General features: G+C 44.1%; 6 protein-coding genes and 1 long non-coding RNA gene across 24 annotated transcripts; 5 read left to right on the top strand and 2 right to left on the bottom strand.

The window, feature by feature from the left end:
• Positions 1-6738: 6738 nt before the first annotated feature.
• On the top strand, positions 6739-54644 carry GLE1 (GLE1 RNA export mediator). The gene is made up of 16 exons (XM_006119031.3): positions 6739-6906; positions 16093-16323; positions 21187-21312; positions 21636-21784; positions 25419-25479; positions 27766-28020; positions 29148-29376; positions 30871-30989; positions 36649-36718; positions 37544-37686; positions 47586-47776; positions 49004-49133; positions 50153-50257; positions 51655-51737; positions 51963-52026; positions 53612-54644. Exons 1-16 carry the CDS (start codon positions 6808-6810, stop codon positions 53678-53680), a joined length of 2124 nt encoding a protein of 707 aa, XP_006119093.2. The 5' UTR covers positions 6739-6807; the 3' UTR covers positions 53681-54644.
• Positions 54645-58014: 3370 nt separating this feature from the next.
• Positions 58015-142710, top strand: SPTAN1 (spectrin alpha, non-erythrocytic 1). Of its 11 annotated transcripts, XM_075905909.1 has the most exons (59): positions 58086-58159; positions 61328-61378; positions 68297-68536; positions 69225-69350; positions 71076-71216; positions 73613-73759; positions 74489-74622; positions 76356-76500; positions 76583-76737; positions 78022-78157; positions 79482-79583; positions 80475-80612; positions 81145-81255; positions 81767-81844; positions 82032-82187; positions 82627-82831; positions 82974-83155; positions 87617-87860; positions 88203-88325; positions 89109-89326; positions 90193-90285; positions 90831-90965; positions 92550-92698; positions 93955-94014; positions 96387-96585; positions 98012-98116; positions 99687-99707; positions 100177-100212; positions 101440-101487; positions 103067-103158; positions 107271-107415; positions 107938-108119; positions 108277-108376; positions 108609-108806; positions 108925-109071; positions 109540-109643; positions 109787-109949; positions 110371-110385; positions 113768-113899; positions 114266-114403; positions 114771-114875; positions 116189-116397; positions 118294-118414; positions 123414-123535; positions 124703-124835; positions 125659-125757; positions 128155-128314; positions 128615-128691; positions 128854-129063; positions 130180-130476; positions 131346-131458; positions 132199-132216; positions 136124-136186; positions 137521-137575; positions 140067-140263; positions 140637-140690; positions 140925-141071; positions 141470-141617; positions 142382-142710. In XM_075905909.1, the coding sequence occupies exons 2-59, from the start codon at positions 61346-61348 to the stop codon at positions 142505-142507; spliced, it is 7530 nt and encodes a 2509-aa protein (XP_075762024.1). In that variant the 5' UTR covers positions 58086-58159; positions 61328-61345; the 3' UTR covers positions 142508-142710. The 11 variants fall into 11 exon arrangements, with proteins under 11 accessions (XP_075762028.1, XP_075762024.1, XP_075762030.1 ...); XM_075905913.1 differs by lacking the exon at positions 61328-61378 and having other exon boundaries at positions 58015-58159; XM_075905915.1 differs by lacking the exon at positions 136124-136186.
• On the bottom strand, positions 140577-158856 carry DYNC2I2 (dynein 2 intermediate chain 2). 4 transcript variants are annotated; one of them, XM_025182603.2, is made up of 10 exons: positions 158717-158856; positions 155252-155512; positions 153409-153518; positions 151556-151713; positions 146081-146190; positions 145612-145779; positions 144986-145218; positions 144071-144228; positions 142935-143184; positions 140577-140714 (listed from the first exon to the last, which is right to left on the bottom strand). In XM_025182603.2, exons 1-9 carry the CDS (start codon positions 158792-158794, stop codon positions 142946-142948), a joined length of 1515 nt encoding a protein of 504 aa, XP_025038388.2. In that variant the 5' UTR covers positions 158795-158856; the 3' UTR covers positions 140577-140714; positions 142935-142945. The 4 variants fall into 4 exon arrangements, with proteins under 4 accessions (XP_025038388.2, XP_006119096.2, XP_014426995.2 ...); XM_006119034.4 differs by lacking the exon at positions 140577-140714 and having other exon boundaries at positions 142773-143184; XM_014571509.3 differs by lacking the exons at positions 140577-140714; positions 146081-146190 and having other exon boundaries at positions 142773-143184; positions 145612-145799.
• A 66-nt stretch (positions 158857-158922) lies between these two features.
• On the top strand, positions 158923-170873 carry LOC142819368 (uncharacterized). The gene is made up of 3 exons (XR_012897247.1): positions 158923-159060; positions 167207-168630; positions 169828-170873. It is a non-coding gene; the product is annotated as an uncharacterized LOC142819368 (long non-coding RNA).
• Positions 170874-190197: 19324 nt separating this feature from the next.
• Positions 190198-200942, top strand: SET (SET nuclear proto-oncogene). The gene is made up of 8 exons (XM_075905921.1): positions 190198-190541; positions 191957-192014; positions 193066-193208; positions 193699-193802; positions 193973-194086; positions 196870-197040; positions 197139-197285; positions 199546-200942. The coding sequence occupies exons 1-8, from the start codon at positions 190469-190471 to the stop codon at positions 199567-199569; spliced, it is 834 nt and encodes a 277-aa protein (XP_075762036.1). The 5' UTR covers positions 190198-190468; the 3' UTR covers positions 199570-200942.
• Positions 200943-209704: 8762 nt separating this feature from the next.
• On the top strand, positions 209705-257263 carry PKN3 (protein kinase N3). Of its 4 annotated transcripts, XR_012897256.1 has the most exons (23): positions 209705-209868; positions 215595-215877; positions 216387-216541; positions 217829-217958; positions 218082-218233; positions 219694-219892; positions 220192-220383; positions 220650-220759; positions 221383-221526; positions 225155-225230; positions 226325-226508; positions 228111-228222; positions 233970-234046; positions 237647-237713; positions 239761-239852; positions 240187-240363; positions 240451-240513; positions 249700-249776; positions 250760-250902; positions 251255-251362; positions 253595-253675; positions 254603-254887; positions 257080-257263. XR_012897256.1 is itself a non-coding variant. In XM_075906033.1 (22 exons), the coding sequence occupies exons 1-22, from the start codon at positions 209845-209847 to the stop codon at positions 254813-254815; spliced, it is 2859 nt and encodes a 952-aa protein (XP_075762148.1). In that variant the 5' UTR covers positions 209705-209844; the 3' UTR covers positions 254816-255395. The 4 variants fall into 4 exon arrangements, 3 of the variants coding, with proteins under 3 accessions (XP_075762148.1, XP_075762150.1, XP_075762149.1); XM_075906033.1 differs by lacking the exon at positions 257080-257263 and having other exon boundaries at positions 254603-255395; XM_075906034.1 differs by lacking the exon at positions 257080-257263 and having other exon boundaries at positions 209706-209868; positions 215595-215862; positions 254603-255395.
• Positions 257264-258003: 740 nt separating this feature from the next.
• ZDHHC12 (zDHHC palmitoyltransferase 12) lies at positions 258004-272587 on the bottom strand. Of its 2 annotated transcripts, none has more exons than XM_006119036.4 (5): positions 272375-272587; positions 268176-268312; positions 264158-264244; positions 262656-262822; positions 258004-260601 (listed from the first exon to the last, which is right to left on the bottom strand). In XM_006119036.4, the coding sequence occupies exons 1-5, from the start codon at positions 272472-272474 to the stop codon at positions 260292-260294; spliced, it is 801 nt and encodes a 266-aa protein (XP_006119098.2). In that variant the 5' UTR covers positions 272475-272587; the 3' UTR covers positions 258004-260291. The 2 variants fall into 2 exon arrangements, with proteins under 2 accessions (XP_006119098.2, XP_006119097.1); XM_006119035.3 differs by lacking the exon at positions 272375-272587 and adding an exon at positions 272188-272335.
• Positions 272588-277704: the final 5117 nt, after the last annotated feature.

The raw sequence follows: 277704 nt of genomic DNA on the forward strand, positions 1-277704 counted from the left end.
TCGTGTTTCATTCTGAATCAAGAAATATCAAGGTTGCAAATGCCCATGTATCCTGGACTCTGAATTTTGTTTGCCAAAAGAAGGCTTTTGATTTTAGTAGCATGTGTATGGTGACCATATTTTCTGAACCAAAATTAAGGACATGTTAGTCATGCCCCCTGACTCCCATTAGCTGTCCCCCCTGCCACAAGAAGTCCCGCTCTGCAGGTAGTACTCCTGGGGTCAAGATGAACATCTGACCAGAAGAAAAGGTGTCATGTGACCCCTCTAAGAACTCCTCCCACCATATTTCTATCCAATAGCGATGAGTTTTGCCCTACTGGGACACCCCCCCCCCCAACCCATGCAACAATCCTGCAATAGCATTAACCCAATTTGCATTGCATTAACTCCGGGGGGAGAGGAGGGGGGAGTCTGAGGGAAGTGTTCCCTTTAAGATTTTTCTCCCATGAGCAGAGAGAATTTTGTCTTGTGCACCAGTATTGAATTCGTGTGTGCTTGTTCGGATGTATGTCACTGTAGCACCCAAGTTATTAATATCTTATAAACCTCTCCCTTTTCCCTCTGTTGACATATCTCCCACCCCCCTTGTCCCATCTGCTCCTCTGGTGCCTGCTGCTGCCCCTCCTACCCTTTATCCTCCTGGCTCCTTGCCCTTTTTCTCCCTGATGCCCACCCCCTCACCACCTTCTGCCCCAGTTCTCCTCATGCCCCTCACACTTGACTTGCTCCATCCCCTGCCTTCCATATACCCACCCCTTTTCTCAATCCCTCTTCTCCTGGCACCCCCTCTCCTCTTCCTCCCATTGTCCCTCCACTCTCCTCTCCCCTCATCACACTGTCCCCTCCCTTCTCTAACCCCTCTCCCCCCCATGGACACCTTCCCTCCCTTACCCCCCCTTCTGCCCTTTTCCTCATTGTCTCCTCTTTGCCCCTAGCATTTCTCTCTCCTCCACCCTACATCTTGGTGCCTTCCCCTTTCTTCTCCTGCTGCTCCTTTCCCCTCAGCACAAACCCCTTTCTCTCCTTACCCCCACCTCTCCTTAGTTCTTCCCCTGCCTGTTTTTTCACTTTCTGCCTTTGATGTGGAAAGCAGTTTATGGGGGCTAGAGCCAGGGCTGTGGTGCTATTTTTAGTACTGCTGTCCCGATCCCTATAGGTGCCTTGGCTCCAGCTGGAGTAAAGCAGCAGCCACATGAGGACCCTTCTGGTGAGGCTGCCCTGGTTGGAACGTGCCTCATGCGACTTCCATTTGACTTCAGCTGGACCCAGGGCTTCCCACAAGGGCCTGGACTGTGGTACTAAAAATAGCACTGCGGGTGGCCTCTGCTGGGCTATGTCTACACTCATGGCTTCTTGCGCAAGAACAGCCATTCTTGCACAAGAATCCACAGAGTGTCTACACTGCCCATCTGCTCTTGCGCAAGTAAATGTACAGTATGGTGTGATAAGAGACAGTTCCTTGCGCAAGAGCCACGCTGTTTTCTATCCGGCTTAAGCTCTCTTGTGCAGGTGCTCTTGCCCAAGAGGGCAGTGTGGACGTTCGGCAAGCACGTACTTGCGCGAGAATTGGCCTCCAGTGAAAAACGCAGGTGCCCCCCAACACTCTGTACAGGCAATCACCACTTGTTGGTTCCCCCTAATTGGCCCTCCCCTTAAAGGCACAGGCACGGAGCATAGCCATTTGCCACGTGCAGCCAGGGTAGCAGCCCAGAGGGAGGAATGGCAGCTGCCCAGCCTCAGCCAGGTCCCTCAGACCCCACGGAGGAGCCACCCCAGAGCACCCAGCAAGTCCGAAGGGGCACCAAGTGGCAGGCTCCATGGTGGAGCACCGCCGAGGTGACTGCCCTCCTGGACCTCTGAGGAAAGGAGGAGGCCCTCCGGGACCCCAAGTCCCAGAGGAGAAATGCGCACATTTTTGCCCAGATGGCCCAGGCGCTGGCCACAAAGGGACACCCGGCCCAAACCCTGGAATAGGTCCGGGCCAAGGTGAAGGACCTGCGCCTCACCTATGTGCAGGCAGCAAGCGTGGGGGCGGCGGAGCCACTGACTGTCCCCAGTATCACTGTCTGCACCAGATCTTGTGGGACAAAGGGGCCCTCCCCTGCTGTCCCAGGTGGACACAGCAGTGGCCACCCCAGTGGTCTGACCTAGGCCACTGGAGAAGGAGGAGGTGGCAGAGGACAGCAGCCAGACCTCACCATCCTGGCCCAGCAGCAGTCAGGATGTGTCCCGGGCATCTTCCGAAGCCTGTGAGGGTTTGTTTGGTGAGTGCAGTGGCTACCATTCGCAAGTGTGCTGGACAAGTGGGGGGAGGGCCACAGGGTGGGAGAGAGGTAGTGGCACATGGCACAGCCTGGCCACATGCTGTGCAGAGGCATGCAGCATGTGCAACCTCATGCAGCTAGGGTTGCCAGGTGTCCAGTTTAGAACTGGATAGTCCAGTCTGAGCTTTCTGTTCAGAAAACAAATTGAGAGGATATAAATGAGAAAATAAACAGGTCTGGTATTTTTTAACTAAGATGTAATGTAGAATGTCATGTAATGTCAAGTGTGTTCAGTAGTTTTCTTGAAACCATCCGGCAACCCTACGTGCAGCCAGACCAAGTGGCACAGAGAAGCGGCAGCCAGCCCCAGCACATGCATGGGACTCCAAGGATTCCGCTCGACCAGACCGGGGAGAGGGGAAGGTTTGGTCAGGAGTAGGCCAGCCCCAAGGTTGCAGGCCTAACCTCATACAGCCTAAAGGATGCTGCACACAGCACACATCCATGGCCACCTCTGGGACACTGTAGCTTCCCCTGGGGAAGGCACATGAGGCCCCCCCCAAGCACAAACGGCCCCCCTGGGGGCTCCTGGGCCACCTTGGGACCCACCCCCCGCTGCCTCAGGGGAATTCCCCCTCACCAGCCACACCTGTCCCCGGGCATCGTGATGTGCTAGGAGGAGGGCACGGGGCTCTGGAACACCATTTGGGGCAGGGCTCACTGACCATGTTGCTCTCCTCTGCTTCTCCTGCAGTGGGACCCCCTGCCAGCAAGGGACCTTCCAGCCCCATCCTGCCAGCCCAAAGGATCCAGGGCCCGTCACAGTGTTCCTGGGACCGCCACCACCTGCTCCGCCGCCACATCTGCGCAATTGAGCACATGGAGCACGCTCTTACCCAGAAGATCTGCGCAGATGCGGAGTGGCGGGAGCGGGTGTGGGGCCAGTACCTGGAACGCTGCGACTGTGTCTGCACTCTCCTGGACACCATGGCTGACCGGATGGGCCCTGTGGAGCAGCCTAAGGCTGCCAGGCCCCCCCTCTGCCACCCCTAGCTCTCCGCCCGCTTCTCCCCCTGCCTTGCCCATGTCCCCTCCCCAGGTCCCCCACCCTTAGCACCTCCTCGTGCAGCCTGCCCCAACCCAGCACAAGGGATAGAGGCGCCCCCGCCCCCGTGGAGGTGGGAGAGGCCTCCATTATCCATCATGAGGCTCTCCCAGTTCAGGGTCCCCTCCTCCCCTCTCTTCCCAGCTCAGGGTCCCCCCCTCCCCACAGTGCACTCCCTTCCGAATGTAAATAAAAAAGTGCCTTATGTACAGCAAATGCATTTTATTTATTGGGAGGTGAGGGAAGGGGGGCAGGAAGGGGTGGTGATGGGAGCAGGAAGTGGGGTCACAGGGGCATCCCTGCGTCAGAGGTGTAGGAGTGGCCTATTGTGGGGCCTGGTCCAGCATCATCCAGAGGGCTTCCCAGACCCGAACCCCTTGGTGATTGGTCTGCCGGGTGGCAGCCATGTGGGGCTGCTGGTAGGCTTGGCCCTTTTCCATCCACCCTGGGAGGAAGGCCTCCCCCCCTCACCTCCCAATAATATTGTGGTGCACGAAACATACCGAGATGACCTCCGGGATGTGCTGCACCCCTATGTCCAGGTGGGTCAGGAGGCGCCTAAACTGTGCCTTCAGACAGCCAAAGGCGCACTCGACAGGATTGTGGGCCCAGTCCAGCTGGCTGTTGAAGGTGGCCTGGCTGTGGTCCAGGTGGCCAGTGTATGGCTGCATCAGCCAGGCCATCAGGGGGTAGGCCACATCCCCCAAGATGCAGACTGGCATCCTGACATCCCCAATGGTGAATTCCGCTGGGGGAAGTAGGTGCCTGCCTGTGACACAGGCCTGCGTGCCTGAAGATGCGAGTGTTATGGGCCTGCCCCGACCACCCCACATAAATGTCCTGGAACCGGCCCTGGTGGTCCACTAGCGCCTGGAGCACCACAGAGCAGTAGCCCTTCCGGTTTATGAACCGGGCCGCTTGGTGCTCTGGCACCCGGATGGGGATGTGGGTCCTGTCTACGGCTCCCCCAGAGTTCGGGAAGCCGAGACTGGTGAAGCCAGCAATGTCCTGGGGGCAGATCACCTAACTAAGGAAGACCAGGAGAAGAGAAAACAAATCAGACATGGAGAGCAAACTAGTTATATATTCTAACCTCTCCAGCTCCTCTAGCTTCAAGATCAGCTGCTTGTTCTCCTCCTGGGCAGACTGATACTTCTCTCTTGTCATTTCCATTTTGTCACCCTGGAGCTCAATCTAAAATGATAGAAAACAGACCTTACACAGCAAGTCAGTATAAACCCAAGATCAGCCACCTAAAATGGGTGCTGTTCTTGGATGATGATGAGGAAATCCACAGCTATAACACCTTCACATTCACATTTCAGGAAAGCCTTAAAGAGTGAAATGGTATGTGGAAGCAGCAAAAGCTAAATGTCCAATTTGTGTTCTTTCTCCAGGTAATGTTTAGACTCATTGTGAAATAGAATTTTTTCCACACCACACATGGGCAGTCAGGTGCTAGTGACCTCCTGACATGGCCAATTTGCTTCCGGAGACACGTTCTTGCGCAAGGGCTTCCCGCCAGTGTGGACGCTTTCTTGCGCAAGAGCTCAGTGTTCTCACGATGCGGTTCTGGCCAGTGTGGACGTTTTCTTGCACAAGAGATCTTGCGCGAGATATTTCTGTGCAAGAACCTGCCAGTGTAGACATAGCCCTGCAGTCCTGGCACCTGCCAAGCCTGAGCGTGCCCCACCCCGCAGTGCCCCAGTCAGACACTGTGTGGCTCCTGCAGGGGCTCCAAGGCAAGGAGATCCGGGAGCCACTCCACTGGGTTTTGCGTTGGACCTGCCCAGCCTCCTCTCCCCCCCGGCAGTGGTGGCAGCCACTGTACTAACAAGCGGCCTGGAGGAGGCTACCAGACCAGGACCCTGCCCCACAGAGGTGGTCCTGTGGGGGAAGGGAGGGACTGCCCACAGGCAAACCTCCAATGGAGCTGCCTATATGCACCCTACTGGGGGGAGAAGGAGGTGGTGGCTGCTGCACCGCACAAGGAGCAATAGCACAGAGCCATTTCTTGGTTGCTTCTTCCTGTGAGCTGGTGTCCCCATCAAGCAGTGAAATGTCTGGTGGGGCATTCTGGGACATTTCACTATTTGATGGAGACACTGGGCCAGAGTATTTAAATTCAGGACTGTCCCAGAAAAATCGAGACATAGCCAGCATAAGCGTGTATTGCTTTTCTCTGCTGCTGTGTGGTGGAAAATGAAAATGTTGGCTGACTTGGGTTGCCAGAGGGTTTCAACAATAATACGGGACACACTTGACATTACATCACAATCTACATTACATTTTATTTAGAAAATACCGGACATTTATATTTTCTCAATTTGTTTCCTGAACAGAAAACTCAAATACTGGACTGTCTGGTTCAAAACTGGACATCTGGCAACCCTAGCTGGCTCCTTCACATGCTCCCTGTGCTGCAGCTTACTTGCTATTTATCATTCTGTCTCTGAAGAAAAAAAGAAAGAGGACTATGTAGCACTTTAAAGACTAACAAGATGGTTTATTAGGTGATGAGCTTTCGTGGGCCAGACCCACTTCCTCAGATCAAATAGTGGAAGAAAATGGTCACAACCAATATACCAAAGGATACAATTAAAAAAATGAACACATATGAAAAGGACAAATCACATTTCAGAATGGAAAGGGGATGGGGGGGAGGTAAATGTCTGCGAGTTAATGATATTAGAGGTGATAATTGGGGAATCTATCTTTGTAATGGGTAAGATAATTAGAAGTCTTTATTCAAGCTTAGGTGATGCCAAGTGGTGATCTATTGTTGGTTTTCTTGGGTCTGTCTTGAAGATGGTTTCTGGGTATTCGTCTGGCTCTTTCAATTTGCTTTTTTACTTCTCCGGGTGGGTAGTTGAGGGTTATACATGCTTGGTAGAGACCCTGAAGTGACACCAGACTAACAGGGCTACATTTCTATCACTGGCTCTGAAGAGGCCGCCCCTTGGCTGAGCTGGCTCGTTTCCATCAGCATAGACAAATCTTGTTCTGTTGCAGTTGCTCTGGGGAGGGGATGGTCGCTTTGTGCTGCTCAGCCCAGGCACGGACACAACGGGGAGTATGTCCGGCTCTCAGGGGCCTGGCGTTTTCACTCGCAGGGCGGCGGTTGGTTCCCCGTCGGGCAGCCCCTGGAAACACGAACCTGCGGGGGGCTGAGGGGTTAACAGGCGGCGCCGCACCAGCAGACCCCAAGGCCCATTGAGGGCTGCAGCGCTTTCTGCGCGCCAGCAGGGGACGATACGGCGTCTCCGAAGCGTCACTGCGGTTTCCTCATGGAAGGGGGAGGGGGGGGCAGAAGAACTGCAGGTGCCCGGAAACAGAACGAGCGTGCGTGAGGGGTCAAAGGTCATTGTGTTCCCGTCATGCGCGGCGGTTGGCGGAGCTGCAACTGGTCGGTAGCGAGCCTGGGGCTGGGTCGAGATGCCGTCGGAGCGGTACCGCTGGGAGACCCTGGAGGCGCTGAAAGGCTCCAGCAAGGGGCAGTTGAGCTACTCCCGGGATTGGCTGCTGCGCGGTGAGGTGAGTGCGGAGCGGGGGAGCGCTGCCTGCTACCGCTCCGGCCAATCCCGCTCTGGGACCCTCCTCCTCACCCCCGGCTGCACAGCTTCTGGGACACCTCCCCTCCACACACATGGATTGCACCCGCTTCCGGCCAGTCTCTCTCGCCTCCCCAAATGGGTTGCGCCCGCTTCCGGCCACGGCCATCTCCACACAGTGGGAGGTCCCAGCTCTCCCTGCTCGGGACCCCCTCAGGCACACAAAAGAGGGGAGCACCTGCTCCTGGCCAGCCCAGTGTGGGAGGGTCTGGGAAACCCTCATACACTGGTAGGGCAGTTGCTCTTCACCCAGGGACAGGCCCAGAGAGTTCCCCCCCATCAGTGGGTCACCCACTCCCAGCCATCCCTGGTATGTAGGGTCAGGGGGATCCCCTCATGCTATCCCTGTGGTGCATCTGTAGCATTTTTAGCTTAGGCAGATGGAGATGTGCGGGTGGAAGAGTGTTCATGTCCACAATAATCTTTGGGAGATATTAGCAAATTCACACTGAAACAGCCCCTGCATATATAAGCTGTATCTATATTAGGGTGCTGTACTGGTATAGATATTTCTGCAGAGCATGTGTAATGTAGACAAGAACAAAGCACAGACTGTACTCTTGCCCATACAGACACAGAATGAGCCTGCAAACTGTCCAGGACCCCTGAGAATACAGAGGTAGGCTTAAGGAGATTTTATGTTATCAATTCTGGTAGATATTCAGTAGGAATTTGAATTTTAATAAGCAGATGGCTTGATGAACTAGGATGGAGAAGGCCTTCTCTGCACAGAGGATGATATGGAAGAAGGCATTGAGACAGGAACTGGAAAATGAGTATTATTGGCAGAGTGAAAAGTAAGGAAAAAATAAGATCAGAAACTTAGGTTGAGGAGGAGTTGAATAAGGACTTGCCTGCCTGGTGGTCACTTGCCTGCCTGGTGCGAAGGTTGCGGATCTCTCGAGGCATCTAGATAGACTTATGTGTAGTGCTGGGGAGGAGCCGGTGGTCGTGGTACATGTAGGTACCAATGACATAGGGAAGGGTAGGAGAGATGTCCTGGAGGCCAAATTTAGGCTGCCAGGAAAGAGACTGAAATCCAGGACCTCTATGGTGGCGTTCTCGGAAATGCTTCCAGTTCCACGCGCAGGACCAGATAGGCAGGCAGAGCTTCAGAGTCTCAATGCGTGGATGAGACGATGGTGTAGGGAAGAGGGGTTTAGATTTATTAGGAACTGGGGACACTTTTGGGAGAGGGGGAGCCTATACAGGAAGGATGGGCTCCACCTAAACCAGGGTGGAACCAGACTGCTGGCACTAAACATTAATAAGGCCGTAGAGCAGTTTTTAAACTAAGAGATGGGGGAAAGCCGATTGGTGAGGAGATGCACGTAAATCGGAGAGAGACTTCTCTTAGAGGAGAATCCGTTGATAGAGATTCTCTAAGCTGTAGTTGGAAAGAGAGGAGGGGAGAGGGCAAACCATTGGCCAGAGCTGACAAACAATCGCATAGAAAGGAATCCAATGCATCAGGGAAGGGCAGACAAATAACCAGTGGCAAATTTTTAAAGTGCTTGTACACAAATGCTAGGAATCTGACTAATAAGATGGGTGAACTAGAGTACCTCGTATTAAATGAGGAGATTGACATAATAGGCATCACTGAAACCTGGTGGAATGAGGAAAATCTGTGGGACACAATCATACCGGGATATAAAATATATAGAAAGGATAGAGCAGGCCGGGTGGGTGCCGGAGTGGCACTGTATGTGAAAGATAATGTAGAATCAAATGAAATAAAAATATTAAGTGAATCAACATGTTCCATAGAATCGCTATGGATAGAAATTCCATGCTCCAATAACAAGAAATTAGCAGTAGGGATATATTACCGACCACCTGACCAGGACAGCAATACTGACATAGAAATGCTGAGGGAGATTAGAGAGGCTACCAAAATAGAGAACTCTATAATAATGGGGGATTTTAATTACCCCCATATTGACTGGATACATGTCACCTCAGGAAGAGAAGCGGAGATAAAATTTCTCAATAGCTTAAATGACTGCTTCTTGGAGCAGCTAGTGCAGGAACCCACAAGGGGAGAGGCAATTCTCGATTTAGTCCTGAGTGGAGTGCAGGATCAGGTCCAGGATATAACCGTTACAGGACCGCTTGGGAATAGTGACCATAATATAATAACATTCAACATTCCTGTGGTGGGAAGAACACCTCAGCAGTCCAGTACCCTGGCATTTAATTTCAAAAAGGGGAATTACACAAAAATGAGGAGGTTGTTAAACAGAAATTAAAAGGCGCAGTGACTAGAGCCAAATCCCTGAAAGCTGCATGGAAACTTTTTAAAGACACCATAATAGAGGCCCAACTTAAATGTATACCCCAAATTAAAAAACATAGCAAGAGACCTAAAAAAGAGTCACCGTGGCTTAACCACCATGTAAAAGAAGCAGTGAGGGACAAAAAGGTATCTTTTAAGAAGTGGAAGTCCAATCCTAGTGAGATAAATAGAAAGGAACATAAACACTGTCAAATCAAGTGTAAACATGTAATAAGAAAAGCAAAAAAAGATTTTGAGGAACAGCTAGCCAAAAACTCAAAAAGAAATAACAAAATGTTTTTTAAGTACATTAGAAGCAGGAAGCCTGCTAAAAAGCCTGTGGGTCCCCTAGATGATCGAGCTATAAAAGGAGCAATCAAAGACGATAAAGCCATTGCGGAGAAACTAAATGATTTCTTTGCTTCAGTCTTCACGGCTGAGGATGTTGGGGAGATTCCTGAATCTGCACCGTCCTTTGTGGGTGATGAATCTGAGGAACTGTCCTGGATTGAAGTGTCATTAGAGGAGGTTTTGGAACAAATAGAAAAACTTAATGTTAACAAATCTCCGGGACAGGATGGCATTCATCCAAGGGTTCTAAAAGAACTTAAATGGGAAATTGCTGAGCTATTATCTGTGGTTTGTAACCTATCCTTTAAATCGGCTTCCGTACCTAATGACTGGAAGGTAGCCAACGTGACACCTATATTTAAAAAGGGCTCTAGAGGCGATCCTGGCAATTACAGACTGGTAAGTCTAACTTCAGTACCGGGCAAATTAGTCGAAACAATAGTAAAGAATAAAATTGTGAATCATGTAGAAGAACATAATTTGTTGGACAAAAGTCAACATGGTTTCTGTAAAGGGAAATCCTGTCTTACTAATCTATTAGAGTTCTTTGAAGGGGTTAACAAACATGCGGACAAGGGGGATCCAGTAGATATAGTATACTTGGATTTTCAGAAAGCCTTTGACAAGGTCCCTCACCAAAGGCTCTTGTGTAAATTACATGGCCATGGGATAAGAGGGATGGTCCTTTCTTGGATTGAGAACTGGCTAAAAGACAGGAAACAAAGGGTAGGAATAAATAGTAAATTTTCAGATTGGAGAGGGGTAACTAGTGGTGTACCCCAAGGGTCAGTCCTGGGACCAATCCTTTTCAACTTATTCATAAATGATCTGGAGAAAGGGGTAAGCAGTGAGGTAGTAAAGTTTGCAGATGATACCAAACTGTTTAGGATAGTCAAGACAGAAGCAGACTGTGAGGGACTCCAAGAAGATCTCACCAAACTGAGTGATTGGGCAACAAAATGGCAAATGAAATTTAATGTGGATAAGTGTAAAGTAATGCACATCGGGAAAAATAACCCCAACTATACGTACAGTATGATAGGGGCTAATTTGGCTATGACAAATCAGGAAAGAGATCTTGGAGTTATCGTGGACAGTTCTCTGAAAACTTCCACACAGTGTGCAGCGGCGGTCAACAAGGCAAATAGGATGCTAGGAATTATTAGGAAAGGGATAGAAAATAAGACCCAGAACATCTTACTGCCCCTGTATAAAACTATGGTACGCCCACATCTTGAATACTGTGTACAGATGTGGTCTCCTCACCTCAAAAAAGATATTTTGGCCTTGGAAAGGGTTCAGAAAAGGGCAACTAAAATGATTAGGGGTTTGGAACGGGTCCCATATGAGGAGAGGCTAAAGAGACTGGGACTTTTCAGTTTAGAAAAGAGGAGACTGAGGGGGGGATATGATAGAGGTCTATAAAATCATGAGTGGTGTGGAGAGGGCTGATAAAGAAAAGTTATTTATTAGTTCCCATAATAGAAGAACTAGAGGACACCAAATGAAATTAATGGGTAGCAGGTTTAAAACTAATAAAAGGAAGTTCTTCACACAGCGTGTTGTCAACCTGTGGAACTCCTTGCCAGAGGAGGCGGTGAAGGCTAGGACTATAATAGAGTTTAAAGAGAAGCTGGATAAATTCATGGAGGTTAGGTCCATAAAAGGCTATTAGCCAGGGGATAAAATGGTGTCCTTGGCCTCTGTTTGTCAGAGGCTGGAGAGGGATGGCAGGAGACAAATCGCTTGATCATTGACTTCGGTCAACCCTCTCTGGGGTACCTGGTGCTGGCCACTGTCGGTAGACAGGATACTGGGCTAGATGGACCTTTGGTCTGACCCAGTACGGCCGTTCTTATGTTCTTATGTTCTTATGACTTGAGCTTTATTATCACTTTAAAATTTGATATATTGATGGCTTGGTCAGATAGATGGACAAGGAAGACCATTTTAGTGATCATAATGGGACTGAGAGAGAGAGGACTTCTGACAATTCAGTTGTGACTTTCAATCCAGAGAAGTGATTATTCCCCTTTATTCGGCTCTGGTGAGGCCACATCTGGAGTACTGTGTCCAGTTCTGGGCCCCACACTACAAAAAGGATGTGGACACATTGGAGAGGGTCCAGCGGAGGGCAACCAAAATGATTAGGGGGCTGGAGCATATGACCTATGAGGAGCAGCTGAGGGAGTTGGGTCTGTTTAGTCTGCAGAAGAGAAGAGTGAGGGGGGATTTGATAGCAGCCTTCAAATTCCTGAAGGGAGCTTCCAAGGAGGATGGAGAGGCTGTTCTCAGTGGTGACAGATGGCAGAACAAGGAGCAATGGTCTCAAGTTGTGGTGGGAGAGGTCCAGGTTGGATATTAGGAAAAACTACTTCACTAGGAGGGTAGAGAAACACTGGAATGGGTTACCTAGGGAAGTAGTGGAGTCTCCATCCCTAGAGGTGTTTAAGTCTCGGCTTGACAAAGCCCTGGCTGGGTTGATTTAGTTGGGATTGGTCCTGCCTAGAGCAGGGGGCTGGACTTGATGACCTTCTGAGGTCTTTTCCAGCTCTATGATTCTCTCAGTTGTCCAAAGAAAGCCTAGTCTATTTTATACACCTGATCCAGCGGTGTATAGCAGACCCCAACCACACCATCACCCTTGTTGCTTCCACCTCTAAACTTAACCCATAGACTCTCAACAGTCTTTTTTCCCTCTAAATACTGGAGCTCTGAGCAATCATACTGCTCTCTTACATACAATGCAACTCCTCCTTCTTTTCTCCCCCACCTGTTCTTCCTGAACAGTTTATACCCTTCCATAACAGTGCTCCAGTCATGCGAGTCATCCCACCAAGTCTCCGTTATTCCAATCAAATCATAGTTGTTCGGCTGGACCAGGGCTTCTAATTCTTCCTGTTTGTTCCCCAGGCTTCTCGCATTTGTGTACAAACACCTTAGATAACTAGTTGATCATCCTACCTTCTCCATCCGAATCAGGGGTCCTCTTTTGTTGCTTGTTCCTCCTTGTGATTCTTCCTGGTGTTTGGCTTCCTCACTTACCTCAAATAAGGTTTTTTTGTGGGGTTTTTAACTTCATTTCTTGGGTGAGACTGGTGATGAGGGATTCAGTATGCAGGCTGCTCTGGGGAGAGAGGACCACTCCAGCCCTCTCTCACCTCAGCAGCTCCAGACAAGGAGAGAAGTGCCTGTCGACAGCTGCTGCAGTGAACACAGCTGGAGGAGGGAGGGCATGTTCTCTGGCTGGGGGACAGGCACGCAGACAAACTTTTTGAAATTTGTAGTAGACAGTTGTCCCTTTCTTGCTGGCGGCCCTCCCCCCCCCCCCCCCCCCACTTCCCTTGCTGGCCCAATTGGGTTCCCATCTCTGGCCTCTTGCTGCCCAACTGTGGTCATTATGCAGTATATGTCCCTCCTGCCAGGTGCCTCCCCCTCTTTCCATTTGAGAAGCAACTGAATTCTAGGCACATCTCATTGTCCTAGCCCAACAAAACCTTGACCTTGCTTTACGTTAGGTTAAGAGGAAGTTACATACCAAATTTGGTGCTCCTAGCTCTTACCGTTTAGGAGGAGTTCTCGAACATTCACAGACAGACACACACATAACTGAAATATATAGGAAGAAGAAGAAACATGGCAATCTGCAGATTAAGACCCACTGCTGTAATTAAGGGTTATATAACCCCTCACTTTGTGCATGTATCCTGACTGGTGCTGTCCAAAATCTTGTTTGCAGTATTTCATAGTTGATGGTTTATATAAAGATCTAATTCTGAAAACTTGTGTCCCTTCAGCCTCTTTAGTTCTTGTTGCCCCCGATATTTTAAGTATTATAGGTTTACACGTCACTTCATTTTTAAAGCTGATTTCTGCTCTTCCCATAGTTCATTAATTAATCTCTGATCATTGGGGGGTGATCGCTGAAGTGTAGAGTTTGTTTCAAGTCAGATGAGTTTCTTGAGAAATGTTCACTGTTAAATATTCAAAAGAAGATTCAGACTTAGTTCAACTGCAGGGTCCCCTTCTTTCTTAAGTGATGTTGGCTTGTATCTAGCAGCTACAGATAAATCTATTTTTTAATTTTCTGCCTAGTGAGTACGTCCCTTGTAGATCCATTCGTGAATAGCAACTAGCTTTTGCATATGTGGCCAGTAAACTTTGCCTTTAGAGCACTCCTACTCCTTGTGTATAAAACTTCTTTTTGAACCATAGTTCCTCAAGACTGTTCTTTGCCTCTTTCCATAACTGTTCCCAAATCTATCTGGAGATTAACTAGATTGTGATGACAACAAGGGATGTGAAAGCTTAACCCATAAGCATCACCCTTAATGGGTGATGCTTACCTGTTCCAGTTATCTGGCGGGGGCTGGAGCAGCTTCCTGCCTGCTGTTGACAAGGGGCTGCTCCAGGCATCTGGAGCAGGGAGCAGCCCCTACCTGTGGCAATGGGGCGCTCCAGTCAACTTCATGTTTAACTGATTAACCAATTACACATGATTTTACATCCCTAGATGACAGCCATGGCTATGCTAGGTGTTTTCCAAACAGAGGAAAGTACAGTGTCTGCCCTGAAAGAGGTCACCAATATGAAAAGACAAAGATGAGGGTGTTAAATGAAATACAGCAGACAAGCAAGACAATCAGAGCAATGTTGATTCATAACAAATTAAACATGCTGCATTCTTTCCCCCCAATCCCACATTTCACCTTCTTTTTCTTCCCCAACAACAATACACAAGTTCAGTTCTACCTTCTCTCTCTCCTTCCTACCATTTGATCCCTCACCTCTAATATCTGAGAAGTTAGTCATGGGATAAGTGAAATGAACATGGTCATGCTAGCTATATTGCCTAAGGGTGTGAAAAATTCATCCCCAACACAAGGGGTGGGGAGCCTTTTTTTGGTCAGGGGCCACTGATCCACAGAAAAATCAGTTGAGGGCTGCACGCAAGTGAGAAGTGGCGGGAGGGGGAACCCTCTTGTTGTGGCCCGTGATTGAAAGAGAAAGATACTCCCCACATTCCCTTGCACACCAGAGACAAGGGGGGCCCAGCCTAGAAGATTTTGTGTGCTCCAGCCCCCAGGGGGACAACAGAGGTGCTGGAGCACCAGTACGGACTCCCCAGTGCTGGGGGAGAAAGGGGTGGCTGAGTCTCAGGAACTGGATCCAGGTAAACCGAGGGCCACATCTGGTCCCTGGGCCTGAGGTTCCCCACCCCTCCTCTAAACCTGACCTAAACTCCAGTGTAGATATTGGGGATGTTAAAAGTCATTTAAGGTAACTGTGTAACAGTTAATCTTAGTGGTTACATATGCTGTGGTCTCTGCAGTATAAAGCTTAAATAAACCTCATGCAGCAGAGCCTACAATAAAACCTCCCCAAGAGCGAAGCCACCTTCCCTGGGGCCAGGTGGGCAAGGGTTGGTGGCTCAGCTGGGGAGGAGGCGACGCTGCTGCTGCCCAGGAGCAGGGCAGAGTTTAACCAATGACAGTAATTGATAAGCATCAGCTTTTCAGTTAACCGGTTAATCGATTAAACTCACATCCCTAGTAGATATTGTTAGATCAGTGGATGAATTCTTCCATCAGCTTAGCCACTGCCTGTCAGAGAGTTGGGATTAAGTACAATGAGCAGATAATGCTTTCTGTAGCTATACCGGTGCAGCTGCAGTGTTTTTAGTGAAGACATACACTTAACTGGCTTTTTGTTGGCATAATATCGAAAAAGTGGCTCTGTGGAGTAGGGATGTAAGTGACTAGTTAAGTCACTACTCAGCTACTTGCTCCCCCCTTCCTTTGCTGCCTCCGTATCAGAGGTAGAAAGTGGGAGGGCAGGAGCCAGTTGCTGGGGGGAACCTGCCTTAAAAGCCAGTTCCCTCAGCACTGTCTCCGCAGTACGGGGTGGGGCGACACAGAAGGCAAGGGCACAGTGGTCTGGGACCTGGAGGGAGCCAGGACTGCTCAGTCTCAGTTTGTGCTGGTTCCCAGATCTACCTAGGTTCCAGTTCTGCATTTTAAATGTAGTAAGAGCCGGGCTACCTGTGCACCCGGCTCCTCCTACATTTATACTGCAGAGCTGCAGTGGGGCCCTCTTATTGACAAATCGTGTAGTTGATACAAATTGTATTGACTGCATGATTAGTCAATTTCCTGCTTCTTAATATCTTTACTGTAGAGTAATTCAAGTTAGGAGAGGGTAAGTCGCTATGTGGCCCAGCTCAAGAAGGGCATTCCATGCATAGTGGGCTGCAAGGAAGTAAGTTCATGGAAGAACGGGACTAATGGGGCTCAATAGAGGCTGGCACAATAAGATGAGGTAATAATGATATTTACACAATGAAGCCCCACGAATGAGACATGCTGAGAGGTTTTTCAGGATCTGCTTTTTTTTTCTCCCTTAAAGTTAAATTACTGTGTTTTGTGGTTCACTTTGCTATTTTACATGTTCATAGAACAAATTATCTCTCTTTCTATCCAGGATATTTTGGAAGGATGCAGGTGCCCTCCAAAGTTATCTCCCTACTCTGGTTGGGTGCTGGATCGAGTGATCTCCCAATCTCTACAGGAAACGCCTCTCTCCCGAAGTTCATCACCCAATGAATCCATTCCCCCTACAGATGACCAACCACCTTCCCTTGCAAAGACCACTTCTCCTGCCAGCCAGCTGAACTCTTCACCACTTTCATCTGCAGCACGCAGTGAAACAAAGGTAATTAGTTAACTATAGTGCATATATAAGGAGCTAGGGTAATTGACTAATCAAATAGTCGATAGGGCATCTCCACCTTTGAAGTGCTGTTGCTACACTGGTGTCTCCCTGCTGACCCTGGGCTCTGTACGGTGCTGCCACTTTGAAATGCCACGGGAGCCCAGAGTCAGGCTCCCTGTGGTGTTTCAAAGCAGCAACGGAGCCCGGGGTCAGTGCGGAGTCCCCAACTGACCCCAGGGTCTACGCGGCATTGCTGCTTTGAAATGCTGGTAGGAGCTGGATGCTGGGTTCCCGTGGCAGCACTGCTGCTTTGAAGTACCCCTTTCCTCTCGCTTGCTGCCTCTCTCTGATAGAGGCAGCAAAGTGTGGGGGAGTGAAGCGAGCAGTCGACCAGCTTGTCAACTATCCGATAAGCATTTGCTTATTGGATAGTCGACTAGTAGACTAGTCCTTCACATCCCAACTTTCTAGTATTTTCATTAGTACTTTAGTCACAGTTACTTAGTAGTTGGTCCTGAATGGAACTTTGCCTTGGGATGCTCCAGTCCCCTGACTTCAAGCCATGTGACTGCTGTAGGGTTACCGTACCCATCAGCGATCCTCACACCAGCTGCCTGAGTTGTCTGGGAGAAGGACCTGTTAGTGGCAAGTATCGTATTTGTAATTGGTTGAACCCAGGACAGGAAGGGAAAGAGAGAGACAAAGATTTGACTTGGCCCCAAATACCCGTGGCATCGATACAGAGTCTCCCAGCCAGTACTGGTCTCCCTCCACAATTACTTCCAAAAGGGCCAAAAAACTTGAAGGAAGATGTCCCACCTCCCATAAGGGAAAAGGAAGGGTTGGAGGAGAATCATGACCTGCTTTGGGCAACTCAACTCCTTTTTCAGGAAGTAGCGTACCAGCTCAAGTAGAGTGGTCTAGACTACCCCAACCAGGTCTGCTACACCAAACACTGAGTGCCTTCACTGTATAGAAGTCCCACTTAGGGATGTAAGCAACTAGTCGACTACCTGATGAGACTTATTGGGTAGTCGAGTCACTACTCAACTAATTGCCCCTGCCCTTGCTGCCTCTGTATCAGCTTAAAAACCGTTCCCTCCAGCACCATTTCCACAGGGAGGCAGAGGCGCAGCAGGGAACCCACGCAAGTGGGGACCAAAGCAGTCCCTCCTTGTGCGGGGACCCAACTGCTGTGCCTCTCCCTTTGAAATGTACAAGAGCCACAGGCTCTTGACGTTACTGATGCCATCCACACCAGCTTTAGCAGTTCCCTAGTCTAAAGGAAAACCTGCTTTGAGACCTATCTGTAGGTCCCCATCTCAGCAGCGCCCCGGGAAACATCCCAACCACACTCACCAATGTAGAGCCGACATGCCTCAGGGATAGGGAGGCAGGCCAGCTGGAGCCTGCTGTGGGCCCTGTCAGTGTGAATTGGAGTGCAGTTCACCAGTGTCATGGTGTAGATCTGTGGAGGCACATGCCCACTGGCTAGAGGAGAAGCACCAATTCTTCATTTCACCTTGTTGCTGATCGTGAAAACATTCTGCAAACTGCAACTGATGTTTGATCTCTTGTGGTAAAAGTCACCATGACATCTCTCCCATGCAGTGGGTCCCTCAAGATGCCTGGGTGTACTCTAGTTCCCAGCCCCATCCTGGCACCACTCAGACAATTTTAGATCTAGATTAATGGTTTACTATCATCTATCGGCTGATTGCTGCTGGTCACCAGCCTCCTGTGCCGGGGACTTATCCTGGCTAAAAACACTGCTCAGTGAGGGATCATAGATCCACCAGTTCCTGGTCCCTGGTCATTGTCTGTTCACCCTCCATCTATGGCTTAAACCAGATGGTGGGCCAAGTCCAGGAGATATCATCAGTGTTGTTGGTACTCCAGCACCCCTCCCCCCCCCGCCCCCTTATGGCCAGTGAACAGCAGCATGGTACTGCTGGGTCTCAGAGGGGTCACATAGCCTCACCCCAGCTATCAGCTGCAGCTTTGCATCCTGCTCCTCAGGTAGAAGCCCTAAAGGTGGCCATGAGGGCACAGAGCAACCCATTGCTGGACCACCAGGCGATATGGAAACAACCATGATACTGATTTTGACGTCGTTGCTGCCAGATGAGTCTATTTTGGCTCCCCTGCATCTGGTTCCGCAAGACGATCCTAAGGCTCATCAAGAGCTATTAAAGAAAGTGGCATCAAATCTTGGCTCTAGGCAGAGGAATTGGAGGAGCCCATGGGATGCAGATATACCTGTACCTCAATGACTGACTCAACAAGGCCACTCCAAGGACTGACATGACAGTGAGGAGATACCACTTGCAGGTCTCTGCCGCCTCATGAACAACAAGAAGTCAATATTAATCCCTCTACAGAAGATTGAATTTATTGGCATGGTCCTGGACTTTGCTTGCGTCCAAGCTTTTCTGCATCTCTCCCTTGCACTCTTCTGTGCAGTCTGCATTAGACTATTTACTGCACCTCAAAGGAACCAGGGGTTGGCTCACTCTTCCATCAGGGTACACCTTGCAGCCTTTTTTGCTTTCCACCAGCCAATCCAGGGTCAGATGGTCTTTTGTCATGATGTGACAGTTAAGTTTGTGAGGGGCCTCAAGATGTCTAACCCCAGGTGTGGGATCTTTACCTTTTTTTCCTCCAGGACTCACCTGTGTACCATTTAAACCACTGACTCTTGCTAACTTTCCTACTTGTCTTGGAAGAAGGACAAGGTCCAACTGCATCCCATCTCGCGTTTTTTCCCCTAAGGTGGGGTTTTCCTATCATGTAAACTAGGACCTATTCCTGCCTGTGTTCTGTCCCAAGCCAAATAATATGGCATAGAAGTATTTGCATGCTCTAGATGTCAGGAGAGGTTTGGTATTCTACTTGAGAGTCTTTCCATAAGTCCATGCAGCTCTGTCACCATGGCTGATAGTATGAAGGACCTTCTGGTATCATCTTAAAGAATCTCTTGCATAAGGACCTTCTGCGAGTTGTCAAAGGTCTTGCTGCCACTGAACATCTGGGCGCATTTGACCAGATCTCAGGCCTCAGCAGCAGCCTTCCTGGCCCACATTCCGGTTAGGACATCTGTATAGCTGCGTTATGGTCCTTGAGTCATGCACAATGAGACATGAACATGTGGATCAACAGGCTAGAGACAATGCTGGATTTGGTAGAGCTGTGCTACAAACTGCATGTCTGTGAACTCCTACTTGCCTCTACGGGTACTGCTTGAAGTCACCTAATGTGGAACAGACATGAGTAAGCACTCTAAAAAGAAAAGACCTGTTCTGTAACTTGTGTCCATTCCATGATCAGAGTTTCTGGCAAGAAGAAACTGAGGATTGGAGGAGCGCATGGTGCCCCTTGTACTGCACCATGAAGGCACCATTCCAGGAGCAGCCAGAGCCTCTCCCCTATAGATACTGCTGATGGAAAAACTTCCAGCACCAGTGCATGTGGCAAGCACACGCACGTAAAGTGGAATCATAGAATCATAGAATACTAGGACTGGAAGGGACCTCGAGAGGTCGAGTCCAGTCCGCTGCCCTCATGGCAGGACCAAATACTGTCTAGACCATCCCTGATAGACATTTATTTAACCTACTCTCAAATATCTCCAGAGATGGAGATTCTACAACCTTCCTGGGCAATTTATTCCAGTGTTTGACTAGCCTGACAGTTAGGAACTTTTTCCTAATGTCCAACCTAAACCTCCCTTGCTGCAGTTTAAGCCCATTGCTTCTTGCTCTATCCTCAGAGGCCAAGATGAACAAGTTTTCGCTCTTTTCCTTATGACACCCTTTTAGACACCTGAAAACTGCTATCATGTCCCCCCTCAATCTTCTCTTTTCTAAACTAAACAAACCCAATTCTTTCAGCCTTCCTTCATAGGTTATGTTCTCTAGACTTTTAATCATTCTTGTTGCTCTTCTCTGGACCCTCTCCAATTTCTCCACATCTTTCTTGAAATGCGGTGCCCAGAACTGGACACAATACTCCAACTAAGGCCTAACCAGCGCAGAGTAGAGTGGAAGAATGACTTCTCATGTCTTGCTCACAACACACCTGTTAATGCATCCCAGAATCATGTTTGCTTTCTTTTGCAACAGCATCACACTGCTGACTCATATTCAGCTTGTGGTCCACTATAACCCCTAGATCCTTTTCTGCCATACTCCTTCCTAGACAGTCGCTTCTCATTCTGTATGTGTGAAACTGATTGTTCCTTCCTAAGTGGAGCACTTTGCATTTGTCTTTATTAAACTTCATCCTATTTACCTCAGACCATTCCTCCAATTTGTCCAGATCATTTTGAATTATAACCCTATCCTCCAAAACAGTCACAACCCCTCCCAGCTTGGTGTCATTTGTAAACTCAATAAGCGTACTTTCTATGCCAATATCTAATTCGTTGATGAAGATATTGAACAGAGCCAGTCCCAAAACAGACCCCTGCAGAACCCCACGTGTTATACATGAACAGCACATATCTAAGAATACCAGTTATAAATCAGTCTTTTCTGTGTTCCATCACAGACCTCCTATGCAACTTTGAGCAAATCACTTGGCTTCAGAAAATTTCTGGGAGTCAGTTCCCTCTTCTGCAAAATGAAGACAACATTTCCCTACCTCACCTGGTTTCGTGAGGATAAATACATTAAAGCTAGTCAGCAACTAAAATACTGTAGAGATGGAAGCGGTATAAGAACCATAGATAGGCAGTAGTCTGCTTATGTCTCTTATGGTGCATGCTATTTTTTTAGAGAAAGATTGTTGGCTTACCTGATTTCCTGAATAACTTACTACTGATCTAGTCTGTTACTGACTTGGTTTGTCGGACTGTCCTTATAGGGCAATGAAGATCTTAGCCTGCTTGACACAGATCACGAAGTCCATCTTATGGTTCTACCATCTAAAGTTACAGAGGTGGAAGGCTGCATATGGATGTATGAAGAGGTCCACAGATTGAAAGGAAAGGTAACAAGGCATGTTGAATAACTGAGGCACTATGTAGCCAAATGTGATAATGTTCCATTAAAACTAGTGGGACACAAAGATAACCTCTAAATTAAAACATGATTATGGTTGTCTTGGCTTAGTTTTTGCTACTTGCATTAATTTTTGTACAGATCCTAGTGATAATGCAGTTCCTGTCTTTGTCAAAGTCCCTGGTGGGGCTGTTAATGTGGAATCTGGCCCTCCAGAGTCTGCTCTCTTCCTGAGGAGTTAGCACTGGCAGAGCTGTGTTCACAATGCAAAGTATATGTGAATGGCTCTTCCTTTCTCCTGGTAATCTGCAGGAGGGGCTCAGGCAGAGGCAGGAGCAGCAAGAGGAGATGGTGAGAGCGGTTTCTGATATGGCAAGTGAGCAACTGAAGCGTTTTGATGAGCTAAAGGAATTAAAACAGCATCAAGAATACCAGGACCTGCAGGAAGTGATGGAGAAGAGGTAACGGTTGTTCTGTTATGTAAACTCTTAGTAATGCAGCAAATGACTTCTATTATTGGAGACTGACTAAATTGAAAGTTTTGATTCTTGGATCTGTAACCCTAGTAAAACTGAGCTGCTTTTTGTTGAAGTTTGTGAATGAATTAATATCCAATAGATGTTTTTGTATATCTTGCTGAATATCATACATCAGGAGACTAACCTGTGTGATCATACGCTCAAATGTGCAGATGACATTTACAGGTAGTGAAAACTAAACAACATTATGCTTTAGAATTTAAGTGCATGGCTGTCACTTGCTGCCTTACAGATGGGTATGAAAGTATAAAGTTAAGTCATTATCTATGGATACAAGTATCCTACATTGGAGGCTATAGCACTCTTTATTATTAAGGTTGTCCATCACTTCCCATTCTAAGATCCTGTTTTCAGTTGATTAACTTTATGAAGTTTTAGCTGTTGTAGCCTGAAGTTTTCCATGCCAGGGGTCTGCCTTGTTCTGAATCTTTTGTGTATGTGTGGATGTTTTCAGTCAGTTTCTGAGAACTATCCTAAGGAAAAATACATCACTTGGACTTTGTGGAAAAAATGACCTCCTTAGGTCCTGCAAAATCCCTCATCTGGGACCAGTCACATCCTGAGAGTGCTGGACCAAAGAGGTCCAACCTGAAGGGACATGTGGTCTAGGCATGTCCCTACAGACAAACTTACTATAAGGCAGTGTTTCTTAAACTTTTTAAGACCGAGGAACACCAAACAATTTTTTGTATGAGGAACACCAAGGATTTTTTTTATTGGGGGGGGGGGGGGGGGTTATTGAGCCAAAAAAAGGGGGGGGGTCGCAACACAGTTTAAGAAACACTGCTATAAGGGGTAGGGGTAGGTGCACAACTGGCTGAAAAACCATACTCAAAGTAGTTATTGAAGGTCTTCCCAGCCTTGAGCCAATCTAGAGCAGTCCTGCAGGGTGGGTCCTGATTCACTCCTATCCAGCATTTTCATTCATGATTTGGAAAATGAAGTGGAGAGTGTGCTTGTGAAATTTGTAGTTGACACCAAGTTGGGAGTAATCACAAACATTTTGGAAGACAGGATTAAAATTTGATTTGTTAAGATTGTTTTGGAGAATTGACCTGAAATCAAGAAGATTAAATTGAGTCAGGACAAGTGCAAATATTTCATGAAGGAAGGAATAATCAAATGCACAGCTACAAAATGGGTAATAATTGGCTAGGCAGCAGTACTGGAAAAGGCTCTGGAAGTTAGTGGATCACAAACTAAACATGAGTTAACAATGTGATGCAATTTTGAAAAAGACTAATATAATTCTGGGGTGGATTAACAAAAGCCTCGTGTGTACGACACGGGTGGTAATTGTCCTGCTGTAGTCTCTGCTGGTGAAGCATCAGCAGAAGTATTGTGTCCAGTTCTGACAAACTGAAGAGAGTCCAAAGGAAAGCAACAAGACTGAAAAAAGGTTTAGAAAACCTGATCTATGAGGAAAGGTTTAAAAAAAACTTGTCATGTTTAGTCTTGAGAAAAGAAGGCTGAGGGGAGACTGATGTCTTCAAATATGTTAAAGACTATTGATGGTGATCAGTTAATTGTTCTTCATCTTTATGGAATGTAGGACAAGAAGTAACAGGCTTAATCTCTAGCAAGGGAGACGTAGATTATATTAACATTTTTCTAAGTATAAGGATAGATAGAGTTTCAAGGGAGGTTGTGGGAATCCCCATCACTAACAGTTTATAAGAACAGGTTGGACAAACACCTGTTAGGGATGGTGTTAGGTATATTTGTTCTTGCTTCATTGCATGATGATTTATCAAGGTCCCTTCCAGCCCTTCATTTCTGTGATTTATACAGTAAATGTGTACTGCTTAATATTTATTTACTTTAATATATAATAAGGATTAATATGTTCTTGTGGCTTAATTTTACAATAATCCATTAAAACCATTTAAAGTAATTTTTTCCTGTGGGACAACAAAAGTGACATCAGGCGTCACTCTGCGTCTTGCAGGAAAAGTTTTCATCCTGCCGCCCTTCTGCCCTCAGCCGCCTTCCCACAGGGTGAATGGCCCCGGGCCAGCAAGCAGCTGTTCCAGGGACAGGCTGAGATGGCACACTACAGCATCAGGGCAGCATAGAGCCCACTGCCCCCTTTGCTCCTGCTGGAGGCAGCCTGCGGCCTGGGCAGCTTTTTCCAGGTGCTACTACTGTGGAGCCTCTGGGTTTCCTCCTTACTCCCCTCCCTGGCAGGAAGCCACCGCTGGCGCGCTACTGTTGTAGGGGGGCAGGGTTTGAGGCTGGAGCACTGGCAGGCAGTGGCCCAAGCAGCTAGAGGTGGTAGCTCCTCACTGGGTCAAGGAATGTCGGGGCCGCTGCCACTCTCCTCGCTGCCCCCTGGCACAGCCCCGGCCCTCCTCCGGCAAGTGGCCGCTGCCAGCTCCGTGCTCCAGAGGCCTGGAGCACAAGGTGGGGAGAAAAAGCCCCAAGTCTCATTGTGTGGGGAAGAAGTGCTCCCCCTCCTGGGCTGGGGTAACAGCAGCATGCGAGCATGCTGTCTGGAGCCTTTCCCTGCATTCCCACTGGCCAGGTTCTGCCTAATGGGAGGAGCAGGAGACCCAAAGACAAGTGCTCTCCACCACCTCATGCCCACACTTTCACCCCAGCCCCTCTGAGCTGCCACACAGCGGCTGGCTGAAAGTCTGGCACCACCAAACAGTCCATTTTAAAAACAGCTGATGGGGCTTTTGTGACGGGATCCACACAGGGGAAAATTTTTTTATCCATCCAGCATAGAGTTCAAGATTCCTGAATCTCACAATTTCTCTGCCTTCACCAAATTCTGTAAAATATCTTAGAGGGGTAGCTGTGTTAGTGTCTGTCTAAAAAACTTTTAAAACAACAATGGGCACCTTAGAGACTAACAAATATATAAATAGTGTCATGAGCTTTCGTGGGCAAAACCCACTTCTTCAGATGACTAATATGGAACAGGGGGCCCAGAGTTTGAAATATAAAGTGAGAGGGAGAGGATGACTAGAAAGCTTAAATGAGCTTTATACTGCAGAGCCTGCAGCTAAGCCTCCCCATGAACCAGGCTCCTGGGGCAGCCGCTTCCCCACAGCAGGGCAGTCTCCTTCCCAGGAGCAAAGCTGGCAGCCCCTGCCGGCTACACTCCCAAGGAGGTGGCTTCACTGCTGCAGCAAAACCTTCTCCCCAGGAGCAGAGCAAGCAGCCCTTGTCCACCCGCTTCCCAGAGAGGAGGCTTTGCTGCCCGCTGCAGCAAGGCAGTGGCAGAAGCCACCTCCCTGGTAGCTGGCTGAGTGTAACCGACACTCTAGAGTTGACACTTCTGTGACTTATGCTTGAAAATCTCATGTGCAGATTCTTTGAATTTCTTGTCCTGCTGTTGTTTATCTTTCAGGATGGTTTCCAGTTTTCAGTAAGTGGATAAAGGGAGACCTATCTGAAGTTCTCTTTTAAACCAGTTTAAAAATAGCTTCTCTAGCGTGTCCATAGATTGTACATGATCCTGAGTGTGTCTTGAGAGAGAAGATGAGGAATCATACAAAGCTCTCTGGAGAACGGAATGGTCACTCATTTTCTTCTGCTTGTATTTCAGCTCCAGAGAGGCCCAGGGTCAGCAGGAGAAGTTGAAAGAGGAACATCGCCACAGAGCAAAGGTGTGAGCTTAGGAAGGGTAGTGCTATTACAAGAAAGGTTGGTTGGTCTGTGTTTGGAAACTAGGACTTGCACACATTTAACTGCTTCCACTATGCTTAGTGTAATATGCATGGAGAGTGAAAAAGCACTTCCCAGTGCAGCTCCTATATCTGTTACATCCTCATGGGAATGTAGATATCCCAGTGAAATGTTCATCATTAAGGATACTGTACTACATTGCAGGAATAGAAGCAGTTAGGGTTGAAATTAAAAGTAGTTTTTTAGTGACCTTAGATGGACCAGGACTTTTAGTTTTGCATATACGGCTAGTCATTGAGGCATTGTAACCTAACTTGTGAAGTGTGGCTAACATCCTGATGTCTATTTTCTGGTAGTTTGAGTTCAGTGTATAAACAGAAAGGTGCACTAATTTTGTGTCCTGATCACAGTTGATGGGAATTTTTCAGTAAAACACTTTTTGTTGGAAAATGCTGATATCTCAGGACTGAAACTTTTTTCAGGAAGGTTCAGTGAGACTTTAATTGGGAAGATTTCTCAGATCCTGGTTGGAAAAAGGCAGAGGGAAAGTCTGTGTGACTGACTTGTTAGGCCCAGTGATTAGGGGGTTCACAGATGTATCCCATATTGCAGGTGAGCACCCAAACTACTAGGTTCATAGAATCATAGGGTTGGAAGAGACCTCAGGACGTCACTGAGTCCAGCCCCCTGCTCAAAGCAGGACCAATCCCAACTACATCTTCCCAGCCAGGGCGTTGTCAAGCTGGGACTTAAACCTCTAGGGATGGAGATTCTACCACCTCCCTAGATAACCAATTCCAGTGCTTCATCACCCTCCTAGTAAAATAGCTTTTCCTAATATCCAACCTAGACCTCCCGCACTGCAACTTGAGACCATTGCTCCTTTTCTGCCATCTGTCACTACTGAGGACAGCCTTTCTCCATCTTCTTTGGAACCTCCCTCAGGTAGTGTTGCTATCAAATCCCTCCTCACTCTTCTCTTCTGCAAACTAAACAAGCCCAAATCCTTCAGCCTTTCCTATCAAGTCATGTGCTCCAGCCCCGTAATCATCTTGGTTGCCTTCCACTGGACCCTCTCCAACACATCCACATCTTTTCAGTAATGGGAGGCCCAGAATTAAAGCATTACTCCAGATGTGGCCTCACCAGTGCTGAATAAAGGGGAATAATCATTTCTGAATAATCACTTCTCTAGATCTGCTGACAATGCTCTTCCTAATGCACCCTAATATGCCATTAGCCTCCTTGGCTACAAGGACATACTGTTTACTCATATCCACCTTCTCATCCACTGTAATTCCCAGGTCCTTTTTTATGCCAAACTGCTGCTTAGTTACTCTCCCCAGCGACGAGGGCACTTCCCCTTTGAAATGCACAACAGCCCCCAGGGAAGCGGAAGCACCCGCGTGGAGCCTGGAGTCAGTGAGGCTTCCTGCTGGCCCTGTACTGCACGCCGCGTGCCAACTTTGAAATGTACAAGAATCTCATTTCAAAGCGGAAGTGCCCTCATGGAACCTGGGGTCACGGGGAACTCCACCGCTGGCCCTGGGTTCCACGCGGCATTTCCCGGAACCTAGGGTCAGCTGGGTTAACCACCTCAAAGAACTCTAGTACTTTAGTAAGACATGATTTCCCTTCACAGAAACCATGTTGGCTTTTCTACAGCAAATTATGTTCATTTACGTGTCTGACAATTTTATACTTTACTATAATTTCAACTAATTAGCCCGCTACTGATGTTACTTACCGGTCTGTAATTGCTAGGATCACCTCTTAAAATATTGGCATCACATTAGCTATCTTCCAGTCATTAGGTACAGAAGCCGATTTAAAGGATCGGTTACAAACCACAGTTAATAGTTCTGCAATTTCACATTAAAGTTCTTTCAGAACTCTTGAGTGAATGCCATCTGGTCCCAGTGACTTGTTACTGTTAAGTTTACCAATTTGTTCCACAAGTTTTTTCTTCTTCATATCAGGATTAAACCCAGAACTTTTAAGTTTGTGTGCGGACTAAGGATATTAAGGACTAGTTGACTATCCAATTCTCCCCTCCCCCCCCTTGTTGCCTCTATCAGATAGAGGCAGCAATGGGGGGGGGGAGAGCGAGGAAGAGAGGGTACTTCAAAGCGGCAGCACCACACAGCTGATCCCGGGCTCAGTGCAGCGCTGCCCCTTTGAAACGCCGCCTCGGCTGAGTAGGTAGTGTTGTGAGTAAAGCTTTATTTGTGTGGCTTATATTTAAACTGTCATTCCCTCCTCTCCAGATTTTAAACCTGAAACTTCGTGAAGCAGAACAGCAGAGGCAGCGTCAGGAAGAGTTGGAGCGTCTGCGCAAGGAAGAAGGCCAGGAAAGGTTGCGACGCCTCTATTCTATACAGGAGGAAGTGCTGCAGCTTAATCAGCAGATTGACCCCAACTACAGACATAAAGACTTGCCAAGGATAGATCTCTCCGCGTTCAGTAACCGTGGCAACCAGATCTGCGGGCTAGTGTCCGGACTTATTCGCACTACTAGTGAGGTAATGAGGTTCTAGATTTCCTTTTAAGTTAGTCTCTCGTTCCTTGGAAGGAGACACTAATTGAAAGGCACTTTTTATGTTGCCACAGAAGACTTATAAATGCAGTTCTTGTGCAGTGGTTAATCTGAAGGAAAGAGAATCTTCCTCAGAGCACTTTAGAGGCTTCCTTGAAAAAGGCTTATATAAACTTAGGGGATTTTTACTGGAGAAGAGCTCCTTAACATTAAACATACTGTAAAATGTTTATGTTGGATGTGTCTTTTCTGAGACCGTGCTAGAACTGGAATGGATAGTCAAATCGCTGTTTGAGATTAAATGATGCAGTGTTTAGTAGGTTTCAGCATTCATAAGCTTTCCTATAGCATCTAGGTTTTCTCACAAAACTATTCTTCTCTATATGAAAGGTGGAAGACAGAGGAAACCAACAATATACTTCTAAAATTTGCAATGGGCTGGGCTGGTTCTCAATTCCAGTCTTTCATAAATGTCTTGTAACTTCAGCTTTAGCTGGCATTTGAAAGAGCCCTCTTCCCAGTGGGGATAAAGGGAAACTGATAATCAGGCTACAGGGACTTGATTCTCTAGCATGATCCCTTTTTGTTGTGCTATCCAACCCTGTTAATGGAACTAATGTATTGAGAGTCTTGTCTGATCCCTTTACTAGATTGTCTGTTGGGTTTGTAAAGGTGGCTATTGTACCTTAGTTAAACTAAGTAAACTGGTGCCACTTATTTAGCTGCATTGTGGTGGATCCTTTTCTGTTTCTAGAACATGACTGTGTAAGTAGAAGTCTTCAGTAATTGGTGTACACTGAGGTAGGAGACAGAAATTCTGCCTTGTCTGTTGTGTACTAGGAAGTGACTAAAGGCCATGAGCTTGCGTCTCTTGACTAATGCTGTGACTTAATCACTGGTTCTGGAGGAAGCAGTCTGGGCTTTCCAGTAAAATGGTATTGACATTGCATGTTTGGAATAGTAGATAGTATGTGCTTTAGAGTCACAGCTTCTGCACAAAGTGTCTAGGTACAGTTCAGGGGTAGCAGAGACAGCCTGCGTGCCCCACAATTAGTCTCTTTTTAGGGAGAACAAGCATTAATTTTAACTTGCCTTTTCCTTGTTTTGTGGTAGAGAGGTTTCCCTATGCAGGTAGATGTAGCCAACACTGAGCGAGCACTGCAGGAAATGCGAGGATTAATAGCTAGTATGCAGCAAGAAATTGCCACAGCTGTGGAAGAGAAGAGGAAGCGGGATGAAGAAGAGGAGAGAGAGAGGCAGCAGCAGTTACAGAAACAAGAGCAGTTGAAAGCCCAGACTCCCGTTCCTGTACAACATCCTACGGGAAGAGAGAAAAAGGAAGGTAGGTCCAGCTCCTGTGAGATCTGCCTTACTTCACTGAACTCCACTGGTCTACCAAACTTAACACAGGTTCAGAAACACATAATCTGTGGTAGTTGATTAGCTCTGCTTGGCCTGGAGCTTATCAAGGTATGGGATTGCTGGTAGAAAGCTTCGTTGACACTGAAGTTGATGTTTCGTAAACTGGTTATGTTAATTGAAGCAAAAGCAGTCATTCTTGAACAATACACATCATGCTGGGCAGGAGGGCATAGTCCATTAATAAAATAGGGTAGAATCTGGTGGGACAGTGTGTGCTAGGTTACAGATTACTAAAAGGGGCAGTTTCTAATTCCTCACCTCTGCTATCAGATGCATACAGAAATGTCTCCAGAATGGCTTACTATTTGGCTGTAATTGAAGTTCAAAAAATCAAGGCACAGGAGCCATCAAAGGGTGGACTTTTTTTAGATTTTGAAGCCTTAGGTGGAGTGGGCAAGAGGCAGCCAGGGGGCTAGATCAAGGCAGCCAGTGGGTCAGATCTGGCCCGCCAAGCCACCAGGTCTGGCCCACAGCTGTCTCGCTAGGACCATTTAAGCACAGCACAACAGCAGCCACTTTAAATGTGGTTGCTCTATTCTAGAAGTGAGGCTTTGTGCTTTGTCCTGCCCTTCAGTAAAATCTCTCAGCTCCCATTGGCCCTTTACTGACCAGTAGCAGCTGAGATATTTTGCTGGTAGCAGGGGCAGCCAATGAAGCCTCCTCCCTCCTTTTCCCTGCCTGTAGCATAGCCATATGAAGCAGCTTGTGACTTCAGCCTTCAGGTTCCTGCAGGGCTGCTGACTGGGAGCTGCCTAGGTAAGCGTCTCCCAGCCAGAGCCTGCTTCTAGCACCCCCACCCTCTCTCCCTGCCCCAGGCCACCACCCAAAATCTCTGTATTCCTTTCCCCCAGGTCACAACTCCCTCCCAGACCCTTCTTCCAGGCCAGAATCCTCTCTGGCACCCATACTCCCTCCCTGACTCTGCACCCTGTTCCCCTGCCCCAAGTCATCACCCAAACCCTCTGCACCCCCTTCACCCAGGTCACAACTCCTTCCCAGACCCTGCACCTCTTCCTAGAGCCCCTCCCTCAGGCCAAAATCCTCTCATGCACCCATATTCCCTCCTGGACTCTGGACCCCAAACCGCTGCCCCAGATCACAACCCCCTCCTTCACCTAGACTCCCTCATGTACCCCAAGCTCCCTTCTGCATCCGAACTCTGTCCCAGATCCCAAATCCCTTCAATAGAAATGTGGCCCATGACCACTTGCCAAAATCTTGGTGTGCCCTCCCACTATTAAAAATTATTGCCCACCCCCTTAGCCTTAAATATAACTGCCTTTCTAAATTTGTTTGTGAAGAACAATAACTGCTCAAAACTTCTGGGTCTTGATAATTTTTGTAGGACGTTAGGATTTCTGATATCTTTGTTATGGTAATAGTTTTATTTTATGTGACTGCTTTTCTTGTCTAGTATTAGGACTTCAGGTTAAGGCAGCAGAGAGCACTATGCAGTGGTACCAGCAATTGCAGGATGCTTCTGACCAGTGTGTTGCTTCATTTAGTGGACTGACTGACTGCAAAGACAATCAGGTATGGTTGTGATATGAATCCTGATGATCAATATTGTTAGAAAAACTCCCTCTCTCCCTTTTCTTTCTACTTCTCCACTTGTATAATCAACAAACAGTCCTGTGGCACCTTAGGGTATGTCCACACTACAGCACTAATTTGAACTAACTTAATTCGAATTAGTTAATTTGAACTAAGCTAATTCGAACTAGTACATCTAGATCTAAAAACTAGTTCGAATTAGCATTTTGCTAATTCGAACTAGCATGTCCACATTGAGTGGACCCTGAACCGAAGTTAAGGCTGGCCGGAAGCAGTGCTGGCAGGGCATCAGGTTAGGACTTAGTGTGGAGCTGCTGTCTCAGGCTAACCTAGGGCTATGCTTAAAGGAACCCAATCCCCACCATGGACAGACAGTTCTCAGGGTTCCTCGCTCGCTTGTCTACCTCGATGAGGGACAGCAAAGCAGTCCTGACTTGGAGTGCCCTGAGTGCCCACACTCGGCACATCACAGCACTCGGCCATCAGCCTGGCTGCACTTGCCGCAGGCTGCCATCTGGGGGGCGTCAATCGGGGGGGCTGCAAGAGAGCTTCCACCCCGAGGAGCCTGCAGAGCCACCCCAGTCCTCCCCATCGGGGGCTCGTACCCCATTCCTCCCTCCCTTCCACTTACCCCTCCCTAGCCCCGTTCCTGATGTAAAAAATAAAGGACACGTGTGTTCAAAAATAGATACTCTCTTATTTAACAAAAAGGGGGGGGTGATTAACCTCTGGGGAGACTGGGAAAAGGAGGTGGGAGAGGGGAAGAAAGAGGGTGGGACAGGGGAGGGGGAAACCTGAGGAGGGAGCTGGAAGGGGGAAGCCAGGGGAAGAAGGAGGAGGGGAAGTATAAAACTATGGTACACCCACATCTTCAGAACTGTGTACAGATGTGATCTCCTCACCCCAGAAAAGATATTTTGGCTTTGGAAAGGGTTCCGAAAAGGGCAACTAAAATGATCAGGGGTTTGGAGCAGGTCCCATATGAAGAGAGGCTAAAGAGACTGGGACTTTTCAGTTTAGAAAAGAGGAGACTGAGGGGGGATATGATAGAGGTCTATAAAATCGTGAGTGGTGTGGAGAGGGTGCATAAAGAAAAGTTCTTCATTAGTTCCCATAATAGAAGGACTAGAGGACACCAAATGAAATGAATGGGTAGCAGGCTTCAAACTAATAAAAGAAAGTTCTTCTTCACAAAGCAAATAGTCAACCTGTGGAACTCCTTGCTGCAGGAGGCTGTGAAGGCTGGAACTATAACAGAGTTTAAAGAGAAATTAGATAAAGTCATGGAGGTTGGGTCCATGGAGTGGTATTAGCCAGGGGGTAGAAATAGTGTCCCTGGCCTCTGTTTGTGGAAGGTTGGAGATGGATGGCATGAGACAAATGGCTTGGTCATTGTTTTCGGTCCATCCCCTCCAGGGTACCTAGTGTTGGCCACTGTCGGCAGACAGGCTACTGGGCTAGATGGACCTTTGGTCTGACCCAGTATGGTCATTCTTATGTTCTAAGCTCAGGATCAGGGGTCTCAGTGGACCACCTTGATTTTCATGCAGACCTGCTCCTGGGTTTGCATGTGGCGTTTGGTGGCCAGGCTGGCAGCTATCCTGCCCTAGATGGCCACTTTCCTGTGCCTAGTGCGTAGGTCGTGGATGTTGGAGGCCTCCCCCCAAACCTGGATGAGGTCCATGATCTCCACACTAGACCAGGTGGGCGCCCACCTCTTGCGGCCCCAGGCAGGCTCCTGGGAGCTGCCAGCCTGGTCCTGGGAAGAGGCGGAGGGCTGGGTGGCAGCGGGTGGCTGGCTGGTGCCGTGCCAGGTGCAGGGTCTGCTGGCTGGGTGCTGGCAGGCTTGCACCTGGCACGGGCACCGTAACCAGGCCGTGCCCCTTTAAGGGCTCCGGGGCCGGGAGGGGGGCAGAAGAGTTTCCCTAGCTTGTCCCAGAGTGGCCGCCAGGGCAAGCTGGGAAGAGCTAGCCTCCCACTAGATCGAATTAAGTGGCTACACAGCCCTTAATTCAAACTAGGCATTAGTCCTCGTAGAATGAGGTTTACCTAGTTCGAATTAAGCGCTCCACTAGTTTGAATTAAGGTCAAACTAGCGGTTTGCATGTGTAGCGCCTATCAAAGTTAATTCAAACTCACGGCTGTTAGTTCGAATTAACTTTGTAGTGTAGACATACCCTTAGAGACTAATAAATGTATTAGATCATGAGATTTTGAGAGTAAAATCCACTTCGTCAATGAGTTGAAATGGAAAATACAGAATCCAGGGTATATAACAGAGCAAAAGAAGTTACTTATCAATTGTAGATCAGTGTTAATTAAGCTAATTGTCAGGGTAAATGTGTCATTCACAGCATTTGATGTGGCAATGCGAATATCAAAAATGGGGAAATGGCCTTTTATAGTGTGTTAACCAGTTAAGATCTTTATTTAAGCCTAAGTTGATAGTGTTTGTTTAACAAATCCCATGGATTCAATGAAGTGTTTAGGTTTTAATGAAGTTGAAACCTTGAGATGGGAAAATGTTAAGCAGCAGTTACTGTGCTTTCATAGTAATTTTTTTAAAATACTGCAGAAAAAGTTTCTGGCTGCATTATAGGCTTGAGCACATGCCCAATTTCTAATTAAAAAATGCTATAGCAGAGCAAAGCCTAGACCAGTGGTCATCGACCGGTAGATCTTGGAGCCTCTGACAGGTGATCGTGAATGGTTTGGCCAGGAAGCTATCAAGCGCTGGCACTTCCATTGCCCCTCCACCCACTATCAGGCTGCTCCTGCCCTCTGCTTTGGAGCGGCCTCCCTGGGAGTCGCCTGCTTGCTGTTAAGGGTGTGGGAGGGTGAGGACACTGATGTTAGAGTGTCCCTATCTCCACACAGAGAGAAGGGGATGGAGGGAGCTTGGCAATGCAAATCTGTCACACACACACATTGCGTCTCTCTCTCATTCTCACAAACTCTCACTATCCTTCACTCGCATCTCCCAACCCAACACATACTGGGTGGGCATGTTTCTGCAGCCCCTGAGAGGCAGAGCAGGGGGTTTCCACATGCTGTTCTTGTCTGCAGACACCACTCCTGCGGTTCCCATTGATCAAGAATGGGGAACTGTGGCCAGTAGAGGCTGTGGGCTCAGTACTTGTAGATGAGGGGCAGCACATGATGCCACCGAGCCATTGCTGTACATGCCAGCTGCTTTCAGGAGTGGTGCAGGGCCTGGGAAGGAGTAAGCCTGCCTTAACTCCATTGCTCCACCACCCAGAAGCCATCTCAGTTTAACAGTGCCTAGCCAGAGCCTGCTTCCTGAACCTCTGTCCCAGCCATGAACCACTTCCTGCACCCAATCTCCTGCCCCAGATGTGCATCCCCTGCACCCAAAATCCTTCCCAGAACTTGCACCCTGAAATGCCTCCTGGACCCCAATCTCCCATCTTGGGCTTAGCCCAGTGCCCTTCCTACACTCCAAACTCCTTGGCCCAAGACAAGAGCCTGCACCTGTACCCCAGCCTGGTGAAAGTGAGTGAGGATGGGGGATGAAAGGGGATGGAGTGAGCAGGGTGAGGCCATGGAGAAGGGTAGAGCAGGGACAGGGCCTCAAAGAAGGGGTGGGAGGGAAGTGGGGTAAGAATATTTGGGTTTGAGGTAGATCTTACTTTGCACTTAAGTTGAAAAAGTGATCTTGAGGTTAAAAAGGTTGGAGACAACTGGTCTAGATGCTGTTGATTTGATGCTGCCCTCTCAATGGAATCATAGAATCCTAGGACTGGAAGAGACCTCAGGAAGTCATCGAGTCCGGCCCACTGTCCAAAGCAGGACCAACCCCAACTACATTATCCCCACCAGGTCTTTGTCAAGCTGAGACTTAAACCTTTAGGGACAGAGATTCCACCACTTCGCTAGGTAAACCATTCCAGTACTTTACCACCCTTCTAGTGAAATAGTTTTTCCCAATATCCAACCTAGATCTCCCCCACTATAACTTGAGACCATTGCTCCTCGTTCTGCCATCTGTCACTAGTGAGAACAGCCTCTGTCCATCATTTTTGGAACCTCCCTTCAGGAAGTAGAAGGCTGCTATCAAATTCCCCCTCACACTTTTCTTCTGCAGACTAAATAAGCCCAAATCCCTCAGCCGCTCCTCATAGGTCAAGTGCTCCAGCCCCCTAACCATCTTGGTTGCCTTCCACTGGACCCTCTCCAATGCATCCATATACTTTTTGTAGTGGGGGCCCCAGAATTGGATGCAGTACTCCTGTGGAAGAAAACATTGTCCTCACTCTGAGTTTGTAAGCAACAAGTAGCCAGAGGCAGTTTTATTACAAACTGCAGCAAGGGAAAAACTGGTTCGGACAGGGGGGAGCTCCCCTCCCCCCCCCCCCCCCCCCCCCGAGGCAGATCTTCGAATACAAGCAATTATGAAGCAGTTTATATACTGTCTATTAGATATAATAACAATAACAATTAGTCTCCTTCCCATTACAAACACCAATGGCTAACAGTTATTTAGTTGCATCCAGATGCTCCTTATCTCAAGGTCCCTGCCAGAGTCAGCATTCTATCCTTATCTCTGTTTGGAGGCGAGAGGCAAAGGCAGCGTCTAATTACAGATCTCGCGTTGTCAGGCCACAGACTTAGCCTGACTCTTGCTCTCTTGTTAACAAGACTGAGATGGCTGCACACAAATTCCCTTATTCCCTTTTCCTGCCTCCACCCTCCAGATATGGTCTCACCAGTGCTGAATGAAGGGGAATAATAACTTCTCTAGATCTGCTGGCAATGATCCTCCTAATGCACCCTAATATGCCATTAGCCTTCTTGGCTACAAGGGCACACTGTTGAATCATATCCACTGTAATCCCCAGGTCCTTTTCTGCTGAACTGCTACTTAGCCAGTTGATCCCCAGCCTATAACAATGCTTGGGATTCTTCCGTCCCAAGTGCAGGATTCTGCACTTGTCCTTGTTGAGCCTCAGATTTCTTTTGGCCCAATCCTCTAATTTGTCTGTCACTCTGGATCCTATCCCTGTCCTTCAACGTGTCTACCTCTTCCCCAATGCATAATATATACTTGTTTTCTATCTTTGAAAAATCAGATACTTCATTTGCAAGCTTTTCAAGATAATAATAATGGAGATTGCCTATCTCCTAGAACTGGAAGGGACCTTGAAAGGTCATCGAGTCCAGTCCCCTGCCTTCACAGCAGGACCAAGTACCACCCCTGACAAATTTTTGCCCCAAATCCTTAAATGGCCTCTGCAAAGATTGAACTGACATCCCTGGGGTTAGCAGGCCAATGCTCAAACCACTGAGCTATCCCCCTCCCCCACCCCCCAATGACTGGCAGCCTGGGAAATGTGATCAAGTCCTAATTACATACCATCCTTTCATCTTCAAGGAGGCTCCATTAGTCATTAAATCTTTTTTGTGCAGGAGACTGGCACGTTGCTGACTTAAAAGGCAAGGACCTGTATGCCTCCTTTGTGTCTGAGTGCTCTTAACTTCCATTAAAATCAATGGGAGTTAATGCTGAATGCAGCCTTGTAGAATTGGACCACTCATGAGCAGTGTCTTCCCTGTTGTAATCTGCCTCTTTAGGCTTGATCAGGAAATGATTTTAACAGCTTATTACAATCTTCTGCAGGTGAAGAATATCAGAATGGATCTCCAGAAAGCAGCCAGCATTCCTGTGAGCCAGATTTCTACGATAGCAGGTCAGGAAAATGCTGAAAAAAATCCCACCTGAGATGCTGTTATCTGAGGCACACTGAGGCTGCCTTCTATCTCTGCATTGCTATTCCATTGGGGTACGTCTAGACTATGTGGCTCCGTCGATGGAGCCATGTAGATTTGTTTGTTTGGCAATGGGAAATGAAGCCGCGATTTAAATAATCGCTGCTTCATTTAAATTTAAATGGCTGCCCTGCTCTGCCGATCAGCTGTTTGTCGGCAGATCGGGGCAGACTGGACGCTCCCCTGTCGACATGAAAGCCCTTTATCGACCTCCCCGGTAAACCTCATCCTACGAGGCATAACGGGGAGGTCGATAAAGGGCTTTCAGGTCGGCGCGGGAGCGTCCAGACTAGCGCGCTGAGCCGACAAACAGCTGATCAGCTGTTTGTCGGCTCAGCGCAGCAGCCATTTAAATTTAAATGAAGCTGCGATTATTTAAATTGCAGCTTCATTTCCCTCTGCCGATCAGCCTAATCTACATGGCTCCATCGATGGAGCCATGTAGTTTAGACACACCCTTGGAGAGCTTGTGTGTGTAGAGACCATATCTTTGCTGTCTGAACTTGTATTTGCGGTTGGGAGAGTATTTTCCCCAGGTGGGAGGGGTCGTCTTTCTGTTTAGCACAATTCAGTTCTAGTGATTAGCGGTAGAAATATTAACAGTGACCTGGGCATGAGGATTTTTACCCTCTCCCTTCAGAATCTGGTGCTAGTTTTACTGCTGCTCATGTGGTTTGTTTGAGGCTTGCTTGTTGGCAACTTTTAATCTTTTGTGTGTTCATGCACTCTTGATGATATATTCACAGGCTCTCAGCTGAGAGAGATATTTGACAAAATCAATAACCTGCTCTCTGGAAAGTCTGTTCAGTGTGGAGGGCGAACTGTGTCGGTGACTCATCATCCACAGGGTCTGGATTTTGTTTATTACAAACTGGCGGAGAAATTTGTGGTGAGGACACCTTGTCTTATGGGGGTGGTGAGGGTAAGCAAAACTTCTGGAGATTCTTTGGGATGCTGACCTGTCTGTCTCAACTATTGAAAACAAAACTCCTAGGAACTTATGACCTGGTAGGCTATGTTCACTCTGATTAGAAAGAAGGGGGATATATTTTTTGGCCTAAGGAAAAGAGAAGTCTTGCTTTTTTTCTTCATGCACTTGATCATATCTTATGGAAAGAGGTAAGGCCCTTTTGGACCCTCAACTTACTCTACACTTGTTTTTTTTTTTTTTTTTTTTTTTTTTAAGAGAGAGCATGTGCAATATCAGTGGAATTTAGTGTGTTGTTTAGCATATTATATAGCACAACCCTATCTATATGCCCAAAATACACTATAAGAAACCCTTGCAATTCACAGAATCACTATTTGGATTTCGGGTATTCACAGGTCTCTCCTATCCTCCCCATTGCACCCCATCTGCAGGCATAGGGGTGAGGAATGTTACCCAGTGACAACAGTGGTCAGCCCCTTTCCCTCTGCACTCACCGTGGCGGCTGGGAGCTACCACCACCAGTATTAGCAGTTCTTCAGGTGATGTCCCCATGGGTGCTCCACTTTGGTGATGGGTGATCCCCGGAGCTGCAGTTCGGAGCTTTTCGTAGCAGTTGACAGTTGAGCTGCACACGTGCAGTAGGTGCCTCGCGCTGCTGACAGTTGGCGCCTCATGCAGCAGCCTGACCCCTACTCCGCTTCAGTTCCTCTTCAACCACTCTTGGTTGTGGATGGAGCTCTGATCTCTCACCTCAGGCGTTGTCTCTTCACACATACTTGCTATTTAATTGCTCTTCCTTCTGGGCTATTGCCCTTAATTGATCAATTGATACAGCTCCAAAAAAACAAACAAACAAGCATGCTGTTTCAGCTGATGGACCACCTCACTCCCTCAGCCAGGTTTTCTCTGTCTGTCTCTGTCTCTCTACCTCAAAAAGAGGGAAAAGAAGGCACCCGAGCCTTAACGACAACCGACCATGCCCAGCCCCTCAGGGCTTTAAAAAGCGTATACAATGTAAGGAACCCATGCCAGCATCAGATGGGCATGATTCCTGCATATGATGTTTGGAGGAGGCACATACTCCTCCCAAAAATGTGACCATTGCAGGAGCCTCACGGCCAGGGCCAGGAAGGACCATGAAATGCAGCTCTGCATGATCATGTTTGAAAGGACACTGCAAACCTCAGAGCAGCCTGAACTAGCTGTGAGGCATGGAGACCTGAAGCACAGGTCTGTGTCACCATTGCCCCACAAACATTGCAGGGCAACAGTCTCGCCTGCCAGATTGCTGCCTACAAAGCTGTCCCCCAGGTTGACCACCGGGGATGTGTGGCATGCACCAGAGAAGTTGGCTGCAAAATCTTTACTAGGCACCGCAGCAGCCACAACCCCCACCAACTCGGGGTTGGCATGCTCAGCAGTGGCACCGGAAGGACCGTGCTGGCAGACCACAGCACTGCAGAAATCAGCGCCGCAGCATTCGCTGCCAAGAACTACAGAACCGCCTTCCAAATGGCTCTGCAAATCCTCAACACTGCCTCTTGAGCCATCTACAGGGAAGCCCTCCCCATTGGAGGCTTTAACACAGTTGCAGCAGGATAAAAACCCTGTGCAAATGCAGGATAATACTATATTAACACCTGAAGATTACAACACTCAGCTGAGCTCTCCCCCTCCCCCCACACTCCCAAATGGGGCTCCCCTGTTTTCAACTGACTCAGTAGGTCCATACCTATGTGACATTGGGCCTCCACTGACACAGAGGAACATTGCAGCTGCTGAATACGATCAAGGCAGTGTTTTTTCTTCACAACATTCATCTCCAACATTCATGGTAATGTCAAAACTGATTAAATGAAAGACTTCACTATCCTCATTGGTACCCAGAATGGCAACATCTCCCTCTCTACTACCCCCTCCCTGGTGGACATCGTGGGACTATTGGGAGCCCCACAAACGCCATCCTAGGAGCACATCTGTCTCGCCTAGGAGGCTCCCTCCAGCCTCTCCAATCCATACCCTTCCGGCTTTGGTAGACTCGGAGGAGGATGAAGAGGGTCAAATCCCTGACTGTGATAGTGTCACACAAGAACGGCAGACATTCGAGGACAATTCATCCTCACCCTTCGATGAGACTGCGACACCAGAAGCATCCAACTCTATAGATGACCTAAAACAGTTCCAAGAACTTTTTAAAAGAGTAGCCATTAGCCAGGAGGTTCAACTCCAGAAAGTAAGAGAAAAACAACATCGCCTCTTACAGAACGTTTTCCTGTCCTCTCAAGGAAAGATCACTCTCCCTATTGATGATACAATAATGGAGGTATCTGATGACATTTGGTGGACACCCTCCTCAGTACATCCCACCTGCAGAAAAGCAGATATAAAGTATTTTGTCCTTCCCAAAGACCTGGATTTTCTTTTTTCCCCACCCCCGACGAAACTCACCGGTGGTGAGTGCAGCGAATCAACACTCGCAAGGCCCCTCAGCTCAGATCTGCAAACAATAACAAGGAGTACAAGAAGCTAGACATCTTTGGCAGGAAGACCTATTAATCAGCCACGCTGCAACTTAGAATAGCAAACTGCTCTGCACTGTTGGCTAACCATGATTTTGATAATTATTCTAAGCTGGCTGAACTCATGGAACACCTGCCCAACTCCAGAAGGCCAATTCTCATGGCAATCGTTCATGAGGGACACACTATCACCCACACTGCTCTACTAGCAACCATAGATGTTGCTAACATGGCGGCCAGAGCGGTGGCCACAGCTGTGGTGAGGAGGAGAGCCTCCTCCTGGTTATATGGAGCCGGGGTGCCTAAAGACTTACAGATGAAAGTGGAAGATCTCTCTTTCAATAAACAGAAGCTATTCGCAGCAAACACAGATGAGATCCTGCATAGCAGTAAGGACTCTCGCACCATGCATCGCACTCTTGGCATGTACACACCACCATGCCGCAGAAAGAGATGCACTCCTTATAATAGAATAGGGACCGCTATTACAGCCCCCTGCAGAAGCCATATGACTATAGCTGATCCAGGCAGCGATCCCAGAAGAAGCGCCCACCTCAAGCATACTCCTCCGGATCGCAGACCACCAAACAGCAAATTTGAGAAATTAGTCTTGAATTGCTGGGCCACATGGCAGCTATTATGTATGTTGTCCAGTATGCGTGCAATGCAGCACTGGCTAACTTCGGGAAGTGAGTCATCATTCCGGCACGTGTACTAGACTCCCTCAAACGGTGGACTGCACACCACAACCTCCTTGTGGGAGTTCCTTCCTGCAGCCTGAACTATCAGTATAAGTTACCACAGATGCCTCACTAATAGGATGGGGAGCACACATTCGACAACACAAAGTGCAGGGGAGATGGTCACCGCACGAAACTGTTACATATCAATCTCCTCGAACTTTGAGCGGTCAGGAACACTTCAGATGCTTTGCTCCCAACATTGTGAACCTCACTGTATGGATCTTAACGGACAACACAACAACCATGTTCCACATCAGTGTTTCTCAATTTTATTTGGCAATGGACCCTTTTCAGAATTTCAAGGAACCTCCAAGCTTTGTCAAGCCAAAAAAAGGGGAACCCACCAATGCATGAAAATCACATTCCTTCCCCAAGACCCCACCCCTTTGAAGCCCCATCCTCTCTGTTCCCCTCCTCTCCATCACTTGCTATCCCCAGCCCTTATACACTCTCACTGGGTTGAGACAGGAGTTGTGGGCTCTGGGGTGGGAATGAGGGATTTGGGTATGGGAAGGGGTGAGAAGTGCAAGCTCTGGGAGGGAATTTGGATGCAGGAGAAGGGAATGTTGGCTCGGGGAGGGGGCTCTAGGCTGCGGAGTGTTGGGCTCAGGTGGAAGGTTGGGGTGCTGAGCAAGTCACAGATTTGTGGATGTGAGGGTGCAGGAGTTTGGGTTGGATATGTGAGGGGCTCAGAGCAAGGAGACTGAGTATAATGGGCTCCGGACACAGATTTGTGATGTGTGGATTGTGCAGGAGTGTTGTGGCAGAAGACCGGGGATGTAGGAATTTGGGGATGTAAGAAGTTCAGGACAGGGGGTTCCAGTGTATGATAGGCTCAGATTTGGGGCCAGGTGGAGCAGGAGTGTTATGGGGATTTGGCCCCAATTGGGGGCATGTTGGCCAAGCTTAATTTTTAAATAAAATATTATGTCAAATTCAAACGGTTTTAGCATTGTCTTTATTTATGAGAGGGGCGGGGAACCTGTTTTGAGTCAAGGGTCACTGACCCATAGAAAAAAGTCAGTTGGGGCCACACAAGTGAGATGCCAAAAAAAACAACCCCTCCAAAACTCCCAAGCCTCACTAATGTGGTCCCAATTGTGCTGATGGGTGCTGGAGCCAGGGAGAGGGTGCTGCTGGGTGGCAGGATGCTGGCACAGGTGGCGGGGTGCTGGGTCAGGGACAAGGTCCTGCTGGGCACTGGGGTGGGTGGCAGGGTGCTGCTGGTACTGGGAACAGTGCTGGTGTGCACAGGGTACTCGTGGGGGGTCTAGGAAGAGGACAGGGGCATCTGGGACCAGTACCTAGCAATCCTGCAACACCTCTGGGTTCCAGGAAGTGTGCGACTGCACTTCCCCTCCCCAAACAGCTGGCGTGCACGCTGCCTGAACAGCAGCGGCTGTTGCACTCCAGCAACTTACTTCCACAATACCATCCTGTGGAAGTGGGGCGGGGGGAAGGTGTCCCAGGGCAGAGCTCACTGCCTGAACAGTCAGAGCTGCGCAGACCCGGGTCTCCTGACCTCCCTGCCACCGCGCAGAAAGGCCGCAGAACTAAGTTACTGGGTGCCACAGCCCCAGCTGTTCAGGCAGCATGCACCGGCTCCTGCTATGGGTCACATGGGGTCACCCCTGTCTGGCACCCCACTAGTGTGTCACCTCTGTCTGGCACCCCTTCTGCATCGCCAGGGAGGAAGGGGAAACAAGTGTGCTGCTTCTTTAAGATGCTGGCTAGCTGGCGCTCTCTCTTTCAGAGGAGCCGGGGGAGTGTTGTGGAACCCCTACTTTCGCTTCACAAAGCACCAGTTGGGAAATACTGTTCTACATAAACAGGCAGGGCGGCGCTCATTTTCAATTCCTCTGCATGGAAGCTATTCGCCTCTGGAATTGGTGCATCCAGCATGGTGGTGTCCTCGAGGCATCTTACCTACCTGGAGTCAACAACCTTATGGCAGACATTGTCGCAGTTTTACCACAGACCACGAGTGGGAACTACACCCAATTGCTATGGAGTCTATCTTCTGCAGATGGGGCTACCTAGCAATAGACCTTTGTCGCGGGGTCCACAGCCCGGGCCCCCAAGTGGGGGCGGGTTGATCAGCTTCCACACCCCGTGAGTTACCGCACTCCCTGTCCGGGGTAACTATGGCCCAGTGGCTGAGTCTCTGACGTCCCCAGTCTAAGGTACATATGGCCTACTGGCCGGGTTTATTGCTCGCACGAATTGCTCCCCTCTCTGCGGGGTGGCAGGAGTGGGGTAGGGGAGCCAGGCCCTCTCCTCCCACCGGGCCCTAGCCCAGAGTCCAATCAGTGGTAGGTGGTTCCCATCACTGGCTCAGCAAAGAGCTGCCCCCGAAGCATGCCGAGCTCTCTGGGAGGCTTCTTGTTCCCTGCCCTGGGCTACTTCCTATCCCTGTCTGCTGGCCTCCGTTATCCCCACCTGGCTCAGCGAAAGCTGCAGCATCAGCAGCTGTGACAGGTATGGCATCTGCAGCGGGCGTGGCAGCTGGTGCAGTGGCGGAGACCTGCGGTGGGCACAGTGGCTGCAGCAGAAGTGGCAGCGGCTCAGGCTGGTGCAGCGGTTGTGGTTCTGGTTGTTGCTGGGGCTTCAGCTCTGGTGGCCCAGCCAAGGTAGTTGCTCCTCTGCTACTGCAGGAGCTCCTTCCCCTTCAGTGACCAGCCCCAACTGAGCCGCTCTTGCGGCCTTTATACTGCCTCTGAAGTTAGAGCATGCCCAGCAGGGCTGCGGGGGAGGGGCCTTTTCAGCCCAGCAAGCCTAGTTAACCCTTCCCTGGCCAGTGCGGGGTTGGTGCACCCCGTCACAACTTTTTTGCAACCAAGGACAATTCCAAGTGTTGCTAGTTTTGTTCTCGAGCAGAGCTGGGTGAGAGAGCCATGGCGATGCCTTCCTAATTGTCTGGAACAAACCTCTATGCTATGCATTTCCCCTAGTCCTACTAATCTCCAAGATCCTGTGGAAAATTCGATCAGATACAGCTCGAGTCATCTTAATACCCCATCATGGTCCAGACAGATTTGGTTCCCATACCTTCAGGACATGTCAGTTGACAGGCTTGATCTCCCATTACCAGCTCAACGTGACCTTCTGTCTCAAAACGGGAGCAAACTACTTCACCTCCAACCCCACACTCTACACAAGGAGTGGCCAACCTGCGGCTCATGAGCCGCGTGCGGCTCTTCACCCCTGAAAGTGTGGCTCGCGAAGCCTCTCCCGTGGCTCGCAAAGCCACCCCATGTGCCCCTACAAATGGCCCCCGGCTCCCTGTGCTCACCGGGTGTAGGGGAGCTGTCTGGCACGGCAAAATGGCCTTGGCAAGATGGCTGATGTGGCCAAAAAGCCAACCCGTGGTTTTTAAAGGGGCAGCATCTTTTTTGAGGGGGGGGACTCAACAATTCTTTGCATTTTTGTTCTTGGTGGCCATCACCTCTGCGAGGAGGGTTAGTGAGATAGGGGCTCTCATGATGGGCCCGCCATATACTATATTCACTAAAGACAAAGTTACCCTAAGCCTGCACCCATAGTTTGTGCTTTAGTCAGCACCTCCTTCCATATTAAGAGCCCATAGTCCTGCTTATGTTCTACCCAAAGCCTCACACATCCCACAGAGATGCTACCCTGCACAACTTAAATGTTCGGTAATGTAAGGATCTGTATATTATAATGGACTCCATTTTGTTATGCTAGACTCCATCTTGTTTCAAACAACTCCATCTTGGATTGTGCCCTGCACCAAAAGCCAGTTTCATTCGGTTTTTCCCGCCAAGCTGATATCACCTCAGAGGTGCACTATGCTGCACATGGCATGGGACATTTTGCACATGGCACAGAGACAGTGCACTCAGCCCCCTTGCTGCTTTTCCCACCTAAGGAACTTTAAAAGGACTGTCAGTCTGAGAGGTGGGGCTTGGCTCCTTCTGAACAACCTTGCTGCTTGATCTTTCGGCCCTTGCCTGCTGCTTCTTGCCTGTCCTGCTGTCACTCCGTGACGAAGGCTTGAGTGAGGCCTACCATCTGGCTGCAAGATAGAAGCTGCCTAAGGGAGAGGAATTTCGGAGCTGCTGTGGGTGCCTCCCTTCTCAGTCTCCACCAAAGGGTGTGGGGATTTGTGTTTAGGGGACATCCAGCAGAGCTCCTAGGTTCCTTTGCCCGCTCTGGAATCCTGGCCTGGTCCCTGTGGTGAAAGCCCTCTGTAAGCCAGACCTGAATCCATGATTGACCTGAGCCTGAATAACATCTCCGTGGGATCATCTAGTGTTCCTCCCAGACAACAGATTCCCTGCTGAATGGTAGAAGGTCCTAGGCTGCTTGCATCTTTCCCTCCGTCTGCTAAGGGTTATCTTCCATCGAAGCCAGACAGACACCTGTAAAGCATTTTAACTTACCTTGTTGTGTTTGGGGATTCCTTTTCTATCTTCTCTCTTCTCGTTTGAGGGTGTGGAGTTAGTTTACTGTTTACTGGTTGTACTGGGGTCATTGGTTTGTGTTGTCATATGTTGTGTACTGTTTTAATTCTTTAATAGATTGGTTAAATTTATATCTGAGTTGTGTTTTTATTGGGTCCATAAGAAATCCACTGGTGATAGGTACAATTGTCAGGGGGACCTGTGCTTCTGGTGTCAGGAACAAAATCAAAATTGAGATCAGATACTAGTTCAAATTCTATCAATTTCATTGTCGTTACTGAGTTCCTGGGTAAAAATGGGCTCTAGCTTTTTACATTGACAGAACGCAACAGTTCCACAAATCTCCACTTTTCTTGTTCCTTGCAAACCACTCCAAGGGCACTCCGATTTCAACGCAGTGCATTTCCAAGTTGATAGTAACCTGTATGCTACATCGTTACTTTCTCCGGAATAAACACTTACTAGCTCCATCTAGAGCACCCGCCACATGTGCCGCTGCAACATCTACCGCTTTCCGAACAGTGTCCTCCTCAAGAACATATACCAGATGGCCACATGGTCATCTGATCATTCCTTTGGTAGACATTATGCTATCGTGCCTCAAATAGCAATTGATACAGCAGAGGCTACAGCGGTGCTATCTTCTGACGCTAAGCAGTAACTCCGAGACCCACCATCCTCACAGAATACTGCTCTGTAGTTACCAACAGTGGAGCACCCATGGGGACATCATCTGAAGAAGAAAAGGAAGTTACTAATCTTGTGCAGTAACAACTGTTCTTTGAGGTGTCCCCCCCATGGATGCTCCATGACCCTCCCTTCCTCCCCTTTACTTGAAGTTTTCAGTAACTCGGGCATAGACGAGGAACTGAAGGGGGGGAGGTTGGGCTGCTGCGCGAGGTGCCAACTATCAGCAGTGTGAGGCACCTCCTGCACGTGTGCAGCCCAACTGTCAACTGCTACAAAAAGCTCCGAACTGCAGCTCCGGGGATCACCCGTCACAAACAGTGGTGCACCCATGGTGGGACACACCTTAAAAAACAGTCGTTGCTGTACAAGGTGAGTAACTTCCTTTTTTCACCATATGTGGTGGTTCCAGGAACACAACCCCGATGAATGGTGAGGATTTTACTGTACTAAAAACGTAACTTGGCAAATTTGAAACAAGAATTTGCAGATGTCTTTCAGTACTCCAGCAATCTGCCCTTGCCAAATTTTCATCACTTCCCACTGAGGGGCTACTAGGGATGTAAAAGGTTAACCGGTAGGGGCTGGAGCAGCTCCCCGCCTGTCCTAAGCAGGGGGCTGCTCCAGCATTGTGTGGCCCACTGCAAGCAGGGGCTGCTCTGGCCAGTGGGAGCAGCTCCTGTGCTCCGCCCCCCTTCCCTGGCCACAGGTTACATGCTGTGGTTCCCTGGGTTGTGGGAACCCACTCCCAGGGCCCACAGTAAAGCTGCTCTGTGGGCGGGGGGAGCCACCAGCAATGTTTCCTCTAAGCTGTGCTGCAGTGCAGCGTCACAGTATGATTAATCAGGCCTACCCAGTCAGTGAGCTCCCTGACCTCTGACTGGGCAAGGCTGATTAATCATCTATGAAGCTGTGCAGCCATGCAACTTGGGCTATGTCTAGACTGCAGGCTTCTTTCGAAAGATCGCGTCTAGACTGCAGGCGGATCTTTCGAAAGAGAAATCCGCTTTTTCGAAAGAGAGCACCCAGCGAGTCTGGATGCTCTCTTTCGAAGACGGCCTCTTTACATTGAAGAACGCCTTCTTTTGAAAGAGGAACTTTCGAAAGAAGGCGTTCTTCCTCGTAAATTGAGGTTTACCGCCATCGAAAGAAAAGCCGCGTTCTTTCGAAATAATTTCGAAATCCTTTAGAATGGAAACACTTGTGTAATCTTAACTATAGGCTTTTGTAAATATTGTCTCTAATCCCTAACTCGTTTTCTTTATCCTCGAAATTTATGAGGATAAAGAAGAAGGGTTTATGGGCATCTGTATCTCTTGGGCAAGGATATGCAGATTGTATTGTCCTTCTATATTGGGTTGCTGAATGTCCACAGAATGTATGAAGAGCCTTAAGTTAAGGATATATGTGAACCAAGAAATAAATTAAATTTTTGTCTTTGAGCACTAACTTTAAGAGGTGTGTGTTTCTTTTAATGTTTTCAGAAACAAGGAGAGGAGGAAGTGGCTTCTCATCATGAGGCAGCTTTCCCAATTGCTGTGGTGGCTTCAGGAATCTGGGAATTACACCCCAGGGTGGGAGACCTCATTTTAGCTCACATGCACAAAAAGTGCCCCTACTCTGTACCGTTTTACCCTGCATTCAAGGAGGGGACTCCCATAGAAGAGTATCAGAGGTAACTTTTCCACATAGAAGGGCTTCTTTGGAGCTCTGTAAGGGCTGAGGGTACTAGCTGGTAGAGAAAGTGAAGAAATAGATGTTTTCTTACATTACCCCTCATTTGCCCTTCTCACCTCACCTTCCTCAGAGGACAATTTACTGGTCTAGTTTTGAAATATCCAATACAGAATCCAAATATAGACTAATAGAACCTTATGCTTTATGCTTGTGTTTGACATTACTTGAAAATCTGAAATCAGGCCAGGTGTGTTTAGTTTGTCTGCTGTTGTGTGGATGCTATGGTCACTAAAATATCTTGGCCCCTCTAAAAATCATGTGTCAACTAAGGCTGTGAAACAATTTAAAAAATTGTGATTAATTGTGAGATTAAAAGTGATTAATCACAATTTTAATCCTACTATTAATAATAAAATACTATTTACATTGATTTTTTGGATATTTTCTATATTTTCAAATATTGATTTCAATTTCAACACACAAAACAGTGTACAGAGCTCATTTTGTATTTTTATTACAAATATTTGCATTGGAAAAAAAACAAAAGAAATAGTATTTTTCAATTCATCTCATACAAGTATTGAAGTCTCTTAATCATGAAAGTGCAACTTACACATGTAAAGTTATTTTAGTTTACATAACTGCACTAAAAGTAAAAAAAGTAAAACTTTAGAGCCTACAAGTACATTCAGTCCTATTTCTTTTTCAGCCATTCTCTCAGACAAATAAGTTTGTTTACATTTACGGGAGATCATGACACTCTCTTCTGACTTACATCACTGAAAGTGATAACAGGCATTCACATGGCACTATTGTAGCCATAAGGTGCCAGATATATTGAACGTTCCAGTGCCCCTTCATGCTGTTCTCACTTTCACGAGTCACCACTGTGTCGTATAGCACCTTTCTGACGAGAGGACCAGACCTTTAGCATAGTTGCTCATCCAACTTTTTAATTTTCTGGTGAAGGGCTATATGTTTATCAGTGTTTGCCCTAATTGTGGCTTTTTAAATAGTATTGTCCATAATGTGCAGTATATTTGACACTGGACTACTCAGCTCAGTGTTTAATAAGTAACCTTCACATGAATTCTTGCACAGCTTCAGCAGATCCTGAGTCTTAAAGTTGAGTTGTTAAAGAAGGCTGAGAATTGAGCTCACTTTGGGAAACCAGTGAACCTGGTTTGGTGTATTCATATTAGAATATCTTTCCTCTAATACACAGGACACTTGGTTATCAAGTTAAGGATTCCAAGGTAGAGCAGCAGGATAATTTCCTGAAACGAATGTCTGGAATGATCCGTCTTTATGCTGCTATCATTCAACTACGATGGCCTTATGGAAACAAACAAGGGGTATGTAAATAACACTTAAAATGTTTTACCTCCTTTAACTGGCAGTCTCTATCTAATCCAGCAACATCCGTTGTCTGGCAGGACCAGGGATGTTCCTGGGCTACAGAGCCCAGGTATAGGGAGGTTAGGTTGTGGAGCAGGTGGGGGGGGGGGGGGGGACCGGTGACTCACCTGGGAGCCCCATGTGGGAGGGGGATACAGAGAGGTGGGTGATGCAGTGGAGAGTTCTGCCCCGTGTGGCAGGGATCCACGGCAGTGGATTCAGAGCCCCAACCCCAGCTGCTGCCAGTGAGCCCCGGTTCTCAGGTCTGGCAGTGGCAGCTAGGGAGCTCCAACTTGGGGAGCCACGGCTAGGCAGGCAGCAGTGGTGCTGGGCTGGAGCCCTAGCATGGGGCAGGAATTCACCATGGGCCATGTTGGGCAGAACCTCCCCTGGTCTGGCAAATCCCCTTGATTGGGATCAGTCAGGCCCCAAGGATGCAGAGAGAGGAGGTCCAACCTGTATTAAAAAGACTTGCTTTTAAGATGGGAACAATTTTGACTAACCTTATTTAAAATGTGGCTTAAAACTGATCCAGACAGAGTTTAAATCAGTCATTGTGAATAGAGAGAAACTGTTTAAAGGGACACTGTCAACTTGTATTTTTTTTAAATTGACAAATTGAAAACTGCTCTAGCTTTTGAAGAATTATGTTTTAACTAATAAGTCTTGAAATTGTTCTTAAAAATTCTTTTAAAAGTACAAAATAAGAGTTTGTCTTCATGTTTATACAGGTCTCTATCAGAAAATATTCTGAAAACGTACAAAGTACTGTCCCAAAGTAATTGTTCCTTAGATAGCAAGTTAACATAAGAACGGCCAGACTGGGCAGACCAAAGGTCCATCTAGCCCAGTATCCTGTCTTTCAGTAGTGGTCAATGCTAATGCCCCCAGTGGAAATGGAGAAAAATCTGGTAGAGTTTGGTGGCAATATTTTGCAATATCAAACATGTCGTGAGTACCTTTCTTGTTTCTTTAGACTCACCCTCATGGACTGAGCCATGGATGGCGCTGGCTGGCTCAAATGTTGAACATGGAGCCTCTCTCTGATGTGACAGCTACACTTCTTTTTGATTTCTTAGAGGTAAGTGATGTGATCTGGAATGAGCCTCACCAGCAAAATAAATAAGTTGGATGAATAACTAGACTTTCTGTCCCTAGGTCCTCGTATCAGTAAGATACAATTAGACACAGTGGACATCACTGTATAATATTTGTATGTTCAGAGACAGCTGCCTACAGCCATTATAATAGGCCCAGTCATTCCTCCTCTGCTTTCCCCACACTCTGAAAACATACACAGCCTTTTTCAAGAGACCCTTGCTAGCTCCCTCAGTGATATTTCAGTTTTATCTGTTTAAAAAGCCGGATTCTGACAATGCAGTGTTTAGCTTTTTATTACACTTTTACCCTTAGCAGCTGAGGCAGTTCACATTAAGCCAATCTAAATTCCTTATTTTTATTCTTCATATACTTTGCAAACCAAACTAATTTGTCCTGGCAATGGCTTGTACAACACAGTGCAGAATGTTATGCAATATGGCCATCCTAACTAGACTGCTTCACAGAACAGGTGGACTTTTACAGCAAGAAAGGGAGCGAGCTTGTGCATTAATTTGAGACTGATCCTAGGGTATGAAGCTACATAAATAAGGCACCAAGCTAGTAACTGATGAAGAATAAATTGAGGCCAGCAAAGAAGCATGAGTAGAGCACAGGTAGCCAAGAGAAGGAGTTCTGTAGAAGATCACAGGTTTAGATCAGGACAGAAATCTGCAGAGCCTTGAAAGTAGAGCAGATAATTTAATGCAGGAGAAGGTGGAAGCCACCATAGAATTGCAGGACCGCGACAGCAGGGTTGTATTGTGAGTTCAGTTTTGAATGGCTCCAGGGGAAGAGCTGAGAAGAAGCTGCAATAATCATCAAAGTGAGACATGACCAGAGAAAGAACTGGCAAAATGGATAAGGAAGAGAACTATTTTGGGGAGATATTGTTGAGCAGGAAGGAGATCTTAAAGATGGCACGATGGAATGCATGAGTGAAAGATGAGGAAACAAGATGGTGTTGATAATGATGTTGGGGTGGGAAAGAGAATGTGCTGAGCTTCCTTATCTTGGAATATATGGAATATAATTTTATGAAATATTCATAAATACATGAATATGAACAAATGTACTAGCAATCAAAATGGCAAATTGGAGTACATGTCTGCAGAAATTGTCACTAGTGACTGGGCACTTCATTCCCTGGCACTGAGAAATCGAGATATTTCTTTTTTGGTTTCTAATGATTTTGGAGACTTGTTCTGTGGCAGTCCAGATGAATTTCTAGAGTGATTCAGTTTCTAGAGTGGAGGGTTTCAGACTATAAATGAGTTATTGAGATGTTTGTATTGTACGAATTTGTAAAAGTTGTCTCTCAATTAATAAGCCCCAGTTCTGTAATCTGATTTCTATTACCCTTATGGTTTTGTCTACCAGGTGTGTGGTAATGCTCTTATGAAACAGTACCAGGTCCAATTCTGGAAGATGCTGCTACTTATTAGAGAAGACTATTTCCACAGGTATGACACCTATATAAAAATAAAGCTTATACAAATAAACTTCTGTCATTTTTTTTCAATATTAGGAGCATTTCCTCCTAGATCAGTGTTCATGAGTGTTCCTGACAATTCTTCCACCCTCCTCTACTCCAGATTTGTCATGACCTCTCCACCATGTAAATAATACATAATAATAATACAAGGGTCTTTGTGTTTTGGAGCTCACTCTTCTTAATCTCCCTGCAGGATTGAAGCAATTACCATCTCTGGACAGATGGGCTCTTTAATGCGACTTAAGCAATTCTTGGAGGTAAAGCATTCTCTTTAAATTCTTGAAAGTCTCTATTTTCCCCCCTTCTTAAAGATGTATTGTTCATTCAGCAAATCCCATGCTGGCTTTGGATTCCCAAAAGACCCATAAATATGACTTTTTGATGCATTCTCTGTTCTTATATGGCTTCTTTGTTACTGGATCTGTTCTATTATGACTCCAAAACATCTCCCTTTTCTAACTGTCCCTTCCCCCCATAAAAAAAAAAAGTTGTATTGGATGTGATTCTCAGTGGAAGTTCTTTGTTATTAAATGGTGTTCTTCTGGGATTACAGATATTGCAGTGAGAGTAGATTTACAGGTTCAAAATCCATGGCTTTACTAAGTCATTGTATTTCATAGCAACTAGGTTTTTTTGAGATGTGTATATTCACAAAGTATCTTTTGTACAGACTAGATACCATATGAGAAAATACATTTATTATCTGGCAATCTTCTTTAGAGTAGACTTTTTTGAACAACTAGGCACACAGTTGTATCTAGCTTTGTACCCATTATAGGCATCCTTCAATTTATATGACGAAAAATTTTCCAGCATTTAAAATATACATTAAAATAAAGCGTCTTGCAAATATAGATTAGCACTAATATGAAGCTAGGAGACTCTGGAGTTTGTGATTTTCTTACTTAAAAGCAAAGATTGCTGGCAATCTAAAAATTAACATTGGGGAATGTATGCAGCAAGAATTTCTCACACAATGTTGTGAAAATAAATCTTTCTTAAATTGGAGATGGATTTGTTGCTAGATTCTTGAGTACTTCTGTGTCTGGGTTCATTCAACATTTTTTTGTACTCAATGCCATTTAAAAAAATAATTTAAATTCTTCACTGGAAGAATTTTCTGCATAACTTGAGTCCACCATTTCCGTGTTGGATGCAGTTACAGGCAGTCCCCGGGTTACGTACAAGATAGGGACTATAGGTTTGTTCTTAAGTTGAATTTGTATGTAAGTCGGAACTGGCTCCAGATTCAGCCGCTGCTGAAACTGATCAGCGGCTGACTACAGAAAGCCCTAGGCAGAGTTGCTCTGCCCCTGGCTTCCTGGAATCAGCCGCTGATCAGTTTCAACAGCGGCTGAATCTGGACTCCTGGGACAGAACAGCTGGGGCGCTGCCGGGTAGGTCCCCGCAGGACCAACCCGGCAGCACCCCAGCTGCTCTACCCCAGGCGTCCCGCAACAAAAGCCTGGTCTGCTGGAGGGAGGGGAGACCAGGGAGACCCGAGCAAAGCCGCAGAGGCGCAGAGGTCCCGCCGCCTCTGCGGCTTTGCTCCTGTCTCCCTGCTGTGCTGGGGACTCCCCCCCAGCACACCAGGGAGACTCGGAGCAGCTTTTCTCGCCCCAGAGGACGCGGTGGCGGGACCGCTGCGCTCTGGGTGGTCCTGCCGCCCGCAAGCTCTGGGGCGAGAAAAGCCCCGTTCATAAGTGCGGATCCGACATAAGTCGGATCCGCGTAAGTCGGGGACTGCCTGTATTTACTTAATGAAGCCAATCTCTACTGATTGTTTGGAATTTGTTACATTGGTTCTAAATGACTTTTTTGTTTTGTTTTTGTTTTTCTTAGAAATGTTTGCAGCGGAAGGAAATTCCTTTACCAAAGGGTTCTCTGCCTTCTTCCTTCTGGAGGTCATAAATCCCATTTTCATCTTCACAGGCATTCAGAAATTTTCTGATCTGGCTTCCTGTTACATTCAGGGACAAGAATACATAGAAATGTAAACCCTACCTTTGTATTTATATATGGACACTCTGGATATTTTCAACTGAAACATTTTTTTACCTATCTTTCAACATATTTTATGTTGAATAGAAATTGGAGCTTCAGTAACTTTTCTCCTCTAATTTACTTTGCATATTATTTCATGCCATTCTGTTTGCATTTGGTTAGCTTTATGGACTCTATTGTGTATTATGGAATGTGAGAGACTCCTTCATGCCTTGAACAAATACAGTGAATCTGTCATATATAAACTAGTCTAAATACTCCATTATACTTCAGAGTTGATTAACATTAAGCAGTGGCTTTAAGGCAGAAATTTTGTTCTGATCAGTCTGTCAGTTTTTACATGAAATTGCCAATAGAAATACCTCAGTACCTTAGTTATATTAAGGTCTAAATTTAAGAAATCCTTCTGTAAAACTTGTGTATAAGTATTTTAAAGTTATTGTTTGTATTAAAGGCATTAGAGTCCATGTGAAAATTCATTTTGTATCTGACTGCCCTAAAGTCCAAAGAAGCAGCAGATGTGTTAATGAGGCTGATTTGACATCTGTCACATGCAACTTTGTTCTTAGAGATAGCAATGATCTCCATCTTTCCTCAGGGAGGGCCTTAAAATCAACAGCTCTTTCATTTTAACTTAGAAATTCTGATTTCTGCTAATGATGCAACATTCCTTATTTATATGCGTTAAACTTGGTTTTACACCTATATAGACAATATAATGGCTTCTGAAGAATAGTTCACTGTTTTTTGTTTCTTGTTTTTTTTAATGTGTATAATATTTTTACTATGCATTTCATGAAACTAGAAGGAACTCTGCACCCATTGTCCACCATATGAAATAAAGCTTTTTTTGTCTGTAAAAAAACCCAAAGGTGAAAGAGCACATAACAGCTTTGTGTCTTCATCAGTAATAATATTGTGCTATTATATGAAGAAAATAGAAGACACTATCCCCTTGGCTTATCTAAAAATGAACTGAACAATGGTATCGACCTATGTAGGAAAAAAAAGCCTTTAATTTGGACTGACATGGATTGTATTAGTTTTACTACAGTTTGTGTATGGAAGTACTGAAATAATTTCATAGTAAGAGTGTAATGGTGAATTATCGTAAGAATGGTTCATTCTAGATTCTAATTGAAAAGGATGTGAAGTTTAAAACTTTTTTTTAACCTAAAGCTGCTGCAGTTTACTTTTCTCTGCTGGTGCCTGTGATGGTGCCAAGTAAGTTTCTGGGAATCCCTAATAGATGACTACCAATAATGCGGTTTTGGGTGGTCAAGCTGATGTTATTTTTGACAGCTGGGGGAGTGCAAGTACGTCACTTGAGAGGCTATTGAAGAGGTAGCGATTATGTGCTATATGTTAATATTTTCCCCATTTCTAGTGGACAGGTCTCTATATTGTAATTGGATAGATAATTGACACTCTCTGACAGGAAGAGATTTAATATTAAATTATATGGCTAACCAGAGGGTGTCTTATTCAGAAATAGGGTGGGACAATGTGGAAACATGTCTATCATTGCACATAGTATAGCATTTCAGGTTTTGATCCAGAATCTTCCTCCACCTGCCCTCATTGCACTGCTCATGTGCTTCAACTGCACACTGGAGGGTCATATCTAGTATTGAGGAGCTAATTCATTTTGCATATTTATTTGATATTGGACCTCTTTGCTGAGTATTGACAGCCTTGTAATGAGAGCTGAACTGAGCTGGATTCCAAATCGCTGGACTGGACACCAACAGACTCATTTTTCGTAGGCCACTTAACAGCCATCATATGGTAGCCACTTGCTTGCTGTTGTCTTAGGCTCTGTTTGAATTAGGTACTAGAATTAACTATCACTCACTGTTATAGATTTCCCACAAACCAACCAGACTCTCTCTTTTTCCCCTCTCCCTTTGTATATTTGAAGACCCTTTAATTCAGAAATAGTTCAATAGTTCAGGTAAAAGTTGTTCTAACAAAATGAACAGGATTTTACATTGTCATATGTTACTGCATTTTTTTCACTGAGACCTCCAAAAATGTCTTGAATGAAGAGCAAGTTCTGAGAGAGAGGAAAACAAGTAAAATCTCATTACGTGATCTGTATGTATTTGGGAAATGACCACTGAAGCAAAGATTTTCACAAAACACTGCTACAAACACTGCTCTACAAAACACTACTACAAACAATACTTAAAGCAAGATTTTGGGCATATAAGATGATCTACTGACAAAACTTATACTACAGTGTTTAATATATATCTATATAGCTTAAATTTTATATCTTGAACTTTCCCAGGAAATGCATGGGGAAAATTCCTAGATAAAAGAAGAAAACTATTTTTTTAAAGTTTGATTGCTTGGAGTTGGTAATACTGATAGCTGTTCTAGATATAATGTTGTTAAAAGGATATAGGAGGAAATTGTCAAAAGTGCAAAGAGCAATAAGGTACTCAAGATCTAGTGCCTTGTAAAATTTCTTCCACTGTTCCAATTTATTTAGTGTAGCATCTATTCTTTACAATGCAATTAAATACATTTCTCTTCATTCATTTTTACTATCTAATGCTTACTCTTATGGCCATCTTGGATAATGTTTCTGTTTAATACTGAAAATATTGAATATTTTGGTTTAATATTATAGATTTTTATTGTATGGATCATGTTTTATGACAATATGCAAGGCAGAAAGCTTTGTATATTTTTAGTTATTTGGGGATATTGATGACGGTGCATGCTTTTATAAATATCATAAGGATGTTGAGATTTTCTGCCTTAGGTATAAAAAGGCTTTTGCAATGGATTGCCATGATTTTTGAAACTATATTTAAATGCAGCAATAAATGTATTTTTAAAAATGTTTCCACTTTATGTAATTAGCATAATCAAAATGTAACCCATACTTTAGGCACTACTAGAGACAATTATGAGCTACCCCCAAAAAGGTGGTAGCTCATTGGATCTCGTGATGTCTAAGGTAAGTTTCTGTTGCAACTGCTTTTACTGTTTGACAATTTGAGTGTTGGCCATTTTGCCCTAGTCCAGGATATTTAGAGATCATCTCAATGCAAAATGTAATGGCATGTATTTACATAATTCCAAATGCATGTAAAGGATTTGTTTTAAGTACATATACTGCATGTTCATTTAAAATACGGTGGAAATGGGAAATCTCAGACGTGAAATACTGTTGTACATTGAGGACTTAATTGGATTTAAATTGCTGTGACTCATATTTCCTCTGTTGCAGTCCTATAGGTATTGATGCAATGTCAGTAGAAGATTTTTGTTTTAGCTTAATTGCTTTAACAACCTTCACAGGAGTTGAAAGAAAATGTATGTTTGTGTTTTTAATAAAGAACAAAACCTCAAAACTCTGATCCCATATATTAACTGACTTACTGGAGCTATCTAGCTAAAAATAACAGAGAACAACATAGTTTACAGGGTATAATTACAGCATCAAATGTTTCTATTAAAATGAGACTTTTTTCAATTGTTGCTCTGTGTACCAGCTTTATATAAAAAGAAAAACCTCTCAGCTATGCAAATGCTCAATATTTTGAAACGGATCCTTTTTACCTTGCATAGGAGTCTAAAATGTAGACAGTTTGTATCTTTAACAGTAATGCAAATTGAAGGTGCCACTGCACCTTTTAGTTGTATTATAAAAATCTAAACTTTGCTTCATGTTCATTTTTATTGTAAATTAAAAGTTTTTATGTAAACATTCTGCTTTTTTTTGTTCAACTTTACAAGTGTGTGCTACAGGCAGGAACCTGAAAGTGAGGGACTAAGAGCATGAAAATAAACATTCCCCTGATGGAAAAAATGAATGCACCTTTTCAATTATCTTTTGTTTTAAATCTTTCCTTATAAAGTAAGCGACTTCAGTAGTCTCCGCTCAAATAATACTCGGATTTTGAGGGGATGCCATTCAATGGGAGGCCTTACAATCGTGTGAGATCGCTCTGTCTGTGCTGCAGGGAACGCGGGCTAGAAACTGAGTTTGTGGGAAGTCCAAACCGCCTGTTTGAGCAGCCCAGGCACCGCCCGCAGCCACTGCAGCTTTCCCCTGCGCCCAGCAGAACAGCCTCCGCAAACCTCTCCCAGCCTTTCGGAGCCTTTCGGATTTCTCCGTACTGCGGGTGGCGTCTTCGGCTTCAGTCGGCTATTTCCGTGCGCAGGTTCTGAAAGCCGTTGCCTCAGCGGGGTGGGGCCCTCGCTCTTCGGTTGAGTCCGGAGCTATTCGAGTAGTTCCGTAGCTAGAGACCCGTTCTGCGGGGTTGACGTCATATCCGGGCCGCTCCTCTATAAAGGCTGGAGCTGGGCGGCGCGCGGGGAGTCTGTCGGGAGGAGAACTGTGGGCCGTGGACTCTTCCGATAGACTTGGTGAGGTCGGAGCGCGGGGCTGGTTCTCTCTTCGACGGTGCGAGGGCTGGGCGGGCTGCTCGAAGGCGAGCTCGGCTGGGTTCTCCCACGGTTCCCCGGGTCCTTTAGCCTGCGGAAATGTAGCGCGCCCCTCCCGGTGGGTTTTACGGGCGTTGCGGGCGCAGCCCCGTTACCCCGGCTTCCCTGAGGCTCGCTTTAGGGCGGCCGAAGGTTGGGTGGGTAGCGGTGCTGGTTCCTTCTGTGGATGCGGGAGCTCATCTGGGAAAGCGATGGTGCCTCGCGACACCGCCCTGCCTGCCTTCTCGCTTCCCCGGGGCTCGCCCCCGGCAGGCGCGGGGGATCCGTAGTGATACTCGGCTTCCCCGTGAGGGATTTAGCGCTTTGATAGTCTCTTCCCCTCTTCTCCCAGGCTCGCTGCTTGACACCCCAGTGAACCTAGTCTCTGCAGAGAGACGCTCTTTATTCTCTCCCCCTGCCGTCTTTCTGGGCTCGCTTGAGTATAGGCGAGCTCAGGGTGGAGTAGCAATGCAGGGAGCGGTTTGCGTTTCTGTTGCTCTTCCCTGATGGGCGAGGGAGGTTGTTTGGCTGGAAGACCAGAGGATTCTTGTGTGGGAAAGAGAGCGAGGCGGATCCGCCCTGTGTTGCTCTCAGCCGCAGTAGCAGGAATTTCATTCACTGCCCTAAGGAGGGAATAACCACGGTGATAAATAGCAGTGCCAGCAAATCTCCCCTCACTCCCAAAAAAAGAGTAAGGGAGCTATGCTTCCCCCCCGAAGCAATCGTCTCAGCCTAATTACTGCCCCCCCTTTTTTGAAGAAAAATCTGGAGAGAAAAATTGAACACAGGCTGTGAATGTCTCGAATGACCCTGTCAATGGGTTCATTTCAGAGCAATGGCTTCCCTAAGCATTCACAAACCCATCCACTGTCCAAGGTCAGGAGACACAGAAAAGTCAATGAGAGATTCTGTATTTCTAGGTGGTGGCTGGAGAATTTATTGACCAAGATAAATATGTATTTTTAAATAATCTTGGTCTTTACTATATGAGGCAAGTTTTAATTGCTTGATTGAAGTGCACACAGGAAAATCCTTCATCCTAACTGGAAGAGGCTTTTTAAAAGCCTTACAATTAATCTCCTAAAATGATTGTCCCCTTCCAAATGTGTGACTTTGCAAGACTTGAGATGCCTGACATAATGGGGCCTGGAGGGAGGAAGATCATGTCTCTCTTTACAATCAGATAAATCAGGATTTTGCTTTTCTCACCTTGTTCCTGCAATTACGGAACATAACATATTTCTGATAAATCAAGAGTATGTCAGCCATGTTTGTTCTGTTTTATGCATAGTAAAAGAAATACATGTTGGTACTAATGTAATCGTGTTAATATTTAAAATCATCTTTATTTGGTATTTCAAATGTCCATGTGTATGCAGCAGAAATGTTACAGTAACTTTACTCTCCAGTCAGGATTCTTTAATTAAATCATTCACTGAAAAATTGTATCTTAAAATATACATGGTTAGTGAGCAACTTGTCACTCGGTTTTAAGTAGACTCGGGAAGACAGTTGTGTTGATGTGACAAATGGTATGCAGGAAAAAACCTCCCTGGACAGTCTCCTGCATTTTTATGGGATTAACAAATCAGGCTTGCTGTGAAATTTGTATTGAGCTCACAGGGTATTTATAAAATGTGTTTGGAAAAGAATGAAAAAAATGATTAAAAACTAGGAGGCTTTGTAAGTGGAGCCACTGGACTGTGTAAAATCATTGAACTAATAAGAGGTTCAGTAGTGCTCAGAATGGGGTAATTTAATTCCATTTCTGTTGTAAGAGAAATCTTACCTTTGGAAAGGTCAAACCAAGTTTCAACAATAAAAAAAGAGATAGGTGTGCCTCTATGATCTTCATAGTAGCTGAAATGAACAAACACATTTTATTTTACCTTTAAATTTGGTATTAACCCCATCCAACATTAAATCTTGTTTACCATCTGTCCCGATGCGCAAGCAAGGTAAGAACAGTCTCAGTCTTTTCAGACGGTTGCACCTCTGGGTGTTGCTCATATTTGCAAGTTGTCAATTTTAAAACTATCCCTTTCATCGCTTCATGAAAATAATTTTAAAATTCTTTATTGCCTTAATTTCACCTGTCAGACCTTTGTATACTATTCATTTATCATATATTTTTGGATAAAATATGTCTTATTCTTGGGATGTGAATTGCTTGCTTTCTCGCTCACCAACCTAAGGCAAGTAATTTTAAGATGACTTTTTTTCCCCTGATACAGTAGTTTTTGTCTCCCTCCCCCTAACGTGTTCCTGGACCGGTCACAAGAATAATGGAGTGGAGCATATTGCAGATGTCTTTTGAGGAAGGCTGTCAAGTGCAGTACTGCACCATGGGCTGTTGCTGACCATAGATCAAAACAAAGTGACAATCTGACTTCTTACTACTGTAATGGATTTGCCCTAAACGATGATAATGCTGTGCTAGATATGCACTTGCTTCAGAACACACAGAGGCACATAACTGCAGTTGTCCATATATAGGAACATGGATTGCAGTATACCAATGGAAAATGCAAAGCAGAGGATGCAGGGAACTGAACAGATTAAAATTCAGTGTATCAGCCATACTTACTAATTCACTTGTTCCTTGAACAATCATCCCTCCCCCCAAAATAGTTTCCGTCACGTATTTTGTTTACTCGCACATATTTTACATGGGATGTGAATTTAAGTATTCTGGAGGAGATTTTATATATAAAGCTTTCTCTTTAATCATGTTGTTTTCTGAGACTGTATTTAAAATCACCCAGTCTGATGAATTTGTGTGTGGAAGTGTAGATTACCAACTGAGATTACTTTCTTTTTTGCATTATTTTCCTTTAATTTTGGATATGGGAAATTGTGTGCATCCTAAGTCAATTCTCAATTGTTTTAATTACAGTTGATAGATATTCTTAACATTGTTGCATGGGGAGAGTGTTGTGCGTGCAGCAGCTTACATAACAATCATTCCAAATTACATGTGGTGAAGAAAGGAAGTGGAAGTAGAAAGGTGTGATTTTGAATGTATATTTTGAAAAGAACTGGATTTATTTGACTTATGTTACTACATTTGTAGATAGTGGTATGTTATCTTGATTTCCACCTCCCTTTTAGACTCTACATTCCTCCATCATGTTGTCATCCTTTCGTAAACTCAAAGTCCAGGTATTTTACAAAATGCATGTAGTAGAGCCACTGTTTCTTCATTTGCCTGCCTTTGTTGCAGTGATGACCTATTTGTACTAAAAAAAAAAAAAAAAAAGTCTCTTTAAGAGTTATGTATATATAATATAGAATGTTACAATACAGCATGACGGATACAGCAGTAGCTTTTTGTACTCTGTGGAGTGGAGACTGCTAATTTTTTCCTGTTTCAGGCTTCCCATTGTCTTCCTGTGATGCATGGTATGTGCTCATTGTTCTGTTCTGTCTGATCATAGCTCTGTCTATCTACTTTTGTTGTGGATTAACTTTTATAAAGCTTTATTTTGCTTTAAAGGGCTGTTGGCCAATAAAATACCTTTCTGAAAATCTACTGTTCTGTACTATGTAATGTAAATTACTGTCAACTAAAAATGGTTATTGTTTCCTGTTCTATCAATATATACAGTCTGTGTAATCGTATAATTGTAGGGTAGCTACTGTAGTGCGGGTTTTTATTTTGTTTTTTTGTAAAATGGTAGTCGTCATAAATAAGACCAGTGTACAAAACTTGAGCTGGGTATAAAGACAAACACAGTCTCTCTTATTATGGGAGTAAAATAAGTATGTTTTTATAACTGAAGTAAAGTAAAAAGTGATAATTGTAAGAAAATATTAAGAAATAAGTTGGAAGGTAAAAGGCTATTTATACAAGAGAATCACTGATTCTCACCTCTGCATTTCTGGCTTTTGATGCAATGCAGTCAAGGTAATTTGCTTTCTTATGAGCTTTGATGCAGAGTGCAATCCCTGCTGACCTCTGCATAGTTACGTGAAAGGTCTGTGATAGTTAAAGAGTTTAACTTAATGAACCATTATAAGTGATTAAATTTATCTATTTTATATACATCTTCAAATTAAAAGTGGCAAAATCAAAAACAAACCCTTTAAGACTACCTTGTATTCTTACTAATGTACAATTGTCAGTGCCCAAGCCCTGAGATCATCTGTCCAATGTTTTACTCCTACACAAGTTTCATTTTCACCACTCATTTTTTATGCACTTCAGTTTCTTATGTCCAGGAATTGTACTATTTAATCTTCTACTTGATTTTTTTTCTTGTTCTGTTGTTAGTCCATACTAATATGCGGCATTAAATGAGTTGATTTTAAACATACAGAAACTAAGATATTTGAATTTATTACTGCAACACTTTGCTTCACAGACCCATTTTTGCTTCTGCATTACAGGGGTTTCTAAACATTTGAATGGCTTTTTTTACTAGTGTCTTAAAGTATTGAGGTAGAGATGTAGCCGTGTTAGTCTGGGGTAGCTGAAGCAAAATGCAGGACAATGTAGCACTTTAAAGACTAACAAGATGGTTTATTAGATGATGAGCTTTCGTGGGCCAGACCCACTTCCTCAGATCAAAAAATTGAGACACAGTAGGGTTTTGTAACTGAAATTGCACCCTCAGTTGTAGTTTTGATATTTTGTGGACTTGAAAAGATCCTTGCCAACAATAATAAACCAAATGAATGGGTATGTATTTCCTTTTTTATAGCAGTGTAAATTTTAAAAAAATCCATAGTTGTTTTTTTATATAAGGCATGTTAAATTGCGTTTAATCAACTAATTGACGAGTCAGTGGAATTTCCATAGGCTAGTAGATAAATGGGGGAAACTAGAGCCACAGCGGGGTTAGCTCCTGGTCCTGGGAGCTAACCCTGATGCAGCTTTGCCTTTTAAATGTATTCAGAGCTGATAGGCTGTTAATAAATTTAAAAGGCTGAAGTGTGGTGGGGAGGACCAGGTGCGATCCAGGACAGCTGATTTCCGGCTTGTGCCCAGCTCCCTCCTCCCCCCCCCTTGCGTTTCTGCTTTTTAAATATATTTAAGAGCCCAGTGGCTCTGAAATACATTTAAAAAGCGGAACTGTGGCTTCTGGGACCAGGCATGAGCCAGGAATCATTTGATTCCTGGCTCACGCCTGGTCCCCTGCTATGCCTCTGCCTCACCTGCCCTCTGCGGAGATAATGCTGTGGGGAACCAGCTTTTAAGATGCCTCCCCTCAGCATCAGCTCCTGCTCTCCTCCCTCCTCTCCCCCCGGCTGCCTGTGATAGAAGCAGCAAGGTGGGGGGGAAGCAACTAGTCAAGTCACTACTCAGCTATCTGATAAGCTTATGCTTATCGGATAGTTGACTGGTCGCTTCCATCCCTAGTATGAGATGCTTTAAATCTCGTCATCTTTATTGCTTTTCCAACATAATATAGGCACACAGAATTTTCTTCAACGACTTAAAGAGCCCTACCATACTTCTTTCCAGAAATGCTTCTCCCTTATCCATCTTGGATAATTTGGCACTGGCTGTTGTCGGAAGATAGGTTATTGGGTTATAATGACCTTTGGTGTCTGGTCCATTGTTGCCATTCTTATGTTCAAAATAGGCATTATAAGGTGCCTTTCATTGTTCAAACTTTATGGCTGTTTGGCTTAGTGAGTCTCTAAAATGTTTAGGGAAGCCCTGACTGGAACAAGTGAAAATAAGATGTCGACATATTAAAATTCTTTCCCCAGACCTGAAGAAGAGCTCTTTGCGTTTCAAAAGCTTCTCTGACTAACAGAAGTTGGTCTAATAAGTATTACCTCACACACCTTGTCCCTCTCTATTTTAAAATTTACATTGAGGGAATATAAAGCTCTTACTACTTATGTGCAATATTTGATTTTGTTTAATGAGAATCACCACTTCTCTTTCCTCCTTAAAGGAAAAAAAGAAAAGCCTGTAATAAAATAGCTATGAAAAATAACTTAATATTTGCATGATTTTTTTTTTAAAAAGCATCCGGTACTACCAAGTTTCTTTTACCAGAATAGGAGGGCACTATATTGTTGCAAGCATGCTCACTATATGTATAATAAACATACAAGTGGTTATTTTAAGAGGTGGTTACGACTTTATTATATTCTGAAAGTACTGATCATTACAATGCCTAGGTGTTTTTTTAACCAATTAATTTTGGTAGATTTGGGTAATTATAAAAATGGTATTATGGTAAGATCTTGTTTACAGAATTTGAGTACATAGCAAATTTTTACAGCCAAGATTTAAACACTGAAAACATGATTTAGAAATGAAAATGCTGACAGTCATTAATTATATTATCCAACTATAATTCCTGCTAACCCATCTAAATACAACTGCTTTCCATGGCTGAATGATGTTGCTGACATTACTGTTGCATTGTTGTATCTATAAATATCCACAGTTGAATATTCCCATTCAAATGCTTAGCATGCCTCTAAAAAAACTGTAGACTAATCCTTGGCACGCAGTGCCTTTGAAGCGGTCTGGGAGTAATAGATATTTTTGTTTCAAATTTCATTCCACCCATTGGCCATTGCTGTCTTTTTTTAAAACACAAACTATGATTATAAATTGAGAATTTAAGAGTAAATCTGAGACAAAGTAGCTTTAAAACAATTAACTTGCAATCATTTCGTCGAGATATTGACTGATTTATAGTTTTTTAAATAGTTTCACAGTATTTAAGAATAATGGGAAAAGTATAAAAAATTTAAAATGTTTTGTGAAGATGATCTATGCCACTTAGGAGCTATTTTTCTGATATTTTTAGCTATCAGGAAAACTGAGGTTTTCAGAAGGAAATAACCTATTTATTTCAGACAGCCTCCGTGAACAGCCTCCGTGAACAACCTGGAACTTTCTGTGTAATGTCTGACCTTATCAGCCCAGTGCAGATTGCAATAGGAGGGGCTGGTCTCTGCACTTATAGCAGTCTCAGGCAGCTAGCACAGTAATGTGTGGAATGTGATGTCTGTAAGTACAGTGTTTAAGAATGAAGTCAGTTATCTGGTGTCAAGCTAGTAATGTGAGTACATCTAAATTATACAGTGTTTAAGTGGATTTTTTTAAAACAACCTTAAGCTGCTTTTATAGCTTTCCTTGTTTGTACTGTTGTAGCCCTTTATAGAGAGAGGGAGATTTTGAAACTTATTTAACCGCAGAAGGTTTAGAAACAGGTTAATGAATTACTCTTTGACTCCAGACAGGGTTACTTCAATTTTTAAATGAAAATACTGAATGCAGACTGCATCATTCTGCAGCATTGGTGACTTTTATGCTCAGAACTCCCTAGTGAATGCTGATAACATTTTGGCAGAACAGAGGTATGCTGACGTCAGCTGATTTGCTGCAGGAAAGAACAGTCCATTATTACTAGACCAAAGCACTTCTTGTACAATTGACTTGATCTACTTACTGTAGTTACAAAGAGCCTTTTATTTTGCAAATTCCAGCAAAAAGACAATTCAATTAACAAATTAAATTACAAAATATATTTCCTATTTTTAAATAGGATCCAAACTATTTTAAGTTACATATACAAAAGAGTAAAAACTGGAGCTTAATGAAAAAAACAAGACTTAATATTTTCCAGTAGTATAAATAACCAAAATAGGAAGCTGTGAGATGAAAATATAGATGAGCAGACACAAATAGGATTCAAACACTTTCCAATCCCACACCTCTAGAGCAGTTTTTTAAAAGTAAGTAGATTCAATCATAGCTAGAAGTAGATAGTACAGGATAAATGCATTTTAGTAGTTTATATTCTCAACATGTCATCCCTGTCATAGAGTGTAAACTTGAAAGAGCAACTAGTTTGTCAAAAAATTAACCTGTAGTTGAGCTGATCTTACGTTTGAGGCTGATGGTTACATCAGATTCAGATTTGCTAATCAGATGTGAGGCATAGCCATTTTTATCAGATTGAAATTTTGAAGTGCATGCAGACTTTTTCACGTGCTATCTATCTCACTTGGGAACAAATGGATAAAACACCCATTTTTATTACTTAGAAAATGAAAGCACAGCAGAATTTCTATCCTCCCACTTTAACTGCCGCAATGCAGCTGGGCCTCAGAGTTCACCAGTGTAACAACTGCTGCTGAAATGGCTGTCTTACAGCAGGGTGTGACTGTGCTCAGTGTTTTGGAATGTGTGAATTTGCCCATGTGTGTTCCTTTCTATCAGATGCTCTCTTTCCAAGTGCCTGGAATCTGAAGAGGAAATAAGACAAACATATTTCCTGCCTGTGGAATTTTGTATGAAACCATGAAACAGATGCTTGTCTAATTTAGACATGCAGCTGGATAGAGATTAAAAATTCCTCATTCAGCAGCATCTTAGAGATCACCTGTCTTTCCCTGCATATAATTTTTCACTACTTCTTTCATAAGTGATGCATTCTGATAACTGTTTAATGTGTATAGAATTTACATGATTAATAATAAAGGGAGATGTACATGTAAATGTGCATTAAGATAAGAATTTACCTATAAACTGTGAACCCTGAAAAATTATAAGAACAAAATGGTAGTTGCAAACATCTCCAGGAGATGTTTCCAGTTAAACATCTCCAGTTAAATGTTTAACTCTATTAGATTTTAATGCCACTGACTGTAATTAACAGAAATTTATTTTTGGTCCGATTTGTCCTTAATTCTTCTGTGCCATCAGAGCTTTTGGTGTTGGAGGATCAAGTTCCCTCTTTATATTTACATTTTGATGAAGCTATAAAGAAGCAAAAAGGAGGGAAACATTTAATGGAAAGTGCCTGCAGAAGTGTGTAATAAAAATGGTTTTCAGAATTCTTTTTGCAAAAGGACTATAATCAAGATATACAGTTGAGAAGGATAATTGACTAAATCCTACTATTTTTCTTTCTCCCCCAAAAGGCCACTGCTGTAAAGTTCAACATGAACTTACTGCATACTGGTTTTTGAAGTCTTATGTAAAATAGAAAGTTTTGTTTTATAAGGGTGGGTGGGCGGGGGTGGGTGTGGGTGTGAGAGAGAGACAGACAGACAGACTGACCATGGATTGGCTAAAAGGCCTATCTATAAAAAGAAATAATGTTTGTTAGCCTGTTTCTGTTATTGGATTTTAAACATTTTTTCCAGTAGAAAGAGTGACACAGTTTCCTCCCCATGTACTTAGCTCTTGTTTTATTTTTTTTTATCAGATACAACCAACGGTACTATGGCCATGTTGGATAATACCTTATATTGCTGGGTAGATTCTTTAATTCTTCATTCAGGCTTTTAATAAAAAAAATACAGGACTATGTAGCACTTTAAAGACTAACAAGATGGTTTATTAGATGATGAGCTTTCGTGGGCCAGACCCACTTCCTCAGATCAAATAGTGGAAGAAAATAGTCACAACCATATATACCAAAGGATACAATTAAAAAAAAAAAAAGAACACATATGAAAAGGACAAATCACATTTCAGAACAGAAGGGGGATGCGGGGGGGGGGGGGGGAGAGGAAGGTAAATGTCTGTGAGTTAATGATATTAGAGAAGGGGAAGGGTAGATGTCTGTGAGCTAACATTAGCTCACAGACATCTACCCTTCCCCACCTCTAATATCATTAACTCACAGACATTTACCTTCCTCTCCCCCCCCCCCTGCATCCCCCTTCTGTTCTGAAATGTGATTTGTCCTTTTCATATGTGTTCTTTTTTTTTTTTTAATTGTATCCTTTGGTATATATGGTTGTGACTATTTTCTTCCACTATTTGATCTGAGGAAGTGGGTCTGGCCCACGAAAGCTCATCATCTAATAAACCATCTTGTTAGTCTTTAAAGTGCTACATAGTCCTGTATTTTGTTTCAGCTACACCAGTCTAACACGGCTACATTTCTATCACTTTAAGAAAAAAAGTGGTAGTTCAGTCTTTTTATTGGATTTTCCCTTCTAATGCTTTCTCGCTAGACAAGTTTCTTTATATAAGAAACATTGTAAGTAAACCATGCGTGAGAGAAAATAAACTTTCCTTACTCAGACCTTTGCATATTTGCTATTATTTCTTCTTAGAAGCAAAGTTAACTCAAGTATTTTGACTTTTAGAAAATGGATCCAAGTGGTGTGAAAGTGCTGGAAACAGCAGAGGATATCCAAGAGAGGCGCCAGCAAGTTTTGGACCGATACCACAGGTTCAAGGAATTATCTACTTTGAGGCGCCAAAAGCTTGAAGATTCCTACCGATTCCAGTTTTTTCAGCGTGATGCAGATGAGCTGGAAAAATGGATCCAGGAGAAACTCCAGATTGCATCCGATGAGAATTATAAAGACCCAACCAATTTACAGGTACGTACTATTTCTGTGTGTCCCTCATTTACACCCCTGTGCCATTCACCTCCAAGCATAACAAGTTTGGTCCGTGGAATAAATACAACAAATGTAAAAGTACAGAAATAATAGTGATGAAGCTAAATGCAAACATTTAAAATTCTGCAAAGTGGTTCAGCAAACTGGTTTCTAAATTGATATATGTAAATGGAGTATTGTAATAATGGATTAATAAGCCTTATTAGCCCTTGAGGGAATGAAATGTCAGTACAGCCTTTATTTTTTTGAAACCATTGGACACATCAGTTATGTGAGTAGATTTCTATAAATTTATTCTCTGTAAAAACTACATAGACAGAAAGTAATGCTGTGTGAGAGGGATTGCCTCCAAAGTATTTGAACACTACAGATAAAATAACTGAAATGGAGATTTTTGAATCCACCCATGAAATATGATACAGCTTTTATTTCAAGTGTGCTGCTTTACTGTATGTGACTGCTACTACAAGTGCAAAAAGTAAAAGAAAAGAAAACACGGCCCCCCACAAGTGCATGCACACTTTTTCATGTGCTATCTATATCACTTGGAACAAATGGATGAAACACCTATTTTTATTACTTAAAAAATGAAAGTACAGCGTTTGAGGGTGTGTGTGGATGAAAGCAGCTCTCCAGATTTTAGTTACCTTTAATATTTTACTTTCAGGGAAAACTGCAGAAACACCAAGCCTTTGAAGCTGAGGTGCAAGCCAATTCAGGGGCTATCGTTAAACTAGATGAGACTGGAAACCAGATGATTAATGAAGGGCATTTTGCATCTGAAACTATAAGAGTGAGTGTTAGAAATCTTTGTTTTCTACAAGCTTTTTTCTTCAGTGTACAATAGGCGCTTTTTCTCCTTTTCCTAAAAACTTTCCTTCTAAATCTCCCAAACTGTGTATTGCAGCACCAAGTCTATTTTTAAAGCACTTGTTGCTATGCTATATTATCTACAAGTTTTGACACATCTTGGCTTATTATTAAAATAGCTTTCTTTGATCTAGGGGATGTAAAATCCTGTTTAATTGGCAAACTAGATAAACCTATTGTTTAACTGGTTAGCCAATTAAAAGAAGGTGTCCCAGTCCGAGCAGCCCCTGCCTGCAGGATGCCTAGGCCCACTGCAGAAGCTGCTCCAGTTGGGATGCTGGAGCAACACCTCTCTGTGATGGGCCACTGGTTAGAGGCAGCGGCTCTGCAGAAACAGTGCTGGGGGAACCAGCTTTTAAGCTGGCTTCCCCCAGCACTGGCTTCTGCTCTCCCCAGGCTGTGATATAGAGGCAGCAGGGGTGTAGAGGGGAAGGAAATGCAAGTAGTTGACTCCACTACTCTCTTATATCCCTATTTCAAGGTCTTTGTTAAGTTTACATATGAATAGTCAAATTGATAACTAATTTGTAGACATCAATGTGGACAAATGTTTAATAGAACAAATACATTTTCCAAATATTTTAGTTTTCTTGTCACTTCTTAAAACAGCTCTGAAAGGTAAAGCTTTTCAAAAAAAAGAGAAGTTAGTGACATGGACTGTCTTTTCACAATGATCAAATTTGCTGATTAATTTTGTTAAATTTCTAATGTACAACTGAGCTAAGGGTTGAGTTTTGCAGGGGTTGAATGACTACTTTGTGTCATTATTTTAGAGTACTTTTTATAAATTATGCGTACTAGCTTTAACCATCTCATTGCATAAGGATATTTTGGTCTTGTAATTTATCCTTAACAAATCTAAGAAATTGCTTTTCAAATAAGTGATCTTATTCCTTTAAAAATATTGAAAATCCTGGTATGTGGTGATCAATGTAAACTTCAGTTTGTGTTCTGTTTGGAATGGTAACCTGTTTGTTAATGGTTTAGTCTTTCACGCCATACAGGACTGCACAACGCCCAATAGTAACAGCTACTCAAGTTGGGTACCATATACGAGTAGGTGAATCTTTGACTATGCAATGCTGCTGTCACTTTCTCTTTGAATGCCTCTTCCTCTTTGATGGTTTGCAGCGTGCTGTTGGACAATGTTAGAGATTCAAATAGTGTGAGATTCTTCTCTTCTATTTAACCTTCATAACTGAGCATATTAAATACTTGTAATAAGTATGTATCCATTTGTTAAATTTCCAAAGCTACTCTACTTGCTTTTCATGTTTTAAATCTCAATGTGTGTAGCATTATAAGTAATGGGTGGAACAGCTATTTTCCTATTTTGAAATTTGTGTGTTTCTTTTAATTTCTATTAAAACATTATAGTGAGACAAGGTGGGTGAAGTAATATTTTATATTGGACCCTATTGGTGAACGACAGAAATTGTTGAGTTACGTGGAACTCTTTTTGAGATCCTATGACTCTACACATTTATGTCTTATTAGTTGATAGAGTTCATCCATGCTTTACCTAGTATAACCTTCATGAAAATAGGATTAAAATGGAAATTGCTATCATTTTAGGAGAGGAGAAAATAATTGCGTTACATAGTTTCATTTTTTATGAAATAGTATTGTTAACTTCTGCATCTTTCAGATTCGACTCCAGGACCTTCATCGACTCTGGGAGCTGTTGCTTGAGAAGATGCGTGAAAAGGGAATCAAGTTGCTGCAAGCGCAGAAGCTGGTGCAGTACTTACGAGAATGCGAAGATGTCTTGGACTGGATCAATGACAAGGTATATTATGGTTAAAAGAATATCCACTTGCATCATATAGCCTTTACAAGATTCAAGTTCCATTGAAGAGGTTTGTGTGGAGCTATTTTATCAAAACATGCTATCTTACTGTGCAAAAGCATCATGTGGCTGCTGTGATTTGTGTGCTATAAATGGTAAGTATACAGTAGGGATGTTAGATATTGGGTAATTGAGTAGTTGAGTAATCTCATGAATTCTTAGCAGTTACTCCATTATTTTATAGTCCCCAGGTGGCAACCAATGTGCTCTGGCCACACTCCCAGGGAGCTCCTGCCACCTCATGCTGCTGCCTCTGTTACAGAGGTAGCGGCGCAGGGTGCCCAGCGGGAGCCAGTCCGCAAGGGGACCCAGTTTAAAACCCAGCTCCCCATGCAAATGGGCTGCCTGCCACTCTGTGCTGCTGCCTCTGATACAGAGGCAGCAGCATGGGGTGTCAGCAGCCCCTGTCCATGGTGGGTCCGTGCTCCCCACAGACGAAGGCTGCTAGGTGGGCAGTGAGGCTGCCGCAAAGAAACCTTTGTCTGTAGTGACCTGGGCTAACCATGGACAGAGGCTGGTCCGGAGCAGCCCCTGTCTGCAGGGGATCCCAACTCCCCATGTTCAGAGGCTGCTGCCAGGACCAGCCTTTGTCCATGGTGGGCCCATGCTTTCTTCACGGCAGCCTCCCCTGCCTTCCTCCCTGGTGGTGTTGCCTCTGGCAGGTGGCATCACAGAGCTGGTGCTGGGGGGAACCGTTTTTTAAGCCAGCTCCTGCTTCTGCTCCCCCGCCCCTTGCTGTCTCTGATACAGAAGCAGCAAGGGCGGGCGGGAAATGCAAATAGTCGAGAAGATTAACCAATAAGCCTATGGCCCTTAATATTTCTCAGTCAGTGAATGTACCTTACCTATGTTGTAAAATCTGTGGCCCATAAAAGTAAGATTTTTGTGAAACTATGCTTAAATGGCCTGTCTAGCCACTGAAAAGCGTATCTGTACCTGGAATAGCTTTAGGAAACCATTGCAAGAGACCAATTTGCTTTTTACCTCTGAACATTTGAGGAAGCAGAACCACAATGCTAAAGTTTAAAAGCCACAAAACGATCAGTTAGGTTTTCTTAATGTCTTGCTGTTTTGTGGCACTTGTGGAGGTTGGAATTGTAAATCCTCCATAACTGCTAATAAATATTACAAAATATTTTTCATAAAGCTGTCCCACATTAAAATTAGCCAATCTGGCACTGTCAACTTGAAATCCAGTTAATGCCAAATACAGGAGTTACAAATAATTTCAGTCATTATATATGCCCCCAATTATGCCTAGAAATTTTGAATTTTGATAACCAAAGCTTCCTGTTTAAAAAACAAAACAGTTGCTTTGGAAAAGAACCATTCAAACAGACAAAAGACTCTAGAGAAACTGACAGCAAAGTAAACAAACTAGAAAAAGTAGTATAATAATTCTAATATTTGTATAGTAGTCTTAGATGTTGCTTGTAACACTAGGAAGTGAAAAATATTCAGATGAAGTAGGGATGTTAAGAACTAGTCAACTATCTGATAAGCAAATGCTTATTGGATAGTCAGTCAATTAGTCAATTTCCCCTCCACCCCTTGGTGCCTCCATCAGATAGAGACAGCAGAGCTGGGGGGAAGGAGAAAAGGGGTACTTCAAAGAGGCAGCACTGCACAACTGAGCGCAGGATCAACTGTGGAGCGTGCTGCCCCTCTGAAAAGCCGAGACTGCATTCAAAGGGGCAGTGCCACACTGCTGATCCCTGGCTCAGATGTGCAGCACTGTCCCTTTGAAATGCTAGGTTCCACTGAAAAGCCATGTGGAGCCCAGGATCAGCTGGGGAGTCCCCAGCTTGACCCGCCTCTGTGTGGCATTTCAAAGCAGCAGCACGGCATGGAGCTTGGGGTCAGCAGGGGACTCCCACACTAGCACAGGGCTTCATGCTGCGCTGCTGCTTTGAAATGTATAGGAGCCCCCGCTGGGGTTTCTTGTACATTTCAAAGCTGGCATGCCAGGTGCAGCCCGGCATCAATGGGACTTCCTGCTGGCCCCAGGCTGCATGTGGAGTTCTGTATTCCTCCTTTGAAATGTAGGCCAATGGGGCTCTTGTACATTTCAAAGGAGGAATGCAGAAGTGCCTATTGACAGTGGAGTAGTCGATGGAAATTCCGTTACTTAACATCCTTAAGATTAAGTGGCCTTTAATTTGACACACTGTCATTTTAAGGTTGCATTTTAAAACTGATTTTAAGCATGATGAACTTTGTTTTCCAGTACACACTGTATTTGTCTTTGAAGTGGCAGCATTCTGCAGCTAGAACCTCTCGTTTTCAGTGCACTGGTTTTTGATAGAACTGCTTTTCTTTGTTTCCTAATATGCTAGGAAGCAATAGTGACTTCAGAAGAACTTGGCCTGGATCTTGAGCATGTTGAGGTTTTACAAAAGAAATTTGAAGAGTTTCAGACAGACCTGGCAGCCCATGAAGAAAGAGTAAATGAAGTGAACCAGTTTGCTGGAAAACTTATCCAGGTAAACACGTGTGTTGTGAAAAGGTCTCCTCAGTGATGCTATTTAGATTATTTAAGAAGTGTTGAGTAGAAAATTGAAATAATTTTCCCAAAAAAGTACTGCAACTGGTAGCATAAAATACAGTTTAAAGTAGCCAAAATCTATTGTGATAATTGTGAAAACATTTGTAACTCAGTGGGAAAAAATTTGCTATGCTATACCAGCTGTCACCTGGCAGGGAAACAGAGGCGAGTGCACTTGCCTCTGGGATAAATCTATAGATGCTGAATTCTCAAGCAAAGTTTTTTATTTATTTATTTATTTATTTAATTTTTTTTTGGCTTGAGCAGCAAGGCTGTGTTAGACAAGAACCTTCCTCAAAGATCCTATGAGGAGTGTTTTATTGGAGAAACTGACAAACTCTTGGAGGTCTGAAGTTAAAACTGTTTCTCCTATACCATCCAACATTCGGTACATTTTCTGCACCAGTTGATCAACTGGTGGTCAGAAGGCATGGAATCCTGGGAAAATGGGGATTACTTTTCCAGATGCTTATAGTAAACAAAAAGAATGGTAGGGTTTTATATAGTATCTTATGAAAGTATTGGATGCTTTGCTGTTGCAAGAAAACTATGAAGTTGGGAGGAAAGAGAAGCTGTTTATAAACTGATCTTTATAGAACACAGGAACTGGGTTGGTGTCTGTGGAAATAAATCCATGGACTGTAAGCCATATTTTTTTGCTCATCAGGAGCAGCACCCTGAGGAACAGATGATCAAGTCTAAGCAGGATGAAGTAAATGCAGGCTGGCAACGTCTTAAAGGGCTGGCTCTTCAGAGGCAGGGGAAACTCTTTGGCGCAGCTGAAGTTCAGCGCTTTAACAGGTATTGTTTTGGCCAAATTCATTTAGTGCCTGTGACTTTGACTAAGAAATATCTAATGGTGCATTCTATTGCATTTAAGGCTTTGTGAATACTTGACATCTTCTGTCACATTTTTAACAGCTGATTGATTGTTCCTTCCTGAAATGACCTGGCAACATCTAGAATAGTAATCTGATTTCGCTCCTTATCTATAAACCTCCTCTCTCTCCTTTTCCTTGCCACATGGCAGTTCTGTCTTCCTCTCACCTGTCTGAAGGCCCCCTCCTCTAAATCCTACCTAGGTAAACACTAGAAGACCTGTCCCCTTCTCATACTCTTTGCTAACTAGCTGGCATGGATCAACTCTGGGCTTTGATAGATTTTGCTTTCAATACCCTCGTCTGTGCTCTCTGATTGGTCTTGTTAGTTTTTGAGATGATGAAAGAGGTTGATTTTAGCAGTCATGGGAGATGGGCATTGTAGGTTCAGTGAGGCTTAAAAAAGAATGACTTTCTGCAGGGGTGGGGAGATAGGGAGGGAACAGAAGCTGAAAATCCTGATCTGCCTCTACACCCACTGGCCACCTGTGCACCCAAACCTTAAAAAAACACTTGTAAAACATTCTAGGTTGGCTAGTTTCCTAAGCATTGATTAGCAAGCTTCTGTATAATGGTATTTGAATTAAGGCTGTCAAGTGATTAAAGTTTTTGAAGGGGGGCAGATATGGGGGCGGATATTTGAAGGGGGGCAGATGCGGGGGAGGGATAGCTCAGCGGTTTGAGCATTGGCCTGCTAAACCCAGGGTTGTGAGTTCAATCCTTGTGGAGGCCATTTAGGGATTTGGGGCAAAAATTTGTCAGGGATGGTACTTGGTCCTGCTGTGAAGGCAGGGGACTGGACTCGATGACCTTTCAAGGTCCCTTCCAGTTCTAGGAGATAGGCAATCTCCATTAATTTTTTTTTAACTCCCCTTTGAAACGCTGTGGTGGCATTTCAACGGGGCAGCGCTGCATAGAGCCCAGGATCAGCTGGAGTTCCCAGCTGATCCCTGACTCCATATTGTAAAACCCCTTTGAAGTGCTGGAGCGGCACTTCAAAGAGGCAGCACAGCATTAACGCCTGCGATTAATGTGTTAATCCTGTCCTGCGTTAATTGCAGGCATTAATGCAGGTCAATTGACAGCCCTAACTTGAATATCAGCAGGACTGGATTGTCTTGTAGGCCTACATCATTATTACGTTTGTGTCAGATGGAAGCTTTCTACAGGTTGAACCTCTGTGGTCTGCGGCTCTGTGGTCCAGCAGCATTGCCGGACCACTGATGTTGCTGGACCAGAGAGTGCCAGTGGCTTGGAGTCTGGTTTCCACATGTGGGACTGGGGGTTGGCAGCTGGAAGAAGAGCCGAGAGGCCCAGGGCCTGGACTGAGGGGCATGGAGCTCAGCAGTGGGGCCAGACTGGCAGTAGAGCCCGTCGAGGGCAGGGAATCTGGAGCCCAGGCAGTGACCAGAAGGGGGGCAGATGGCCAGCAGCATAGCCAGGTGAGGGTGTGGAGTCTGGAGGGAAGTTGGCTGGGTCTGCTGATGGAAGAACCCAGAATCCATTATTGAAGGGGCTGAGACTGACCTCCCCTGCACTCCCTCATTCAGGACTAGTCACGTCCAGAGGGTGCTGGACCAGGGAGGTCCAACCTGTACTTTCTTCCTTTCCTTGTAAAAGAGATAAATGCAAATTAATGTGTGTTACTTTTTGAAGGGATGTGGATGAGACCATAAGCTGGATTAAAGAGAAGGAGCAGTTGATGGCCTCTGATGATTTTGGCAGAGACTTAGCCAGTGTGCAGGCTCTGCTCCGCAAGCATGAGGGCCTAGAGAGAGATCTTGCAGCTCTGGAGGACAAGGTACTTAGAGTAGCCATTTTGTCTGTAATGTAAATAATATAGTTTTTAGAATAAGCTTATGGCAAGTTGTGTATTTATCTAGGTAAAGGCCTTGTGTGCAGAAGCTGATCGTCTGCAGCAATCACACCCACAGAATGCCTCTCAGATCCAGATGAAACGAGAGGAGTTGATTGCAAACTGGGAACACATTCGCACTCTTGCAGCAGAGAGGCATGCTCGCCTGAATGACTCTTATAGGTAGGAATGCTGTATCACTGGAAGAACCTTTTGCATCTCCTAAATTAAATACAGGGCTGTAGGAAGGAGAAAGGAAAGCCATTTCCAAGATTTTGAATGAGTTAGTGTTTCAAGATACAAATATTGTACACAAAGATATGATCTTGCTTTTAAAGTGAATGTGTTTAGGGATTACTAATGGGAAAAGTGGCTTTATATTTCCAACATTATAGCAATAGCTTTCAAACCTTTTCTTGTGAATCTCTGGTATTAGCCACTGTCTGGGAAAATATATAAAACTAGACAGAGCATTGAGCTCATCTACTATGACAATTCTTGTGTCCCATGGGATCTTCTTGTTCTCTTTTTGCCTCCAGCATTACAGAAGCCTAATTAGTTGGCTTCTGTAGTCATAAATAGTTTTAGTTAAATAAAATATTAGAGCATTTTAAAAGAAAAATAAACTCAGTTGAATGTGGCTGTTCATTTATATTGATTGCATGCTATTTGCTATGCTATTTGTCCTCTCCCACAGTATATGTAGGATTTTATTTATTACTAATGATTCCTCCCTCTCCCTATTTCTGTATCCTGCACTGCTGTGATCTCTTCAGGTTACTTTTGTGGTTTGTTTCTGTTCTCCCCTGTATTTGCTTCCATTTTAAACTCAGTTTTCTCAGCAAAGTTGATGGGTGTTAAACATATCCAAAGGTACCTGCCAAAAGAGTCATTAAGACTTTATTTCCTTTTCAAGTAACCCTAAAGGCAGGGGAATATGAAGAAAAGGTGTTCGGAAAACAAGAGAACTCTTATTGAAGTCTGAGGCGTGTGTAGTTGAAGCTTTCTAGAATGGCCAAACTGCCCCTCTCTCTCCCAGTTTTGCATACTTCACAGTTATAGCAGTAGCAAGTCTGTGATCCATACAGAAGTGATCAGCAGATCAAAAATTTTAGAGTCACCACATTAACACCACCCTTGTTTCCTCTTGGCTTCCTGCATGCAAGCTTGCAAATAGAAATATTCCTTTTCCTTTCAGTTCAGGTGGTTTACCTCATGTTTCCCTGAGAAAAATTGGGTGGAAACTTAAAAATACCAGAAAACATGTCCTTTGATGTTGAAGTGTTTAAGGTATAGAAAAATGTCACATTGCTGAAGATTGTAATTTGGCTATTTACTATAATTAAGTAACTTCTATTTTTTCTCATTGTCTTAATTTACAGGTACAGTGTTGCAAAAAGGGGGAGGGCGGGATGGAGATCATGTGCTCACAAATGATTTCTGACTTCTGCCATTTGTTTTCCAAAGACTGCAGCGCTTTCTTGCAGACTTCCGTGACCTTACTAGCTGGGTGACTGAAATGAAGGCTCTAATTAATGCTGATGAACTTGCCAATGATGTAGCTGGAGCTGAAGCCCTCCTTGATAGACATCAGGAGCATAAGGTAGTAACAACCATATAGCTTAATCTTCTTGGCCTTACTTAAAATTAGTTTTTTCCCTAAATTGCTCACGTTATGTTGTAGCATTAGCAGGCTTTAAATTTGTCATTCCACTTGAATGTACTTGGTAGCATTCTGTTCTGATTTAAGAGTTTGTATGATTGCTTCTTGTTTAATAGATAAATGAGCAAATACTGAACTATGTTTCAGAGAACTTATCATCAAAGACAAATTTTAAACTGTAAGGGTTTTTTAATGTTGAGTAGAACTGAAACCTACACAAACAAGGAGATTAATTTTAGGAATCTAGATTAACATCTCAGCTTCAGTTATGCTATTCTTTCCTTGCCTCTCTTCTCCCTCTGCTCCTAAAACAAATTAATTCAGATAGTTTCAAGATAATATTATCACTATAACCTCTGAATTTCATAGCTTCTCTGAATTTTATATCATGCTTTCTTATCACGTGTACACTGTAGGGATGTAATAGTGTAGTCGATAACCAATTAACCGATAAGCAAAAGCCTATAGGTTAATGCTATAGACAACACTAATTTCTCTCCTGCCCTTGGCAGTAAATTTTTTAGCGGGCTGGCCAGCAGCCCGGCTCAGTCCTGGCTTACGATCAGAGGCAACAGCACCGGGTGACAGGCAGTCGGTCCCCGAGGGGGAGCTGGTTTTTAAACTGGCTATCCCCACAGACCAATTCCTTCCTAGCAGCAGCATGGAGTGGCAGGGGGCTTCTTGAGGGGTGAGGCGCAGTGGCTACTGTCCCCAGGGACTATAGAATAGTCAACTAACTGGTAAGAATTCATGAGGTTACTCGACTATTCAGTTAACTGATATTTAACATCCCTAGTATGCTGCAGAATTATAGTTGAACAGGCTTTTCTTTTATAGCTTGGAGTCCCATTATTTGAGTTCCACGTGATATTTTAAAGATAATTTCTGGTAATACCGTTACTATCACTCATGCATCTTTCCTTTCTGTATATTCAAATTGTGTTTACTAGTTATTCTTTCTACTTGAGCTTCATTAAAGTTGTGACTTTCATGGTCTAAATTCTCCAGCCTTATAGGGTTTCTGAGTACAAAAAGATAGCTTGAAATCTGACTTGTAGCTTCTAATTATCAGACACATTTGAATTGTATCTGCATTACTATACAAGAAATTAGACTGTTTTCATACATAGATATCTGAAAGTTGTCTTTTTTGCTTTATTTTCAGTATTCAACTTGATTTTCAAGTTCATATTTTAATGATATCCTAAAATAGTTGGGGTTGTTTTCCTTAGAATTTAAGAAACCATGTATTTGTTTCCCATAGGGAGAAATTGATGCCCATGAAGACAGCTTTAAATCTGCTGATGAATCTGGTCAAGCCTTGCTGGCTGCTGGGCATTATGCCTCTGATGAAGTTAGAGAAAAGGTAAGTTGGGTAGCTCTAAAAAGAGGATTTGGAAAAGTTCTAATATATTTCCTCTTTTCTCTTAGTTCTTGTTTAAGAGCCTCGATGCAAAAATATTTATCTGACTAGATTATGCTCCTCGTTCTCCTTAATTTACGCAACACCCTTTTCTCATCTCTCAATTTTGCATAACCTCCATTTGAAACTAGTGATGTTTCTTTTTTTCCCCTCATTGAAAAAATGAATCATCTAATAGAACGAGCTTTATCCTTGCTTTCCAGTTTGCTGTAATGGAACATATTGTGTGTTTCATAGCACTGGCTCTTAAACTGAGAGTCCTTTATTGTAGTGTGCCAGCTGATAAAGCACTTCGGATGCACTGGTTGTGGGGGAAGGTGAGGGATTTCAGAAATTGAATGAGGCATTTGAGCTCTTATGAAGTGTTCTGGGGATTGAAAAAGTGACACAGACACAATAAGGCTACGTCTAGACTGGCATAATTTTGCGGAAATACTTTTAACGGAAAAGTTTTTCCATTAAAAGTGTTTCCGCAAAAGAGCATCTAGATTGGCACGGATGCTTTTGCGCAAAAGCATCCATGCCCAGTATAGACGTGCTTTTGCGCAAAAGCATCCATGCCCAGTATAGACGTGCTTTTGCGCAAAAAATTAAGGTGCCTGTCTACACTGGCCCTCTTGCGCAAGAGGGCTTATCCCTGAGCGGGAGCATCAAAGTATTTGCGCAAAAAGCACTGAATTCTTACATTAGAACGTCAGTGCTCTTGTGCAGATTCATGCGGCCAGTCTAGACGCACCCTAACTATTTTATAGAGCCCATGTTTTATTTTGCTGTCATTGAATTGGAAAAGAACCATTCTCCCTGTACTGAGCATGTTTCTTCCCCACCCCTCAGCTGACCATCCTTTCTGATGAAAGAACTGCACTTCTGGAGCTGTGGGAACTTCGCAGACAGCAATATGAACAGTGTATGGACCTGCAGCTTTTCTACAGAGATACTGAACAAGTTGACAATTGGATGAGCAAACAAGAGGTGAGTGTTTCAGTTGTGCAGCAGGCAACACTTGGTTAGATAGCCTAGTAAGCATGCATTTGGCTCCTTCAGAAAGAGAGGATGAGATTTAATTTTGGAATGTTTTATTTCCTCCTGCTTTTGTGAATTGATAAATAGCTGTGGCCGAACCCAGGCATACCATAGTGCATAGAGGTACTGTGAATGCCTCTCTTCACATGGTCTTTGTTCGTGGTCTTGTTCACTTAGTGCCAGACCTCCGTATTCCAGTCTAATGCTGCTGCTTTACATATCTTGCCAATCATGCTGAATTGGTATAATGTTTCTTTTGTGTGAGTTAATGCTCACAAGGCATTATTCCTTTTCATTTTTTATACAAATTAGAGATGTACTTCTTAGTTGTCATAAGCGCAAGAAGGCACATCAACTCCATACCACATACTTTCCTAGAAAAATCCTATAGTGATTAGCACAGTGTTGCATACCTGAGTTGGCTTTCAGATAATTGGGAGTGGTGATAGTGTAAGGCTCACTCATCTGTTTATTTCTATAGGCATTCCTGCTAAATGAAGACCTAGGTGACTCTCTGGATAGTGTTGAGGCTCTGTTAAAGAAGCACGAAGACTTTGAGAAATCCCTCAGTGCCCAGGAGGAGAAAATCACAGTAAGATGTCTACATTGTATTCATTAAGGCAAAGAATAAAACGGAAGTAACCTTATGGATTGAGCCAGATCATTGTTCAGGAACTTCAGAAAAAGATAGGTTCTGGGTTTTGAACATAATTCCAAATTGTGTGCGAAATGGAATTTCCCTCACAGAATAAAATCCATGTTTAGGATCAAGGTAGTGAATAGAGTTTAACCTCTGATCCAAGGCCTCAGAGTAATCCAGTGCTCACTTGCACATTATACTAGCACTTTTTGGGATTTTGCTTGAATTGTTTAAATGTACAGTAATTATTTCTCACAGGAGCTATAAATCTACCATCATCTAGATTTAGGATCATGTTAAGGAAATGTAGAGAATGGTGCACATATGGGAGGGGTTTAAAAATAGCGTATTGGCTTTAGATTAGTTCAGCTGTGACACATCCCTTCTAAAGCCTAGTTTGTTAAATAAGCTTGCATAAATATTCCTAGTATTTCAGATGAATCAAAAATTACTTTCTTTTTAGGCCCTGGATGAGTTTGCTACTAAACTGATTCAGAATAATCACTATGCCAAGGAAGATGTTGCTACACGAAGAGATGCTGTAAGTTGGGGGTTTTTTTTAAGTATACCATGCTGCACTTTGGTTCGTATGTTTTATACGAATAAAAAGAAGTGATGGCAGATGCAGGATAAATAAAGCTGTAGCAAGGTCAACTATAATGAGAAACCCTATCATGGTATCTTTAATTAGTCTTGAAAATTAACTACTGATATTTTTCTTATTTCAGCTGCTGAGCCGACGTAATGCTCTTCACGAAAGGGCAATGTACCGGCGTGCTCAGCTGTCAGATTCATTCCATCTGCAACAATTTTTCCGAGACTCTGATGAACTAAAGAGTTGGGTCAACGAAAAGATGAAAACTGCAACAGATGAGGCTTACAAGGTAAAAACAGGAATAAATATCCTGATTTTTTTTTTTCCAGCTACTTTTGAGATATTGTAGCTTTATGGATAGTTTCTCCTTGCATCATCTGCATGATGCAAAGGAAAATATTCTAACATTTGGGAAATAAATGCTTGCTTTGTAGATAAAATGGTTTGCTATCTGACTTGGTATTTGTGGCTGCAATTTCTTTAATGTTGTCTCAGCATTTGTGATGGACTAACAAAAGCTGAGTGCTAAGATTAACTAGTGTATTTTCTATAATTGTAGTACATATCACAAAGAATAGGCCATCCAATATATAAAAGTGTTCATAGTTACATAGAAAATGTAAATATGAAGAACTGATGTATGTAAGATCTCCACTGAGATTGGCGGAATGAATATTTTTAATATATATCGATTAGACTGAAGTGTGTTCTCTCTTTGCTACCTGTAGGACCCATCAAACCTGCAGGGTAAAGTTCAAAAACATCAGGCTTTTGAGGCAGAGCTTTCTGCAAATCAAAGTCGCATTGATGCCTTAGAGAAAGCTGGCCAGAAATTGATAGATGTCAATCACTATGCATCTGATGAAGTGGCAGCTCGCATGAATGAAGTCATCAGCTTGTGGAAAAAACTGCTGGAGGCCACTGAGCTCAAAGGTAAGAGATCTCTTTCCTTTGCCTGATCATAAGGAAGCTTTGGAATTAACATTTCTGGTTGTGGAGACGTCTTCTGGAGAACAAGTGAGTACTGAATGAAATGGAAATGGAAACAACCTTTCTCTCCTTTACACACATGCAGGAATAAAGCTGCGTGAAGCCAACCAACAGCAGCAATTTAACCGCAATGTGGAAGACATTGAGCTATGGTTGTATGAGGTGGAGGGACATTTGGCTTCTGATGATTATGGAAAAGATCTTACTAATGTTCAGAATCTTCAGAAGAAACATGCTCTGTTGGAAGCAGATGTAGCTGCTCACCAGGTATCAAGATAGTACAACTTTTTTCATCTCTCTTGCAGGCATAATCACATGATTGTTTAGTTAGTTAGATACAGGCTCCAGTATCTGTGGCGTAAAGGACTTATTAGTGTTTCTATGATAAAGGTGTGCTTCCAGGAGTTTACAGTTTTTCTCCAAATTCTCTCTGAATGTGGGTTGATAAGACTTGTCACTCAAGGAAACATTGTTCCCAGACTCTACATATTCCTACTTACGTGTACTGCACAGCCTTGTGGTACCTCATGATAAAAACCTCACTGTGTCCGCTAGAGCTACCTACCACCCTTTTCCTCACCTTCAGGATGCATTGAGGGTGAATCTATAAAGGGGAGGTGACTGCTCTTATCACTTCAGTTCCTTCCAGTAGCATGCCTATGAACCGCTGTAGTCTCTTGGAATCAGTGTCTTTCTATTTAGAAATAGTGTTAACTCCCTTCCAAATAGTGAATTAGGATTGCTCTTGGTTCAGGCTTATGGAGGAACTGAAGAAACAGAAGAAGCTGGGGTTTAAAAAGTGTGCTTCCTTCTTGGCAGCCTTTATGGCATCCATGTGTGTTGTCTTAGGTGCCTGGGAACAGAGGGCCCACCCAAACCTTTATTTTCAAAGCCCACAAGGATTGAGAGACTTGCTTGCAGTTTTTCCTCCTAAGGCTTGAGGCTAGACTCTCTGGACCTGATCAGGATCCCAAATCTAAGAAGCCAGTCTCTGTCCCTGTGGCTACTTAGCAAGCTCCAAAAAACTGAAGGGTTCCAAGAAGCCATTTCCTGTTGGGGTTAGACTCCGATCTTGAGGCTCCCCCACCAATTAAGCCCCTAAGGGTACAGATCTCTGAACTATTATCAATCAACTATGCTACTACTGGTAGAGATCAAAAAATAGTTCAGCCACCTCCATCAGTGCTGTACCTCATTCCTCCCAGCTATGGTAGCCCTGATGGAAATGCTGTTGCTCCAAGACTAGAGCCAATTCTGATTTCAGCTTCTAGATCGAAGAAGATGGAATTGCTCAATAGGTCAAAACCTAGGCTGTTGGTACCTTTGTCTCTGTCTGTTAGTAGCCATTTTCTTTCTGTGCTTCATTAGCAGTGCTGGTTCCCATTCATCAGAACTGTAGGATACATCCAATTCTGACAAAACTGCTGCAGTTCAGAAGCAGAGATCCATTCCTTCTTTGATAGCAAGGGATATGGACTTGTTTATAATTACTGATGTGATGTTATCTTTGGATCTGCTGTTGGTTGCTGGTTCGGATCTGGGAGCTTTGTCAATGTGACAGTTTGGGTTCACCTGTCAGCTCCAGTTGCTTTGTCTGTTCTCAGTGGGAAACAGGGATTCCAAAAGGAATTATTTTCCCAGTTGCTGATGTCGTTTTCTTCATTCCCTGTTATAAAGAGGCTCTCAGAAGATGCTGTGGGCCTTCCCCTAGATCACTCTATACTTCCTCTGCTGAAGACCCCTGTAGGCTGTCCACAAACACCTGGATCCTCATTCTTCCCTTTGGATCAGTGTTTGTGTGGCCGCTCAAGAGAAATGCATATATTGCCTAGCTGATTAGCAGAGTGCCCACAGCTAGGTTTTGTTTCTGCTGGTGGTACATATCTACACATAGATGGAAAAGATTAGAGGGAGCATTTCTTTGGATCTGCTTTTATCTTTATTACATTCTATTTTGGATCCGGACCTGGAAACGAGAGAATACAGAGATCTGTGTCTTGCTTTGTTTGTCTTTGCTATGGTTTACTTCCCACAGGCATATTTTTGATCCTTAGTTACTGGGGAGACTGACAATCTGGAACCCTATGACTTTCTTAGAAGAAACAGCAGTAAGTCTCCATCCACTTGGAGGGTAACTAAAAATATTCTGAGGTGGCCCTCAATAATGTGTCAGTCCGGATTCTCTCTCTCTGTTGCTATTACTGTCAGTGATGCCTGAAATGCTGTCATAAGAATGAAGGCAAGGAGTGATCCATTTCCAAATGCTCCTTATCAGAGGAGCAGTGAGCCATCTCTGGATGAACATGTGGGGTAGCTTCAGCCTCCATCATGAAACACACCAAGTTGTGGAACTATTTAATATCACATGGTGTCTACTTCAATTCTTTCCTGCAGTTTGTGTGGAAGTAAGTTTCAATCCTCAAAGCAGCAAGTATAATATCCCTAGCCATTTTGAATGGTTTAACACAGCCAGCTAAATCTGTATGAACCATAGCAGACAAGTTGTATCCAATACCCTCTGAAGAGTTTTCCTACTTTCATACTCACCCTGTCTCTAATTCACTCATGGTGGCTGTTGCCAGTAACAGGGCTAGATCTGGATTAATGCATTCTACCCTAGGGACATGTCTACACCAGGAGGTATTTTGAAATAAATTAATAATTTCAGATTTAACAAATTCAAACTAGCATGTCCACACTACAGGGAAGCCTCTAATGGAGCCTGACTAGGACTACTTTTATGTGGATGTGCTTCCTCAGACTTAAACCCCCGGAAGCACTGGGATAGTAATGACTTTGAAATAGAGGCACTGGAGAGTCCACCCTACCATTATTCCAAAGTAACTATTTTGAAATTAGCGTTACTCCTGATGAAAAGCAGGAGTATGGATTTTTAATTCTGTGGCCCATTGTTTTGAAATAATGGGCTTGGTATTATGGACACTCCACTTACAAATTTGACTCAGGGAAGGGTTATTTCGAAATAAAGTTCTAGAGTAGACCAGGATTAGCTGATAAAGAAGGAAAACCTATAGACCCATTGCGGAGTGGGGTGCTCTCATTGTTGTCCATTATGAGGACAGTGAATTTTCAAGTGATTATTAGGGATGTTAAAAATCATGTCATAAAATAACCATGTAACTGTTAAATATCCTCAGTTACACAGTTAACTATTACTTTTATGAGGAGAATTTACTGTAGCCTGCTGTGGGCTCTGCAGTAGTAGCTGGTAAGCTCAGTCTTGGCACATCCCAGATCCTAGCAGCTGCCCTTGCTCCAGCTTGTCATTTTAAAAAACTTGGCAGGGAGCCAGTGCACATGGGGCATCTGCCAGTTCCTACTGCAGAGCTGGAGTTAGCTGCCAAGACCCAGTAGTGCATGCTGAGACACCATCTCTAAATTTACTTACAGAGCTGCAGTGGGGACAGGGAAGGAGGTTGCAGTTAACGTGCAACATTAACTGATAAGCATCCACTTCTCAGTTGACCAGTTATACTCTAACATCCCTAGTGGTTATCACCCTTTCGCAATGCCATGTAATGGGAAAAGATAAGTTTATTTCTCCAAGACTTGCCAAATGACAAAAGGAGGTTGGCAAAATGCCATGTTAATGGAAGACCAGAATGTAGCCAAACATGCAGTTAGGACCTCTTGTGACACTTCAGACCAGGGGTGGGCAAAAGGGCCTCCATGGGCTGGATCCGGCCCACCAATCGAGTTGATCTGGCCCACGGAGGCCCTGTCACTCCCTCACCCCCAGGCCAATCAGGGCCTGGGGACAGAACATATGAAGTCCCTGACTGGAACTGAGGGTGGGTGGAGCGCATGAAGTATCCTCCTGCCCTTCAAAGGGGCTCAGCACTAAGTCAGCTGCCAGCTGCTGCTTAGCTGGTGGTTGACTCGTAAGTTTGGTGCTCCCTTGCAGGGCAGGGGCAGGGAGCAAGAGACTTCATGTTCTCCCCTTCCCCTGGCCCTGATTGACTTGTGGGCAGTAGGGGGGAGCATGTGAAGTCTCCTACCACCACCAGGGGCATAGGTACCTAGTGGGAAACTTGCTTGCTTTTAATTTTTTTTTATTAATATTTGTTGAATGACCTTGTTGACTGTTCCCAAAAGTCAGGTCTGAACAACTGTAAATTTATTGGAATTTGGTGTTTCCCTTTTGCATAATATATTGCAACACTAAAAAGTACATACCTTTGAAAAATCAGGTGTAGTGCTTTTCTGTATCAGTTCTATGTGAAGATATAGTAAGCGACAGATACTGTTTCTAAATCTAAATAAGGCAAGATAAGCAAAGGGAGAATTATTATCCCCATCTTACAGGTGGGGAATTGAGGCACAATGAAAGTAAATGAACTTGATCATAGTCAATAAACAAGACAACCTGGTGGAGCCCGGAATTGAACTGAGATCTGTATATTCTGAGTCTAGGAATTTAGATCTGTTGATTCCCATAAAATAATCCATCCTCTCTATTGAAACTGAACATTTTCACTCAGCTGTTTGCTTTTCATATTTTTTTCTGAATTTAGGCAATGAAAATAATTCTTTAATTTTTACTCCAATTTCACTTTGATTTTTCTCATCCATTATTGCAGTACAAGAGATAAGGCAAAGGCCTAGAAATATTACAGATCAGTCTGGCCCAGTAACTAACAAGCATCATCAAACCCTAAACTATCGTAGAGAATACCAATTTAATGCTATTGCTTAATTACATTTTAGGATCGCATTGATGGCATCACTATCCAGGCTCGCCAGTTTCAGGATGCTGGACACTTTGATGCAGATAATATCAAGAAAAAACAAGAAGCTTTGGTGACTCGCTATGAAGCTCTGAAGGATCCTATGATAGCTCGCAAGCAGAAACTTGCTGATTCTCTTCGCCTGCAGCAATTGTTCCGTGACATAGAGGATGAAGAGACCTGGATTAGAGAGAAGGAACCTATTGCAGCATCAACAAACAGAGGTGGTTACATCTACATCTTTGTGCTTATTCAATGCGTATGAGTCTTTATAGACTTACAGTTTGGGAATTTCTAAACTGTTTATGGAGGGGTTATTTTTTGCATTGGCTTGAATTCTAAATCTGTTACAGTACTGTAGTTGTTTCCCATGATTCCTGTGTCATTGATTACCTTGTGATGTTTCTAATTTTCATAGGGCAGTTTTACACAGTAACAGATCTAGACTGTAATTAGACCTAGTCCCTGACTAATCTTGCAAGATTGTCAATGTATTTCATGTTTAATCTATTAACTTCAGTGACTTTGAGCTCATCGATTAAGATATATACTATGGTCTCTTTCAGGCAAGGATTTGATTGGGGTTCAGAACCTACTAAAGAAGCACCAAGCCTTGCAGGCGGAAATTGCAGGCCATGAGCCACGCATTAAAGCAGTCACCCAGAAAGGAAATGCCATGGTGGAAGAAGGTGTGTTTAAATATTTTAATCCTTCCTTGTTCATAAATTCAGAATTCTTTTTTCACTTTACATTCAGTGGCCCTATATAGTGTCCCTTTTATGATAGTTTGCACGTGCAAAATAGTATCTGCCTATGGGATTAAATAGCTGATTTTTTTATTTATGGCTGTCCTTCACATAGACATACAGGTGTGATCCTGGGAAAACCCTTATCTTTTTAACAGATTTCCATCCACTGCAGCTAGTCACTTACCTATTGTTACAAAGTAATTCTCACATTAAACCATAATTTTATCTTAATACAAGGCTCCTATTATTGTTCTTTGAACTTTTTCCTTGACGTCCCATTTTAAGGTGTATTACCTTTTTAAATATTCTGAGAAAATAATAATGAGCAATCTAATGTCCATCTTCCTGAAATTAAAAAAAAAATAGTTTTAAATGGTCTCTTTGTGGTGTAGAAACTCAACTGTTCAAAGAACTGGCCTTTTCCTGCATCACAGTAAACAAATAGAAAAGAAATGGCTAGGGCAGAGAATGTTTTGTCTTCAGTGACTTGTATGTTCCTGGCCCATTCTATGGTTCAGTGTCAAAAGAACACTGCCTGCAGCAAGCCAAATTTGAACTAAGTATTGTGTAATAGCAAAAACTATCCAAAGTAAGGTGGATAACTTTACACAAACCTAACTTCCATGATTAAAAAATGCAAGTAATTTTTCAGTCCCTTTTGTCATTTTTATGTCTATAAGCTATGTCTCCAAGCACACTTTTTTCCTGTCTTTTATTATTTAGGACACTTTGCTGCTGAGGATGTGAAAGCCAAATTGAATGAGCTAAATCAGAAGTGGGAATCACTGAAAACCAAGGCCTCGCAGCGTCGACAAGATCTAGAGGACTCCCTGCAAGCCCAGCAGTACTTTGCTGATGCTAATGAGGCTGAATCCTGGATGAGAGAAAAGGAGCCCATTGTGGGCAGTACAGACTATGGAAAGGATGAAGACTCTGCTGAGGTGGGATATTTCATTGCATGTGCAAAAGTAACAGTGGAAATCTGATCTAGGATTGATATAAGATAATTAGGAGTTCTACAGGCTTTAGAATTTGTGAAAGTAAAAAGGACAGAATGTACAGTAAGCTTTTTGTTTAGCAAATTTGTAATTGAGTATAGAAACAAGTGTGTATTCTTGTTCTGCATCTTCATTAGTAAAGTTCCCTGGGTAAGATGTTAGACTAGCTACAAAGAAAGTTTTAAAAAACAATGAATGGTCCTTCCACCCCTTGGAGACTAAAACAAGTAGATTAGATAGTGTCATGAGCTTTCATGGGCACAACTCCAAGGTGCGGCTGGACCATTCAGCTATCTCTCTGAGACTTACAAAGAAAGTCGGCATTGTTTATAAGATTTTAATATTCTGTGGAGGAGGCACAGAGCATATTTAAGTGCATTGGTAATGGGATAGAGTCTTTCATACCTATGTCTTCAGTACTAATCTGCTTGTTAGTTCATTAATGATACTGAACCAATTCCTACTAGCTGGTAGCTATATCAGAAATTATACAAACTGGCACCCTTTGTGGAAATTCCAAAGGAGTATTCGCTATGGACTTCTAGAACCTGAAGTCTGAACTGCTCTCACTTCTAGAGACTGGTCTCCCCTAGTCAGGGTTTAAGTGTCAAAAACTTACCTTGTTCTTACCTGTGCCCAATCTGTTCCATGGCTAAACAAAGGTCTTCACTCTCCTGAGCTGCTAGTCCTGCAATTTTCATGAGAATGGCATTCAATATATATATACACTAAAATGCATATGTGTGTATATAATATGTAGAATCTGTGAAGTGGTTTTCTAATGTGCATGTTGCAATATTTAATTTCAGGCTCTTCTGAAGAAACATGAAGCTTTGATGTCAGATCTTATCGCTTATGGCAGTAGCATGCAGGCACTAAGAGAGCAGGCCCAGTCATGCAGGGTAAGGAAAGATGGCTCATTGTATGTTGCTGCTTATCATCAAGCATTACTGTTAAGTGCTTACCTCAGAATGTGCTTGGTTCTCAAATCTAAGTTAATGATTTTCATCTTTCTTTGCTCTGCTGCTGTCTAGTGTAATCAGTCACATGAATGTATGTAGCACAGATAGGAAACAGGTTTGTGGGAAGTGGGTTATGCCCATCAAAGCTCATAATGCCATCTACAATATGTGGTTAGTCTGTAACTGAATAAACTTAAACAACAATCTTTCAGCACCTTAGAGACTAACACAGCTACCCCTCTGAAAGGTTTTTTTCAATGAAACTGATATAGTTTGTTGGCCTTGTTTCAGATTTTGAATGTAGAAATGGCACACAAACTTCAGCACTCTTTCATCAGTTGCTAAACAGAAATCCTTTAATACATTGGCAATGTAGTAGTAATAATCAAGGCTATGATACTTTGTAGAACAGCTGTATTGGTAATATTTCAACATTCAGCAGTTTCTATTGAGTAACGTGTTTTTCTCCTTCCTCTTCTTGGTAGCAACAAGTTGCTCCCACAGATGATGAAACTGGGAAAGAGTTGGTCCTTGCTCTCTATGATTATCAAGAGAAGAGCCCTCGGGAGGTGACAATGAAAAAGGGAGACATCCTCACATTGCTCAACAGCACAAACAAGGTAAACTCTTGCCTGCCAGGAGTCTGTACTGCCTATTACACTTGTTCTTATAGACATAGTGAGTGGTGTGGTGGTGGTGTGTGTTTTTGTTTGCTATGGCAGTGCTGTATAACAAACATAATTAAATCCTTTACATAATCAGTCTGTGCTTCCATTCCTCCCTCACTTTTTTGATTCTCCTCTTCAACTTCTCGAGGCTCCACCAGCCTTTCTCTGTTTTACAGCCATCATTTCTTTGTTGTACTCCTCAGCTTTCTATGAGAAATTTCATCCTCTTTATATCCCATTACCATTCATGGTTAATCGACTATAAGGGTTCATGATTTCCTGTTCTGCCCCTCAGTCCTTTTTGGCCTGAAGCCAGGACTATGCTAGATCATAGAGCTGGAAGAGACCTCAGGAGGTCATCAAATCCCAACCCCCTGCTCAAGGCAGGACCAATTCCAACTAAATCAACCCAGCCAGGGCTTTGTCAAGCTGAGACCTCTAGGGATGGAAATTCCACCACCTTCCTAGATAACCCATTCCAATGCTTAACCACCCTCCTAGTGAAATAAGTTTTTTCTAATATCCAACCTAGACCCCTCCCACTGTAACTTGAGACCATTGCTCCTGTTCTGCCATCTGTCACTACTGTGAACAGCCTTTCTCCATCCTCTTTGGAGCCTCCCTTCAGGAAGTTAAAGGCTGCTATCAAATCCCCCCTCACTCTTCTCTTCTGCAGACTAAACAGACCCAATTCCCTCAGCCTCTCCTCATAGGTCATGCGCTCCAGCCCCCTTATCATTTTGGTCGCCTTCCGCTGGAACCTCTCCAATGCATCCTCATCATTTCCATAGTAGGGGGCCCAGAACTGGACACAATACTCTAATGTGGCCTCACCAGAGCCAAATAAAGGGGAATAATCACTTCTCTGGATCTGCTGGCAATGCTTCTCCTAATGCACCCTAATATGCCATTAGCCCTCTTGGCTACAAGGGCACACTGACTCACATCCAACTTTTCATACACTGTAATCCCCAGGTCCTTTTCTGCAGAACTGAAGATCTAGAAGGTTAGTCTAAGGTACACAACTCCAGCAACATACTGCTGACTTTGGCGCTGTCATCACAGTGTGAGGTTGATGGGGAGCAAATGCTCTCATCAGCTTCCCTTACTCCTCATGACTGTGCCAAGCCGAACGGGGGCATCCTCAGCATTCAATTTAGCAGGTGTTTGCTGCACCTGTTATTGATCTACAACATGGCAAGTGGAGATGTGGACTAAGAGTAGATTCTGTTAATATCTGAGGGGGCCTTGTCTATAGGTTTTTCTTTCGGTTTAAAAAAAAAAAAAGCATTTGTGTTTAAAGTCTAATGGTGTTTATGCACAAATCCAGGTACCCAAAATCCTATGGAAAGAAACACTCACAGGACTTTGTCCTGGTGCTGATGAGGCACAGTGAAAACACCATTGGTGGTGGTAGTTCTCTTGTGCTGTTCAGCAGCTAGCACTAGCCTCCTAGCAGTTACAGAAGTTGCTAGTTTTCTGATCATGGTTGTGTATACATGTCACCTAGCAAGGTTGTATTTTCCTTTCTTTCAGGACTGGTGGAAGGTAGAAGTGAATGACCGTCAAGGATTTGTTCCAGCTGCCTATGTGAAAAAACTAGACCCTGCCCAGTCTGCATCCCGAGAGAATCTACTCGAGGAGCAGGGCAGCATAGCCTTGCGGCAGGAGCAAATTGACAACCAGTAAGCTCTAACTAACAGGACCAAAAATCAGTTATAGTACTTGTTGGGTTGACCAATGCCTCCCTTTTACAAGTTTAGGTAGACGTACCCTTAATATCAGGGGATAGTTGCATTAGAACTTAATGTTGTGCTCCTACAGCAGTAAAATGCTTTTTTTATTGATCCATTTCATTCTTAATTCTAGAGTCTTCTGCTTTTCCAGTTTTAACTGTACAAATCATGAAAATTGATCTGCCTTAGCTTTTTCTTTGTGTTTTTTGTAGTTGGTGTACCTAACAACTTAAACTTGCTTGTGAACTGGTTCTGTCTTAAGCAGTATTCTTATTTGTAATTGTACCATCTTAACATGCAGTTCTTTTGAGGCATCTTTATAAATCTGATTATCTGAAGTACAGTACCCTCCATATACAGGGCTGCCCTTGGGCAATTGTTTGGGAGTTATGGCTATGTGGCTCTGGTGTATTGCAGTATTTTTCAGAGCCACGGTGTTTTCATTCAGCACTGTCTTATGTGAGCTAAAATCTACCTCTTGTAGAACTGTAATTTGCTATGCAGATGAACAAAGCTGCCTGAATGCTTGGTAAATGCCTCTCCTATAGCACATGGTAGCTGTAGATTAGCTTGAGGGAGAGCAGTAGAGGATGGGGTGGGCTACAGGCTCATCTTATCAGACAACTTGGAAAGGAAAATCTATAAGTTGTGAACTCCCTCCCAGCTGGTCTCACAGTTATGCTGTCAGTCTTTCAAGAATTTCCACCCACTCAGTTATTTGAGACACCAAATATTAAATGTGTTTGTAAATTACTGCCTTTAAACTGAAAACCTGTGTTTTTAAAAATGACACTCTTAATACATAGAACATATTAGAGGGAGGAAAGAATACTTATATAGTAAAAAGTTCCTGAACAGTTTGTTATGCAATTTTAATATACACTTGCATACTGCTTCTGAGAGCTTAGAAACTAGGGTTCATTAATTTGGAGTGGTGAGAATGCCTCTCAGTTCAGAACAGACTGGTGAGATGGCCCTGTAGTGAGAGTTCAACTGTGCTGCTGATGATTTCTTTACATGATTTGCTCTGACTGATTTGCTTCAAATTTTGCTTTTGAATGGCACCTAACTTGTTCATTTAAATGTGAATTCTTAATCTTCATCTCCCACCACAAATGACCCTCGGATGGAGCTGCTGCTTTCCTTATTTTTGTTAATCTAACTAATTTTTGCATGCTTTTGCTGTGCTCCTTCTGTCTGTGCAGGACTCTCATAACTAAGGAAGTCGGCAGTGTATCTCTGCGTATGAAACAGGTTGAAGAACTGTGAGTAGGATTAACCCCATTCTAAACCACGTTGTTTCCATATTACTTGCCTGTTCATTCTCCATTTTTTCTTCTCTCCTTTGGGAGTGCTGCTGCAAAGGGACACAGGGAAGCAATTTGTGCAATATGGAATATCTTGATTTAGAACAGTAGTAGATATTTGGCACATGATCTCTTACAGACAGACAGCTGCTTATCTTTTGGCCACTTCTGTCAAGAGGCACTGTTATTTTCTACTGTTCTGGTTTTCCTTATGGCGCAGTTAATTCACCGAAGACATCTAGGCTCTATGTACTAAGTTTAAAAAAAAATCCTGCTGTTTCTTAGGTGAATATAAGAATGTAATATATTTATATACATACATGAACATGTGTGTACTGGAATACAATATATTACATATGAATTGCCTAGAATGATTTACAGAAACAATTAAAATAATTATACTATTCACAAAGGATGCTCACTGCCATTATTTTGTTCCATGAAAGTTACACTGCAGGCATATAGGAAGGTTCCTTGCTGTCATAAGTTACACACATGTATTTTGCATTGAGCTCTGACAACTGCCAGAGGAAGCAAGTTTCATAGTCAAGGGCTCTCATTTGAGAATGCTCTACCTTCTTTCCTACTGAGTCTGTTTCAGGCACCCATAAGAGAAGCAATCCTAATCGCTCTTAACTGTCACAAAAAAGTTGAGGGAAAATCAGATTCTAAAGGAATTTTATCCGAGGTCATCTTAGACCTATATAACTCTGTTTCCTAGTTCATGAAATTGCCTTTTGAAGCAAACTTTTATAGTTAGCACAGAATATAGCATTCAGGTGCTATGGTAGCCTATCCCATTCAGAAGATGAGCAGCAGCATTCTGCAGGAGTATCAGATGATCTGAGTGTCAGCCAGCTCACTTCCTTCTGGCTTCCAGTTTTAGTTCTATACCAACATGACAGACCACTGAATTTAGCTTTCATGAAGACATGTAAGAAAGAATGGACATCCAGTGTTAACATTGGAGCCCAAATGTCTAGCTATTCTCCAGCAGCTTTGCATATGCATTGAATAGAAGTGACAGAATGATACCCTGTAAAAGCTATCCTTTGGGAAGTAATTACTGATTCATCCAGTGTGCTTTCAGTCTGAGAAATGAAACCATTGCAACCATGTCCTGTTCATCTTTGTATGATGCTACAGGTGACCCAATGATACCTTGTTGTGGTAAAGGCTGCTAATTTAACTAAATCAGAATGATCACTTCCCTCCTCTGCCCATGGCTTGAAAATGGAAATCATTCATGGATATTAATAGTCTTTCTACTACGTTCAAGCCTGAAATCGGGTTGAAGAAATCTGAGGAATCCAGAGGGTTCCAGAACTACCTCATCAGAAGATTTTAAACAAGGTGGCAATTAGAGAAACTTTTAGAGGTGTTTTTTCCAGTAAGGACCTAACTTGATGACAATTTAAAGAAATCTGTGGTTATCTCTCCCAAAAAGCAGCATTCAGAATCCCACAAAACTCCTCTTCTGTCTTTCACTAGCAATAGCCTGTAAAAGGGCTCCAAAGATCATCTGTATCCATTGCTTCCTCTTCTATGTTGGAACTTGTTCTGGGAGATGCTAACTTTTTAGGCAAAAAGGTTAATTTACTTTGGTCTTTTAAGATGCGGGAAAACTATGTACCTTTTTGAGCTGTTGGTATGTTGTTAGGGCCTAATTCTTGTCACGTTGCTCATAATGTGAATCAGGAGTGAAGTCAGTAGGAATAACACAGATGTAAAAATACTGTAAACAAAATCAGAATTAGGTGCACTTTTATTGAATATTGGCATTACCGAAAGGAGGGAAAAGACAAGATGACCAAGTGTTATTCAATGCAATATCTGATGAATAGGCAGGCAAGACATCTTGTGTCAGACAGCTATGAATCAAACTAATTTAAATGAGCTGTGGGAAGTTGATATACTAGAAGAAAACCCTTTAATGTGGTATTTAGCATTTGTTATGCATATGTTTCACATAGTTGCATGCACAAAATAATAAGGTAGGCTCTTTCTTCTTTGCTGTATGCAACTACTCCTGCATTGCTTACCTGCTTTCTTTATCGTAAGCTGCAATTTGCTTTGCTTTTGTCCATCAAAAAAGCCTTGTATGTTGGAGATCATGATTCAGTGAGGTGATCTGTGTAGTATAGTAATGTAAAGGATTTACATCTACATGATCATTGTCTATAACTGTGCAGAATAGTTTATTTGACATCATCTTGTAGGAATTTCCCTCATCACTGATGCTACTAAACCATTTTTATCACCTTCATGTACTATGACTCTGTTCAAGTGAGATCTGATGGTTTTCCATTCTCCCTCTCTGTATGTTCCAGATATCACTCTCTTCTTGAGCTGGGGGAGAAGCGCAAGGATATGCTGGAAAAAAGTTGCAAAAAGTTCATGCTTTTCCGTGAGGCTAATGAGCTGAAGCAGTGGATCAATGAGAAGGAGGCTGCACTCACCAATGAAGAAGTGGGGGCTGACTTGGAGCAGGTTGAAGTACTACAGAAGAAATTTGATGACTTTCAGAAGGTAGGTTATTATGTAATATCTTATGTAGCACAATAACTCCATCTTGTCATCTGCAGTTTAGATTCCTGATGAGGTTTCCATGACAATCCCTCAGTGAAGCAAAAACAATTAGTCCTGTGAGACCTTAAAGACTGATTTATTTGGTCTTAAACTTTTGTGGGCTGAAATGCACTTCGTCAAATGCATGAATCGTATCATGATTCTGATGAAGTGAAATACAACGGCTTACACCCAAATAAATCAGTTTGTCTTTAAGGTTTCATGGGACTCTTCATTGTTTTTGCTGAAACAGATTAACATGGTTACCCCTCTGAAACTTGTCACTTTGTGAAGAAAGCAAAGCATTCAGTTTATTTCTGCTGGATCTGCGGCTGGAGATTCCATATCCGCACAACCCAACCTGGTATTATGCTACATGTTATCCACAGCTCTATAGCACCAGAGGAAACTCTCTTTTTTATTAAGCATGTGTGAACATGGAACCTTCTGGACTGACTGTAGCAGCGACTTTTACGAATACTTTATGCTTATCATTCCATCCAGACAAGGGAAGCTTCCCCCTTCCTTTATTTAAAGGCAGAGTGATCAGGCATGCTGAGCTACACAGTGTTCTACAAGGCGTGAAATAATAGTGACCTCTACTTTGAATGGTTGGTTTTATTTTTTTTCTCTAGCCGCCATTGGTGAATGTATGATGTTGGCTGAATTTTGCCTTGCATGAAATTTAAAAGAGCTTCAAAATGTGTTCCCTCTTGCTCTGAGATGTTATGCAAAGAAGTGACAGGCTCTGGACTAATGATTTGGAATAACCAGTTATTCGTATGGGCTGTGTTGCATTTATAACTTGAATATTAACTAACAAGTAGTCTGAGCTGGCTTACCATTACAGGTGTGAGATGAGTGCCAGTTACCTTGATGTCTTTGTACTAAATTGACTTCTGAACTTAATGTATCACCTTCAAGACTTCAGTGCCAGCTCTCATAAGGAAGTTAGAAATTCTGAAATACCTTCCCTTTTTCTACTTTACAGTAAACTATTTAATGGGTTGTTGCTGAGCCTGAACTACTGACCTGTATGATCACATCTTCAGTCATCTCTTATAATTGTTTTGTCCTGCTGTTCAATTTGTATATTCAGTAATGCAGTTTAAATTAAAGTTGTAGTTAATGGGTTTTAAAAGATATACTATTACTGTCTAGTGATTAACTTTTACTTAGTATGGAAAACTCCCACAGTCCAGTTCTTTAATCCATTGACATTGGCAACTGGGATTTCTTGGCAGAAGACTTTCTATGCATTGTAGATCTGCTGTTGACTGACCCTACTCTTCATAAATTGGATGCCTTTTGAGGCCTCTAACCACCTTATCACCTTGCATTTTGCTTATACGTGTGTTCATGCTGTGATATTTGCTGTTCTGTGCAGGATTTGAAAGCCAATGAATCTCGTCTTAAGGACATAAATAAGGTTGCAAATGACCTGGAATCCGAAGGGCTAATGGCAGAGGAAGTACAGGCGGTACAGCAGCAGGTCTGTGTTTGTCTTGGTCTGCTGGCATTTTGTAATAAGAGACTGATGGAATTGGGGTTTTGTCCTTTCTTCTCCTGATTTTTTCCATTTGTTCTCCACTTCTACAGCTGAAGATTTATTACTCCTGTTTCACTGTTTACTCTCTTTTCTAGATTGTTGGTGATATAAAAGTGGCATCCCAAAGTAGCTTTGGTCATCAGAGCAGCTTTTGGATAATTTGATAGTGCTAATAATATACATTTAAATATATATATTTTTTATTATTTGTAAGTTCTAAATTAATAGTCTGTGGATTCTCCATGACTAGTAGTGGTTAAGGCTGTTAACTAGTAAATTAATCAATATTTAAGTGGTTGATGGAATTTCCATCGACTAGAGTGTGTCTTCCCCCCCCCCCCCCCCTGCTGACCATGGGCTTCATGTGGGTTCTTCTGTTTTGAAATGCTGCACAGAGCCAGGATCAGCTGGGGAGTCCACAGCTGACCCCGGGCTCTGTGTGACGTTTCCATGGAAATCCGTGAAGCATTTCAAAGTGGCAGCGCCTCATGGAGCCCGGGATCAGCTGGGAACTCCCCAGCTGACTGGGTTCCACAGAAATGCCGCACAGAACGTGGAGTCAGCTAGGGAGTCCCCAGCTGACCCTGGGCTCCATGTGGCACTGCCACTTGGAGACATCATGGCAGCGTTTGCTTATTGGATAGTCGACTAGTCCTTAACATCCTTAGTAATGGTGCTATGGGCAATATATTTAATCTCTCTGTCCTTGTTTCTTGGATAATACTGATAGAACTTATGGAGGTAAGGATTAATTGCTTAATTGAATATATTAATTCTACTGTTCAATCAGTTTTTTGAAAAGAATAAATACAAATGCTCAAGTAGGCTGAACAAAGATTCCAGCTATCTTACCCATTACAAAGATAGCTTCCCCAATTATCACCTCTAATACTATTAACTCAGACATCTACCCTTCCCCACCTCTAATATCACTAACTCACAGGCATTCACCTTCCTCCTCCCCTCCCCCCCCCCCGCATCCCTCTTCTGTTCTGAAATGTGATTTGTCCTCTTCATATGTGTTCATTTTTTTTAATTGTATCCTTTGGTATATATGGCTGTGACCATTTTCTTCCACTATTTGATCTGAGGAAGTGAGTCTGGCCCAAGAAAGCTAATAAACCATTTTGTTAGTCTTTAAAGTGCTACATAGTCCTGTATTTTTTTAACTCTCCATGTCTGCTTTTGTTTGTATAACTAATTCTACCCAATATCAACAATTACAGCAAAAGCACTGAAAACGCTTGTTCATTTATAAATCCTGAGATAACGTATTACCATAGTTCACTGAGAGTATGAAAACTCTGCCACTTGTGGTGCATAATGTAGTTTTTGGTTTGAGCATGTTCTGTCAGCTGGCGGTACACAGAAGATCAGCATAGCAGAATACTTTTGTTTCCTCTTTGTAGATTACATTGTTTGTCTCATTTCCTTCAACTTTCCTCAGAAAAAATCAGCTCTGTCTAGATTTTTTTTTTCCACAAAATAACATCCATTTCCTTTTCCCTTTTAGGAAGTCTATGGTATGCCCAGGGTAAGCATTGTTATGATATTTGCATGCTGTCTTGCTGTAACTTTAACAGAAAGAGGGTTTGGACATATAGAGGAGGAGATCCTGTGACTGAGCTCCCTTTTGGGTTATGGTTCATCTCTCTCGGAACCCTCTTTCTTGATAAGGAAAACATTAAATTTTTCTCTATTTCCCCCCTGAATTTGACTGAGGAAAGTATCTTTTGGCATATATTCATCCTCTTATACTTGTATTTGAACTGGCTAGGGCTTAAATGCAGAGTGTCTCATGGGGCCTTTATTTAAACCACTGCATTAAAAAAAATTAAAATAATTCTGAAAGGATTCTGTGCACATAAATATCTTAGACATTTAATCTTGAGCCTTGAAAATGAAATAGGGTATTGGTTAACTTCCATTTTCTGTTTTTTTTTTTTGTTTTTTTGTTTTTTTTTTTAATGTGTTTTAAACTTTTCCCTTCACTTTTTAATCAGGATGAAACTGATTCCAAGACAGCATCTCCTTGGAAGGTAGGTCTGATAGTTTCGTGACACATCCAACAAGTAGAAGTAATGGCATTCTTGCACATAATCTCTTAGGGCATGGGTGGGGGAATCTCTTTTGGGTCAGGCACCACTGGCCCACAGAAAAATCAGTCAGGGGCCGTAGACAAATGAGAATATTCTGACTGAGAAGGAAAAAGACACTCCTTGCATTCCCCTCCCACACCAGAGCTTGGGGGGGACCCAGGCTAGTAGATTTTGTATGCTGCAGGCTTGTGGGTGGCAGTGGGGCTAGAGCACCAGCACAGGCTCCCCAATGCAGGGGGATTCCTGAGCATTGGGGGCCATATCCAGGTAAGCTGGGGGCCACATCTGGCCCTTGGGCCTGAGGTTCCCCACCCAGTCTTAGGGCCTTGAATCCTTCTAACACACACGTTCCTTTCCTTATAAGTAGCAGTACAGTGCTGTCCTTCTCCCCTCTTGACTATGAATTGATATGGTTATTGGATAGTTGTTTATTCCACAGCTTTTTCATAATGTACATTTAATCAGTAGAAATTAACTGATGTAATTATCCCGCACACTATATTAAAATATAAAGCCACAATGCAGGTGCTGCTGTCTCAGAGGTAATCTAAATACAAACACACACCTAATGTTTAGTCTTCTTTACAAGTATGCACACAATGATGAATAAAGTATTAGGTCCTCAGCAAGATATTTCTCACTGTAGAAATCTCAAACTGCACTTCTATATATAGAAAAGTAATAGAAAAATAACATTTTCCATTTGATAATTTGTAACAAGACTGATTTCTACTTTTGTACAAAGATTTGCTGTTAGATATTTTAGCTGGTAATACTAGAACTGGAATGGACCTCGAGAGGTCATAAAGTCCAGTCCAAGCACAGTCTATATTATCCCTGATGTCTGTCTTAACCAGCTCTTAAATATCTCCAGAGATGGAGATTCCACAATCACCCTAGGCAACTTATTCCAGTGTTTAACCACCCTGACAGTTAGGAAGTTTTTCCTAATGTCCAACCTAAACCTCTCGTTCAAATCCATTGCTTCTTGTCCTATTATCAGAGGCCAAGGAGGACAATTTCCCCCTTCCTCCCTGTGACACCCTTTTAGTGTGTTGGTGTCTGAATTTTTTTTTTTTTGTTCGGTATGAGACTTGATCAATAAATAGGAATGTAACTGCTAGATTTTTTTTTTTTTTTTACTATTTCTGCTTTTTCTCTACATAGTCTGCACGTATGATGGTGCACACAGTAGCCACATTTAATTCCATCAAGGTAAGTGTGCATTTGTGTTGTCTTCTCAGTCAAAAGTAACAGCTTTTTCCCATCACCTTCTTTTCTGTTGAACACTCTGCCTTCCTGTTCTGTTTCCTTTTAATAAACATGTTAAGATGAATGCTAACTTGCAGCAACTGCTTCTCAGAAATAGGGATGTTAACTATTGGTTATTTTACTAGTTGAGTTAGTCAATGGACACTTCCACATTCCTCCTTTGAAATGTACAAGAGCCCACAACTCTGCGTGCAGCCAAGGGCCAAGGCCCGCTGACTCCAGGCTGCACGCGACATGCCAGCTTTGAAATGTGCAAGAGTCCCTAGCGGGGGCTCTTGCACATTTCAAAGCGGCAGCGCAGCATGGAGCTGACCTCTGCTGACACCCCCTCCCCCCCCCGGGCTCCAAGCTGTGCTGCTGCTTTGAAATGCCACGTGGAACTCAGGATCAGCTGGGGACTCCCCAGCTGACTGTGGTTGTGTGGCATTTCCCCAGAAGCCCAGGTCAGTTGGGGACTCCCCAGCTGATCCCAGGTTGTGCGGAAATGCCGCGCTGGAGCCCGGGATCAGCTGGGGAGTCAACAGCTGACACCAGGTTCCATGCCCGGCAGCTCCGCATAGCTGATGCCAGACTCAGCTGTGCAGTGCTTCCACTTTGAAGTGCCCCTTCTTTCCTACTCCCCCTTTTTGCTGCCTCTATCTGATAGAGGGTGTGGGGGGGGAAATCAACTAGTTGACTGACTATCCGATAAGCACTTGCTTATTGGGTAGTTGACTAGTCCTTAACATCCCTACTCAGAATACACAGGGGCTTGATGCACATACATACCATAAAGTTACCTGCTTTCATGGCTTGAAGAAACACAACTTTACATACAGTTTCTTGAACCAGTGCATTTTTCTGTAATCAAAGCAGCAAATGGAAATCCGGTAGTGGGTGGGTGTGTATGGATAACCTGCAGATGTCCTCAAAGATAACTTTATCCTTCTTCTGAGCTCATTTCCCACCACCCACTCTTCTTAAGTAGTTTGCTTATGTGGTCTTAAAGCACTAACAGTAACATTTTTAGAAAGATTACCTTTTTCTGCCATAATCTGTTTAAAGTGGCATTTTTCTGACTATTGTTCGTGCACTGTCAGTGTTCCATTGAGCCTTTTCAGTAGATTTATGGAATGAAACCTTTAGAGAGCCAAAATGGAGAGGCAGCGGTGTTAAGAAGCACAAGAGGATGTTGTTTCCACAAAGGGATCTATGGAATGAAAAAGTTGGAGAACCATGCTTAAAATGTGAATCTCTTCTGAAAAGAAATCTGCATAGGGACTTTTCCCTTTTCCTTTTCTTTTAAAGAGAATTTCAGGCACCGTTAATACCTTAAGGAGTGTATCCATACTAGCACAATGAGCAAAATACTTGAAAATAAAACTTTACTGGTTTTACATTTTAGGTTGTGAAGTTTTGTTGTTTACTGTGACGTGGAGTAACAAAATTATCTTTTTTTAAAGAAGAAATAAGTGCATAAAGTTGTTTAACTTGTCAGTATCAGCTGCAGTACTGAGACTTCATTTCCATTTTTCATTTTCAGGAATTAAATGAGCGCTGGAGATCTCTGCAGCAGATGGCAGAGGAGCGAAGCCAGCTGCTGGGTAGTGCCCATGAAGTTCAGAGATTTCACAGGTGAGAAGCACACTATCTTAGGTACATCCCATGTTTTAGTGGTGCTTTTATTTTTTCATACAATTTTTGTTCGGTTTAATGTGAAAATATTATTTTTAAGAGCGCACACACAAGCTCGCATAAGGCCTTGTCCAATATCTCCAGACCATTTACTTCAATGGAAATTGAATCTGATCCATGATGAAGACTAGTTCTTTAATCTGTAGTTTGTATTAAAATTTATAATTAAAAAAAGGCCATCTTAGCTTTATTGGTGACACACTGGTATTACAAGATGCCTTTGTCACATAGCAGTGTGGAAACCCAGTGTGGGATTCTACTTAAAACCTTTATTTTCAGATCAGCAAAATTCTTTAAAAGGGTTGCAATGCTGCTATCATACAATTCCCTTTCTCACTCTAGACTTGCTCTCATCAGCTTTCTTTTCTCTCTCCCTTTGCCAGCTGGCTATCAGAGTTGCAGTTCACCCGTCAATTATTTGGCACAGCTAGTAGCAGACTTCTAAACACTTGAATTTCACGACCCACCCACAGCTCTATCTCCTTGCTTCTGCTTTGTCTGCACATTCCGCCACCAACACTATTTTTACCTCTGCAGCTAAGTTGTTGTCAGCCCAACAAATGCCAGCCTCTATCCCTGTCTTTTCCACAACTCTCAATAATTTCTATTCATTCATTCATATATATGGTATTAGATACTTAAGACCCATGGTCTCCAAAATGTTAGCCTCTAGCCACATGTGATTATTTGGCCCGTTGAGTGTTGCTTGTTTGCTATAGCCAGGGCTCGACAAATGCACTCGCCCATGGCAAGTAGATTTTATCAGCTGGCGAGTGCAGGGGTGGAATGGCCTGGTGGGCAGTTGTGACGGGCTGCCCAAAGCCCGCACTATGGGCTGCGCGGCCCCATCCGATCCGCCGGCCAGGCGGAGGAGCAGAGCGCCGCCGGGAAGGCGGAAGTGCAGTGATTCTCAGTGCCAGGCTGCCTGTGTGCAACTCTGGCGCAAGGAGGTGGGGCACGAGCCAGAGGGTGGGATGCCGGCAAATGCCAGCGTGACATGGCCCCGCTGATTTTAAAGGGCCGCGGCAGCCCGGCTCCGACTGCGTGGCCCTGAGAGCTGGCTGCAGCGCAGCCAGGCCCCGCCCCACCGGCTCCAGTCCTGCCATGGACCCAACCCCCTCGCCGGTGAGAGACTGCTCTCGGCCGACCGCCCGGCTCGCTACACCCACCCTGCGCCGCTTTGTCTCTGCGCCGCCCATTCCCCGCGCCGCCCCTGTACCCCGGATCCCCTGCTCTCCCTCTTCCCTGTGACCCTCTGGCTCTCCACCACCCTTGTACTCTGCTCCCCCCCCCCCCCAATCCCTGCCCCACCAGCTCTGTGCTGCCCATTCCCTACACTGCCCCTCGACCCCGATCCCTCTGCCCCTCCCGTTCCCCTCATCCCATTCCCCGTGCCTCCACCACACCCCGTGTCCCTCTGGCTCTGTGCCTCCCATTCCCCGTGCCATCCCTGTACTCTCCCTCCACTGTTCCCTGCACCCCTCTGGCTCTGTGCTGTCCCTGCACCCTGTTTCCCCTGTGGGTTGGGAGTGAGGGGTGCCTGTCCATAGGGAGGTGCTGGACAGGGCAGGCAAAAGGCTGCTGTGATCCAGCAGCGAATGAAAGGAGGAGTTCACTTGAAACGCCTTTGCCTTTATGAAAAAAAAAATGAAAATGCTATTTGCTATTTATAGGGCTAAAATGCTGGGACAAAAATGAAAAACACAAAAAAACCCATTGCAAAATGCAAATGTGTAAAAGACAACAAAAAAGGGGGCGGCGGCCAAAAATGTTTTGCTTGGGGCAGCAAAACACTTAAGAGGGGACGGGGCTGGGCTAGGCTGGACTGTGGGGAGGGAAGGGGAAAAATATGGGGAAGGGGCTTGTGCTGAGGGGAGGAGGTCAGGAGAAGAAGAAGAAAGGGGAAGGCACCAAGGGACAGGGGTGCAGGAGAGACAAATGCCAGGGAGCCAAGTGCAGGCAACGGGCAGGAGGTGAGGTCAGTGGGGGGGAGACAGGGTGATGCTGGGAGAGGAGAGAGTAAGGGCACTGGGGGCTAGAGGAGGCGGGGAGGTGCTGGGAGAAGGCTAGAAAGAAGGAGTGGGCATGAGGAAGGCGGGGATGGAGCAAGTCGTGTGAGGGCACAGGGGCATGAGGGGAACGGGGGCAGAGAGTGGTGAGGGGGTGGGCATCAGGGAAAGAGAGAGCAAAGGGGGCAGAAGCAGTGAGGGAAGGGGGGGCACCAGGAGGGTGCAGGTGCCAGGGGATTCTGGGGGTGAAGCAGAAGGGGAGACACCTGCAGGGGAGGGACCAGCACCAGAGGAGAGAGGCAGGGCAGGTGTGTAGAGGGAGGTGTTAGGAGAGGGGATGAGGAGGGGTAGCTCACATGATCAGAGTGGGGCTACTGGAGGAGTGGACACGGGGGAGAGAAGGGCTGGTGGAGGGGAGCAGGTCTCAGGAAGGCTGAGGGCAGTGGGAAGGGCAGGAGTCAGGACAGCATGGGAGGGTGAGGGGTTGAGGGGGCAGCAGGCGCCAGAGGAGCTGATGGAGCAAGGGGAGGCGACATGGCAGCAGAGAGAAAAGGTAGAGGTTTATGAGATATTAATAACTTATTAGTAATTACTGCTCTTATTCTTATTAGGAATTTATGCTATTAAAAAAACGCTTTTTGGGGGGGAGGGTGGCGAGTCCCTTTTTTGTCTGGCGAGTAGGGTTTTCCAGAATTTGTCGAGCCCTGGCTATAGCAATAGTCACTATAGTGCCTACTGCTTCAGAACCGGTTGGACACCAAACTTAAGACCCTATTTAGACTCAGGTTAGACAAACACCTGTCAATTATGGTCTAGATCAAAGGTGGGAAAACTACATCTCACATGCTGCATTTGGTCCATCAGCCATTTTAATCCTGCCTTCAAAGTCCATCTGGTGAGTTGGGTCTGGGGCTTGCCCTTCTCCACCCGTGCTGCAGCTTCTGGAAGCGGTAGCATGGCCACCTTCCAGCTGGCTCTTATGCATAGGGGCAGTCAGAGGGTTTCAGGCATTGCCTCTATCTCAAGGACCATCCCTGAGCTCCCATTGGCTGGGAACTGCGGGCAATGAACTGTGGGGGCAGTGTCTGCAGAGAGGGGGAGAGGTGCCTGGCTGCACCGCTGCATGGGAACTAGCTGGGAGGGGCACATACTGCTACTGCTTCTAGGAGCTGCTTGAGGTAAGTACAACCTGGGGTCTGCACCCCAAGTACTCCTTGTACTCCAGATTAGAGATGTTAAATATTGGTCAATTGAATAGTTGAGTAATCTCAAGAATTCTTATTCGTTAGTGGACTATTCTGTAGTCCCCGGGGGTGGGGCCAGCAGCCAGTGCTCTCTGCCCTTACTCCAGAAAAAACCCCTTCCACTTTCCTCTGCTACATATCTGAGACAGCAGCACAGGCTGCTAGGTGGGAGCTGGTCCACAATGGGAGCCAGTTTAAAAAACAGCTCCCCTTGCGGACCGGCTGCCTTTTACCCTGTGCTGCTGCCTTTGATAAAGAGACAGCAGCATGGGGTGACAGCAGCTCTGTCTAGGGAGTGGTCTGAGCTCTCAGATTCGGTGAGCTGGGCTGCCTGCCTGCCCGGTGTCTAATACGCTTTAAATGCAGAGCTACAGTGTTGCTGATCAGCCTGCTAAATAATTTACTGGCAAGTGGGGGGGGAGGGGAGCAGTGCATGTAGTTTATAGCATTAACCTATAAGCTTTTGCTTATCAGTTAATCAACTATACTTTTACATCCCTACTCCAGACTTCCCAGAACCTGCAACTCCAGTTGAAGCCCTCACCCCTTCCCATACCCCAACTCCAATTTTGAGCATTCATGGTCCTCTACACAATTCCATACCCTGATGTAGCCCTTGGCCAAAAAGCTTCCCACGCCAGTCTAGTTAATACTTAGTCCTGCAATGAGGGCAGAGGACTAGACCAGATGACTTTTCAAGCTCCCTTCCAGTCATGTGATTCTAGGAAACAGACTACCTGGAGTTTGATAAGACTCTAGCATGTTGTTCATTTCAGTACTTTTTTTCCCCCTCAACCAGAGATGCCGATGAAACAAAGGAATGGATTGAAGAAAAGAATCAGGCATTGAATACGGACAACTATGGACATGACCTGGCCAGTGTGCAGGCCCTGCAGCGCAAGCATGAAGGCTTTGAGAGAGACTTAGCAGCTCTTGGAGACAAGGTCAGATGAAAATGCCAGAGCACAGGGATTACTTGCTTTTTGTAGTAGTGCAGGTTGTGCCGCTCTGGTCTGGCACCGTGGGAACCTGATGGTCCTGGACAAGAGAATTTGCTAGACCAGAGGTAGTCTGGGAGGAGGCGTGGGGTGCCAACCTCCACACTGTGCTCCTCTTCTCACAGCCTCTTGGTCCCACAGTCTGCACAAGCCCTGATGGAGTTCCTGGCTCTGAGTTGAGGCAGCTGTGCCAGAGCTTCTGGCAGCCCCACTGGACTCCATGCTGCCCCACTGGCTGCAGGTTCCACTGCCCCTACTGAAGCTCCAAATGGCCCTGCCGACTGTGTGCTCTAGTGCTCCACTGGCCCTGCTGGCTGGCTCCACTCTGAGCCACCAGCAACCTCTGCTGCTGGGATTCTCTAGTCCAACAATGTGTTGCCAAACCAGTGTCCTAGACCACACTGGTTCAACTCATACTGCAAAAGAGGTTCCCTGACTTCCTTCCCACTCCTCCTCCTTTATTGCCAGGTGAACTCCTTAGGTGAGACTGCTGAGCGCCTGATTCAGTCACACCCAGAATCTGCTGAAGACCTCCAAGAAAAATGTACTGAACTAAACCAGGCCTGGAATAGTCTGGGGAAACGGGCTGACCAGCGTAAAGAGAAACTTGGGGACTCTCATGACCTGCAACGTTTCCTCAGTGATTTCAGGTAAATTAAAAAGATAAAATCCCTGATCCCACTATCACTTTAACATAAGTGCATATTGTATATGACACAGACTAAATGCTTGTGGAGTGGTGAAAGATAACTAGTCAGCCTTGCTGCAAAAAAACCCACCATTGTTTGGTTACTTTTGTGTTTACAGGGACCTCATGTCTTGGATCAATGGAATCCGGGGATTAGTGTCCTCAGATGAACTGGCAAAGGATGTGACTGGAGCTGAGGCTTTATTGGAGAGACACCAGGTATGTGAAAGAGCCCTCAGCATTTTTCAATAGGTGTGCACATTCACTGTTAAAATCAATTTTGCGTATTTTGATAGTAATCTCGTTCAACAGAGTGTTTTTTCTAACCCCATTTGTTTCCAAGACTAAACTGATCATGTCCTTTCTCACAGTTTAGCTTTCTGCTTCTTGTTGTTAACTCTCTTCTTTTCCCTCCTGCTTCCTCTCCTCCCCCACCCCTCTCCACCATCAGGAACATCGCACTGAAATAGATGCTAGGGCTGGCACTTTCCAGGCATTTGAGCAATTTGGGCAACAACTATTGGCTCGTGGACACTATGCCAGCCCAGACATCAAGGAAAAACTAGATATTCTAGATCAAGAACGGGCAGACTTGGAGAAAGCCTGGATCCAACGTAGAATGATGCTGGACCAGTGTCTAGAACTACAGGTACTTTGCTGCTTTTTTCTTTTAAAACAATATCCTTTCTTAAGGAAATGTATCTGTCTTCCATCATTGGGCAGCACTCACTGGTCTGTCATCTTCTGCCCGTGTTCCTTCTCTTTAGCTGTTTCATCGGGATTGTGAACAAGCAGAGAACTGGATGGCTGCCCGGGAGGCTTTCTTGAACACAGAAGATAAAGGAGATTCCTTAGACAGTGTGGAGGCTCTCATCAAGAAACATGAAGACTTTGATAAAGCAATCAATGTCCAGGTTAGAGATGTATCCAAGAGAGGGACAGCTGTTTAATTTTATTTTACCTTTAGCACCTGAACTGTTTTTTTGAAGCTCAGCAATGCAATAGACTAATAGGTATTTACTTAACTAGAGCAGCATGAATCGTTGTACAGCATATTTTTTGTGAAGAAGCAAAGTGACTTTGTTTTTTTATTGGATATCCTTACACTGAAAAAAAAATCAGTGTTTCTCCACTTTCTTTAAATACTGGAAGAGCTCTTTCTGTTTGAGAGAAATTCCTCTGTAATTCTGGCACAGAGACCAGAGGAACTTTCTTCTCTGTGTATGATCTGCAGGATCTCCCACTTGCTCTGAAGTGGCTTTCTGCTTGTCCTGACACAGGGCTGATTATTCTTTTAAACTCATATTAACAAGATTTCAGCCTTCTGATGCAGTGGGGGGTAGAGGTGCCGGAATCCACTTGTATTATTTTATTTTGAACAGGAAGAGAAAATTGCTGCCCTTCAATCGTTTGCTGACCAGCTAATTTCTGCTGATCACTATGCTAAAGGGGTCATTTCTAACAGACGCAATGAGGTTCTGGACAGGTTGGTGTACTATTTTTGTTGTTAAATCAGCAGTGAAAAGAACTTCTTTAGAGATAATTTGTAGTTATCATGATAGTACATAGTCTCCTCCTTCATACCTAATCTCACAGGTTCTGATGAATCATATCTCTCATTATGTACAGGTGGCGTCGTTTGAAAGCTCAGATGATTGAGAAGAGGTCAAAACTGGGAGAATCACAGACCCTCCAGCAGTTCAGTCGTGATGTTGATGAAATAGAGGCTTGGATTAGTGAAAAACTCCAAACTGCAAGTGATGAATCCTATAAAGATCCTACAAACATACAGGTGAATAAATTATTTGACCAAGAAAGTCAAATAGAATGGAAGTTTAATTCTATGTGGCATATCCTGTTGCTCGTGACAGGATGTGCACAAACACATTCCAATTTGTTGTTAAAGGAATGAATCTTCTAAAGAAAATGTAATAAAATTATGTAATATCAACATGCTACCTGAAATCATATAAATCTCTTGGCACTTATGCTCTAGTGTAAATTTGATAAAACCTCCTCTCTTCTCCCCAGTGACTTAAGAATTTCTCTTTTGTCCCTTATGTCCTACCTCCACTTACTATCTTAAGAGGCTGATCTTCATCAATTTTTGATTATTAAAGAAAAACTCTTTAAATAATTTCCTGTATTTTAATACTGATATGTAAATCAGTATGACTGCACTGAACCTCTTCTCTTCTTGATCTGTTTTATAGCTTTCCAAACTTCTGGTAAGTTGTGTAGTTTGGTTGGACTGTCCATGGTATGTGTTTGTTCCTCTGTACAGATTGTATGTGAGCACATGGTCTGGTTGCATTCAGTCTGTTGCTCCATCCATTCATTCATCCATCAAGTTACTTTTCCATTTTCTAATATTCATTGACCTCCAAACAGATGTTACCATAGGCCTCGGTGTTCTTGGTTGTGGCTTTTTTGTTTAGTTAATACCTCTTGAACACTATTTACTTCTGTATTTGTGTTGCAGGTGTGTTCTGCATGATCTGTTTAATTTATGGTATGGTATTAATTCTTTAAGGGGAGTCTCATAAGAAAACAGAAATATGTACTGTCTTACTCCTTTTTCAAATATTTGGCTACTGGACATTCCTTGTTCTCATTTCCACTGGATGTAGACCTGTGGTGGTTAACTCATGGCCATGTGATGTCAATTCCACTAATTTGTTTCTGAAGTCAAAGATTCTGAAGTGAAACTGGGAGATCCACATTGCCTACAGCAGTGGTCCCCAACGCGGTGCTCGTGGGCGCCAGGGTGCCCGCCGGGGCATTTGTGTGCGCCCACTGACAACCTGGGCCGGCGGCGCACTGGAGGCACCGGCCCCAGGCGCACAACACGCACCGGCGCCTGGTGCGCGGCACTCGGGCAGCCCCAGCCCCGGGGCACGTGCGGTGCCGGCGCTGGCCCCAGGCGCGCGGCTCGGGCGGCCCCAGCCCTGGGGCACATGCCGGCGCCGGGTGCAAGAGCATCCCCGCCCCTGGCGTGCCCCAGGATGCGCAGCCCCACCCCCTGGGCGCCCGGTGTGAGTGGCCCCGCCCCTGGGCGCCCGGTGCGTGAGTGGCCCCGCCCCTGGGCGCCCGGGAGCCTCTAAAGGTTGGGGACCACTGGCCTACAGCTTGCAGGATGGCAATGTGGAAGAAGTAGAAGAAAATTGCAGAACAGAAAATATGCAGATGGCTGATGGGAATGGTAAAGACTCCTAGAAGGAGAATTCTTTACCCTGTCCTCAGAAAAGGTTAGAGGAATGATTAGGGCAGGGGTGGGCAAGAGGCCGCCAGTGGGCCGGATGCAGCCCGTTAAGCCACTGGATCCAGCCTACGGCCACCTGACTAAACCCTTAGGCGGAGAACAGCTCATGCTTTAAACAGCCAGCTGCTTTCAGCTCTAGATGGCTGGGGAGGAAGGAGGTAGTCTTCACATGTTGCCCACGCCCCTTCCCCCCCAGCAAAATTTATCATCTCCCATTGGCCAGTTTCTGGCCAATAGGAGCTGAGAAATTTTTCTGGGGCAGAGGCAGTGGGGGAAGTATCTCTCCCTTCCCCCACACTCCCATGCCCAGAGCTGAGCCAGGTGAGGCAGCCAACAGCCTCGGACTGCAGCAGTCAGTCTGCCTCCGGTTTCTGCAGATCTGCTGACTAGGAACTGCCTTAGTAAGCACCTCCCAGCCAGAGTCTGCCTCTGGCATCCCACCTCTTTTCTCCCCTCTTAACTACCTGCCCCAGGCCATCACGCTACTCACCTTTACCCCTTCTTCCAGGTCATAACTCCCCCCCAGATCCTGCATTGCCTCCTATAGCCCTCCCACAGGCCAGATTCCTCGTCTGCACCCTTTTACCCCCTCCTGGACTGTGCACCCCAAGCCCTGCCACAGATCATAGCCCCCTTCTTCACCCAAACTCAGTCTCAGACCCCACATCCCCTCTTGCACCCTAGTCCCCTACCTCAAGTTCCCTTCTGCACCCAACCTCCATCCCAGACCCCCCCTCACCCTCTCCATAGAAATGTGGCCCTTGACTACTTGCCAAAAACTTGGAGTGGTCCCCCCATTAAAAATTATTGCCCACTCCTGGACTAGGGTATGGAGGGAAGGGCACAAAGTGCAAGAAGCAGTGTTGGTACTTCTGGCCGTGGAGACTTTACTCGCTGTATATTGACTACTCGAGCAAAAATGTCACCTGTCATTTTCGTAGAGTGCCATTTTGTTTTGGTGGTAATTGATATTTTGTGCTATGAGAAGTTATTTCATTCGCCACCATAATTAATTTATCATGCCAAGAAATGGGTGGATCTTGGCTACTATACTATGTAATCACAGCTTTCAGCACTAGCAGTTTCTGAAATAAGCAGGCCATGCAGAATTTTTCATGAGTGTTGTACATTTTCCTTGTTTTATTTTAATTCTAACAGTCACCTTCCCTTCCATTCTTCCTCAGGGCAGTGTATTTTGTCTGTGTTACTAGCATGTGGAATTGATTCTTGTAAAGAATGTCTTGTCATTTTTGTCCCATTGTTTATGCTCATAATGGATGAATTTGATAGAAAACTGTTCATTAACTACCTTCCTGTGGCTCCTGTTGTTCTCATGGTGCCTTCAATTTTCAGTGAAGAAAATTTCAATAAATAGCAAAGTATTGTTTCTTACATAGCTTTGAGTTGCTTAACTATGTTTTCCTCATTGTTTTACCATATACTGTAAAACTCCAGTTGTCCGGCATCTAGTGGTCCAGCATGCCTGATAGCCTGGCACCACCTGGAACCCGAAAGTGCTCCAGGCAGCCAGACAATTGGAGCTACTCTGCCCTGGGCTTCCCGGAGTCAGCCGCTGGTCAGTTTCAGCAGCGGCTGACTTGGGGACGCCTGGGGCAGAGCAGCTGGGGTGTTGCTGGGTTGGTCCCGCAGCACCGCCCCCCTATTCCCCTCCACCCCAAACTCCTCATAGCCCCCCCTTCCGATAGTGTGGCATATCTGATAATCTGGCATCCCGTGGGTCCTAAAGATGCCGGATTATTGGAAGTTTACTGTGATTTAGTTGGATGATAACTCTGTCTTCTAATATGAAAGCTATGCAGAAGAGATGCAGGTCAGGCTGGGGCTTTTTTCATCCTGACCCAGAGAGTTGGATAGGAAAAGTCATCAGCCTCTAGAAGAGATTAGTTTAGGGCCACTATGTTCAGAGTATACAAAGTATTTTTAGAGGAGCTATGTAATCCAGAAATCCATATTTGGAGACTAGCAAAATTTAACCATAGAAATGCGTTGCAGCCCCCTTTAAAATGTAGGAGATCTATGCTGATAAAGGAACCTCAGCATAGATGTCCATTCACAGGCAGACATGCTGGTTCAAAAACAGCCTAATGATCATTTAGTAAGACTGAGAGAGAGTGCAAGTGGTTAATGTGAGGTAAATGCCTAAACAGATTTGAATTTTTATGATCTTTACATAAAACAATTAAGTATTTCCCCAAATTAGACTACACATAAACTACTTGCCTTCCAACCCTGTCTATGCAGAAAATCCTTTAGTCTCTTCTCAACCCATGAGAATAATTTAGGAGCCAATGTTCAGTCCTTAATAGCTTTGTTTTTGATGCATTCAGAGCAAACACCAGAAACACCAGGCCTTCGAAGCTGAACTTCATGCCAATGCAGACCGGATCCGTGGAGTCATTGACATGGGAAATTCTCTCATTGATCGGGGAGCATGTGCTGGCAGTGAGGATGCAGTGAAGGTGGGTATAGCACGCATAGAAGAGTTAATGACACATCACCTTCAACTGATTCTATAGTTACATTTTTCTTAAAATAAGGTAAAGTATTTCCTTTTGTCGAAGCTATTTTTTAAATTTCCTTGTTTATACAGTATCTTTTCATTAAAATTATTTTGTCCCATTCTGCTTGGGAATGAGTAATAATTTCTGATTCTTCTGTCAGAATACAAAAGTGAAATGGAGAGGCAGACAGTGAAGAATTTTCTGAGTAACTGCATCATCTGTAGTTACTGAAGCAGCAGCCAAAAGTATACTGTGTGTTCCTTTGCTACGTGTGTTAGGAATTTTGTTTTGCTTCTGTACATTTATTTCTCCTTTTTGTAACAGGCACGTTTAGCTGCTCTGACTGATCAATGGCAGTTCCTGGTGCAGAAATCAGCAGAGAAGAGTCAGAAGCTGAAAGAAGCCAACAAACAGCAGAATTTCAACACTGGAATCAAGGATTTTGACTTCTGGCTGTCAGAGGTACCTGTCCACTTTGGATTGGCGATTACAAATTCTGAAATGACTGCAGTTTCTCTAAACTGGTACCTTTTGCTGACGCATGATGTGCTCCAAAAAACTTTTTCATGCCAGCAACAGAGCTAAAGTTTCCTCTACAAAAATGATTCTTCAGTAGAAAATTTGAGAATAAAAAAACAAATACTTGTGAAATGTCTCTGCTTGTCATTGCCTACAGTAATGTTGACATGAAACATATGCTTATATAAAATCTTGAAAGGCTGAGACAAGCAGGGAGTAACTTGCATTGGGGCAGTTGAAAGAGACACGTAAGACCATTATACCCACAGTTCTTAAAGTGTTGCATGTAATTGTACTCTTCCTTTTCCAGGTGGAGGCTCTGCTTGCATCTGAAGACTATGGAAAAGACCTGGCATCTGTAAATAACCTGCTGAAGAAACACCAACTCCTAGAAGCTGATATATCTGCCCATGAGGTAAACACCTCCTCTGCTAACAGAGGAAGAGAAATTATAGTAATCAGTGAATTCCACAGCAACATAGAATCATAGAACACTAGAACTGGAAGAAACCTCGAAAGGTCATCGACTCCAGTCCCCCCTTCCCTCATGGCAGGACCCAGTAGACCATCCCTGAGATGTCTGTCTAACCTGCTCTTAAATATCTCCAGAGGTGGAGATTCCACAATCACCCTAGGCAACTTATTCCAGTGTTTAACTACCCTGACAGGAAGTTTTTCCTAATGTCCAACCTAAATCTCTTTTGCTGCAGTTTAAGCCTATTGCTGCTTGTCCTATCCTCAGAGGCTAAGGAGAACAAATTTTCTCCCATCTCCTTGTGACACCCTTTTAGATATCTGAAAACTGCTATCATGTCCCCCCTCAGTCTTCCTTTATAGGTCATGTTCTCTAGACCTTTAATCATTCTTGTTGCTCTTCTCTGGACCTTCTCCAATTTCTCCACATCTTTCTTGAAATGTGGTCCCCAGAACTGGACACAATACTCCAATTGAGGCTTAATCAGCACAGAGTAGAGCGGAAGAATGACTTCTTGTGTCTTGCTTACAACACTCCTGTTAATGCATCCCAGAATCATGTTTGCGCCTTTTTTTGGGAGGGAGGGGGGCAACAGCGTCAACTGTTGACTCATATTTAGCTTGTGGTTCACTATGACCCCTAGATCCCTTTCTGCAGTTCTTCTTCCGAGACAGTCGCTTCGCATTCTGTATGTGCGAGACTGATTGTTCCTTCCTACGTGGAGTACTTTGCATTTGTCCTTATTAAACTTCATCCGATTTACCTCAGACCATTTCTGCAGTTTGTCCAGATCATTTTGAATTATGGCCCTATCCTCCAAAGCAGTTGCAATTCCTCCAGCTTCGTATCATCTGCAAACTTAATAAGCATACTCTCTATGCCAATATCTCAATTGTTGATGAAGATTTTGAACAGAACTGGTCCCAAAACAGGCCCCCTGCAGAACCCCACTTGTTATGCCCTTCCAGCAGATTGTGAACCATTAATAATTCCTCTCTGAGAATGGTTATCCAGCTAGTTATGCCACCCACCTTATAGTAGCCCCATATAGTTGTATTTGCCTAGTTTATTGATAAGAATATCATGTGAGACCATATCAAATGCCTTACTACATGCTGTAAGTTTTTAAACCCATAGAAATATATTTTCTGTGTACATCATGGATAGGAAGTCCAATTGTTTGATCCTGTGCTGAGGTGTCATGCTCAAAAACTGAGTCTTATTCTTCACACACTCCTTGCTTATAATTGCAGGATCGCCTGAAGGACTTGAATGGACAGGCTGACAGCTTGATGACCAGTAGTGCTTTTGACACCTCCCAAGTAAAGGACAAGCGGGACACTATTAATGGGCGCTTCCAGCGGATCAAGAGCATGGCAGCTGCCCGCCGTGCAAAACTGAATGAATCCCATCGCTTGCATCAGTTCTTCCGAGATATGGATGATGAGGAATCGTGGATCAAGTATGTACTTCAAAAGTTTTAGATGTAGCATTGTCTGAAGTCATGTTCATATTATAACATGCTGTCAATAGACATATTTAAAAACAGTTAATGGTTTTCATAGAAAACTTTACCTTTTTAGTGAGGGGAAAGATTAAAACCATGTTAATTTAATTATGACATTGTCAAGGCTGTTCCCTGCTCTGGCACTGTGAGTGCAGAAGTTGGGGACCTGCAAGAGCCCTTAAAAATATCTTGCCTCTAGCAGCTTCTGCTTAAAAAAACTTCCCAAAGTCATAGATTTCCTGGCTTTGGGAAATAGGCTGCCACCATCACATGAAACCCTCCTTCTTCTTGGACTCAGGAAGAAAGCACTTGAACTTCTTCCAGATGGGTACCCCCAAGCTCTTTTACCACAAGGAAACTTGAGGGGTGGGGGAGAGAAAGTAATCTGCAGTCACAATAGCTGACTTAGGCATGCATACACAGACCTCCTATTACCTTCTAGGACACAAGAATTAAATCATCGCCTTAAAGGAGATTTTATTAACAAAACAAAACAAAAAGGTATTCTTGGTAAGCATACTTGCTTGCTAAGTGTTACAGAGCAACTGAGAAGAGAACAAATTAAAACATAGAGAAATTGTATCTTTGGGATCCAGTTTAAAAATATGCTGTATGAGAGGAGAAGGCACATGGCTTAGCACAAAGAAGTTTAACCAGACAACAAAACAAAGAAAATAACCTGATTGTGACTAATTTTTCTATCTTTAGTACTTACACTCTGTACTTCAAGGTCCAGTCCATTTGCATGCCCAGTGTTCCTTGTAGGTATGGTAGATCTGCTTATCCAATATATCTTGTTCCCTCCTCCCCCACCCCCCCCAACTCCTGGCAGGTAAAATTCTCACAAAGAAACAGCAGGCAGGTATATCTTCCAATTCAAATTTCAACACCTTTTTCCATTGGCTCTCCTGGTTCCCTGCCAACACTCCCTAGCTACCTGAATTTAACCCTTTAGTCACCAAATGCTGGCCAGCACTCCTCCTATCCATCACAGCAATAGACTGCCTATCCACTCATCAGGTGCATGCCTCTTTGTCTAGATAATCTGTAGTATAGTTTTATTATGCAGCTACAGACACACACACAAATCCTTGCCCACAGTGATAGGGGAAGAATGCCAGAAGTGGCTTCAACTCGAGTATGGGCATGGTCTTAAGGTCTACAGATATATATGATCAGGCCTCAGGAAGCATGTTCAGTGTTAGGTAAAAATTGAGGTTTGACTCTAATTCTGTAGTAAAAATCCTATGAATTCTATGCATCTTTTAAACTTCTGCCTCTGTCACAGAAAAGCATTTGATGAAAAGGAGCCTGATGAAAGCAGATGTTAGTGTTGTTGTTTTGGCCTGTGATAGCAGTTAAAGAAAAACTTTCCAGAGATGTCTGCAAGGATGCTGATATTATTGATATGACTTCTGTTATAATCAAGGAAATAAGAACTGTACTGGTTTCTGCTTAATCAGTACGTGCAAGTTAGCCAAATAAAAATGGTCACAGTTGGAGAATTATAGGTATTTTCAAGCATCTAAAAGGATATTGCACAATAGAGGGTAAACTTTACAAACGGAGAGAGGGAGTGGTAATATTTCTGTACTGTATATATAAATGTATAGAAAGAGTTCCCTCTTTGAAACTATTCTGGTCAAATTGTTGGGAACTGAATCACTTTGACTAAGTCAGGTGCATGACCTATTGCTTGAAAGGCATTCATGATGACAGGTTGGAGGCAAGACCCTCATTATTTATATTGTCAGGTTTTCAGTGGCAGCTGCTATACCTGTCTACTTTGATCTTTGAAGGTATACACTTTATTGATTTACCCTTCTATCCCTTTTCCTCTCTGGGACTCAGGGAGAAGAAGTTACTGGTTAGCTCAGAGGACTATGGCAGAGACCTAACTGGTGTGCAGAACCTAAGAAAGAAACACAAACGTCTGGAAGCAGAATTGGCTGCTCACGAACCTGCCATCCAGGTAAAAATACAAACTAAAAGTCAGATGAAGAGCTGTTTCATATGAGAGTGCTGCTGTGGTGTTTCCAACACAAATTGCATAGGTGACAGGCAAGTATTTGGATGAGGAAAGTAACCAGTCATGATAAAAAGTGAGTACTTTTTATAATCAAGTTCTTCTTCGAGGAGTGTCCCTGTGGGGTGCTCTTCCATAGGTGTTCGGGCACTGCTGCTTCTCAGATCAGAGAATTATCCCAGCAATGCCCTCAGTAGACTGAGTTGGTAGGCCAGCTGGAACGTGCCGTTTGGAGCAGTTGCACCACATGTGCAGCCAACCACCCTTTAGTTCCTTCTCTGCCACCATTGGCCTGTCAGAACCCAGCATTTGGCCTTGCAATTTCTGAAAAAAACTGTTAACCATACAATTTCTATAGTTCCCTTGTTGACTTAGTTGTTGTAGTTCTCATTTTTGTGGTTAAAAAAAAAAATTCTTCTCACTTTGGCAGTTTGTCCATTTCTCAGTCATGCCTGATTCCCCAGGCTTCAGAGGTCTGATTTGCAGACTTTAAATCATTATATCAGATGGATGTTCCTAGTGTGTCCATTGCTTGGATGAGGCACGTTTCTGACAAGTACCCTTGATGCAAGAAGTTCACCACAAGGACCAGGAAAGCTAGGGAACTTTAATTTAACGTTTACGAGAGAGACAACCATGATACATCATGAGAGATCCTCCATGCCTCATCTGCTGCAATGCTCACTCTGCCAATGAATCCAGCTCTGATGGATCTGGCCAAGAATGCATGGCAGACTCCTGCCACCATTCCTCCCTCATGCAAATGTTTGGATAAAAAGTGCTGTTACACCATAGGAAGCAGACTTGCTATTCACTTCACCCCACTCCAAATTCTTTAGTAGTGGATGCAGTGAACCAGAAGGGTAAGCAGAATGCCGCGCATATTATTCCTCATGAGATTGGAAACAGCTACACTTATTTGATAGAAAAGCATATTCTTCATCTACACTAATTTAGGATGGCAAATTATGCTGCTTTACTAGCAAAATACATCCACAACTTTTTTGCACAAATGTCAACATTTATTGAGCGGCAAATGAGACCAATATAGGTCAAATATACATGAGGGTTCACTCATTGTCTGCACTGCGCTCCAGGCTGCATTTGACTCCTCAGACACAGTAGCACGTTCTGTTTTCGCTGCGGTGGTTACCTGCTGCACGTTCTGGTTACACCTTTCGGGTTTCCCCAAGGAGATCCAGTGAAAGACTTGCTGTTTGAAGGCTCCAAACTCTTCACCAAATCCACCAATGCTGCCTTGCACACTTTGAAGGACTCTAGATCCCCTCTGAAGACCCTTGCCATACATGTGCCTGTTACCAAAAGAAAAGAGAGGGTTTTTTTAATCAAAGATTCAGAGCACACCCATATGCACAGACTCAGAGATGCTACAAACAGGTTTATACAACGTCATGTTAGTTGTGGACAGTCTCCAAACAATCACTGGGTGCTCAGCCATCAACATCGAGGCAAACCTTTTGAAGGGTTGGTCAAGGGCCAGAGAGCCCCACTTTCTCCAGTGCAGTCTCCTGTTACTTCTGCGCCATTTGAGGACCGCCTAGCATCCTTCCATCACTCTTGGAACACCATCACAATGGACACCTGGGTGCTAGAGATTGTGTGAACTGGTTATTGTCTCCTGTTTTCTCTCCCCCCCCCCCCCCCCCCCCCGCATCCCTGTGCCTCTTTGGGGATCCTTCTCATGAGGCTGTTCTCATGCAGGCATTAAGACATTTCTTGAAACTTGGAGCAATAGAATATGTACTACAGCAACATGGGGGGCAGGGTTTTACTCCAATTATTTCCTGATGACCAAGAAAACAGGAGAATGAAGACCTATCCTGGACTTATGCAAACTGAACAAGTTCATTCACATAAGCATTTCAAGATGGCAACTTGCTACAGTGATTCCTGCATTGGAGAAGAGACTGGCTTTCCATGCGTGACCTTCAGGATGCATATATTCATATTGCAGTATATCTTGCACACAGACAATACCTCCAGTTTGCCATACGCAATCCTCATTTCCTGTACAGGGTCCTTCCTTTCAGACTCTCTACAGTCCTTTGGGTCATTTCCAAGGTCCTCGCAATGACAAATTACTTAAACTGTAAACTGTCAAGTCGTAGCTCACTCTTACCCTCGATGAGCAGAGGTGGTTCAACTCTAGAAATGGTACATTCCCCAAAACTTGAGAGCCTCAAATTTACCAGGCAAAGAATGTCATGGTAGACAATCATAGCAGGCATGTCGCTCAAAATCACAAATGGGAAATCAATCCCTAAATGCTAGCCCTACTATTTGACCATTAGGGGTACCCAACAGTAAATCTATTTGTAACCAATGCTAAATGCTTACACTACTGCTCATGAGCAGGTCTTGGTCCCCACACCCTAGGGGACACTTTCACCATAAAGTAGGATTCACCTCTCACATAAGCTTTTCCACCACTGCCTCTTCTCCATTGCATGCTCCTGAAGATAAAGCAAGACAAAGTACAGTCATTCTGATAGTACCCAACTGGCCCAAACAGACTTCCTTCCCCTACATAAATCTATTCCTACATTGCTTCCCCTACATTCTTCAAATGACGATAGCATGACCATGGAACTTTCCACTTATCTCTCGCCTTCTCGTACAGAATGAGGTCAGTTATATCACCCAAAAATAGGGACCTGGCATGGCTCCTTGTTAACACCATCAAAAATTGTTCTGCTCCTGTTTAGGGGATCCTCCTTTATTGCGGCCGACCAACAAGAAAAACATACCTGCACAAGTGGCATAAGTTTTCCACATGGTACAAGGACCATCACATTTCACCCACATCAGCTTCTCTTTCCTCAAAACTTGAATACCCTCTATCACTCAAACATTCGGGTCTCTCCTTTAGCTCCTTGGCAGTGATAACTGCATTTCACATGCTCCTGGATGACTGTTCTGTTTTTGCCCATCCCAGTATCAAAAGCTTGGTTAAAGGAATTCAAAATACATACCCCCCCATAAAAACCCAACTCTGGCATGGGACTTGAACCTTGCGTTATAGGCGCTTACAGGCAAGGCATTTAAACCTTTTGCCACCTGTTCATTGTTACATCTATCAATGAAAGTAGCCTTTCTGGTGGCCATCGCTTCAGCAAGAAGGGTAGGGGAGCTTGGAGCCCCCCTTATACAGCTTTTTATAAGGATAAGGTGCTTCTCTGACTATATACAAAGTTCTTCCTTAAGGTACCCACCTCCTTCCGCTGTAATGAACCAGTATACCTACCTGTTTTCTTCCCAAACCCTCATACCACAACATAGAAACTGCACTATATCCCTTGGATCTCTGCAGGGCTATTGCCCTTTATATACATAGAACTAAGGTATTCCATAAACCATCAAGTGTCTTTTCATTCTGAGAGGTCTCAAGGCCTGATGCATGTGCTTCTCTTCTCGTACTTTTCATCAAGAACCTCCAACAGTTGTGCAGGCATACTCCACAGGGGCAATGGCTGAGCAGCCACCTGGGCTTCAGTTCACACTTTACTAAGCATTATGCCTTACAGAAACACTCTGCCTCCCATGCACAATTTGGACATACTGTACTGTCTGCAGCACAGGCTCACAGTCCAAAGCTTCCTCCTATGAGCACAAGTACTGTTTCATAGCCACCTATGGTGATGCACCCACAGGAACACTCCTTGAAGCAGAAAAGGTTACTCACCTGTGCAGTAACTGAGATTCTTCAAGAAGGTGGTCCCTGTGGGTGCTCCACCACCCTCCCTTCCTCTCCTCTGCTTTGGAACATCTTGTTTTTCTGCAGCGAAGAACAAACTGAAGGACCGGCTGGCTTGCACAGTCTACCAAGGGCACTGCTACCATTTTCTGATCTGACAACAGCGCCCAGACATAGAAGGTGAAGTACCCACAGGCACAGCCATCTTGAAGAATCTCAGTTACTGCACAATGAGTCATCATGTCTTCTAGATTTTTAATGTTTTTATATGTCCATTGTAAACTAGGGATGTTGAAATTACATTTACAGAAATAAATGTGTAACCACTGACATTTTCAGCAGTTACACCTTTACATGCAGGTGGGAGCAAGTGCTGGCCTGTCCCCCCTTCTGTGGTGCTGCCTCCGTAAGGGGGCAGGTGGCTCTGCGGGAGCTGGTGCTCATGAGGAGCCAGCATTTAAGCCGAAACCCAGTGAGCACCAGCTCCCGCCTGCTGCCTCTCAACTCCCATCCCCCGCTGCTGCCTCTGATACAGAGAGGCAATAGTGCAGGGGCAGTTGATGTGGCAGCAGCTGGCCTCAAAGCCAGCTTCCCATGTATACTAGCTCTCACCTGTCCACTGCTTGTGGGAGGCAGTGGGGGAGCAGGGAAAGCAGCTCTGCCAGACCCCAGCCATTGTTGAGAGCCAGCAATTGTTGAGAGCCAGCTTAAAGTCCGGCTCCCCGCCACACTGGCTGCCGCCTCACCAGCTGCCCCCCTCGCCCTCTGCCTCTGATGCATCCCCTCTCTATCACCTCTGTGTTTTAACCTTATGCTTTCACTGATGAGCCCAGGCTTATTGGTTAACTATGTACAGAGGTGCATGGTAACATCACTAGTTTAGACCTGTGTAGTCTGAGATGTTTCTGCAGATCACAAAGGATATCAGATGTCCGTAGGCTCCTACAGGAGAGTGAGACTAAACAAAGATATGGAGTATTTCAAATTAAATTGACAGGAAGGTCCTTACTCTTCAAATAGCATTACTTTTTACCTTGATTCTATAGCTACAAAAAGTATAAACTGAACAAAAGAAGAAAAAGGGTTTACCCTTTACATTACATTTATGAAAGAAAATGACCCCAAAGTAAAAGTTGAAGGTAGTGCAGGTAAATGGTGAGGAGAAAGAAGCACTACTGTTGAAAACTGAAAAACATGTGAATACTGATGTGTGCTTTGTCTGCTTCCCAGGGGGTGTTAGATACTGGTAAGAAACTGTCAGATGATAACACAATTGGAAAGGAGGAGATACAGCAGAGACTAGCTCAGTTTGTAGACCACTGGAAGGAGTTAAAGCAGTTGGCAGCAGCTCGGTGAGTATCATTTTTCTATACCAGGAAGTATGAATGGAACAGACAGGGACTAGCATTAGTCAAATCTTGCAATCTTTTGATTCAGATCACCAGCAGTATCAGTGTAATAAATGCCAACAATGTATTTTATTGAGGCCATACCTGAAGAGACAGGCGAAAAGGAGTTAATTCATAAATGTGCCTTGGTAATAACTTCAGTTTTGTAGTTGAACGCAAACTAAATTTTGGAGGCATTTATTCCTCCTTCATTGGGATGCTAGAGGCTTGATATTATTTTTACCATGCTATTATCTCCTGAATCGAGACCAGGGTGGGAGAGTACATGATTTCTAGATACATAAGTGAAAGCCTGTGAATTACATCATAGATTCATGGTAGCACTAGACCTGGTAGTGTCATAGAGGGGTCATTTTCAACTTCTGGAGGAAAGAGGTTAGTGTAAAATAACATTTTAGGGTTCATATTAGGGACAGGTAAAATACGGTCCTTGGGCCAGTACCGACCTGCCACAATACTCTGGCCCATGCCTGTAAGTCTGTGCAGCACCTGGAGGGACTCTCCCCTCCCCCGCTTCAGAGGTGCACACACTCTGACCCTAGCAACTGGCTGCTTTGAGTGGCATGTGGCAGAGTGGCAGATAGGGTTCCTTCCCGAGGGTCCCGCTGGGCTGGTGACTAGGAGGTGTCTAGGGTAAGCACCTCTCAGCCAGAGCGCCTAAATCTGGCACCCCACCCCCTCCTGCCCCAGGTCACATTCCAAACCCGCTACACTCTTGCCCCAGGTCATCTCATGTACACCCATCCCTGGTCACAACTCCCTCTCAAACCCTGCACCCTCCCCTCTATCTCTACCCCAGGCCATAATCCCCTCCTGCATCTAAACCCCCTCCAACACTCCACAGCTCTCCTGCATCCCAGTCTCCTGCCCCCAACTTCATCCTAGACCCAGCATCTCCTCAGTTAATACCCTACAGAAGTGTGGTTCTTGACGCTTCTTGGAGTGTCACCCCATTGAAAATTGCCTACCCGTGATGTTAGTGAGAATGGTAAAAATCTTTCCCCCTGTTTTGATCTGCATTACACCTGCATTTTGGATATTGTGCTTCCACATCATAGTTGAATGTACAGAATGCAACACTTGATTTTCCTCGTTAATTTCCTCTTACAGTGGCCAACGTCTAGAGGAGTCTCTGGAGTATCAGCAGTTTGTAGCAAATGTGGAAGAGGAGGAAGCCTGGATCAATGAGAAAATGACTCTGGTAGCTAGTGAGGACTATGGAGACACCCTTGCTGCTATTCAGGTAAAGGAAAGCTTTACTTTTCTGGTTCTCTCCTTAGCAGCTATTTATAACAACATGTAATAGTTAGAATTCAACATGTCCCTTTTGTTTTTTTTCAAGTCACATTTTATTAATTTTAAAGAAGTATATTATTAAATATTGATTTTTTTAATCTATAAAAATTATTCAAAAGATTTTTCTCCAGTATTTAAAAAGGTCTTTTGGCCCTTTAGTTGGCAGTTCTAATTAAAGTAGATTGCTTTTACTTGTTCTGGAAGACTGGACTGATGCAAAGTAACCCCAGAATTCTGTAAAAACGCCTTCAAGTTTTTTGCATCCCTCTTCTGAGTGGCAGTGAAAAACTGTCATGAAGAGTTTACCCAATAGCAGCAAGAAGCAACAGAATTTTTCTAATTATTTTTAATACTTCCCATCAGCGTGTTAATGCTTTAGCGCTACAAACACATGCTTAACTTAAATATTGACTATGCAGGTACTATTAAGCATGTGTATGTTTGTAGGATCAAATTCTAAATGCTTTACAGATTAAATTTAAATAGTGAGGTCTCTAGTGGACTTCATAGTTTAGACCTTAGCTCTCCTTGGCTAAAGGTGAAAGAAAACTAACTTTAAAATGTATAGTTAAGGGCTGTATCCGGGATTATACCCAACCATTCTACCTTCCTCTCTGCCCCCCACTCCCCCCAAATGACGAGAGGGTAAACTAATAATCCTTTATATTGGTGCATTAATTGATGTGTTTTTTTCATCTTGGTTTTATAAGCAGTCCTCTTGAGATGTAAATTATGTAGGAAAGTGACTTCTGAACATGGTTTTCTTGCAGGGCTTACTGAAAAAGCATGAAGCATTTGAGACTGATTTCACTGTGCATAAGGACAGAGTGAATGATGTTTGTGCTAATGGAGAGGACCTCATTAAGAAGGTGAGTGTAATGTGGTAAGAAAAATGCCTTAAACATTCTTTATAGTGTCATCATGTCAAAAAGGATTCACTGTTTTATTAATACCAAGCTTACAAGTGTGTTTAAAAAATGAAAATTAAACACTGTCTACATGTCCTGCTCCATATAGCCACATTAATAGGGGTAGCTGAAGCAAAATGCAGGACTATGTAGCACTTTAAAGACTAACAAGATGGTTTATTAGATGATGAGCTTTCGTGGGCCAGACCCACTTCCTCAGATCAAATAGTGGAAGAAAATAGTCACAACCAATATACCAAAGGATACAATTAAAAAAAAGTGAACACATATGAAAAGGACAAATCACATTTCAGAACAGAAGGGGGGTGCAAGGTGGGGGGGAAGGTAAGTGTCTGTGAATTAATGATATTAGAGGTGGGGAAAGTTAGATGTCTGTGAGCTAATGGTATTAGAGGTGATAATTGGGGAAGCTGTCTTGGTAATGGGTAAGATAGTTTGGGTCTTTGTTCATTCCCTCCCGGAGAGTGTCGAATTTTAACATGAATGACAGTTCAGAGGATTCCCTTTCAAGTGCAGATGTAAAAGGTCTTTGTAGTAGAATGCAGGTGGTTAAGTCATTGAGAGAGTGTCCTTTCTGGTTGAAATGGCAAGAAACTGTTTTTTTCTTTGTGATCTTGTCTGATATCTGTTTTGTGGGCGTTAATCCTTTGGTGAAGTGTCTGAGACGTTTGTCCAATGTACATAGCAGACGGACACTTTCGGCACATAATAGCATAAATTATATTTCTGGATGCGCAGGAATATGTGTTCTTGATCTTATAACTCACTTGGTTGGATGGACATCTGTCAGGGATGATCTAGATCAGTGATGGGCAAAAGGGCTTTTGCAGGCTGCGTCCAGCTCACCAAGCAGGTTGACCTGGTGTGCAGAAGTCCTGCCACTTCCCCACCCCCAGGCCAGTCAGGGTCTAGGGACAGGGGAGCACGCGGTGCTTAGTCAATCCTGGCAGTTGACTCTAAGTGCCACGCGCTTTGGTGCAGGGAGTAAGAGACTTCACACTCACCCAGTCCTCAGGCCAATCAGGTGTGCAAAGTCTCCTCCTGCCCCACCCCTGCCCTGTGTGGCGTTTCTTGCAGGGCAGGAGGAGACTCTGAGGCCCTGATTGATCTGGGGGCAGAGGAGGGGAGCATGCAGTCTCCTCCCACCACCACCAGGGGCACAGGTGCCTAGAGGGAACTGCCACCTTCTCATGTAACAGCTGGCAGTTCTCTCTGGGGGGCAAGGCCAAAGACTTTATGTGCTTCCCCACCCACAGTCCAATCAGGGTCTGTGGGCAGGTAAGCATGGAAGTGTTATGGCCCTGCCCCTTTTCCTGAGGCTCTGATCCCTAAGGTGGCCTGGGGGCACTTCAAAAATTTCTGAAGTGGCCCTTGGTCAAAAATTATTGCCCATCCCTGATCTAGATGGTGCTTGGTCCTGTCGTGAGGGCAGGGGACTGGACTTGATCTCTCAAGGTCCCTTCCAGTTCTAGCATTCTATGCTTTTGTTTTCTGTCTGTATATTCACTTCCCCCAAAAGCCTCTGCAGAAGGGGTGGGGAACCTTTTTTGGGTCGGGGCCACTGACCCACAGAAAAATCAGTTGGGGGTTGCTCACAAGTGAGAAGCAAATAAAAGAAAAACCCCTCACTGTTTGAGAAGGACAGTCCCCACATTCCCCTTGCACACTAGAGCTTAAGGGGCCCAGGCTAGTAGATTTTGTGTGCTCCAGGCCCATGGGAGGATGGCAGGGGAACTGGAATGCCAGCATGGGTTCCCCAATGCTGGGGAGAGCCCAGAACCCCAAGGGCCAGATCCAGATGGGCCAGGGGCTGCATCTGGTCCCTAGGCCTGAGGTTCCCCACCCCTGCTCTGTAAATGACAATACAGGGAAAAAAAACAGAAGTATATTGTAGTTTGCATTCCTGATTTCTCCAACGTTGGAGGCACATGTTAAGGTAGAATGAAGTGATCTTCTCCAAATGGAGATCCAAACATAGTGAACCAAGGTGGTCTGTTCCCATGTTAGAACTAGTGGACTGCCTTGTGAGTTAATGTGAAGGATTTTTTTTATTAGTCATGTGCTAATGTTTCTTGTTTGCTATTGTCAGAGCAACCTCAGGGGAAATAGGCACCAAACTCAGAATGGGATTTGAGTAGCTCACGCCTTTCAGTTCCTTTGAGGGGGAGAATTCTAGTCTTAATTGCTTCTTTTGTCCTCAGTTTTGATATCCATTTTGGGAATTCCTATAAATGTCCCTAGGAGTCCTTAAATTAGTGAGCAGGACTAGATTTTCTCCAGTGGTGTGTAGAAGATTTAAATCAAATGGGAATGAGTCTGTTTTCTCCTATTCCACAGAACAATCATCATGAAGAGAACATAACTGCAAAGATTAAAGGCCTGAGAGGCAAGGTGTCAGATCTTGAGAAGGCAGCAGCTCAAAGAAAGGCCAAACTAGATGAGAACTCTGCCTTCCTTCAGTTCAACTGGAAAGCTGACGTAGTGGAGTCTTGGATAGGTATGTGCTGCATTGGCTCCTCTGACAAAGCAGGTGACTTGAAAACACTGCAGCCCTTCTTAAATGGAGAGAGATTTCTGACTAGCCTTATTTTACTAAGCAAGATGTGGGTGGTAGTGTGAACCATTGCTTTGCTGAGCACTAATATCCCTGCCTCTCAGTAGCCACAAGGGCCTCATATCTGATTTGCAATGTGAGGAGGAAATAGAGTAAAACTTTAAGTTAAGTTAATAATGCCTATCCCAAATTTAGGAAGAAGGAGTATAGGTGTTTATATTTAGCCTGTGCTTCATTAACCAGGTGAGAAGGAAAACAGTCTGAAGACTGATGACTATGGACGTGATCTCTCATCTGTGCAAACACTCCTGACCAAACAGGTTAGTGCAAGGTGCTTTGAGTCAGTGAAACAATGGGGTTTAATGCTCCCTTGGCAGATGAGTATTGGAGAGCTTGGCTTTATTTTAGGTAAATGCAAAAATAAATGTCTACATCATCCATAAAGATAGCTAATCTATATTAATCTCTTTTTAATGCTGCAGGAAACTTTTGATGCTGGTCTCCAGGCTTTCCAACAGGAAGGAATCGCAAACATCTCTGCACTGAAAGATCAGTTGCTGGCAGCCAAGCACATCCAGTCAAAGGCCATTGAGGCCCGACATGCTGCTTTGATGAAACGCTGGAACCAGCTGTTGGCTAATTCTGCTTCTAGGAAGAAGAAACTGCTGGAGGCCCAGGAGCACTTCAGAAAGGTGAGAGCACAGACCTTGGAACCATTTGTATCCAAACTAGTTTCTTCTTTTTAATAATAGGGAACAACATGAAGTTTGTCAGTAGTGCATAGCATTGATTTTTAAAAACCTTGATCTAGAAGCTGTGTAAAAACATAATTAGTTGTCATATACCGAACATTTTCCTGTGAGAAGCCTTCATAAAAACAGTATTGACAGTGGAGTTGTTTTCAAAGGGCCAGCCTTTTACATCATGTGCCACTTGTTTATCATCACTGTAGTTATTTAACTAAAATACGGTTGATTGAGGATATATTTTCTGCAATGCTGTATTTTTGTGAAAACACTGAGATAGGGATGCAGTATTGTTAAATGGCCACTGCAAGAAGAATGGGAGTTGAGTTCTAGGTTCCATTCCAAACTTTGCTACTGGCACAAATTCCTTCCTTTATTAAGCCCTTTTTTAATAATAATGTGCCTTATGGTAACACATAGAAGCTCCAGTCAGGATCAGGGCCTAACACTGCCCTGAAAAGGGTACAGTCCATATATACCAGATTACACACACACACAATGCCCAAGTACAAAACTTTGATAAAATTTTGTTTCCTTGTGTCCTGACCTCTCCCCATTGCTTCTCTAGCCAATATGCTCCTTCACTCTTGTCCCCAAAGAGCCCTGCACTTTAACATGTCCATCACTGAAAAATAGCCCTTTTCTCTAGATAGATGAGCAGGGACCTGCTGACTTGCAAATATATAATTTTTTTTTTAATAAAAAGTTGTTCTATAAGATGGCTCCCAAGCCTTGGAATGTATTGCTGTCTGTCCAGCTGCCACTACAGCTGCCTCATTGGAGGCCAGAAGCAGTTTTTTGCTTCCTGGAAAGATCTGACTTTGCCCTAAGAGCTGTGGGTGAGGATGGGCCTCCGGAGCTGTATTTTGGGGAGGAATAGTACTATCCCCGTTTTACAGATAGTTTTGTGGTTTGTTCTTTCTCTGCCTTGCAAGAAATGAGCGACAGGTGCAAATTAGTATGTAATATTTATTGTATGTCCTTAATACTAGATCCTCCTGCTTGACTATATTCTATTTGTTATTGCCCAAGTGAACACTTAGATTGTCTTCTCTCTCTGAGGTTGAGGATCTGTTCCTGACTTTTGCAAAGAAGGCATCTGCCTTTAATAGTTGGTTTGAGAATGCAGAGGAGGACTTGACTGACCCTGTGCGGTGTAATTCACTGGAGGAGATCAAGGCATTGCGAGAGGCTCATGATGCTTTCCGCTCCTCACTAAGCTCCGCCCAGGCTGACTTCAACCAGCTCGCTGAGCTGGATCGCCAGATCAAGAGCTTCCGTGTAGCCTCCAACCCGTATACTTGGTTCACTATGGAGGCTCTTGAAGAGACCTGGAGGAACCTGCAGAAGATCATTAAGGTAAATCGGAATAAGGACTTCCCATTGCCACTCTGCCTCTGAATTCTTCCTTGGACACAGATATTGGACTCTTATGCAGCACTGAAACATTACAAATGGAAACACTTTCTCTGGTAGCACAGAAATGTTTCTGAAAGGAATTCTGTGGGGCTAGTGCCTCCCAGAATCTTCCATTATCCATAACTTTTAGGTTGGTACTTCATGCCCTTTCCTCTCCTCCCATTCCATTCTTCTTCAAAGATGTGGGGCAGAACCCTTTTTGCGTCAGGGTTACTGACCCACAGAAAACTCAATTGGGAGCCACACACAAGTGAGAAGCCAAAAAAAAAAACCTCCAAAAAACTAAACCCTCATTGGTGTGGCCCCCAATTTAGGAAAAAGACACTCCCCATATTCCCCTTGTACACCAGAGCCTAGGGGGGCCCAGCCTAGTAGATTTTGTGTACTCGAGCCCTGTAGCAGGGCAGTGCGGGGGGAGTTGGCGCACCAGTGCAGGTTCCTCAATGCTGGGGGGTGGGAGCATGAGCCTTGGGGTCCGGATCTGGCAAGCCAAGGGGCTGCGTATGGCCCCTGGGCCTGAGGTTCCCCATCCCTCTTTAAATATCAAAAACAAATGATCTCCCATGTGTAGGTGTGAGAGACTCTGTTCCTTATCACCCCTCATCCTAGTAGTATGGTTGCAAAGCTCACTTCAATGCTAATCGGAGGACTTCTGGAGGAATACTGACTATTGTAGTTACAGATTAGTGTGCAGTTGGGCAGGAGTCCTACAGCTCTGGAATCTCACTGCTGCGCTGGCTGGGTTTCTGTATAGCAGTGGATAACTATGCCATGTTTTCTCAGCGTAAAGTGACTTCCCTGTTTCTCAGGAACGTGAATTAGAGCTGCAGAAGGAGCAGCGAAGACAGGAGGAAAATGACAAATTGCGCCAGGAGTTTGCTCAGCATGCCAATGCTTTCCACCAGTGGATTCAGGAGACCAGGTACAGTCTGTCTGAACAGAGGAGTTGTCCTTATAAGTGTCTGCTCCTAAATTTACTTTCCTGGGATTAGTCTATATTCAGACATGCCCTAATGGTTATCTGGTAGCTCCAAAACTGAACTCTGTTGTGCAGGGAGAATACTAAATACCTAGAACAAAAATGCCAGTGCTGTCGTCTTGCCTACCCTGTATTATAATAAATATTAGAATAGGGAAGACTCTGCTATCCTGTGTTGAACCATAAGATTATTGCTTAAAGTATATTTTCTAGTATTTTGTATAGTCCAGGTTCAAATTCTCCGGGGGGGGGGTTGCCACTACTTCCCACAGTCCTTAAGTTCACTTTGCAAGCTCCTACTCGATCGTATGTACTGGGGAAATACGTGATTAGGGAGAAGCAGCAAAGGTCAACAGCATCCCTAGAAATGAAATATAATTTTTTCAGAATTTCAAGGAGATCCGTATATTTTTACAGCATAAATATGTTTGGCTTAAGCATACTGAAATACACAACCATCAAATATAGTCAGTTCTAGTAAACGTAGGCTTTGATACAGAAGAAGCAAGGTAAGCTGGGGGTGCTTTTCATGTAATCCTTGTATAGTAAATCTGCGTTTATAGAAAACCATCACCTAGATGATTTTGCAAAAAGTCAGAAGTATAAATGTTTTAAATTTGTTAACATGTGTTTGCTTCTCTCTCTGTCTTGCTGCCTGATACTTGGATTCTCCTTCTCTACAGGACGTATCTGCTAGATGGGTTAGTATTGAATTGTATTTTCCACAACATTGGTGTAGTGTCCCCTGCTGTCTTGTATGCTTTCTCCTGTCACTGCTTTGCTTGTGAAACTTGTATTAAAGGTCATTTTATTTGGACAATGCAAGCCATGCCTGGGATGTGCATGAGATACTTCCCTTCCTCCCCCAAGAAAAAATGCCTCACACACAGAGACATAGGTAATAGGACATTGATATAATAAAAATAAATATACAGAGAGTAAGGAATACCATTCTTCCTGGTTCAGATTAGAAAAGAAAGAATTAATGGACAGTCTGTGTCCAATTATATTAAACTTAAAAAACAACAAATGGTCTGGTAGCACTTTATAGACTAACAAAACATATAGATGGTATCATGGGCACAGCCCACATCTGAAGAAGTGGGCTGTGCCCACAAAAGCTCATACTACCATCTATATGTTTTGTAAGTCTATAAAGTGCTACTAGACCAGCTCAACTATCCCCTTAGGTATATCTCCATATATCTCATAGAGCAGGAAGGGACCTTGAGAGGTCATTGAGTCTAGTACCCTACCCTCACCGCAGGACCAAAAACCATCCCTGACTGATTTGCCCCAGATGGCCCCCTCAAGGATTGAATTCACAACCCTGGGTTTAGCAGACCAATGTACGAACCACTAAACTATCCCTCCGTCCTGAAGCAATTGTATTGAGAAAGTTATCACTGGTCAGCTTATTAAAGGTGTGGGAGGTGTGATGGTCTTTACTGGGTGTGTTTCCATATCTCAGATAATCTATAGCCTTTTGTCCTCACTAGCCAGCATTCTCAATTTCCCAGCAATCAGAAGCACACTTGGTAAAATAAGAATATAGTCTGGTAATATTCGCCAAACATTTAAAACTGCTGAAGGGCCTTGACTGGGTATTGATAAATATATATCATTTTATAAAAAGAATAAAATAAAGGGAACAGAATAGCCCAGGCTTGTATTTATAGGTATTCAGTAGAATATCAATATTTTTAGACTCTTATTAAAGGTTGTCATTAATTAGCATTACTGCACTTTAATGTATATTATTTCTAAAGAATCACATTTCCAGGTGTAATGCAGTTATGTTGCTATATTGTTGTCCTTTTTGATTCTGCTGCATAATTGTGCTCTAGAAGTTAAGCCTTTTTTTATAAAGTGTGGCCTTTACAATTGCAAAAAGTACTCTTCCAGATATTAACCTAAACCAATACACTGACCTCTGCTTGAATCTGCTGAAAGCCTGAAATCTAAAATACCCATTCCATTTATCTCTATGGTAATATAACTATTTCATTGCTTATGCCTTTTCTACTAAAATGAGGTTGATGCATCTCATTGCTAGGTACAGTGGCAATAAGTGGGATATCTAATTGCTGAAGTGTGAAATAGGGAATTCAATTCCCTATTTAATTATTTTTGCATGTGCCCAAAAGAGGAGGAAGGAGAGAGATCCCCTCCCCACTATCAAAAGTCTTAAATCTCTTCTGGGTGCCAGCTCCAAATTTACTCCAGTGACTTCCTGGATGCCAAAATTCAGTTACCCCCCTACACAGAATCCAAGAATCTTCAGCTTTTCTCTAGACCGCTTCTCTCTTCAGTTGCAAGGTTTTTTAGGTATTAAAAAATCTGTAGCACAATGAATACTTTAAAATTTATGTAGTGTTAAATGGCTTTACTATTACAATAATTAAGGAATCCTATACAAAGGACATGGGGCCAGAATTTTGGAGGTTGTCCCTGCCTATACACCTTTATCTAGTGTGATACTTAGTACAGAGGGAACTTGTTTTTATTATGTGGGTTTAGGGTTTATCTCTGGTAACTTTTTGCTCTGTCTTGACAAGAACCACTGATCTCGCAGTATCTCCCCTTAGATAAGAGAGAACACCTTAGATTTCACTGTTGTAGCTTGATGGAACCCACTAGATTTTGCTGGTGTAGGTGCTGGATTCTTTGCTGTGTTGTAGTGTTGTAGATGATGCCTGGTGTCCCAGAAGATGCTAATAGAGAGGGGAGGCGTTTATTAAATAAACTGCATTAGTGCTTACAATTGCCATGCTTCACTCTAATCCCTGATTATTAGAAGTGCAGAGGGAAGTTAATCTTTAGCCATAAAAAGGCTAAAACTGCAATTAATTAGAATGAGTGTTGGGTGTTTTTATTCATTCTCCACTAGAGGGCTTATAACAATGTATAGTAGATTCCACTTCTTAGCAAACCTTCAGTTGCCGGCAAAAATTTGCCATTATCCAGCAGTTGCTAATAAGCAGATGCATGTTTGTGAGGCTGCAGCCAGTAAAAGAAGTGCTGAGACAGGACAGCAGTGGGAAATAGGGACAGCAGCCCAGATGCCAGAGCTCTCAGGTTCTGCAGGGACATTAGGGACCCACAAAGCTGCACCATATCCCTCCCTGCACTCTGGGGGCTGGGGCTCAGTCCTAAATGCTTCCTTTCCTGAGTGAAGCCTCCTGGCAGGGCACAGCATGAGGGAGTATAGGGAGAAGGTACCACGTAGCTGTCTTTCCAGCTACTCCCCTGCCCACAGTCTTCTCTTCCAATCTGCAAATATTTACCTCCTGAACAGTCCCTGTGTGCAAGCCGATTGTAAGGCCACAACCGCTGCAGAAAGCACTGAGGGATTATTCTAGGTAGTTTGTGCACATGCATCCAAGTAAGGCACATCCTAACACTTCCTTCCTTGGTTGCAGTCCACAAACCAGTCAATAACGGGTCCTAGGCATGTCCCGCTGCTCTCTTCTTTGGCTGCAGCCTTGCAATCCTGTCTGTAGCTGGGGCCTTGCAAAAATGTTAAGCAGTATATCAATGGCAAAATCTGAATCATGTTAACATTAAACTCAGTGGGATTGAATTGGTTCCCAAAAATGGTTGCTGTTAATACTGGGGTTGCTGTTAAGCACTATCTACTGTATGTAGAACTTTTGAGTAAGGATGTTAACTAGCGGTTAATTGACTAGTTGAGTAGTCGATGGGCACTTCTGCATTCCTCTTTTGAAACGTACAAGAGTCCCCACTAGGGCTCTTGCGCATTCCTCCTTTGAAATGTACAACTCCGCATGCAGCCCGGGGGCCAGTGAGAAGTCCTGCTAACTGGGCTGCACACGGGTGCCAGCTTTGAAATTCGGGGGCTCTTGTACATTTCAAATCGGCAGTGCAGCAAAGAGCCCGTGGTCAGCAAGGGACTCAGTCCCCCACTGACCCTGGGCTCCATGCTGCGCTGCTGATTTGAAATGCCACACAGAGCTGGGAGTCCCCAGCTGACCTCAGGTTCTGGGGAAATGCTGTGCTGGAGCCTGAGATCAGCTGGGGACTCCCCAGCTGAGCCAGACATCAGCTGTGCAGCGCTGCCCCTTTGAATGCCGCCTCAGCATTTCAAAGCATGGTAGCACTGCATTGCTGATCCCTGGCTCCAGCATAGCATTTCCCCAGAAATGCTTTTCAAGTACCCATTCTTCCCTCCCTTTGGCAGCAAGAGAGGTGGGTGTCAACGAACTATCCAATAATCTTATCGGATAGTCGACTAGTCTTTAACATCCCCACTTCCAAATTCAGCACAGTTGTCCTCCTCTCATCTATCAGCATACAGCAGCCATATTTGCACAGGTTGATACTATTTTTAAATTAGGCTTGTTGCTCGAATTAACTCTGAGATTCTGTTCATCTCAACAACTTTCTGATAGCTTATATTGAATTAATTTAGATTATTTTTTATACACAACCAGCATCTGCCATTAAGTCTGGTTGCTTGTTTGATATTCTCTGTGAGGTGGTGCTGGCGTGGAGTTATGCTGTGTAGCTGTGGTCTTGTGGTTTGTTCTTTCCTTTGCCTTGACTGTTTGCTTTTTGGAATTCATTTGGTTTCTTTTCTTTGAATAGCATAGCATATCGTCGTGTCATTCGTGTCTATCAGTATGAAGTTGGGGATGATCTGTCTGGAAGGTTTTTCCTCTTATTTTCTTATCTCACTGATTTTAAAATGCACTCTTAATGCCAAAGGCTCGTGTTCTTTCCAACTAACTTTCACTGCTGTGAAATGCTTGGGGGGTTGTTTCCCTGCTGATTTGTTTTACCTTTCCACTGTTGGTTCACAGCTTCCTGGCCAAGGTTCTGAGCCTGTGCTTCATTCTCTTTAAACACACTTTGATTCTGAGCTTTAACCCTCTGTGGTGAGAGATACCCAAATGTTTGGCATATTTTCACTACTACAGAGTGATTCAGCACTTGAAAACCCTTTCCAAGAAGGTTGAGCCCTTTGGGAGGAAAGGGTCTGATGGGGGCAAGGGAAGACAATCTTAATACAGGAATTTAAATTCCATGGGGGCACAAACACAGTACAGCACCATCTGCACAATAGCCACCTTGCTGTTTGTACACAGGTCATCTGTTGTGAATATTCACTGTTACAGGAAGAGGCTCTAAAAACTTCTGCCTTATTGCTAAGAATCCAAAAAACAAAACCAACTTCAGGGACTTTATGCAGCTAGTATCTGTGAAATGAATCAGGGAGATCATAATTACAAAAGTGGTCTTTATAAACAGTGTTTGGACTGATGTTTGGGGCCCCTTGTTAGCATGCCATCATGGTGACTGGCACCAATTCCTAAATTCAAATGACTGTCAAGGGATATGTCTTAATGCTCTGAACTATTAGCATGGTAGAAATGCTCATCTGTGAGGGGTCACAGTTTGAAAATACTGAGCGCAACATTCAGCCAGTTATAATAAAGTTTGTGGTGCTTTTTTTGTCTTGAGAAAGATGATTGTCTTATCCCAGGATTGGCTTTAAATTAAGCCAGTGGTTCTCAAAAGGTTTTTCACACTTGCTTTCTGTGTAAAGCCTCCCTAGAGTACCTGTCTCATTGGCAAACAAAGCCTGCCTCCAGTGAATCACTTGTAGTTTTTGTGTGTGTATGTTGGGCACAGTTTGGGATGGGAAGGGCATTTACATTGGGTTTTTAATTTCGCTTTAGGTCCAGTAAGAAGGTGAGTTCTTTGGATTTGGCATGAAGTGTGTTTCCAGTAGCTGCTTTATCACATAGCCTGTGAAATTGGGCTTGAAATTAACTATATAAAGTATTTTCTAAAAGCCTCTGTTTTATATAGGGTGAGTGAATTTAAAAGCTGATGGCCAGAAACTTGATAGGAAAAACAGTTTTGTTACAAAGTTTATGAAGACATTTGCCCTAAAAAAGGATGGTGTTAATTTCAAGCCCCTCTCGCCGTGCCTTTCTTGTATGTGGAATGTCTCTCCCTCAATGTAATTCTTTGTTTAGGTCCTGTATGGTTGAGGAATCAGGAACCCTGGAATCGCAGCTGGAAGCTACAAAAGTAAGCATTCCTCATCTGCTGTTAAAACTGTTCCCTGTTGATGCTCAGGAATGAGAGGAAAGTGAAAATACCTTTCAAAATTGACACACAGGTCTCAAATTGATTCATAAATGTTGTGGTCAGTAGGCACCAGTGTGATTATTTAATCCTATCTCTGGCATTGCACAAGCCAAAAGAAAATTTTGAGTTAGTTCCCTTTTGTATGGTATTGTTAAGTCTCTGCAGTGGAGACAGAAGCTGAAACCTTTCCTTGGTACATTTTGTTTTGAAATCAGGCTATAGATCAGGGGTCGGCAACCTATGACTCACAAGCCAAATATGGCTCTTGAGACACCTAAATATGGCTCGTTGACTGGGTGGGGGCAGAACACAAGGAATTGTACTTCCACCCAACTCTGAACAGCAGCACTCGCCTTCCTTATCCCTTGTAGGGGAAGCTGCTGCTGGGCTTGTGATGGTAGGGACCAGGACCGGGTTGCGGTGAGGCCCATAGGGGGCTCAGGACTAGGGTACACCCCGACCCTCTGAGCCACGTGGTGGGCAGCTGCCAGCATTTTTAAAAACAGCTGTTCCAGGTTCCTGCAGAAGGGGCATGCTGCTCCAAGCACCCCAAGGAGCGGAGATGGGTGAACGCTGCTTCAGCCCTCATTCCCACGGGAAGCATGGAGGAGGCAGCAGCACATTGGTAGCTGGGTTTGGCCTTCAGCTAGTGACCAAGCCACGTTTCTTTCTTCCCTGGGAGGCACAAGGGCCAGTCCTGCACAGTGTGCCAGGGTCACCCTCCTCCCCACCTTCCCTGGTCTGCCAGCCCCTGCCCATCTCTGCGCCCCTTCCCATGACCCTGTCTTCTCTTCCCTTCTCCCGATCTGTCCTTCCCATCTTCCTGGTCTCCACCCTGCCTCCCTCTCCCCCCCACCAACCAACCAACCAACATCTCTCCCCTCCCCTCCATTTCCTCGCTAGAGTTGGCAGCTTGGCGGTAGCAGCCTCATTCTTTCAGCCCTGTCGACAACACCTCATGCTGAGGAGCTACAGCTCAGCTCCTGGAGCCAGTTCCAAGGGGGGAATGGCTCCCCAGGCTCCATGGATCCACCTGCCCAGAGGGCAAGTGGTGGCTGCGGGCTAGTTCTGGCCTTTCAGCACAGCTAGTTCTGGCCAGAAATTTCTGTGCCCAGTGTGCCAGGACTGGAACCTGGCTGCAGTGCAGCTGCTCCTGGGTCACAGCCAGCGTGCTAAAAATAGCACCCTGGCTCCAGGTCCAGCCTCAGCACATGGGGCAGCCACCCACCAGGTGGCCCTACCCCAGAATCAGGAAGTTAAGGGGTGCAGGTGTCAGGAAGGCCAAAGATGAGGGAAGGGGCAGGGGGAGAACTAAGGGGAACATGGTGGTGAGCAGAGGAAGGGGCCAGGGCAGGAGAAGAAAAGGGAAGGCACCAAGAGGCAGGGAGAGAAATGCCAGGGGCCAAGAGGAAACAATGAGGGGAAAGAGGAGGTGGAGCAGAGGGATGGGAAGGAGAAGGAGGGCACAGGGTGGTGCTGGGAGAGGAAAAGGAAGGAGGGGAGGGACAATGGGGGCAAGAGAAGGAAGAGGAGTGGGTGCCAAGAGAAGAGGGGTTGAAAGGAAGCAGGGGATGGAGCAAGTTGTGTGAGAGTACAGGAGGGGCAGGAGGAAAACCGGGGCAGAGGATGGTGAGTAGGTGGGCACCAGGGAGGAAGGTATTGGGAAAGCAGGGACAGAGGGAAGGGGGAGGAACCAGGAAGGATGCAGGGTGTCTAGTTCTTTTGCCCTGCTCCTGAGTCCTGCTGTCTATGCTAGGGAGTGTTCTAGGGTTTGTGAATGGAGGTGCTCTTAAATATCTCCAACACACCCCAGTCTTGTGCCCTGAGACCATCATACACCTGAACCCCCTGCCCTGAACCCCTCAGACTCCTGCTCCCCCACATCTCCAATCTCTTGCCATAAGATGGCAAAAAAAGCCTGAAAGCATGAATGAAGCTAGATTTGACCAGTTATGATTTAAACTTCAAAGAAATGTATGGAAAAGATGCAGCAGCAGAAGTCCCATTAAATAAAGTCTGTGAGTACAATGTTTCATTTATGCTATTATTAATTATCATGTCAGTTATCAATAATATTAAGTTGTATATTTTCAGTCATGCAAACAGGCATTCTTATACAGCTCTTTGTTGACCACTTGTTCTGAATTTTTATGGAGAGTGGCCCTTTGGTTTGAAAAGGTTGCCAAGCCCTGCTGTAGATGCTGAGAGATTTCGAATGATATTTACAGGCAAAAACTCCTCTTGGAACTCCAGCCCGTTTTATAAATCTATCTGCATCACATGTGATGAAGCTCCTCTTATATTGATATTTTGTAACACTAGACAACAGCTGCATCATTCTCCCTTCTCTCAGACTACAGGCTTATAACACTAACTTAATTCCAACTTTGGTATGCTGATGTGTGTTCCATTCTGCTTTCTTTCCAAATAGCGTAAGCACCAGGAGATTCGGGCCATGAGGAGTCAACTAAAGAAGATTGAGGACCTTGGAGCAGCTATGGAAGAAGCACTTATTTTGGACAATAAATATACAGAACATAGCACTGTAGGGCTGGCACAGCAGTGGGACCAGCTTGACCAACTGGGGATGAGGATGCAGCACAACCTAGAACAGCAAATACAAGCTAGGTACAGTTTTCATTCCTTTTGGAAAATAAAACCACATTTCAGGGAATAAAAAGGCTAGGAAGGGAATGTCTAAAAGATGGTTACAAACCACATGGTTCAGGTAGGATAAACCTCTTCGTTTTCTGAGTAGTGTGTATTAGTATTACATTTTCTATGTAAGACTTCAGTTTGAGAAATAGTTCTAGTTACATCTTGCTGTGTGATTCCTCAGTGAAATGAGTGACAATTTAACCAGGTGCATGCTGTACCTTCATTCAAGAGGATACCAGACAGAAAACCAAACACCCTGAAATTAATTTGGTATTTGATTAGCCTGTGATGTTCTGCTGCAATTTCATGATCAATTCACTAGCTTTGCTTCTTCATTTTTTAGAAACACTACAGGAGTCACTGAAGAGGCTCTGAAGGAGTTTAGCATGATGTTCAAGTGAGTATGCACACACTCAGCAACCTGGAAAAGTGATTGTAAAGAAATTCTTTAGATTCTTGACACGTGAATGATCTCGACACAAAAAATCAGTGGTGCAGATTCAAGTTGCTTATTCCCCACAAGTATCATGTTCAGAACTTCAGGCTAAAGTATTGTTTGTTCCAGTTTTCAGTTGATTATAAAGTTTAACCAGTTATCTTAAAGTTTCAAGATTCATATTTTCTTTTCTAGACACTTTGACAAAGACAAATTTGGTCGACTGAATCACCAGGAGTTTAAGTCCTGCTTACGTTCTCTAGGCTATGACTTACCTATGGTTGAGGAAGGAGAACCAGATCCGGAGTTTGAAGCTATTCTGGACACTGTAGATCCCAACAGGTATACGGACAGAAGAAAACCTAGTATAAGCCGTTCTGCTAAATGTTCTTATTTATTTTTTAAAGTCTGTGTCAGGCTGCTGCCGGTTTAGCTTCTGCGCATTATTGCATCTTTTCCAAATTCTTTAAATTTTTCCTTTAAATAGTCACTGCTAATTTATAACTTATTAAAACATATCTACACGTGAAGAAATTCTCACTGCCTAGACCCTGTGGCCGGGGCTGTAATTAGACATTTCCAATAAACTAAAATGGTAAGGAATAACGCAGGTCTGGGAAGTTAGAAAGATAAACCTGCAACTAGACCTGCCTGCTTTTATGGGCTGCCAATTCAATTTCATCATACAGTGGTGTTCTGGAAGCAGGTTTGTTTACATGCTGTATGTGTTTTATTGGCAGGGATGGACATGTCTCACTGCAGGAATACATGGCATTTATGATCAGCAGGGAAACTGAGAATGTGAAATCCAGTGAGGAAATAGAAAGTGCTTTCCGTGCCCTTAGTTCAGAGGGCAAGCCCTATGTGACCAAGGAGGAGCTCTATCAAGTAAGTGTCAGTTGAGCAAACCTATCTCCGGACAGACAGCAGCAACTAGCACCATGAAAATTAACTCTTGCTGTTCTGAGCCATCGTACTTTGTGTGTCTTTTTTTACAAAGCTGACTGGCATAGGTCTACAACAGTTAACTTCCCACCACAAACACTAAAGTACTGCCAACCCCTTTCCTCCACCACTGAAAGATGTTGTTGATGCAGTTAAAGGCTACTTGCTGTGTATATATTGAATTTGCAAGTTTCTTTGATCTTTTCATGAGGGTGGAGCCAAAGCACTGGTATTCTGTTCTTGTTGCTAGCTCTGTCGTTAGTAAGAAGCCAGATTAGTACTTCCCAGATGCACTGAAACTCTAAATTCTTGTTGCTTGCCTTAAATGTAACAGTAATGCCCCCATTCAACTGTATCAAAGTTAAACTACAAAATCTTAAAGCTACCTAAAAGCAGGAGGAGAGGACCAGTCCATAAAGAAAAGTCACCAATTAACAAATTTTCCCTGCTAGTTCCTGACCATGGGAAGGAGATAAGTTCCTCTTGTCAGATCAGTCAGTTACTACTTTTTGTTGGGGGGCAAGAGGGAGGAGGGAAATGTCTTTAATACTGCATAACTGAGCAGGATTCTCAAACTCTTGAATTCCTGTCTATAAACCTACCTCTGAGTAATTCAGAAGTTAGACTGTAAGCATTTTACCATTGAAAACAGCTGAGTCTTCACCGCTGAGTTGCTTCTAACCCTACTCTTCAATTTTTTCTTTTAGAACCTAACCAGGGAACAGGCAGATTACTGCATCTCTCACATGAAACCCTACATGGATAGCAAGGGCCGAGAACTTCCTTCTGCTTATGACTACATAGAATTTACACGTTCACTCTTTGTGAATTGATATAAAAGCACTAACCAGAAAAATACAAAGAACATACTTGTGTTTGCCAACTGTAGCTTTGCATGCATCTCCATCTTTGTGTTCCACAATAATCAGTGCTACTTTCTGATGTAACCTAAAACTGCTTAGCTTACAACTCTTAGAAAAACTTCAAATATTGCAGTGTGCTTCAATAAAGTTACTGGTCCAAACTGCAGCAAAAATTTCAGCTTATGTTTAATCATTTTGATGATCATCAATTTAATTGTAACTTGCAACCTCAGAGTCTACTAGAATCTCTTTATTTACTACATGGCTTTAGTTAAAGATGGTCAGAACGATTAGGACTTTCCATTACAAATATCATGTGTGTTTTACAGACCGGTTTTGAGTAGAAACCGTAACAACCATGTGCTGTAGCAAGAAACAAATAACTGATAACACTGGCCTGTTAGTGTCTCAATCAGGGACTTCATTTGCCAGCTGCTCAAGGTGATTCATTTCTCTTGGTCCCTCTTGAATAAAGTCTGAACTCAGCTGCCATATTTTCAGCATGCCACTGGCATCCCCTGCTGCCAGAAGCTGAGTATGCTTGATGTTAAACTCTATGCAGTACACTTCAGTGTCAGCTGATGCTTGTTTTATAGAAACTGCAGGCTTCTGGGAGCTCTTTCCAAAATCAAACAGATGCACTTCTCCTTTAAAATAAATAATCCACAACAATCATTAGTGTTGAGTAACAGACGACATACTTTTTAGTTCAAGCTTTCACTGCAACCTGGCACCATTGAAGCAATATGATTTCATCTTTTCTCTCCTTCCCTGTGCTGTATCTAGATTAAGCAGTGCTACATTGAAGGAACAGTGTAGATCGGGGTGGGGAACCTTTATTGGATTGGGGACCCACTGACCCCCAGAAAATCAGGTGGGGGTTGCACACAGAAGAAGAAAAAAAACAAAACCCTCACTGAAGTGGCCCTTGACTGAAAAGGTGAAAGACACTCCCCACATTCCCCTTGCACACCAGAGCCTGGGGAGGGAGGGGGTCCAGGCTAGTAGATTTTGGGTGTTCTAGTCACACAAGGGGCTGCGGGGGGGGCCCTGAGCTTTGGGGGCTAGATCCAGGCATACCTGGAGCTGCATTGGGCCCCTGAATTTTAGATTCACCACCCTGGATGTAGATTTACTCACTAGTCAAGGCAGGTTGAAACCAGCTGCTGGCAGAAGTTAAGCTGCAGCCCTGTCAACATCTTTAAATGCTAGGACAATTCAGGACTAGTCAGTTTCTAAAGAGTCAGTCATATTGCAAACTATTAGTGTTAAAAGCCAGTACTTTAAACACAGGAAAGCTGGAAAAAGTTGTAGCCATGGTATGGTACAAATTTCCCATAGCCACACAAAGTGACCTGTTAATTTAGAAACTACTGCATTTTACCATCTGACAGTTTGGAAACCCCAGCTTTCAAACAAATTAAGGTATAGCCACATGGGGAGTGCTGAGCAGTAAGCTTTTACATAGCATAAGTGTTCCAAGTGAGAGAGAACCTAGATTCTCCAACAAATCAGCAGCTAAAGGGTACCTACCTTCTCCAGTGGCAGCTGCAAAGACCAGAGGTCGTACTGGAGACCAGCGCACACTAAACAGATACTTCTTTGATAACTGGAGAGAAATAAGGGGTTGTGCCTGCAGCATGGAGTGTAAGTGAACATGTCCATCAGTGCTGCCACTCAGAAAGAGATTCCTGAAAAGAAATTAAAAACTTAGGGAATCAATATTAAGAACACAGAGCAGAGTTCACTTACTTAAGCAGCCTGAGAGTTGGTCTACATTAGCTCTGTTACTGCTATGTGGTTTCATGACCATTCTGACTGAATGGATCAAGGTTCCTCAAATTTATCTTTACTCAGTTGCGTATTTACTAAGGTTTTGTTAGTCATGAATTGCAGTCACATGAAGCACTGCACCTTTCGTCTTGTATTAAAAGATCAGGATTCAGGAGTCTACTGTGATCTGGTCTTTTCCATGCAAAATGTATGCTGTACCATGACTATCCCTCATGTTCATGAAGACAGATTTATGGACATTTAAAAGGGTTTGTGTTTAAATGGTGTGCTTACAGTCTGTAGATGTACACAAGTTACAAGTAGAGTGATAGGCAATTGAGAATGATAGCCTGTTTCCTATCTCCTAACATTGCTGTTAATGGAATTCTGGGAAGAATTGTCCTGAATAAAGAGCCAAGTGGAAATAAGTTTAGCTTTGGTGGAAACGGGGATAATATTACGGGCGTCAAAGGCATATTCAGCTTTACTGTATGTTAGTGCAACCCCCTTTACGCTAACAGCATTCCCTTTAAACAGCTTTCCAATGTGACAAATATAGTAGGACTTTGGTCCTTGTTTGGATCTCCCCCAAACCGCAGGTCACTCAGGAAAGCCACCATAAGAACCAGATGGTAGTGTAACATTTGGTGCCAATGTAGTCTGCCCATTACTTGCCTGTGGAAAGGTGAGCAGCTTACACTGTACACAGGTCCACCATGAGGAGTAAAGGCAAACTGTGCAGGTGCCTTGAGAGGAACAGAGCTACCTGTCCTAGGGACAGCGGTGTTCTCTACTGCAGTGGAGCACTTGAGAGAATATCCACCTTCCACACCAATGATAAACACACTGGGATCAAAGTGGGAGAAAGAGAGCGCGGTCACGCCCACAGCTGACTCCCCACGTGCATGCTAGGAAAAAGGGGACAAACCATCCATGAGACAACTCAAATTGAATCTACATACACATGACCTGCAACAACCATTCTGTTTTCTTTTTACAGAACTGAGTCTTCTACTAAAGGTTCAGGATGGAGAACTTAGCTTACAGGTCTCATTATTTAAGACAAGGCCACTGCACCTAGAACTTAAGTGGTCATTTTCCAAGCTTATCTTGTGGATTGGGAATGGGAAAGCCAACATTTATTGTGCTGCTTGATAAATGGGCTTCATTCTCTGTTCCTTTTCCCCCATCAAATGAAAACTGTAGTCTTCTAATTGCTCTCATACCCAAGCTATCGTAATTCACACCTAGCCCTTTAAAGGTTGTATCAAGTCAATGTTATCTGGAATTACTGAACTAACCTTCTTAAGTTTCATACTCCAAGGGATCTGCTGAGCTACTAAGGCAAATCCTTCAGCTAACGTCAGCTGACCATCTTTCTCTGTCTGCCACACGAGGATCTTTCCATCTGTGGATACGCTCAGAATCTGGAAGTGGTGACTGTGCTTTGAGTCCTGTAACCAGTCAACCTTTTCCCAATATAAGAAAACTGTGAAAAGAGGCCTCAGCAAGTCCAGTGACTCCACATTTAAAAACATTACTAAATCTCAGGACAAAAGACATTAGGTGACACTACTAGCAACCCAATCGCAGGAGGATATGCCCTATTTAACTGTCTTGAAATTAATCTATTGACTGTAAAGATTTCAATGCAATTGTGCAAGTACTACTCATGTCCAGGAAATAAAGCGATGAAATGCCAGGATTGTGATGTCTCCCCTGCCATCGAGCCCAATGAATGTCCCACTAGTTTGGACTTTGCCCTGTTACCTGATAGACTGGATCTGTATGAGTGTCATCTGTCATCCCTGTTCTCCCAATCAAGGGGTCTTCTACCCTGCTCGTGTCCCATATCAAGATCTCCCCACTGTAAAGGCCACCTGTAGATGACAAATGGCTACTAAAGAAGTGGACGCAATGCTATGTAAAACAGCTTGAGATAACCATGGGTATGAATAGGCAGAGCTATTGCACCACCTAGTGGTGTCCAATGGTAGAACCTTCTAGCAGTGTCCAGTGTTTTAGCACCTCCTCCTCCCCTTGACCTTAAAGTTCTGAAAGACAAGAGCACAGCAACTTCTACCATCAGTTTCTTCCACCACAAACCAGATATGCAGAATAAACTAAGAGGAGCAGGCAGTGTGAATATGCAAAGTATCATTAAGCACTCCAGTTACATATAAGTAATCTTCCTTTTTTCAACTGGCTCTGTATTTAGGATGTAAAATCCTGGTTAGGTGGTTAATGGGCTAAACAAAGTGTTTAACTGGTTAACTGTGGGGAGGCTGTCCCCCATCTGTGACGTGGTTAGCCCAGCCAAGTTGGAGCAACCCTCAACCAATGGCAGGGATGTGGGCAGGGGGCTGCTCTGGCCAGATCAGGTCAAGCCCACTGCACCACACTGTATGCTGAGGAGCTGCTCCAGCTGGAGCAGCCCTCCCCCTCCCCCTGCCCCTGAGTTAACAGGTTATCAGTATGCTTACCTGGCTAAGAGGCATGATTACCAGTTAACTCTTTACATCCCTACTCTGAATATTCCAATTTATGGGATAGATTGATAGGCAGGGCTGAAAATAACGTGGAGACAGGAACAGTGTCCTTATAAAATGGCAACTGAAGCACTGCTCGACCAAATCTACCATCAGTTTGGGAAACAAAATCAAGAGCATAATGCTTAGTAAAAGTGTATACAAAATTCCAGATCAGTCCTGAAGATAGCAGAAGCAAACAAAAGCAGCTGTCACAGCTCTGGCAGAATGTGATTGTATGTTTTTTAATGCCTCTATAGTCTAGGAAGATGACACAACCCATGTGATTCTCAGTGTAAGATACAAAAAACCATTTTAAATCAGTTTAAATAATATGCAAGAGTTCTTACATCCAAAGTATATAAAACAGATTCCCCCTTATTCATATGTGGCTTTGGGGGGAAATGCCTGCATATTAATTAATTGACAGGACAGCAATACTAACTACTGTTAATGATTAGTTATTGTTAAACTAACAAAGCAAGGGATAAATGACACTTGCAATGCAAGAGAGCCAAAGTTCCAAAAGTTGTCTTTGTTGGTAAGAAGGAATTGAGGGACAGTTGGATTGGCAGGGTCACATGTAGGGGGTCACACCACTGCCTCTCCAGGAGGCTCCATGGCTGACCCTATGGGTAGCAGCTAGGGTAAACATTTTCTGGCAGCTGTGCACACCTCATCTGGAATACATATGAGCAAACATTCGAAGAAGAAAAAAAAAAAAGTAGTTCTTATGCGTGAACTGATTTTTGCCAAAAGTGGCACCTGACTTTTCAGTCAATCAATTATTTGACAGGATGGACATTAAATTATTTGTGCTAGATGGACCTTTGGTCTGACCCCGTATGGCTGTTTGACTGTACCTATGTCATACCCATCCTCATTCTCTGCTGTCAGAGTAGTCAACAACAGGGAACTGCAGGGCAGTTGGGTCGTCAGGATCATATATTGGGCACCGCACTGGCGCCACTCCAGGGAGCTCCACAGCCAACCAAGAGGTAGCAGCTAGCATAAAAGCTTTCTGGCGGCCAGGCAGGCAGCACACATGCACCTCAACTGGAATAGAACTGAGCAGTGCATCTCAAACAACGGTAACAAAGGTAACCATTTAATCTTTATGAAAACAAGTACACGAATCAGCCATCAAGGCATTCAATTCACTCACCCTTCTAGCTGACATTGATGATAACAAATGAGCTCTTAACAGATAAATAATATAATGAACACTCAACTCAAGATTTATAGGATGACTTTTTAAGTGTACCCAAGACCAAACTGAAATTTCAAGATGGAACACGTTGGAGGGACACGTTATGTGAACAGAGGCCTGCAAATCCTCAGTGGGTCTCTGCGTCCGCGAATGTGGATGCGGATATCTGCAGCTCATTTTTGCGGATACTGATATGGATACAAGATTTTGGCATCTGCACAGGGCTCTGCATAAACCTTTCAAAAACTCCTTAATTGCACTGTGTGCCAACTGCAATCTACCATCAACTAAAACATGATACTCAGAGATAGCTGTCAAGTGAATTGTCAGAGTTGGATCACTACTAAATTTTAAATGTATTGTTCTATGACATGGGTTATGTAAATTAAGGGAGAAGAATTAGATTTTCCCTACATCCAAGCCACAACTCTGGTCCAATTCAAGTAATAACACTTTCTTGGAGACAGCTTCAAGAGTTAAATAGTTATATCCTGTACAGACAAGGAATATGACCACTCATGAGTAGACAAAATCCAATCACTCAGGCTGTCAACTGAAGAGATTAAAGGTCCAGATGAAGAATTCTGACTTCTTGCTGAGACAGCAGATCTGAAAACAGAGCAAGACGCATGAAGACTCCAGGGCTGTGTCTACACTGGCGGATTGTTGTGCCAGAAGTATGCAAATGAGGCTAAGCATGGAATATTGCTGAAAATAATCAGCGTAGCGGCGTTGCGCAAGAGGGTTTTTCTTGCACAAGAAAGGCAGTGTAGACAGCTCCTTCTAGCGCAAGAGCCTCTTCCGCAAAAATGGTGGCTCATTAGGTATGCAAAATGAGGCTTGGCTTAGCCCCATTTGCATACTTCTGGCGCAACAACCCGCCAGTGTAGACATAGGCCAGGAGACAGCCACCAGACATTGGTTTAACTACTGCTGATACAGCCAAGATGAGACAATAAGAATCATCCTTGCTCTTTCTTAACATATTCTCCCTCACAACCTTTTGGATCAATGGAAAGGGAAGAAAAGCATATAGCAGACACTTTTCCAGTGTAGAAGGAAAGCATCTGATGTAGACCGACTGTCCCTGCCTGTTCTAGAAAAGATGACACTTTTTGTTGAACCTCATTGCAAACAGGTCCACATTTGGTCAAGTTCAGCTGGAAAATATGGTCTGAACCATGACCAAAAGTGAAGGGAGTAAGGCGGCCAAATTTAACATGTGGAACCAGAACTGCTGATTGTATTTGTTCGAGTTTGATTTTGTTCAGGTTTCATAAGTCTAAAAATTGGATGAACCCCTGGTGCTTTTTCTGCACCAGAAAGTGCCTCATTATAAAACCCCTGACCATTCAGGTACTCAGGTAGTTCTCACATAAATGTGAGAACTAAGGGTGTGAGGGGTACTGCAGCAGCCATAGGCTCCCAACTGGCATCCCATATGCCAAAGGCTCTGTTGCCACCCTCGCACACCCAGAGTCCCTGCTGCCACCCCATGCACTAGGCGACTCAGCTACCATCTCCACGTTCTGCAGTCTTGGCTGCCACCTTGCTGGCTGGCTCTGCTGACAGCCCCACACACTGGGAGGTCTCTTCCCATCCCTGTGTACCATGGGCTTTGCTCCTTGTTTCAGCGGCAGGGTAAGGAGGCTGGATTTCAGCACTCCCACTCTTAAAAATGTTCCTGTGCCGGTGCTATCAGAAACAATTTCTTTATCTCTGAAAGTAAAACAGTCTCATGACAAGGTTAATAGATTCATAGATTCAAGGTGAGAAGGGACCAATATGATCATCTAGTCTGACCTCTTGGAGCATGTGTTTTAGAAAAACATCCTTTCTTGATTTTAAAATTCTCAGTAATGGAGAATTCACAACGAGGCTTGGTAAATTGTTCCAATAGTTAATTACTCTTACCATGAAAAAGGTACTCCTTACTTCCAATCTGAATTTGTCTAGCTTAGACTTTCAGACAATCATTATTATGCCTTCCTCTGCTAGATGGAAGAGTCCATTAAGGGGGGACATGATAGCGGTTTTCAAATATCTAAAAGGGTGTCACAAGGAGGAAGGAGAAAATTTGTTCCTCTTGGTTTCTGAGGACAGGACAAGGAGTAATGGGCTTAAAGTGCAGCAGGGGAGGTTTAGATTGGACATTAGGAAAAAATTCCTAACTGTCAGGGTGGTCAAATATTGGAATAAATTGCCAAGGGAGGTGGTGGAATCTCCCTCTCTGGAGATATTTAAGAACAGGTTGGATAGACATCTGTCAGGGATGGTGTAGACGGAGCTTGGTCCTGCCTTGAGGGCGGGGGGCTGGACTCGATGACCTCTTGAGGTCCCTTCCAGTCCTATTATTCTATGATTATTAAATATTTGTTCCCCATGTAGATACTTACAGAGCATAATCAAGTTGCCTCTTAATCGTCTCTTTGTTAAGCTAAAAAGATGCACACTGGAGTGCACCCATATGGTACAGTATAAGAGGTACTGCCAGCTTCCCCCCACCTCCATTCCTTCTTGCTAGAAACTCTGACATTGGGGAAGGAGAGCAGGTCATGGAATGGACATGAGCAACATACCACAAAGAACACCAGTGAGAAAAGATAACTGTCTTTTCTTCTTCGAGTGCTTGCTCATATCCATTCCATGTAAGGTGACTCCCAAACAATAACCAACAGAGGCAAGTAAGAGTTCATGGGCATGAAGCTTATAACACAGCTCTGCATCATCTCTGGCCTGCTGGGCGATAGTGTAATGCTATGTGAATGTGTGAACCAAAGATCACATTGCAGGCTCTGCAGATGTCCTGGATGGCAACATGCATCACTTGTCAAGGTTTGGAAAGTGACTGAGGAAGTGCACTGCCATTCCCCTTGGGAGGAGTCCCAGGTTGCCCTTAAGAGAAAATCAGCAGCAGCAGTTGAAGGAAATAAGGGATCGGAATGTTAGATAGCATGTTAGTGAATAGTTGTGTAACCGCATCAAATGTTAGTGGTTACATGACTATTTCATAGTCCCCAGAGGCAGGGCCACCAGCCACTGTGCTCCTGGCCCCACATCCAGGGAGCCCCTGCCACCCCGCGCTGCTGCCTCTGATACAGAGCTCCTCATGGACAGTGCCCCTGTCTGTGCGGAGAGACAGACCCCACGTGGACAGGGGCTGCTGCTGTGGAGCAGCCTGTCCACAGTAAGCCTAAGCCCACTGTAGACAGAGGCTGCTTTGCAGCAGCCTCCTCTACCCTCACCCTCCCCACCGTGCTGCTGCCTATGATAGAGGGTGGGGTGAGAGGCAGCACCACAGAGCTGGCGTCCCATATGTGTCAGCTCCTGCCTGCCCCCCTCATTCTTCACGCTTCTGCCTCTCTAGCGAGGGGAGGGGGAAATGGATGTAGTCAACAGGATTAACCGATAAACCCAGGTTTATCAGTTAATCATGTAGTAATCTACACATTGACATCCCTAATAAGGGAACAATTAAAAATGAAATCCAAAGCAAGAGTAGTCTACCAACGATCAACGAAGGCTGCGATGGATGGAAAGCCAGGCACATGACTGAACTAGGAACATCTACTACTAGATCAGGACGCTTTGGATTTAACCCCCTTCTGTCCAGGTTCCAGGTACAAACGTAGGATTTTTCTGTGCTCCAGTCCCCATCATCCAGTCTGGAAGAGAAATCAAGGGGGAAGTTATACGTTAGCCAGGCACTGTTACCCAGAGACACTCAGTCAAGCAGAGTTCCAGCTACATTTCCACTTCCCTTCACATGTGCTCTGTGGGACTACAAAAGGCTTTGTTTAGAGGAGGCTGTTCTTTGATACAAACTATTACTACAGGCAGGACCTATTAACTATACCAATATGGGAATAGCCTGGAATCTACATTGGGGAAAGTTACTTTGCAGCCAACATTCAGAGAGAGCACACATTTCCTCCTTTTTATGTTACCAAAAGCAATTGTTCCAGAGAGGATGAAAAGCTAAGACATTTCATCTCAACGAGTTCAGGGTTTGAAAGTGCTTTAGTGTGTAAGAGTCTTGTGCTGCTCAGTAATGACCACTGCTGCTGAAGAAGAACTGGCAGGGGTTGAAGTGCTACTCAGTCCTGTGGGGCCAGGAAAGAGTAGCCACCAAGTGTACCCTCGATGCTGGCGTAAAGGCTCTGATAGGGATGTACAACAATTTCCACCACCCATCCCAAAGACAAAATGAAGCATTTGTTTAATTAGCCACCACTGTGATGGCATTTTTGCTGAAGCCACACAAACACGAAGTTTCATTCACACAAAGTTGCACTTCCAAATAATGAAGACAACATTAAACAACTCATGCCACTGACATTTCTTAAGGCCTAAATCCAATTTCATTACCATCATGTTTACTTGCCCAAATTAAGTTGCCCTCATGATTTGTTTCATTTTGTAGCTCTTGAAGGCTAAAGGAAATAAACATCTCAAAAGACAAAGTTCTGCTTCCTTCTGTTTTGTAGCTATCTCATTTACTTTGTTTTTATAAGCATGCAACCGCTGTTTGTTAGGGTCAGTGCAAATCCATGACAATTACTGCCACATGCAATGTCCCCAGAACTGGAAATACCATTGAAACACAAATATGTAATCACATTGAATCTGCAAATCCCAATCAACTCCACAATGATAGGATCCACTTTCTGAAATAATGGGTTTCCCAGAATAAGGCACTGGAAACTATGTTTGTGGGAAAGTAAAATCAGAGAAGCAACTGCAACAATGACTAGTTTACTCGGTCCCAGCAGTGGGAAGACTACTAGCATAGCTGGTGCTATTATAATAGCAATCTCTGTCCATAGTGGCAATAACAGAACAAAGTAAAATTATGGTTAGCCTTGCTGAAAGAAAATCTAATCCAAATACTATCTGGCATATAGGTACACTTCTGAGAGCATTTGTGTGTATGGGTCCCAGGTGTATTCTATACGGGCCAGGAGACCACATGATGGCTAGCAAGACATTGTCTAATGAAGGCAAGTATGCACAGCCAGCTATCCCACACATATTCACACACTGCAGACACATACAAACATACACCACCTCTTTACATTATTCAGCAAAATCTGCCTACAAACAAAACACTGAGACAATACAGAGTAGCTTGGGGACTGAAGATAATGGATAAGGGAAAGAATATTGAGCTAAATCAGAACTGCACTTGGGTTCTGATTTCTCTGAATATCAATTAAATATCAATCTTTCGCAACATAAATAAGTTGCTTATACTCTTGGTTAGCTATCATGAACATTATCCAACATTTCTGAATGCACATCAGCCTGAAATGTCTCTCAGTCCACTCTCAGTTGTGCACTGGATCAACTTAGATGCTCACCTGCCATAAGAACATGCAACAACTGATCCAGTGGCATTCCAGGAGATGCTAGTCACCTGCAATTTCTGATCCTGAGCCTCTGGGTATGACAAGCTATGCAAACAGGACACCTGGAAAAGTAAAATCCAAATACTGAGTCAACAACATATTGAGATGCTGAAAATTAGGATCTACTAGGGGACTGTGTCCTCTATTCACTATGCTCGCAAACACCCCTTTCTCTGGGGGTAGGTGTCTGGCCGGGAGAAGGGGGCAGGAGCAAACAGGGGTGCAGGGTCTTGGTGGAAGGGATGAGTGAGGAACCTAGGGGTGTGAGGTCTCTTGCCATGCTACCAGCGCTGCCAGCAGGCCGGCATCTATGAAATGGGAGGGGAGAAGGCACAGGATCCATCCCCATGCGCCACCTGGAACAGTATCTGCTTGTCTCTAGGCCCTGCCCTGAATCTCCCCAGCCCACTTGCCTGCCATGTGGCTTTCCTTTGTGCTGTCCGGGCCTGGCCACAGCACTTGGGGGCCATACTGCAGGTCTCCTCCCTGAGGGTATGTCTACACTAGCCACCCTAACACTAGCCACTCTAGTTCAAACTAGGGTGGCTAATGTAGTCATTTGAACTTGCAAATGAAGCCCGGGATTTAAATATCCCACGCTTTATTTGCATGTTCCTGGGCGCCACCATTTTTAAATGCCCCATAGTTCGAACTACCTTCCCTTGGCTACACGCGGCACGGGCTAGGTAGTTCGAATAAAGCTCCTAATTCGAACTACCGTTACTCCTCATTGCAGGGGGGGACAGCAGGGCAGTGTCTGAGCAGGCAAGCTGGAGTTTTGGCTGGGAGCAGTGAGTGTGAAGGGGCTGGTGCATGGAGGGGTTGCAGCCAGTAGGACTGCGGGCAAAGAGGCCGGTCAGTGGGGAAGCCTGCCAGTGGCACTGTTAGCATGGTGAGAGGCCATTTCTGGGGGCAGAGGGCATGTTCTGGGCTTAAGAGTTGGGGGCGTGGCAATGTGGAGTGATGATATGACGTCACTCTGTGATCCCATAGGGAAAAAAATGTATATATAAAGAGAGAGAGATTCAGAGACCGAAAAAAGCAGCATGTTATCAGCACAGACCAATATCCTGCTCAGGATTCATACTTCCACTCTGTCTTTCTAGCAGCAGAGTCTGGGGAGACACAAACTGTGGTTTATAGATACAGGTAAGACAGAAGATTGCCTCCTGTTGAGAGCATCACACACAAAACTCTGCATGTTCCCACCAATCAACTACAGAAATACTAAGGAGCCCATGACCCAAAGGTTTGTAATAGCCTACTCCATAATTTGGGGGGTTTAAGATCTACACTGTGATTTCAAGCCTTCATCTGATAAGAGGTAACAATAAACATACCCAGCACGCACCAATAGCTACCAGGTGTCCACATTCCTGGACACTTGCACACCGGATAACTGTCACGTAAACAAGTAAAACTGCCAAGCCATAAGCACTGCAATTACTTCCAAACACTGCCAGGTAATTATTAATATGCTATTCCCTGAAGAATATGGCAGAAAGATCTAAATGAACAGACCGTTAAAGCTGCATTGGTTCCTGAGATGAGGAAACTAACCTACTCCAATTATAAGCTACCTTTCGATTAAGCCAATATTACATACTGTTGCTATTCAGAACAGGTTACCTGATTAGACTGGGGTGAAGGCAAAAGGTGAGAGAATACTTATTTTCTTATTAACAGAGTTTAGCAATGACAATCTCAGCACCAGGTAACAGAGCCAACTATTCCACATTTGTTACTATGAGCCCTGTCTACTTTGATTATATTGCTCTGAATGCTATCAACCCACCGTTTCATTCTGATCTATCCAGTTCACCTCAAAGCCATCGAAGGCATGACTTCTCCAGTTTTTATTCAGCTCTTTGATAACAACTTCCTCTACTCCCTGAAGGAACGAGAGCAGGCCAGTATAATCCACCAGAGCTTCCTGCTGGAGATCCAAGTATTGAATAGTCTCTTCACTTTGCTCAGTCTGCATGCCAGCATCTCGACTGGAACAGGACTGGACTGCAGCCTCCTCTGTTGAGATCTCCCCAGTCTGGCAACTTTTCTGTTAGAAGAATGTTCTACAATTGAAACTCAATAAAAGAGAGGTGCACAGAGGCCCATTTGGGACTTTTTTCTTTTGTCACTCAATATACTGATTCAAATGTGACCTTGCATATTGGGTTCCTGTCTAATTGGTGGCTTGTATGCACTGTGAAGTCTTTCAAGCACAAACAGTTCTTGGGACAGTGGAGATCATGTTTAACAAAGAAAAGGTGGACCAGCCTGGCTGGAGCAGCTCACCACTGGCAGGGGGCCACTCCAGTCTAACCTGGCTGGAGCACCTCCCTACCTGCCTCTTTTTTAAGTGGTTAACTGATTAAACATAACAGTTAACTGGTTAAATGGGATTTTACATTTCTACTCTATATATGTCCAATAGAATGAACTATGGGAAAGTAACTAGTTGTTTTAAATACATTTTAAATAAAACAAACTTCATTCTATTTAGGTATTTATATTTTATACTATGACTATAATCATGATGTCTCAGCACTGTACAAGACATACAGCAAGTCAGCCCTTGGCCCAGACTGGATCCTTTTAACATCTCCCACAGGGTTACAGAGCCTACATTCACAAAGAGCACCACAATCTTTTTAGAAATGCACTGAGCTCATTTCTGGTTTGTTTTTCTATCCAAAATCTGCTGCCTAGATTTTCTTCAGCATTCCATATGTTTCAGTCCCAGCAAACCAGTGAGATACCTAATGAGAAATAAAGCTGCTGATGGAACGGTAATATGTATTCAGCAAGTCAGAGAAGTTTTTCAAAGCAGGAAAGCTGGAATGAAGGAATAAATGGAGGACCAGATTACAATTAGCACTTCCATTATGAAAGTGTGAACACTGACACTTCTGAATGTAGACTGTAAAACTGAAATTCGCGTGGCAGGACTTGTTTTAAGTGCTTGTATTATGCACGCAAAATTAGCTTCCTATGTAGGATTACAGGAGCCAAAGATCTTGGAACAGTGTAGAACAGTGGTTTTCAATCTACAAGTCATGACCCAGTACTGGGTCATGGAATGTCAGGCACTGGGTCTCATTGCTCAGGGTGATCAGGTGATCAGTGGGAGTGCTAAGGCTGCCTTTCCTGGCACCACAGACTGTACTGCGCCCCAGAAGCGGCCAACAGCAGGACTATCTCTTTGGTGGGCTTTGTGCACTGCCCTTGCTCCAGGCACTAGCTCTGCACTCCAATTGGATGGGAACCTCCTTCTAGGGCACAGCATGTTCTGTTAGAAGAAGCAGGAACCCTGCCTTAGCCCCCTCCCCCCGCCCACTTCCGTCCTGCCCCAGTCCAAAGCTGAAGCCCCCTCCTATATCCCAAAGCTCTCATACTTGGCTTCACCCAGGAGCCCACATCCTAGTCAAATTATGTTGGGTAGCAGGCATTAATAATTTTCTTCAACTGTGCCACAAGAAAAAATTGTTTTGAAAAACCGCTGATGTAGAAGATTTACAGCAGAAGAAACAGTCTCCCAACACACTTGACTGAAATACACTTTGGCTACGTCTACACTGGCTTGATTTTCCGGAAATGCTTTTAACGGAAAAGTTTTCCATTAAAAGCATGTTCGGAAAAGAGCGTCTAGACTGGCAGGACACTTTTCCGCAAAAGCACTTTGTGCGGAAAAGCGTCCGTGGCCAATCTAGACGCGCTTTTCCGCAAAAAAGCCCCGATCACCATTTTCGCGATCAGAGCTTTTTTGCGGAAAAGAAATCTCTGCTGTCTACACTGGCCCTCCTGCGCAAAAGTCTTTCGGAAAAAGACTTTTGCCCGAACGGGAGCAACATAGTATTTCCGCAAAAGCACTGACAATCTTACATGAGATCGTCAGTGCTTTTGCGGAAATTCAAGCGGCCAGTGTAGACAGCTGGCAAGTTTTTCCGCAAAAGCAGATGATTTTGCGGAAAAACTTGCCAGTCTAGACACAGCCTTTAGGTGTGAATGCTGGGATTCCAAAAAGCACAACCCTACCTGGAAGAAGTTTTTTTAAACCTAGGGGGTGGTGGCCCCTGCTCGCTATGCTCACCAACCCCCCTTTCTGGGGACAGGCAGTCCCCGCTCTCTGACCTGGCCGCCTCAGAGGATGACAAAGACAAGGGAAAATATTTCACCTTCCACTGAAGATGAAGAGTTATTTCTTAAATCTATGCTTTTCTGATTTCTTAGGCTTTGTGAAATACTCTTCTCAGCTTTTTATTTACCAAATAAGAATGAGGCTGGGGAAGAAGAAAGGAAGGGGCAGCTGAAAAAGGAGAGAGATGGCTCCAAGGAAGAAGTACATGATTTAGAAGATTTTGTTGACATGTGAGGACTTCAGGCCCAATGGACACACCAGAAGAAAACCAGAGGGCTGATGACCCATCAGAGAAGGCCAGTGGAGTCCCAAAAGGGGTAGTGCCAATTGGCGTCTTAAGTTATGGCCAGGGAGAATTCAAGATGGGTAGAGTACATAAATATAACAAGGAGGATATACAGTTTGCACCACTTAGGCACAGTACCAGTGATGATAAAGTAACAGCAGAAACTTCCATGCACTCTTAATTTATTTTCTTATTCCAATAATTCAGACAAAGCTTTATCAGAAGACCTGTAAGGGCAATAGTAATGACAGGTCATGATTTTCTTAGCAGGCAAGGCCTTCTTGGAAAACAAACCGGTGTCATGTTTTGCCATTCAGCATGTGCTGGCAACAGGAACACAGTTCATTTTCTCTCCTGGATAGAACACTGTAAATGTCCACTCCATATTTCAAAGAAGGAAGCTGGTGGTAGCACTGTGAGCTCTTTTGCCAGCCAATCAGACCTAGGTGGTAAAGGTGAACCAAATAAGAGTATCAATGCGGCCCTCACGATGAGGTAAACAGTGTGTCACACCGAGCCTGTGCCTCATTCTGTGGCATCCAGACTTTGAGGGACTTGCTCACTCCAGGGCTACCACGACAGACATGTCCCTGGGCTTCCTACAGCAGCCAGTTTTATTTGGGGAAACCCCCGCAGGTTCCCCACAGGCTGTTGCATTTGTTTCTAGGCGTTGATCGCTGCTTTAAATGAGAGAGGCTCCCGCGGCTTCCCCCACGGCAAGTGGATCATGGACACGGACGGAGCCTACCTACAGAAGAAAGGGCCGAGGTCCCCACCAAGCCACTGCCGCGACGGCCGGCCCCTGCCTCCCCACCCGCCCCCGCCACGGCTCTCACCGCCTCGCAGCGGGTCCCCTGGTCTCTTCGCCACAGCGACTCTATATCGGCACCGCGCGCCAGCCCGTCCCCGAACATCGCGGCGACGAGGGAGAGCGGAGCGGGAGCGGGATTGGCGCGTCTCTCTAGAAGCACAGAAGCCTGGAGTCCCGATCTGGAGGGGCCCGGCTTGACCTCTCTAGAGCCGCCATCTTCCCAAACCAGCCCGGTAGGTTGCCATGGAGACCAGAAAGGCACTGGAGAATGACATCAGCGCACAGCGACAATTCCGTTAGGTAAGGGCAAGGAACGTCCAGGACAGCGGACTTCGAGAGAAGAGCCCGCGCTTCAGACAGCCACCTTGGGTAAGGGCATAAAACCTCAGGTCTGAGGTGGGGGCGCTAACCCGACCCGCCATCTTTGCTAAGGGCACAGAGGCTCTTTACGGCGTGTTGCATGAACCTCGCCTTATCCGTTTCGGGGGTATTTACCTCGGCTTAGACCCCGGGCTCCAGAAAGAGAGAGAGAGAGAGAGCGGGGGGGGGGGAGAGGAGCGTTCCGACAATTCATGGGAAGCAAACAAGGCTGGGGGTGGGAGTGCCAGGAATAAAGATGGGGTGGTGGAGGCGAGGAGGCTGAACAAGGCAACAAAGATAATGCGACCAGGGTTGGCAACTCAGCAACCTGATTCTGGCAAAGTCATCCTGTGGCTCCTCAAATCCTGGAGGGGAGCCCTGCAGTCCCAGAAGGGAGGTGTCCCCAAAGCCGACCCCAAGGAAAACTCCACAATCTGTCCTATGAGCCTGCCTCGTCAGGGACTGAGGATACTGAGAGAAGGAAACTCCCGCCCAGACTCGCTTCATGTTTGAGGAGAAATCTGATATTCAGCAACTAAAGGCACATAAACATTGGACATTTTTATTCTTTAATATCCCTCTCTGAGCGTTCCTTCACAGCCACAGGCAATTACCGTATCTCATCAAATTCAGCACAACGGACACCTTGATGGAACTGGGAGATATGCCCAGAGTTCTAGTTTTAAGTCCCCTGTCCCCTCCCCGCTTTAGAATGAATGATTAAAAACATGTCTAAATACATAGCTTTTATGAATGTACACAATATAGCTAGATTTCAGCAAAGAATGTGGGGGGGGGTTCAATTCTGGATGTGGCAAAGGCAAACACCGAATTTTAGCTTAATTTTAATTTTTGTAATGAATCTCATTCTGATGATGTGTGCTGTGTTTAAAGTGATATTTAAATTCCACTTCTAGTTCTTTGGAATCTCACTTGGTTTAAATTGCCAGAGTTGGACATTTCTTGTTCTAAGGAGAGGCCTATACCAGAAAGTTGTACCATTCTAACTATGCCAGTAGAAGTAAACCTTACAACATATAAGATAGTTTCATTAGTAGAAAGGTTACACTGCTCAGGATAGTCTGCAGTACCTGGGGACATGGATCTAAGTTACGCAACTGTAGCTGAAGCAGGGGTGAAAGTAACTTAAATTTTTCACAGATACTGTCCTATCACACCCAGCCTTCCTGGGGTGGGGAGGATTAAGAACGGCCATACTTGGTCAGAGCAAAGGTTCATCTAGCCCAGTATCCTGTCTTCTGACAGTGGCCAATGCCAGATACCTCAGAGGGAGTGAACAGAACAGATAACCATCAAGTGATTCCTCTCCTGTCATCCATCTCCAGCTTCTGACAAAGAGCCTACCCATTCTGGCTAAGAAGTAGTGATGGACCTAACCTTCATGAATTTATCTAGTTGCGACTGTGATACAACAGTAACTGTAAGAAATTTTAAGTGTGGGGTGGAGTGTGGGGGGCTCAGAGGAGAGGGTTGGGATGTGGACGGTGCAAGAGTTAGGGCAGGGGACATGGGGAGTGCTGAGTCAGGATTGGAGTGTATGAGGGGGCTCAGGGAAGGGCTGGGGGTACAAGGAGGGGCTCAGGACACAGGTTTGAGGTGTAGGGAGTCAGGGAAGAGGACTGGGAGTGTGGGGGAGCTCGAAGTGGGGGGATATGGAGATGCAAGATTCAGGATGGGGCTGTGGGCAGGGGGCTGAGTGAAGGGGAGGCACCATTTCGGGGGAGGGGAGCTGCACCCACACATACCAGGTCCATGTCAAAAAAGAAAACAATGTTAGGAATCATTAAAAAAGGGATAGAGAATAAGACAGAGAATATCTTATTGCCTCTGTATAAAACTATGGTACACCTACATTTTGAATACTGTGTACAGATGTGGTTGTCTCATCTAAAAAAAAACCATACTGGCAGAGAAAAGGTTCAGAAAAGGGCAACAAAAATTACTTGGGGTTTAGAGTGGGTGCCATATGAAAAGAGATTAAAAAGACTGGGACTTTTCAGTTTAGAAAAGAGGAGACTCAGGGTATGTCTACACTTGCTCCCTAGTTTGAACTAGGGATGCAAATGTAGCGGACCGAAATTGCTAACGAAGCGGGTATTTAAATATCCCACGCTTCATTAGCATAATCTTGCCCGTGCGCTATTCTGCTCGCCAGCTGATTCGAACCAGGAAGTGCGCACTGGGACACGTTAGTTTGAATCAAACCCCTTGGTTTGAACTAACGTTATTCCTCAAAAAATGTTACTCCATTTTTTTGAGGAGTAACGTTAGTTCGAACCAAGGGGTTTGATTCGAACTAATGTGTCCTGGAGCGCACTTCCTTGTTCGAATTAGCTGGCGAGCGAAATAGCGCATAGGCGAGATTATGCTAATGAAGCGTGGGATATATAAATACCCGCTTCATTAGCAATTTCGGTCGGCTACCTCTGCATCCCTAATTCGAACTAGGGAGCAAGTGTAGACGTACCTTCAGGGGGATATGATAGAGATGTATAAAATCATGATTGGTGTGGAAAAAATGAATAAGAAAAAGTCATTTATTTGTTCTCATAACATAAAAATTAGGGGTCACCAAATGAAATTAATAGGTAGCAAGTTTAAAACAAACAAAAGGATTTTTTTCTTCATGCAGTGCACAGTCAACCTATGGAACTCTTTGCTGGAGAATGTTATGAAGACCAGGACTTTAACAGGGTTCAAAAAATAACTAGATTAATTCATGGATGTTAGGTCCATTAATGGCTATTAGCCAGGAAGGGTAGAAATAGTGTCCCTGGCCGCTGTTAGAGGCTGGAAATGAATGACTGGAAAGGGATCATTTTATGATTCCTTGTTCTGTTCACTCCCTCTGGTGCATCTCTGGCAATGGCTAGATGGACTTTTGGTCTGACCCAGTATGGGTGTTCTTGTGTGTGTTGCTTTTCCTGCTTCCTGCGACTAGGGAGCAAGGGGAAAGTGCAGAGTCTGTTGTGTTCCTTTCACTCCTGGATGTCTGGGGAGGGGCAGAGGATGAAAGCAGCATGCTCTGTACTTTCCCCCACTCCCTAGTCACCCCACTCCCTAGTCACAGGAAGCAGGAAAAGCAGCAGTGACCGGGTAGGTGCGGCTACAACCCCTCTGTCCCCCAAAATGGCAGCAGGAGGGCAGGGATTGTGGGCTGGAGCAGTCTCGGGGTGGGGGGAGCTCATCCCCAGCCAACCCTCTAAGCTGCCTGGCTGCCTGGTACTGAGTGCAGCAGCCTGCAGGAAGCCAGGAGCCAGACTGGGAGTGCCCTGCCTCTCCCACTGCAGCCAAGTCCCCCAGCTGGCCAGCTTCTTGCCAAAGCACCATATTGGAGCGCACCAGCTGAGAGGTGCCCATAAGCTGAAGTCAACATACATAGGTCTACTTACTGCTGTGTCTTCACTGTGGTAAGTTGACAGCAGATGCTCTCTCATCGACTCCACTTTCCCTTCTCATTCTGGTGAAGTACCAGGGTATGTCTAGACTACATGCCTCTGCCGACATAGTCAATGAAGCGGGGATTTAAATATCCTCGGCTTCATTAAAATAAAAATGGCTGCCGCGCTGTGCCGGCTCAGCTGATCGTCGGCACAGCGCGCGAGTCAAGATGCGAATCAGTCGACAAAGAAAGCCTTTGTCAACCGCTCTCTTATGCCTCGTGAAATGAGGTTTACAGGAGCAGTTCACAAAGGCTTCCCTTGTCGACTGATCCACATCTTGACTCATGCGCTGTGCTGACAATCAGCTGAGCCGGCACAGCGCGGTGGCCATTTTTATTTAATGAAGCCGAGGATATTTAAATCCCCGCTTCATTGACTATGTCGGGTAGCCTATTTTACATGCCTCTATCAGCAGAGGCATGTAGTCTAGACATACCCCCAGAGTCAATGGAAGAACGCTGCCCATTGATCTGGTGTGTAATGTAGACAAGCCCTTATATAAGTGGAAACAATTTTATGCTGGTATTACTATTCCCAGATGAGAAGGAGAATAAGCTATACTGGTATAACTGTGTCCACACTAGGGCTTGTCAAGTATAACTGCTTCAGTACAGTATTCAAGTGTATAACAGGTCTTTTAACTTAGTAGTGCAGAAATTAGATAAATTCAGTCCTGGCATAAACAGACCTAAATCAATCCATGTACTTTCATGGAGTTGTAGCCACTTATTCCAGGGATTGATATGCCTCACACATAAAAATCAAAATATATGAGAACGAAAACAGCCATGACTGTACTACAGATTTCTGTTAATATAGCCATGTTGGTCAATGATGTGAAGGTGTGATCGCTGACTGACATGCGTTTACTGATTGTAGCTCTTAGTGTCAACACAAGCTGGCAAAACTGCACTTTTACCATTACAGTTTGTTTCATTTGGTTTTACTATACTGATATAGCTGAATCCACGCTAGAAATGCTTTGCCAATATAGTATACTGATATTCCTATTCCAGTAAAGCAGCACTAGAGCTACACTGCTGCAGTGCTGTATATGTAGACATGTCACGAGTGCAGGCATAGCTTCAGAATGGACATAATGCCACTAAAATCAACTGATTTGCATCCAGTTATGCCATAGCTCAGTTTTTGAATTACAGGCAGTCCCCGGGTTACGTACAAGATAGGGACTGTAGGTTTGTTCTTAAGTTGAATCTGTATGTAAGTCGGAACTGGCGTCCAGATTCAGCCGCTGCTGAAACTGACCACCAGTTCTGACTTACATACAGATTCAACTTAAGAACCCCAAGTCAGCTGCTGCTGAAACTGATCAGCCGCTGATTCCAGGAAGCCCGGGGCAGAGCAACTCTGCCTCGGGCTTCCTGTAGTCAGCGTTGGTCAGTTTCAGCAACGGCTGACTTGGGGACGCCTGGGGCAGAGCGGCTGGGGTGCTGCTGGGTTGCTCCAGTAGCACCGCTCCTCGGCGCTACTGAACCAACCCAGCAGCGCCCCAGTTGCTCTGCCCCAGGGTCCACAACAAAAGCCTGGTCTGCTGGGGGGGGGGGGGGGGCACACTAGCTGTGCGCCCCCCCCCCAGCAGACCAGGGACACGGGGAGCAAAGCCGCAGCGGCGGGGTGCCTCGCCTCTGAGGCTTTGCTCTGGCGTGGGACCTGCCGCCGCTGCGGCTTTGCTCCCGGTGCCCCTGGTCTGCTGGAGACGGTCCCCAGCAGACCAGGGGCACCGGGAGCAAAGCCGCAGCCGCGGCGGGGTCCCGCGCTTCTGAGGCTTTGCCAGAGCAAAGCCTCAGAAGCGTGGGAACCCACCACGGCTGCAGCTTTGCTCCCGGTGCCCCTGGTCTGCTGGGGACCGTCTCCAGCAGACCAGGGGCACCGCGAGCAAAGCCGCAGCAGCGGCGGGTTCCCCCGCTTCTGAGCAAAGCCTCAGAAGCGGGGGAACCTGCCGCTGCTGCGGCTTTGCTCGCGGTGCCCCTGGTCTGCTGGAGACGGTCCCCAGCAGACCAGGGGCACTGGGAGCAGCTTTTCTCGCCCCGGAGGTTGAGGTGGCTGACCGCTGCCTGCGAGCTCCAGGGCGAGAGAGCCCCGCTCGTAAGTGCGGATCCGACATAAGTCGGATCCGCGTAAGTCGGGGGCTGCCTGTACTTTGGCAATTTCACAAGAAACTATCATCAGATAATGATACTTTATAATAATGCTTCATCCTTTTCTAGCATTTTTCATTTGAGAAATAATAGCAAAGTAAGCCTTCCAACACAGATGTGAGATAGAAAGAAATATTATACTCATTTTACAGGTACAGAAATTGAAATAGAGAGAGATTAAGTAACTCGCGCACAGTCAAAAGAAACCAGTGGCAGAAATGATGTTTCCCATTTCCCAATCCTGTGCATTCTACCCTCCATCTCCTCTGAAACTCCTAGTAATGCCTTCATGAAGCTAGTAAATCTTTACAAAATCAACATCAAGCTCTTTGTAGTGCTTTTCCTCCCAAGATCTTTACAAAAGATGTAAATGTTACACATACATAGACAGTGTAAGCCAAACCAGTCATAGTAATGTAGCCCACCTATCTTTGCATATGTATATATACCTACCAAATTAAAATTTCCACTTCATGCATCTGACAAGTGAGTTTTAGCGCATTAAAGCTCATGCCCCAAAAATTTGTTTTTAAGGTACCACAAGACTCCTTGTGGTTTTCGTTGAAACAGACTAACCCCTCTGAAACAGGTGCTAAATGGCTCTTTAATCCATTTGAAAATGGTATAACAGGAACCAATGACCAGGAAGCTGAAGCTAGACAAATGCAAATTAAGTGCACTTTTTTAACTGTGAGGATGATTAACCATTGGAACAAACTACTATGGAAAATGGGGAGTTTTTCATCTCCTGGAGTCTTCAGATGCAGATGACTATCTGGAAAACTCTAAGGACCCAAATGTGTATTTTTACGTACACAGTGTCCCCAGTAGTTTTTGTGGAAAAGAGATGCTGCACCTTATAAGGGTATAATAATCCTTTGCATCTGCCAGTCCTGGAGGAATTCTGCAACTTTCCAAATGCAACAATTGCAGAATTCCCCTAGGATTAGTATAGAGATCTCCTTTAGCTTTATTACAAAGGTGAATATGATTTCCATTTTACAAATAAGGAAAGTAAGGCACAGAGAGATTCTCCAACTTGCCCAAATTCACAAAGCAAGTCCAGTTATTCTGTAGTTCAAGGATCTGCACATAGATGGCAACGGGCTAATATCATGAAAGCATTCTTCACCCTTAGTTTCTCACAAGTTCAACACTTCTAAAACCTTACAAAATTCAGGCTGCAGAACTTCTCTTTAGATTTTAGCAGGCTGGTTTTAACTATGATCTTAGCAATACTTTCCTCCCCACATTCCCTTTTCTGCTCTTTCTGTTGGCTCTTGATGTTTTAAACATTCATTTGTGAAGCAATTATAAAAGACTTGCAGCACAAGAGGAATAATGAGAGCAATGCACTGTTTTTCTCACAGCAGGACTCCAGTCCCTGGTCTGGAGAAAATACTTAGTGTTCCATCTCATAGTGAATTCATTCAGGACCCAGACTGCTGTCTTATAAAACAGTGCTCTGCTCCTATTATTGCTGAAATCCTAGAGTCACACTTTCTTATTCCTTGGGACATCAGCAGATTCTGCTACTTGAAGATGTTTATGGGAATTGTGACTGTCTCCCAATGACTGAGATAAAAATAAATACATTTCCCTATACAAACTCAGCCACTCCTCTAAAATATGCAAAGTGGGTGTTGCTTACAGTTTTCTTTTTAAAAAATATGGTAAATAGAAAGTAGAGTGCTTCTGAATCTCAGAGTTTACTGTATGCTGGGCAACTTCACTGAACATTTGAACTTGATTGAAAATGAGTATTTCAGAAATATTCTTAGCAGTGTTTAAGCCAAATGTTTATAATTTAAAATAGAGTCTGCTGTAGTCATTCCAAACTCTTTAATCAGCATGATTTCCAAATAAAATATTAGTTTATTAATAAATATAGAGTATCAAATAATTTACAACAATAGATTAAGACAACTTCCCTGCCAAAATAAATGCTAGCATTTACTGCACTGCATATGTTCAAAGTACTGTAAAAACATTAATTGACAGAATACAATTTGAAATAAAATATCTGTCTCCTAAATTAGTAAGTAAGATGATAAAATTGGGACTTAAAATAATGTGAAACAAGATAAAAATTCTCAAAACAGCAATATTTTCAGTAAGTACTGTGCAAAGTTAGTATAACAGTAATATGCATTCCCTAGTTATTTGCTGCACTTCTATAAATATGAAGAGTGACCAAACAGCATAAAGAGAAGATGTGTCCTTTTTAGAGGGATATTTTTGTTCTTAGGATGTTTAAATCCAGTATATCTGATCTGCTTGAGAATTTCAATGTATCAACTGTGAACAAAGTAACCACATTGTGAAACTACAAATGGCAACATCAGAAACACACATAATTTTCTCTGTTTTGAGATGTTAATACTGAACTGAAACTGGGGTGGAATTAAGGGTATTTGAGAAGGGAGGATTTACATCTGGTCTCATATTAATAAACTGCTGATAGATAACAACAAAAGTGGCTTTTTACTTCCTGACCCATGTTTTCTCTGTTTTGTGCTTCCATTCCTGTAGGAGCCTACCAGCAGGAAAGGGAGGTGGTCCAGGTGTGGCAGCAGGGCAGGGGCTCACCCGGACACTGACAGAGCCTATGGGAGGGGAGCAGGCTGTAGCTCAAGCCATGCTTTGCTGTGGATGAGCAATAGAGATGTACTGCTGTGGTATCAGTTATGTAGTTTTCCCTGCTTCATTCATATTGCCATGCACAATATCAGTCTTCTCCAAATTACACAGAATTATAGGGAGCAGATACTGACTCCATATGGCTAGAAACATGGACCTTATGCTGCAATGTTTTATGCTGCAGTGAGACCAGATCACTTACTGCTGGCTTGGCATGGAAAGGTGTCCTACCATGGAAGACGGAATAAGGCAGGTCTCCCCAGACACCTTGTGGAAGGATGAAAGAGTACCTCAATGAGAGCTTTATGAAGATGTGCAGGGAGGATTCTTGCTCCATCTCCAGATGGATTTACAGACTGTTCTGGGGAGCCTTCACTGTGCAGGTAGTGTGGCTGCCAAAAATCATACCCAATTGCCTTAACCCACTTGTAGCATGATAAAAAAATGATGTCCCCCCCCTCATCATTAGGGCCTGACAGCAAGACATCCTGGGAGGAAGGGATTGTCTCCAAAGTTATAAAAAGTTCCTGGCTGTCAGTGAAATCAGGTGCTCCATTCACTTGCTGACCATTATCCTTCTCTTCCTCATCCACACTGTCCTCCAGATCCTTCTACAAAAGAATTTCAAAAACCAGTGAGACAGCTGACCTGGAATTCATTTACAAATTCAACACTATCAACTTAAGATTGAAGAAGGATCTTAACTGGTTAACTCATTACAAAGATAATTTCCTCTCTCTGGATATTTATATTTTCACACCAAATGCTGTGAGTGACTCACTTTCACCCTGACTTCATTAGCTTCAGTGTGTGTCCGTGGACCACAGGTTGGAAACCATTGAAATAGACTACTAAATTGACCACCAATCACTCTCTCTTTGACTCTGGTACTCCACTGGAATGAGAAGTGTAAAGAAAGTTGAATTTCTCCCACAACAACTCGGAGTATGTTGACTCCAGCTATGGTATTCATATATGCCAAGTGATTTCTAATGATCAGAAATAGTTTTCTGTTCTATCTGAAAACTGGCAGCTTAGTACCATGCGGAGACTCTGGCCCAGTACTTAAAAGAAACAGATACTGAATGACCAACACTACCATTTATGCACATTTTTGTAGGACTCCCATGCAAGTACTGAGCCCAAGCTAACTTTGCTCAGCCTGTGACAACTGGAGAAATTGAGGCCTGCATAAACATTTTTAAATAGTAGAAGCCTATAGATGGATGATGCATTTGGAGAGTGAACTGAATAAAGTCTGGAGGTAAAACCCAAGAAGAAAGATATGTAGACTGGTCTTGCCACTCAAAATAAAGGTAAGTCTGGAAACATTTTAATGTTAAAAGAATGTGACACATTTCATCCCTGCTTTCACTTTTTTCCTCATTTTCACTTTGAGAATTCAAACTTTCGCTATCTATACTACTAATGAATATAAACTGTAATGTACAAGCATTTTTATCTTGCTGCAGTCTACCCTACCCAAGTCCTGCTTATACCATTGATAGCTTACACCATTGATAGCACCAGTGCATCTGCATTGAGGCCAAAAACCAAACTTCCTCATGTTGGCAGAGCCTACAAGAACTGATTCCAGTACTGGGAAGAGGCAGGAGATGATTTATAAAGGAATAAATTCAGAGTATCTCTTTGTATAACACCATTTCCAAAGATCTGGGTGTTAAAGCTGTGTTAATGAGGATAGTGGGGCTTAATAATTAATTATACCAGGGGGCTGTGCCAGCTCACCAGCTCCCCTCTCTCTGGGGGTAGGCAGCTCCAGCTCCCCCACTGGCTACCAAGCAGGGCCAGGCCTGGCTCTCCCCTGTCTGGCGGACAGGACTGAGGCTGAACCAGCCCCAGCTCTCTCCCCCTCTCGACCACCAGGGAGGGCTGAGGCCAGTGTATGGCAGCCCTGGCTGCCCTCAAAGCACCTGGGAGCAGGGAGGGAGGAGGCAGGCGGATCACAGAATGACATGACGACATCACTCTGGCATCCTGCCAGAATTTATAGATAGATAGATATAGATATATACAGAGAGAGAAAGAGAAAAGGCAGACTTTCTGCAATGAAGACATGACATCCGTGTAAAATCAGTTCCATAAAGCCAGTATTTACTGAGTTCCATAGTGAGTAAATGACACCCTCTTTTCATACATGTTTATAAAGAGGGAAATACAGGGAAATTGCAAGCTTTACTTCAATTTGATCCTCCTGCCTCCATTCCCACACCCAGCATTCTCCCTAACCCCTTCTCCTCCCCACCCACGCTGCCTATCCCTACCCCCCATCTTTTTCCTCCATTCCTACACCCCCATCCTTCCCTAACTCCTCCCCCTCTACACCCCCACACTACCCATCCCTCTGCCTCCATTCCTAGATCCCTCTGACCTCCACCTCCCCCCTTACTGCACCACCCATCCCCACGTACACCCTATCCCCCTTTCTCCCTCTTTACACTCATCCTGCCCTCTCCCACTAATTTGTCAAGCTGCGCGCACCTCTCTCCTAGGAGTACCACTGGGTCAGACAGCACAGCCCCGGCCACCGCAGCAGGAGCCACAGCCCGCTCCCAGTCCAGCCTTTCCAAATGGACCCACTGGGCAGCTTTTCCGTGGCAAGCCCAGAGCGCAGAGCAGCTGCACCAGACAACTGGGGAAGTGGCCAGGGTGCAAGACGTGCCCAGCTAACAACAGGCCTGGGAGAGTGTGCCTGAGACCCAGGTCACCAGCACATGCCAAAGCCACTCGCTCAGGGGGAGACCTGCAGCATGGCCTCAAAGCACTGTGGCTGGGCCTGGACCACACAGAAGGAAGCTGGGCAGCAGGCCCATGGGCCGGGAAGACTGCAGATAGGGTCCAGAGGCAGGCGGACACTTCTTCAGGGAGCGCACTGGGACAGAGCCACAATCCCACCATTTCACAGAGACCAGTTAGGAAAGAATCCTGCCAGCAGGGCTGGTAGCATAGCGAGAGGCCAGGGTGGCACTGGAAGGGCAGTATTTGAGCAGGCTGAGGGTGTGGGGTGTCAGTGAGCGGGCTGAAGGTACGCAGAAAGACTGCAGCCGGTAGGGCTGCAGGTGAAAAGGCTGGTCAGTGGGGAAGCATGCTGGTGTCACTGGTACCATGGTGAGAGGCCATTTTGGGAAGGGAGGCATGTTCTGGGCTTGGAGTTGGGGGCATGGCAACGTAGAGTAACATGATGACGTCACTCTGTCATCCCACAGGAATTTTTTATATATATATAGACAGAGAGATTAGCATTTGTTTAGGAGCTTCAGGGGGTAGCCGAGTTAGTCTGTTACAAAAAAAAATGGTCTGGTAGCACTTTGATATTTCAGTGGCAGTCTGGTAGTTTTCTTTATTATTAATTGTTATATTACTATTTTATTAAATATCTATTAATTATTAATTATAATACTAGTATTATTAACCAGGACTAGAGTTATAACTTCACTTCCATAGGGCAATACATCATGCAAATATCTTTGGGTATGTCTAGACTACATGGCTCCGTCGACAGAGCCATGTAAACTAGTTTACCCGGCATAGTCAATGAAGCGGGGATTTAAATAATCCCCGCTTCATTAAAATAAACATGGCCGCCGTGCTGTGCCGACGATCAGCTGATCTGGCACAACGCGGCAGTCTAGACACGGATCTGTCGGCTGGGGAAGCCTTTGCCAACTGATCCCTTATACCTTGTGAAAGCAAAGGCTTCCCCAGCCGACAGATCCGCGTCTAGACTGCCACGCTGTACTGGATCAGCTGATCGTCAGCACAGCGCAGCAGCTATGTTTATTTTAATGAAGCAGGGATTTCTTAAATCCCCGCTTGGTTGACTGTGCTGGGTAAACTAGTTTACATGGCTCCGTCGACAGAGCCATGTAGTCTAAACATACCCTTTCTGTAAATCATTGGGTTCTCTGGATCTCAGTAAAGGTCCTTGAAGAGAATCATGCTGGGTGCTGAATGCATGTCAGTGACTTCCTAGTCCAGAAACTTTCTCTTCAGATATGAACCCACTTCCTTCCTTCCTTCCTTCCTTCCTTCCTTTCCTCATGCATTGTATTGATCCCTTCCAAAAGAATCTTCCCTTAGGCATCTTATGAATAGCAATATTCCTGTGTTTTTCAAAATGTTGAATTCAACACATTCAAATGAAGGAGTAGAAGAGAGCTATCTGAAAGTAGGGAAAATTCTGGCAAGCTTGAAGTCCCTGAGCACTAAAAAAAACACAGCTGTCAAAAAGAAAATCCCAGAAGTGGCAAATTTGATAATAGATGTACAATTCGAATGGGAAAAATGTCTTCAACCTCTGTTTTACCTCTTCAATCCAGAAGGAAGATATTTTCCAGTCATATCAGTGCAAAACCAAGAAACACGTGATTTAAAGGTATATAGTCCAGGGAGGGTTTGCAATGCTTTTATTTGCAAGAGGATGGAAGATCTTTTCATAAAGTGACTATCCTAAAATAACACTTCACAGAATATACACAGAGGCAGGTCAGACATGTAAAATCCTATCAGCTAATGCTTACTTCTGTTAGCTTTGCCGAGCTGTCCCAGCTAAAGCAATCTGACTGTAAGCTCTTTGCGGTATGGACCAATTGTGTTTGGACAGCACCTAGCAAAATGGGGTTTGATCCATCACTGGTGCTTCTTGACACTATCACAGTACGTACATATGTAAAAACAACCATGAAATAGTTGTCACATACCAGTAACAGAACTTCATTAAGTTCCAATGGAAGAAAAATTATTGTTGGTGATATGTAAATAAGCATCATATTTAATCTTCAAATTTGAAGATTAAGACTCAGGATACCTGTGTTCTGTCCCAGATCTAGTGTGGATATTCACCTATTCTGTGACTTAGTTTACCCATCAATAAAGTAGTTTAATACTTTCCTCAAAAGGGCGTTTTAGAGTTTGTAAAGTGCTTTGACATCCTAAGATTAAAAAGAATCATAAGTATGAAGTATTGTATGGCATAACATTGTACATGTCAAATCTTTGTCATATATTAAATTATTTTCCCTTTTTATTCCTGCTATTGGCGCATCAAAAACATTTAAATGGTGTTGGATTGAAACTAAAGAGTTACAAATAAAGTGATTGCTCCTCACTGAGTGATGCTGTGTGTTTATTTTAATCTGACATTTCTTTGGTAGAAACTAGGGATGTGAATGGGTAACCGGTTAACTTGTTACCCAATAAGCATTACTCTTACTGGGTGATGCTTACCAGGTAACAGTTAACTGGCACCTGGGAGCAGTCCCCTGCCAGTGACTAACCACGGGTGGAGGGCTGCTCCAGTCCGCAGGCCCACCGCACCACAAGATGGGGGAGGAGCCAGCAGTCCTGTACAGAGCCTGGAGAGGCGGCAGCTGAGACTGGGGGGCTGACAGCAACCCTGCATGGAAGGGCCCAGGGTCTGGTGACTGCCCCATGCAGTAGGGATGTAAAAGTGTAGTTGATTAACCAATAAGCAAAAGCTTAGTGGTTAATGCTATAGACTACATGCATTTCCCCTGCCCCCCACTTCCCAGTAATTTTTTTAGCAAGCTAGCCAGCAACCTGGCTTAGTCCTGGCTTGTGATGGGTCCGGGACCTACCCCTGCTGTGGCTCTGCATTTATAGCATATTAGGAGCTGGGTGGGCAGGCAGTCCACCTCAGTTCTGGCTCACACTGGGTTCAAGAGCTCAGATCAGTCCCTAGACAGGGCTGCTGCCACCCCGCTCTGCTACCTCTGTATCAGAGGCAGCAGCACAGGGTGATAGGGAGCTGGTCCACAAGGAAAGCTAGTTTTTAAACTGGCTCCCCTCACAGACGAGCTCCCATCTGGTACCCCACGCCGCTGTCTCTGATACAGAGGCAGCAGCGCAGAGTGGCAGGGGTCTTCTCGGGAGTGAGGCCAAAGCGCACTGGCTGCCAGCCTCACCATCAGGGACTATAGAATAGTGGACTAACCCATAAGAATTCATGAGGTTACTCGACTATTCAATTAATTGATATTTAACATCCCTACTGTGCAGGAGACTAAAGGGGGTGGCGGCAGCCACATGAACTAGGGGCTGCTTCAGCCAGGCTGGAACGACACCCTCTCCTCCCATTCCACTTAATTGATTAACCGGTTAAACCTAAGGTTTAATCAGTTAACTGATTAAACAGGATTTTACATCCCTATTAGAAACGAGAATACGCCTCCACAGAGTGCAAATATCAACCGATTTGTTCTCTCTCTGTCTCTCTCCTTAACAAGGGAAGTCTTTCATGAGTCCCAAGAAAACAGCTGCCCCTCTGTAACAGAGAGGGAGTGTTGGGGAGGAAGGGATGGAATACACATATGATGTTCTTTTCTTCTTCATGGCTATGCTCTAGGGCCAGGGACCAAATTCTGAGGTTTTACTCAACCCTTATTCAGAAATCAATGGGAGTTTTTCTGAGTAAAAGATGAACAAGAGCTTCAGGATTTGGCTATAACCAAAATCCTGGAAATTAAATATTCCCAATTCTCACTCGTATAGAACTCAGTGTTTTCTCCTAATTTTTCCATGAGAAAGCGAGTTGTTTGAGTCTCTGGATGTGAAAATACACATAAGGACTTACTATGGTTTAATCCACTGCTTCTGGTTCCTCTCTTTCTTAAGGACTAAATTAGCTAATATATTTTAAACAAAATTATGTGAGTAGCACAACAGTTTATACAAGTCTAGAGCTTCCTTTTTATTTCAGAATATTTTACAAATTTCTAACATTCTAGTATCCACCTGTTTAAATTCAACATTTCAGCCTTCTGATTAATTTAGCCATGAAATTAATCTAACACCAGATCTTCTCCGGCAATAATGATAGTTTATATAGTTGGACTGTAAAAGCCCTCCCTGTCAGAGAGAGCATAATTGAAGGGAACAGAGGAGAACTAGGTGTTACTCATCCTATGAATAATCTCAAGGTTTGTCCACACATGGAAACTGTTCAGTTGTAAGAGAGTATGTTATTTTACTAGAGCTATGCTAGAATAACTCCTGGGGTATGTCTAGACTACATGGCTCCATCGACAGAGCCATGTAAACTAGTTTACCCGGCATAGTCAATGAAGCAGGGATTTAAATAATCCCCGCTTCATTAAAATAAACATGGCCGCCATGCTGTGCCAATGATCAGCTGATCTGGCACAGCGCAGCAGTCTAGACGCGGATCTGTCAGCTGGGGAAGCCTTTGCCGACCAATCCTGTAAACCTCGTTTCACGAGGCATAAGGGATCGGTTGGCAAAGGCTTCCCCAGCCGACAGATTTACGTTTACACTGCTGTGCTATGTTGGATCAGCTGATCGTCGGCACAGCGCGGCAGCCATGTTTATTTGAATGAATTGGGGATTATTTAAATCCCCGTTTCATTGACTATGCCGGGTAAACTAGTTTACATGGCTCCATCGACGGAGTCATGTAGTCTAGACATACCCCTAATGTGGATAATAACACTCCATTTTGGATAGGGATGTAAAATCCCAGTTAATCAATTAAGCCTGGCTGGCGCAGCCCCCAACCCATGGGTCTTCTGCTCCCCGCCCCACCTCGGGGTTGGCTGCTGGCTTGCAGCCCCACGTGTGAGCTGGGACTGGGGTTGGCTCTGCCAGCTACCAGCAGCCATACAGGGATGGGGTTTCTGCCAGCTCCCAGCTCCTAGCCCCTGCTGGAACAGCCCCTAACAACTGGGCACCTAGGCCTGCTGTGGACAGAGGCTACTCCAGCCAGGATACTGATGCAATCTCTGCCTGTGGCAAGCCCCATGCGGGGCAGAAGCAGCCCTCTGCCCACGGCAAGCAGGGAGCTGTTCCAGCCCCCACTAGTTACCAGAAGCGGTAAGCAGCACCTGTTATGGTGATGCTTTACCGATTAACTGGTTAACCTTTCACCTCCCTAATTCTAGAAGACCTTGCTTACACTAGTCAGTTCCTTCAACCATTTTTCTCAAAAGTCTACTTATCAACACTCAGTGCTGGAAGTACAGCAGTTACTATAAAGCACTAAAACGAAATCAGGAACCACGTATCAAAATCTTCAGATGAATCCAGGTAAATATCTTGTTTTCCAGCCCTTTACTAGGAGCCTGATCTATTGCCATTAAAGCTAATGAAACACCCTCCTATTGCTTGTAATGAGAGCTGAATCAGGCCTTTAATTCTCTGCAAAACTAACAATTATGCAACTCTGCTGAGGATGCAAGAACATCCAGCTTTGTAAAGACATCAACTCAGTGATGAAGTCAGAAATCTGCTCCTGTGAGCGAAATCAGTGCGAGTGCTGAAGAACCAAAAGAGCCATAGTGACACTGGTCAATACATCCTGGATAAAACTGTAAATTTCATACACAAGAGAAAGACACTATCCATATCTGGAAGTGGCAGAGCCCCATGTGGACTGCCTGACACCATTTAAATATTTCTGAATCAGGGAAACTGCAGCTGGATAGAAGTATTAGCTGTAACAGCAACTTCTGTGAACATGTCTGTGTTCTAGTGCATAGCAAACAACCATCAGGTGTAGCGAGTACCATCTGAGATAAGAAATGGAGCAACCTCACTGTCTCATAAAGAAGATGCAAGTTTAATAAAAGCAGTGAGAAGGGAAGCTCCTGCATTACAATGTCTCCCATTCTTGCTGTGTAGGGCAGAGGGTCATAATTTTCATAGTGAGTGCCACAACTTAGAACAATTTCCTCACGGACCATCTACTCCCCATTCACTGTAGCACAGGTCACTTTCCCTCTTATTTGCAATCATACATCATCTTTGTAGCAATACAACTGCTTACATAGTAAAGTAGCATAAGAAAAGAATTATTGTAAAAAATGTTATTAAAGTACCTAATTGACTTATAAGCCTAAATCCCATGTTCAGAAGAACTTCAGCATCCCTGAAATACTTTACAGAAAAATATACCCTTACTATATTTTCGCTGTCTCTGAATGGGTATGTCTATGCTACAGAGAAGATCAAAGCTGCCACTGTCGATCTTCCAAGGTTCCAATTATTGGGTCTAGTGAAGACACACTAATTTGAACTGAGAGGAGCATTCCGATTGATACTAGTAGTCCTGCTTCCACAACGAGTAAGGGAAGTCGGAGAGTGTTCTCTCTTTGACTTCCTGCAGTGTGGACAGTGCCAAAATTAACATAGCTGAAGTTGTGTATCTTAATTCGACCTTATCCTATAGTGTAGTTGTACCCTATGTGATTTAGCAGCAGGAAAGAAGGAAAACCAGTACTAAGAGCCCACACAACTCTTCACACACAACAACCAAGTGCTCCACAGACGACAGTGTTTAAAGTTGCTGTAAATAGGGAATATTAGAGATCAAATTTAGCTAGTCGTTTAATGAGGAAAACAAGGATAATTATTTATACTGAATCATTTTGCTATATATGATGTTGACAATTCCCTGCTGACGAAATCACTGAGCCAGCACCCTATTTCAAAGACTCTTGTCATCTCTCAAGTATTTACATCCCTGGGTTTGGATGCAACAACTGTGAAGACACATGCAAGATTCTTCAGTCATTAACTAACCATTCAATACTAATGTGAGTGTCTGACTGGAAGGGTCTATGGCTACTGGATAAACAGCTGGAAGAGAAGCAATTGCCTGTTTAACATATGTGCCAACTGCCAAGCTGTCTTTCCAGGGTCATGGAGGGAGGTAGTTCCTGTGGGCTGTCAAACAGATTACATGCAGCAAAACAGCCAGAGCATCTCTGCTGCTACTCAGACTATATACAGACTTCCCTATTGCTGCAGCTTTAAATGCAACCTTATATGCCTTTGCTAAGGTTTTGCAGCCTTCATCTCCTGGTGTGCAAAAGGCCTTATTATTTTCTAACATTTTTTTTCTCATGCTGCAAGTGAGATCTTTGCTTCTGATATAGAGCCTGATCCTTTGAAAATGCTCTGTGAAGAAGAATGTTTTCAGCATGGATGTCCACTGTTAAAACAGTTTCCAAGGGTGAAATGAACCTTTTGTATAGTGGTTCTATAAACATATAAAACGTTTAAAGCACTGTGGAATTCTTCGGGATGAAGTTCGATAAAGACAAGTGTAAAGCATTACACTAACAAAAGAAAAAAATCAAATGCACAAACACAAAATGAGGAGTAAACCGGCTAGGTGGCACTACTGCAGAAAAGCATCTGGGGAGTCATACTGGATCACAAATTGAACATGAACCAATAATATTAAACAATTGCAAAAAAAAAAAAAAAGAACTAATACCATTTTGGGTATTAAAGAGAGAGTTAAATGTAAGATAGAGGAGACAACTGTTCCATTCTACTCTGCACTGATGAGGCCTCAGCTTAAGCATTGTGTCCAATTTTATGTGCCATACTTTCAGAAAGATGTGGAAAAATTAGAGAGTCCAAAGTAGAGCAACAAATATAACAGGTTTAGTAAAGCTGATTTACGAGGAAAGGTTTCAAAAACCTGGCAAGTCTAGAGACTAAGGGACTTGATAAATCTGCAAAGAGCAACATATTAAAGGCTTTTATAAAGAAGACAGCGACCAATTGTTCTTCTTGTCCACTGAAGTAAGACAAGAAGTAATGAACTTAATCTGCAGCAAGGAAAGTTTAGATAAGATAGTGGGAAAAACATTCTAATTATAAGAACAATTAAGGATTGGAGTAGACTACCTAGTGTGGAATCCTCCATCAGCAGAGATTTTTAATAACAGATTAGGGACAGTCTAACTATACTTGGTTTGCCTCCATACAGGGGGATAGACTAGATTAACTCTCAAGGTCCCTTCCTGTCCTATACTTATATGATTCTTTTAAAATTTACATTGTTATTAATTATATTAACATCATTTTGGTATACAGCAGAACTCCAAAGTTGCAAACACCTCAGGAGTGGAGGTTATTCATAACTCTGTAATACTCATAATTTTGAACAAGAAGTTATAGTTGTTTTTTCAAACATTTACAACTGAACATTAACTTACTACAGCTTTGAAACGTTACCATGAGAAAAAAAAAAGCTGCTTTCCCTCTCTCTCTCTTTTTTTGGTAGTTTAATACAATACTGCACTGGATTTGCCTTTTTTTTTTTTCTTGGTCTCTGCTTCTGCCTGATTGTGTAGTTCTGGTTTCAAATGAGGTGTGAGGTTGACTGATCAGTTCGTAACTCTGAGGTTCCACTGTATACGCATTTTGAGTGATCTAAATACTTCCATCAAGACGTGCTGCTCTTTTACTGATCTTTCTTTTTCACACAACATTGTATTGTGCACGATAGGTGCATTTGGCGAGCTTTATTCTTCCCCTTGCCAAAACAATGCTCTAACTGTCACCAAAACCGAGATCTAAACTCTATCATGGAGTTCGTGGTGCTTTGACAGTGCACAGGTAGGACTTGTTACTGTAGAAGACTGGTTCAGCATCTCAGAAACTGAATAAGGTGGACAGTTATAATTCTGTTAATCTTACAGTGTTATGGGGTGTGCATACCCCACATTCAGCTAGAAAGAGCTAATACACTGTAGGCAAAAGAAGTCCTGCCCCCTCAGCCATACTGGGCATGTTCCAAGTGCTGGGCTAGTATAAAAGAGAGCAACTCAGCTCAGTCTGGGCTGGCTGACAGGGAGGGAGGACTGGTAGGAGCTTCAGAGGTGGACCAGCTACAGCTCCTAAGAGCAGGAGATCCAGGAGACTGTGATGAGCCTCCAGAGCTGATGGAACCTCAAGAAGTGACTTGTGCTGCAGAGCCTGAGGACCTCAGAGCTTCATGGATCACACTGACACTAGGGACGGTAGGAAGTGACCCAAGGAGGGTGCATGAGTGAGCTTGGTGTGTTTTGGTGGGATTCTCTGATGAACTAGTGGTAGACTACCCCACCACTGCCAGTGGAGTTGGGTAGGTCCAGGCCTCCTATTGGGGCTGCTGCCCCATCCCCTTCTTCTAGCGACAGTGCCCTGGGTAATGGCCTTTAGGCTGCTCTGCATCCAAGGGCTACTTTATAAACCAGGGCTATTCAATATGTGGGCCACATGCAGCCTGAGGCCCATTTGTTTGCAACCCATGGTGTAGTTTGGGTTTATGCGGGGCTCAACATGTGGCCCATGAGTGGGATCCTTTGAACATGGCCTCCGCTGGAAACACGCTCCACAATGGCAAGTCAATATAATGGTCTTCAGTTGATATGCATTTTAGTAGTTAAATTCCTGGACTGTCACTGCTCATTAAAAGTGCTGTCATAGGGGTGGAAATCGGGTAAATATTGCATTTTATTAATATCAGCAGAACTGAATTAAATGAGGCCTGCGTGTTGTGTAGTCTTGCCTTAATCTTTGTATTCATGCCCATCAGTGTAAGAGAAGCTATTTGCATATATATTTTCATGTATATGCAACCACACTTGCCCTCGACATGTACTGTGAGTATCATTGTGGCCCTTGGGGCTTCCAAAGTTGAGTAGCCCTGTTATAGACTCTGGCCAGTAGGCCACACTTCCCTGGGATGATGGATATACTTATGTCACTGACAGATGGGAAGCAACAGTAGCAGTGTCCACACACGCCAGGGACACCCCCTTCTCAAGATGAGATATGCATACACCGCCAATGTAGCAACATAGATAAATATTGAAAGAAATACTGGAAAATCAGAAGGATTTCTTTGTTGAAGAGCATATGAGGTTGGGTGTCCATCTTAAAAGGGTTTTTTCCCTTTCTTGAAAGCACAACTGGTTTGGCTTGTAGAGAGAGACTGAAATAGCAGTCCCCTTACCTTAGCTAAATTTCAAACTTCAATTTGAGTAATTTCAATTTGATAATATTTGTCCCTCTTAAGTATTAATTTGATACCATTTTTGTACTTTTTGTCCTAAATTAAATAATAATATTTCTGCTGGACAGCTGATTCATGTTTCAGTGGTGAGAAAAGTGGTTCCAATGTACCCCTTGTAACAACACTAGGATAAACATGTGGGCTGTGTCTAGACTAGCCAGTTTTTCTGGAAAATCAGCTGCTTTTCCGGAAAAACTTGCCAGCTGTCTACACTGGCTGCTTGAATTTCCGCAAAAGCACTGACTTCCTACTGTAAGAAATCAGTGCTTTTTGAGGAAATACTATGCGGCTCCCGTTCGGGCAAAAGTCCCTTTTGCGCATAACTTTTGTACTAAAGGGCCAGTGTAGACAGCTGAGATTTGTTTTGCGCAAAAAAGCCCCGATGGTGAAAATGGCGATCGGGGCTTTTTTGCGGAAAAGCACGTCTAGATTAGCCACAGACGCTTTTCCGCAAAAAGTGCTTTTGCGGAAAAGTGTCCGTGCCAATCTAGATGCTCTTTTCCGAAAATGCTTTTAACGGAAAACTTTTCCGTTAAAAGCATTTCCGGAAAATCATGCCAGTCTAGACGTAGCCGTGCTGTGTTTGAAAAATGTGATGCAGCATATTTCTTCATGGTCCATTATAAAGTTGAGACAACAGCAGGAATACTGGCTCTGCCCCCATTCACCTCCCTTAAGGAAGAAACCTATTTAGGCAGCATGATTTAGTGAAGTCACATTGTTATGTATCATATTCAAGTCTTACATAATCAAAAGAGGAAAAAATAGGCCATGTAATATTCAATGGAATCTCAATGAAACTGTAATTCAGAAAAGCATGGTCTGGTCACTATGACAAAATGAGCACTTTATCTTCCCCAATAATATCAATAGACAAGAGAGAAGTCATAGAAGTATTATGCACTTTTAATCCTTCCATTGTTATCCAAGGACTGAAATTGCTTTTGATGAATTGTGAATAATGAATAATGCTAGGAATCTGTGCGAGAAGACAACTCTGAATATTTGTAAACTCTTAAGAACTTTGCTGTTATGGCATCCAGTGACCTTAGAATGTTTTTGATAAGACAAAATAGACATTAGGGATGTTAAATTGCATTTAATCAACTAGTCAATAAGTGGGGAAAATTGCAGAGCCACAGCAGGATTAGCTCCCAACCCCATTTAGATAGCAGAAGCACAGTTGAGGGGACCAGGCGTGAGCCGGGACTGCTGATTCCTGGCTAGCGCCTAGTCCCTGCTACGCCTCTGCCTCTGCCTCCCCTGCGGAGATGGTGCTGGGGGGGCAGGAAGGGACACCGGCTTTTAAGCTGGCTCCCCCCAGCACTGACTCCTGCTTCTCCCCCTTGATGCCTTTCTCCAGTATGGGAAGCAACTAGTTGAGTCATTAGTCAACTGTCATATAGCTGACTAGTTACTTACATCCCTAATAGACATAAATATTAGGCTCAATCTCTGAAGACTCTTCCAAAACAGCAGATACCTTATGTGACAACATGTTTAAACTAATCAGAAGGGGGAAAAGCCAATCAAATATTGGGATCCTTATCCGGTGGAACAATAGTGGACTCTATTACAAAGGGGCTGTGTTGCTACTGGCTAACTCTCAGATATACACCTGAACTCTAATATCTAGTGTGGGTGGGAGCACGCATGCATGAAGAGGCCTGGCCTTAGGGCAAGGTGAGCAAGGCAGCTGCCTTAGGCTCCACACTGTGCCAAGCTCATGTACAAGGGGCTGTGGGCTGGCGCTGGACAAGCCAGTCACCTGCGTCGCTACGGGACCGCTGCTGCTCCTCTCACTGGCCGTGCACAGTAGATCTCCAGAGGTACCCACCCAGTCAGGCCTGCAGGCCAACGCCCTGCCACTGCCCTGGCTGGGGTCTCCCTGCCTTGCCTTGAGGGCATCTGGGCTCCAGCTAGGCTGCACTGGCCAGGCCACAGGACCTGGCTCAGCCCTTGTGTGTGTTGACAGCTCTAGGCTGTGTTTGGGCCTAGTGACCTAGGATGCAGCCCCAACCTGCTCGCCTTTCTCACCGTCTGCCAAAGATTGTTTCCTCTAATGGAGGGGAGAGTCCCACAGGGACAGCATGCTGAGGAATAAATCCAGCGAGTGCCTTGTGCTACCCGGGCTGGACTCTGTGACCCCCTCAACTGGGTGTGACTTAAGAGTCTCCCCTGGCTGGGCCCCGCTGTCAGTGAGCCACCTGGAGCCATGCAAACTCTTTGGCTGGGCCGATAAATGAAGCAAGGACAGTGCTGCTGAAATGGGGAATATGCTCTGCTCTCATCCTTTCATGGGCTGAGGAACTACTTTATCCCTTTTGCTTCATTTTTACACCCACTCACATCTCATTGCAAAGAGGAGCAACAAGCCCCCCAGCTTGTAAGGGGTGGGAAGTTGCACTATACTATTAATCAGCAATTACAGGTGCAGTTTTCACAGAACCAAATCCTGGTCCCTTGTAAAGTAGCATGAGTTTTGTAAGCAGGGCGATTGGAATGGTTAGGTGATGTCCCTTTGAAAAGGAGACAGACTGACTATTGTAAGTAGGTGGTTCCATGGCACTTGAAGTAACAATTGGAACAGATCAACTGATGTGAAAGGGATAAAACTAAAGGGAAGAGGGGAAAACAGCAATTAGGTAGGGAGCATTACTCAGAAGTTTGGAGGAGAGTCTCGTAAGAGCTGTGTGAAAGGAAGGGAGAAAGAGGGGAAACCAACAGAACCAAATAAAAAGCACAAAGCGAGAAAACAGCTGTGGAAGAATAACAGACTGGGTCAGCCCTCCAAAAAGAGAAGTGAGTTCCTAGCTCGCTCTTAATGCATGGGCTGTATTCAGATTTGAATTTGTTTTCTAACTTTTTGAAAAAAAAAATTTATTTCTAATGAATATATTGTGGTCTCCCATATGCTAATTAGCTAGTTCTCATAAAAGGTAAGCAGTTTCAGGGTATACCACTAGTATACAACGAAAAGTTACAGACGAACCTGGCTAACACTCTGAAAGTTTCATAATACGTTCCTACTACTACCCAGGAACCATGACAATGTGTTGTTGGAATTTCAAAACTGAACATCCCAGAATATTTGAGCTTAGATCAGAGGTGGGCAATAATTTTTTGCCGGGGGCCACTTCAGACATTTTTGAAGTAGCCCCAGGCTACACAAGAAGGGGTGGGATCTCAAGCAGAAAGGGCAAGTCCAGAATACTTCCCTGCTTCTCCACCCACAGACTGATTGGTCTAGGGATGTCAAATTGCTGGTAACTGACTAATCAAATAGTCGATGCATTTTGCCTCAACTATTCGACTAGTCAATAGGGCGTCTCCGTCTTGGAAGTGCAGAAACAGCCGTAGGGCTGTTGCTACACTTTAAAGGCAAAAGTGCCACATGGAGCCTGGAATCAGCTGGGGACTCCCTGCTGACCCTGGGCTCTGTGCGGTGCTGACACTTTGAAATGCTGTGAGGAGCCTGACTCAGGACTCCCGCAACCATGTTTCAAAGCAGCAACACCACACGGAACCCGGAATAAGTGGGGAAGTCCCGAGCTCACCCGGGGCTCCATGCAGCACTGCCACTTTGAAATGCCAGGAGGAGCCTGACTCTGGGCTCCCACAGCACGTTTCAAAGTGGCAGCGCTGCATGGAGCTCAGGGTCTGGCCCCAGGCTCCACGCAGCACTGCTGATTTGAAGTACTCCCTCCTTTCCCCCCCTCACTGCCTCTGATAGAGGCAGCAAAGTGGGGGGAGCGATTCTTTGACAAGCTTGTTGACTATCTGATAAGCATTTGCCCCAGGTGCCCATGCCCCTGGCGGTGGGAGGAGACTTTGCATGCTCCCCCTTCTAAGTGCTATGTACTCCTGGCAGGGTGGAGGAAATTTTGTGCACTTCCCCCACCCCCAGGCCGTGGGCTGGATTAACCCACTTGGTGGGCCAGATCTAGGCCATGGAAGCCCTTTTGTAAACCCCTGCCTTAGATGAATCAAGGGGACATGCTAATCATATGCTTCAAGGATACTGAATGATCATGTTTGACAGAATTCAATTTTTCAATATCAGTTCAGTGGATAGCGATGTTTATTTCAAAACTTTTTTACCTTTATTATATTTTCACAGCTGTGAGAAATTATGGGAGGGTAAGAAAATGGGGGTAATCACAGAATAATTTAGTGACAGAAGATATTGACATTCAAAAAGTTAAAACTTTATAGCCATTCAAATACAAATATCAATGTCACATTTATAATATAAATATGTTATAAACATAAGTATCAAGCAAGAACATGCTAGAACCAGTGGAGACTGGCTAATTAAGGCTCTGTCTATACTGGGAAGTTTTGAACATAAGAACGGCCATACTGGGTCAGGCCAAAGGTCCATCCAGCCCAACATCCAGTCTTCCTGCAGTGGCCTATGCCAGATGCCCCAGAGGGAGTGGGGTGACAAAAGCGCTGTGGACATGCAAAAGTGAAAACTGATCAAACTGTGGTTTTTTGCCCCCCATCATTGACATTTCATGGCCACATTGCTAGCTCCCCTGTCGACTGACAGAGCCAAGTAATGTGAGTGAGCATCTCACAGTGCTATATTGTGGAAAGACAGATCTGATCCCTGTACTTCTCAAGCCTCTCCTAGTTTTCCTACAGCCTCCTCAGCTGCTGGGAGCAGCATCCTGAGTAGCTCTGAGCTCTTGGTGTTGACGAATGTCAAAGCAGCACAGCAGTCTCCCCAGCCTTCCCCCTGCAGCAGCAGTCTGCTTGCTGTTGTGTTTCTAGCAGGGCAGAATGGGAGCGTTCCAATGATTTGCTCTCTCCCCCCCCCCCCCACAAACAGAGCAGCTCACTCAGCTGTCCGATACTTCCTGGAGTTTTAAAAAGGAAGGGGTGCATGCCTGCAGGGCAACAGAGATCACAAAACACTGAGCACATCCATCAGGGTAGGCATTGTGGGATACTAGCCAAAGCCAGTTCTCTGGACAAAACAAATAAAGTTCACATTAGCTCTTTGTTGACAATAAAGGGAGGAGAAAAGATATGTCTTTCACAGAGGTGGAAGCTTTTTTGTTGCCAAAACTGAGTGTCCCCCCGCCCCCAACAAAAGTTGCATTGTAGTGTGTATGCTCTCACTGTTTTGTCAACAAAAGGCAATTTTTGACAACAAAACATGCCAGTATACACAAGGCCTTCTAAGACATCTGGATGCAATTTAGAATCTGCTCAAACCAGCTGAGACAGTTAGGTTTGATTGATTACAGGTGTCTCAATAAAGGACCAGCTAGAAAAAGTTATAAGTAGGGATGCAAAATCCCATTTAATCAATTAACCAGTTAAACATTATGTTTAACCAGTTAACTACTTAAGGGGGTTGCTCCAGCCCATCTGGAGCATACCACCACCACAATACTGCTGAAGCAGCCCCTGCCTGTGGCACAGCAGGCTCCACAGGACTGGAGCAGCCTCTTGCCCACACTGCATGGGGGACTGCTCCAGCCCCTGCTGATGAACAGGTTAACCATTCACATCCCTAGTTAAAAGCCTCCCTTTTAATCAGTTTAGTGCCATGCCAGGAGTGGTAACTGTGCATCCTGCTCCTGAGTGCAGGAACTATAGAGATGCTGTCAGGTACCAGGAGGAAAACTTGAAGGTATAGAAATGACAGGCTGGGACAGTCCTGCCTAGGGAACAGCTCCTTTGGCCCCAGAAGTCAGAGGTAAATCCCTGATAGAAGGAGAGAAACTAAGTCAAGAAATCAAGTATGTTGCCTTCATGTCTGGAGAAGCCACTAGTAACTAAGAACCCCTCCACCCCGCTCCTCTCTTGCTGTGCCAATGACGAGTGGCCAAATCAGACTACAGCTTGTCCCTTAGGTAAAGGGGTTAGACTGAGAGCTGTACTGAGCCACTGAGGTAAGCAATTAGATGTGGAGTTGCCATTTTCCCCAAAAAGGGAGAGAGATTACTCAGCCTCCCGCTACCTGTATGAAAATAGGAGCTTTGTCACAGTATCCTCAAATCAAACCCTAATATGTTCTCAAGTAACCTAGTTCTTTTCCTGTTTGTAAATTTCAGTTTTTATGGATTTAAATACTTTGTCAGTTTCAGTCTATGAATCATTCATAGATTCAAATGAATGGTGAGGAGTAGGGATGTAATAGTGTAGTTGATTAACCAATTGATAAGCAAAAGCTTATCAGTTAATGCTTTAGACTACACGCATTTCCCTTTCCCTTTTTTAGCAGGCTGGTTAGCAGCCCAGCGCTGTCCAGGCTCATGCCTGGTCCAGGACCTACCCTGCTGCAGCTCTGCATTTAAAGTGTATTAGGAGTCAAGCAAACAGGCAGCCCAGCTCAGTTCTGACTTGTGCTGTGTCCATGAGCTCAGACCCCCTCCAGACAGGGGCTGCTGCCACCCCATGCTGCTGTGGACCAACTCCCACCTAGCACCCTGTGCTGCTGCAGCCTCTGATACAGTGCTGCCGGCCCCTCCAGCAGGGAGACTATAGAATAGTCAACTAACCAATTAGAATTCATGAGGTTACTGAACTAGTCAATTAATCGCTATTTAACATCCATAGTCAGGAGTAGACATAGGCTTCTCCCACTGTGATGTTCCCATTTGGAAGTGGCTTGTGGAAGATGAAAGATGTCCACATTTTTAAGTATTCAGCTGTGGCCCTTCATATGCAACTGTGGAGAACTGCAGTGAATGGTAAATGTATGGTTTATGCTAAAGACAATCCAAACAGATATAACTATTTGCACTATAAAGAAGCTCCAGAGATTATACTTGAAGACCGTTACTAAACATGGAAAAAACACAAGCCACACTTTACCCTCTCTGAAGATGAAGACTCCATATACAAAGAATGAGGCAGTTTCCCCCAATTATATGCTTCAACAGTGCCTGAAGAGACAAACCTAGGAAGCAGAAGGTAATTTTGTTTCCCTGACTCTCAGTGCCTTGCTTCTCATTTCTGAGGTCCAATAAGCATGGTACTAACAATTACTATGATTGAGAGGTAATGGAACCAAATACAGTGATGTTCCTTTCCTCTTGGCAGCTATTCACACAGCAAACAGGACTGAAACGTTCGGAGATAGAAAAGTTCCAGAACTGTCCCTATGACTCTGGGCCAGTTAGGAGTGGTGACAGATACAGCTGGGATTTGGGAGTGAAAGAAAGCAGCTGGGGAATGACAAGAGGGATTTGGCTGTTTGGAATTTGAGAAGTGGAAATGGCAGTTGTTAGTGGGAGTTGTAGAGAGAAAAAAACTCAAGTGTGTTAACAACAATAAGAACCATCTGAGGGGGAGACAGGGATTGGGCAGAAAGGTACTGGGTAAAGTATGTGGAAAATAGTAATTAAAAAGAGGTAAAGAAAGAAAAGAGAATCAGGGACTCAATGCCTAAAGGTGGAAGAGAAATAGCAGTCTGAAAAATTCACTGGAAAAAGATGAGCTTCTGGTTGGTTTGCTCATTCAGCACTGAACACATGAGGATACTCAATTGCTTTTTTTACCTAATCTATGTTTAAATTACTCAGTAAGTGCTGTACATTTACGGAGGGGGGGGGAATAAAACTTGATATTTTACACACACAATAAAATGTTTGAATCTATATTTTAAGTGCAAAATAGAACTCAACAGTAACTCCACGGCCATGACTGGCAACTCCAGAACATAAAAATGGCCATACTGGGTCAGACCAGAGGTCCATCTAGCCCAGTATCCTGTCTTCTAACAGTGGCCAATGCCAGATGCCACAGAGGGAGTGAACAGAACAGAGAATCTTCAAGCAATCCCTCTCCCATCACTCTTTCACAGCCTCTGACAGAGGCTAGGGACACCATTCCTACCCATCCTGGCTAATAGCCATTAATGGACTTAACATCCATGAATTATCTAGTTCGTTTTTGAACCCTGTTAATGTCCTGCTCTTCACAACATCCTCTGGCAAGGAGTTCCACAGGTTGAATGTGCGCTGCATGAAGAAATAATTCCTTTTGTTGGTTGTAAACCTGCTACCTATTAATTTCATTTGGTAACCCCTGGTTCTTATGTTATGGGAACAAGTAAATGACTTTTTCTTATTCACTTTTTCCACACCAATCATGATTTTATAGACCTCTATCATATCCCCCTTAGTCTTCTCTTTTCTAAGCTGAAAAGTCCCAGTCTTTTTCATCTCTCTTCATATGGGACCTGTTCCAAACCCATAATAATTTTTGTTGCCCTTTCTTATGCTTTTTTTTTTAGATGAGGCGACCACATCTGTATGTAGTATTCAAGATGTGGATGTACCATGGTGTTATATAGAGGCAATAAGATATTCTGTCTTATTCTCTATCCCCCTTTTAAATGATTCGTAACATTCTGTAGTATTTGTCAGTACTATTTGACTCAAGTTAAATCTAGGGTAGTCAATCAGCAGTCCATGGGCCAGACACAGTTCACCCTGGAGGGCTGCCAGACACTTTATTTACCTGAGCATCTGTAGGTATGGCTGCTTGCAGCTCCCACTTGGCCACAGTTCACTGTTCTTAGCCAATACAAGCTGGAGGAAGCAGTGGTCAGGTCTGTATCACTTCCTGCAGCTCCCATTGGCTAGGAACAGCAAACCGTGGCCAGTGGGAGCTCCAAATAGCTGTACTTGCAGACACTAAGGTAAATAGTGCCTGGTGGCCCACCAGCTATTAACCCTTGTGAACCAGATCTGGGCTGTTGATTACACACTCCTGGGTTAAATGAATATTACTGAAAAGCTCTCAATGCTCAGTGAGATACAGGCTCAGACAAGCATTTGAAGATGGCCCTATTGTGCGCTAGGCCTTTCAAATTGAAATGAGATGGCAGTCACCTGTACTCACTATTTACCTACAACTGGACAGAAACTGCTAATTCAGATGTCCAAACCCTATTACTGATTCTGCGAGGCATTGGCTGGCTCATGATTTAACCTTTCAGAGTATGTTACATGTTGGATTTAGGCTTCAGGACAAAGAACATTAAGGAGTCTTGGCAGAGAACCCTTGAGCAGCACAATTATTAGTTGATAGAGGATTCGGGATTCACAAGACTGAGCAACATTACAGCATAGCTACTGCAGGGTTCTACAAGGCTACGTCTACATGGCCCCTTTTCCGGAAGGGGCATGTTAATTTCACGAGTCGTAATAGGGAAATCTTGAAGTAGGAATAAGATCCTCCGGAAAAGGGCTTTTTTTCCGGAGGATCGGGGCCAGTGTAGACGCTCTTTTCCAGCTTTTCTAAAAGCCGGAAAAAAGCGGCGGACATTTTTATTTAAATGCCGCGGGGGATATTTAAATCCCCCGCGCATTTCCCTATTGCGATCTCTGAAATTACCATGCCCCTTCCGGAAAAGGGGCCAATGCAGACGTAGCCCAAGAGTATACTTTTTTCCTCTGCTGTGATAGATTGCACAGGGCAGACTTCAGATAGCATGCCCATAATGCAGGCATACAGAAGCCACCCCCACTGGGCCCATTACGAGACAGGGTGCTTTCGGGACCATTCCTCGGGGCACCTACGCAGCTGCAAAGCCACCGCCTGGACGGGTTGTGGGGCAGGGGAGCTACATCACCTGAAGGCGCGACAGCCCTGCCTAGCCTTGCGTACAGCCGTCGAACACGGTGAACCCAGCCACGTGCGGGAGTTACCGCGCGCCACAGTCCTACTTTCCCTCTCCCACCGCCCGCCTCTCACGCCGTCCTCTGTTCCCCCTCCCCCCGTGTGCCAAGAGCGGCCAATGGGGGCACAGCGTGGGGTAGGCTGCGAGGCGGGGCCTACATGGAGACTGGTGCGGCTGCGCACAGGGTTGCCCGCCCCTGTATGTTCAAGACGGGAGGAGGGGTGTCTACGCCTGCGCATAACAGCGCTTGTCTCCCATGCCCGAGAGTGGTGTTTTCTGCGACTGCGCTTTGCGCCTCCCGCTCCCCAGTGGCCGGGAGGGGGGATTTTTGCGCGTGCGCAGTGCGGCTTTCGTGCTCCTGTGCCCCGAAGGGGGGGGTTGTTGCGCTTGCGCACAACGCTGCCCGCCCCTCGCCAGCAGTAGCAGCAGTAGGAGGCGGCGGCGTTGGTCCCGGCTGGGGCGAGAGCGTGAGGGTGTCCGAGCGCCGCTGTTGTCCCCTTTTATCCGGGAGCCCCAGGTCCGGACTGAGGAGGAGGGAGCGTCCCGGCCGCGGAGGGAGTCCGAGTGGCGGCAGCAGCAGGAGTCTGTGCCCGGCCCTCCCCCCCGCGCTCAGTCCCGTTACAGCCCCCTCCCTCCGCGCTCCGCAGCCACCATCATGTCGGCGCCGGCGGCCAAAGTCAGTAAGAAGGAGCTGAACTCCAACCACGATGGGGCCGACGAGACCTCAGGTGAGGCCGGGACGCGGGAGGGAGGGGAATGGCGGCGGCCGCCGCGGCCTCCTCCCCGCACGGCGCTGCACCGACCGCCATTTTTTCCCCAGCCACACGGGCTGCGGCCGGGCCGGAGGCGGGAAGAGCGCGGGGTCGGCCGGGCGGATGTGCAGGCCTCAGCAGCGGCAGGAGGAGGCCATGTTAGCGCCCTTTTGTCTGTACTGCCCGGCCTCCTTCACGGGCGCAGGCGGGGCCGGGCGGGGGGCGCTGCGGCCTGCGCGGAGCAGTGGGACCCCCCCTCCTGGAGCAGCATCCGCGGAGCCTCATTGTGCTCCGCCGCCGCCATGATGCTTCGCCGCCTTCTGGTCTCGGGGCCGCTGCTGGTGCTTGCTGCTGCCCAGCCGCGCAGCGCGGGGATGGAGCGGCGCTTTCTCCGAGGCTGATGGAGCCCGCCCGACTGGGGAGCCACGCGCTACTCGTATAGGATCGGGATGCAGCTGCTCTCCCCTCCCCACGTGCGGTCCTAACAGCCCGTGTGCACAGAGAGGTCGGTACTCGGTTCTCCGCACCATGGGATCTTAGCCTCGCGTTTCTGTCCCACGCGGTCTGGCTGGGGCTGTGGAGGTGCTCATGGCAACGAGTCTGCCGGCCCGTAGCTTTTCTCTGTGCCCGGTTCCTGTGCTGTTTTCACCCACGTGCTTCCCGCACCTGAGTGTTCGTATGTAACGGGGTGGAGAGAAGACAACACCAATCGAGCTATCCCCGGCTGCACGACGGGACTGGTGCTTGACTCTGAGACAACCCCCCCCCCCCCCCCGAAAACAAATTCCCCATAGCACCACAGGCTAATGGCGGGATGCCTGCTCCTCACTTTTACAGCTGCTTCCCCACTGCCTTTCATTAAACTTAAAACAAGTTAGGCCAATCGCCATTCATTCCATAATCAAGACCTCCAGCAGCTTCTGCCGAGTTAAAATTCTGAGTAGAAAATATCGATTTCTTGATGGTTTTGATATGTTAATATTTGGGGGGGGGTTCAGTTCACTTATTCAATTTCTGTAAAGGTGTTGAGTTCAGAAAGAATGGTTTGGTGTATGATTTTAGTAAAATAAGATCCTATGAAAAATTACTAAGTGTATATGAATATACACTTATATTCATAGCATGATGCAACCTGCTTGAATAATTTAAAAACAAAAAGGAAAGCCAAGTTTTACAGCAGTCTTCAAAGACTTCGCTTCACAAGTTGAGTTAGTAAAAACACTAGTTTTACAAGGTCTGGTGAGCTTTATAACCTCAAAAGGAAACAGTTATTTAAATGCCATCCAGAATACTGGTAAAGGTTGTAAAAGTAAACTTTTTTGATTGTCAAGTGGTGATGTGTTGTTAAGACCTCCTTTCAAGAACTTATGGAGTTTGGATTTATCTTTCAGAAAAAGAGCAACAGGAAGCAATTGAACATATTGATGAAGTACAGAATGAAATAGACAGGTAAGTTATACCTTTTTTGTAATGTGTTTAAATTTATGTTTTAGCAGAATGGGGGGGGGGGGGGGGCTTGTAACAAAAATACTGAAGTAGTCCCTGTAGTTGTATTCACTTTCTGAATAAGGATTTGATACGATTAAAAATAAAAATCATGTATGTGTGCTCAAAATGTGATGGAATATTTAGCTATTGATGGTCCTATTTAGCAGCATACAATTAAACTAGTGGGGCCTTAAAATAGAACTTGATTTTAACACCTGAGATTCATTGTGATTACTATAAAATGATTGATGTTATAGCTCTGTCCTCTTGCAGGTTAATATTTAATTGTGGGGTTTTTGGAAAGCAGAACTGAAAATTGATTTAGCAGAATATCAAGCTTTCATTAACAATGTAAACACCAAATTCTTAGATGTGTGGTTTTTATAAAATCGTATCAAAATTTACATTGGAGTAGTAAGCTATGTATCTTTTCAGATTTCTGTTAGGTTATGTCCTGATGCCTGCTTCTCACTAGCTCCCTAAACCAACTAATGAACTTCCCAACTGGACACAAGGGTCTACCCAAGAAGAGCAGTTGCAAGATTAGGGCCTTACTGTGTAACACATCTTTTTTTGATGCAGCGGGGAGAACTCTGATATTAATTAAAAGGTTTTCTTTGTGGCACACAAATTTGTTTGGCTTTTATCTTGTTTCTTTGGTAAATAATAGGAAGAGAGGCAATGATCTTGAATCGTGTGTAAAGGTTCACCAGTCTTTAAACTAGATATTTAGAAATTTCATTAGAGCCTAATCTTGCAACTGCCACACATCATATGGTTTACTAGTAGTGTAGTTTGTCAAGTCTATAGGATTACTCCTGATAACACATACTATGTAGTGTTTGCAGGATTGGGCACCTTGTTTGTGTTTGAAATATTTCAAGCACGGCTAGTTAGTTTAATTAAACAATCCATTCTAGTTTTGGACTACCTACTGATCTTGCACCGTGTTTCAATTTCAGATCTTCATGCTATAATACAGTTCTTAACTTGGATCTTTGCTTTGCTTTAGACTGAATGAACAAGCAAGCGAGGAAATTTTGAAAGTAGAACAGAAATACAACAAACTCCGCCAACCATTCTTCCAGAAGAGGTCAGAACTGATCGCCAAAATCCCAAACTTCTGGGTAACAACATTTGTCAACCACCCACAAGGTATGCTCCCAGTGCTTTGGGTAGGGTGTCACAGAAGTTAGTTACATTATATGCCTTTTTAATCCTTTACTTGAGAAAATTGCCCTTAGATTTTTGTTTCCCCGATTTACAACATTGGCTTCTGTTTGAATATATGCCTAGAATTTCCTGTAGACGTGATGATGCTATCAAAGAGAAGCCATTGATCTCTGTTGTCTGAAAGATTTTCTTTCATTTACGTTTCTAATACAAAAACAAGCTTGACCGCCATTATACTTTTTATCAACTCCTTAAGTAGAAGAAAATGCATATTCAGCAATCTTCTCAGTGCTATTTTATGGACTGTTGCAGAGTGTACTTGATAGTGACCTCTTGAGAACTGAGTGCTGGTGATCTTGTGAACTTACTGTAAAGTGGGCAGGGATCAACTTTCTGTGACAGTTTCTTATGTTTGCTGCAAAAAAACCTGGATAAGTTCCTTTGTAATGCAAGGTTACTAATTCTACCATAGTATCTGCACTGTTGGGGGAAGAAGATGAGGAGGCACTGCATTATTTGACCAGAGTTGAAGTGACAGAGTTTGAAGACATCAAATCAGGTTACAGAATAGATTTTGTGAGTATCATGGACAGTCTTCGTTTACTGTTGTGCCATTTTTATTTGCTTGTAATATACGTCAGAGCAATAGCATAACTTAGTATTTCAAAACTTACCATATATGTTATTTAAAAATGTTATGCTATTGGCAAATATGTAATCCAACTTTTATTCTTTCCATTCTACAGTATTTTGACGAAAATCCGTACTTTGAAAATAAAGTTCTTTCCAAAGAGTTTCATCTGAATGAAAGTGGAGATCCATCTTCAAAATCAACTGAGATCAAATGGAAATCTGGGAAGGTATGTATCTGAAAAGGGAGGATGGGCATTAAATTGTTGCTCCACTTGAAACAGTGGCAATGACTGCTATGCTGAACTACTATCTAAGACGGGTGGGGGAAAAAGGGCCTCTGCAGGCTGGATTCGGCCTGCCAAGTGGGTTGATCCAGCCAACAGAAGCCCTGTCACTCCCCCCACCCCCAGGCTGATCAGGGCCTAGGAATGAGGGAGCGTGCAACACTTAGTCAACCCTGGTGGTTGACTCTTAAGCCCTGCATGCCTGAGGGCAGGGAGTGAGAAACTTTGAACCACCACCCCAGAGCTTGGGGGTGAGGGGGGGAAGCGCACAGTCTCCTCCTGTCCTGCAGGGAGCATGCAGCACTTTGAAGCGCCATGCGCTTCTTGCAGGGACGGGGCAGGGCGGGAGGAGACTTCGCATGCTTCCTTGCCTCCAGACTCTGAATAGCCTGGGTGCAGGGGAGTGCGTGAAGTCTCCTCTGTCCCTGCAAGGGGCGCAGTGCTTCTAAGTGCTGTATGCTCCTTGCAGGAACAGGGAAGACGTTGCATGCTCTCCCCCACCACCAAGCCCTGATTGGCTGGGGGATGGAGAGGAGCATGTGAAGTCTTCTTCCAGAAATTTTTGAAGTGGCCCTTGGTCAAAAATTATTGCCCACCCCTGATCTAAGTGCTTTGATGCAAATCCTCCCCTCTTTCCCATCCATACCTCCTAATGAACCCTAAAACTGTGGTCAGATTGCATGTATGCTGAGACTTGTAGTTAGTTCTTTTACTTTGCGGCAAATCAGTGGAAGATGAACTGTCAGTATTTTTACAAGCTTATCAGTCAACTGCTAGTAACAGGTCTAGAGATCACTGCCAAATGTGTGGTTTAAAAAGAAAACAAAGCCCCGCTAGCATTCTCAATGTTTTTAGAGCATTCTCCCATTATTGATCTAACATCAGTGCTACATTTCTCATTAACAGAGGCTTAATTTAAACTTCAGATTACCCCTACCTTTCCAGTTGCAATATTATCATTCTGCTAAACATTCTGGTAGCCACTTGGTCTTTATAAAGACCCTCATAATTTTTTTTAATCTAATGAATTGTTTGGCCTGTTTCTGTCTATATAGTTAATGGGTTTTTTTGTAGTTCATAAATTACATGTATATGTTGTGGAATTTCTGAATTGGGAGCTGGTTTCCTGGACCTCAAAAAATTAACTGCAATATTGCAAATGAGTCAGGTTGGATCTGTTGGAAAACAGCATCACACCTCAGTAAAAATGTCAACATTTTCCTCTGGTATGCTGTAGGAATACTAAATTGTGATTAATCAGCTGATCGAGTAATTGATGGCATTTCTATTGCTTAGTTGATAAGGGGGAGGGGCACATGTTACCCTGTGTTACGGCTCTGCCGTTTAAATGTAGTAGGAGCTGGTCATGAAATGGCATTAGCTCCTGGGGCCAGCATAAGCCGGGACTGAACAGTCCTGGGGCCAGGACACTGTGGCTCTTTTTCTCTCTCACTGTAGACCAGTGTTTTCCAATTTTGTGGCCGCAGAACCCTTTTAAACTCAAAAGAATTTTGCGGAACCCCTAATAAGTCTAATATATGGAGCTGAAAAAGTAGACCACAAAAATGTAAGGAGGGTAATAAAAAAAATCCTAAACAAGGTCATGAGATCAACATTTAGTTTAAATTTTCACATATTAAATCAAAAATCACATCATACTATTTTTTAAATTATAAAATGTTATTTTAATGGATTTTTCATGTGGAACCCTTATTTTCACTTCTCGGAACCCCTTGGGAAACACTGCTGTGGACAGTGCTAGAGGGAACCAACTTTTAAGCTGGCTTTTCCCCAGCGCCAACTTCTGCTCCCTTGCATACCTAGTATACTGGGGTCTTCAAGCAATAACTTGTATACTGCAAAATGTATCTTATGATCAGTCAGCTAATTATTATAACAAGCTGAGTTATTGCTGTCCATACAGTTGTATAAGCAAGCGTACCCCGAGCAAAGCATCTCAACAAAACATGCTAGAAATCCATACACATTAAGTAACTAAGGAAAAGCTGTCCAGAATTAGGTCTGGATAGTCGCCTGTTTTCCAGGTGTATAAGATAGGACTTGGCAAAGAAGTACGGTTAACTCGCTGTATCCTTGCTAGTGAATGTTATAGTAGTTTAAAAGTGTATTGTCCCCGTCCCCCCAGTAATTTCTTCAAATGAAATTTAAAAGGGAAAAACTGCAAGGATAAAGTCTTAAATCATTATTTTATATATTTGTGAAAACAAAAAGATGAATCCATCCTGTAAAAGAGAGGGGAGAGAAGAGCTTCTTAAATTGCTTGTGTTTAATGTGAGCATTTAAATAGTTTTCACAAGTCTTTGAAATTAACACTTCAGTTAACAGTTTGAGTTACCTCTTTGCCACTCAGGCTGGGAGCATTAACAAAGGTCAACAGATACTTTTTGAATTGTCAATATTTCAGTGGAGAGTGAAACGGAGAGAACTTATATTCTGAAGAAAGAAGCAAAAAGACTTAAAATGGAGGGGCGGAGGTATTGAAATTGGTCCTGTATATGGGAAATTGTTGCTCGAACTCATTGCTATGTGGTGTCAATTGGTGCATCCCCCTGAGGTGCTGTATAATCTCTCTCTCAATACTTGTTCTTTTTCAAGGAGAGGTGTGTACGTGGTTATGTAGACAAGCAAGTCTCCAAATACATCTTGTGAAACATGTTCAGGAAATTTTTAGGAAGAATTCTTAAAATTTGTCCCTTCTTTTTCAGGACCTGACAAAGCGCTCAAGTCAGACGCAGAACAAGGCCAGTAGGAAGAGGCAGCATGAAGAACCGGAAAGTTTCTTTACTTGGTTTACTGACCACTCTGATGCAGGTGCTGATGAATTAGGAGAAGTCATCAAAGATGACATCTGGCCAAATCCGTTACAATACTACTTGGTAAGTATAGAGTTGAGTTGTTTGTTACAGACTTATTGTGGATGTCTCAGAATTAATTTGATCAATGCAGTAACATTGTACATGTGTTTCTAATTAAGGTTCCTGATATGGATGATGAAGAAGGTGAAGGAGAGGAGGATGATGATGATGATGAAGAGGAAGAAGGGTTGGAGGATATTGATGAAGAAGGAGATGAAGATGAGGGGGAAGAAGATGAAGATGATGATGAGGGAGAAGAAGGAGAGGTGAGAACTCTTTTTTGATACCCAAATTAAAGGGATAAATAGATCCAGTTTAGGAATGTTAGGAATTAACCGTTTAACCAGAAAGCTGATGTGCATCCGTTAAATTCAGCCTCCAAAAAAGGTGGCTTCACTGCGGTAGGGTAGCAAAGCCTCTTCTCTAGGAGCAAGGAGGGCAAGGGCTGGCAGCTCTGCTCCTGGGAAGGAGACTTCCCTGCTGCCCCCTTCTTGGAGACTTCCCAGCTTTGCTGCAGGCTGTGCAGTATAAAACCAATCTTTATACTGCAGAGCCTTCAGCACATGTAACTGCTAAGATTTTTAGCAGCTACAGTTAATGTATTAAATACTTAACATTCCTAATCCAATTAGGAAGCCCTGATCTAGGAGCAGCATGGAATAGTTTAATAAATTTTCAGGCATTATTGACAGTCTTTGCTATTTGCTGTTGTGTTTTTCAAAGGGGAGTTTTCATAGGAGATAACCGGCTTTGACAACTTAAGCAATAATTTCAGTGAATTGAAGTGGTGTTTGGGAAAAAAGTATTGCCTTAAATTGGAGACTAATAACTTTATTTAGGAGACTGGCAAAAATGAGGAAAAGTGATTTGTGTTACACCCCATTCATCCAAAAGCCTGTTTTTTTCCTTCATCAAACTGATGTTTTTTATTAGTTACTGGCCAGTTTTAAACCCTAGTCCATATATATAGATTTTTATGTGCCCCGTTTGACCATGTTCCACCTACTATCTAGTTTACTCTGGACTATTGCCAATTTTTCTGTGTACATGTCCTCATTTTGGGAGTGTTTAGGGACTTCCTTCTCACTTCTGCTACTCTCTCAGTCCCCAGTGATTTAAAGTTTGGAATTTGGAATCAATTCTCGCCCAATAGCTGGGAATGTTGCATTGTTCGTTTATTATAACTAATTTATTAATCACACTTGGCTTTTGTTGTTGAAGTACATGAAACTTCCTTTTGAGACAGACAATGGAGAAGGCTTTGGATGTTATCGCACTTAGACAAAAAAGGGTTTGATTTTAGGTGCAGTAACTAAGCTCTACTGAGCAATATGCTTCATATCTAAATCAGAGGTGGGCAATAATTTTGGACCAGGAGCCATTTCAGAAGTTTTTGAAGTGGCCCTGGCCACCATAGAAAAGGGGTGGGATCAGGTCACTTCCATGTTTCCCCTCCCACGGACCCTGATTGGTCTGGGAGTGAGGGGAGATCATGAAGTCTTTTGTCTCTCTCTCTCTTCCCCCCCCCCCCTCCCCCCCCCCCCCCCGCTCCCCCTCCAAACCTGAGAGAACTATCAACTGTTCTGAACAGCTGGCTGGTCCCTCTAGGTGCTTTCTCCTAGAGGTAAGAGACTTTACATGCTCCTCCCACCCCCAGGTCACTCAGGGCCTGGGGTTGGGGGGAGCACATGAAGTCTACTCCTGCCCTGCAAAGGGCACACAGTACTTAGAATCAACTCTGGTGGTTGACTAAGCGCCACTGGCAGGACAGGAGACTTCACACACTTCTCCATCCCCAGGCCCTGATTGGCCTGTGGCTAGTGGAGTGGCAGGGCATCTTTGGCCTGGATTTAGCCAGCGGAGTACCTTTTGCCCACCCCTGATATAAATAGTACAGCCGCTCCCCAAATTACGAACAAGTTACGGACCAACACTTGGTCTGTAACTCTAAGTGTTCGTAACTCGGATCCCATAGAGTTACATAGCGACCGCGCTGTGAATAGCGCGGATCGCCATTCGTAACTCAGATCCGCATTTACGACTGCTTTGGTCGTAAGTGCGGATGGTCGTAAGTGGAGGTGGTCATAACTCGGGGAGCGGCTGTATTTCATTTAATAGGTTCATTGAAATCTTGAGTGTTCTAGATTATTTTAGACTTTTTTTTTTAAACTGCTCTTTAAGATTGCCTATTCAAAGCTCTGGGCACCCTTAGCATTCTCTTCAATATTCACTAGCAAATAGTTCTGTCAGTTTTCATCCAAGTTGTATGTCCTAGCAATAACAGGGATATCTTATCAAGCATTACCTATTTCCATATGGAGGAGGAAGGAAACATGAGCTTTTCAACACACAGACTTACCACATCAGACTTTTTAGAATGACCAGTACTTCTGGATAATTGCTGTTTGAAAGTCAAGGCTGTCTGGAGTTTGAATGTAGTGACTCCTGTACCTTCCCTTCTCTTCTCCTGTCCCCCCGTCCCCTCCAAAAGTGACTAGATTTTAACTGTTGCTTTTCTTTTAACAGGAGGATGAAGGAGAGGATGACTAATTAAACACTGATGGATTCCAACACCCACCTCTCCTTTTCTTATCTTTTTAATTTTTCTCCAGTCCCTGGGAGCAAGTTGCTGTTTTGTTTTTTTTTTCCCTCCCCCCCCCTCCCCCTCCCCCTTTGTGCTCAGTCGCCTTGTTCTCTTGAGGTCTCTTTTTTTCTCTCCTCTACACCATGGCTCACAATTTATTTTTTTGAGGAAAATACCTTAAGCAGAATACAGTGGGAAAGAAAATCTATACCAGTTTCTGTTCCAAGTTCATTTTTATCCCTTCCTATCTCAAAACAAAAACTGTTTATGGAATCAACACACCATGTTCTGTGGGAAAAAAGAAAACCTTCTGCTCCCTTCACTCTGCTGGAAGCTGAAGAGTGCTAGGCCCCTGTGTAGTAGTGCATAGAATCTAGCTTTTTTCCTTCTTTCTCTGTATATTGGGCTCAGAGATTACAGTGTCTCTATGTGAATATGGACAGTTAGCATTTACCAACATGTCTGTCTACTTTCTCTTGTTTAAAAAAATTTAAAAACTAAAAAAAAAAAATGGGGTAGAGATGGTCAGCAAGGGTGGGTTTCAGATGTTTGGGTGGGTTAAGTGGGCATTTTGACAACATGGCTTCTTCTCCTTTGGCATGTTTATTGTGATGTTTAACAAACATCCTTGCAGTTTAAGATGACACTTTTAAAATAAAATCTTCTCCTAATGATGACTTTGAGCCCTGCCACTTGATGGAGAATCAGCAGAACCTGTAGGATCTTATTTGGAATTGACATTCTCTATTGTAATTTTGTTCTTGTTTATTTTTAAATTTTTTTTTTTTTTTTTTTTTTTTGGTTCACTGGAAAGGAAAGAAAGATGCTCAGTTTTAAACGTTAAAGTGTACAAGTTGCTTTGTTACAATAAAACTAAATGTGTACACGAAGGGACTAATGGTCTTCACTGAACAGAACATGATTTTTCTTGCTTTGTTTTCCCATATGTTAAACTTTGTTTGTAGTTTCCAATTTAATACCTATTGGTATGTGGTCAGTATGTCTGTATTTCAAGATAACCTCATGGCTGTATGGATTTAACCTAAATTCAGATTGTTAGATAGCTTTCATATGTGAAAAGTGTTTTAATTTAGGTGTAATTTGCCATGGATTATCTGATACTATCAATAAGTTGCTGTCAGACTGCCTATCGATCATCACTACAAATTGGCAGTCGTTACTGTAATCTGCGCATTGTTTCTCAGTTTGATATCTCCATGGGAATGAGTTGTGGTTACATCCTCTTATGTTAAATTAATGGAGTCTTTAAATGTTCCCCCTTGCACCAGGAAAAAAAATTACCTGATCCTCTAATAATAAAGACATTTGAAGATTTAAACACTCTCAATAGTGATGTAAATGAAATACCACATATCTCTGATCTCTAATCAGCTCTCTGAAAGACCATACAAACTCAGATTAAATGATCAAAGGTTAATGAGGGCCTCATATGCGATTGTTGTTTATAATCCATTTGGTAAATAGCTTTCTCAGTTGAGATGTTAAAACGGTTTCAATTACACATTCAGGGTGATTGTACTCTTCAAACACAAAAGAATCACAGTCCGCTAAATTATATCCCACAACGAAGTTATCTTGCATGTGGAGGTTGTATGGCACTTTCATTCCAATCTAAAAGTGATGCTGTTTATATTTTCAAATATGTGAGCTAATAAATTGTAGCCTGTTTGATTTTAAAATAGCAACTACCTAAAACTAACATTTGGAACAGCAAGAGATGGTGGGGTGAAACCTTTCCTAGCAATAATTAGCATTTATACAATCTAAACAGGATGTCACAACTAACTTCATTTAAATGGGTATTATTAAAACTTGTATAGAACAATTTTAGTACTAAATCATTGTATTAACTGTCTTCCCTAATAATAGGTTCTCAAAACTGGGATCCTGTCTTCTGGGAAAAAGTTGTTTTAGCATGTCACAAGCATGTGTGGCATGTGTATAGTTTGTGATGCTAGAGAATTAGTGACATGGAATAATGTTCTCCTGAGTGGTGTTCCACACCTAAGTGCTAGGAGAGGCACTCCTTAAAAGATGACAGCTGCATTGGACCCAATGCCCCTAGTCCTTGTCTGTTTTTTGCATTACATTTAAAATAACACCATCTTTTAACCAGTTTAGAGCTAAAACAGATGCACTACATAAATGCATCTGTACAAGATGCAGGACAAGGTCAAATGCTACTAGATTCTAAATTGTGCTGATTTAGGGAGACATCTTGATGCTTTGAGAAGGAAAGTGCATATAAACTATCTCCCCCTTATATGGCAAGATATTTAAAGTTATATAATCTTGCTTTTCACCAGGACACACACAATAAAGCTGTACAGCTAATACCAAGAACAAAAATGGGGTAGGTGATCAAGTGCCCCTCCCAAGTTTGAAATAAAAAATTGATTAGTACTAAACAAGTGGCAAAACAATCCCACAACTGTGCAAAGTGTTAGTTTAACTTCCTAGTGAAACTACTCTAAATGTCAATGAATAGTTGCAACAGCAAGAGTAAATAACCTTTGAATTAGGACTGTCAAGTGCTTAATAGTGCAATTTAAAAAAAATCAGGCTCTTAAACAATAGAATACCATTTATTTTAAATACTTTTGGATGCTTTCTACATTTTCAAATATTGATGTCAATTACAAAGTGTACAGTGTTCATTTTATATTTGATTACAAATATTTGCATTCAAACTGTATTTTGCAATTCCCTTCCTACAAGCACTTGCAGTGAAATCTCTTGTTAAAGTTGAACATACAGGCTACATCTAGACTGGCATGATTTTCTGCTAATGCTTTTAACGGAAAAGTTTTTCCGTTAAAAGCATTTGCGGAAAAGAGCGTCTAGATTGGCATGGACGCTTTTGCGCAAAAGTACTTTTTGCGGAAAAGCGTCCGTGCCAATCTAGACGCGGTTTTACGCAAGAAAGCCCTGATCGCCATTTTCACCATCGGAGCTTTTTTGCACAAAACAGTTTTTATCTGTCTACACTGGCCCTCTTGCGCAAATGTATTTTGCGCAAGAGGGCTTTTTCCCGAATGGGAGCAGCATAGTATTTGCGCAAGAACACTGACAATTTTACATTAGATCGTCAGTGTTCTTGCGCAAATTCAAGCGGCCAGTGTAGACAGCTGGCAAGTTTTTCCGCAAACCGGCTGCTTTTGTGGAAAAACTTGCCAGTCTAGACACAGCCACAATGTACAACTATGCACAAAAAATAACTGCATTCAAAAGTAAAAAAATCCTCTCAGTCCAACATCTTAATCAGCCAATCACTCAGATATGTTTGGTTACATGTAGCAGGAATAATGGTGCCTGCATCTTTTGTAAAATGGCATGTGAAAGTAAGAACAGGTATTTGCAAAGCACTGTTGTAGCTGGTTTTGAAAGATACTTATGTGCCAGATTTGCTAAATATTCATATGTTCCTTCATGCCTCAACCACCATTCCAGAGGACATGGGTCCATACAGATGATGGGTTCTGCTTGATAACTGAAAGTTGTACAGATTAATGCATATTAGATTTTGTTTTGGTGGTTTGGGTACTGTAATTTCTGCATTGGAGTGTTGCTCTTTTAAGACTTCTGAAAGCATGTTCCACACCTTCTCTTTGGATTTTTGGACAGTACTTCATATTCTTAAACCTTGGGTTGAGTGCTGTAGCTATTTTTAGAACTCTCACGTTGGTATCTTTGTGTTTTGTTAAATCTGTTGATAAAGCATTTTTAAAACGAATACCTGCTGAGACTGCTATAGCATGACATATATGACAGCAGGTAAAATAGAGCAAGTGACATCCGCCAAAGAGTTCAGTCAAAACGATGTCAACAGTATGGAAGTATGTCTTCCAGAATGGTAACTGAAGCATGAAGGGGCATATGTGTGTTCTGCATATCTGGCAGAAAATACCTTGCCAATGTTGACTACAAAAATGCCATGTGAAAGCCTGTTCTCACTTTCTTGTGACACTAAGAAGCAGGCATCAGTGTTGTCCCCATCAATGTAAACAAATTTATTTGCCTTAGGGTATGTCTATACTGCACGGATATTTCGGGATACCGGAGGTTCCCTGCGTCTACACAAGCCACTATTTCAAAATTTTTCGGAATAATGGGTGCACTATTTCGCCATCCCCGTAAACCTCATTGCACAAGATATAAGGGATGGCTTGAAATAGTGTGTTGTTTTGAAATTTGGCACTGTGTAGATGCGTCAGATTTCAAAATAAGCTATTAATAGTTTTGAAGTAAGATACACAATTTGCACTATGCAACTTGTGTATCTTACTTTGAGTTTAGGATGATGTAGAACAGTTTCATAAACTTTTTTTGAGCTTATGGAACACCAAACGATTTTTTAATGCAGAACATCTATGAAAATTTTCTTAAAAAAAAATTCAGACAGACACAAAAACAAGTAAAAATGAAGTCGCAGCACACCTGCGAGGAGTTCATGGAACACCAGTGTTCTGTGGAACATGGTTTAAGAAACACTGCTGTAGAACAAACATTAGGACTGAGTGGACTTGTAAGGTTCTGAAGTTTTATATGCTTTTGAGTACACTTATGTAACCAAAAAAAATCTCCTTTTGTAAATTACACTTCCATGATAAAGAGTTTGCAAAACAGCATTTGTATGAGGTAAATTGAAAAATACTGTTTATTTTACAATGCATCTATTTGAAGTCAAAGGTAATAAACACTATATTTTGTGTTCTATGTTGTAATTGAAATCAATGTAGAAAAACATCAAACGTATTTAATACATTTCAATTGGTATTCTATTGTTTGACAGTGATGAATTGTGATTAACTCAAATATTGTGATTAGAAAATCAAGTGAGTTAACTGATTTTGACAGCCATACTTTAAATATTACTTTTGTTTTAGTAAAATTCATCAGCTAGTAGTGGAGAAAGTGTAATTAAAACACTCCAGATTTATAGCATTTAGTTGGAAAACATTCAGTTACTTATTTAAGATGTGTCCACTCTTTGACTTGTTTCATTAAGCTTAGTAAAAACTTGTAATTACTTATATAATACATAAAAACATACCCATCAGGTTAAGGGATAGTAATGTTCTTGTTGTAACAATGAGGGTCAAATACAAGCTCTGCCATTCTCATAAATTAAGACAGAAAGAGGGATCTCAAGAACATTTGTTAAAACATTTATTTTCTGGGGGTAAATTTTACCTTTAAACTCTCATAGCAGAAAATGTATCAATGCTTAGCCTCCTCAGTCCTACATGAGCTTCTCCATAGAGGTAGGAATCCTCCCACTTAAGCTACTGGAAGATGTCTTTAATCTTCCATTGTGAAAGAGCTTTCTGAGCTAATGGTTTAAAAATTGAAGCATTTAAAAAAGTTTTAGCACATGTATTTAACCAGTATGATATGAAGAAAACATGGAAAAGCTTCCATATTTTTCTTTGACATTTTATAGAGAAAGGAAAGAAGCATCTGCCACTCCTGTAAACTCTAATAGCAGATCTTTATTTTTTAATTAATCTCTCTGTGAAAAAAGACTGGCTTTCACAATCAGGCAGAATGGTGAGCCCTGAGTGATTAGAAATTGAGATCTATAATATTTGCTTTTTGTTTTGAACTTGCAGATACTTTCCAGTTCTGTTTGAAGAAACTACAGTACAGGCAGTCCCCGGGTTACATGGATCCGACTTACATCGGATCCCTACTTACAAACGGGGTGAGGCAACCCCGCACTAGCTGCTTCCCCCCCAGCCGGCCAGGGAGACGCGAAGCTAGAGCGCCCTCCCCCCCCCCCCAGCAGACCTGGGAGATGTGGAGCGGCTTTTCTCAGCAGACACCTCAGCTTGAGAATAAAGGACTGAGGGAAGTGAGGTGTGGGAGAATAAAACTGAGCTCTGGAGAAATGTTTGGCTAGAGTTTCCCCTACAATATGTACCAGTTCCGACTTACATACAAATTCAACTTAAGAACAAACCTACAGGCCCTATCTTGTACGTAACCCCGGGGACTGCCTGATCATTCAAAATACACCAAGCACCGTAGGCCATTACCTATTATTTTTAAAACCATAATTTTATGTTGTCTTGCAAAAAGATACCTTAATGCCTTTATTTCAGCTGTAACAAAACAGTTTTCAAGAAAGCATTTACTGTGACAAACAGATTAAAACTACAGTTAATATGTATAAAGGTTAGTGAGGACTAATTAATTAAGATCCTAATCATGTGTCAGAGTCTGCTTCCAATTATGAAGTTCAGTTTTCTTTAATGGGACTGTGTACACTCATGTTGCTGCTGGCTACTGGCATATAGGCTGTAATTAAAGGACTATGCATGAAGAGATGTCAATGGAGTAAAGTAAACAATGTTTTCTAAACCAATAGTATTATAGGTGGTGATCATCAGCTACCAAATGTGTAGAAATATGTAATTTCTGATCTTAGTGTTCTCTCTTTAATTCATCTCAGCACAGGGAGAGAAAGAGCTGCTAAAGCACCAAGTTTCTACTACACTTCTTGCCCTCCTTCCCTTCCACCATCTGGAAATAGTGCCTTTATTCTAATCACATTTATCTTGAAGAGTGCTCTCTAGCAAAGCCTAAGTCTAATTAATACATGGTTTCTCCTGGTTTATGAGAGTAATTGTGTCCAGTGAGACAACTTTATGCCCCCTCATAACTTCTGGAAATCTCAACTGTTTTCATTTTATTAGTAGTACTTGCTAGTATGACAATTGTTTAGGGTTCTGGCCCTGCACCTTCTGAAGTCAATAATAAAGCTTTGATTTCCACTAATCAAATTTGGAAAGGGAAGAGGTTAATGATCTAATTTTCAATGTAATGGATGTGGACAGCAAGTAAATGGCTGAAGGAATTCGAATCAACAATTGTGATTTGTGGTTCAAGTTGGTCATTCAGTGCATGCTGACCATTAAGATTAACAGATTGTATTCTACAATCTGAGTTGAAGATCATGTGTTAGATATAGAAGGAAGTGTATCTTATTTTTCTCCCTACCTCTATTTTATTTTGCCTAAGCAATCCCCCAGTAGAGCTAAAGTAGGTATCACACAAGGATAGGAAAGAGACGTAAGAAGTACAGGATCATAGCCTATGGTTTCTAGAGTGTTTAAAAGGATGGGAAGACTATAGGGGTGAGGAGTGTTGTTGGAAGCAGGACGTGCAATCTATGAGCAAAATCACAGCTGCGGGTGGCAAATACAGAAGGGCTCAGACATGTATTATTCCCAAACATCCCTTTATGCCACACACACGTTAAACACATCTGAGATGTTATGCTTCTCGTTATATGTGTCTAGCTAAAGACTCACCCCAGGAAAGAGAGATTCTCTCTCTCGAATTAAAAATGTTGCCAGTTACAGTGATTTATTTTTTCTAGCTCTCTCAACCTTAATTTCAGAAAGGACTGTGGTAGCACCACCACAGACACCAATAAGATTTTCTGAAGCAGCAATTTATCTATGATCAGAGCCACAAAAGTATTATCAGAGTCTTCTAACTCCAAGTCCTAGCCTGATATCCCCAACTTGAGGTGGAGAAAATCAAGTGAAGAGGACTGTGGTAAGGAAGCCAAACAATTTTTTAAAAACCCTCACAATAGAACAATTTTCCCTGTTGTTGGATAAATGTGCTGATTGCAGCTTGTGCTACTACAGGGCTGCCACCAAAGCTATCCATGTATCCTCCTCCTCCAAACTAAATATATGCATAAGTCCTGAGAGTGCATAACTAGCCACACTCCCACCACTATGATCCTCAAGACTTACAGGCCATTCTAGTGATTGATCCTTATTTAGTGGTCCAATTCTCCTATTACATTATTAAACCTGCTTCTTGAACCCCTCCCACTATCTGTTCCCTCTGGGGAGAATCCAAGTCCTGGAAGGACAGAAGGGAAAGATACTGTAAATCCAGAGGCAGAGAACACAGCTCTTTCCACAAGCTAGAAGACCTGGAAAATCAAACCCATCCTCTCCCTTGCCTCTTATCCAGCCTCTCTAGCCCCTGATCATTCAAAATGCAGCCAAGACCCCTACCTGCTGTTAAAGGCTTTTTCTGTTGAAGGTAAGAGCAGAATTTCTCTGCCCTTTCTACAGCCACTGATCTTTTGAGGCTAAATATAAATCCAATAACTTTACTTTTTCACTTTCCAATAATATTTCCTTGAAATGAACACTGTTCAGTTTAGAATCACATAGTACAAAAAATAGTGTCTCTCTTTTACCTATAACATGGCAGATTAATAAGGGTTAGCATGAATCGAACATTGTTTGCTTTTGTAATTTAAGTTTGAAGAAAAACTAGATTTCAATATTTTTGTTCTGATCAATTTAATTTTCATGTTCTCACATTGCAAAATTTGGATCACAAATCCTGCAAGGGAATGCATACATAAAAATCTATTTTAATTTAATTTTAAAACATTTAAACATATATTTATATCAGGTTTTGTACACTCTTAAAATATGTACATTTTGGATTATTATTAACTAAAATATCCTCTAATTGTGTAGCCCATAATCCAGCTGTTAAATTGTGGGAAGTTGTGTATCTCTTCAGTACAGCAATAACCTATTTAATGGAATAACAAACAGCCTTGTCTGGCAGTAGGAAGAGTTGTGGAAAGTTGTATATCACTTCACTACAGCAATAACCTATTTAATGGAATAACAAATAGCCTCTGGCTGGCACTAGGAAGAGATCTTTAAGCACAGCCCTCTACTACTTGAACTGAAGGAAAATGTCTTTTAACTGTTTATAAAGTAAGATAAAAGAATGCAGTAGATCATTCCTGTTTCTATTCATGAGAGCAATGTGACAAATACTGACTAGTTCCTTATGTTATTAAAAACAATACTCAATGTTTTTACTTGGATAATTTTTAATACAGAGGTTCAATACCATGAGAATCCAGGGCCACATTCCTGGATCTACAATGTAATGGAAGAAATAGTCAATTTAAGACATATGATACCTTCCAGACTTTAACGTATTTCCAGGCAAATAACTTTCCTAAAGTGAAGTTAAATATCTGTCTTATTTAATGAAGGATGCTAAGAAGACACCTTTGTTTTCTCATAAAAACATATTTTAAGAAAACTGAAAATTAAAAATAAATTATATACTTAAAACTGATTATACTGTAGAATTTAAATTGAAGAGCCCCTATCTTTTTAATCAGTGTATCAAACTGCTCAATGAAGTCCTTTATATGTATTCACCAAAGGAGAACTTTATTAGTGACCCTCCCAAAAAAGTATATAAACTTTCAAATATATATGTATGGTTAGTGAGATAAAGGGAGAGTTAAAGGTGCTTGACCTTAATTTTACAGATCTACACTTTTTAATGCTCTTTATAACTTTAACATCATATGTCCAAGTATGTTTATCTAGAAAAGGGCATGATTTCCCTAAAGTTTTTTTTTTTCTCCTGGGAAGAACTGATGAATAGTTATTATCTTAACTCCATCTTAACTACGTTTTTTCCTGGTAATGTGTTAATATTTAGGAAGCATCTTAGAGCCTATGTACTTATTGACTCCTTCCCTCTTGGGTCTCTGAACCCTTAGCAGATAGTGCTGGATTTATATATCCTGTCAGATCAAGTTGGATTCCTAGATCAAGGGAAAGGATTGCTGGATTCCTCAGCAAGTAGCATTAGAGATCTGGATCAACGTCAGGTGGGATGGATCTCTAAATACTCCACAAGTATATTGGTTATATAGCTCTCCACCAAATCCCTGAATTCCTGGCAGGGTCACCCAATTGCTGGGTCATAGAATCATGGAAAACTAGAACTGGAAGGAACCTCAAGAGGTCATTGAGTCCAGTCCCCTGCCCTCAGGGCAGGACCAAGCACCGTCTCTAGACCATCCCTGATAGATATGGGTCCTTGGCAGGTGAGGCTGGAAATCCAGAGCCATGTGCCAAGAATCCCGGTTTCATAGCGAGCGGCGCTGGTCCTCTCCTGGCAGGCAGGGGATACCAGATCTCACCAGCTAGGGGCGCTGGATCCCTGTCTCAGGGGGGCGCCCTGATTCCGGCAGGTGGTGCCGCAGTCCTCAGTGCAGGCAGGGGGCGCTGGCTCCAGGCTCCGACGGCGCTTCCCGGCTGGGGTTAAGGTGAAGTTTGAAAAGTGCCGGTTGCTTGTCGCTCCGCCGGGCGAGGAGGCTCGAGGGCCGTGCCTGGAGCAGCTCTCGAGGGAGAGGAGCCATGGCGGCTGGGCAGCCTCGGCAGGTGAGCGGGAGTCCTGAGGGCGGGAGACGGGGCTGGTCTGGAGCCGAGCGTCGGGATGAGCCCTTCCTTCTGGGACTGGGGCGGGGGGCGAGAATTTGGGGGGCCGGGGGAGAATCGCGCGGGGAGAGAATCTGAGGGGGTTTGGAAGACTGGGGGGGGGAGCCTTAGGGAATTTGGGAGGCGAGAGAATCCCGCCGCCGGGGGCGGGGAGAGAGCAGGAGAGACTCCTCAGAGCCGGGGTCCCGGGCGCAGGAGGCAGGGCTGGTCCAGAGCCGAGCGGAGCGTCCCCTCTGGGACTTGCGGAGGAGGAGAGCCCCGCGGGTGGAGATCCTGAGGGAATTTGGGGATGCTGGAGGGAGGGGAACGGGAACAAGGAGACTGTTCACATTAGGAGAGTGACAATCGGTTAAGAAGGGGAGAAAAACTGGCCTCTGGAAAAAATCAACTAGTGTCTTCCCCGTTGCGAGTTCTGAATTCTCCCTTCTTGGAGGGCTTTCCGGCCTTTCTGCTCTCCCTCCCCCCAACTTATCTTGCCTTCCACCCCTTCGTCCACTCAGGGCCTGGAGCCTTCTCCTGACTTGCTTGGGAAAACGGGACTCCTTAAAAGCCTCCAGTTCCCTTACCCTGAGGCATTTTTCCCCTTCCTCCTCATGCTGAGCTGGTTTCTCTACCCAATATGAAGTGCAGTAGAATCATAGAACAGAAAGGGACATCAAGAGTTCATCCAGTTCAGTCCTCTGCATTCACAGCAGGACCAAGCATCATCCTAGATCATCTCTGACAGATGTTTGTCTAACCTGCTCTTAAAAATGCCTAATGATGGAGATTCCACAACTTCCCTAGGCAATTTATTCCAGTGCTTAACCACTCTGACAGCTAGGAATTTTTTCCTAATGTCTGACCTAAGCCTCACATGCTGCAATTTAAGCCCATTGATTCTTGTCCTATCATCAGAGGTTAAGGAGAATAATTTTACTCCCTCCTCCTTGTAATATCCTTTTTGGTACTTGAAAGCTGCTATCATGTTCTCTCTCTGACTTCTCTTTTCCAAATTAAACAACCCCAATTCTTTCTGTTTTTCCTCACAGATCATGTTTTCTAGACTTTTATAATAATTTTTGTTACTCTTCTCTGAACCGTCTCCAATTTTTCCACATCTTTCCTGAAATGTGATGCCCACAACTGGACACAATGATCCAGGGGAGGCCTAATCAATGTGGAGTAAAGCAGAAGAATTATTTATTGTGTTTTGCTTACAACACTCCTGTTTAATGCATCCCAGAATGTTTACTTTTTTGTGACAGTGTCACACTGTTGACTCATATTTAGCTTGAGGTCCATTATGACCCTTAGATTTCTTTCTGCAGTACTCCTTTCTAGACAATCACTTCCCTTTTGTAGGGAAATTAATTGTTCCTCCTCTTAAGTGGAGTACTTTGCATTTGTCTCTATTGAACTTCAACTTACTTACCTCAGACCATTCCTCCTGTTTGTCCAGATCACTATGAATTAGAACTCTATCCTCAAAGGCACTTGCAACCCTTGCAGCTTGATATCATCCACAGACTTTATAAGTGTATTCTTTTATTCCATTATCTAAATTGTTGATGAACATATTGAACAGAACTATTCCCAAAACTGATGCCTACAGAACCCCACTTGTTATGCCCTTTCAGCATGACTATGAACCGTTGATAATTATTCTGTGAGAATGGTTATCCAACCAGTTATGCACCCACTTTATCATAGCCCAGTCTGTTGTATTTCCCTAGTTTATTGATAAGAATGTCATGTGAGACTGCATCCGTGCTTTACTAAAATCTAGGTATACCTCATTTGCTGCTGCTTCCCCCTTATTCACAAGGCTCCTTATTCTAACAAGAAAGCTATCAGGTTGTCCGTCCTCATTCTGATCTATTGCATACAGATCTCTTTCTGATCATCCAAGTAAAGGTGGGGACATATTCCTCTCACCAGAGTAGATCCTGTCACAGATAGGGCTGAATCTGAATAATGGGATTATCGTATACTGGTGATGATTATTGGGCTAGTATCTAAAAGCCCCAGTTGGGGATTGAGGTTTCTTTGTGCTAGACACCATGCATATACACAGTGGTAAAAATTTCCTGAAAAAGAACCCCATAAATATGGGTGACTGCAGGGCGAAAGGCAAGAGTCTGATAAGTCTGAATGTTAAGGACATGGTTTAGTTATTTAGACTGGTAAAAGAGTTTATTATAACCAGGAGAAATGGGTTGAGATGGAGAAAGGGAAAATGGAAGGTGAATAATGGGAAGTATTTTCTGACAGTGGAATGCATTAGTTTGTGGAATACTCTCCTGTGATAGGTTGGATCACAGAAGTCCCCTTGGGATTGTCCTCCCTGTGTGCTGAGCAAGCTATTGATGTTCACTGTGCTGCTGGGCCAGAAGTTCTAGTCTTCTCCAGGCAAAGCACAGTTGGGATTACTGCCCATGAGCAGAGCAACACAGACACTGAACCAGCTCCGCTCTGGGAGGGCTCAGTTATTAGGGCTCAGCACCCAGGAATGTACACTCCAAAGAAGACCAAAACCCCAAATAAATCCATCTTACACCATGTACAAGTTTTAAATTGATTTACTTTGGGTTTGATAATAAACAAATGTGTTTTATTAAATATAAAAAGTAGGATTTAAGTGGTTGCAAGTAAAAACAGACAGATCAAAGTAAGTCTCAGAGGAGTAGGCATGTTAGTTTGTAACTTTAAAAATGAGTTGTCCTGTGGCACCTTCGAGACTAACAAAAAATATATCTAGTATCGTAAGCTTTGTGGACAAAACCCAGCTTCTTCAGATGAGCTTGAGTGGAGCATCTGAAGTGGGTTTTGCCTACAAAAGCTCATGATACTATATATATATTTGCTAGTCTCTAAGATGCTACAGAACTAAATTAAATGGAACAAAGTGTCAGAAGTGAAATCCCTACAGGCTGCATGGAAACTTTAAAAAAAATACCTTAAATAACATAACACCCCATACACAAGGGTTCTCTGCATGCAGGTCACTTTCCCCACTTGGGTGCTGAGAGACATCAGAAGTTGCTGCTCTCATGCCCTCTCCCTATGCAACCCAGCCAGAAAAGGTGACCTGGATGCAGGGAGTCTTAATGTAGCTCCTTGCTCTCCCCTCACAGCCTCCTAGGGGTGAGTGTGGCAGAAAAGCATGGAGTGTGTATATGTGTGTAAGAGTGAACAGCAATGCCAGCTGCTTTGTGCATCCAGGTTAATTTCCCCACATGGGCACAGGACAGGATTGCAGGGGTTAGCAGTGAAGGAGTGTAGGGATGAGGGGAAAGAGGCCTATCTCTGTGTGTTACCAAACTCCTGTCTCCTCTCCTCCCCACTGGACCAACCCAGGTGTGAGCAACACCATTTCTGAAAAAATCAGTTGTCAGCAGATAGATGATGGTGGGTGGGAGAGCCAAGCCGGGCCAGGAGGGAGAGGAGCATGACCTTGAGTCAGGGCAGGATGGGGTATGGGCAGGACACTCACCTGGCCTTGCTCTCTCTCTCTCGGCATAGGCTGTGAGGGCTTGCTCTGGCCAGCAGCCAAAGTCTCTGCCTGTGGTGTGGGTGAGTGCAAAGAGTGGTATGGAGCAATCTAATCCCCTTGCAGGTTTTGTCCAGGGATTGTGCCTCCTCAACACACTGAAGTCAGTGGAGCAACATTTTATAATCCTGTGTAGGGTCCCATAAATCCTAAGGACAGGCCTGCTAAATATATTTAGAAAATAGACAAGGCAGGTAGTGACAGAGAGTGGAGTGGAGGAAATTTGCCCTGACACTGCCCACACTGTATCCGTTCTATGGATAAATGGAGGATGTCAGTGAATAAATGAAGGATGTCAGTTTCCAGGGCACACAGTGCAGTATCTTTTGCCAGCACTAAACTCACATCAACCAGCAATCCTGATATTGTCAGTATAAATATGTTAGTAGGACCTGAGAGGTGTGTTGCATATAACTATCAATATAGTTTGGGAAGAGAAGAAATAGCATATTTTTTTCTAAATATTTGTTTAAAATGTAATTTAGTAACAAACTTCTTTTAGTAACTTACTGTATACCGAACAAAATACTTTCTTATTTTCTGACCTAGAGTTGGTACCGTTTGGCTGAGTGACTCAAGAGCTCCATGATTCAAGTTCCTTTTGATGAAATGCTTTTTTTCCCCCAGGGATTTGGCTAGATTCCTGGCCTTAATGATTGGGCAAAAGCTTCCTGGAATCAGGACATTAAACCTGAGCCACTTTGTTTCATTATCAGTCCTAAAGTCTCTTTTCTTGGCTGTCGGGTCTGTAATGAACCTGTAAAAATAGAATTTGTTCTCTCCCTCATTTTGCTATTAAACTGAAATTTAACTAACACTTTATTAGTAAAGAAAGATGGAAAATGTGCTTTTAACACTAGCTGTGTGGAGTGCCACACAATAACATTATAATGACTCAACAGTTGTGTGTTTTTGAGCTGTTGGCATGTACCTTGGGTGCTTGGTGAAGTCAACCATCCATAATATGGATCAGTGACCTGGTAATGCAAATACTGATGTGGTTTGTTACTATATTTATGGTCTGATATTAAGGAATATGACAGGAAGACCGGCCTCTTAGTTTCTGTTCCTAGCTCTAATAGTGACTCTGTGAGATTGGGGAATTCACTGAGTGTGACACACTTTATTTTGCTGCTCTTCATTCATTTTGTGTAAAAGTGAGGGTCATGGTAAGTTATTAATTAATCTCTCTCTCTTCTTTAATTGCTATGGAGCCCTTTAAAATCCCTTCTCCTTTCTTGAAGTTGCTTATTATGTCATCAGCCTGGGGTGGAGCCAGCAGCAGCTCTGTGGATAGGGCTCTGTCTGCTCTTACCTGGATGGGAAGCCTGTTCAGAGGGGAATGTGTGGGAAGTATTTGCTGTCTGAGGATATATTTGTTCTGGGGACTGTAAACATAGTCTGTCAGCCCAGACTATAAAATTGACTAAAAATTGATTAAAAAAGCAAAGCTAAGAGCAGACTTTAATGTTGCCAGGTCAATTTCAATGTGAATAAAATTTTAAAGAAACCATACTGCTTGCAAAACACAGTTGGATTAGGGGTTGGAACTACAAACTTCTCTGCCTTTTCAGGTATGGCATGTACAGGTGACTTTTTGACTCATTAATATAGGAACAGATGTATGAATTAATTTGTCTTCCTCGGTGATAAACTCTTGGTCATTCATTCACTGAAAGTTAGGTATGGCTGTGACACCTTTACAAAGTTTCAGCTGGCATGCAGCTTTGGACAACTGGCAGCTGAAGCCATATTAAAATAAAGATTTGCACCTGCTATATAATGCCAACGGAACTCAGAGTCATGATCATGATGAGGACAAATTGCGGGTTCTCTTTGGTACTCATTCAAGGCACACAAATATACATTAAATAATAAGACAAACGTTGTGAGGACTCATCTCATTTGTGTATTCGTGCCAAGTTGGCATATATTAAGATGAAAGATAGGCACCAAACTGCAAAGTTAAAATTTAGATCCAATCTTCCTCAAAATTTGCTGGTGGTTGGAGTCAAGGTTTTGCTCTGAGACCACTGTAATTTAGATGAAGTGGCAGAATGCTATTGATGTGTTGCATACCCACACTTTTGTTATCACTTAGTTGCTCCAACTCTGTTTGCTTTGGTACTGGCTTTAGGGCGCCTGTTGCCTGCAAATAAACAAAGAAGCAAACCTCATGGATCCAGAATTCCAGCAGAAACTAGAGGATGAGAAGGAACTAATTCGTCGAGCTATCCAGAAGGAACTAAAGATCAAAGAGGGGGCAGAAAACCTACGCAAGGTGACAACAGATAAAAAGAACCTGGTGCATATAGAGCATGTGCTGAAATCTTCCAACAGGAAACTGGAGCAGCTGCACTGGGATCTCCAGGAGCTTACTGCCCAGTTTGTAGTAACAGAGAAAGGTGAGAGCAAAAGAGGTAGGTCTTGGGATAAAATTGTTGGGCATAATAACATCAACAGTGAGCCTTATTATAAACTCATGCTTTAATTTCTGTTGGGGACTAGTATGATGGGATTGTGGGAGGGAAAAATATTAGCCATCTAATATTTTGAAGGAATCTCAACTGGTTTCTGCTCATGTCTAAGTGAGAAGAAGTACAGTGTAGAGGTATTGAAATTTGGGAAGTTGTGATTGACAAGAATCAAGATGAAAGGAGGTGGTAACATAAATCAGAAAAGGCTGATTGAGTGTGTTGGACATAGGATGACCTCCTGAACTTCATCTAGGTAGACTTACAGAGCTTGGGAGAGACAATAGTAGGTGGAATTATACAACACTAGGAGAATTTATCCTTCAGTTGAGGCTGTATTTTGTATTAGTCTTGGAAAATGAAAGCTTCATTTATACTCTGCTTCTCATCCCATATGTTACTTGTGAGGGAATGATGGTAAGGAGGCTAATGGAATTCACTATATTGTGGCACAGATGGTTCCATGAACCTTGACCGTTGTCTCTGGGAAAGGAACCCAAACCCGGTGGCAAGGAGGATAGAGGCTCTGAGAAAGCAGCTGCACATTGAGATGAAGGTGAAACAGGGAGCTGAGAACATGATTCAGATGTATTCAAATGCAACATCAAAGGTAAGCATGCTGAGCAGAAATAAGCAGTGAGCATGGCGACCTTGGAGCCTGATTTCTGTTATAGATTTTGTGTTTTTACACTTTTGTTTCGGATCTAGGTATGAAGGGGAAATAACTTAAGGCACAGTTGTTCTAGGTTGCATGGCTGAGCCCATCTGTGTGTTCGTGAGCTGATGCACAGCCCTGAAACAGCATGGTGTACCATTCCATGTGGAAACAGCGTTATGAATGCTGTTAGTGTTAGACTCATGGTTACAGGATGTCACCGAGGCAATAATTTAGTACAATTCAAATCAGTCTGCCTACTGTGGAGCTTCTTGCACTTTCTTCTGAAGCATCTGGTGCTGATCACTGTTTAAAAACAGGATTTTGAACTAGATAGACCAGGGATCTAATCCAGTATGGTAATTTCTATATTCTCAGACTTTAGATACTTCTGTTCTCTGATATTAGTAATTGGTATTAGACATTAGATAGGCTACCTGCATCTAACACTGGTGATGGTGCCAGTAGATTGGAAACAGATGGAAATAATAGTAGTGGATCTTGTGAGTTGCAGACATGAAATGTTGCCTCTAGAAAATCAATCCAGGCATTGGGAGATGCAGTACAGGGAGATGAGCCAAAACATTTGATCAAAGGTTAGAAAATAAAATACTTTGGCATATGACCCTTAATGTGCACCACTACCTCCATCATCAAGTTTCTGTAGGTGCAATGATGTTTAAAATGGAATAAAGTAAATGGCAACTCTGTGTATGAGTTATTTAAGAAAGCTTTTTGAGAAATTACTGCTTTCTTATTCACCATGCCTGTTGTGTTTGGCATATGCATATTGAATATTCTGGAGAAGAATAAAAATACAGTTTTTAAAGAAGCTTAATTTAACTGAGCAAGATAAAGATCTTGGACCTCTTGATTTGTACAGGTGGAGGTTTGGAGTAACTACCAGCACAACTGACTATAATGCACAATATTAAATCATTGCAACCTCATCAGAGCAAACTCTTAGTTGAATGTACCCACAGGGCAGGACATTGTTACTTAGCAAACTCATCATATCTTTTATAGGTGTTACAGCATCTCACAGATCCCTCATCTGTATCTACAGTGTTTGGAAATGGTCAGTCCTGTTGCTTATGCATCTCCTTTGCACAACTGGGCATTATATCATGTTTTAGGACTTTTCAGGACTCCTTTTAAGGCCGTGCATGTTTTGGTGTCCCATCATTAAAATCCACTTCTCTCCTGTATGTATTTCTCTAGTCATCTGTTCTGTCTTACCAGGACCGGAAGCTGCTGGCAACAGCTCAGCAAATGCTCCAGGACAGTAAGACGAAGATTGAGCTGATTCGCATGCAGATTGTGAAAGTATCTCAGTTGGCAGGTGGAATAGAGTATGCAATGGATCCAGCAGGTAAGATGTTTTGGATATCCTGAAATCACGCGCAGAAGATGATGCTGAAGTGTTAAGCCCCAATGCCTGAGATGCTAAGTCACTTGCTTGTCTGATTGCTATATTTATCTACAACTTGACCAGTGAAGGTGGGAGCCACCATCAGTCTCCAGGAGCTACGCATTGAAGAACTGCGGCATCACCTATGCATTGAAGCTGCTGTAGCTGAGGGAGCAAAAAATGTGGTGAAGATCCTAGGAGGCAGGCGGGTGCAGGATCGCAAAGTGTTGGCTGAAGTAAGTGCCATTGCAGTATTGCTACTAGAAGCATTGATGGTGACTTTCTCTATGCTGGATAGTAGTAACCTTTTTTTCTGAGGAAAAACAGTATTACAGCTGTTGTGAATTAATGCCCCAGCCTTGTTCTGGGCAATGACATAATGGGTTTTTACTACCATGTTCCATGACACTGATCAGTGATGCCATAATACTGCAGTCCGGCTACGTCTACACTGGCCCCTTTTCCGGAAGGGGCATGTAAATTTCACCAGTCGTCGTAGGGAAATCCGCGGGGGATTTAAATATCCCCCGCGGCATTTAAATAAAAATGTCCGCCGCTTTTTTCCGGCTTTTAAAAAAGCCGGAAAAGAGCGTCTACACTGGCCCCGATCCTCCGGAAAAAGTGCCCTTTTCCGGAGGGTCTTATTCCTTCAAAGTAGGAATAAGACCCTACGGAAAAGGGCACTTTTTCCGGAGGATCGGGGCCAGTGTAGACGCTCTTTTCCGGCTTTTTTAAAAGCCGGAAAAAAGCGGCGGACATTTTTATTTAAATGCCGCGGGGGATATTTAAATCCCCCGCGGATTTCCCTACGACGACTGGTGAAATTTACATGCCCCTTCCGGAAAAGGGGCCAGTGTAGACGTAGCCCTCATGTTTATAATAATGTTGCAGCAGTTGCTACTCCCAGCAACTGTAATAGTAGAAGTTGATAATTCCCTTGTATAACTGCTGTTTGAGAGACTCTGTAGTTGTCATTGCCTATAGTATGCAATTACTATTTTTTAAAAAGCCACACATAAATCTCCCCCATCATATGCTGCTTTTGTGAGACATTACATTTCCAGAACTTGCCAACTGATTTACATAATAAAGCTAGGGAGAAAATGAACTTATGGAAAATGAAACAACAACCTCATCAGAACAGGAAAATTTGAATCGGAAATTTGCTATGTAACTTTGGGCAAGTCAGATATCCTTTTTGTGCGTCTGTTTACTCATCTGTACAATGAGGATAATACTTATTCTACAGAGCTCTTGTGAGACATAGTTAATGTTTGTAAAGAGCTTTGAAAGTCTCAGATAAAAGGCTTTGTATAAGTGTGAAGTGTTAGTTATACTAATTATCCAACTTGGGTGTTCATTATGCCAGTCATTTTTAATTAGAAATCTTTTGGTGGCTTATTGTAGTATAGTGGTATGTAAGAAACCTGTATGGGATTTTTGGTTTTAGTTTATTCTTTGAGTTGGAAATATTGTGGTGGGATCTTGTTCAGGACAGAATCCCCCTGACTACCAGCAGCAGTGACTTGTGATGAACGAGTGGTGCTGACCAGTCTCTTGTCCTTAGTGAGCAGGATGGCGCTTGGCCTTTTAGGATGGCCAATTGTGTTGCTTGTGATGTGTAGCACCAAGACCATGGCAGTGGCTATTTATTCAAAATTGATACTCGTTTTTTTCCTCTGCTCCTTGTTACTAGGCTCAGAGTCGCTTGCAAGAATCATCTCAGAAGATTGATTTGCTGCGCTTGGCCCTGGAGCAGCAGCTTAACGAGCTTTCTCCTGATCACCCAAAGTGGGCACTCATCAAGCAGGAGCTAGTGAATGCTTCCTCTCAGGGAGCTCAGCATGTTGCCATTCAGCCCTTTACTTCATTGATCAAACCCACAGCTCTCACAGGTACCTTAGGCTGCAGACAGTGGGCAATATTTCTTCCCTATATATTCATGTAATGAATGTGGTGATTTTTGTGATGTGGACACTTGGTTCACTAAAAATGGTCAAAGTCCTTAATTTGTTTCATGTAGGCCACCAAAAAGTTATCAGATTGTAATGACTTTAATCACTGATTAACTGCTCTGAATTCATAGTGTAAAATACCTAGGCAACATAAATCTAAAGTTTCTGACTTCCTATATGGACTGACTAGAATAATTTCACGTTTCTTGAGAATAATTCTCTTTGGTGAAATTCCTCAGGCTCATTAGAAGTAAGACTGTTGGGGTGTCAGGATCTGTTGGAAAAGGTTCCAGGACGTTCCCGAGTGATTGGTTCATCTCCCAACCATGAAAGCCCAAGTGACATGAAGTCCCTGACTCGAGCCCGAGCCGGGATGAGTATTCATAGCCGCAGTACTGCAACAAAGCACTTGAGGAATGAGGAACTGTGTAGTGAGTATGATATTTATTGTTGGATCAGTGATGCTGTTGTCTTTTGTGCCTCCCACCTTTCAGTCTGGTGTGGGTGCAGTGAAAGTAAACCTGGAAGCTTAGCTCCTGGAATAGGGGGAAGAGGCTGAATCATTTGCTCTTCCACCCCCTTTAGTGATCTCCTGTGCTAGAAATCTAATTAGAATGTGAGGTCACTTCCAGCAAGAAGTATATTCAGACTTTTAATCACATACAGGATTGTAACCTCCACTTTCTCCCTTGTTCAGATGAGGTGCTTGCTGTACTCAAAGTGGACAATAAAGTGGTTGGTCAGACAAACTGGGGCCCAGTTAATAACCAGGCTTGGAACCAAAGCTTTGTCATTGAGCTGGATCGGGTAAGATGTTATCTCTGTGGAATGACAGGAGTTCCAGATCCTCATATTTCCTATGTTGTATCCTTTGCTTGTCTTTAACTTTATTTGAATTTATTTCTGTGAATTTGGCGATTTACTTGCTATTCAGTTTTTTAACCATTTCTCTACTAGCACTGATAATGTGGCTACCCTATCCTTAAATCTACTAGGCTACCTTTGGTAGCACTTCAGTCTGGGCAGCATTCGAAGCTCCTCTTCTGTCTCCATTTGGGTGGCTATGCTCCATCTTTTTACCAGCAATACAGCTTACTGATATTTGGGATGGGGATCAATCTTATATAGGATCAAAGAGAAGAAATTACGTGAAAAAGAGCAATCTTTAAAGAAAGTTCTAGCTGCTGAAGAACTGAAAAGACCACAGTGGTGAGAAGCAATAGGAATGAGGAACTGGCATCTTTTCCCTGGAGCATGTCTCTTATACACTGCATGGTTTAGCTATGTGGAATTTCTACAATACAGGAAAAGGAACTAACATCAGAGTTAAAATGGAGTCCAGAACGTGCCGTGTGTGTGTGCATACGCATACATGCATCAAGCCATTGGCCTGCCCCATGACCAATCTCTCTCTGCCTCTCTTCTTTCAGTCCCGGGAACTGGAGATTGCAGTCTATTGGCGTGACTGGAGAGAGCTGTGTGCAGTGAAGTTCTTGCGCTTAGATGACTTTCTTGATAATGAACGTCATGGGATGTGCCTCTCTCTTGAACCCCAGGGGACGCTTTTTGCTGAGGTAAAGGGTCCAGATTTTACAGGTATATACTGACATAATAGGTAATTCTGTTGGATTTTGACTTTCCTTGAGTTGAGAAACTTACAGACAAATGGGTAAACTGAGACATGATTAGATGATGTGATTTACCCAAGATCACATTAAATCAGTGGGAAAGCTGAGTAGATCCCAGGAGTCTTGACTTACATTTCTCTATTCTAACCTTTAGACACACTCACACCCTCACTCAATGCATAGTCTTAATATCTCAAAAGTAATCTGCTTGATCTTCGGTGGGGAGATGAGGAGGGATGGCGATCATGTGTAATTCAAATAGTTTCCATCCCCCTGTTTAGTGTGTGGTATGTATCCTGGAGAGAGCTGCTGATCTCAGAATGAAAGCAGAGAAGAGGGAGGATATGTTCTATACACATTTATTTAAGCTTAACTTACACTTTTTCATATACTTGATTTTATCTTTTTATTGTTAGGGAATGGTGAATGATGCATTTGTTTTTTTACTAGATGATCAATTTTTTTATCTGTGATTTGTGTCAAGGTCTATGGAGATGGAAATTCAAATTAAATAAAAAATGCACAAAACAGCATTTTAAAATTATTAGTTAAATATAACTCCCTTTAAATATACTAGATACGTTTAAACAAAAGTAATGAAAAAGTGAATCTAAACATGTTTTGCATTTAAGACTAATTGATGTATTAAACAAAGAAAGTATTATCTGTAATTAGTGAATTGAACTGATTATTTCTTGTCACTATATCCTTTGGGATTTGAGAAGGAATAAATTTCATCCTCCACCTAATTTTGATTCATAGATTGAAAGAGGAAAACAAATTTTCCTGCCTTTTCAACTCCCATTAACTTAGAACATGCTAGTCATTAAACTGAATTAATTGAATAAACTAAACAAATATATACGCTTTCTGCATCTGCTGAAAAAGCTGATTTACCTTAACAAACCCCAGTGCTAGGTATTTAGCCAATGACTGTCACTAGTTTAGTGTATATGACTTTCTTGGCAGCAAACATTCACTACATAATAAATATTATATATTTATATTTAATTTAAATTATTTTAAACATTTATGGTAATCTAAAACTTAACATAGATTTATGTAATTTAAAATGTAGTATTTTAAAATATTTTAAAAAAATAAACTTTTATTCAATTGAATATAAATGGATATACAATAAAAATATGATTTAAAAAAAATCATTGGTTATTACTTACTGTAAGGAATCACCTTTGTGGCTGATACATTCTACACACAAATGTTTAAGGCCAAAACACCAACTGAAAAAGGATAACTGTTTATAGTGAGGATATCCCTGGGGCTCCCACTGTAATTACTTGGGGTATGTCTACACAGCAAAGGTATTTCGAAATAAATTCTAAATAGCAGAGCGCTTATTTCAAATTTGGTAAATCTCATTCTACGAGGAATAGTACCAAATTCAAAATAGCTATTTCGAAATAAGTGCTGTGTAGACACTTATTTCGAAATAGGGGGCCTCCAGCCTTCCCAGGGTGCCTAGGTGGCAACTTCGGCCTCAACCAAGAACACTTGTTTCCCTTCCCCAGAGCCCTTAAAAGGGTAGATTCTGGCCACAGTGCCTGTGCCAGCTCCTAGCCTGCCAGCCCAGAGCCAGCAGTCACTGCCCCTGACCCAGTGGCCCCAAAATATGAGCCAGCAAGCCACTGGCAGCTAGCCCTTCACTGCTCCCCAGGAGCAGTCTGCCAGCTCCCAGGAGCCTGCCAAGGCCCGGAGAAGGTGGGCACCTTCCTGGTCCAGGGTGGAGATCATGGACCTTATTCAGGTTTGAGGGGGATGCCCCCAACGTCCATGATCTCCGCACTAGATGGAGGAACGCAGCCGTCTATGGCAGGATAGCTGCCAGCCTGGCCACCAAAGGCCACATGCGAATCCAGGAGCAGGTTCGCATGAAAATCAAGTTGGTCCAGCGAGACCCCCAACCCTGAGCTTCCCGTCCCCCTGCTTTCCCCTTCCAGATCCCTCCTCCCAGGTTTCCCCCTCCCCCTTCCACCCTCTCTTCTCCCCTCTTCGGCCTCCTTTCCCCAGTCTCACCAGAGTTTCATTCCCTCCCCCCCAGTTTTGTTAAATAAAGAGCGTTTGTGTTCATGAAAATAAGTGTATTTTATTTGACATCAGGAAGGGGGGCTAGGGAGGGGTAAGTGGAAGGACATGAGGGAGGAATGAGGCACAATCCCCCAGTGGGGAAGACCAGGGAGGGTCTTAGTGCTCCTCAGGGTGGAAGCTCTCCCGCAGCGCCTCCTGGATACTGACAGCCCTCCAATGGACCTCCTGGATGGCAACCTGCAGAAAGTGCAGCCAGGCTTGCAGCAATGCATCCAAGAGAAACACAAGAGTGCCCAGGGGCAGCTCTGGCTCCATGTTGCAGAGTGCTGTGATGTCCCGAGTGAGGGCAACCAGAGCACACAGATACAAAATGCTTTGCTGTCCCTCATTGAGGTAGACAAGCAAGCAGGAAAACCTGAGAACTGGCTGTCCAGGGGGGTCCCTTTAAGCACAGGCCTCAGCCTCAGGCAGTAGCCCACACAGTAAGTCCTGACCTGGTGCCCTGTTGGAACTGGTTCCGGCCAGCCTTAAATGCGATTCAGAGTCCACTCAGTGTGGATGCGCTATTTCAAAATAGCAAAATGCTATTTCGAAATGCATTTTGTGTGTAGACGCGTTATTTTGAAATAACTATTTCGAAATAAGATATTTCAAAATAACACTGTAGCGTAGACATACCTATGGGCACTACATAAAAGCCACATTCTTTGACTTGTTTTTGATAGTAGTCATCAGCAACACTTTACATTGATGCCTTAATAGTTAGGTTTGAATTACTCAGACTGTCTGGAACCATGAGATCAAATCCCATCAGTTTGACCTCATCCCTTCATCTTTTGAGATAATAAACTGCATGGAACTCATGAGATCTTCCAGGTAACCCTTAAAAACTAGTCCTGACTCCTTTGCAGGATACAAAAAATACCAGGTCATCTTTCCTAAATTGGAATCTGACACTGCCTCCTTCGCCAAAATTTCCCCTTTTATCACACTTGTGTTGTGGAGTATCTGGTTACTGCTTCCCATTTTGGAGGTAGCTGCATTTTTGCAGTGTTTTATGTACGTAATTTGAAAAATACACTGGCATCAATTGGGATGGAAGACACCAGAGGTGAAAGTAAACAGGTGTGCCCTGGTGCGCATCTCTGGCAAGAACAGTTGAATTCTGGCAAAAGCCAGCAGGGAGCTATTTAAAGAGCTGTCAGGAACCTTGGTTGCATTAGATACCTTTAAGAAAGTCAAGTTCCTTTCACCCCTGGAAGACACTCTAGAAATATTATGAGCCAATCATTCTGCCTTTGTCAGGTTCTCTGTACTTTAGGTTAATGCACACTTCTAACTTTAAAAAAAGAATTAACATATCACCTGAGAGGAGTAGATAGTATAACTCAGTCTGATATCTGCTTGTATATGTGACCCCTAGTTTGCTGAATGGGTGTGAATGGTTTCTTGGTCAGAAGGGATGTCTCATTTGTCCAGGAGAGAAGTAAACTGCCCTGTTGTAGCGTCTCCTCTGCTTCCCTGGCAGGTGACCTTCTGTAACCCTGTGATTGAGAGACGATCCAAACTGCAGCGCCAAAAACGTATTTTCCCCAAACAGAAAGGTAACCTGCCCGTGAACTAACAGCCACTCCAGTAGAGGCATGTATGATTATGTGATTGTGGCTGGAGGAGCTGTTGCAGCACCTCCTGGCCTGATGTGGTTTCCGTTCTATAGAAAGTTTACTGTTTGGATCAGTGGCTCTCAGCACCCCCACTGTAAAAAGTTGTTCCAGAATAGCACCCCGGGTCTATGGTACTTTTTGAAATGTTTCTGGGGAAATGTATCTGTGTAGGGGCGATACATATTGTAACACTCTTTACGTCCATGTCTAACATGATTAGAATGCCAAGGATGTGATTATAGTAGTTTCTGAACAGGATTGTTGTTCTCAAGATCCAAGCCTCAATCTATGCTCATTCTACCATCTATGCTATAGTGGTGAGAGATTTATCAGAAAATGTAGACAAGGCCATCGTATGGACAGGGATTCTGATTATTCAACAAGGCTTTGAAGTTGACAACTCAGCAAGTTGAATGGGTTGCTGGGTGATATAGCACATTTTCTTTTTTTCCCTCAGCGAGATGGGGGAAGGGAGAGGGTGAGAGAAAACTTACACTCCGAAAGCTCTTTGTGTTTGGAAAAGCTAGATTTTTTTAAACAAAGCTTTGATTTAGCAAGAAACAGCAAAAATCATGGAAAGACCTTTAAAAATATAGAATTATTTTCACAGTGTTTCTGTTCTCATCCTATGGGACTTACATTCAACAGGAGAGTGGGGGTGGAAAATGGGAATATATATAGTGCCATTATCTTTTGGACAAGATCTTGTAGAGAATCAATTTAATATCTGCTATATCTTCTGTGTGAGGATCATACTTTGCTGGGGTCTGGACGTGACAAAGGAAGAGGTCTTTTACAGCTACAGCTAATAGGACCTTATGAATACTTACCTTGTTAGTTACCTTCTGTTAGCTGTTCTGATTGTCTAGCTGGATGTAGTTAAGATGCCTCTTAGCCCACCCTCTCCAAATTGGGCCTCTTTTTGTGGGGGGAAAGCGGGAGCCAGTGGCTGCTTACATAAACTAGATAAGTTAGTGGTTCGTGTAGTGCTTGGCGTGGTAACCCCAGTAATATTTGGGTTTCACCTTCTCCAGGAATGCAGTTTCTCCGAGCTTCTCAAATGAACATAAACATTGCTACCTGGGGACGTCTGATGATGAGCATCCTCCCGCCATGTAGTTCCATGAGCACTCTAAGCCCCACACTTGGTAGTCCTATTAATTCAGATTTTACCTCTCCAGCACTGCTGCAAACTGATTCAGTGTTCATGTTGGACAGGTAAGTATTATTCCAATTAATGCTATGTGCCAAACAGATGGTAAAATACCTTGGTATGAAATATCTATATATGAAACTCAGCTTGGGCTATTAAGAAAAGCTAATACTGGCTGAGATAATGTGGACTTATTTGGAGCATTCAGTATTGTAGGGCCATCTCCAATTTATTGTTGATCATTGGACAGATTTCCAGAATCCCAGTTCTTCTTTGAGTATATATGCCCCATAGGTGTTCCACCATAGGATGTGCATATGCCTGGGCACTTTCAAATGGAGATTTTTAGCTAGCAGTGCCCAAAGGTGTGTGCCTGCGCACTATGCTTCTGCGTGCTACTGTGCAGGGGTATATAGGCAGGTGCAAATCTGTTGCCACTCCAGTTCCTTCTTGATTGCTTCCAGATAGAAATAGTTCAGAATGGTGTCTGCTGAATTCTCAGATCCAGAGGGACAGATGGGCTTGGACTTGGATGGCTAGTTAAAGCTGAGCTAGCACAAGTCTGTCTACTCACAGTGGAAATTACACCTCCCAGCTGCAGCACTGATGTTGCTAGGATCTTAGCATGCTGGCTATTGTTCAGTGTGGACCAATAATTTGGTGTGTCAGTCTGGAATCATAGGATTCAGTCATAGGTGGTTGTTCTTCTGCAAAATCTGAGTGTGACTACCAGCAGATAACCCTTTGTAAACAGGACTTGTGAGAGGTTCACGTGAGGAGGAGAGGGGAACAGACCTCCACCCAATGGTGTGAGATCCATTCTCTCTTTGCTAAATATAATTCATGGTTCCTCATCAATTTCTTTTTCATGTTTCCACTCATTTCTTATTATATTAAGCATGACATTGAGAGAGTGCATTTCCCTGCTGGCAGGGAAAATCAGTCAAAGCCAGCTTCAGTGCACTTTCACATAAAGTCAAAAGCTGCCTTAAGTTTTATCAGAATAAATGTAATTTAGCATTTGACCAAATAAAGTTATCCAGGCCCAAAATCAATTATGACACACATTCTCTTAATTCTGTGCTATCTGAGTACTATACAAGGCCACAGTTTAACTGGCCACAATTTAACTGATGCTGATAGAGAACATAATCTTCTTTCCTGTAGTTGTAAATATCTAACCACCAGTTTGAATGTGTTCCAAAGCTACTATTTAGTTTTTTGATTTGCTCATGTAGGAGGTTTTGGGGTTTTTTTGTTTTTTGTTTTTTACTGGTCCATAAGCTTTTGTAAAGTAGGTAGATTAAGATGGTTATTAAGCTAGACACAGTAAAAAAATGTTTACTTTAAATTCTTCATCAGATGATCATTTTATTTATAAGCATTTCTATGGGTTTCATCACTCAAAATGTCAGAGTGCTAGGTATCCTGACATGAGTATAAAAACCAGAACATAATAAATGTTTATTTTGTTACAATTCATTTTAAAGGAGTACACTGCCTGTTGGTTTCTCACAGGCTTGAATCCCAGGTTTGAATCAGGGATTCAAACTGTCCAGCGCATTTAGGATTAACTTAAATCTTGCTCGTGTAATTCTGGCACTGAAGTAGTGTCCTCTCTACTCTATTCTGTAGTGACCCCTTTAAAACATTTCTTCCAAATGCAGTGACTATCCAGTGGTTAAACTGACATTTAGTGAGGAACCGCCCCCTAAGCCTCCACGGCTTTTTTTGACAGCAGATTCCAAAGAGATTTCTCCATCTCCTGAAGATTCTCCGGTAATGATCTGACTTGATAGAGATATTTTTGTGTGTTGATCAAAGTTTCTTTGGTGGGATGGGCCCTGCCCTTTCCTCTCAAATCCAAGTTCGTTTAGACTTGTTATAACTCAGGAAAATAATGTCTCCTCAGGCAGATTTTGATTTAATACTGGCTAATCTCCTGGGATTTGGGGTCCAATTAGGTGGCTGGGCATTTTGGTCACTCAGAAGTGGGACAGACCAGGACTCTAAGGAGAGGTGCCTCTCCCTAATCCTATAAACTGTTTCTGCAAGGGAGATAAAGTGACAAGTGGGATTCAGACCAGAAGTGGAAAAGAGGTATCAGCACAGGGAAAGCAGGTGCTGTAAAACAGGAAGGCATGTAAAGCTCTCCTCATTAGGGATGTAAGAGTATAGTCAATTAACCGATTAACCAATAAGCAAAACCTTATAGGTTAATGCTATAGACTACACGCATTTCCCCCCCACCCTTGCCAGTAAATTTTTTAGCAGGCTGGCCAGCAGCCCAGTTTAGTCCCAGCTTGCACTGGGTCCTGGACCTACCCGCGCTGCAGCTCCTAAGAGTATTAGGAGGCAGGCAGCCTGGCTCAGTTCTGGCTTGTGCCAGGTCTGGGAGCTCAGACACCTGCCCCCCCAAACAGGGGGTACTCAGGGACCACAGAATAGTTAACTAACCAATAAGAATTCATGATGTTAATTGACTATTCAATTAACTGATATTTAACATCCCTTCTCCTCATGGGTGCCCTGTCTGGGAAGGAATAGGGGATCTCATTCACTAAGAGGACCTCTCCCACCACAACTTCAGACCATTGCTCCTTGTTCTACCATCTGTCACTACTGAGAACAGCCTCTCCATCCTCTTTGGAACCTCCCTTCAGGAAGTTGAAGGCTGCTATCAAATCCCCTCTCACTCTTTGCTTCTGCCGACTAAACAGACCCAACTCCCTCAGCCTTTCTTCATAAGTCATATGTTCCAGCCCCCTAATCATTTTGGTTGCCCTCCGCTGGACCCTCTCCAATGTGTCCACATCCTTTTTGTAGTGGGGGGCCCAGAACTGGACACAATACTCCAGATGTGGCCTCACCAGAGCCGAATAAAGGGGAATAATGACATATCTGGATCTGCTGGCAATGCTCCTCTTAATGCAACCTAATATGCCATTAGCCTTCTTGGCTACAAGGGCACACTGGTGACTCATATCCAGCTTCTCACCCACTGTAATCCCCAGGTCCTTTTCTGCAGAACTACTACTTAAGTGGTTGGTCCCCAGCTTGTAACAATGCTTGGGATTCTTCCGTCCCAAGTGCAGAACTCTGCACTTGTCCTTGTTGAACCTCATCAGATTTCTTGTGGCCCAATCCTCCAATTTGTCTAAGTCACTCTGGATCCTATATCTGCCCTCAAACATATCTACCTCTCCCCCAGCTTAGTGTCATCTGCAAACTTGCTAAGGGTGCAATCCATCTCCTCATCCAATATTAATAAAGATATTGAACAAAACCGGTCATAGAACCGAACCTTGGGGCACTCTGCTAGAAACCGACCGCCATCCTGACATTGATCACTACCTGCTGGGCCCGGCCTTCTAGCCATCTTTCTATCTATCTTACTGTCCATTTATCCAATCCACATTCCCTTAATTTGCTGGCAAGAATATTGTGGGAGACCGTATCAAAAGCCTTGCTAAAGTCAAGGTATATCACGTCCACTGACTTTCCCATGTCCACAGAGCCAGTTACCTCATCATAGAAGCTAATCAGATTGGTCAGGCACAACTTTCCCTTTGTGAATCCATGCTGACTATTCCTAATCACTTCCTCTCTTCCAAGTGCCTCAAAATGGATTCCTTAAGGATCCCTTCCATGATTTTTCCAGGAACCGAGGTAAGACTGACCAGCCTATAGTTCCCTGGATCATCCTTCTTCCTTTTTTGAAGATGGGAACTACATTTGCCTTTTTCCAATCATCCGGGATTTCTCCCAATCTCCATGACTTTTCAAAGATAATGGCCAAAGGCTCCTCAATTACATTTGCCAACTCCCTCGTTACCCTCGGATGCATTAAGTCTGGACCCATGGGTTTGTTTATGTTTAGCTTTTCTAAATAGTTCCTAACCAGTTCTTTACCCACCAAGGGCTGTCGATCTTCATCCCATCTTGCATCACTTAGCGCATTAGTCCAGGAGCCCACCTTGTCCGTGAATACAGAGGCAAAGAAAGCATTGAGTACTTCAGCTTTCCCCACATCATCTGTCACTAGGTTACCTCCTTCATCCAGTAGGGGCCACATACCTTCTCTGATCACCTTCTTCTTGTTGAATAGTGATAGAAATGTAGCCGTGTTAGTCTGGGGTAGCTGAAGCAAAATGCAGGACTATGTAGCACTTTAAAGACTAACAAGATGGTTTATTAGATGATGAGCTTTCGTGGGCCAGACCCACTTCCTCAGATCAAATAGTGGAAGAAAATAGTCACAACCATATATACCAAAGGATACAATTTAAAAAAATGAACACACATGAAAAGGACAAATCACATTTCAGAACAGGAGGGGAATGCGGGGGGGGGGGGGGGGGGGGAGAAGGAAGGAAGGTAAGTGTCTGTGAATTGATGATATTATAGGTGGGGAGAGTGGGATGTCTGTGAGCTAATGGTATTAGAGGTGATAATTGGGGAAGCTATCTTGGTAATGGGTAAGATAGTTTGAGTGTTTGTTCATTCCTTCCCGGAGAGTGTTGAATTTTAACATGAATGACAGTTCAGAGGATTCCCTTTCAAGAGCAGATGTAAAAGGTCTTTGTAGCAGAATGCAGGTGGTTAAGTCATTGAGAGAGTGTCCTTTCTGGTTAAAATGGCAAGAAACTGTTTTTTCTTTGTGATCTTGTCTGATATCTGTTTTGTGGGCATTAATCCTTTGGCGAAGTGTCTGAGATGTTTGTCCAATGTACATAGCAGACGGACACTTTCGGCACATGATAGCATAAATTATATTTCTGGATGCGCAGGAATATGTGTTCTTGAACGTATAACTCACTTGGTTAGCTCCAATAATGGTATCAGCAGAATGAATATGTGGACAAAGCTGGCAACGGGGTTTGTTGCAAGGGAAGGTACCAGGGTTGGTATTGGTGTGGTATGTCCTTTAGCTCACAGACATCCCACTCTCCCCACCTCTAATATCATCAATTCACAGACATTCTCGAGCTATACATTTAAAACCCTCCCTGGTCATTTGTCCAAGTTTCCACTTTTTGTAAGCTTCCTTTTTGTGCTTAAGTTCACCAAGGATTTCCCCTGTAAGCCAATCTGGTCTCCTACCATGTTTGTCTCTCTTGCTACGCATCGGGATGGTTTCTTTCTGTGCCTTCAATAAGGCTTCTTTAAAATACTGCCAGCTGTCCTGAACTCCTTTCCCCTTCATGTTAGCATCCCTGGGATTCTGCCCATCAGGTGTCTCAGGGAGTCAAAATCTGCTTTTTTGAAGTCCAAGGTGTATATTTTACTACTCTCTTTTCTTCCTTTGGTCAGGATCCTGAAATCTACCATCTCACGATCACTACTTCCCAGGTTGTCACCCACTTCTACTTCCTCTATTAGTTCCTTCCTGTTTGTGAGCAGAAGTCAAGCTGCGCATGGCCCCTGGTCAGATCCTTCAGCACTTGTGCCAAGAAGTTATCCCCAACATTCTCCAAAAACTTCCTGGATTGCCTGTGTACTGCCGTATTGGTTTCCCAACAGATGTCAGGGTGATTAAAGTCCCCCACGAGAACCAGGGCCTGCGATCCGGAAGCTTCTCTCAGTTGTCTGAAGAAAGCCTCATCTACCTCATCCACCTGATTTGGTGGCCTGTAGCAGACACCAACCACAACATCACTGCTGTTGTTTGCTCCTTTAAACTTAACGCATAGACTCTCTACAGGTTTTTCTCCCTCTTTATACTGGAGTTCAGAGCCATCATAGTGCTCTCTTACGTAAAGTGCAACTCCTTCTCATTTTCTCCCCTGCCTGTTCTTCCTGAACAGTCTATACCCTTCCATGACAGCGCTCCAGTCACGCGAGTCATCCCACGAAGTCTCTGTTATCCCAATTAAATCATATTTCTTGGACTGGGCCAGGGCCTCCAGTTCTTCCTGTTTGTTTCCCAGACTTCTCGCATTAGTGTACAAACACCTCAGATAACCAGTTGATCGCCCTATCTTCTCCATTTGAATCAGGGGTCCTCCTTTCTTGCTCATTCCTCTCTGCATTTCTTCCTGGTATCCGACTTTCCCACTCCCCTCAGGGTTTTGGTCACCGTTCCCCGACGAACCTAGTTTAAAGCCCTCCTCACTAGGTTTGCAAGCCTGCCTGCGAAGATGCTCCTTCCTCTCTTCGTTAGGTGGATCCCATCTCTTCCTAACAATCCTTGTGCCCGGAACAGAGTCCCATGGTCAAAGAAACCAAAGTCCTCTCTGCGACACTACCTGCGCAACCACGCATTTACATCCTCAATTTGACGATCCCTACCCAGTCCTTTCCCTTCAACGGGGAGGATGGATGAGAACACCACTTGCGCACCGAATTCTTGGATCCTTCTTCCCAGTGCTACATAATCCGCAGTAACCTGCTCAAGGTCATTCTTGGCCGTATCATTAGTTCCCACGTGGAGAAGCAGGAAGGGGTAGCGATCCGAAGGTTTGATCAGTTTGGTAAGCCTCTCAGTCACATCCTGAATGCGAGCTCTCGAGATTCCAGGTCCAGACGACAGATGGATGGCTCAGTCCCTCTTAGGAGGGAGTCCTCGACCACCACCTCCCGTCGTTTTCTTTTGGGGGTGGTGACCGTGGAACCCCCATCTCTAGGACTACACATCCCATGCCTTACAGTAGATGGTGTTCCCTTCCAGTTTCTTCCTTGTGAGGTCCCTTCCAAAGTATTCAGCTCTGCAGAGCCTGTGGAGAGAGCCTGAAAGTGATTACCTACCTTTATAGCATTGGGGGATTCCCATGCTGGCCTTTTCCCCCTTCTAGAAGTTACATGCTGCCAGTTCTCTTCCTGGTCCCGTACTGCCCTCTCTGGCTTTTCTGTCTGCCGTGCCTGAAGGATTAAACGCTGCCTTCTATCGAGGAAGTCTTCATGCTCTCTGATCGAGCGTAGGGTCGACATTTGGGCCTCCAGTCCTCTAATTTTTTTCTTCCAAAATGGCGACCAGCTTGCACTTAGTGCAGATGAAATCCGTTCTTTCTTCCGGGAGGAAGACAAACATGGCACACTCCATGCAGGTAACAACAGCAGACCTATCACCATCCATCGCTGTTGTCCTGTTCGCAAGCTCCTTGGTCGCTCACCTCACACTTCTAGTTTGTGTGTGCCCATAAATGAAAGTGCATTCTGTATGGTTACCAGAGTTCTCTAGAATTGAAATGACTTTCTGGAAAAGCTCTGGTTCATCCTAGACTTTTTCAAATGAGTACTGACTACGACAAAAGGAGACAGAATCTGCTTATTGCATTGCTTAATCACAGAAGTGGTCTAAATAGCCATAGAAAGTCTGTGCTTATATGCACTGTCGGCCATACTCCACTCACAACATAGACAATCCCCATTTACATGACAAGAAGAACATGTTCCGGTCACTGCTGGGGAACAGAGATAGAGGTTTGACTGTGGGTTTTCCAATCCATTCTGATCTGATCCAATGGGACTTTGCAAACACCATTCCATAGAATAAAACTTGATGTGGTGATTTTCTCTCCATTCAGTGTGTGAAGAGGCTCCATGTGGAAGAGAAGACATGCAGCTCTGCTGTAACAGAAGCACCAAACTGGGCTTCTCAGAGGTAATTGTGGACAGCATGGAGCCCTTTCAGACTCAAGGAAAGGGGATATTGAGCTGAAATTTTTGACCGTGAGCCTTAAGTTCTTTTAAATAGGTATTATGGCCTCTAATTAGGAAATTGATTTCTCAGTCACACTTTTCATACTGTATTTGTATAGTACAAGGAAAACTCTGCATTTTATCATATATATCCATATCACTGCATAGCATTATCTGTGCAATGACCCTTGATTGTTACTTTAATAATAGGCTATGCTATACAATTGAGTGAATCTTTCTAGTAGAAGGTAAAATAATGTAATTGTCCTCAAATGGCCCCTCATTTTTGAACATTTGATGTATTCTCTCTCTGAATACTAAGTAACATATTTCAGAAGCATCCCAGTATACCTCACCCCTTGTTTATTATAATAATAAAGGATGCAAAATCCCATTTCATTGGCTAACCAGTTAAACACATTATTTAACTGGTTAACTGATTAAAGGGGGGTGGGCAATAGGGGATTCTAGGAGTGCCTCTGCCTGCTCTTGGGCTAGAACACTCCCCGCATCCAGCTTGCTGCAGACAGGGGCTGCTCCAACCTGCTTAGAGTAACCCCTGCCAGTGGGGCGCCCAGGATCGCTGCAGACAGAGGCTGCTCTGGCCAAGATGCTTGAACAGCTCCTGCATGTGGCGGGCCAGGGTACCCTAAAGGTAGAGGCTATGCTGGTGCAGCCTGTCTGTGGCTGCTCCAGTCCTGCTGGTTAACTGGTTAAATCAGGGGTCGGCAACCCCAAGCATGCATGCTACTTGATTTTGAGTGGCACGCTCAGCCTCACCTACTGCCAGCACCCTTCCCTTTCCCCTTCCCCTTCCCCGGCAGCAGGTTAGCTGCGTGCACAGTGGCTGCGAGCTTGGAGACGCCTCTGAGCCAACTACGGTGCAAGCAGCCTAACCTGCTGCTGGGAAAGGGGAAGGGTGCTGGCAGCAGGTTAGGCTGTGTGCACAGTGGCTCTGTGCTTCGAGGTGCCCCTGAGCCGGCTATGATGTGCACTGTTGCTGGTGAGTCCCTGCCATCCCCTGCCCCACCACTGAGTGCTGCAAGGCCCTGCCCCCCAGGACTGTCTCTGCTGTGTGGGGTCCCAGATCCGGCCACACCACCTCCTCCTCCTTCAGGCCACCACTGCTGTGGGGACCTCCGTGCCTTGGAGATGCTGACAAGTGGAGCAAGCAGCATGGAGCTGAACAGCTTGTGGCTGGCCAAGCTGCTGCAGCCCAGTCGGGGGCCTCTGCCTGTACCAGGAGGACATGCTGGCCCGCACCATTGGGAGCTGGCCAAGAGCCTGGTGCTCAGCCTGCACCAGAAGGTGCTGCGCCTGCTGTCCTAGCCCGCTGACAGCCCCAAGGGACTGGGCAAGGTGCTGTGCAACCCCTGCTTGGCTGCCTCTTGTTGCCAGTGGCTTCTGTGTGAGCTTGTGAGCCTACACTGTGGCCATACTTGCTGCCCTTCACCTGCCTGCCACGCGGCGCAAAAACAAGTGAGTGCCCCCCCTCTTCCTCATGCTCAGACCTCCACTCCATCACTCATACTCCCCCCCTTCCAGCCAGCCAGTCTGGCTGCTCCTGTCCCTAGCCAACTCCTGCCCCTTCCTTTGCTTCTGCCCCCTCCCCCTAGTCAGACACCCTACTCCCAGTCTATTTCTGCACCCTACCTCCCATCCAGACCTCGCACCCTCACCCCCTCCTATACTCCACCTCCTGCCCAGATCCTGCACCCTCCCCATCTCTATCCTACTCACTGGCAACCCTGTTCCACACACTGAACCCACATTTTCCCCACCCCAGAGCTTAAGGGGGTTCACAAAATCCCCTAGAACCCCAGAAAAGTAATTTTGGCCTATGGGATGCCCCAAACTTCAGTCCTCTCTGTCCCTTCCCCTCACTCCATGGGGCAGGAGCACCAGAGGAGTGAGGTGTCTCATTGGGGGGGCCACATCAGTGAGGGTTGGAGGTTTTTTGCTTCTCACTTGTGTGGTCCCCAGCTGATTTCTTTCTGTGAGTCAGTGACCCCCGACCCAAGAAAGCTTCCCCACTCCTGCCATAAATAAAGAAAACGTTGAAACTTTTAGTGTTGGACAGAATATTTTACTTTATTTAAAATGAAGTTTGATAAATTAACATGAGACAGTTAAAATGTTTAATCTGTTTCATAATTTAAATTAAACCGTTCTCCCTAGCTGCAGCTGGTTCAGAAAATAAGGTCACTGTACTCCCCTACCCCCTCCATCCCCCAGCACACAAAGCCATGAATAAGTTAAATCTTGGTATGCCACTTCTGAAAGGTTGCTGACCCCTTCACTAAAAGGTAAGATCTGCATCTTAATTTATTTATTAATGAACCTGCTGTAAGTAGAACTATTATTGACTTTAAAAAGTATCACAGGCACGCTGAGGTGAATAAGTCAAATCTTAGCACTCCACTTGTGAAAGGTTGCTGGCCCCTGGGTTAAACCTTAACATCCCTCATATTAATCTAGATAGCTGAGATAAATTAATCCCCATTGAAGGGGGTGCATATGTAAAACAATAACGCTGTTTGTACAGATTGAACCTCCCTGGTCTGGCATCCTCAGGATCTGATTGGCCTGATTTTCCTCCTGCTGTCACACTTCTCCCACGAACCTGGGGCTCTGCTGCACGGTGGGGGCTCTGTTTTCCCTTGGTGGTGGCTGGGAAGTTCCACTCTTCCAGCCCCATAGTCTGGCAATGCTCCTGACCCCAGTCTGCCTGTTTGTCCCCTTGAGTGCTCCCACGGGGTCACCGACAATGAAGTCCAGGGAAGTCCAGAATGGGGAAGCTCAACCTGTGAATTCTAATACTGCTACTGGGCTTTAATCTGTATCAGTGTTATATAAAAAAAATGCAAGGTAAAAAATACCCTAACGACAATATTGAAACATCAGTGATGTAAAAATGCATGACTAACAAAATAAACATTAATTGATCTACAGCTTCAACTATTTCTTTATGTAGGAGCATTAACATGTCAGACCTTTTACCCTCACGTTAGAGGTTTGAAATTGTTGATAGCAAGCACACAGTCAGACACGTACATTGACTTACCTACCTTCTCTCTGGCAGGGACAACTGTGTCTTGCTAGGCTAGATACAGCCCTTCACTTTACTCACTTGAGAAGAGGGTAAACTTTGCTCCCAGAAAATGATTTTCAGAGATTCTAGAATCTACAGTTTTAGTTTCCTTAACAGCATATGACCCACATAATGGTTCATGGCATCTGTACACTCAGCTACACATTTTGTACCCCATTTTTGCTCTCCAACTCCCCCACTTTTCCCTCATCACTACCTACTCCTAAGAGCTGGAATCCTTCTCATTCTACCAGCACACCATGCCTCAGCTCCTCTGATACCCCACCACCAACCTTTTGTTCTTTGTCCCGGCAGCACCTGCATATGTACTTGGTCATGTCTCACTACTTATCCTCTAGCTTCCTCAGGCTTGGCTTCTTGCTGTGTAAACCTCCTTCCCTTTAGTCTTCATTTCTGACCTCTCAGTTTACTGTGTCTTATTCTAGCAGTGCTTTCTCTGTTTGCCTGCAGGAAGAGGGCTGTTCAACTTCAGGATTTTCGCTGCATTGCTGTGCTGGGACGAGGGCACTTTGGGAAGGTAGATTGGGAATAAGGGGTTTCCTCGGAGGGGGCGAGTGCAAAGCTAGGTCCCTCTTTTTTTTCCACCTATGTGTGTCATAGTTTGTGAGTGGAAATGTTTCAAAAGGGGAAGAGATTCCTTTCACTGTAAATGGAAAATTCACCTTCTGCCCCACAATGAAACAGCTGATATTCCTGTTAATAAGAGGGTATTTTGGGTGTTTAGGGATTCTAAGGCTGGAGAGAACCTTTAAGGGCTGATAATCCTCCATCTGTCTTCTTTCCACATGCCCCATGTAGTTCATATGCCTTTAACTCAGGGATGGGCAATAATTTTTGCAGGGGGGCCAATTCATGAATTCTGGGTAGCGGTCGTGGGCCAGCTCCATCCCTAGAAAGGGCAGGGCCTCGGATGGAAGGGGCTGTTCCATCTAGGAGACACATGCCCCAGGTGGGGAAGGAGACTTCATGCACACCCTTGCCCCCAAGCCAATAAAGGCCTGGGGCGGAGGAGCGTGCAAAGTCTCTTGCTCCCTGTTCCCATCCTTCTGGGGCACATGGGACATACAGGGAACCACCAGCCATTTTGAACAGCTGGCAGTTCCCTCTAGGTGCTGCATACCCCTGGTGGAGGGAGGAGACTTTGCATGCTTTCCCCACCCCCTGGGCCAACTGGGACCTTGTGTCATCCATAGAGGTGACTAGAGAACAGCATTAGATCAGGGGTCGGCAACCTTTTCAAACCAAAGAGCCAAACTACATTAAAATTCAGAACAAATGGTCAATGAAGAGACATATAAGAATGCCCATTCGCATGACTGAAAATATACAACATATTATTATTGATAAATGACATGATGATTAATAATAGCATAAATGAAACATTAAACGTTGACTGTGCCACTTAAGTACTTTTGTGGATCTAGTTCTGTCTCCACTTGTTTCTGTTGGGTACCTACAACATTTTAATGCAGTCAAAATAATCTCTCTATATAGAAAAGTTTTTTCTGCTGGGCAACAAAATGACATCATGCCCTCTGGCCACAAAAGTGGCCAGAGAGAAGGGGGTTGGCAAGCGTAGCAAGCATAGGGCACAGCTTACTAGTAATAATAATAATAGAAGTTGAAGTGAAATACAAGACCATCCCACCAAGGAGCCTGAGCACTTACCTGCCAGGGGCTCTCTGCAGTGGCTCCCCCCAGCAACTTGAGGAGGTAGGAGCATAGAGGCTGGAGTTATCTGGCCTCTCCCCAGGCCTAGAGTTGGGGGCAGGGCCTTGTGATACACCCCAACCCTGGTTCCAGGAGCAGCCACACCACAGCCTGGCTTCAACTCTGATAGCTGCCCACCATGTGGCCCACTCCCGGAGCAGCCTGGCAATCACCACACGGCCTGGCCCCCCACTCTCCCATCAAGCCCACCACCACCAGCAGCTTACTTTCCATGTCCAAGGAAGGTGAGTGCTTCTGCGCGAGGAGGTGGATGGGATTACAGTTTTTTGTGCACAGCTGGCGTGCACCCTAGAGGGAATTCCTATAGGGAGAGTCACTGGGGGAAGCCACTGCAGAGAGCCCCTGGCAGATAAGTGCTCAGGCTCCTTGGTGGGATGGTCTCGTATTTCACTTCAACTTCTATTATTATTATTATTATTATTATTACTATTAAGCTGTGCTACCAAAAGAGCCGTAGTAGGTTCGAATCATAAGCCATAGGTTGCCGACCCCTGCAAAAGATGCTCTTCGCCTCCAAAGACTGAGCTCACAACTCCTGCATAGTTGGATCACTTATCTGTTATAAGATCCTAGGACCAGCTTTGACACCCCAGATTTTAAAAATAACATAATTTAAAATGATCATTTGGAGCTATTCACTGCTGCACATGCAGGATAATAATAAAAGCACCTCCAAGTTACTTAGCCTTAGCTTTGACATGACTCTCTGGAATGAACTGCAGTAGTTTGTTGTGAGTGCCTGCTGGCTGTGTGGGTAGGAATCCAAGTAACAAGATGAGAAACTCTCAGAGTAACTGGGAATGCTGGATTATTGACTACTTATTGTCTTTCAGGTGCTGCTAGGTCAATATAAGGCAACAGGGAAGTTGTATGCTATCAAAGCCATAAAGAAACAAGACATTGTTAGCCAAGATGAAATTGATAGGTAAGTCTCCTTTTCATCAGAGGCTGTGAGATCATGTCTCTAATCATGCCAGTCTCAGTACTAATATAGTGGATCCCTCTTAAACATCAGAACAGGCAAAAATAAAGACTTGGAAAAAGCTTATAATGGTGTTGTTCCCAGCATCTAGCAAAATAAAACACATCTGGAGAAAACAGACTAAAACTGGAGTTTGGGGACAACACAAAATAAGTATTATCTCTATTTTTGTTCTGTAACTAAGTATAAAGATATCCTCCTAAGTACTTCTAGCACCAAATATATGTGTCTCTGAAGAGCTTTAGCCCTGACATTTTCATTCTTTAAATCCTGACAGCTTGTACTGCGAGAAGCGAATATTTGAAGTGATCAATTCTTCCAGCCACCCATTCGTGGTGAACATGTTTGCATGTTTCCAGACACCAGATCATGCATGTTTTGTGATGGAATATGTCCCTGGTGGTGATCTCATGATGCACATTCATTCTGATGTCTTTCCAGAACATGTGGTGCAGTGAGTTACCTTGGTTTAGGTTTCAAATTACTTAGATGTTTGACCTGATTTCAAGTCTCTGTAGTGAAAACTCTTCCTCTTTCTCAGGTTCTACACGGCCTGCGTAGTGCTGGGACTCCAGTTCTTACATGAGAACAAAATTATTTACAGGTAACATAACATTAACAGTAAAGTGTAAAAGAAACCTAGCAACCCAAATCTTAAATTGCTCATTTAGCCACATGTGCAGTTTGCATCTTGCTGCAGTGACGGGTTTTCTTTAGTACTCTATCCAGCTAGCCAGCTCACAGACATGTCATGTTTTCCTTCCACTACTCCAGCCATCACATTCAAGAGTTTCACAGGATCCTTTCCACAGTTGACTGGAATGAGCTGGCAGAAATAGAACACATCCAAACCTGTGTCCATATTAGAGATGTAACAGTATAGTCAATTAACCAATTAACTGATAAGCAAAAGCTTATCAGTTAATGCTATAGACTAGGGATGTAACAGTATTGTCGGTTAACCGATTAACTCAAGGGAGGCCAACCCATTAAAGGCAAAGAGCCACAATAGTTGGGGATATAGCGCAAAGAGACAGGGGGGAAAAGTTGTTGAGCAAAAAAAAAAAACTCCGGGTGGCTTTTTGGCCACATCAGGATCCCGTCAGCCAGTGCCATCTTGCTGGCGCCATTTTGCTTTGCCGTGCTGGATGGTGAACACAGGGAAACGGGGGCCAGAGGCCATTTTTAGGGGTGCAGGGGCGGCACTTGAAGGGGGGAAGAGCCGCATGTGGCTCACAAGCCACAGGGTGGCCAGCCCTGGATTAACCGATCAGCAAGAGCTTATAAATTTATGCTATAGACTACATGCATTTCCCCTTCACCCTTTACCAGTACATTTTTTAGCTGTTACCCAGGGTTCTTTCAACCCAAACCTCTCAGTAACTTTTACTCTCTGCGAGGAGGTGTCAGGAGATAATTCAGGGGAGACACGGTCGTCCAACCGATAGATGGATGGTATAAACAGGACAACACAAGAGTGCTATCACTTAAAGCTAAACTTTATTTAGTCTTAAGCACTTACTAGCCTGTTGTGGACGTGTGTAAAACATCCCCACCCTCAATAATTACCGAAGTTTAGTGTGGCTCTCAAGTGACCCAGGCAGGCTTCCGATGGCCAGTCTTCCGTCTGCCAGTGGGAATGAAGATGCGTCCAGGTGAAGAGTCCTTGAGGTGTCCCTCCAAGTGTTCCCCAAAATTGTCCCTCTAACTCAAACTTTCCTTCCCTATTTATGCATTAGTATTACAATAACATGTCACTCAAAAACTTGTTAGGTAAGCACTTTTTAAAGGTTAGGCAAGAGGTTTTCTTCTTTTTTTAACCTTTTTATTTCAGAAGGTTGAACAAGCTACCGGGGGGAAGCTGTTCTAGATTTGATCCTAACAAATAGGGAGGAACTGGTTGAGAATTTGAAAATGGAAGGCAGCTTGGGTGAAAGTGATCATGAAATCATAGAGTTCACAATTCTAAGGAAGGGTAGAAGGGAGAACAGCAAAACAGAGACAATGGATTCAGGAAGGTGGATTTTGGTAAGCTCAGAGAGCTGATAGGTAAGGTTCCATGGGAATCGAGCTTGAGGGGAAAAACAACTGAGGAGAGTTGGCAGTTTTTCAAAGGGACATTGTTAAGGGCCCAAAAACAAGCTTAGAAAGGCAAAGGCACAGAATGAGCTCAAATTAGCTACAGGAATAAAGGGAAACAAGAAGATTTTTTATAAATACATTAGAAGCAAGAGGAAGACCAAGGAGAGGGTAGGCCCACTGGTCAGTGAGGAGGGAGAAACAGTAACAGGAAACTTGGAAATGGCAGAGATGCTCAATGACTTCTTTGTTTTGGTCTTCACCGAGAAGTCTGTAGGAATGCCTAAGGGTATGTCTACACTACCCTCCTAGTTCGAACTAGGAGGGTAATGTAGGCATACCGCACTTGCTAATGAAGCCCGGGATTTGAATTTCCCGGGCTTCATTAGCATAAGCGGGGAGCCGCCATTTTTAAATCCCCGCTGCTTCGAACCCCGTGTAGCGCGGCTACACGGGGCTCGAACTAGGTAGTTCGGACTAGGGTGCCTATTCCGAACTACCGTTACTCCTCGTGAAACGAGGTGTACCGGTAGTTCGGAATAGGCACCCTAGTCCGAACTACCTAGTTCGAGCCCCGTGTAGCCGCGCTACACGGGGTTCGAAGCAGCGGGGATTTAAAAATGGCGGCTCCCCGCTTATGCTAATGAAGCCCGGGAAATTCAAATCCCGGGCTTCATTAGCAAGTGCGGTATGCCTACATTACCCCGCTAGTTCGAACTAGCGGGGTAGTGTAGACATACCCTAACATAGTGAATGCTAGTGGGAAGGGGGTAGTTTTAGAAGGTAAAATTAAAAAAAGAACAAGTTAAAAATCACCTAGAAAAGTTAGATGCCTGCAAGTCACCAGGGCCTGATGAAATGTATCCTAGAATACTCAAGGGCTGTGTCTACATTGGCACCCTTTTCCGGAAAAGGGATGCTAATGAGACACTTTGGAATTGCAAATGCCGCGGGGGATTTAAATATCCCCTGCAGCATTTGCAGGAACATGGCTGCCGCTTTTTTCCGGCTCGGGGCTTTGCCGGAGAAAAGCACCAGTCTAGACGGGATGTTTCGGAAAAATAAAGCCTTTTCTGGAACATCCCTTATTCCTGAATTTAAGAGGAATAAGGGATGTTCTGGAAAAGGTTTTATTTTCCGAAAGATCCCTTCTAGACTGGCGCTTTTCTCCGGCAAAGCCCCGAGCCGGAAAAAAGCGGCAGCCGTGTTCATGCAAATGCCGTGAGGGATATTTCAATCCCCGCGGCATTTGCAATTCCGAAGTGTCTCATTAGCATCCCTTTTCCGGAAAAGGGTGCCAATGTAGACACAGCCAAGGAATTGATAGAGGAGGTATCTGAACCTCTAGCTATCATCTTTGGAAAATCAAGGGAGACAGGAGAGATTCCAGAGGACTGGAAAAGGGCAAATATAGTGCCCGTCTATAAAAAGGGTAACAACAACAACCCAGGAAACTACAAACCAGTTAGTTTAACTTCTGTGCCAGGGAAGATAATGGAGCAAGTAATTAAGGAAATCATCTGTAAACACTTGGAAAGTGGCAAGGTGATAGGGAACAGCCAGCATGGATTTGTAAAGAACAAATCATGTCAAATCAATCTGATAGCTTTCTTTAATAGGATAACGAGTCTTGTGGATAAGGGAGAAGCGGTGGATGTGATATACTTAGAGACTTTAGTAAGGCGTTTGATACGGTCTCGCATGATATTCTTATCAATAAACTAGGTAAATACAACTTAGATGAGGCTAGTATAAGGTGGGTGCACAACTGGCTGGATGACCGTACTCCGAGAGTAGTTATTAATGGTTCACAATCCTGCTGGAAAGGTATAACAAGTGGGGTTCCGCAGGGGTCTGTTTTGGGACCGGCTCAGTTCATCTTCATCAACGATTTAGATATTGGTATAGAAAGTCCGCTTATTAAGTTTGCAGATGATACCAAGCTGGGAGGGGTTGCGACTAATCTGGAGGATAGGGTTACAATTGGAGAAATGACCTGGACAAATTGGAGAAATGGTCTGAGGTAAACAGGATGAAGTTTAATAAAGATAAATGCAAAGTGCTCCACTTAGGAAGGAACAATCAGTTTCATACATACAGAATGGTAAGCGACTGTCTGGGAAGGAGTACGGCAGAACAGGATCTAGGGGTCATAGTGGACCACAAGCTGAATATGAATCAGCAGTGTGATGCTGTTGCAAAGAAAGCAAACATGATTCTGGGATGCATTAACAGGTGTGTTGTGAGCAAGACACGAGAAGTCATTCTTCCGTTCTACTCTGCGCTAGTTAGGCCTCAATTGGAGTATTGTGTTCTGTTCTGGGCACTGCATTTCAAGAAAGACGTGGAGAAATTGGAGAAGAGCAACAAGAATGATTAAAGGTCTAGAGAACATGACCTATGAGGGAAGGCTGAAGGAATTGGGTTTGTTTAGTTTAGAAAAGAGAAGATTGAGGGGGGACATGATAGCAGTTTTCAGATATCTAAAAGGGTGTCATGAGGAGGAGGGAGAAAACTTGTTCATCTTGGCCTCTGGGGATAGATCAAGAAGCAATGGGCTTAAACTGCAGCAGAGAGGTTTAGGTTGGACATTAGGAAAAAGTTCCTAATTGTCAGGGTAGTCAAACACTGGAATAAATTGCCCAGGGAGGTTGTTGAATCTGCATCTGTGGAGATATTTAAGAGTAGTTTAGATAAATGTCTATCAGGGATGGTCTAGACAGTATTTGGTCCTGCCATGAGGGCAGGGGACTGGACTTGATGACCTCTCAAAGTCCCTTCCAGTCCTAGTATTCTATGATTCTATGATTCTGATCATCACTTTCCCCAGATGTGTTTTTTCTTTTTCAGACTCCATGCTCGGGGGCCCTGACAGATATGTCTTCAGGCATTTAGACAAACTTCCTGTTTTTCTTAATGTATAGCTCAATGATTTCACTAGAGATTTGGGTCTCAGGAAGGACGCGGGGTCCAGCTGCCCTCTCTGTGGCACCCAAACCCCCTTTCTTCCCCCTCCCTGACTGGTCATGCAGAAGACGCCATCTAGGTCTAATTTTTGGGCCTACTAGCTTGGTTGCTAAAGTTTAAGCAGTAGTGGTTCAGGCACATTACTGGAGTTGCTGAAATCTCCCCGTACAGCCAGTATACTTTTTAGCAGGCTGATCAGCAGCCCAGGTCAGTCCTGGCTTGCACTGGGTCCTGGACTTACCCTCACTGCGGCTCTGCATTTAAAGTGTATTCGGAGCTAGGTGGGCAGGCAGCCCAGCTCAGTTCTGGCTTGTACCGGGTCCGGGAACTCAGACCCCTCTCCCTGGACAGGAGCTGCCTGGGGACTATAGAATAGTCAACTAAACAATAGGAATTCATGATGTTAATCAACTATTTAATTAACTGATATTTAGCATCTCTACTATAGACTACATGCATTTCCCTCTCCCCACCAGTAAATTTTTAGCAGCCTGGCTCAGTCCTGGCTTGCGACAGATCCTACCTCTGCTGCTGCTCTGCATTTAAAGTGTATTAGGAGCTGGGCAGGCAGGCAGCCCTGCTCAGTCCTGTCTCATGCTGGGTTCAGGACCTACCTCTGTTTCAGCTCTGCATTTCAAGTCTATTAAGAGCCAGGCGGGCAGGCAGCCCAAATCAGTTCCAGCTCCTGCTGGGTCCAGGAGCTCAGACCCCCGCCCCCTAGACAGGGACTGCTGCCACCCTGTGCTGCTGCCTATTTCTCAGAAGCAGCAGCACAGGGTGACACGCAGCCAGTCCATGAGGGGAACCGGGTTTTTTTAAACTGGCAGACCAGCTCCCACTTAGCATCCCAAACTGCTGCCTCTGATACAGTTACTGCCAGCCCTGCCCCTAGGGACAATAGAATAGTGGACTAACTGATAAAATTTCATGAGATTACTCGACTATTCAATTAACCAACATTTAACATCCCTAGTCCATATTGACCATAGCAACTTCCTGTTAATTATGCTAGAGAATTTGATGGGTCGGGGCCTTCTTGGGACTGTCACATAATGTGCTGAGATACCACTGAGCCTGCTTCCCCTGACAAATTGGGCACCCTGTAACCCTGTCTTGTTAAGCTTAGCTCTCCAGTTTGCTTCACTTGAGAGACAGACCGAAAGCAGTATAGAATCATAGAACACTAGAACTGGAAGGAACCTCGAGCGATCATCAAGTCCAGTCCCCTGACCTCACAAAATGACCCAGTACCATCTAGACCAGTGTTTCTGAAAGTGTACCGCAGAAACACTTTCAGAAACACTTTAACTAGCCGCCCCGGTTTGTTTATGTACTGGTGCAGTGGCCACAGAGCCCCGTGGCTCCCATTGGTTCTGTTTTGTCCTTTGCAGAGCTAGTACATAGAACAAAATAGGTTACTAAGCAAAACAAAACAGAATACGCAAATTAAGCTTAATACTCTAAAGAAATTGGTTACATGTAAATTCTCACTCTAGATGATCTAATCATCTCTACCTAGACTGGATGTCTTTCCATTCTGAGTCCAATATTTCCCCCTGTTCAACCTTAGGCTTTGTCTACACTTCCAAGTTTTAAAGTGCTGCTGCAGCAGCACTTTAATGCAGTTATGTGGTCTTGGCACCAACACTGGGAAAGAACTCTCCCAATGCTCTAGGTACATTACTCCACTAGGGATAGGGATGTGAAAGCATAACTGGTTACATGGTTAACTGACAAGCCTGAGCTAATTGGTTAACCATTATGGTTACATGCAGGTTCCCGGTATGCACACGGAGCTGTCTTAAAAGTCGGCTCTCCACGCATATCGGTTTCTGGAGAGCCGATTGCTGCCCCACATGTAACCATATAACCACTGACCTTTTCAGTGGCTAGACCATTTCTTAATTTAACTCATTTTAACATCCCTACTAGGGGAGTAGCTAACAGCACTGGGAGCCCAGCGCTGGGAGCATCTTTACACTGGCGCTTCACAGTGCTGTAACTTGTTGCACTTGGGGAAGGGGTTCACACACTTGAGTGAGAAAGTTACAGTGCAGTAACTTGCCAGGGTATACAAGCCCTTAGATGCTTCCAGCAGTCCTCTTGAGTAAGATGTCAATGGAGAACAGAGAACTTGGATTACCTCATTCCCCACCCTTAATAGGATTTGCCTAAGGTAGGAATGCTTTGTCTCCCAAATCTGACTCCCCCTTTCCTTATTGTGGAAAAGTACAGAAACCAAGATGGATGTTGCAGAGCTTGTAGCCATTTCTTGCAGGCTGATCCTTATGCTAACAGGAAAATCAAGTTCTTGCACAGCTCATTGTCTCTTGCTGATGGGCCATTAGCTCTGTCTGGCTTCTTCATTGTCATACCTGATGGGCTGGTGGTAGGCTTTTCCGAACATGAACATATTGATAAATCCACAGTCAATATTCCTAACTTCAGATACAGAAATGATACATGCATACAAATAGGATAAACACATTCAGTAACTCACCACCTTTCCAATGATATTTTGCATAAAACATATTCCAGTTATGTCATTCATATTAAGAATATGGAATGCCCCATCACAAGAATATTATTAAGAAACTGTCAAACATTTTACCAGTGAGCCATCCACTCTGAAGCAGCGATGAACTGAGTGGCAGTACTATGTCCTCTTTCCAGGAGAATCCTGGCCCCTCCTTGCACAGCCATTTTCTGATGCTGTTAAAATGTGCAATTAAACTAAATGTTGATCTCATGACCTTGTTTAGCATTTGTTCATTACTGTCCTTACTTATTTGTGGTCTACTTTTTCAGCTCCATATATGAGACTGTTATTAGGGGTTCCACAAAATCCTTTTGAGTTTAAAAGGGTTCTGTGGCCAAATAAAATTGGGAAAAACTGATTTAGTGGGTCGTCACTAGACCCACTAAACTAGTGGTCAACCAGTAGATCGGGAACTACTAGTAGATCTTGAAGCCTCTGACAGGTGATACCAATTGGTTTGGCCAGAAAGCTTTCAAGCTCTGGTACATCAGTTGCCCCTTCACCCACTGTCATGCTGCTCCTGCCCTCTGCTTTGGAGCTGCTTCCTGGAAGCCTCCAGCTTGCTGTGCACGGTGTGGGAGGGAGAAGAGGCAGAGCTTTGATGTCAGAGGGTACGTCTAGACTACATGGCTCCGTCAACAGAGCCATGTAAAGTAGTTTACTTGGCATAGTCAAAGAAGCGGGGATTTAAATAATCCCCCCTTCATTAAAATAAAAATGGCCGCTGTGCTGAGCCGACGATCAGCTGATCCGGCACAGTGCTGCAGTCTAGATGTGGCTCAGTCGACAAGGGAAGCCTTTGTCGATCGCTCCGGTAAACCTTGATTCACGAGGCATACCGGAGCGGTCGACAAAGGCTTCCCTTGTCGACCGCTCTGCGTCTAGACTGCCATGCTGTGCCGGATCAGCTGATCGTCGGCACAGTGCGGCAGCCATTTTCATTTTAATGAAGCGGGGATTATTTAAATCCCCACTTCTTTGACAATGCCGAGTAAACTACTTTACATGGCTCCGTCGACGGAGCCATGTAGTCTTGACGTACCTGGAGTGTCCTCCCTTGCCCCTACTCAATCTCCACACAGAGAAAAGGGAATGGAGGGAGTTGGCAATGCAAATCTCTGTCACCCCCACATGCTGTGTGTGCGTCAGTCATTCTCACAAACACACACTGTTCTTCACTCTCATCTCCCAACCCAACACATACGCGGGGCTTGTTGTTATTACTTTTACTGTTTGCAAACTGGGTTATTTTTTCTTTTGGACTGGTCTGTGCATTTCATAATTTGTATTTCTCTCACACTTAAATGTAATTCTTTGAGTAGTGAGTTCTAAAATGCCTAACTTGTCCTGGCTAGAGTAATTATCCCTGTGGTCATTGCTGCACCTGGAAGTGGCTGGCATATCCCTGCAGCCCCTGAAAAAGGCAGAGCAGGGGGTCTCCACATGCTGTTCTTGCCTGCAGACACCACTCCTGCAGCTCCCATTGATCAATAATGGGGAATCGTGGCCAGTAGAAGCTGTGGGCTCAGTGCCAGTAGATGAAAGGCAGCACATGGAGCCATGGAGTCATTGCTGTCCAGCCAGCTGCTTATAGGAGTGGCACAGGGCCAGAGCAGGAGTAAACCTGCCTTAACTCCACTGCTCCACCACCCGGAACCCATCTCAGTTAAACGGTGTCCAACCAGAGCCTGCATCCTGAACCCCTGTCCCAGCCCTACACCCAACCTCCTGCCCCAGACATGAGTCCATCTGTTCCCAAACTCCTTCTTGGACCCCACTCCTCTGCCCTGGGCTAAGCCCGGAGCCCCTCCCACACACTGAAACCCTTGGCCTAAGACCAGAGCCTGCACCCCAACCCTTTACCCAGCCTGGTGCAAGTGAGGGAGGATGGGGGAAGAAGGGAGATGGAGTGAGCAGGGTAAGGCCTCAAAGAAGGGGTGGAAAGGAAATGGGGCAGGAGTATTTGGTTTTGAGGTAGATCTTACATTGCTCTTAAATTGAAAAAATGAGCTTGTGGTTAAAAAGGTTGGAGACCACTGCACTAAACTGATTCCTGGGGGATCAATCAGCATTCCCCCGGTAAATGTAGCCGCAACCATAGTATTTGTGCAAATGCAGTCTCTATTCAGTGTTGATTCTACTTTCTTCCTCCTAACAGCCAACTCCCAAACTTCACTCTCTATTCTCTTTCTCCTCTGTCTGCAGGGATCTGAAGTTGGATAACTTGCTCTTAGATGCTGAGGGCTTTGTGAAAATTGCAGATTTTGGGCTGTGTAAGGAAGGTGAGCAATTTGGGATGGTGCTGAGATTGAACTATCAGCCTTGCTTGAGAAATTGAGGACGTAGGGTTTGGTAACATGTTCACAAACACAGCTAATGGGATTCCTGAGCTAATCCAACTGTGCTTAATTCCACTTAAAAGAAATCCCATCTGACCTCAATAAAGTTAGGAGCAGTTCCTGTTCCTTCTCTCTGGGTAATTTATGGTTTATAATGCACTTGACTTTTTAGAGGAGCCAGGATGTACCATCATACAGACCTGTTTTCCTGCAGAGGGCCTTGTCCTTGCTATATAGTCTTATGATAATTGTGACTGCAGGAAGTTTCTTTGCCTTGTTTAAATAAACAATGTCTTTCACATTCTTTGTGCCTCACCTTAGAAATACTAAAAAGACAAGGTGCTGGAGTCCTTCCTGCATAGATGCCGACTTCCCCTGTAGCTGGGGGGACTGGACACCTCCCACCTCCATGCCAGACCTCACCCTCAACTCTGTCCCTGCCCTCTCCAAAGTGCTCCCCCTCCTTCCAAGGGCCTCCTGAACAGACTCTGGAAGGGAGGGGGAACAGTTAATTAGTAGGTCTGCTGGTGGGAGGGAAGTGCTGGGTGAGAGGAGAAAGCTGGCTGCTGAACATCCACTAATTTTTCTATATGGCTGCTCCAGCCCCAAACACCCATGGAGTTGGCACATATACCTTAGTGAAGACTCCATGCTTCCTCAAGGTGCATGGAACATGGGTGGGCAAGAACAAGGTCAGCAGCAGATCCCACTTGGATTAATGTATTAATGCCAATTCTCCTCTTTTTGTGCACCTGTCTCTGCCATCCTCAGCCATGTTGTTCATGATCCAGTATCGCCATCTTTTTGAGGGTTCTGCCCATCTCTGCTGTCGTCACCTACATTGTCTGTGGGGTTCCAGAAAATGTGATGAAGCATAACCAACTTGGCATGTGTGTAGTGTATTCATAAAGAAATTTTCTCCACAGGCATGGGTTTTGGGGACTGCACTAAGACTTTCTGTGGCACCCCTGAATTTCTGGCTCCAGAAGTCTTGACAGACACCTCATACACCCGGGTAGTGGACTGGTGGGGGCTAGGTGTGCTCATTTTCGAGATGCTTATTGGTGAGGTAAGATTATTTTCCTTTGGGACAAAGGAGAGGTGGGCCTCACCACATAACATGCGTGGTCATGGGATGGGTGTATCTAACTGCTCTTAATTTATGAGTGAATAAAAGTATATCTTTATGGTCACCTTGCATTCAAAGTATGATTTCTCTAATTACTTTTGTGGTGATTTGAAGTCAGCCTAACATTCTCCATTCTATTCTCTCCAATAATGGTCAAGTTTTCCTCATTCAAAGCACTTGCCAAACACTAGCTAAACCTTTCAAAACTCTGAATTATTATTATCCTCATCTTGTGACAAACAATAGGATACAGATACTATGTAAGTCTGATAATAACATGTCTTCACTACAGTCTCCATTCCCTGGAGATAATGAAGAGGAGGTCTTTGACAGCATTGTCAATGAAGAGGTCCGCTATCCGCAATTCCTTTCTTCTGAGGCACGATCCATACTCCACAAGGTACTGCAATGTAATTTCCCTGGAAGCCAGGATACTGACAGGCTTTACTCAGGCCTCAGCAAAAGTAGTGTCAGAGAGAGATTCTTCTAAATAGATGGTATTTCCGTGTGTGTGTGTGTGGTCTTCCGTAAGTGTCCACATATCCTACAGGGAGCCCTTAAAATCCACACACACCTACTCTTTCATCTCTTAATTTCTCATTCTTGACACTTCAATACAGGCAGTCCCCGGGTTACGTACAAGATAGGGACTGTAGTTTTGTTCTTAAGTTGAATCTGTATGTAAGTCGGAACTGGCGTCCAGATTCAGCCGCTGCTGAAACTGACCGCCAGTTCTGACTTACATACAGAATCAACTTAAGAACCCCAAGCGTCCCCAAGTCAGCTGCTGCTGAAACTGATCAGCAGCTGATTCCAGGAAGCCCGGGGCAGAGCAACTGTGCCTCGGGCTTCCTGTAGTCAGCGCTGGTCAGTTTCAGCAGCGGCTAAATCAGGACGCCTGGGGCAGAGCAGCTGGGGTGCTGCTGGGTTGCTCCAGTAGCGCCGCTCCTCGGCACTACTGGACCAACCCAGCAGCACCCCATCTGCTCTGCCCCAGGCGTCCTGATTCAGCCGCTGCTGAAACTGACCAGCAGCGGCTGAATCAGGACCAGAGCAGCTGGGGTGCTGCTGGGTTGGACCAGTAGCGCCCAGAGCGGCGCTGCGGGACCAACCGGCAGCACCCCAGCTGCTCTGCAACAGGCGTCCGGAGAAAAGGCTAGTCTGCTGGAGGGGGGGGGGGCGTACTAGCTGCGCCCCCCCCCATCCCAGCAGACCAGGAAGACACAGGCGGCAGAACGAGACGCACCGCAGTCCCGCCGCCTGGGTCCTCCGCGGCTTTGCTCCCCGTCTCCCTGGTCTGCTGGAGACCAGCAGACCAGGGAGACGGGGAGCAAAGCCTCTGAGGACGCCGGCAGCGGGACAGCCGCGGGGCGTCTGGGCTGTCCCACTGCCGGCTTCTCCCACGGCTTTGCAAAGCCTCGGGGAAGCCGGCAGCGGAGTAGCCCAGGCGCGCCTGAGGTGCCCCGCTGCCCGAGCCCCCCCGCGGCTTTGCAAAGCCTCGGGGAAGCCGGCAGCAGAGCAGCCCAGGCGTGCCTGGGCTGCCTCGCTGCCCGAGGCCCCCCGCGGCTTTGCAAAGCTGCGGGGGGGCTCGGGCAGCGAGGCAGCCCAGGTGCGCCTGGACTGCTCCGCTGCTGGCTTCTCCGCGGCTTTGCAAAGCCGTGGGGGGGCTCGGGGGGCTCGGGCAGCCCGGGCGCCCCTGGGCTGCCCGAGCCCCTCCGCGGCTTTGCTCTGCGTCTTCCTGGTCTGCAGACCAGGGAGACGCAGAGAAAGCCCCAGAGTACACGGGCAGCAGGACCGCGAGGTCCCGCAGTCCGTGTACTCTGGGGCAGCCCCGTTCGTAACTGCGGATCCGACGTAAGTCGGATCTGACGTAAGTCGGGGACTGCCTGTACATACATGTCATCTGTATAGCCATTGAGGATTAAGCCAGGTTTCGACTGGAGTCTATCCTGCCAATTCTGAAATGGACAGACATTAAATGACTTGAGGGTGGGGATGTCAGACTCATTCTGTGGATAGGGCTGAATTCCATTTTTAATTATTTGCAGATCATTTTTGATTATCAGTGGCCAATTGGGTTCTATGTGTGGCTCAAGCACAGGGTTGCAATTTCCACTGATTTCCTTCCTTGTAGTATTTTTCCTGCCAGTATTACTAAAGTGTCACACAGGTAAAGCAAAGGCACGTGAAGTGAGGTGTGTGCTGATTGCACAGAATATTGACAGTGAGAGCCCTCTGCATCCAATCAAAGTGCTGCTATGGTTCAGTCAGCATACCCCACAAATTCTAGGTATGCAAGTACAGTTAGCAAAACTATCCTATCCTGGGAGACCGTCCTGGTTATGACAGTCTTTCAGCCCACTGAGATGAAGGGTCACTCATGCGGCCCACTCACTAGCATAGGCTGCCCATCACTGGTGTGTTTGATTACATAGAATCCACAGTGGATTCACCCCATTAATATAAATGGGTGGTTTATAATGAACTAGAATTTAGTGCTGACTGGTTATGACCCTGCAATGAAGGGAGAAAGTGGAAGAGCCAGGACGATTACTCCTGTTTCCAAACTGGAATATTGTTCATGTCCCTACTTGTTTCATGTGTTGAATGTGTCTATTGGTCTTTCCTGTAGCTTCTCCAGAAATGTCCAGAACGTCGCCTTGGGGCAGGAGAAAGGGATGCAGAGGAGATTAAAACTCAGCCCTTTTTCAGGGTAAGAGCTTGTGCTCCTCTATGCACATAAGTCTGAGTTGAAGGAGAGCTATTTGTATAGAAACAAACTTGCCTGTTTCTTTTGGTAAAAAAATGAGAATCTTAATAGCACACATGGTCACTATAGCCAAACATTTGTCTCCATAACAAGTTTTCAGAACATCTTGATCTAAAACTGTTAGGTTTCCAGACATAGGATCTTTATTTCAATATGTGGTGCTCTAAAATGAATCTTAAATGTTCCCAACCTCTTAATTTCAGGGATCCAATCAAACATCTCCCCTATAGCATGGAAATTCTCTTGATGTGAATAGACGGATGCAGGCACCATCATACAGATTCTCTGTCTGGCAAGCACCATCTCTGAATTTGGGAGGAAGGATAATGCAATTAGAATATAAATTTGAACTGTCCATGTCTTCATGAAGGAATATGGAAAGGGTGCTATAATCTATACGTTGCCAAGGAAGGCCACTGAGAACTAACACTTTGAATACTGAAACCATCTGTATAACACAATTGAGCGCTCTCAGTATCCAGGGCTATCCTGCCATAAATGCTAATATTTATAAAGAGTTATGCCAAAATATTCCTTTGGATAGATCCTATACAGAGCACTGCTTAATGGTCTTCTGATAAGAACATATGGTTTGGTTTTTTTTCCTCTGTTGAATAACAGTCTGAGCAGTTGAAAAGCAGCCTTAGATTTCATGGAAGACTGGTTTAGAGTCATCTCCCTATTTCCTATGGTGCACCTCACTTTGATTATATTGGCTCTCCTTCTCTTTTTCTAGCCTTGTAGAAATCAGGTATGTTGCAGCTGATCTGAAAGGGAGGAAGAAAACAACACACTTTCCTATCTACTGTCTCACAATTTATTGGTCAGTTCTTAGTACCAATATGGTTTTGTAATTTCCTCTATTTACAGGTGATTGACTGGGATGCTTTGTTTGCCAGAGAACTGAAGCCCCCTTTCGTGCCTTCCTTAAAAGCTCCCACTGACATTAGCAACTTTGATGAAGAGTTTACCTCCCAGAAGCCAATCCTGACTCCTCCAGATGAGATTCCTGTCCTCTCCTCTGAGGAACAAGCTGCCTTTAAGGACTTTGACTTTGTCTCCAGACACCTTCTGGAAGTCTGATTGCAATCCTGTAAGCCATGGATGATTTAGACCCTGAGAGATCCTAGAGGGACTTGACACTGACTATGGAAGGTCAGCTTAATAATGGACATACGATTATTCATTGCTCTGGTAGTATTACATATTTTAGAAAGCAGACTATTCTGCAAGCTGGTTGCTCTACTATATTGTGCACATGGTAGTAGGGAGAGAACTACGGGATGTGATTTTTAGGAAAGTTCAAGCTTGCTAGCTGCGTTTTTAAAAAAGTACCTGGCTGTACTCGGGCCACCATTAGATATCAGTGGGCACTCACAATTTAAACAGAATTTAATTTAGCAATGTATCTGAATGAAATAGAGCCTTCCCTCCTCCCCGGACAAACTCCTCCTACCTCTGTAGTGGGATCTTGCAGGCTGCTTAGCTTTCTCAGCACCAGAACAGCAGCAAAAGAACTGGCACACTATGGGTATGTCTGAACTACATCCCTCTTTCGAAAGAGGGATGTAAATTAGACATACCGAAATTGCAAACGAAGCCGGGATTTAAATTTCCCGTGCTTCATTTGCATAATTGCGTCACGGCGTTTTTTTGAAAAATGCTATTTCGAAAGTGAAACCGCGATCTAGACACGGTTCTTTCACAAAGAAAAGACTTTTTCGAAAGATCCAAAATGAGGTTTACAGGATCTTTCAAAACAGGCTTTTCTTTTCGAAAGAACTGCGTCTAGACCGCAATTTCACTTTTGAAATAGCATTTTTTGAGGGGGAAAAAGATGCTGTGATGCAATTATGCAAATGAAGCATGGGAAAGTCAAATCCCAGCTTAATTTGCAATTCTGAATGTCTAACTTATATCCCTCTTTTGAAAGAGGGATGTAGTCTAGACACAGCCTATTTCTTCTTTGCAAGGCATTTAAGCGCAGTTTGGGGGGTGTTGTGGCTTAGTATGTGACCAGAATGATGAAGTTTGAATTTGAAAACTGTCCAGACATTATAAGCAGAGATCTTAACCTTGCTATGTAGAAAAAACAAATTATTTCCACTATCCTGCTACGAGTAAATCTTAATTCCTGTCTTTAGTAAAAACTGGACAAATTGTACACATATGGTTTATGGTAAGTTAAAGAGACTCTCTCTTCTGATCAGGGCTGTTAATGGGAGGTACTAAAAGGGGGAAGTTGTCCTGGGGCCTGCTGATTTAAAAGGGTCTGGGCCTCTGAGTAGCAGCTACCATTCCTACTGCAGCAGCAGCCCGGAACTCTGGGGCCTTTAAATTGCCACCGGAGTCCCGCTCAGCACAGTCCAGGCAGCGCGGGCTGAGGCACAACACAGTCTGGTGATGCTGATGGCTGGCTGACATTAATGTCACCTCTTTAACCCGAGGCCCTGCCCCTTTCAAGGGGTTGAGCTGAAACAACCCCTTCCTCCTCCTCCCCTCCCAGGCAGGGCCCAGCAAAATCTGTTGCCAGCCCTGCTTCTGATGAAATTTTGTTTTTCACCCCCCATGCTTTTTAGAACATCTCAGGAGCAGGGAGATCTTCTGTTTAACAGAGAGAATGTTTTTTCTCTCTAACTAATGTTAATACTTTTTCCCCTTTCCTTCTTCCTTCCATAAGAGTCTCTTGTGTCTGCAGCTGCTTGGCTATGTCCTGTTTATATTGCCTTTACTGGGGCTATGTATGTCACTTTAAAGATTGCACTCAGGCTATTTCTACACAGTTTATATTTACTTTATGTATGTACTGTATCTTTCTCAATATAAAATATTGTGAATGCTGGAAAAATTAAAAAAATATTGATTGAAACAACTCTTGACTAGAAAACAGCCTAAATATAGAATAATGGTATCAAGACCAACTTTATTTGGTATTCAAAATGCAGAAGTGTGTGTCTGTATAAAGAAATTAAGTGGGTGTGAGGTTTTTATAGTAGCAATGCTGTAGTTGGTATTTATAATTACTATTTACACATTAAGTTCTGACTGTGAAACTATTTTGCAGAGTATTGTTGCCTCCCTCCAACTAGCTCTTATGACTAGCAAGTCAAAAATAGTAACTGTTTTAAGTGAGAAGTATGAGGATGACTCATTCATAAGCTACTGGGGAAATAACGTGGTTGCAACTTTGAAAGTGCAAATTTGACTGCCACACATTTATGGTTGTTACTATGTATATGGAACAGCACTTTTGCTTGTGGTTTTGGCTAGTGGGCTAGAGAAGAAATATCCCTTATGAAGGTTTGAAAAAGCTACATCAATATGTTACCTTTAGCCTTTACGTACAGGGATAGACAGCACTATATACCAATGAAGGATTGTGGTGTTCCTGAAGATGGGATCTGGGCATAACCAGAGAGGAGTCCCCATTAAATCAAGATTAGCTGATGCACTCAAGGAGTTACCTAGGGTAAGAGCATTAGTGTACGTCTGTTTGTGGAAGAAAAACAGCCCCCACTTATCTTTGCTCACCCAGTCTTGCACTTATTGGCTGTGTCTACATTGTCATCCCTTTCCGGAAAAGGGATGCTAATGAGACGCTTCGGAATTGCAAATCCGCGGGGGATTTAAATATCCCCCGCGGCATTTGCATTTACATGGCTGCCGCTTTTTTCCGGCTCGGGGTTTTTGCCGGAGAAAAGCGCCACTGTAGATGCGATTTTCCGGAAAATAAGCCCTTTTCCGGGAGATCCCTTATTCCTACTTTCAAGAAGGAATAAGGGATCTCCCGGAAAAGGGCTTATTTTCCGGAAAATCGCGTCTACACTGGCGCTTTTCTCCGGCAAAAACCCCGAGCCGGAAAAAAGCGGCAGCCATGTAAATGCAAATGCCGCGGGGGATATTTAAATCCCCCGCGGATTTGTAATTCCGAAGCGTCTCATTAGCATCCCTTTTCCGGAAAGGGATGCCAATGTAGACACAGCCATTAGGTATAACTACTGCTGTATCTCTTGTAAAGGGAAATTGACACACACTACCAATTATCTTCTCCTAAACTGGCTGTAAGATTGTCAAGGTACATGTCTGCATTAGTCTGCTCCCATTTGTTCCCACATGTGTTTGTAGAAACTTTAAAATGTCAAGAGAGTAAAAAATCATGGGACTATGCCATTCGAAATGGATTAAAATGTGCAGCATAGTGCTTCTGCAAGAGAACCAGATGACTCTGCTCTTGAGCGTTAAAGCTGAAAAATACAGAGAACAGCAAAAACTAGATTTAATCTTTTAATGATTGTGTCAAAAACAACAATTAATAGCATTTAAACTGTTTAAATAAGCAACCCAGGCATTTTTAAAAAATTTACCACCCCATCAAACATCTAATTTGAGCGTATTCAGTTCAGTATTTAGGCTGATAGTTATTTTTTTTCCATGTGATAACTGACCCCAACACAGTTAAATGTGAAGTGAACTCTAGTCTGGCAGAACAACATTCTTAACAAAATTCTAATTCCATAATCATTTCCTAATGGTAACGTACAATTCAGAAAGATCCTATCTTGATATTGATATTCCACTGGGATGATAGTGTGTTCTGCTCTGTACAAGACACAGTCCTAGTCCTAAGGGATCTGCAATGATTTTCTGGTATCAGACATACATAAACCCTCCTGGCTCTGAGCTGCCTTTTCAAAGTAAAACAGTATTCTAGGAGTGCCTATCTATCTTGGAAGCTGAGTGCAATCTGACAATGTGACAACCATCCATTTGTGTCAAGTGCTAACCCCTGAGTCATGAAAGATACTAAGGCACCAAATAAGCATAAGATAATTTTTACAAAACCTTATAATTAGAAATATTTTCAGGACTAAAATTCAGTGCAGAAAGGCTTTCCTTTTTTGAGGCTGAGGACTATCTTTGCAATGGCATCTGGTAATTTGTAATTTAAACTAATTACAGGTTCATTTCACTGTTCATGCTGCTTAAAGCTCAAGAAATTAAGTTATTTTAGATGGATATTTGTTAAATAGTAATCTTTTGGGTATCCTTAATACAGTACCTGCACATGTTTTAATGCTTTACAAATAAAAAAAAGACTAGCCTCTTGATTACAAAGTAAATAAATTAAAAAACTAAGGCTGTGTCTACACTGGCAGGTTTTTGCACAAGATCCCATAGAGCGTCCACACAGCCCGCCCGCTCTTGCACAAGTAAAGCATGGGAAGAGAGGGCTTTTTGTGCAACAGCTATGCTCTCTTCTAAAAAGTGTAAGCCCTATTGCGCAAATGTGGCTGTGGGGCAGGGGTTTCTTGCGCAAGGAAGCCCTATGGCTAAAATGGCCATCAGAACTTTCTTGCGCAAAGAGCATCCACACGGATGCTCTTGCGCAAAAGCACATGGCGTGTTCTTGTGCAGGAACTCTTGCGCAAGATGTTCTTGTGGAAGAACCTGCCAGTGTAGACATAGCCTAAGAGTATTAAATATAGTATAGAGAAAACAGCATAAAGACATGGATTTAGCAGTAATATTAGTAAAGTTGCTCCAGCTAGGCAAGGAAATAAGAATTCTGTCTCCAGCCTACTGTTACAAGTTAAAAACCACCTCAGGGCATTCATAAATATCTTCTCTTCACTGCCACTCATCCATTTACTGTTTTATATAATTGGAACAATATTTTGAGGGAGGCTTTTCTCAAACAAGCTAGAGGTGAGAGCTCTGAATAAGTGATGTGTACAAATAATGCAGTTGACAATTTTTTTTGTCTGTTGACAAAAAGTTAAAATCTGAGAAATCTACATTCACTGAAAACTTGTGAATTTCTATATCAAATGACTGAATCTATGGTCTGCATTATGTTTGTCAATTGTGGTGTTTTGTTCACTTGTACCTAAGTAGCCACATAACCGTAAAGCATAAGTTTAACAAATTCAAAACTTGAATTTGGTGTGTAACATCTGTTTCTTAGGCAGACAATCGGTAGTAAAGCTCAAACCTTAGTGAAATAAGTGGAAGCAGCTATTCAGGCTGTCTCTGCATTTGTCTCAATAGGTTTGATGGCTGCAAAAAGAGGTAAAGGAGCAGTGTACGCATCCACTCACATTCACCCCGTTGGTGCTACCCAGAACCAAGGAGTCCCTTTTAATAGAAGTTATTTTTATCTGGATATGAAGAATGAGTGGCAGGGTGGCTCCATGGTTAATCTTCTTGTAAACAGACTTGCTCCTGTGGATGGGACCATTGTACAAATTGTTGCATGGTTCATTATGAACTGAATTCCCACTGAAGCAGCTGGAAATGGGTTACCACACAAGTGTTTTCTCTAACATCTCACTGAGGTTGTCCCTGCTATTAAATTCCGTTCTTAAAGCCCTTCGTACATATGTACCCTGAGATGCAGCCTCTTTGCCACCTATTTTCACATATCTTCTGTCAGTTAAAACCTGAATGATTAATGCAGTAAGAGGACATGCATATCTGCGCATCTTGTAATTGTCATTTTCCTTTCTGTAATCAAACTTGGATTACATAATTAAATCCTGGATGAATTTACATTCTGTAATTAAACAGGGCCACTGTCCTCCTGAAAGTATATTTTCTCCCATGTAATCAGGTGGCAGGCACAGAAGAATCTCCAGAGGTTGAGAATGACACCTTGATCAAAGGGGTTCTCTGATTCACTGTGTCGGAGATAGGAGATGCGATGGCGTGACATGAATTCCCAGGTGGTTGTGTTACATGACACTAGGTACAAATGTGAAACCAGCAGCAGCATCACTACAATGGTGAATATGACTATCAAGAGGAAGGACAAGAGAAGAAAGATGTTGTGCTTCAGCCACTCCCAAGACTGTTCAAAATAAAGGCCTGACCTTTCAATTAAAAGAGAAACATGGCTAAGTCAAACTGGGTTAGATACAAAACAGAAGATATTATACAAATATTCAGCTTGACTTGTAAATACAGTAGTGACAGGTGGCAGAACAAGGAGCAATGGTCTCAAGTTACAGTGGGAGAGGTCTAGGTTATTCAAATAGTTGAAAAACTATTTCACTAGGAGGGTGGTGAAGCACTGGAATGGGTTATCTAGGGAAGCGATGGAATCTCCATCCCTAGAGGTTTTTAAGTCTCGGCTTGACAAAGCCCTGGCTGGGTTGATTTAGTTGGGATTGGTCCTGCCTTGGGCTGGGGGCTGGACTTGTTGACCCCCTTTGGTCTCTTTCAGCTCTATGATTCACAGGTGATCATCAGCCCCACCCAGTCAGAGGCTTAGGGCTCGATGCACAGAGCAGACCTACTGGCCAGGGCTGATTAATCACTTGAGCAGCTGTGCTGCCATGCAGCTTAGAGGGAACACTGCTCTCAACTGATAATTTCTGCTGTGTTTTATAGCTTTTGCAGTGTTTTATAGCTTCAAACCATTGCATAAACTTTGGCAGGAGCTGCTGCACCAAGACTCAAAATAAAGCTAAATTCTGAATACAATGAAACAGACTGGAAAAAGGTCTTGGACAACTTCCTAGCTGTTAGGGTGTGGTTAAACAATGGAATAAATTGCCCTAGGGAGGTTGTGGAATCTCCATCTCTGGAGATATTAAATAGCAGGTTAGACAGACATCTATCAGGGATGGCCTAGACGGTACTTGGTTCTGCCATGAGGGCAGGGGACTGGACCTCTCAAAGTCCCCTCCAGTTCTAGTATTCTATGATTTTATCTAAAACCTCTATTAAAATTAAGTTGTCCTGAGAGTAAACTGACAAGGCAGGAAAAGAGCTCTTAGAGTACAATTCCAGGAGACACTAACAAAATAGTTTATAGGGAGTTTCACCTACTGCCCATTTATCAATATAGATTGCACAGTAATTAATTAAGGAAAGTTAAACGGTCACCAACAAAGCAAAATTACTTTATTCATTTATTTTGTGCCCTCTGGACCTTTACAACCCAAAATAACAAACTGCATAACTAATCACCTGAGTTCTATCAACAGTATATCTCTGTTGAAAGTCCCCTAGTGCTGACACAAAGTACAGAGAATGGCAGCTGACTTTAAATGCAATATATCTGTTTCCAGATGCCAAAGCCTGCTCCTTTTTGTCCAGAAGTTTTGATGTTTCTGTAACCTCTGGAAAAGTCAAGGTTGTATTGCAAGCAAGACTATTTTCCTCTTATTTATCAGGGGAGTGTCTGTCCTATATATCTGGTTTTACATGCTCTAACTCAGGTAACATCATTTGGGGCAATTTAAGTCAATTCACATTTCCGGTTCTTCAAATAATCCCCCATTCTACAATTTCCTTGCCCATATGTTCCCACTTCCTGAATGGACTCAAGCTTTAAGTATTTTAAGACAGTGGTTACACAGAGGTCTTCTAAGGGGTACATCAACTTATCTCGATATTGTCTAGTTTTACAAGAGGCTACATAAAAAGCACTAGTGCCATATAAATTTCATACAGATGACTTGTTTTACTGCTCTGTATACTATACAAAAGTATATATTTTTATTCCAACAATATAGTAAAAATGAGAAAGGAAGCAATTTTTCAGTAATAGTGTGTTGTGACACATTTTTATGTCTGATTTTGTGAGCAAGTAGTTTTAAAATGAGGTGAAACCTGAGGGTATGTAAGGCAAATCAGACTCCTGAAAGGGGTACAATAGTCTGGAAACATGGAGAGCCACTGTTTTAAGGAGCACCCTATTAAGTGGCTATGTTACTCCTCCGTGGCAATAATCAGAGAGGTGCTATCAGGAAAGCTGGTTATAGCATGCAGGCAAGGAGAGACCATGTCACGTGAATGCCATTGCTATCTTGCTCTGCCCAAACCAGTCAGTAGGCGTTTGGAATGTTCATCTCATCAAAACTCTCAAGACCCCAATGGTCAACTGTCCCTGGCAGAGGCTGCCATTTAAAGTGCTTACCATGCAATGTGAAAGGCCCACAAGAGAACCACAAGCTGCACAGCCAGGTAGGCTATAAAGAATGGATGATTCCTCTCTCCTATGCAGTTCTCAATCATGGGGCAGTGATGGTCATAGCGACGTACACAGTGCCGACACAGCTGGCAGTGCTTGGCTCTCATTGGTTGCTGTGAAATAAGCAGATACTAAGAATAGTCTACCCATATCCAACGCCTTGTTTCATAGAAAATAGATGGGTAGTCATCCCAGGTCACTTCTTCTGCAAAGTGAAACAGTTCCCCCCGCTCTCCCTTAAAAAGCAGTTATTTTAGTAATACTTGCATAATGCCTTACAAAGGAGATTATCACCCCTCTTTTACAGATGGGGAACAGAAAGACAGTGGTAAAATGACCCATGGCCAATATTTGCTATAAAAGTTCCCTTAACTAGCTACAGAATAAAGCTGCAAACACATAAGGGAAGGAATCAGCTGAAACAAAAGCTCAATGTGGATATTTAAGAAAAAGATTATCAGAGTCTGATGGTGAAAAACTAGTGCCACTCAAGAGAATGTTTTGAGCGTGTACAAGGAAATGCTTTTTTTTTTTTTTTTTAATCTTCCTGGACACGTGGATGAAAGGGTAGGACAGAAATATCTATTCCTCCGCCGATATGTGGAGAAAGGTGGGTTCAAGGGCTAATGGGGCAGTATAGTTAGAGAAGGGATCATCTCAACAGGTGACATGCCAGCTAAGGGTATAACCTTCAAGTACACATATGCTCTAGTCTCTTATCTATTTCAGCAACAAACTGGCTGATAGCTTCTTCTTCCAGTCAGTCTTCAGGTATTTACAGAAGCAGGAACAAACCTGCATGAAACTGACAAGGACTGTGACTGTAAACAGGCATTTCTGGGATGAATGCTCACCCTTTTCAAGAACTAATCTAATTGCAAGAAGTAGAAAAAAGAGCAGACTATGTTTTTAATGGTTAAAACTGACTTTTCTTTGCTCCTATGCATCTAAATAAGCTCATAGCAGCCAGCAATCTGCTCACACTTTACATGTTCCCCCAGATGAACTTCACCTTTTGACTTTACTAGCATATTTTCAAATGATGTCTCTGAAGATGGGAGAAGGCCTTAGTTGACATGGCAACTAGGAAGCAGGGTTTTCCCCAGTGTGGAGAGAGCAGCACTTTGTTTCTGTGAACTTCCAAGGATTAATTTTCTTAATCTTAAAAATTAAGTTTCCCATTTTAAAATGTTTAATTACACTCTCTGCCTGAATCACCTTTCATGTCAGGAGTGTACCTGAATCAAAGTTTCTAGTTCTGTCTGCTCCTGCTTTTGCTTTTTACATCAAGATGATGAGAATGTAAGTTGACATGAAATGGGTGATGCCTTCTATCTGTTCAGCATGCTGGACAATAACAGAATATAAGGTAGCCACTAATATGGTGCACTCACTACGCTAGGTTGCCCATCACTGCCCTTGACCAACTGTTGCACACACATACCTACCTTCAGCATGCAATATCCACAGCGCCGCAACCGAACATTGCTTGGAAGTTGAGGCATCATTACGCTTTGTTCTTCATTCACCCCTACCTACAAAAAGGTGATAAAAGAGGGGAGTTAGGACTGTAGATACAGTAAGCTAAGGGCATGATTCCCAGTTTGCACATACATACATATGCTAGCTTTCATCAAGCCAGCATGAGTGTAAATAGTAGTGCAGCCATGTAACACAAGCAGCAGCAAAGGCACAGATTAGCAGGCCTGAATAAAAACCCACCTGAAACTGGTATTTGGCATGGCTAATATTTATATTTTGCACTAACTTGATAAGAGCTAGTGCAAGTACATGTATGTGAGCCTGGGATAATTGGTTAACCTTCATGGTTACACGCAACCCCTGCCCCCATGCTGCAGCCTCTGTATCAGAGACAGCAGCATGGGGGAGGAGTGCAGGTGGGAGCTGGTGCTCACAGGGAGCTGGCTTTTAAGCATGCCCCAATGGACACTGGCTCCCAGTGAGCTGCCTACTCTCCCTCCACACTTCTGCCTCTGTATCAGAGGCAGCACTGTAGGAGGGCAGGTGGGAGCCGGTACTCTTGGGGAGCCAGCTCCTGCCCCCTCTTCTCTGCTGCCTCTGATATGGAGACAGTAGCACAGGGGGGCAGTGCACGTAAATATGTACCTGCTGAAAATTTCAGTGGGTATACATTTACCAAGATAAATGCTTTTTAACATCCCTACTGTAGACATAGCCTAAGGATGAGTAGAAAAGTTAGTTTGTATTTCAGACTTTGGAGAGAGGGATATAAAGTGTCTCAGCAACCATTAGTGATAGAGATGCAGCCGTGTTAGTCTGGTCTAGCGGAAACAAAAGACAGAACTATGTAGCATTTTAAAGACTAACAAGATGGTTTATTAGGTGATGAGCTTTCGTGGGCCAGACCCACTTCCTCAGATCAATTTGTAGAAGAAAATTGGCACAACCATATATACCAAAGTGATACAATCAAAAAAAAGAACACATATGAAATTGACAAATCAAATTTTAGAACAGAGTGGGGGTGAGGTGGGAAGGTTAGTGTCTGTGAGGTAATGACATTAGGGGTGATAATAGGGGAAGTTTCTGTGAGGTAATGACAATCTTTGTTGAGACCCATACATAAAGTGTCAAATATAAGCATGAATGACAATTCTGAAGCTTCTCTTTGAAGTCTGGAATTAAAATATCTTTGAAGCAATATGCATGTTTTAAGGTCATTGAGGGAATGGTCAGTCTGGCTAAAATGGCAGGCAACAGCTTTCTCTCTGTGAGAGAGTCTTATGTCTGTTTTGTGTGCATTGATTCTTTGGCGAAGTCTCTGAGAAGTTTGTCCAATGTACATAGCAGACCGACACTTTAGGCACATGATGGCATAAATTATATTTCTGGATGAACAGGAATATGTATTCTTGATCTTGTAACTGGCATGGTTAGGTCCAATAATGGTGTCAGCAGAGTAAATATGTGGTCAAAGCTGGCACCAGGGTTTGTTGCAAGGGAAAGTTCCAGGGTTGGTATTAGTGTGGTATGTCCTGTAGTTATAGGTAAGAATCGTCCTGAGGTTAGGTGGTTGTCTATAGGAGACTATGGGTCTGTCTCCCAGAGCTTCTCGGAGGGTAGTATCCTGTTCCAATATAAGTTGTAGTTTATTGATAATGCGTTGGACGGGTTTAAGTTGGGGGCTATAGGTGATGACAAGTGGCGTTCTATTGTTGGTTTTCTTGGGTCTGTCTTGAAGTAGATGGTTTCTGGGTATTCGTCTGGCTCTTTCAATTTGTTTTATTATTTCTCCGGGTGGGTAATTGAGGTTTATAAATGCTTGGTAGAGATCCTGAAGTCTCAACAAAGATTCTAATTATCTCACCCGTTACAAAGATAGCTTCCCAGTTATCACCCCTAATGTCATTACCTCACAGACACTAACCTTCCCCCCTTACCCCCACTCTGTTCTAAAATTTGATTTGTTAATTTCATGTGTGTTCATTTTTTTGATTGTATCACTTTGGTATATATGGTTGTGCCAATTTTCTTCCACAAATTGATCTGAGGAAGTGGGTCTGGCCCACGAAAGCTCATCACCTAATAAACCATCTTGTTAGTCTTTAAAGTGCTACATAATTCTGTCTTTTGTTTCAGCCACCATTAGTTAGCTATCTCTTTTTTTACAGCATTATAGTCATTACCAGTCCTAGCTCTTTTAGGGTACATCTACACAGCAGGGCTTAACTTGAAATAAGCTACACAAATTGAACTATGTCGACTGCGTAGCTTATTTCAAAATTGGGAGCATCTACACAGCTCTTATTTAGAAATAAAGCACTCTTCCACTGACTTCCCTTACTCCTTGTACAATGAGGGTTACAGGAGTCGGGAGTAAGAAATCCTCCAGCTTGACAGTATTTTGACATTATTTCGAAATAACTGGCTGATGTGTAGACGTGGACTAAGTTATTTCGAAATAATGCTAGTTATTTCAAAACAATGTTGCTGTGTAGATGTACCCTTGTGGTTTAGGAACATTAAAAATAGAGAACTATTCCTTGAGAAGTAAAGGATAAAAACCCAACATGGCATGACAACCTCAGCAATGTAGAGAATCTCATGAGATCCAACTTAATACAATGTACATATACACACACACAAAACTGTTCAGAGATTGGCACTATTTTAGCAACTGACAATCAGCCAATGTGTGGAGACAAGATGAAAACTTTGGCACGGAGCCACACAGGACTCATCATAGGACATAAATAGCAATAAGACTGCTCTATCTGCCTCGAAATACAAGGGATATGCATTTGCTGTAGAATTAGTGCTAGTTCATAAACACAGACAAAATTCAGTTAAATTTTGGAAAGGATTAAAGTGATAATAGATATTAAATTGTTTATACAAAGCAAGAAAAGGTGTCCAAGAATGTTAATAAAGGATAAATGTATACTACTTAGAGAGATTTTCTTCTAATTTTTGCACAAATATATCTTTCAAGAGGGATACATTAACAGATTACTTTGTTAAAGTAAATACAGCTATAAATACAGTTTTCTTCCAGCTTACACCTCTCTCCTGGTTTTCTATATGCATGCAATTGGCAGCAGTGAGTGAACATAAGTAGGTATCTGTTCTATAGTAAGGATGTTAAGTATCATCTAATTCACTAATTGAATAGTCGATGCATTTTATATTGACTATTCGATTAGTCGATCAGACGGCGTTGTCCTCTCCAGGCGATGCTGCCTCTTTGAAACGTCACTGCTGTGGGCTCTGTGCAGCTCTGCCGCTTTGAAGTAACTCCCTCCCCCCCCCCCTGCTGCCTCTATCTGATAGAGACAACAAGGGGGGGGAGAAGCGACTAGTTAACTATCCTGTAGATCATTCGATAAGCATTTGCGTATCAGATAGTTGACTAGTCCTTAACATTCGTATTCTACAGAGCACTGTAGCCCACTGAGCCAAGTGAATGCATCAGCTCAGTAAGACAAAGCGGAAAAGCTTGTGAGTGTGAAGGGAAATTCAGAAGGGGGAACAGTATGATAAATGCACCTACAAAAATTTGTGATTATCTAGCACAGGGGTGGCCAACCCGCAGCTCTTCACATCTGAAAGTGCGGATTGCAAAGCCACCCCATGTGCCCCTACAAACAGCCCCATGTGCAGGGGAGCTGTCTGGTGCGGCAAGATGGCAGTGGCCAATGGAAGCCTGGCCCATGGTCTTTAAAGGGACAGTAGCCTTTTTTTTTCTTTTCTTTTTTCTCAACAACTCTGGCTGGTGGGGAGCTCTTGCTTTTCTTTTTTTTTTTGCTCAACAATTCTGGTGTAGCTCTTTGCAATTTTTCCACCTCTGTTTCGTCTCTCTTCATTTAAATGGGTTGGCCACCCCAATCTAGCAAGTTGGAAAGAAAAAAATCTATAGGTTTTATAACCAGGAAGATTGGTTCCCACTTCCTGTCAACTATGATTCATGCTAACAGAATGATTTACCTTCTCTTCCTCATCAGACTCAACAAAACCTGGATCCATGAAAGACACTGCAAAGTACAGCAAGACAGAGCACAGAACCAGTAAGATAAATATCAGTGGCTGCAGCAACTCTCCATGCTCTTCCTGCTTTTGCAGATCTGAAAAAAGGCATTATAGAGGGAGTGAGTCCATGTAGGGAGTGAGTCCATGTGAAATGTTTAGGGCAACAAATCATTCTCCTTGACTTTAGCTATGGGATTCAAAGTGGGACTGAATTTCATCAGAACTGTGGGAAGTATGCCTCAATGGCTCAGGAAGTCAGGACACATCACAGCAGCCGATCCCAAAGAGAGAAAAGGCCATTTGGCCTGGGCATCAAATTTAGACTCTTGTTAATTTTTTGGCATTTGGCATCAGTTTCACAACTTCTTTTTATTGCTGGCCTGAGCCATTCTTGCGCCCCGGGCAGAGGGCACGAGGCGCATGCGCGTCCCCGCCCCCCAGGCACCATCCTATGGGAGGCGCCTGACTGAAGTGGTAAGGGGCACCACGGCCCTGGGCGCACGGCACATGCGTGGCCCCATCCCCGGGCATGCGGCGCCTCTTACCACTTCAGTCAGGCGGCCCCTCCCAAGTTGGTGCCCCGGGCAGCTGCCCGGCTAGCCCCCCCCCCTTAATCCGGCCCTGTATGCATCCCTATACGAGCAAAATGTGACACACACTTTCAGCTTAGAGCTGCAAAAGGCTAGAAAATCATTTGTTAAATATAAAATATTCAAATTAGATCTAATTTTTGGTTCCTTTTTTGTTTTCATGTGTTGTCATTTTTATTTTATTTTTTTGTATTATGTATAGGGCCTCAAAAGCAGCAAGTGGCCCGAGCCTCTTTGGACCTCTGAGACAGTCTGGCAGTCCCCTCTGTGAAGGAAGCTATTTACAAAGAGCCCTTACAATATACCTAAGAGTTTCAGAGGGGCAAACAATTTCCCCCCTCTGATTTGAAAGTCCTTCCCAGAACTTCAGTCTCTCTTCACCTTCTACAGCTGCTCTGCAGTAGAACATAAAAATGGCCATACTGGGTCAGACCAAAGGTCCATCTAGCCCAGTAGCCTGTCTGCCGACAGTGGCCAGCACCAGCTGCCCCAGAGGTGGTGGACCGAAGACAATGATCAAGCAATTTGTCTCGTGCCATCCATCTCCAGCCTCTGACAATCAGAGGCCAGGGACACCATTTCTATCCCCTGGCTAATAGCCTTTATGGACCTAACCTCCATGAAATTATCTAGCTTCTCTTTAAACTGTTATAGTCATGGCCTTCACAGCCTCCTCTGGCAAGGAGTTCCACAGGTTGACTACACGCTGTGTGAAGAACTTTCTTTTATTAGTTTTAAACCTGCTCCCCATTAATTTCATTTGGTGTCCTCTGGTTCTTTTATTATGAGAACGAATACATAACTTTTCTTTATTCACCCTCTCCAAACCACTCAGGATTTTATATACCTCTATCATATCCCCCCTCAGTCTCCTCTTTTCTAAACTGAAAAGTCCCAGTCGCTTTAGCCTTTCTTCATATGAGACCCTTTCCAAACCCCTAATCATTTTAGTTGCCCTTTTCTGAACCCTTTCCAAGGCCAAAATATCTTTTTTGAGGTGAGGAAACCACATCTGTACACAGTATGGTACGCCCACATCTTGAATAGTTTTATACAGGGGCAGTAAGATATTCCGTGTCTTATTTTCTATCCCTTTCTTAATAATTCCTAACATCCTATTTGCCTTTTTGACCGCCACTGCACACTGTGTGGAAGTTTTCAGAGAACTATCTACGATAACTCCAAGATCTCTTTCCCGATTTGTCATAGCCAGATTAGCCCCCATCATACTGTACGCATAGTTGGGGTTATTTTTTCCAACGTGCGTTACTTTACACTTATCCACATTAAATTTAATTTGCCATTTTGTTGCCCAATCACTCAGTTTGGTGAGATCTTTTTGAAGTTCTTCACAGTCTGCTTCTGTCTTGACTATCTTAAACAGTTTAGTATCATCCGCAAACTTTACCACCTCACTGCTTACCCCTTTCTCCAGATCATTTATGAATAAGTTGAAAAGGATTGGTCCCAAGACTGACCCTTGGGGGACACCACTAGTTACCCCTCTCCATTCTGAAAATTTACCATTTATTCCTACCCTTTGTTTCCTGTCTTTTAACCAGTTCTCAATCCACGAAAGGACCTTCCCTCTTATCCCATGACAATGTAATTTACACAAGAGCCTTTGGTGAGGGACCTTGTCAAAGGCTTTCTGAAAATCTAAGTATACTATATCTACTGGATCCCCCTTGTCTGCATGTTTGTTAACCCCTTCAAAGAACTCTAATAGATTAGTAAGACATGATTTCCCTTTACAGAAACCATGTTGACTTTTGTCCAACAAATTATGTTCTTCTACATGCGTCACAATTTTATTCTTTACTATTGTTTCGACTAATTTGCCTGGTACTGAAGTTACACTTACCGGTCTGTAATTGCCAGGATCGCCTCTAGAGCCCTTTTTAAATATTGGTGTCACGTTAGCTGGTCATTAGGCACGGAAGCCGATTTAAAGGATAGGTTACAAACCACAGATAATAGTTCAGCAATTTCCCATTTGAGTTCTTTTAGAACCCTTGGATGAATGCCATCCGGTCCCAGTGATTTATTAACATTAAGTTTTTCTGTTTGTTCCAAAATCTCCTCTAATAACACTTGAATATGAGGAGCTGTCCCGGATTGATCACCCACAAAGGACAGTGCAGATTTAGGAATCTCACTAACATCCTCAGCCGTGAAGACTGAAGCAAAGACATCATTTAGTTTCTCCGCAATGGCTTTATTGTCCTTGATTGCTCCTTTTATATCTCGATCGTCTAGGGGACCCACTGGTTTTTTAGCAGGCTTCCTGCTTCTAACGTACTTAAAAAACATTTTGCTATTTCTTTTTGAGTTTTTGGCTAACTGTTCCTCAAAATCTTTTTTTGCTTTTCTTACTACATTTTTACACTTGATTTGACAGTGTTTATGTTTCTTTCTATTTATCTCACTAGGACTGGACTTCCACTTCTTGAAAGATGCCTTTTTGTCCCTCATTGCTTCTTTTACATGGTGGTTAAGCCACGAGGACTCTTTTTTAGGTCTCTTACTATGTTTTTTAATTTGGGGTATACATTTAAGTTGGGCCTCTATTATGGTGTCTTTAAAAAGTTTCCATGCAGCTTGCATGGATTTGGCTCTAGTCACTGTGCCCTTTAATTTCTATTTAACTAACCTCCTCATTTTTGTGTAATTCCCTTTTTTGAAATTAAATGCCAGAGTGCTGGACTACTGAAGTCGTCTTCCCACCACAGGAATGTTAAATATTATTATATTATGGCCACTATTCCCAAGCGGTCCTGTAATGGTTATCTCCTGGTCTGGGACCTGATCCTGCGCTCCACTCAGGACTAAATCGAGAATTGCCTCTCCCCTTGTGGGTTCCTGTACCAGCTGCTCCAAGAAGCAGTCATTTAAGCCATTGAGAAATTTTCTCTCTGCTTCTCTTCCTGAGGTGACATGTACCCAGTCAATATGGGGATAATTAAAATCCCCCATTATTAGAGTTTTTTAGTGTGCTCTAACTAACTATTTTAGGAATATTATGATAGCTGCATTTCAGAAGTGGCCATCACGGCATCATTTGGTTTCTAGTTTTTCCATTATCCAGGGTGACTAGTTGAGATGCTAAACTTCTGGAAGTAGGCACCAGAGCTTCTTCTGTGTCAAATACCTTTCACCCCTCTCCTCCGCTCTCCAAGCGATGACAGTGAGGTTTCCCCTCTATTCAGGTAGGACAGGGATCTAGCTGCATGGGGTGGGGATACAGCAGTCTCCTCCTCTCCCACCTCCCCAATTACAGGTAATTGTTCCTGGCCGATAATAACGGAGCATTGCCACCCAACCTCGAGTGCTCAAAAGTCGCGACTCTGGCCCCATCGATTTTGTTGTTAATCTCTTACTTCCGGGGTCTGAGCCTCCGCCTATTGACGCTTCTTTTTTTAAGCGAAAGCTGCGATGCTGACGTGCCGCCAGGCCGCGGGGCTGTAAGAGGAGCAGCCTGCGGGCTGCCATGTAGCGAACGCCCCTGAGGTAGCCGGCCACGGACCAGTGGCAGGGCGGCGGGGAGCCCAGGGGCCCGGGTCTCACCTGTGCGGTGCAGAAAGAGCGCGAGGGTGACGCCGCAGCTGAGCCCCGCGTGCGTCGCCCGCACCAGGGAGCTGCGGCCCCACGGAGCCGCCTGCAGCATCGTCCCGGCGCGGGGCAGCGCCCCCTACTCCACAACCGGAAGGGCGGCCCCGGCTCAGCCGCGCCTCCGGGCGAGGATTGGCCGGCCGGTTGCCATGGCAGAGGAGCGGGGGGGAGGGAGGGAGACCGCGCTCCCTGGCCAAGCTCACGAGCTGCTGGTGGCCGGTTGGCTCCGTCACTCGCGCTAGGCCGGGCCCCGCCTCGCGCGCTTCTGGCAGCCGTTAGCGCGGAGCCCCGCCCCTCGCTTCCGCTGCACTAGGCGGCGGTAGCGGGCAGCGCCAGAGCCTGGCTCTAGTGACTCGGTCCAGCGCCTCGCTCTGGCGGGATGGGCCTTGCCTCAGTGCATGTCCCAGCCCTTCACCTTCGTGGGCCGGTGCCAGGGCGGGGGGCTGGTCCCAGAGCGGGGGAGGTTGGGGCTGCCAGTCCTCAGCCCCGCCTGGGACTCGGGTGGAGAGTTAAAGGGCCCCAGGCTCAGGAGCCCTTTTGAATCCTGTTGGCTCTGAGAAGGGGTCAGGGCTGGGCGTTGGGAGTTGCCATGTGGCGCTTACCACGGGTGGCTCCTGGTTGGCAGCACAGCAGAGCTGCCTGCCCTGGTCCTATGCTGCTCCTCGAAGGGGCCAGCATGGCCCTGTGATCCCTGGGGGTGGGGAGCAAGGGACACGTGGATCTGTGTACTGCCCCTTTCTGCCAGCACCACCCTTCAGCTCCAGTTTCCCACGGTTCCTATTCCCGGACAATAGGAGATGACAGAATGGTGCTTGACAGGAGCCGTGTGCTAAGACACGTCCCTCTCTCCCAACCTCCCCCCGCCATGGGGCCATGCTGGCTATTTACCATACTGGCCTACCCCTCGCGTATACCATGACTGGTTGTGCCTTTTCTTATATGTAATAAGAATAAAGGGTTTGAAGATGCCTGTTCCCACTGAGAATTTTGTCTATGACTACCTGATCCCATTTGACTGCTAGGTTGAGGATGATAATATACATGTATTTTTGAGGCAGCAAAAAGCAGATCAAATTCAGGTCTCCATTTTGCCTTTCTCTAAGCCCCAAAGATGTCTTCATTCTGGCTGGTGATCAGATCTGCCCTTACTGTATTTTTGACCTGCAGATTCCAAGGCCCCAGGTATACTCAGTACAACAGAGTGGCTATCAAACATAAGTACTTTGCTGGCAAATTCTGACAGCTGATGTTCCCCCCCCCCCCCAATTGCTATCAGGTTCCTCTGTCACATCCTTTGATTCCAGGAGATGCTCCTCTTCCTTGGCATGTTCATTCTCTGGGGAGGTATTGATAACCTGAGCCAGCTTGCTTTCTCATTTGTTTGCCATGCTAGAGTGCAGCTTTAGTATACCACGCCTTTCCCCCCTTGTTCAACACCTAACTCAGCGAGCCTGTATGACCCTTTGAAGCAAACTACCTGGTTTCTGATCATAGAATGGAAATTCACCAGAATCACATCTTCCCACCACATGCTGGATTAGACTCTGCAAATGGATATCAGTCCAGATCCTAGCATAGTCAATATTCTTTATTCAAGTAGGTATTGTAGGAAGAAAAAGTAGGCCACTAGCCTAAGATTCTGCACTCTCATGGCAATGGTGTTCAAGAAGGTCAAATGTGCATTATAGCTACCAGGCATCAGATACTCATAAGACTTCCACTAAAGCATTCCATAGGGATGCTTGAAATAGGGATGTGAAAAATGTTTACAAATATTAACCATGTAACTGATGGAAATTCCATTGGTTACATAGTTAAATGGGCTCTGTGGGTTCTTGGCTGTTACTTGCCCTGCGAGCTCCAGGCTGCCACCACCAGCCTCATAGACTCCTGGCTGCCACCGGCCCTGCAGTCTCTGGTCTGCCGCCGGCCCTGCAGGCTCTGGGCTCTGGTCTGCTGCCACTGTTGGTCCTGGCCCCGTGGGCTCTGGGCTGCCACCTTTGCCACTGACCCTGCAGGCTTCAGGCTGCTGCTGCCACAGACTCCAAGCTGTGGGATCCCAGCCACCACCAGCCCCGCAGGCTTTGGGCTGCCCACCCACACTCCCGAGCAGAGTTTAAACAGTAATAGGAATTGCTAAGCATCGCTTATCAGTTAACTGTTTAAACTTTTATATTCCTAGCTCCGTGGTCTCCAACCTTTTTAATCACAAGATCACTTTTCAATGTAAGTGCAATGGAAGATCTACCTCAAACCCAAATACCCTTGCCCGGCTTCCTTCCTGCCCCTTCTTTGAGGTTCCGCCCCTTCTCCAAGGCCTCACCCTGCTCACTCCATCCCTCTTCCTTCCCTGAATCTCATTCACTTTCACCAGGCTGGAGTAGAGGGTTGGGGTGCAGGCTCTGGTTGGACCAAGGGTTTCGGAGTGTGGGAGAGGACACCCTGAAGGTAGGACGGTGTGATGGGTTCTGAAGTAGACTAGGGGATAAGGCATTTGCCTGGGGAACACAGGGTTGGGGGCTTGAGTCCCTCCACCCACCCTGGGAGCAGCCGAACAGCCAACACAGGCTGCCCCAGGGATGGAGTTGGCTCCTGTATTAGGAAAACAGGATAAGGGATGTCCTGAAGGTAGGGCAGAGGGGTAAGATCTCCAGTGAACTTGAGGATAGGGCATCAGCCTCTGGAGCACAGGGTGGTGGGCTTGATCCCACCCCCTCCACCTGTCTTGGGAGCAACAGGATAGCCAACACAGGCTGTCCCATAGTAGGGAGGGAGCAGGTGCCCATATTAGGAAGGCAGGATAAAGGACCCACTGAGGGTAAGGAGGTTTGGTGTGTTCTGGAGTGGACTGGGGGATCGGGCATTCACCTGGGGAATGCAGGGTGGTGGGCTTGAGTCCAGCCCACCCTGGGAGCAGCAGAGTTAGGCAGGCTTACTCCTGCCCTGGCCCTTCACTGCTCCCAGAAGCAGCTGGCATGTACAGCAGTGGCTCCATGTGCTGCCCCTCACCCACAGTCCCTGACCCCACAGCCTCTGCCCACCAGGTCTCCATTATTGATCAATAGGAGCTGCAGGAGTGGTGTCTGCAGGCAAGGACAGCATGTGGAGACCCCCTGCTCTGACTCTCTCAGGGGCTGCAGGGACATGCTAGCCACCTCCAAGAGCACAATTACCATAGGGATAATTACTCCAGACATGACAGGTAAAGCATCTTACTACTCAAAGAATTGAATTTAAGCGTAAAAGAGAAATGAAAGTTATGAAATGCGCAGACCAGTCAAAAACTAAAAATAACCCACTTTGCAAGTAGTAACAACCCCTGATAGACGTGTTGGGTCAGGAGATGAGAGGGAAGGACAGTTGGTATTTGTAAGAATGACTGACACACACACAGTGTGTGAGAGTGACAGAGATTTGCATTGCCAAGCTCCCTCCATCCCCTTCTCCGTGTGGAGACAGGGTACAGGAGTGGGGAGTGGGGGAGGAGGAGGAACATCCTGACATTAGCTCTCCTCTCTTCTCCCTCCCACACCCTGCACAGCAAGCAGGAGGCTCCTAAGGGGCAGCTCCAAGGCAGCAGGCAACTGAAGTGCCAGCACTTGATAGCTTCCCAGCCAAACCAGTCAGGATCATCTGTCAGAGGCTCAAAGATCTACTGGTAGATCCTGATCTACTGGTTGGTGACCACTGCCCCTAGCTCAAAGTAGGGGAAATGGGATTCTCAAGACCTTAGAGCAGAACATTTGCAATGGAACTGAGGCTATATTTAGTGAGATGGTCTTAGGAAAACCAGCTGGAATGCATGCCTCAGTTACACCTGTTGCTCTCCATTCACCCTACTGATAAATTAAACATACTGCACTGGTTCAGCAAGACATGAACTAGCTCAACCCAGGCAGTCAAAGCCATACACACAGAACTTGTAAAATGCCCGCTACAACTCATGTGTAAGGCCCCAAAGCATTGTATGAGTTTTATAAGCAATGATTTGTCCTAACACCTTTTTGTTTCTAATGTAGATCATTGTCTTGCTGACAACTATGATCTAACTAACTTTTGCCCTCCATCATAGATAGAAAAAAAACATTTAGTGGCTTGAAAATAACATTCTTCTTCCTGCACTTCATCCTTTTCCCCATGGTAAGCAGCTGATTCCTTCCTGTGATTGTCTGAGTATAAACTATATTAACTGTGTACTTTCCTTTGTTGGTTGCACATCAGCATTCTTGATCATTTCAGGTCATCTGTGGCGATACAGTATGACAGTGCTCCCTCTGCTGGTCCCATTACAATAAAGTGCAAACAGTTAAAGGTTTTTAGGATTGACTGTTAAATAATTTATTTGGGGTAGCAATGCTGAAATATTTCAAAACTCTGGTTCATTTTCCATCATGTTTTAATAACGTTAAATCACATCCAATTATCTTTTTGTGTTGAAAAAAGGCTTTCCCTTTAAACATCCCAGTGGCAAGATTGAGCCTCTACTAGTCAGAACATGATACTCATGCTTTGCTGTATGTTAATTAAAATTACGGAGGCACCATCATACAAATGTGCTTCTAACTCTCTTTTGTTGTGCAGAAAACCTCACAGTGACCCAGTGCAATAGTCAGGCTGGTCCTCCAGATAAACAAGAGAGGTGGGAACTGCCTTCAGTTAATCTCAATGATGATCAAAGGTCAAGGAGAGAAATTTTAAATAGCAACAACATTAACTATTTCACTCTTAATCCCTTTAGTAGAAACATTCAGCTTCTGTATGACTGCAGGGAGCGCAGTGTCCTCTAGTCTGATGAAGGGAATTTATCTTTCACCTTTGTGACAAACTATATATTGCAACACGTAGTGTGCTATTTACCTTTGCCCTGATGCTTTGAAATCGGTACAGAGTTTGAGGCTTTCCTCCACCTTAAGGCTATGTCTACACTGGCGGCTTCTTGCGCAAGAACATCTTCTGCAAGGGGTCTTGTGCAAGAAGTCTTGCACAAGAAAACATCCACACTGCCATGTGCGAGCTGTGCTTTTGCGCAAGAGCATCTATGGCAGTATGGATGCTCTCTTGCGCAAGAAAGCTCTGATGGCCATTTTAGCCATAGGGCTTTCTTGTGCAACAGAGCTTACACCTGTTAGAAAAGAGCATAGCTCTTGCGCAAGAAGCCCTCTCTTACCACGCCCGTACTGTAAATCTTCTTGCGTAAGAGCGGGCGGGCAGTGTGGACGGTCTGCGGATTCTTGCGCAAGAATGGCCATTGTTGCGCAAGAACCCGCCAGTGTAGACATAGCCTA

The sequence above is a fragment of the Pelodiscus sinensis genome, chromosome 22 (genome assembly GCF_049634645.1).
Source record: "Pelodiscus sinensis isolate JC-2024 chromosome 22, ASM4963464v1, whole genome shotgun sequence".
NCBI classification, from domain to species: Eukaryota; Metazoa; Chordata; order Testudines; family Trionychidae; genus Pelodiscus; species Pelodiscus sinensis.

What these genes read in the sequence shown, in the direction of transcription:
- DYNC2I2 (XM_025182603.2), bottom strand. Translation starts at nt 158,794, where the DNA reads ATGTTCGGGGACGGGCTGGCGCGCGGTGCCGATATAGAGTCGCTGTGG. An exon ending in AGGGGACCCGCTGCGAGGCG is followed by an intron (nt 155,513 to 158,716) that starts GTGAGAGCCGTG and finishes TTCTTCTAACAG; the next exon opens with AAAAGTTGCCAGACTGGGGA. An exon ending in GTTGCATGTTCTTATGGCAG is followed by an intron (nt 151,714 to 153,408) that starts GTGAGCATCTAA and finishes TTTCTCTTCCAG; the next exon opens with ACTGGATGATGGGGACTGGA.
- PKN3 (XM_075906033.1), top strand. Translation starts at nt 209,845, where the DNA reads ATGGCGGCTGGGCAGCCTCGGCAG. An exon ending in ATCGCAAAGTGTTGGCTGAA is followed by an intron (nt 218,234 to 219,693) that starts GTAAGTGCCATT and finishes CCTTGTTACTAG; the next exon opens with GCTCAGAGTCGCTTGCAAGA. An exon ending in TATTTTCCCCAAACAGAAAG is followed by an intron (nt 225,231 to 226,324) that starts GTAACCTGCCCG and finishes CACCTTCTCCAG; the next exon opens with GAATGCAGTTTCTCCGAGCT.
- SET (XM_075905921.1), top strand. Translation starts at nt 190,469, where the DNA reads ATGTCGGCGCCGGCGGCCAAAGTCAGTAAGAAGGAGCTGAACTCCAAC. An exon ending in ATTTGTCAACCACCCACAAG is followed by an intron (nt 193,209 to 193,698) that starts GTATGCTCCCAG and finishes ATTCTACCATAG; the next exon opens with TATCTGCACTGTTGGGGGAA. An exon ending in TCAAATGGAAATCTGGGAAG is followed by an intron (nt 194,087 to 196,869) that starts GTATGTATCTGA and finishes CTTCTTTTTCAG; the next exon opens with GACCTGACAAAGCGCTCAAG.
- SPTAN1 (XM_075905909.1), top strand. Translation starts at nt 61,346, where the DNA reads ATGTTGTCATCCTTTCGTAAACTCAAAGTCCAG. An exon ending in CGCCTGAATGACTCTTATAG is followed by an intron (nt 76,738 to 78,021) that starts GTAGGAATGCTG and finishes TGTTTTCCAAAG; the next exon opens with ACTGCAGCGCTTTCTTGCAG. An exon ending in TTGCTACACGAAGAGATGCT is followed by an intron (nt 81,845 to 82,031) that starts GTAAGTTGGGGG and finishes TTCTTATTTCAG; the next exon opens with CTGCTGAGCCGACGTAATGC.
- ZDHHC12 (XM_006119035.3), bottom strand. Translation starts at nt 272,299, where the DNA reads ATGGCAGCCCGCAGGCTGCTCCTCTTACAGCCCCGCGGCCTGGCGGCA. An exon ending in AGTCTGATGAGGAAGAGAAG is followed by an intron (nt 264,245 to 268,175) that starts GTAAATCATTCT and finishes ACCTTTTTGTAG; the next exon opens with GTAGGGGTGAATGAAGAACA. An exon ending in TGGGCCTTTCACATTGCATG is followed by an intron (nt 260,602 to 262,655) that starts GTAAGCACTTTA and finishes TTTAATTGAAAG; the next exon opens with GTCAGGCCTTTATTTTGAAC.
- GLE1 (XM_006119031.3), top strand. Translation starts at nt 6,808, where the DNA reads ATGCCGTCGGAGCGGTACCGCTGGGAGACCCTGGAGGCGCTGAAAGGC. An exon ending in CAGGAAGTGATGGAGAAGAG is followed by an intron (nt 21,785 to 25,418) that starts GTAACGGTTGTT and finishes CTTGTATTTCAG; the next exon opens with CTCCAGAGAGGCCCAGGGTC. An exon ending in GACTTAAGCAATTCTTGGAG is followed by an intron (nt 52,027 to 53,611) that starts GTAAAGCATTCT and finishes TGTTTTTCTTAG; the next exon opens with AAATGTTTGCAGCGGAAGGA.